The 218,665-nt window shown below is 43.3% G+C and overlaps 2 protein-coding genes and 1 long non-coding RNA gene across 7 annotated transcripts; 2 read left to right on the plus strand and 1 right to left on the minus strand.

Annotated features, from left to right (window-relative positions):
* The first annotated feature begins 67,916 nt into the window (after window positions 1-67,916).
* On the plus strand, window positions 67,917-148,053 carry PTGFRN (prostaglandin F2 receptor inhibitor). Of its 2 annotated transcripts, none has more exons than XM_063624671.1 (9): window positions 67,917-68,256; window positions 99,249-99,617; window positions 102,191-102,604; window positions 106,743-107,123; window positions 118,788-119,213; window positions 124,478-124,897; window positions 131,827-131,934; window positions 142,402-142,707; window positions 144,512-148,053. In XM_063624671.1, the coding sequence occupies exons 1-9, from the start codon at window positions 68,208-68,210 to the stop codon at window positions 144,676-144,678; spliced, it is 2,640 nt and encodes an 879-aa protein (XP_063480741.1). In that variant the 5' UTR covers window positions 67,917-68,207; the 3' UTR covers window positions 144,679-148,053. The 2 variants fall into 2 exon arrangements, with proteins under 2 accessions (XP_063480741.1, XP_063480740.1); XM_063624670.1 differs by lacking the exon at window positions 67,917-68,256 and adding an exon at window positions 78,017-78,148.
* Window positions 148,054-159,794: 11,741 nt separating this feature from the next.
* Window positions 159,795-194,483, plus strand: CD101 (CD101 molecule). 4 transcript variants are annotated; one of them, XM_063624667.1, is made up of 11 exons: window positions 159,824-159,934; window positions 167,839-168,219; window positions 169,541-169,957; window positions 171,397-171,783; window positions 175,031-175,414; window positions 176,098-176,502; window positions 179,506-179,916; window positions 183,441-183,587; window positions 183,684-183,836; window positions 191,796-192,070; window positions 194,096-194,483. In XM_063624667.1, exons 1-10 carry the CDS (start codon window positions 159,850-159,852, stop codon window positions 192,035-192,037), a joined length of 3,012 nt encoding a protein of 1,003 aa, XP_063480737.1. In that variant the 5' UTR covers window positions 159,824-159,849; the 3' UTR covers window positions 192,038-192,070; window positions 194,096-194,483. The 4 variants fall into 4 exon arrangements, with proteins under 4 accessions (XP_063480736.1, XP_063480738.1, XP_063480737.1 ...); XM_063624669.1 differs by having other exon boundaries at window positions 176,365-176,502; XM_063624666.1 differs by having other exon boundaries at window positions 159,795-159,934; window positions 183,441-183,836.
* Window positions 183,414-188,947, minus strand: LOC134733853 (uncharacterized). Its single transcript, XR_010117396.1, has 2 exons — window positions 186,372-188,947; window positions 183,414-184,706 (listed from the first exon to the last, which is right to left on the minus strand). It is a non-coding gene; the product is annotated as an uncharacterized lncRNA (long non-coding RNA).
* Window positions 194,484-218,665: the final 24,182 nt, after the last annotated feature.

Consider the following 218,665-nt stretch of genomic DNA (forward strand, 5'->3'; position numbering starts at 1 on the left):
TGGCATACATTCTTCATACATTGGATCAGTTAAAAATACATGCTACCAATGAAAAAGAATAATAACTGTAGCAGATTGAACACTCTAAACATGTTTAAATTCATGAATTCATAATGCTTTTAAAACAATTACAACAGAAATTATTATAGCAATCTTTGGAGGTTTCCAGGACCCTAACTCATTTAGAAAACTGGAGAATAAAGGGAGAGAGCAAGCATTTGTCCTGCCTTTCCTGTATGAACTATGCTTCATAGTATGCCAGGTATCAATGTGCTATCTCTCAGCTCAAAGCCCACTCTTCTTTGCTCTGCTTTGCAATTCTGGTGCTGTACCCTGTAAACATTTCTCCTATCAACAGCTGACATAATGTTAAACTTTTTTGCCAGTGGAGGGTGCTGGAGGGAAATTGCAGGAGGAAGGAGTTTTTCTGGCTCAGTGTGCTTTCCTCCTTGCTCCTGCAGTGCACAATGACCAACAGTGTGGAGGATGCCCCAGTTAGTTTTAGCAGTACACTTGTGGACAACTTTCTTTTTTTTTTTTTTTTGAGATGGAGTCTCACTCTGTTGCCCAGGCTAGAGTGCAGTGGCACGATCTCGGCTCACTGCAACCTCCACCTCCAGGGTTGAAGCAATTCTCCCTGTCTTGGCCTCCCAAGTAGCTGGAACTACAGGCACCTGCTACCATGCCCAGCTAATTTTTGTGTTTTTTAGTAGAGACCAGATTTCACCATATTGGCCAGGCTGGTCTTGAACTCCTGACCTCAGGTGATCCACACATATTGGCCTCCCAAAGTGCTGGGATTACAGGAACGAGCCACCATTCCTGGCCTTGTGGAGAACTTTCTGTCAAGCCTTTGTCAGCCCCACAGTGGGCATGTGATGGTTAACACTTGGTGTCAACTTGATTGGATTAAAGGATGCAAAGTATTGTTCCTGGGTGTGTCTGTGAGGGTGTTGCCAAAGGAGATTAACATTTGAGTCAGTGGGCTGGGGAAGGCAGACCCACCCTTAATCTGGCCGGCACAATCTAATCAGCTGCCAGTGCAGCTAGAAGAGAGCAGGACTCTTGGACTTACACCAGTGATTTGCCAGGGGCTCTCAGGCCTTTGGCCACAGACTGAAGACTACACCGTCAGTTTCCTCACTTTTGAGGTTTTGGGACTTGGACTGATCCACCAATGGCTTCCTTGCTCCTCAACTTACAGATGGCCTATTGTGGGACTTTACTTTGTGATCGCGTGACTCAATTCTCCTTAATAAACTCCCTTTCATATATACTTCTATCCTATTAGTCCCTCTGGAGAACCCTGACTAATACAGGGCATTTCCCTGCTTGCCAGCTCTAGCCTAAAGTACTTCAGTGAACATCTCCACTATTCAGTCTCCACTATCCATGGAACAGCCACATTCTCTCCATCGTTGGGAATGGGGTACTGTCTTCCAGTTTGTTATTTCCTTGAGTGATCTGACTCCACTCTAGAAGTAGTGGCTGTTCTCTATTTCTGCTATTTCTGTATTCTTTAGAGTTCCTTAATCTCTATTTAATAATTTCTTATGTTAAAATTTACCTATTTTAAGGCCGGGCACAGTGGCTCACACCTGTAATCCCAATACTTTGGGAGGCTGAGGCGGGTGGATCACTGAGGTCGGGAATTCGAGACCAGCCTGACCAACATGGTGAAACTCTGTCTCTACTAAAAATACAAAAATTAGCTGGGTGTGGTTGCAGCCACCTGTAATCTCAGCTACTAGGAAGGCTGAGGCAGGAGAATATCTTGAACCCGGGAAGAAGAGGTTGCAGCAAACCAAGATCACACCGTTGCATTCCAGCCTGGGCGACAGAGTGAGACTCCATCTCAAAAAAATAAATAAAATAAAATTTACCTATTCTAAACATCATGTGGTTTCTGTCTCCTATCTGGACTCCGATTCATACAGTAAGTAAATCGTTGATGAGGAAAAGTTATTCTGTATACAAGAATACCAGCTAATAAATGTGCAGTGAATGAAAGAATTAGAATATTTTATAGTTAAAAAAAATAGATCTAGGCACTGACCATCAATCGATGCTAAAGTCAGTAGACAAGAGGCTGATGGGGAACATAATAATGGATGGATCAGACTGATGGATGGACTCCCTGAACCAGAGGCAAGTTTACCACAAGCTAATATGGTGTAAGCTTCAGCTCTCCTCACTTGCATGGACCTAGAACCTAATTTTATATTTGTAATTTTGATTTATTTCTCTTAAAGAAAGCCCCTCAAATTGCACAAACTTCAGTCTCCACAAAACCTTGATTTACCCACTTTGTAAACCCACTGATCGATCTTAAGATCCCAAAACAAAGCAAGAGACCACCAGACATGATGAGCCTCCTCCTGTGATACAATAGGCAATAGCAACAGCCACGAGATACTCCTGCCAAAAGTGTAATGCCAAACTGATCAAGCCTCTAGATATAATGACTGCTTTATACAAACACTTGGGATAGAAGAACACGTTAAAGACACTATGAGAATGCAATACCCAAATCCAAAATATGGGAGTTTTTTTTTAGGACAAATTACTCAGTATTTTCAACCAAAACAATAGCAAGTAAAAAAAATAATAACTGTGGCAGTGTGGGGGGCTTTCATAGAGATTTTTAAAGACTTGAGAAATATCAGCAAAAGCAATATGTGTCCCTCATTTGGATTTTGATTCAGATAAAATAACCATTTATGAGATAATGTGAATTTTTATGCTGACTGGATATTGCATGGTATTAGGAAATTATTGTTAGTTTCTTTTAGGTGTCATAATGTATTATGGATTTTTTTAAAGAAATTCTTACCTCTTAGAGGTATATATTTAAGCATTTTTGAATAAGTTATACGAAGCCTAGGATTGCTTTAAAAATAATGTAACAGAGGGTAGGGTAATACAGGTTATAAAGCAAAACTGGCCTTATGTTGATAAATGGTGATGCTGAGTGGTGAGTACATGGGGGTTCATTGTAAATCTGTTCCTTATATTCAAACATACTTTAGTGATGCTTGGAAATGTCATCATAAAAAGTTTAATGGAACAAAATATATGCTATGATAGGTGGCATATTATCTATACATTAATAATAACCAAATTCATATAGTATATTGTGGTTTACAGAGCACTTTTCATACATAATTTAATGTAATCCTAACCTCAGGCCTACAAGGTAGATTTTACTATTGTTATCTCACAGGGAACAATTTCAGAGTGGTTAAGTCAATGGCTCAGCAGTTCTGAGCTAGTAGGAGGCAAAAAATGGGATTCAGATCTAAGTCTTTGATTTCTAAATCCTATGCTCCACCTGGAGAGGGAGAAGAAAAGCTGGGTGATCCTGGTTAAGTCTCTTAACTTCTGAGCCTAAGGAAAAATGAGAACAATAGTACTTAGCCCCCTTCCTTCCTAGTTGTTGGGAAACTCAGGTGTGAAAATTTCTTTTTTTTTTTTTTTTTTTTTTTTGAGACGGAGTCTCGCTCTGTCACCCAGGCTGGAGTGCGGTGGGGCAATCTCGGCTCACTGCAAGCTCCGCCTCCCGGGTTCACGCCATTCTCCTGCCTCAGCCTCTCTGAGTAGCTGGGACTACAGGCGCCCGCCACCACGCCCGGCTAATTTTTTGTATTTTTAGTAGAGACGGGGTTTCACCGTGGTCTCGATCTCTTGACCTCGTGATCCGCCCGCCTCGGCCTCCCAAAGTGCTGGGATTACAAGCGTGAGCCACCGCGCCCGGCTCAGGTCTGAAAATTTCTAGAAAAGGGCTTTGTGTATTGGGAAGTGCCTTATAAATTTAGATTGGCACATAGAGATTAGCTTTCTAGCAAAGAATGCTACAAAAAGGGAAGAAGGTGGAGCGCTCTGGGGGCTGGTTTTGGGCAACGCAGAGTTTGCTCTTGGTAACCTTTGTAATCCCCCCACATCTCAAAAATCCCTCCCTTGTATTCATATTAACTGATAACGCCTAAGATGTTTTTCCTGTGGCATACTTGAATGCTTCCCATCATCCCTGATGCGCTGTGTTGTTACTATTTTGTAGGAGCAGAGGCTGCACAACAGCTGTTTATAATGGAAAGTTTTATGACTTGTTTTTAGACTGGTGAAATCAGCATGAAACTGCATGGTATTTTCTGCTGTTGTCCAGAACTCCTCTACTAGATTATTTACACTAAGTCATTGATAGCCTTGAATTTTCACCAAGCAACACTGGAAAACAAATGAGACACTTTTGATTCTCTAGGGGGAAAAAATGGAGTGGTACAGTTAAAATGACCCACATTAAACAATTACAGCTACAAAAACAAAAACCTCTTTGGGGACTGGGTACAGACATCTAAAAAGCCACATCAAAATGGCAGCATCTGCTGGGTGTGGTAGCTCACGCCTGTAATTTCAGCATTTTGGGAGGCTGAGGCGGGCGGATCACTTGAGGTCGAGAGTTCGAGACTAGCCTGACCAACATGGCAAAACCCTGTCTCTACTAAAAATACAAAAATGAGCTGGGCATCGTGGTGCGCACCTGTAATCCCAGCTACTTGGGAGGTTGAGACAGGAGAATTGCTTGAACCTGGGAGGCAGAGGTTGCAGTGAGCCGAGATCGCACCACTGCACTCTAGCCTGGGTGACAGAACAAGACTCTGTCACAAAAAAAAAAAAAAATGGCAGCATCCAAACAACCACTTCAAAACATCTTGGTCTGAAACACACATTCAATGATGACAACGTAATTCTGCCAGTACACATTGAAACACTAATGGGAGCACCTAAATATACCTATACATTTTGTTTTAAATATATAAATTAAAATATCTCATTTGTGATTACTACTTTCATAGTAATAATTTCAGCCATAAGTAACTTCGGAAGGCTCTTTATCTCTCTGTGTCTCCGTTTTCTTCACCATAAGTTAGGAATAATAATGATATCTATCTCGTGGGCTAAAAATTAAATAAGATCGTATATGTAAAAGTAGGTTGTGCCTTGCTCAGGGCCTGGCACTGATCTAAATGCAGGTGCTAAATGTTGAGCATTGAAGTCCATAATAGCTGTAGGCACTGGGAGCATGGAGATCAGTGTGGCTAAGAAAGGAGGGAGAGTTCTGTGGATAGCTCAGGACAAAGGTGTGGCTGCTAAGCCCCAGCAGTACTGGAAAGAGGAGGCCCAAATACTAGTGCTTGCACATGTGATAAAACGTTAGAATCTTGATGCTGAGTATATGGGTGTTAATTGCAATTTTTTTCAATTTTTCTGAATATTCCAAAATTGTGATAACAAAATGTTGGGAAATAAAGTTATAAAATAAAATCTGGTATCTTCTCCAAACCTCCATGGCCATGGGTAGCCTCGGCAGAATAGATTGACAACAACTGACCAGGCCTATAAACCGATTAAATTGGCACTAGGGAGAGAGAAATGAGGGTGGGGGTGAGCCAGGAAGAGCCAGAGGAAGCAGCACTTTCCCGATGTGGTGGACACGGTGTTGGAACCCCAGCTCACAGAGACTCGCTGGTGGGGCCAGGAAAGTTTGCATCATTTGGAACATGTGTGCAGGACTTCTCCCCGCCAGACAAGCCATGCTCATTTCCAGTTCTGCTTCCAGCCTGCCTGGGGGAGCCTAGCATTACAAACAATTACTCTGCTCTCAAAATGGAAAATTTCAGTCCTAGGATTTCAACAGGAACTTCTGGAGCTTGTGGAAAAAAAAAAAGCACCTCGCTCCTCGAGAGCAAAATTAAATGGTAAAATTTCTAAATTACTGTAAACATGGGTCTCACGTGTCTTGAAAATAGCATGTATGTGACTGCTAAGTGTTGTGTGGGTGATTCATCAGACTCTCATTTCTTGTTTTGGTTCTGGATAGCACAGGATGTGGATTAGAAAAGTGTGGTGCAGTGCTTTTGTCAAACACAGAGTAAGGGGTTGCCTTGCACAGTGGCAATTAACAATTACCAGAGTATGATTCTCTTAAAATTTAGTCGAATGAGAGTATACATGTATATTTGAACTTTGAGCAAAGGTTTAAATATTTTAAATATTATTGAAGCCAATACACATCTGTTGAGCACCTACTATTTACAATGTGAATATGCATGAATTGCAACAAATAGTACTTTTTCTGTAATGTGTGAATTACGTAATTTCAGAAATGTGTCATTTTCAAACCTTTTGCAAGGACAATCATTTCACCTGTATCTCTTTTCAAGAATCATTCTAGGCTGGGCGCAGTGGCTCACGCCCTGTAATGCCAGCACTTTGGGACGCCAAGGTGGGCAGATCACCTAAGGTCAGGAGTTTGAGACCAGCCTGACGAACATGGAGAAACCCCGTCTCTACTAAAAATACAAAATTAGCCGGGCGTGGTGGCACTTGCCTGTAATCCCAGCTACTCAGGAGGCTGAGGCAGGAGAATCACTTGAACCTGGGAGGCAGAGGTTGTGGTGAGCCAAGATCGTGCCATTGCACTCCAGCCTGGGCAACTCCATCTCGAAAAAGAGTGAAACTCTATCTCAAAAAAAAAAAAAACAAAAAAGACTTATTCTAGTCTTCATAGTCATGCAAGAATCAAATCTGGGGCAAAGTTGAGACACTACACTCAATTGGTTAGGAGTCACTGTCATTCTCCAGTTATATTGTCTGAGTGCTATACTTTTTTTTAAAAGATTGTTTTTAAAGTAAAAATGCTAGTGATTTGGAAGGGGATAAACTGAAAAGTCCACCTCCATAAAGCACTCCCAGTCTTGCCCCCTAGAGGTAACTCTGGCAACAGATCTTTGCATACGCTTCAATAAAATTTTTACACATACACAAGCATATGTGACCCAGATGTTGGCCGTCCGTCTCATCTGCTTGACTGACTCTCTTTTGGCCTCAGGCCATGCTTGACACAAATCTCAGTTCCTTGACCAGTATTTACAAGAAATCCAATCACATTAAATATATCCTGATTTAAAAAGTATTATTAAAGATTGATGGGGTTAGAGAGAATGATCACAGTGTGCAGCATCGACATCTCTGTCTCAAACAAAACAAAACTGTGTTCAACACGTCTCTCCACATTCTTACCAGCCCACACCACAAATTGGTCATGCTCCTCTCTGGCCTCTGTACACCATCTATTCTGACACACACAGCCTGTCATTCCTATCATTCGTGTTCCAAGGTCTCTGTATCTCCAACCCAATCCCAATTATCTCCAACCCAATCCCAATTATCTCCCAACCACTCAAGCTGTAAGGATGCACTACAATTTTATTTCATCAGTTCTTTTCAGATGGACATTAGGTTGCTCCCCATTTTTTTTTTCTGTGTTAAACAATGTTATAATTAATATCTTAGAAGATACATCTTTGTACACTTGTGAGTTTGTTGCTGGGTAAATTCTTAGAAGTGCAATGCCTGGATCAAGAACATGTACATTCACAATTGGGATATATTTTGACAAAATGTCCTTTAAAAATGATATGAATGTATATTCCCATAGGGTATGCAAGCATGCACAGGGTTTCTCCACACTTGGGTCAACAGTGGATATTACTCCACTTTACCATCATCTTGGTTATCTTTACCAAATGAGTGGTGTAAAGTGGTACCTTATTGTTATTTTAATCTGCACTTCTTTAGTGATGAGTGGGATCAAAAGCATCTTTTCATCTATGTATTGCCATTTGTATTTCCTTCTCTGTGAAATGCCGGTTCATCTACCAGCAAAAACCCTCTTGTTCTTGAAAGAAACATTTCCCTTTGCTTCCAGGACACTTCCATCTTCCGGTTCTCTGGAGCCTCTTTCTCATCCCTTTGCTGGCTCTGTTTTGTTTACCTTCCTCAGGGATGTTGCTATTCTGCAGGGCTCCACCCTCATCCTCATCCTGCCTCCTTTCCACTGTACATGCTCTTCCCATGTCATGCCACCTTCTTGCCCAAAATTAGTTACCATTTATTGACCACTTGTTGTGTTCTAGACATTCTACTAGGCATTCTAAATGCTCATTATAACTCTCCAAGGTCAGCATTATGTTTCCCAATTTTTCAAATGAGGAAAGTGAGATCACAGAGTAACTTGTCTAAGGTTGTACCACCAGTAAATGATAGAGCTGGGATTTGATGCCGGGGTCATTTCTCTCCAATGTCTAAGCTCTTTCTATTACATTGCCATGTCCTCATTTACTACCCACAGAGAGACAATTCCAAGTCTGTATTGCCACTCTAGGTCTCTCCATGGTCTCAAAATCACATGTGCTCAATTCCTCAATAGAAATATCTGCCTAGACATCAGCAGGACCCTAAAATGCAACATGCTGTCCCTGAATCTGCCCTTCCAGCGATCCCTTCATGGATAATAGAGTCTCCCAGGCTCAGCCAATCAATTGCCAAGTCTCATAGAAACCACTCAGATATATGAGCCCTCTGTCCTTCCCTCTGTTCCCCACTTTGCTCAGAGCCTTGTAATTTCTTGGCCAAATACCAACACTTCCTAAACTGTACATTCCAGTATCCCCCACTCAACATCCTGAGGTTGTTTCTCCAATAAGCATAATAATCTGTAAATGAAGAGATGCTCTTTGTAAGGCTCTTATAAGAACTAAGTGGAATAATCTATGTAAAATATGCAGCTTATGCTCATTCCTCAATAAGTGTTAGGGCTCTTACCTTCCTCCTAAAAGGTCAGTCTGATAATATAAGTCCCTATGGCCTGCACAATAAAGTCTAGAGCCCAGTGGCTTCCGAGGCCCTGACCCACCTCTCTGATTCCTGCCTCACACTAGGCTCTAGTCAACCAAATGCCTCACTTTTCGTGTCTCTGTGCCTTAGTTCCCTCTGCTTGGAATTCCTTTCCTCCACTTACTGCACTAATGAGCACCTTTAATTATTTTTTTTATTATTACTATACTTTAAGTTCTAGAGTACATGTGCACAATGTGCAGGTTTGTTACATATGTATGCACGTGCCATGTTGGAGTGCTGCACCCATTAACTCGTCATTTACATTAGGTATATCTCCTAATGCTATCCCTTCCCCCTCCTCCCACCCCACTACAGGCTCCGGTGTGTGGTGTTCCCCACCCTGTGTTCAAGTGTTCTCATTGTTCAGTTCCCACCTGTGAGTGAGAACATGCGGTGTTTGGTTTTTTGTCTTTGTGATAGTTTGCTCAGAATGATGGTTTCTAGCTTCATCCATGTCCCTACAAAGGACATGAACTCGTTCTTTTTTATGGCTGCATAGTATTCCATGGTGTATGTGTGCCACATTTTCTTAATCCAGTCTATCATTGGTGGACATTTGGGTTGGTTCCAAGTCTTTGCTATTGTAAATAGGAGCACCTTTAATTCTTTAAGATCTGGTTAAGATGGCACTTTCCCCAGAATGCTGGCTCTGAATTCTTACCATCAGGTCCCCGGGCCCCTTCTCTGAGCCTCTTTACTTTTTCTCACATTATTGCATTGCAATTATTTGTTTACCTGCCTGTCTCTAGGACAAGGCTGAGAACAGGGGCTGTTCCTTACCTGTCATCATATCCTCAGTGTGTGGCACCCAGGAGGTGCTTTAAAATGTGTGTGGAATTGGCCGGGCGCGGTGGCTCACGCTTGTAATCCCAGCACTTTGGGAGGCCGAGGCGGGCGGATCACAAGGTCAGGAGATCGAGACCACGGTGAAACCCCGTCTCTACTAAAAAATACAAAAAACTAGCCAGGCGTGGTGGTGGGCGCCTGTAGTCCCAGCTACTCGGAGAGGCCGAGGCAGGAGAATGGCGTGAACCCGGGAGGCGGAGCTTGCAGTGAGCCGAGATTGTGCCACTGCACTCCAGCCTGGGCGACAGAGCGAGACTCCGTCTCAAAAAAAAAAAAAAAATGTGTGCAGAATTAATGTGTTCCATGTATTAATAAGTGCTTGCCATGCCCCACCTCCTCCAGAATTGTGGTTATAGACAAAAGGGATTAAAGTGCTGCAGCCTTGCAGGTGGTGCACTGCAGGCTCAGAGGGTGCAGTTAGCCTTCTGAACCTCACTTTTCAACCTGCAAAGTGGGCCTCAGACACCTCCTGGGCAATTAAGGGCAAAGGAAATAACATGTAAGTAGCCAAAATGCAGTCAAGATGCAAATGGATGTTAAGTTGCTAGCCAAAACCAGGGGAAGAATGATCATTTTTAGGGAATGGACGAATACTTGGGAAGAATGCAGGCTTTGGAGTCAGGCGCATTTAAATGCACTGTGTTATTCTGTTATAACAGACTAACTCTGAAGTGTCGTTGATTTGACACAACAAAGGGTGAATGTGGGAATGTCCACCACAGGAATGTGGCTCCTGCTCTAATCAGGCCTCAGGGGTCCATATTGATGGAGTCAGGGTCCCTGAAAAGCAGACTCTGAAAGGAGATTAACATGCAGGATGTTTGTTAAGGGGTACGATTGACACCTGCGAAAAAAAGAGCAGAAAGAAACAAGACTGTGCAGAGGGAGGAGTTGAGCTGCAGTGCAGGCCCAGCACCAGCCTTCACCTAACCCACGGGGTCTCTGGAGCTTCAATAACCCTTTAGAGATGTCCTGAATTGGGCCAAGATGGCTGGACCCTGATACCTCTGTGTTAATCGGGGGCGAACCTTGGGTGGGGTGACTCTCCACAGCTGAGGCAGCCCTGCAGACATTGACAACGGAAGGCTGCCGTAGACAGCATTCCCAGCCCCTGGGGCCATGCATCTTTTTCTGAAGGGGAGACAGCTCACATGTGGAGGATCCTCATCATATAGTTGCTGCACCCTGGGGACACATGCCAAAGTATCTCAACTTTGGTTCTTCCAGAGGCCGACTCTGAGCCTGGGATATGAGCACAAGCCATTTATCTGGGAGTATGGAAGTGAGATGGGAAAGGAAAGGAAATCAATGAAGAGTACTTTAATGAACAGGTAACTGCTGGGGGCCCCTGCAAATCAGAATAGAACATGTCCCAGAGTTGTTCCACTCAATGGGCAAAGATGGGGTGGTATTTATCCACCAAATCCTGTGTGTCATTACTCACAGCCACTCCTAGACAGACTAACCCACTGGCAGTTCCCACCTAACTTTCTATCTTGAACGAAGAGTGGCAGGTGACTGCAGTAAGAAGCCATTGACATGAACACAAACTGTGAGCACCAAGGGGATGTGAGCAGAGCACTAATGAAGTCTGCCCCAGCAGGAGGAGGGAGCCTGAAGAGTCTCTCAGGAATGTTATGCTGCCTCAGCCCAGGGGTGACACATTCACACAAGCAGGGGCAGAGCTAGCTAGCCACATCACTGTAATGTAGAAAAGTCTACCTTGCCCTCAGGGAAGGAAGGGGAAACAAATATTGCTGAGTTCTGATAAGGTCGGCCACAGTACTTCTCCTGCCTACTGGCTGGCTGAGATTGAGAAGTTGCTTTATCTTTCTGAGCCTCAATTTACTAATTTTTAAAATAGGAAGAATAACATCTATCTCATAAGAGTATGAAAAATGGAACAAATGCATGCAAAGAATCTACCACAATGCAACAGAACTGGTGATGAAACAAAGCTACCACAGTTCGTTTTACTCATTTTATTATTACCCTTTATAACACAAATATGTGACCTATATTCTTTCTATGTATCAAATGTAACATTAAAATAATAAAAAGGACACTTATTTAACACTAGATGTTGAAATTCCAAGAGAGATTTCAAACACGTAAATAAATCAGTGCTAAGAAAAAATTTTGAAATAGTCTATCATAGTTTCTAGTATGTCACGGGCACTTACTAAATGGTAACTATTATCATTATCTGGGAACTACTGAAAACCAATTTCATTCATCACAGCCAAAAATAAAATTGATTTGGAATGTGATTTACCCAGATAAATCATCAGCTCAAGGGTCTACTTGGAGACAAGGAGAGCTGACCTATGCCTGTTGACTCACCATGTAAACACAGTCATGGTAATTTACTAGCAGCAAGACCTGTTTCCTGCTGAGCACTTCCAGTCTGAGCTCCAGAGCTAGACGCAGAGGAAGGGGTCAAATATGTCCACATGAAGCCTGTTTTTTTGTTTTTTTTTTTTTTCTCCCACCAACTTCTGAGTGATCAGAGGCTCCCTTGTTGCAATGTCATCAAAATGAGACATGGAAATTCCTCACCTGCCATAAGCTAGACAGAGCTTTTGAGATGCAAACCGTATACACTCTCAGAGGAGAGGATTGAAACCAAAGAGAGAAGTCACTTTCAAAGCACCATCCCCCTGCCTTCCCCCTTCCATACACATGCTAAGCACACAGAGCTTTTGCAATCTGCTACGAAAACAGAATTTTAAAATAAACCCCAGTCTACTCTCTCAAATCAGAATCTAGAAGAAAATGGATTTCTGTAAGGTGAATTTGCTCTCCCAAAGTAGTTCCATTCACACACATGTACACACACACACACACACACACACCCATAAAATGCAGCACTCATTAATAGGCCAAATACGGAACAAGCAAGTTTATCCTCAGCAAAAGAGAGACATTCAATAATTATGAGGACAGGCTTGAGGCTGCGTAAAAATAAAACTTACAGAAGCCAGCAGATGGCACTTAATCATAATTTTTCCTATGATTTCTACTAATTGTCAAATATTTTTCATTCTGTCTTCCCAATAAAGCAAATGATATGCTAATATGGCACAGTAAGTAACATTTTCCCTTTGAGATATTGAATAGGCTTGTTACATAATATTTCCTCACCTACATAACTAGCCCAAGACCCACATTTCTCATGCATAGATTTATCATTATCACACTATGCATATGCATGTCTGTATATCTGTGCGCTTCCAAGCATGCAGCACATTTGATAAATGCAAAAAGTAAAAGCTAACACCTTCTTTTATCTCCAAAAGCAAGTCCAAATCAAGGATCTGTTGTTCCTGAAACAGTCACATAAAATCATTTAAACCACATTGTCCACCAGAAATAGAAATGCAGAAATACCTCAGGGAGGCCACTTTGGCAGTTTTCTTCAGGGCTCCTATTACAAGCATTAACAAGGTGAATGACCCCTTCCAAGCTGCTCCGTCTCACCTGCCAATTCCTCTACTTTCTTCCCCCACACTCCTTCCTTCTCCCTACGCTTCCACAATGCGGCACCCTTTTTCTGCTTTTTTATTTCCTTTCTATATTCTACTTCTGTTTTCTTTAATCTCTTCTCCCTCTTGAGCACTGGACTTGATTTCCTGAATCTTGTAGGGACAGATGCTGTACCAGTCAGAGTTCTTGGTTTCTGACACCAGAAATTGACTCTGTTAAGCAGAAAATATTTATTGCAGAGCAATCAAGTAGTTCACAGAATCCACAGGAAGCCTAGAGAATCTGGCTCAGTAAACAGGCAAGAACCAAAGGTGTTGGCACCAGAAAAGACAGCCAAGGTCACCCCACTGAAAACCACATGTCTGGGACAGTGCCACCAGCACCACGGCCACCAGCCACTAACAGCTACCACTGCGCCCAGGCTCTCCTGAATAATGGTTCACTGGCTCTGAGGGCCTGCTTCATTTCCTCCAGATTCCCTATCCAGTCTGGGAAGCCCACAGCCAAGGCTGGGAAGGCTGGCCTCATGAGTTGCCCTCCAAGAGCAGAGCTGTTGTTCTGGCTCAGACCAAAGCAGGGCGGGGGAACAAGCTTCAGTGCTGAGAAGACCTAGCATGAATGCAGGAGAAAGTGGATCTCGAGAATTACTGGCAATGAGAGAGCACCAGGTGTCACAGACACTACTCATTTTAAACCTGTCCTTTCCTGGTGCACAGATAGGGAAATCTGTGCTTCCAAACTAAGTGGGATAATTTTGGGGAAAGGAAAGATATTGAGTGGGATACAGGTCAGTTATGCCAGTTTTGGAAAGACAAAAAATAAAGCAAAATCCAGCTGATGCTGTAGCCCTGTGCAGTCCACTCAGTTATTCCATACATACTTTGTTCTAGACAAAGCGAGGAGCTGCAGTTGCTAATGTGAACACTCTTCATTTTCAGGTTCTATTTAGCCAATTTAAATTCCAGCTCCTAAGCCCTATTCCTTTGACCTCCCACATCTTAACCCTTAATGGATGAAGGCTAGCCTCTTTCTAGGGATGAAATTTGTAACATGATTCCTAGCTCAGCACAGGGGCCGCCTTCTCTCCTCCTGCCAGCTGGTCCCAATTATGAGCTGGTTTGGGTAATTTGAGAGTGTGGAGGGTGCCTGTGCAGTAGGAGGAGTATTTTCTAAGCACTCAGCTTCCCAAGCCCAACTAGAACTAATAGATGCTTTAATATTCTGAATTCTGAGGGGATTTGTAATGGTTTTCCAAAAAAAGGAAATAAAATGTATAAATAAAGTCACTTGGTGGCATGCCTGGTAACCACTGCAAGTGCAGAGGGAGAAATCATGTCTGTAGCATTCCAGCAAAGCTCCAACTTTGCCTACATTTCTTGGGCAGCTACCTCAATTTTCCTGTGTTTTAACAGAGGGGGCCTGTGTGGCTGCAAGTTTTCTTGTGAGAGATGACACCAGACTTTGTGAGAGATGACAAAGACTTTTGGGGATCTCCAGCCCAGATTTTAAAGGGCTGAGGATATATCTGAGCTCAATTTTGTTATTTTCAACTTAACGTTTCTTGAGCATCTATTATATCCAACACATAGCACATTCTGGGAATTCAAAGCTGAATAAAGCTCAGAATCTACTAAGATGGTTCTCTTTCAATCAGCAGCATTCCAAGGGTAGAAGAGTTAGCCCTTGGCTGGGAAGAGCATTTTGTCACTTACATTGTTTGGAATTGCCATGGTTCATGTGATTATACAAACCAGATGGCATTTAGTTGGTTTTTTTATTATTATTATTTTATTTATTTATTTTGAGACAGAGTCTCGCTCTGTTGCCCAGGCTGGAGTACAATGGTGTGATCTCGGCTCACTGCAACCTCCACCTCCCAGGTTCAGGCAATTCTCCCGCCTCAGCCTTCTCAGTAGCTGGGATTACAGGCACCCGCCATCATGCCCAGCTAATTTTTTTTTTTTTTTTTTTTTTTTTTTTTGTAGAGACAGGGTTTCACCATGTTGGACAGGCTGGTCTTAAACTCCTGACCTCAGGGTATTTGCCCACCTCGGCCTCCCAAAGTGCTGGGATTACAGGCATGAGCCACCACACCTGGCCAGTTTTATTATGTTAAAACCCTGCACAGACTAATGCACTCCTTATTATCTGAACCTGGTCTGACTTCTCCCACTGTCTCCACTGCTTCCAATCACTCCTCCCAGTTTACATCATCATAGGCAATCTGAGTATGTGCAGGAAAAAAGAAAACTACATTTGAAGACGTAAATGTCACCAGAAGACAAGTGCCCATAGCTGCCTGGGCATGTGTTCCATTAGCTGATTAATGCCAATTATAGTTACTTAGACATTGTCCTTTTGGGTCTTATCTGAGACATTCTCCTGATGCACACAGGCTAGTCCTGTTAGGAGCAGATTTATATTCCAGGGACAGCACAGTCTCCTGGTGACACTAGCAGGTCCTTAAGTCACATTATCAGCATTATAAGCCAGCTCCTTTTCTTACTAAGTTATTATTTAATGTCTTTGGGCCTAAGTGTTCTCATAGGTAGAGTGTGGATAAGAGTATCTTTCCTGGAAGAAATATTGTAAGGATTAAATTAGAGAATACATGTAAAACCATGTGGCATGTGGAAAGCACTCAAATATTTGCTTTTGTTTTATTTTATTTTGTAGCAACATAGTCTCACTATGCTGTCAGGCTGGTCTTGAACTCCTGGCCTCAAGCAATCTTTCTGCGTCAGCCTCCCAATATATGCGAACCACCAAACTCAGACGGCTGTTATTTTTTACTTTATTTTATTTCGTTATTTTTAATAGAGACGAGGTCTCCTTAATGCTGCCCAGGCTGGTCTTGAACCCCTGGGCTCAAACAATCCTCCCACTTCGGCCTCCCAAGTAGCTGGGGACTACAGGCATGTGCCACCATGCCTGGCTAATTTTTTATTTTATTGTAGAGATGGGATCTCACTATGTTGTCCAGGCTGGTCTGTAGCTGCCGGCCTCAAGTAATTCTCCCTCTTCAGCCTCCCAGAGTGCTGGGATTATGGGTATGATCCACTGTGCCTAGCAAGTGTTAGCTCTTATTATATCATTATTCTGTTAGAAGATATTATAGTATCATGCTTAATTCCAGGAACAGCTTGAAAACCTTTTATAAAATTGTGTTCAAGCTCATGAATTAGATCACAAGCGGTAAAGAAGGAGACAGAGTGTGAGAGATGGACAGAGTTGTGCACCCAGGCCAGCCATATCGATGCAGGTACAATTCCGAGGGACATCTGCCTGAGCATTCCCGCCACACTGATCTGGAAATGCCAAGAGATGGAGTGGGTGCACCTGGGCCCTGCCCTCACCCACACTGACCCACATTCACCATCATCCATTGATGTTTCCTGCCTGAATTAATTCTTACACTGATGACTGTCAAATAGTGATTTTCTCACCATTTATTTATTTATTTATTTATTTATTTATTCTGTTTATTATTATTTGACACAGGATCTTGTTCTGTCACCCAGACTGGAGTGCAGTGGCACAATCACAGCTCACTGCAGCCTCAACCTCCTAGGCTCAACAGATTATTCTGTATTTAATAGTTGGCTTTTTACTGTAAGAAATAATTTTCTTCCTTTTCATTTGTTCATTTATATATCTGTATCTGTGTGAACACAGAAACTTCTATTTTATTCGATGGATTATAATTATTTATTTTGATATTGTCTCAGGTTTGGTCAGTAGAGGCCCTTTCAAGCTGGTTTTGGTATCTTTTTGGCACACCCTCATCATTCTTGGAGAAGTGCCTTAGAATAAGATATCCCAGGCTTATGTTGTTCTTTCCCTGCCACAGCCCTGGAATCAGCTATTTGTCCAAGGAAACCATAGTTACTTGTAGTGGAAAATGCTTCTGGGAACTAAGATCTGAGCACTATGTTTACTCAGTACTCAGGACTATTGTTACTGGGATGTCAGTCCTACACACACACGCGCACACACACACACAGAGAAACTTACATCTCTTTTCATTATTTCTTTATCTATTTATAGTTATCTCTATCTATCTATCTATCAGAGGCATTTGAAACAGCAACTCCATCTTGAATAGGGCCTGAGTGAAATGAGGCTGAGACCTGTTGGGCTGCATTCCCAGGACGTTAAGGCATTCTAAGTCACAGGATGAGATAGAAGGTTGGCACAAGATACAGGTCATAGAGACCTTGCTGGTAAAATTTCAGTAAAGAAAACAGCCAAAACCCACCAAAACCAAGGTGGCGATGAGAGTGACCTCTGGTCGTCCTCACTGCTGCAGTCCCACCAACGCCATGTCAGTTTACAAATGCCATGGCAATGTCAGGAAGTTACCCTATATGGTCTAAAAAGGGGAGATATGAATAATCCACCCCTTGTTTAGCATATCATCAAGAAATAACCATAAAAATAGGCAACCAGCAGCCCTTGGGGGGCTGCTCTGCCTATGGAGTGGCTATTCTTTATTCCTTTACTTCTTTTTTTTTTTTTTTTTTTTTGAGAAGGAGTTTCACTCTGTCACCCAGGCTGGAATGCAATCATGCGATCTCGGCTCACTGCAAGCGCCGCCTCCCGGGTTTACGCCATTCTCCTGCCTCAGCCTCCGGAGTAGCTGGGACTACAGGCACCCGCCACTGCGCCCGGCTAGTTTTGTTTTTGTATTTTTAGTAGAGACAGGGTTTCACCATGTTAGCCAGGATGGTCTCCATCTCCTGACCTCATGATCAGCCCACCTCAGCCTCCCAAAGTGCTGAGATTACAGGCGTGAGCCACCGCGCCTGGCCTCCTTCACTTCTTTAATAAACTTGCTTTCACTTTATGGACTCGCCCTCCTGAATTCTTTCTTGGGTGAGATCCAAGAACTTCTCTTGGGGTCTGGATCGGGACCCCTTTCTGGTAACGTATCTATCTACCTACCAGCCTACCTGCCTGCCTATCTAAAGCACAATTTACACAGTGGTAATACCATGAAGATCATTTTGGTTTCCCCCTTTCCACATCAGTGTTTCCCTTCTCCAACAGTGGAAGCCTGGCTCCCATTATCTCAATTTACCTTTATGTAGCCAATCTCTCAATTCATGCCCCACCCAGCTCACCCCTCCTGAGCCTGCATCCTCTGAACTGGCTACCTACCTCATTCAGATTATTGCTTTTTTTTTTTTTTCTTTGGATGAAGGAAAAAAAGCAAGAATCTTTCACTCGTGTCCGTGTGAAGAGACCACCAAATAGGCTTTGTGTGAGCAGTGAGCAACAAGGCTGTTTATTTCACCTGGGTGCAGGCGGGATGAGTCCGAAAAGAGAGTCAGCGAAGGGAGATAGGGGTGGGGCCGTTTTATAAGATTTGGGTAGGTAAAGGAAAATTAGTCAAAAGGGGGTTGTTCTCTGGCGGGCAGGAGTGGGGGGGTCACAAGGTCCTCAGTGGGGAAGCTTTTTGAGCCAGGATGAGGAGAAGGAATTTCACAAGGTAATGTCACCAGTTAAGACAAGGACCGGCCATTTTCACTTCTTTTGTGGTGGAATGTCATCAGTTAAGGCAGGAACAGGCCATTTAAATATCACTTCTTTTGTGATTCTTGAGTTACTTCAGGCCATCTGGGTGTATAGGTGCAGGTCACAGGGGATATGATGGCTTAGCTTAGGCTCAGAGGCCTGACCGTATTTAAGACAGAAAGAGAACAAAAGGGAATAAAAAGGAAGGGAAGGGAGAAGCGAAAGAGTTGGGTTATATATTGATTTGCATTTTTAAAAGAACACTGTGGCAGATTTGTAAAGAAAGAATTGAAGGGAAGCAAGAGTGTATTCTCCTCTTACTCATCTCGGCATTCCTAGCACTTTGGTAGCATATTTTAAGGAAGGTGCTATATAAATGTTTAGGGAAGGAAGAACGACAGTTAGGGTGGGGAGGAAAGACTAGAAGACTGAGGGAGGGGGACCAGAGGCTTCTCCAGAGGCACACACCATAGAATAAACTTATATTTTTCTTTTCCATAGTGGGAGTTGTTGCTCTCTACAGTCAAGGACAGAAAATCACTTTGAAGTGTGTCTTCCTTTCTTTGTGAAGAACCTCTTAAGTGGCTTCCTATAGTTGCTTACATTATGTAGTAGTGTTGGACCCATTGTCCTGTAGAAGGGTAAATCGTCCTGAAGCAGATATTCTTTTTTCAGTGACAAATCACTCACAGTCTCTTTTAGTTACATAAATGTAGGACAAATAGGCCCTTTATCCTGGGAGAAGTTGTAAAAGAATTTTTTTCCCTTTCTCTCTCACTTGTTCAGGGTGGAAACCTTCCCTTCTTTCACAGGCAGATCTGCATGTAAGTGGAGGACCTGTTTGCCTGGAAGCCCGGTGCCCCCTAGGAGGGAAGGGATTAAAGTTCAAGTCCCTGCTCCCTGAGGTTCTGAAGTAGCAGTATATGGCATTGTGGCATGGCCCAAGGTCTAGGCAATACAGTTCCCTTGAGGCTGGAAGCAACTGAACCAGACTGAATTCTCTTTAGGTCAGATGGGTCCAATGGGTGGCAAAGGTTGGCGTCTGTCCTGAACCCACCATGTTGGGCCAGCCTGAGACCAGGGAAGTGGCTGTGTGTGTAAACAAAAGAGTTGGCTACTAAGAGCAGGAAACTAGTGGTATTCTGGAGCTGGCTTAAACTGACTTGCAAGAACTGATTGTTAAATTTTCAGGAATGTTGCAAGCTGGTTGTTAGATACAGCCATTAATAAATATATGTTTTTAAACTTTTTGTTATATCATAGTTGTACATATTTGGGAGGTATAATTTTTTTTTTTTTTTTTTTGAGACGGAGTCTTTCTCTGTCCCCCAGGCTGGAGTGCAGTGGCGCGATCTCGGCTCACTGCAAGCTCCGCCTCCCAGGTTCACGCCATTCTCCTGCCTCAGCCTCCCGGGTAGCTGGGATTACAGGCGCCTGCCACCACGCCCAGCTAATTTTTTGTATTTTTAGTAGAGACGGGGTTTCACCGTGTTAGCCAGGATGGTCTCGATCTCCTGACCTCGAGATCTGCCCGCCTCAGCCTCCCAAAGTGCTGGGATTACAGGCGTGAGCCACTGCACCCGGCCTAAAATTTTTTAATTTTTAATTTTTTGTGGGTCCACATTAGGGATATATTTATGGGGATACATGAGATGTTTTGATACAGACATGCAATATGAAATAAGCACATCATACATGGAATATTCTGATACATGTAAATAATATAATAAATATTAAATTATGTCAACTTTCAATAAAATCATTATATTTAAAACAAATGTAATAATTACTCAAAACAGCATTATTTTACCATATATTTTCCTATTATCTACGCTTTTGAGGTTATTTATATCTGTTAGGCCTCTGAGCCCAAGCTAAGCCATCATATGCCCTGTGACCTGCACGTATACATCTAGATGGCCTGAAGCAACTGAAGATTCACAAAAGAAGTGAAAATAGCCTTAACTGATGACATTCCACCATTGTGATTTGTTTCTGCCCCACCCTAACTGATCAATGTACTTTGTAATCTCCCCCACCCTTAAGAAGTTTCTTTGTAATTCTCCCCACCCTTGAGAATGTACTTTGTGAGATCCACCTCCTGCCCACAAAACATTGCTCCTAACTTCACCGCCTATCCCAAAACCTGTAAGAACTAATGATAATCCCACCACCCTTTGTTGACTCTCTTTTCGGACTCAGCCCGCCTGAACCCAAGTGAAATAAACAGCCTTGTTGCTCACACAACGCCTGTTTGGTGGTCTCTTCACACAAACGTGCGTGATATTTGGTGCCGAAAACCCGGGTCAGAGGGACTCCTTCTGGAGACCAGTCCCCTGTCCTCACCCTCACTCCATGAAGAGATCCACCTATGACCTCAGGTCCTCAGACCAACCAGCCCAAGGAACATCTCACCAATTTCAGATCGGGTAGGCAGTCTTTTCACTCTTTTCCAGCCTCTCCTGCTACCCTTCGATCTCCCTCTTTCGCTACCCTTCAATCTCCCTGTCCTTCCAATTCCAGTTCTCTTTCCTCTCTAGTAGAGACAAAGGAAACACATTTTATCCGTGGACCCAAAACTCTGGCCCTGGTCATGGACTCGGGAAGACAGTCTTCCCTTGGTGTTTAATCACCGTGGGGACGCCTACCTGATTATTCACCGACACTCCATTGGTGTCTGATCACCACGGGATCACCTGCCTTGGTCATTCACCCACATTCCCTTGGTGGCAAGTCAATTGTGGGGATGCCTGCTTTGGCTGCTCACCCACCCCCTTCTCTGTGTCTCTACCTTTCTCTTTAAACTTACCTCCTTCACTGTGGGCAAACTTCTGCCCTCCATTCCCACTTCTTCTCCCTTAGCCTGTGTTCTCAAGAACTTAAAACCTCTTCAACTCACACCTGACCTAAAACTTAAATGCCTTATTTTCTCCTGCAATACCGCTTGGCCCCAGTACAAACTCGACAGTAGTTCCAAGTGGCCAGAGAATGGCACTTTTGATTTGTCTATCCTACAAGATCTAGATAATTTTTGTTGAAAAATGGGCAAATGGTCTGAGATGCCTGACGTCCAGGCATTCTTTTACACATTGTTCCCTCCCTAGTCTCTGCTCCCGATGTGAGTCGTCCCAAATCTTTCTCTCCTGTCTGTTCCTTCAGTCTCCACCACAAGCTCTGAGTCCTTCGAATCCTTCTTTTCTACGGACTCATCTGACCTCTCCCCTTCTCCCCAGGGTGCTCCTTGCCAGGCCGAGCCAAGTCCCAATTCTTCCTCAGCCTCTGCTCCCCCACCGTATAATCTTTCCGTCACCTCCGCTCCTCACACCCGGTCTGGCTTACAGTTTCATTCCGCTACTAGCCCTCCCCCACCTGCCCAACAATTTCCTCTTAAAGAGGTGGCTGGAGCTAAAGGCATAGTCAAGGTTAATGCTCCTTTTTTCTTTATCCGACCTCTCCCAAATCAGTTAGCATTTAGGCTCTTTTTCATCGAATATAAAAACCCAGCCCAGTTCATGTCCCGTTTGGCAACAACTCTTAGACGCTTTACTGTCCTAGACCCCAGAGGAAGGCCGTCTTATTCTCAACATGCATTTTATTACCCAACCCACTCCCAACATTAAAAAAAGCTCCAAAAATGAGATTCCAGCTCTCAAACCCCACAACAGGACTTAATTAAGCTCGCCTTCAAGGTGTACAATAATAAAGTAGAGGCAGCCAAGTAGCAACGTATTTCTAAGTTGCAATTCCTTGCCTCCACTGTGAGACAAACCCCAGCCACATCTCCAGCACACAAGAACTTCCAAACACCCGAACTGCAGTGGCCAGGCATTCCTCCAGGACCATCTACCCGAGGATCTTGCTTCAAGTGCCAGAAGCCAAGGGTTCCTCCTAAGCCATGTCCCATTTGTGTAGGACCCCACAGGAAATCGGACTGTCCAACCCGGCAGCCACTCCCAGAGCCCTTGGAACTCTGGCCCAAGGCTCTCTGACTGACTCCTTCCCGGATCTTCTCGGCTTAGCGGTGAAGACTGACACTGCTCAATCACCTCAAAAGCCTAAAGGACCATCACAGACGCTTTGAGTAACTCTTACGTGGAGAGTAAGTCCATCCCCTTCTTAATCAATACGGAGGCTACCAACTCCACATTACCTTCTTTTCAAGGGCCTGTTTCCCTTGCCTCCGTAACTGTTGTGGATATTGACGGCCAGGCTTCTAAATCTCTTAAAACTTCCCAACTCTAATGCCAATTTGGACAATGTTCTTTTATGCACTCCTTTTTAGTTATCTCCACTTGCCCAGTTCCCTTATTAGGTAGAGGCATTTTAACTAAATTATCTGCTTCCCTAACTATTCCTAGGCTACAGCCATATCTCATTGCCACCCTTTTCCCCAACCTCCTTCCCATCTTCCTCTCATATCCCCCCACTTTAACCTACAGGTATAGGACACCTCTACTCCCTTCCTGGCAACCAATCACACTCCCATTACTATCCTATTAAAACCTAATCACCCTTACCCTGCTCAACACCAATATCCCATCCCACAGCACGCTTTAAAAGGATTAAAGCCCATTATCACTCACCTGTTACAGCATGGCCTTTTAAAGCCTACAAACTCTCCTTACAATTCCCCCCCATTTTACCTGTCCAAAAACCAGACAAGCCTTACAGGTTAGTTCTGTGCCTTATCAACCAAATTGTCTTGCCTATCCACCCTGTGGTGCCAAGCCCATATACTCTCCTATCCTTAATACCTCCCTCCACGACCCCTCCATAACCCATTATTCCTTTCTTGATCTCAAACATGCTTTCTTTACTATTCCTTTGCACCCTTCATCCCAGCCTCTCTTCACTTTCACTTGGACTGACCCTGACATCCATCAGTCCCAGCAGCTTACCTGGGCTGTAGCGCCACAAGGCTTCAAGGACAGCCCCCATTACTTCAGCCAAGCTCTTTCTCATGATTTACTTTCTTTCCACCCCTCTGCTTCTCACCTTATTCAATATATTGATAACCTTCTACTTTGTAGGCCCTCCTTTGAATCTTCTCAATAAGACACCCTCCTGCTCCTTCAACATTTATTCTCCAAGGAATATTGGATATCCCCCTCCAAAGCTCAAATTTCTTCTCCATCCGTTACCTACCTTGGCATAATTCTTCATAAAAACACATGTGCTCTCCCGGTCAATCGTGTCTGACTGATCTCTCTAACCCCGACCCCTTCTACAAAACAACAACTCCTTTCCTTCCTGGGCATGGTTGGATACTTTCACCTTTGGATACCTGGTTTTGCCATCCTAACAAAACCATTATATAAATTCACAAAAGGAAACCTAGCTGACCTCACAGATCCTAAATCCTTTCCCCACTCCTCTTTCCATTCCTTGAAGACTGCTTTAGAGACTGCTCCCACACTAGTTCTCCCTGACTCATCCCAACCCTTTTCATTATACACAGCCGAAATGCAGGGCTGTGAAGTTGGAATTCTTACACAAGGACAAGGACTGCACCCTGTAGCCTTTTTGTCCAAACAACTTGACCTTACTGTTTTAGGCTGGCCATCATATCTCTGTGCAGCAGCCACTGCCTCCCTAATACTTTTAGAGGCCTTCAAAAATCACAAACTATGGTCAACTCACTCTCTACGGTTCTCATAACTTCCAAAATCTATTTTTTTCCTCACACCTGACACATATACTTTCTGCTCCCTGGCTCCTTCAACTGTATTCACTCTTTGTTGAGTCTCCCACAGTTACCATTGTTCCTGGCCCGGACTTCAATCCAGCCTCCCACATTATTCCTGATACCACACCTGACCCCCATGACTGTATCTCTCTGACACACCTGGCATTCACTCCATTTCCCCATATTTCTTTCTTTCCTGTTCCTCACCCTGATCACACCTGGTTTATTGATGGCAGTTCCACCAGGCCTAATCGCCACACACCAGCAAAGGCAGGCTATGCTATAGTATCTTCCACATCTATCATTGAGGCTACCACTCTGCCACCCTCCACTACCTCTCAGCAAGCCGAACTCATTGCCTTAACTCGAGCCCTCACTCTTGCAAAGGAACTATGCATCAGTATTTATACTGACTCTAAATATGCCTTCCATATCCTGCATCACCATGCTGTTACATGGGCAAAAAGAGGTTTCCTCACTACACAAGGGTCCTCCATCATTAATGCCTCTTTAATAAAAACTCTTCTCAAGGTCGCTTTACTTCCAAAAAAAACTAGAGTCATTCATTGCAAGAGCCATCAAAAGGCATCAGATCCCATCTGTCAGGGCAGTGCTTATGCTGATAAAGTAGCTAAAAAAGCAGCTAGCATTCCAACTTATATCCCTCATGGCAATTTTTCTCCTTCTCATCGGTCATTCCCACCTACTCCCCCACTGAAACTTCCACCTATCAATCTCTTCCCACACAAGGCAAATGGTTCTTGGACCAAGGAAAATATCTCCTTCCAGCCTCACAGGCCCATTCTATTCTGTCATCATTTCATAACCTCTTCCTTGTAGGTTACAAGCCGCTAGCCCACCTCTTAGAACCTCTCGTTTCCTTTCCATCATGGAAATCTATCCTCAAGGAAATCATTTCTCAGTGTTTCATCTGCTATTCTACTACTCCTCAGGGATTCTTCAGGCCCCCTCACTTCCCTACACATCAAGCTCGGGGATTTGCCCCTGCCCAGGACTGGCAAATTGACTTTACTCACATGCCCCTAGCCAGGAAACTAAAATACCTCTTGGTCTGGATAGACACTTTCACTGGATGGGTAGAGGCCTTTCCCACAGGGTCTGAGGAGGCCACCACAGTCATTTCTTCCCTCCTGTCAGACATAATTCCTGGGTTTGGCCTTCCTACCTCTATACAGTCCAATAACAGACCTGCCTTTGTTAGTCAAATCACCCAAGCAGTTTCTCAGGCTCTTGGTATTCAGTGGAAACTTCATAACCCTTACCATCCTCAATCTTCAGGAAATGTAGAACGGACTAATGGTCTTTTAAAAACACACCTCACCAAGCTCAGCCTTCAACTTAAAAAGGAGGACTCTGCCAAGGATAGAGCCCCAAAACTCACAAACCAAGCAAATAATTACACTGAACCCTCTTGGGCACTCTCTAATTGGATGTCCTAGGTCCTCCCAATTCTTAATCCTTTAATACCTGTTTTTCTCCTTTTCTTGTTTGGACTTTGCATCTTTCATTTAGTTTCTTAATTCATACAAAACTGCATCCAGGCCATCACCAATAATTCTATACAACAAATGCTCCTTCTAACAACCCCACAACATCACCCCTTACCACAAAATCTTCCTTCAGTTTAATCTCTCCCACCGTGGGTTCCCATGCTGCCCCTAATCCTGCTCAAAGCAGCCCTAAGAAACATCGCCCATTATCTATCCATACCACCCCCAAAAATTTTCACCACCCCGACACTTCACCACTATTTTGTTTTGTTTTTCTTATTAATATAAGAAGACAGGAATGTCAGGCCTCTGAGCCCAAGCTAAGCTATCATATCCCCTGTGACCTGCATGTATACACCCAGATGGCCTGTTCCTGCCTTAACTGATGACATCACCTTGTGAAATTCCTTCTCCTGGCTCAGAAGCTCCTCCACTGAGCATCTTGTGACCCCCGTCCCTGCCCACCAGAGAACAACCCCCTTTGACTGTAATTTTCCATTACCTACTCAAATCCTATAAAATGGCCCCACCCCATCTCCCTTCGCAGACTCTCTTTTCAGACTCAGCCCGCCTGCACCCAGGTGAAATAAACAGCCTTGCTGCTCACACAAAACCTGTTTGGCAGTCTCTTCACACGGACGTGTGTGACAATATCTATTGCAACTGAAAAAATTTTATACATAATGGTGAGCTACTATGCATTTCCAACTTCACATTGAGTGATGTCACATTAGTAGCTTGAAATCAGTCATGATGGGTGTATTTACACCAAGAAAATTGGCCAGCTCTATCAGTAAGGGTTTCCTCCCCGCATCCTCCAGGGAAGCCAGTGGTTAAACATTTAGCAGCACACTCCTGATTGCAATCCTTAAGACTTACTCACTATTCGGTATTTACTGGCTAAGATCAGCTACGGTATAAGGTCCTCATGACTGAGCATATAAAGAGCACCTTTCCTCAAAGATCCACCATAAGGCAGGTGGAGCAAGGGGCTCAGGTATTCCTTCTATTTCCAGACTTGATGATTCTGAATTGTTTCAACTTCCTGAAATTCTTACCTTCCACCAGAAAGGCTCAACCACTATGAATTTTCTAACCTACCTTTTCTTCTACCAAGATTCTAAATCATTTGTGGCTATATTGCTCCTCAGCCCAGATTTCTGCTGTTGTGTGTCCATGAGATGCCTAACTCTGCTTGAGAAAGCAACAGAATGAGGGAACCGAAGTATCCTTCTCCTGAGCAGTCCTAGAGATTGGGTTGTGAGTAGGTCACTAGCGTAACTCTGGAGAATGGATCAGTTCTTAGAAAGATGCTGCTGCCAAGGTGAGGCACGTTATCCTAAATCTCAGTGGCTGTTACAAGAGGAGGAGAATACCCAACTGCCTTGTTTGGAACACGACCCATGTTGGCCAAGTATCTCTTTGCCCGGTGAGCACACTAAGGTAAGACCAAACAGGACTGGACACTTTGCACTCAAGTTTCCCTGGACCTAAAATAGTGGCTATGGATTTGGAGGGGGAAAGGCTAGCTTCCCCTTTTGGACTTCCTGCAATTACTAACATGGGGAGGTCTTGAATAATGTGCTCTGGGAAATGACTGGGTACATTATTTGCATCTCAAACTGGGTAGAGAGACATCCCAGTTCAACGAAACAGAACAAGATGAAAAGGCTGGGCGTGGTGGCTCATGCCTGTAATTTTGCACTTTCGGAGGCCAAGGCAGGTGGATCGCAAGGTCAGGAGTTCAAGAGCAGCCTGGCCAACATGGTGAAACCCCGTCTCTTCTAAAAATACAAAAATACTTGGGAGGCTGAGGCAAGAGAATCGCTTGAACACGGGGGGCAGAGGTTGCAGTGAGCCGAAATCACGCCACTGCACTTCAGCCTGGGTGACAGAGTGAGACTCCATCTTAAAAAAAAAAAAGAAAAAGAAGGAGATGAAAAGGAAGGAGAAGAGGAAGAGGAGGAAGGAGGAAGAGGAGGAGGAGAAGGAAGAGGAGGGGGAGGAGGAGAAGAAAGGAAAGGAAGAAGGAAAGAGAAGGAATGGCACAGATTAGACAATGAAGAACAAACCCCAGCTATTCTGCCTCAGACTGCCCCTTCTGCTGCGTTCTCCGACTGAGTTAACGTGATCTTCATTTTCTAGTTTCTCAGATCTTCATTTTTGACTTCTTTCTCTCACAACCGAAATTTAATCTATTATCAAGTATACTTTCTCTCTCTTTTTTTTTTTTTTTTTTTTTTTTTTTTACAGAGTCTCTCTCTGTTGCCCAGTCTGGAGTGTAGTGGGTCAACCTCAGCTCAATGCAACCTCTGCCTCCTGGGTTCAAGCAATTCTCTTATCTCAGCCTCCTGTGTAGCTGGGACTACTGGCATGCACCACCATGCCTGTCTAATTTTTGTATTTTTAATAGAGACAGAGTTTTGCCATGTTGGCCAGGCTGATCTCAAACTCCTGAGCTCAAGCGATCTGCCTGCCTTGGCTTCCCAAAGTGCTGGGATTACAGGTGTGAGCCACTGCGCCCAGACGTTTATCAACCATACTTTCAAAATAAACCTAGAATGTACCCTTTCCCTCACCATTTACCCCTGCCACCCCCACATCTCAGTCACCATCGTCTCTCTCCTGCATGATCACAAACGTGCTAATGGGCCCGTTTCTGCCCTGGCTTTCTCTTGTTTCAACAGAACAACCAGAGTGATCTTGTTAAATCATGAGCCGAATGACATCACTCCTCAGCTCAAAGTCTTCCAGAGGCTCTCTTCTCATCCAGAATGAAGGCCAAAGCCCTTCCTCTGTCCTGCGGGGCCCCACTGATCTGCACCCCCAGCCTCCTCAACCTCATTGCCAACTACCTCCCCCTTGTTCACTCTGCCCCATCTACACTGGCCTCTGTGCTGTTCCTTGACTATATACCAGACAGATGCCCACCCCAGGAACTTTGCAGTTACTATTTGCTCCCCCAAGACACTCTTCCCCCAGATAACCACATGCCTGATTCCCCACTTAGTTCTGTACTCAGAAGTCATCTTCTGAGTGAGTCCTTTCCTGGCTACCTAACCAAAACATCTCCACCATCTCCATGCTTCATATTCCCTTTCTTTGTTTTTTTTCTCCTTGGCTTTTATTGCCCTTTGTATATTTATCTTTTTTATTGACTATCTCTCATTAGCATATGGGTATATGAGGGCACAGATTTTTTGTTTTGTTTACTCTCCAGATTCTAGAACAGTGCCTGGCTCATAGTAAATGCTCATTTCAATGATCTATTGCTGCATCATAAGCCATTCTAAAATACAGGGACTTGAAACAACAGTTTATTAGAATCTCACAATCTCATAGGCTGACTGGGCTCAAATGGGTGGTTCTTCCTTGGGAATCTCTCATGTGGTTGGAGTCAAATGGCAGCTAGAACAGGAGTCATCTGATAGACTTGGCTGACACAGGATGCTGGCTACTGGCTAGGAGTTCAGCTCCGCCCACTGTCTGGAGTGCCTACATGTGACCCCTCCAAGTTCACTGGGGGCACCAACTTTTTTCTTTTTCTCCTTTTTTTTTTGAGACAGAGTCTCTTTCCGTCACCAGGCTGGAGTGCAGTGGCGTGATCTCAGTTCACTGCAACCTCCACCTCCCGGGTTCAAGCAAGTCTCCTGCCTCAGCCTCCCGAGTAGCTGGGATTATAGGCACTCGCCACGACACCCGGCTAATTTTTTGTATTTTTAATAGAGATGGGGTTTCACTACGTTGGCCAGGCTGGTCTCAATCCCCTGACCTCATGATCCACCCACCTCGGCCTCCCAAAGTGCTGGGATTACAGGCGTGAGCCATGGCGCCTGGCGAGGCACCATCTTTAAAGATTAACTACCACGGTATTCAGTGAATATTTGTGGGATGAAGGAAGGCAGAAAGGGAGGGGAGATGGTGGGAGGGAAGTAACTGGAAAATTTACAAAGAAGAAAATGAGGAAGGAAAGGAGACAGAAGAAAAGGAAGGAGAAAAGGAGATGTGGATTTCTGAATATGATGACAGCATTATAGCCTGGGAATAAAATCCATCCTTTCCTGCCTGGCCCTTCTCTCCCATCTTCCCCAAGTTGCATAATAACCTGCTTGGAAGCAGAAATTCAACTAACGCCACATTTCAGAACTGAAGCGCTCTTGGCAGAATCTTCTACAATTTATACCCCAAGTTCAAATTTGAGCCAAGCCATATTTCCAAGGAAAGAACAACACAGTACTTTATCTTGATGTTGCTCCTTACCCTTGGTGATTTCAAAGCAGTTTTATAAACAAGCACTGTCATTGTGCAAGAGAGGAAACAGAAGGGAACTAGTAATATTTAGGTAACCAATAACAAAATTTTGAGTCAATATTATAGTGAAATGATTAAGTAATTATGTGGAATCAGAGGCAGGCTACAACTGCATCAAATTAATGAAGTAGAATTTGGAAGAAATAAGATATAAAAATTTCCACATAAAAACTGAAGTCAATTGAGGCTGTAAGGAGCTAGAAATTAAAAATAGAATTATACCAAACTAGGTAGAACAAAATTGAAGCAGTTGTTGAGATATTAAAAATGGATTTGCTTTTAAAACCGTTTGGAATAGTTTAGTCATTTTCCAGAGCCATAGATATTCTGTGCCAGTTGAGCACTTTTTCCCAAACCAACCTGGCAGACGGTTGTCTAATCAGGAAGCTTTGCAGGCAAGTTCCTTGGCTAAAACCCAGAGGAATAAACGAATTTGGGTTTCTAAAGTTCCAGTGTCTCAGTACAAAGAGAGATAGGTAACCCTTTTTCCTAGAGATACTGATGATGATATAAATTGTGGTATAACAGAATGCAAATTCCCTGAGCTTGGAATTCTCCTCTAACTGATGTGTCATAGAATAAGATGGCATCATGTTTACTTCAATTTGTGGTCTCTCTAAACCACTTTTGGTCTTTGGCCCCCAGATCTGCCCATTTTCGGGAAATTGGCGTAACTCAAAAAAGTAACTTTTCATGAATTAGTTAGGACTAGGTTTGGCAGCAGGATATTGAACTTTCCCTACTTCCCAACACCTTCACCTCCCTTAAACAACAACAACAGCAACAACAAAAACAAAAACAGTGGCTTAAATAACATGAAAGTTTATTTCTCTTTCATATAAGCCTGAATAGGTAGTTCACAGATTGTAAAGGGCTCCACAGTGCAGGGAATCAGGTTTCCTTTATGTTTATTTTTCTGTCTTAACTGCATAATCTCCACTTCCTAAATCATCCTATGGTCCAAAATGAATGCTTGAGCTCCATCCCGCATATCCCATTCCATCCAGGAGAAAGAAGAAAAAGGTAGAGAGCAGGAAAAGCTCCCTGCCTTTAAGAACACTTTCCAGAAGTTGCTCACACTACTTCTACTTACATCTAACTAACCAAACGTTAATCCCATGACCGGGAGAGAATCAAGAAGACTGGGAAGCAGTCTTTCTAGCAGCAGGTACCTAGCTAAACATTTAAGGTCCTAATACTTTAAAATAGAAGAAAACAAATGTTGTGAGACAATTAGTCTCTCTGCTACAGTTTATCCCTTTGACCTCCCCAAATATATTGGCATCCCTCTTTCCCCACGCAGGACACAATCCCTCCTTAAGGGGAAGAAACCCAGGGACTGACTCCAGCTCAAAGTCATGATCTCTGAGTGAAGTGTAGTTTCCATCTTCAAATCCAGATATGATGTTACACAATCTTGCAAGCTGTGTAATCTGTTCAGGTTGCGATAACAAAATACCTTAGACTGTGTACTTTATAAATAATATAAATTTATTTCTCACAGTTCTGGAGGTTAGGAAGTCGAAGATTAAGGCACCAGCAAATTTAGTGTCTGGTGAGGGCTCTCTGCCTCGAAGATGGCACCTCTTGCTGAATTGTCACATGGTGGGAGGGCAAAAAAGGGCCAGACTCCCTTCAAGCCCTCATATAAGGGTACTAATTTCATTCGTGATGTCATCACCTGCTAAAGACCACCCCCCCGACCCCTTACAACGATGACATTGGGGATTAAGTTTCAACGTGAATTTTGGAGGAGCCATATTCAAACCATAGCACAAACCATAAACTAAAAGATTAGTTATCTTCCCCATAACCCACTGCATATGCAGTGATGTAGTAAGAACAAGAAAACCACAATTAAAACTACCAGTCAGAAAATGTGAAAGTCCCAGAAGTCGATCTATAGTAATTATCAAATTCTGCTGAGCAAGAACAGAGGGGACTCTCTTCTTAAACATCAGGAGTCAGCCGTCTGTCCTGTGGGAGGTGCTTCTGTGTCCATTATCCCCCGTGGTTGTGTCTGAGGCAGGAAGTGATGAGTTTGCCCTTTGGGGTGGGAGGACTGCTGCACAGCTTTCATGGCCTGTTTCTTGTTAATACATAGTTGGAGACACAAAGGTTGCTTTAGGCATTGAATAGTCACAGGCTTTGGCAGATTAGGCTTGGATGTTTGGCAGTACAATTCCCTCAAAAACTAAGTAGGCATCTTTTCCATTTGCCTTCTATCAGTTCCATGTGTGAGTAACAATAGCCAAATATCTTGTCTAAAAATGGTTTTTAAACTGAAAGACTCAGATCTTTCAGACCTTTGTCCTCTGCCCACCCTTGGCCCCAGTTTAATGGCAGCTAGTTGAGTTTTGGAAGGAAAGCAACAGCTTTAATTGGATAGTAACAGCTAAGTTGTCACCCATTGTCTAGCAGACAGTTTTTAATAGCATTTTATTTTTATTATTAATTTTTTTTTGAGGTGGAGTCTGTCTCTGTTGCCCAGGCTGGAGTGCAATGGCATGATCTCAGCTCACTGCAACCTCCACCTCCCAGGATCAAGCCATTCTGCCTCAGCCTCTCGAGTAGCTGGGACTACAGGCATGCACCACCACGCCTGGCTAATTGTTGTATTTTTAGTAGAGATGGGGTTTCACTATGTTGGCCAGGCTGGTCTTGAACTCCTGACCTCATATTTTTTGAGACAGTTTCTCACTCTATCAGCCAGGCTGGAATACAGTGGTACAGTCATAGTTTACTATAACCTTGAACTCTTGGGCTCAAGCAATCCTCCCACTTCAGCTTCCTGGGTAGCTGGGACTACAGGCACACACCACTACATCTGGCTAATAAAAAAAAAAAATTTTGTAACAGTCTTGCTGTGTTGCCCAGGCTAGGTTAGTCAATTTAGATGGCAGGCCAAAGGCAGAGAGCATAGCCTGTACCACTTCCCTAATATCTTAACAATTGGACAGATTTAGCTGTAGTTTTCTACACTTCTGCTGCTCACGGAATTGAGGATTTTGCAACAATAACCACCAGTCCCCAGCCCCACTCTTGGTACTGAAATGAGAAAAGTTCCCTTGCCCCCTTGCAGGGCGTGCGATGGGGATGTAGCTCGCTTCTTCAGGGCGCTGCTGTTCACACCTCTAGGGGAGCATACAGAGGGGCAAGCTATGGGGCTCCGACCCCACGGCAGCGTCTAGGGGTGGATGTTTACAGCTCCTGAAGCCCCAGTGGGTGTGTGTTACAGGGTGCTCTTTTAGTTTTGCCGTCTATAGGCAGCTTGTGTTAACCAGCTCAATTAGACCCTCTACCTTGTTGCAAGGACAGAAGGCTTTCTGTATCCCGAGGTTCTTGCCTTGGTGTACTGGAAGAATCGGATCGCACGCGGGCTTGGGGAATGGGTGCAAGGTTTTTTATTGAGTGGAAGTAGCTTTCAGCAGATGGGTGAGCCAGAAGGGAAATGGTCCGCCGGAGTCGAGCTGCTTGACGACGGACCAGGCTCTCCTCTAACTGCCCCAGCCCAACTCCGTGTCGTTCTGCCTGTTGGTGGCCTGCTGGCGTGCCGGTGCCTGTCGGTGTGTTCCTCTCCACCTCCAGCCACCTGTGTATTCCTCTGCTGATGGGCTCCTCTCGCCGTCCAGCTGCCTGTGTGTCTGCCTGCTAGGGTCTCTGGGGTTTTTATAGGCACAGGATGAGGGTGTGGCAGGCCAGGGTGGTCTTAGGAAATGCAACGCTTGGGAAGAAAAACAAAAATGCCTGTCTCACCTAGGTCTGTGTGGGTGGAGCCCTAGCCAGGGATCACACCGTCCTCTACCCAGCACTTCCCTTCCCCCATTCTATATCATTTAAAGGGACCATGCTTTTCCTTTCCCAGCACTCCTGTTTCAGTACAAATTTATGGTTTAGTTAGGGTAGGCTAAATGGCTACCAGTAGTAGACCTAAGAATTTAATCACTCTAATACAAAAAATACATTTCCCCTTCTTTTTTTTTTTTTTTTTTGAGGCAGAGTCTTGCTCTGTCGCTCAGGCTGGAGTGCAGTGGCACAATCTTGGCTCACTGCAACCTCCGCCTACCAGGCTCAAGCGATTCTCCTGCCTCAGCCTCCCCAGTAGCTGGGATTACAGGCACCCACCACCACGCCTGGCTAATTTTTTTTATTTTTAGTAGAGATGGGGTTTCGCCATGTTGGCCAGGCTAGTCTTGAACTCCTGACCTCAGGTGATCTACCTGCCTCAGCCTCCCAAAGTGCTGGGATTATAGGCATGAGCCACCATGCATGCAACTGTCCAGGATAGGTGCTCCAGAGATTCAAGGACCCAGACTACATGAGTCTATGTCTTCGTAAGCAAAGGACTCATGTTAGTGAATAATCTGACTAAATGTCCTATCTTAGACATTTTCCTATTAAGAGCTATAGATCTACAATAAGAAAGTAAATTCTGCGGTTAGTCAAAACTCAGAATTTTCAGCCAATAGAATTTAATGTATGTGACAATAGGGCATCTGTATTAGAGAATGCCCATTTAAGGCTCTCTTAATTGCCCAATCTGAACCCATAATGCTGTGGGGCTATTATAAGCTTTGCACAAACCTGGATTCAAATATCCCAATTCCTATTACTTACTACCTATGTGACTTTGGGCAAATTACTTAATCTTTCTGAAACTTCGAATGCAGATATTAAAACAAACCTACCCAATGTGTAGATTTGATTTGATATAATATATATCAAATAGATATATAAGTTTGGCATTTACTAAGTGTTGAATAAATGGTAGCTATACTTATTTGAGGAGCACATGGTTATGATATCACAACGTGTGTTTGAATTTGGACAGATCTGTGTTTGGATCCTCATTCTTGCTAGTTGTATGTATGACCTGGGCAACTCTTTCCTTATTAGGTTCCTCATCTGTTAAATAGGGATCATAATACCTATCTCTGAGTGTGGTTATAAAGATTATACACAAAAGACTCCTAGTATAGTAATTAACACAAACAGTCATTCAATATAAGGCTTCAGTTCTTGTTTTTATTTTTATTACTTTCTTTTCAGATTAAGAAGGCATTGTATGCTCAACTAATTTTGAAAAATATAAAAGGTTATGAAGGAGAAAATAAAAACCTACTGAACATCCACTACCTGGAAGACATTGTCAATTTTATATCTTGAGGGCTTCACTCCAGCCTTTCTTTTTTTATTAGGCTATTGTTTTTAAAGCTATGGACTGTGGAGTTCCCTTTGGTTCTATACACAGGGAGTTCCCCACTTTGTGTTATGAAAGGGAAGCCAGAAGTCCCTACCAGTGTAAAAATAACCTCCCCATTAAAACCAAAAGGCTCCAGTTAATAATAGAGAGCTTCAAGTGAAGAAATAATAGCCTTTCCTAAATTAGGCTAGATTTGCTGCCATCTTGGAAAGAGGAATGAAACCCTGTAGGAATAGGAAGGGCTGGGAAGATCTGGGGATGTGTGTGAGTCTGGGGCTGCTGAAGACACTTGACCAATTTACAGTCTCACCGTGGGCTAGTTCTGCTAGGAGAACATCTAGTACTGATTCCAGTCAATAGGATATTCTAGTCACAGAAGTACTGTGAGATTTGGCAAAGATCACAAAGCAAGAAATGCAGACAGAAACACTCAAAAATTGCAGCTTGGGATAGAGCAGAAGTAAAACCCCAAATTCTGGATTCACATGTTCTGACATACCCAGTTTATCTGGAACAAGAATCAAATATTTAAACTGAACAGCTACCAGTCAGGACTTATGTCTTCCCTAAAAGGCTCTGCAGTATGGGCACTCAAGAAATATTTAAAAAAAAAAAAAAAATCAGTGATAATCTGATAATGAAATAACAGATGAGTTTGTCATTTTAATTTCTGTACCTCCCCTTCCTATTATCACTGCCAAGACATTTTGCCTTAGTCTTTAAAATGTAAATTTACCTACAGCTATTCATTCTGCCTATTCTAATGCCTGTCAAACCAAAATGAAAGAAAGCTGTACCAAGGCAAGTCTGAGATCTTCATCTCAATCAGTAAAATCTTCCGCGGAAGCTTGCACTACTCAGGCAAGACAGATCTGAGCTCTTGATACAGTTAGGAAATGTGACCTACTTTAAAACCCAGCAGAGTGTGTGTGTGTGTGTGTGTGTGTGTGTGTGTGTGATGAAATGAAAGTGAATTGTTTTGCTGAAATCTGACACTAAAAATAGGGCACCGGATCCTTCCCCTGCTGGAAAAAGAAAAAAAAGAAACGCATTAAAATGAGTGTGTGTCTGTATGTCTGGGAATATGTCTCCATGGCAACCATTGTCCCACCTCTCCTATCAACAGCATTACCCCTCTCCACGGAAAGAGGGCACATGAACGCCTTTCCCAGCACCCCTCCCAATCCCTTACTCCATGAAATCTAATTAAAGAGTGAAATGAATTTTAGCGCTGGTTCCAGAAGCTGGGAGAAGTCCACGACTAGGGGGCAGGGTAAAGAGAGGAGCGCTGGGGGAGGGATAGGGAGACCTGCCCTTCCACACTGGAGCAGCAGCACGCGACTCTGTTCTCATTTTTAAAAAGAGCCACAGCTCCCACGCTGAGGAGCTGCAAGGGAGTGATAAACCTGCCATGCAACGATGTTATTACTTTAATGGATACAGGACCGGTTGAGCACTTTATTTCCACCAGGGCTTTTTACTTTGCATCTTCCCTTTCCACAACATCCAGTTTTCCTCAGACACTCCCCCCTTTACTAATGAACGTTGTCCCCATTTCTAATCTCGCTCAGGTGAGGGAGAAAGAAAGCATTATTTGAGATAATAGGTCTGCCTCTGGGGTGAGGCATATGAGTCAATCACACTGGTGAACAACCCCACCTCACAACCTCAAAAATCCTTTTTTGTATAGATTAGAAGCCAGAGAAGAATACGGGGGCATGGAGTGGTGAGGAAGACACTCTGGGGAGGTTGAAGCTGATTTGGGCAAATGAGCTTCAGGGTTTTTTTAGCATCTGCCAGGGACCTCCCTTCCCCCTTTCCAGCAGCTGCCTGCCCTCCCTCCTCCTTCCCCCACCTTTAGTGTCCAGTCAGCAGCAGCTCGGGCGCCTCCCTCTCCCTCCTCTTTGGCCATCCCTGCCCTCGGCTATCTGGGCGTCTGTTCCTCATTCCTGCATCCAAACATTTTCTCCAGGTTGGCTGTCAGTCTGGCATTGTGCTGCAGGGGTCTCAGCTGGAGCAGAATTGCCCTCACATGAGCATGAGCATTCGGACAGGTCTGGACTTGTCCCTCTGACAAGGAGGAAGCGGTGGCAGGAAGCCTGTGGGCCCTCCTGGGAGAGAGGGGAGAGTTAGTTTTACACGAGCTCCAACTGTGTGATGTTTCAGCAACAAGAAGAAGGAAGAGCATGAAGAGCAAATCGGAGCCTGTCACCCAGACTCGTGTCTTCTGTCCTGGTGGACTGAGTGTGGTGGGCTGCAAGCACAAGGAAAGTCAAAGATGTGCTTTTACCCACAACAGGGTGGCAGGGTCGAGAGTCGATTGGCACAGGGCAGCTGGCGTGTGACTGTGGGCACCAGCAGGAGACAGCGCCAGCTGTGGCATCTGCAGTAGCCACCACCTCGACTGCCAGCCCTGTCGCTTCAGCAGCAGGCACCTCCGTGTCCTTGGAAGGGATAACCGGCCTCTCCACCTGGACAGTGGACCTTGAGCGAGCCTTTCCTTCTTGCAGCCAACTGAGGCAGCCAGCACCCTTGCTTGCCGGATACCCTGAAGCGTTCTGGAAAAAGTCAGGGAAGACCCACAAGCATGGGTCACTGTCAAGCCAGAGAAATTCCTCTGACTTTAGTGTTTTTTTGCCCAAGTTGATGTGGCTTAGGGCACATGGCTTATCCACAGTATAATCATGAGAACCAATATTTACCAAGTCCTCACTCTGGGCCAGGAATTCTTCTAAGCATTTACCAACTCACTTAGACTTACAAGAGCCTGTGAAACAGATGTCATTCTTATCTCCATTTGACAGAGGAGGTAAGAATATTCTCAAGGTTATATGGCTAGAAAGTGGCAGTGGCCAGGGTGCGGTGGCTGACGCCTGTAATCTCAGCACTTTGGGAGGCCGAGACAAGTGGATTTCTTGAGCCCAGGAGTGTGGGACCAGCCTGGGCAACATAGTAAGACCTCATCTCTACAAAAATTTAAAAATAAATAAATAAAAAGTAAAAATATAGCTAGAAAGTGGCAAAGCTATGGTCTCAAATCAGGCAGTTTGAACCCAGAGCCCATGTGCTGGCCTCTCAGACTGGCATCTACTCAGTCACTGGACAACAACAAATCTCCAGTCTTCATCAGATTATCTGATTTTTTCCAAATTGCTTAGGAATTCTTTAAACATCAAAAATTCATTATATAACCATTATGTAAATAACATCATTAAAAGCATGTTCAAATGAGAAAAAGAAGTCACTACTAAACTTACCACCCCAAAGCAACTGGTTTTATATATGCATGCTTTTTTGATCCTTGCACTCACATGTTCTATATAGTGAAATATAATTCTGTGTTATGATTATTTCCTGATGTTATAACATTGTATTATAAGTGTATTTTCATAAGGTTATTTTCTGACATTTTAATTGCTGGGTAGCATTCCTTCAAGTTGATGTACCATAATTGACTTAGCTAGTTCCCTATTTTGAACATTTAGATTGTTTCCACTTAAAAATTTGAAAAATAAACAAACTCTTTGCTCTCATTTTTTTCCTTTTATCAAATGCCTTGACTCTGTCCAGACGCAGGAGAGATGTTTAACCTGTGCAATTGAAGCTATTTTGATAACCTTTAGCTTATCCTTAAGGTTTATGCAAAGGTTAAAAGTGTATGAGCTGGAAGAATTTCATTCTGTACTATTCATTGCTGAAGGACTTGGAAGGAATGAAATGGTGAATGGAATTGCGCTCCAAGTATTGCTGCCAAGGTGCTAGAATGGTGTATGTAACAGACACAGGCCAAGGAGGCTGAGCAGCAGACTTGCAGAGTCAACATTTTTAACTTGGTAACAGATGGCCCACTGGTCAGAGCTCAAAAGGCTGGGGCTCCTTAAACCAACAGGACCCAGGTATATGATTCAAATGTTCTCAGTAACCAGAGGTACTGCTACTATCCACTCGCCAAGGGCTGTGGTGACATGTGTGAATATGCAAGAGGCGGGAATTATTTATCTTCCCCTAACCTCGATATTTCATTTTCCTAGCCTCAGATAGAGACTTTTTTTTTTTTTTTTTGAAACAGAGTTCCGTTCTTGTTGCCCAGGCTGGAGTGCAATGGTGAGATCTTGGCTCACTGCAACCTCGGCCTCCTGGGTTCAAGCGATTCTCCTGCCTCAGCCTCCCAAGTAGCTGGGATTACAGGCGCCTGTCACCACACCCAGCTAATTTTGTATTTTTAGTAGAGATGGGGTTTCATTACGTTTGTCAGGCTTATCTCGAACTCCTGACCTCAGGTGATCCATCCACCTCGGCATTCCAGAGTCCTGGTGTTACAGGCGTGAGCCACCGCACCTGGCCGAGACTTCTAAAACTCTGAATCACCACTGACTGCATTCCCAACTCCATCTGGACTCAGCCCTTCCAAACTAATGAGAAAACCTCAGTATCTAGGGTATGCTTAGACTAGATGAGATTTAGCTTAAACCCTGGTAATAATTATCATTCTCCCAGTATCCTGAAAGCTCAATCCTGGGTGCTAAGTCAGTCCAGACAGGCAAAGGGGTTTAAGCAAAGCCAGGACTAGGGAGAGAAAAGTGAGGTGCCTAGTGGGCAAAACTGAAGTAGGCATCACTTGCAGGTGCCGGCCCTGCACTTGTGTGACCCTGAGAATGAGGGCCTCCTTACGTTTTGGGCCCTGAGCATCTCACTTGCTCACCCTGCTGGCCTTGCCCTAATGTCGCAGCAAAGCTCTGGCTTAGTCATTGCTGTCCTTATCAACCCCCTGCCCCTGTTAGGCTTAGAATAACTAGTTGAACCTAGGTCCTTGACCTTGGCAGGTGAAGAAATGGGCCACATCCACTAAGGTAGCAGTAGTAGAAGGGCATAGGCTGATAACCTTCACAGGACCAGGTGGAAAGTGGAAGCCCATGTTCTCTAACCAACTGTGGACAAACAAAAGGACCAGACAGCCAGAACCATAACTTCAATACGCGCTGGCACTTGTGTTTTTAAGCCTGCCGAGAGAATTAACGTTCAACAGCTGTGCGTATTCCCACTGCTGAATGCGTATTACACAATATTCTCAGATGTTCTCCTACGCAGAGCAGCAGTATTGGCCCATCGGGTGATTCATGAGGTTCCAACACAAGCCGCCAGAGAAAGGGAGCTATCAAGATTTTGGTGATGAGAGAGAAACTGTAGCACATGGTAAAAGAAGAAGACAAACTGGATATCTTTTCAGGCTGGATCAAGAAAGAGCTTTGACAGAATGAGACATGATTTTCCTTTATTTGAAGTGTTGCAGGTCTACGGATCTCCGTGCAATTTGTTCAGTATATGGAACAACGCAATGAGTATTCCAGCCCTGAACAGCTGGGAAAGGAGAAAGATGTGAAAAATGAGGAGGGAGCCAGGTGAGTTCACACTTGAATAATAGATTCTCTTGGTAATAAAACCACAGAGAGAGCCAGTGCTCGCCCAGATCTAGAGCTATCAAGAACTGCATTGAAACTCTACCAGCTTAGAGTTCCTTCTATGCCACCTTAAGCACACCTATTCTGAGACCACGGCTCTCCTTTTCTGTTGTCTGAGTCAGTGGCTGCCAACACAGGTGTGTGCACACAAACCTATTGGGGTACCAAAAAGAAGAATTATATTTAATAATTATTTGTCTTCATCTGGCTAAATTTCTATTCTTGAATAGGTTTTAGGATGTACATCATATATTAGTACAGCAGTGATAAGTATTCATTTTGACAGAAAATGCTAAAAAAATTCATACTAATGGGTCACATGATCAAAGATGCTTGGAAGAAGGCCAGGCATGGTTCCTCCTTCCTGTAATCCTAGAACTCTGGGAGGCGGAGGCAGGTGGATACCTGAAGTCAGGACTTTAAGACCAGCCAGCCAACATGGCGAAACCTCATCTCTACTAAAAATACAAAAATTAGTCGGCTCTGGTGGCATGAGCCTGTAATCCCAGCTACTCGGGAGGCTGAGGCATGAGGATCACTTCAACCCAGGAGGCGGAGGTTGCAGTGAGCCAAGATCACACCACTGCACTCCAGCTTGGGCAACAGAGGGAATCCATCTCAAAAAAAAAAAAAAAAAAAAAAAAAAAAAAAAGAAAAAAAGCTTGGAAGTCACTAAGCAAGAAACTCCTAACTGGGCGCAGTGGCTCACATCTATAATTCCAGCACTTTGTGGGGCTGAAGTGGGAGGATTGCTTGAGGCCAGGAGTTCAAGACTAGCCTGGGCAACACAGTGGAACCCAGTCTCTATACACAGTGCGACCCAGTCTCTATAAAAAATTTAAAAATTAGCCGGATATTGTGGCACACACCTGTGGTCTCAGCTACTCAGGAGGCTAAAGCAGTAGGATCACTCAAGCCTGGGAAGTCAAGGCTGCAGTGAACCATAATTGCACCACTGCACTCCAGCGTGGGTGACAGAGTGAGACCCTGTCTCAAAAAACAAAGCAAAAAGAAACTCCTTAGCCTGATGTTCTGGGCCCTCTGCAACTTGCTTATTCAACCTCCCCTCCTGCTATTTCATCCCTATACTACCCACTGTAATAAAATGGATCTGGTCATCCAGTAATTCCTGGTTTTTTTTTAAACTTCCTCTCTCTGTATCTTGTCTGGTGGAATACTAGCAAATAAGGAGAGCTAATGAAGTCTCTTGGATACATTGAGCCTACAATCATTTTACTAGCAGAAATTTCAGCCCTGTCCAGGATACCTCTTCCTAGATAAGCTCTCCAGGGATAAATATCTTGTTCATAATTCTCAGTGAAACAACCTACTGCTGTTTGCCAGAGAGAAGTGGTGGCTCAGATGTATTCAACTTTCTTTCTTTATTTATTTTTTGAGGTGGAGTTTCGCTCTTGTCACCAAGGCTGGAGTACAATGGTGCAATCTCAGCTCACTGCAACCTCTGCCTCCCAGGTTCAAGTGATTCTCCTGCCTCAGCCTCCCCAGTAGCTGGGATTACAGGTGCCCACCACCACGCCTGGCTAATTTTTGTATTTTTAGTAGAGATGGGATTCCACCATATTGGCCAGGCTGGTGTCGAACTCCTGACCTCAGGTGATCTGCCCACCTCGGCCTCCCAAAGTGCTAGGATTACAGGCATGAGCCACCATGCCTGGCCAGATGTTTTCAACTTTCATGAACAAACATTACAACTACTGCCACCCCCACTGGCAGCTATCCCCACTGCTTGGTAGACTAAAGAGCATCAACATCATTGGAATTAATACTAACTGTGTACCCTGCCACACCAGTGTTGGTGCTAAGACCTTAGCAATACAAAGGAAAAATAATTCCAGGAAGTACATTATGAGGATCCAGAAAACATCCTCTATCTCTGTAATTTACTCAGCCAGGGATTTCCCAAAGCCAAACTGCTGGTAGCAAGGGTGCTGCATGTTTCTGCAGTTTGTACACGGCACAGTGGTGCCAGGCAGGCAGTGGATCAAGCCCTCAATCCAGAGACTTTTCTTAAGGTGTCCTAAGGCAGATTGCATTTTCCAAAGATGGCAGCCACAATATCTCCCATCCCTCAAGCTCTTATGACAATGTGACATTGACACTTCTCCTGTGGAGTGGTGAGGTCAAATGACCTCTCCTTGTAAACTTGGGTGAGTCTTTGTGATTTGTTTGACCAATAGAGTATGGCAGAAATTATGGTTTGTGATTTCTGAGGCTAGGCCATAAAAATGCCATGTACCTCTACAAGGATCTCACTCACATACTCATCACCTGTGCCACATAGCATAATATGCCCCAGGTGAGCTGTGTGACTGTGGGCAAGCTGCCTAAGTTCTTGGAGCCTCAATTTCCTCTTTCATAGAATAGGGATAAGATTAATCCCTACTTCACAAGGATTACATAAATTAATCCATGCAAGTGCATAGTATAATGCCTAGCATATAGTAAGCCTTCAATGTTAGCAATTATTATCATGTGGCATTTGGTAGGTGGCCAATTAATATTTGTTCATTGATTAATTAAATTGCACTGTACACAGGTGGAAAAGAAGACGAAGATCCAATTTGTATCCAATGGCACAGAAGGCTCTTCATGTCCATGCTCTGTTAATGTCACCTTCCCCAAGCCGTGTCTGCACCAACTGCCCTGCACAAACCGCCACAGGACACCCCCAACCCTGTACCCTGCCCTAGTCTTCTCTGCATTTTCCCTCAAGCTCCACGTTGCCTGCGATGTCTGCTTTTACAATTCCCTCTTTCCAGAGTATTCCCTTCAACTTCCTCATTCCCCTTTCAACTAATTTTTACTGGTACTCCAGTCCTCATCCTGCAGGGCATCCCTTTGGAGCCATTTTCTGACCTGGAGGTTTTATAGAAAATGTTCCTCTCTGTTTACCCTATCATGGCAGTGGTTCGCCATAGGGCAATTGCCTGCTAATTTCTCTGTCTTCTTCATTACCTGGAAGCTCCTGGAGGGCAGGATTTATATAATCTTCACCACCGTATTCCTAGTAGTTAGGAGTGCCCAACCAATAACAGTCACTCAATAAATACTTTTTGAATAAATTGTTGCAAATAAATAGTAACCCTAGAACATTCAAGATAACAATGTTCTGTACCATCACTGGAAGAAAACAGCTGTTTCGTACATTTTGAAAATATTTCCATCAAAACAGTTTCAAATAAAATCTTGGCACTTCATGGAATAAACTTCAGTTAACTGGAAAAATAGTGTGCTTGCAATGTGTTAACAGAAGATGGTAAATAAATGAGAATATAGTTACCTAGGTTTTTCACTGACCTTTCAAATAGATAAGCTCTGGGGATGACAGGGGGATGGGAAGAAGGAATCATATCCATTCTACAGTACTAAGGATTGTGCCTTGATTACTTAGTTGCTCAATGAATATTTGATGACAGACTCAGAAATGTAGGGCTTAAAGGAACTTTGATGACTGAGGATTGTTTGATTAAAACTGAACCATTTAGGACCCTGGGGGATGAACCACAAAGCAGCTGTCACTGGCCAGCAGAAGAAGGGAATACCTCACTGCTACTCCTAGGATCTGGTCCCAGGTGTCTGCACTGAATGGCTTTCCAGGAACCCCAGCAGTGCCTGCCAAGACTGCATTTTCAGATTTAACTGCTAAGGCTTTCTGTATGGAACAAGGAAATATCTGCAATGCTTTTTGTCTAAATGTGATTAGCACAGCATTCTGTAGTATTCCTTTCCAAGGAAAGCACACCACATTTAGGCTGGGAAAACATCCCAAATTTCCACTGTGATAGGATCCACCAGGGTGAGGCTAACAGCAGTTTCTAACATAACCAAGGCCATTTTAATTTCCCACAGAGGACTTTCTGATACCCGAGGTTCCACCTTGGTTTGCGTGGCCAGAACCTGTTGGAGCACTGCATGCCATAACCTGTGTTTCTTGGTGAGTTGCTTGTCTATTAGTGAAAATCCCAAGACTATGACATCACGGCAATAAACTTCAGAATGCTGAGTGGGTTTCCTCCCTGCCTGGGAAAGCCCCCTTCTAGACAGGGTATGACATGATGGTCTGGGAGAGCTTAGGTTAAATTTTTTTCTGCCACCACTCAGGGTAATATGGAGGTGGATGTATCTACTCACAGATTATGCCCATCATTTCTAAGCCTTCCTTAGATTCTTTCTCCACAACAGATACCCCCACTGATAGTCCCACACAGTGTGGTCTAGTATAGGCGATTCAAACACACAATCAAGTTTTAGTACAATATGAAGAAACTTGGGGTCCAAAGAACCTGAGCTGCCATGTTTCACAGCTCCAGGGGGGCACCGTTCACTCATGCTGCTGTGCAAATCACCTGTTGTCGGCTGTCCCACATTGTTTATTAGCTCTCTTGGAACAAATGTAAAATCTCTAATAGGAGCTTCCTAGTTGTCACTCTCATCTTGGTCTACAGCCCCTTTCGCCTAGGCTCTGACCTTGGGAGTTGACATTTCTTCAGGCTAAAATAATAACACCTTACTTTCACTTATAGTTAACAAATCACTTTCAAATACTTTATATCACATGAAACTCAATACTCTCATGATGTAATTTGGATATTTGTCCCCACTCAAATCCCATGTTGAAATGTAATCCCCAATGTTGGAGGTGGGGCCTGGTGGAAAGTGGGTCATGGCGGTGGATTTCTCATGAATGGTTTCGGCCATCCCCTTGGTGACAAATGAGCTCTCACTCAGTTCACATGAAATCTGGCTGTTAGAGAGTGTGTGGCACCTCCCCCCAACTCTCTCTCTTGCTCCTGCTTTGGCCACAAGTCACACTAGCTTCCTTCTGCCATGAGTAAAAGCTACCTGAGGCCTCCCCAGAAGCAGATGCCCCAGGGCTTTCTGTACAGGCTGCAGAACCATGACATGAGCCATTAAACCTCTTTTCTTTATAAGTTACCCAATCTCAGGTATTTCTTTATAGCGATGCAAGAATGGCTGAATACAGGGAGGTTAGGCAGTTATTAATGCTCCGTTTTATAAATGAAGAAACAAATGCTCAGAGGTCACTGGCTTGCCAACAGTCACCCAACTAGGAAAGAGCAGAGGTCATGACTCCTAGTTTATTGCTTATTCTATCAGAACAAACAAGCTTTAGAGTATAAACAGAATCACCCTCAGACCACTGTTGCTGGCGCCCAAGTCAGCCTCAATCTCTCCTACTTATTTTTAAGACCTGAGGAAGATTTGTGCATGCTCATGAACAAGCCCTTTCAGCTGCCCTGTGGTCCTCCTTTCCCCACCGCTCCTTCTCTGGTTTCCATCAGTCCCATGATGACTTACTGCTGGTGTCTGCAACCAGGAAGATGGAACTAGTGCTCAGTGCCACAGCCACCATTTTGGGTCAACTCAAATGTTCTGCAGGGATAAGAGGAAGGGGAGGGGGTCAGGAAATGTTCCAGCAGCCCCTACTGTTGTCCTGGGGCAGGAAGAACTTTCATTAGAGTACAGGAGGTACTGAGACAAGTTTCTGTGTCTGACTCTTTCTTTAGGATGACTCCTTTTCCAATAGCCTCCTCTGCAACTCTTCTTGGCCCTCCATGTAAATAGTCTCTGGTGGCCTGCCCCTTTAATTCTCCAGATATACCTTGATGCATCTGAATTTCAGTCCAAGCTGGATTAAGAGGATCCAGACAAACAACTGCCCAGGGTGCCAGAACACCATGGATATAAATCTGAATGACTCCACTTAATTCCCCCCAGTCATGTGAACATTGGTTTCTCTCCCAGAACACAGCACCTGTAAGTGGTCAATTTAAAAACACTCTTCCAGAGTTGATCTATCCCTGTGGAATACATGCAGATGTACCATGTCCATGTGTAAGTGGCTTGATGCAACCATACCCTGAAACTGGAAATCACAATTGCATAAGTTTTGAAACCTAATAGGGTTTTGAACCCTAACAGTGCTACTTACTGAGATCAAGTAATCTAATTATTTTTACTTACATTTTAAGTCCTTTCCTACTCCTATCATGAAGTTGCCTTGTTTAGAAAATTGCAAAGGAAAGCTGAAGCAAGAATAAGAACATCAGAAAAGGGAAAAATATTTTGCCAAGTTTCATCAGTACCCGGACTCTGTTTTGGCTGCTGGGAATAAATTAATAATCTGTTTCAACATAGAACTTTTATTAATAGAAAATCAGTTTATTTCTGAAGTCACTAAATACATGTTGAACAAATATTTCAAAAATATCCATTTGAGGCTGAGCGCAGTGGCTCACGCCTCTAATCTCAGCACTTTGGGAGGCCAAGGCGGGTGGATCACTTGATCTCAGGAGTTCAAGATCATCCTGGCCAACATAGAGAGACCCCATTTCTACTAAAAATATGAAAATTAGCTGAGAATCATGGCATATGCCTGTAGTCCCAGCTACTCGGGAGGCTGAGGCAGGAGGATTGCTTGAACAAAGAAGGCAGAGGTTGCTGTGAGCTGAGATCACCCCACTGCACTCCAGCCTGGGCGACAGAGGGAGACTATGTCTCACAAAAAAAAAAAAAAAAAAAAATCCGTTTTAAGGGGCACCAACTTGTTAGCCTTCCAGGATGCTCACAATTTTGGTCTAGCCCTGATCCTAGAGGGCAAATCGCAGCAGGCATCTCCAACCTCACTCGGCCTTTGGCTTGCTTTTCTGTGAAAGGAATTAAAGTAGAAGCTTAACAAATGTTTGTTAACTGCGTGCCTTCAAAATCATATGAATCTTTGACGTTATTTTTTGAAAGAAGAAGTAAGCTGGAATTTAGAAATCTACCCTGCAAGGGATTTTGCCATGAAAATATTGCTGTGGTAATAAGATTCGATCTGAGGAATTAGCAACGGTTCCATTGCCTCACCCAGGCAGGCTGGGATCCTCTCTTTACTGTGGCTCATTTTCCTCTACTTCTTACATAAGCCCAGTTTAGCCACCGTTTTGGAAGAAAGCTGTGGGCGAGCCTAGAGCCAGAGTGAGTGATAAGAGAGGATGTTTTCAGAGGATACCATTTAGGGCCTCCTCTTGGGGAGGTCAGATTCCATAAAAAGCATGTGTGAACTCACACGCCCAAACACAAGCTCACCATCTACCTGTATTAGCCTCTAACCCAAGGCTTTGAAATCAGAATGTGCATACAGGTCAGCTGGGGATCCATTTAGCGTGCAGACCTTGATTAAATAAGTCTGGAGTGGGTCAAAGTCAGCATTGCTAATAAGCTCCTGAGGGACGCTGCTGCTGCTGGTCCTCAAACCACACTTCGAGTGGCAAGCTCCATCCCGCATTCTCTGCCTGACTCAGGAGCACAGCATTTACCGTGTTAGAGTCTAGGGACGGGTGAATTAGGAAGAACAGAGTCAAGAAGAGGAGATGAATATACAGGCCAGTGACTATATCACAGTGTTGCAAGTGTTCATATGGGTACATATAGATGTGTGTAAGCATGGGAAAAGGGACTGAGTAGAGGGGACCAAGGCTAAAAATAAATCTTGCAGAAATCAATGGATTTTTTATCCATGGATTCTCTTGACAGGGTCTAGGAAGAAATGAGGGCAGTTTGGCAAGACTGTATATTTAGCACCTTGGATGGCAACCTCCCTGGGGCAGTCAGATTGTTTACTCTCTTTTGTGTTCTGTCTAGTTCAGTGCTGGCGAATAAATTCTCCATAAATACTTGAAGACAGAATGAGTTAGTTACTTATTACATTTCATTTTTTATTATGGTAAAATATGCATAACATAAAGTTACCATTTTAACAATTTTTAAGTGGACAACTTAGTGACATTCAGTACATTCATGCAGCTGTGCAACCAACACCATACCTATTGCTAGAACTTTTTTTTTTTTTTGAGATGGAGTCTTGCTCTGTCGCCCAGGCTGGAGTGCAGTGGTGCGATCTCGGCTCACTGCAAGCTCCGCCTCCTGGGTTCACGCCGTTCTCCTGCCTCAGCCTCCCAAGTAGCTGGAACTACAGGCACCTGCCACCACACCTGGCTAATTTTTTGTATTTTTAGTAGAGACGGGCTTTCACCGTGTTAGCCAGGATGGTCTCAATCTCCTGACCTCATGATCTGCCCGCCTCGGCCTCCCAAAGTGCTGGGATTACAGGCTTGAGCCACTGTACCCGGCTGAACTTTTTCATCATCCTAAACTGACACTCTAACTCCCTGATCCTCCTGCTCTCCCCAGCCCCTGGTAGCCACGATTTACTTTCTGTCCCTATACATTTAACTGTTCTAGGTACCTCATAGAAGTAAAATCATACAGTATTTGTCCTTTTGTATTTGGTTTATTTCATGTAGCATGTCTTTAAGGTTCATCCATGTTGTAGCATGTGTCAGAATTTCATTCCCTTTTAAGGCTGAATAATATTCCATTGTGTGTGTGTGTATATATATCACATTTTGTTTATTCATCCATTGATGGATACTTGAGTTGTTCTCATCTTTTAACTATTGTAATGCTGTGACATGGGAATACAAATATCTGTATAAGTACCTGCTTTCAATTTCAAATCTTTCAGGTATAGATCCAGAAGTGGAATTATGCAATGTAAATATGATGTAAATAAAACAGAATGGAATTACCAGATAATAGGGTAATTTTATTTTCATTTTTTGAAGAACCACCATACCATTTCATTTAATTTTTTAAATTTAAAAACTTAATCATTTGTAATACAGGAAATAATTTAAGAATCTAGATTCTCCTTGCTGGGAGAACATGAGAGTGACCTTTGAATCTGGTGATTTATGAAATGGGTTTTGCTGGCTGTACCTTCCCTGTGAGATGTTGTGAAAGTGAAGCTGGAGGGAGCTATATGTTGCATCATTTCATCTGTGCTGGATGGGCCAGTGGATGGGACTGTCAGGCCTTCAGATTTCTGGACCAACCAGCCCAGGTCATAACTTAGCAGAGTCTCTCTCAGCAAAGTCTCTCTGCTGACCCTGCAGCTGCTGAGAAGAGAGATGTCCCTGAATCAAAGCTGCGTAGGTTTGTCATCATAGGAGAACCTGGGAAGAGCAAAGCCAGCAAGACTCCTCATACCAGAGGCTGGATGGTTTCTGCAAATGGTGACACAGGCCGTAACATTTTCCAGGGGATTGATCTCAGAGGCAGCCAAACCTCGGGGAGCACCAAAGCAGAACACTCAGAGGGTGCGGCTAAGGCCAAGGCTGGGGAGGGGCTGGTCTGCAGCTGGAGGCCATTAAAATGTGGCAAAGTCTCCCTTCTTTGTTCTTAGGATTAATTTAAAGTGCTGCCATCCTGTAGGGCAGGGAGTTACATTCCTGGAATGGGAGACTCAGGAATATCCAGACAGAATCCTGACTTTCAAACACAGGATGTCTTTTTTTTAAAAGCTATTTATTGAAATAACAGACTTTTAAAAAATCATCTATAATCCTCTCCCCTTCCCCCCACACATTCACTGTTTCCATTTTTCCATGTTGTCATTTATGGCTAATGCACTTTTTGTTGCTCTTTTTATGCATCAGTCATGCCTAGATTTCTCTTGTCTACTCCTACTTCTGAAGGCAGTTCTACCCAAATTATTGTCATTTTCAGGTTTCTGGGATTGAAGGAGAGAAGGGTGAGTCTCCCACCTTCTCACCACCCCTTCAACACACACACACACACACACACACACACCCTCCAGGTGCCCTCTTCTTGGTTGGTAATATTTTCACTTATCACTCACTCCAGTTATTGTCTAACTTCTATGGGAAAGGTGCCAGTTAGGAACAGAAACGTGCCCTTTTAGCCTTATGCCTTCTCTAGAGTTGAACATTGCAAAAGGATGCAGTGGTGATGTTTGCCTCATAGAGCTCCAGCGCCAGGCATTTTGCTCACCTCAGCAGTCCCCGTCTTCTTTCCCTGCTCCCGAGTTCCCTCTCTCCTTTCCTCCCCACTGATAATAGCCCTCAGAAACTTCACTTACACTGAGTGGCTAGAGTAAGAATTTACTAGGAGATTTATTGTATTTGTATGCCACCACAATGTGTTCCATTTTTTATATCTTCCCAAGTCTTAAAACTATAACTTTGGGCCAGGCGTGGTGGCTCACACCTGTAATCCCAGCACTTTGGGAGGCCGAGGTGGGTGGATGAGGTCAGGAGTTGAGACCAGCCTGGCCTACACGGTGAAACCCCGTCTCTACTAAAAATATAAAAATTAGAAGGGTGTGGTGGCGGGCACCTGTAATCCCAGCTACTAAGGAGGCTGAGGTGGGAGAATCACTTGAACCCAGGAGGCAGAAGTTGCAGTGAGCTGAGATTGTGCCACTGCATTCCAGCCTGGGTGACACAGCCAGACTCCGTCTCAAAAAAAACTGACTTTGGCGTTCCTTTTTTTTTTTTTTTTTTGAGACAGAGTTTCGCTCTTGTCTTGGCATTCCTAGTAGAGACAGGGTAGGATTTAGAGACCATGGGCTCTTTCTAGCATCTCTAAACTAACAACCTTCAGGTTCTTGACCATAATAGGGTCATGACATGGGCCTTGGGGGCTTCTCCCCAGCCACTGTTGTTTCTCATCTCCTGTGTCACTGACGCTGACTTGAAAACTTCCTTCAGCTCAGGTGGCCCTGGTGACACTCCCAGGCTGTATATTTTGACCTTGCTGCACTTCTGATGTTTCTGGAGACCTAACCCTAACTCTCAGTTGCTTGCTTAGCTTTCCCGTTCAGGTATTCTTTATTATGATTAAGCTAGCTACCCTAGCAGGCAGCACACACATCTTTCTTCTTGGAAATAGGAAGGCAGAAAGTTAGGATGCAGGATTCAGATTGTAACTTTTTTTTCCCTAAGTCTGGGCAAACATTCAGGTGTCCTATAAGGTACTTTTTTCATTGATCAATGGGTTCTTTTAAGTAAAAAAAAACCTATAATCTAGATTAAATCCACAGACCATCTACATTAGGAAGACTAAATAACAGTGTAATTTTGAAGTCAGGGGGAGCCTGGGATTGAACTATCCCAGCTACTTGGGAGGCTGAGGCAGGAGAATCGCTTGAACCCGGGAGGCGGAGGTTGCGGTGAGCCGAGATCACACCACTGCACTCCAGCTTGGGCACCAAGAGCAAAACTCCATTTCAAAAAAAAAAGACTCATCCATTTCTAACCATGAAAGAGTAGCTGGTATCAAACTTGCCCTCCTGCCAAAGCAACTAGAAAACTGGAAAAAATATATGAAACAACTGTTTTCCAACATCGTACACAGGCATTACAGGGTAATCCCTGAGAGAAGGGAAACAGATTAGATGAGCTCTATATTTGCCCAACTCCCTTCCTGGAGGTACTTTCTGGACCACAGAGCACTAGGGCATCCCAAGCAGAGAATGGCAGGCTCTCTGCGTTTGGGAAATTGAGATCTGAGTTCAGGGAGGTAGAGGTTGGAATGTTGTGAGGAGGATACTGGAAAGGAGAAAGCTACACAGGGAAAGAACCCCAGAAATATGCATAAAGATGAATACTAAGTTGCGTAGACTCGGATTAAAACTGCACAAGGACTGGCAATAAAATAATCATTGAAGATCTGTAAACTGAACAATTCCCAGTGTTCACACAGGAATGATAACTTAGTATTCCAGTCAGCTAAGGTAGAGAGTTATCACTGAACACCTGGGCATTCGGTAGAGTCCCCAGAAAGATCATGCCTTAGTAGTAAGATTATACCAGCCCTAGAGTAAAGGCTATCTCCCTTAACAAAGCTTAAAAACAACCCTCAAAATAATTAAGCTGATATGAAGGTAACTATCCATGCAAAGCTCATCACGCTTTAAAGGAAGACAGCAAAATCTAGATACTCAATAGTATAACAGTCATAATGCCTAGCATACAATAGATACCAAAATATGTATAGAAGCAGAAAAAATGTGACCCATATGAGAAGAAAAATCAATGGAAACAGACTTAAAAGTGACAGTCATGATGGAATTTCCTAAAAAATAATTTAAACAGCTATTATAAATATGTTTAAGAGTTCAAGGTAAAATATAAGGATGAGAGAGACATAAATGGAAACTGTAAAAATAATGAAATGGAACATCTAGTTCTGACAATACAATATCGGAAATGAAAAATTCACTGATGGACTTAATAGCATAATCAACACTGCAGAATAAAAGATCAATGAACTCAAAGACATAGCAATAACACCTATCCAAAGTGAAGCACAAACAGAAAACAGTCTGAAAAACAATGAACAGAACCACAGTAACCTATGGGATAATATCAAGTGACTTACATACATATAATTGACGTCTCAGGAAGAAAAAGGGATAGTGGAGGCAAAAAAATTTTTTTTTGAAGAAGTAATTGCCAATTTTTTCAAAATTTGATGAAAATTTTATACCACAGTTCTTGAGTTTTTAATAAACCCCAGACAGGATACACACAAATAAAATCACAGCCAAATGCATCATAATAAAATTGCTGAAAACCAGCAATAAGGAGGAAATCTTTAAAGTACCTAGAGAAAGGGACACCTTGTATAGAGGAGAACAAAGATAGTAGTGATGGCTGACTTCCTGTCAAAAACACTGTAAGCCAGAAGAAAATGGAAATGACATCTATAAAGTGCTGGAAGAAAAGTAAACCTTATAAACTAGAATTCTATATCCAGGGGAAACGTATCCTTCAAAAATAAAGACAAAATAAAGACATGTTCAGGTAAATAATAGCTGAGAGAATTTATCACCAGCAAATGCACTACAAGAAATGTTAAGGAAGTCCTTCAGGTGGAAGGAAAACAGCACCAAGTGAAATTTGGGAACTATACAAAGAAATAAAGGGCTCTCGAAATGTAAGCATGTGGATTTATATAACAGATATTATTTTCTTATTTTGAAATTTTTAAAAAAGAGAAATGACTATTTAAAACAAAAATAACACTAATGTAGTCTGATATTTACAACATCTGTAGAAGAAAAATGAATGAAAACAACAGCAACAAAGGAGGGGAAGAGGAAATGAAAGTAGAATGTTTGCGAGGCATGGTGGCTTACGCCTGTAATCCCAGCACTTTGGGAGGCCAAGTCAGGCTGATCACGAGGTCAGGAGTTCGAGATTAGCCTGGCCAGTATAGTGAAACCCTGTCTCTAATTTAAAAATACAAATATTAGCCGGGTGTGGTGGTGCATACCTGTAGTCCCAGATACTCAGGAGGCTAAGGCAGGAGAATTGCTTGAACCTGGGAGGCAGAGGTTGCATTGAGCCGAGATTGCACCACTGCACTCCAGCCTGAGCAACAGAGTGAGACTCCATCTCAAAAAAAAAAAAAAAAAAAAGAAAGGCTCTCACATTATACATGACCTGGTATAATATGATGTACAGGTAGACCACAAGTTAAAGAGTTAAAGATGCAGATTGTAAGCATAGAGCCCACTTTTTTTTTTTTTTTTTTTGAGACAGAGTTTTGCTCTGTTACCCAGATTGGAGTTCAGTGGCATGATCTCGGCTCGCTGCAACCTCTGCCTCCTGGGTTCAAGTGATTCTCCTGCCTCAGCCACCCAAGTGTCTTGGATAACAGGCATGTGCCAACAAGCCTTGTTAATTTTTTGTATTTTTAGTTGAGATGAGGTTTTGCCATGTTGGCCAGGGTGGTCTCGAACTCCTGGCCTCAAGTGATCTGCCTGCCTCAGCATCTCAGAGTACTGGGATTACAGATGTGAGCCACCGTGCCTGGCCTAGAACCCATTTTTAGAAAGAATAGCAAAGAAATATAGCTAAAAGCTAAAATAAGAGATAAAATGAAACACTAAAAAACAAAACAACACAATCCAAAAAAAGGCAGAAAAAGAAATAAGACAAATAGTAGGATCAGCTGGACATAGTGGCTCATTCCACAACTTTAGGAGGCTGAGGCAGGAGCATTGCTTGAGCCCAGGAGTTTGAGATCAGCTTGGGAAACATGGCAAAACCTTGCCTCTACAAAAAATTTAAAAATTAGCTGGGTACAGTGGTGTGTGCCTGTAGTCCCAGCTATTCAGGAGGCTGAGGTGGGAAGATCATTTGAGACCAGGAATTCCAGGCTGCAGTGATCTATGATTGCACCACTGCACTCCAGCCTTGGTGACAGAGCAAGACCTTGTCTGTAAAAACAAATAAAAATAAAGTAAATAAAATTAAAATAAACTTTAAAAATATCAGTATCGGCTGGGTGCAGTGGCTCATGCCTGTAATCCTAGCACTTTGGGAGGTCGAGGTGGGTGGATCCCTTGAGGTCAGGAGTTCGAGACCAGCCTGGCCACCATGGTGAAAACCCATTACTGGTAAAAATACGAAAAAAAATTAGCTGGGCATTGTGGCGCATACGTGTATTCCCAGCTACTTGGGAGACTGAGGCAGGAGAATCACTTGAACCTGGGAGGTGGAGGTTGCAGTGAGTCAAGATCGCGCCACTGCACTCCAGCCTGGGCTACAGAGGGAGACTCCATCTCAAAAAAAAAAAAAAAAATTAGTATCATAGACTTAAACACTCAACCATATTGAAATTACATTAGGCTGAATGCGATGGCTCATGCCCGTAATCCCAGAACTTTGAGAGGCTGAGGCAGGCAGATCACTTGAGGCCAGGAGTTTGAGACCAACCTGGTCATCATGGCAAAAACTCGTCTCTACAAAAAAACAAACAAACAAAAAAGAAAGAAAAGAAATTACATTAAATGTAACTGTTTCAAATGCCTCAACTGTAAGTCAGAGATTGTCAGGAAGGGTAAGAAAACAAAACCCAGCCAGGCGTGGTGTCTCATGCCTGTAATCCCAGCACTTTGGGAGGCCGAGGTGGGCGGATCACGAGATCAGGAGATCCAGACCATCCTGGCTAACATGGTGAAACCCCGTCTCTACTAAAAATACAAAAAATTAGCCGAGCATGGTGGTAGGCGCCTGTAGTCCCAGCTACTTGGGAGGTTGAGGCAGGAGAATGGTGTGAACCCAGGAGGCAGAGCTTGCAGTGAGTCGAGATGGGGCCACTGCACTCCAGCTTGGGCAACAGAACGAGACTACGTCTCAAAAAAAAAAAAAAAAGAAAGCAAAACCCAACTATATATTGTCTATTGTCTACTAAAACTGCATTTTAAAGATAAAGTCACAGATAGGTAAAGGTAAAAGAATAAAAAAAAAATACTATACAGACACGAATCTGAAAAAAATCTGCAAAACATGTATGTGATGAGATTTATATTTAAAATATATAATGAATTCATATAACTCATTAATAAGAGCAATCCAATTTAAAAATAGGCAATATATATTAATAGATATTTCACCAAAGAAGATATATAGATGGCAAAAAGACACATGAAAAGATGTTCCACATAATTAGTCACTAGGGAAATGCAAATAAAAACCGTAATTGTACACTCATTAGGATAGCTTAAATTTAAAATGTCTGACAATACCAAGTATTGACAAAGTTGCAGAAGAACTGAAACTCTCATATGTTTGTAGTGGAAATGCCAAACAATATATTCCAAACTATTAGAAAATAGTTGGGTGGTTTCTTGGAAACTTATACATAAACCTGCCCTATGATTCAACAATTCCACTCCCAGGTTTACTCCTAAGAGAAATGAAAATATATGTCTGCACAAAAACTTGCTCATAAGTGTTCATAATACATTTATTTATAATAGGCTAAACTGGAAATAACCCAAACATGCCTCAACTGGTGAGTGGATAAACAAATGTGTTATAACTACACAATGGAATACTATTCAGCACCAGAAAGGAACAATTCACTGACACAGGCAACCATGCAGGTGAATCTCAAGAGCATTATGCTGTGTGAAAAAAGCCATATATCTGGAGGATCCATTTCATATGAAATTTTAGAAGAGGCAAAATTATCATAATAGAAAGCAGATCAGATGTTGCCAGGGACTGGGTGTGGAGGGAGGAAATTGACTACAAAACGGCACAGAGAACTTTTGGGGGAAATAGAAATATTCCTTATCGTAATTGTGGTGGTGGTTATATGACGGTCTACATTTGTCAAAACTCATCAAACTGTATGCTTAAATTGGTAAATTTTATCATATGTAAATTATACCTAAAAAAAGCTAAAAATAAAAAACAAAAACAATTTTTAAAAAAGTGATAATCATAAGAAAGCTAGAGTGGCAATATTAATATAAGAAAAAGAAGACCTGGCCGGGTGCGGTGGCTCATGCTTGCAGTCCAGCACTTTGGGAGGCTAAGGCGGGCAGATCACAAGGTCAGGAATTCAAGACCAGCCTGGCCAACACAGTGAAATCCCGTCTCTACTAAAAATACAAAAATTAGCTGGATGTGGTGGTGGGCACCTGTAATCCCAGCTACCCACGAGGCTGAGGCAGGAGAATCTCTTGAACCTGGGAGGTGGAGGTTGCAGTGAACTGAGATCACGCCACTGCACTCCAGCCTGGGCGACAGAGCTAGACTCTGTCTCAAAAGAAAAGAAAGGAAAAGAAAAGAAAAGAAAAGGAAAGAGAAAAAGAAGACCTTTCTACAAATCCTTCCCAGAAAACTTTTCCTCACATCTCATTAGCCAGAATTTCCCCATATATTCATGCGTAAGCTGATCACTGACAAGGAATAAAATTTGGAAGAATTGAAGTTTAGAACCCTATAGTGCTCAGGCATAGGGCACTCAGGAATCACCCACTCAGACTAGGGATTCAGCCAGTCACCCCTGAGGCAGATAGCTCAACAGATGTTGGGTGGACCCCTCAATAACATCGAGGTTCTGTCAGAAAACAGGAGAGGTGGTCAGGTACAGTGGTTCAGGCATATAATCCCGGCACATTGGGACGCTAAGGTGGGAGGATCACTTGAGTTTAGGAGTTGAAGACCAGCCTGTGCAACATAGCAAGATCCTGTCTCTCTAAAAAAAAAAGAAAAAAAAAAGAAAAAAATTCAAAGAAAAGAGGAAGGGAAGTGTATTACTTAGGGTAGCTGTAGCAGATGTAACAAGTAAGCCCCCACATTTCAGTGTCTTAACAGCATCAAAACTCACTTCTCCCTGCCATAGCAGAACAATGCAGATGTTCCTGTTTGGGGGCAGCTTTCTTCCATGTGGAGATTCAGGGACTCTTATTTCTCTTCCATCTTGTGGCTTGGTTGTCTTAGGCCTCTGCTTCTAACTAGCAGGCTAAGGAAGAAAGTATGGAGAAGCCACACAACTACTTCTCAACCTGCCTGCTATCCAAGTTACACATATAATTTCTCCTCACACTCACTGTCAAGAACCAACCATGCAGCCACATCTAGATGGAAAGGGAGCTGGAAATATAGCCCCTAGCAGGAGAGCCGATTCCTTTGATATCACCACACTGTGGAATGGAACACATTGGTATTCTGGTAGACAGTTGGTTGTCTGCCAAGATGGAGGTAGAGGTGGAAGCAATTTTGAGAGACAACCCAACAGCTTCTATTACATAAATACTTATTTTATTTTATTTTGAGACAGGATTTCACTCTGTCGCCCAGGCGACAGTGAGGTGGCATGATCAGAGCTCACTGCAGTCTCCTCCCGGGCTCAAGCAATTCTCCTGCCTCAGCCCCCATGTAGCTGGGACTACAGGCACATGCCACCATACCTGGCTAATTTTTTGTATTTTTAGTAGAGACTGGGTTTTGCCATGTTGCCCAGGCTGGTCTTGAACTCCTGGGCTTAAATAATCTGCGTGCCTCAGCCTGCCAAAGTGCTGGGATTACAAGTATGTGCCACCGTGCCTGGCCTACATAAATACTTTTTAAAATCCTTTATCAGTTATCCCCAGAACAATCCTTTGCCATAAACATTATTATTGTCTCCATTTTATAGATGGGGAAACTGCACATGGAAAGGTTAAATAACTTGCCCAAGGTCAGCAGCTTTTGTAACTGGCAGAGCCGGGATGTTCCCCCAGGGTCTGTGACGCCACCCACATCTGCTTCTCTCAACCTTTATTCTGCATTGCTTGATGAAAAATTTCACCGCGTCGCTCTTCATCATTTGGCTCAGGTGAATGTCAGAAGGAACACTTTGAGAATGGGCCACACAGATGAGGAACAGATGTCTGCCTCACACTCACCAAGTGCTTTTTCATCATGGCATCAAGGATCATGGAAACATTACACCAGCCCCTCTTTTCTGGAGCAATGTTGACCCATGTCTGGGCAAATAAGAAAGGCTTCGTATGAGTATGTCTGTTCAAATAAATCCTAACTTTCTCATTGGGAAGGAATGACTAGTTCCCACGACTCACAGGATACCACTCCCCACCCCAATATCAAAAATTTCACCTTATTTTTAATACTAGCACACAGTGAGAAGTGGTATGCTTCTGTTTTTCTCGGTTTTCCTCATAAGCTTTGGCTGTCCCTGGCATTCTGCATGCCACACATGAGCCAAACGCTGCAGCATGAGAACGGGCTAGGGGCAGGAAGGCAGCACAGGAAAGGGGCAGGTCTGGGAGAGGACTTTTGTTAGGTCAGAGCAAAAGTAAGTGTGGTTTTTGCCATTAAAAATAATGGCAACCAACCTAACACAATTTATTGAGATGGTAGTACATGCCAGACTTCATTTTTAAATTACAAATGAAAATGCTACTATCCCTATAGCCGCCATCTTAGATGAACAGGTTGGAGGAAGAGAATGCAAAATGAGTCCATTCTGATTCAAAGTTCTTGGTACATTACCTGAAAATGTGTTTACAGTGGGTGAATATCTTCCCCTAGAAGAGAAAGCCTCACTCAAGCCATTCACTTCTTTAATCAGAGCTCAGGAGCTTTCCAAGCTATTTTATTTTAAGCAATTTCCTGGTGAAAATCTAGCACAGAGGTGGTCATACCCTCCATTTGAAGTGCTAATAATTCACATTGTAACTCCAGTAGGCTCCCTTGTCTGCATTTGATGTACTTTGTGAAATCATTTTAATATTCCATAATCACTTTAATATACTGTGTAATATTAGAGAAGTTACTTAGGTTCTCTGAGCCTCAGATGCCTCATCCGTAAAATGAGGGGGTTGGGCTAGATCGGTGGTTTTGGATGACTTTTTCCTCAAACAAAATTTTATGTGGCACTCCAATATATAAAAGAGATCAAAGCAGAAGTATTCTAAGTATAGCTGAAGCATTTATTAAGCAGACCTACTATGTTTCGAACGTTGTGCTAGGTGCCTGGGAAACAAAGCTGAGGGGAACACAGCCTCTACTTTCATTCTAGTAGAGGAGACAGACACATAAACTAGGACAGATACACAACCCGGAAACAAGCATCAGATGCAGAACTGGTGACATGGACACGGTGGAGACAGCAGCTAGGGAAACAGGGAGAGCCCTTGGGGAGTAATGAGTAGCTGTATCCCTTGGCCCCTCCTGGGGTTTCCATGCAGCCATGTGGACAGTTCAGAGTATGCTGGGGTGGCCCACCTCACACACATCTGTCTGTCCACTTGTCTGCTTCAGGGCTCTAGACTCAGACAGGTACAGACGGGAGACAAGGAGGAGTGAATGCCGTAAGGGCCAAGCTCAGCTGTTGAGGCAAGAGAATCAGGGAGTAAATACCTGAGCCTCTTGTCCCCTGAGGGACAGTTCAAAGGCACATTCTACACAGTTTGTTCACAGCTGTGCTTACCCCAATAACACATATTTATTGACTTTCTCTTGTTCCTTGACTTGCTCTCCCATTCTCTCAATACTGCTTTTAGAGATCACTTCCCAGATAAAGAACTCACAGCCAAATCAGTGTCTCACGCTTTGCTTTCAAGGGAATCTAACCTACAGGAGTAGCCATGTGACATGTGAAAGGCATTTCTGAGGGAGGGGACAGCAGGAGATGGCAGAGTACACAGGAGCCATAAGCGGCTTGGTGCTGGCTGGACCATACCACCTGAGCTGTTGACTGCTTAGAATCGGGCACACTCCCATTCATCTGCCCTGGACACGCAGGCCACTCCAGCCCTCAACCACTGTGTGCTTAGAGAAAGCAAACGAACCCTAATATTTGCTAACCCAGTGTAGACAGATGAGCAGTGCAGTTTTCTAGGGTTAGGAGAGTCAACTGTCTGCTGCTCTTGGAAACAACATCCTTTCAGGAGCTCCTGTGACTCTAGTGGATGGCAGTGCCCTTTCTCATCACACTCTGCCTTAAGTTCTAGGGCAGCTGACACAGCCTCATCACATTCCAGTCTTTCCCTGGAAGCAGAGCTCATTGTGATTATTACCTCATTGCATTTAATCGGCAAATGAGGAGTTAGAATTTAAAATGTCTGTTGAAGGGCAGGAGGTGTGGACTAGAATTTTACAGTAGGAAGGAGTTGCTGCATTGTGCAACTGCATGAACATAATAAAAGAAATGAAAATGAAAAAATAGTAAATGAGGGAAAGGGAAAATAATGATGGCAAGGTAAGGAGGAGCTAGAAGGTTATGCAAAACTAGAGTTATGCAAAACTAGGAGCTAGAAGGTTATGCTACAGGTTATGCAAAACTCATGCTATAAGTCCTCTTCAAGGCTTGGCACTGTGGCTCATGCCTGTAATCACAACACTTTGGGAGGCTGAGGCAGAAGAATTGCTTGAAGCCCGAGTTCAAGACCAGCCTGGGCGATACAGGGAGACCCTGTCTCTACAAAAAAAAATTTTTTTTAATTAACTGAGCGTGGTGGTGCATGTCTGTAGTCTTAGCTACTTCGGAGGCTAAGGTGGGAAGATTGCTTGAGCCCAGGAGGTCGAGGCTGCAGTGAGCTGTGATCATACTACTGTACTCCAGTCCAGGTTGGGTGACAGTATAAGACTCTGTCTCAAAAAAAAAAAAAAAGTTTTATTCATTTGCTAGAGGGAGGTCACAGAACTGAACATAACCTTCCCAATCACTACCATGAAAAGGAAAATACTATCAGTTACAGTATTTACAGACTCCATAGGAAAAAAGAAACTAGTCACTAAGGAAAAGCACAACTATTTGTGGTACTGAGATGAGAGTAAAATTCCTCGTTGCATCCTAAGCAGAGAGGCTGCTGCCTGATTTAATGAAGAGCATCTGTAAACCTGTCCTTCTGGGAAACAAAATGACAAAATGCACAAAGCTGTTTCTTAGGACATCCCTCAATATAGGCTGATGGTATCATGACAAAATGCAATTCAGTAAAAGCAACTTTATGAGGGTGCCAATATGGTATATCCAGGTACTAAGCTTACTGATGTTCTACTTAATTCATAATTTAGGGGTAGATCTTTGGATGTCTAGAAAAATGTACAGACTGCATTTACTTCAATAATCTTCCATAAATACTATTTTTTTCCCAGCTGAGCATTTAAAAAATATTGAGGGGCAGTATGTTTGTAATCCTCATCTAGATGATGACTGTTCTAGGTGGGGCCACATCAGGACAGCCAGCTGTGACTCAGAAGTGGACCTTCAGTGTTTTCATGGGGAGGGCGCCCAAGATTCTCCTTAGAAAGTAACTTTGCCTTCCAACCCAGAGGTCAATGGGTGATCGAAACCTCATAAAGTTTATATCATAAAGCATGGATACAATAATTTTAAGCTGGAAAAAATATTAAAGCAGGTGCAACAAACCTGCTTCTGCTACAGGTGGATGAATAACCATTCATTAAAGTACCCATGACATGGCTGACTGTGCAAAATGCCATTCCATGTACACCCTCCAAGATAGACAAAGTTGCAAAATGTTGCAAAGTGTATCTGGGCAACAAGTGACTGGCTGAGGGGATTATGAGTTATAAAGTAGATAAAAAAATGGAGCCATGTCTACCAAAATGATGGCTCCGTTTTAGAATAATCGATCTGTGAGTCCTCTCCAGTGGAAAGTACATAGGGAGCAGGAGTTGTAATCCCAGTTTTTCATAATAAAACCATGTCATCTGTCTATGAGTTTGTCTGTTCTCTAGTGCTGCAGAGCACACCTACGGCTCAGCCCTAAGTTAGAGAAAGAGAAGTGCAGCAAGGACAAAGACTGAAATTTGGAAGATGGACTAGAAAAGAGAATTGGCTGGATTTAGGTAAATCTCGAAATCTTGAGATTGGAAAGGATTTCCTCCAAGGTCAGTTTGTCCGTGGCTCCACCTAATGTCCCCTTAGAGGGGCCTTAATGCCTTGGAGGTAAACATTTAACCTTGGGCTGGATGCTTTTTAGAGAGGAGAGGATACCACTGTATAATGTAACTCCCCTCATCATTGAGCTAAGTGGTTATCACAAACTAGGCCAATTTTGTCTCTTAGCAATTTTTACACAGTGACTCAGAGTAAGACTTTGAATAAAAGTCTACTCCCCCCTTAAAGTGCAACACTTCAAAAACAACTGAAGACAACTCCTCAGAGCTCCCTGTTATCTTCTCCAAGTCTTCCAGAAGAACCTCTTTCCATATAAGGTAACTCTTCTCCTGATGAGGGTTGTCTGATTTCACAGACAAAAATATAGAATGCCCGGTTGAATTTGAGTTTCAGATAAACAATGAATACATTTTTAGTGTTAAGTATGCTCTGTGTAATATTTGGGACATACTTATACTAAAAATATATTTCTTATTTATCTGAAATTCCAATTTTACTGGGCATTCTGTATTTTGGCTAGCAACCCTCTCTACTCTGGATGCATTTTAGTTTGTAAATGTTGTTTTTAAAATATAATGCCTAGAACTTAAGATAATATTCTAGTTGAACACAGAAGTGCAGCTCACGTGGGGTGAGAAAGGCAAGTGGGGAAATGGTGAAAGGAAGAGGACATCTTCCTCCTCCTCTCCCTCCCTCCCCCTCCCAATTTATGTGTGAAGACTGGGATCAACTCCCTTCCTGTGAGGGGATAAGGGCCTCTCCTGGGCATAGCAGGTCAGAGACAGGGCACAATGTTGGCTCATGGGGCACCCTTGGGCACCATCCTACTTGGCAGCCCTGGCCTTAGGTAAAGAACTTACTCCAACATCCATAGCGCCTGCAGCTATTTCTAATGTGTTAGCCCCTCTTTTGCACAAGGGACTGCTGTCTCCATTCATTTGAAGAGACACTTTCAGTCCAGATGATAGCATATTTGCAGAACACAACACATAATGGCTTGTGGTTTCCATCTCCTCCCCGTCCTTCACTGTATTCCAGGTTTTTCATGCATTAAATTAGATGATAAGCCCCTCCAGGGCAAGGGCCCTGTCTGCTCGTAACACAGGAAATAGCCTCAGTCTTGGGGAGAGCTTTTATTGCCAAAGCCTCAACTCCATCCAATTCCTTGTTTTCTCCTCACACTTCTCCACCCCAGTGTTCCTGCAGGCGTGATGCTATGTGGGGTAGGTTCCCAGGGAGACACTTTTGGCCTGGTGGAGGTGGAATCTGGAACAGTTCTAAGTCATTTAAGGACACTTTCTCCACCATGTCCCACTTCAGTCTTTTAGGGCTGAAGAAAAGATGGGGAGGATTGATAGTTGGGTGGTGACGAGCAGGACCAGCCCTCAGGGAGGACCCTGCTTAGCCCACACCAAACAGATGAGGTCCTTTGCTGTTTTCAAACTTGTCACATGAGCATTCTACAGCTTCCCCACTAATCTCACCAGTATTGCAGGACTCTCACTTGTGGGGAAATAAAGGACTCTTCTCCCCACCCCTCCCTTTTTAACTTTTAATTTCATTTTCTAATTCTATAATATAATCCTAAATTTCTTTTTGCTTAGTAATCTCTGTTTAACTTTAACTGGGGAAAATATACATCTGGACACAGAACAAGGAAGACTGTGAGTGAAAATGATTAGTGGAATGAAACGTTGCCATGGAACATACTCCTTCCCTTGAGCCCCTGCTGAAGTAGGTAGGGGTCAGGGTCATTTGGAGACTGTGTGCGTATACAGGCTGCCAGAGGTGGCAGGGCCAACAACCCCAAGTCTAGGTGAATCTTAGAACAATCAGCAATTTCATTCACTGGGAACCTTTTAACATTTTCATTCACAAAGTTAAATAATATGATGTTTTTGCCTAATCTCAGCAGGGAAAACTTGTTTGGCGTAATAGTATGACGACTCTTGTGAGGTTTTAGGGGTACCACCTGCAGAAAGACATGTGTAACCAAAAGACCATAATGTCTGACTGCTGTGACCAGTGCCCCTTGAGGGCACTATGATTGGAGAAAAGAAACCCATGTCGGCACTCTCCTTGGGGGTGGGCGTGAATCAATTAGAATTGCTGGAGAGTGAGTCTTCCTGCCCCAGGCAAGCCTATAGACTAAGATAGGAGAACAACTGGTTGGGGCAAAAGCCTTACCTGTATAGAAGGTTACTCACTCTGGTAAGTAAATATCTTTCATAGTAAAAGCATCATCAGATTCCAGAGTCATGAATTAATAAATTGTGCCAGTCTGCTGTGAGTGTTTCTTCCTTTATCCATTGGTAGTCAGGAAGGTGCAAAGGGTGTGGTGGTTATAACCAACAGTCTAGAGTTACTAATTTATGCTTATTTTTTGCTACAAAAGTGGCTCTTTGGTTAACTCCCATGACAGTTAACTGCCAGCCACCAGCAGGTTACCCACTTCTGTCATCATTCTACCTGCCTTACCTAGACAATTTTATTTATTCTCATCATTTCAACGGTTAACCACTGTTATTTCCATGATTGTAAGATACACCATTAATTTAATAACACCTGGGGGTGGGTGAGGTGAGAAGAATCTCTATCATATTAAATACACAACATCTACTGTAAGCTTATCCTTACGCTCCACAGCTCAAGACCTACCAATTTTTCAAGACTCATTGCATAGTCATCCCCTCTGTGAAGCTTTCTCTGACAGCCTCCTCCTGGACTGGCCGCTCCCTTGTGGTGTCACAACTCTACCTTGCATATGCAATCACAATGCACAAAATGTCGACTCCTTAAGGGCAGGAACTGTCTGCTTCATCCCTGTACCCCCAGGATCTAGCCCAATGTCTGCCATTAATTCACTCTATAAATATACATTGGGACCTACCATGTGCTAGGCACAGTCTCTGACACACATTGTTTATTAAACAAAAGAATTTTTAAAACATCTACTGTACCATAAGGTGGGATACAAGGTGAAAATGTGACAGCCTCTTAGGCCCATGCATTATTAGACAGAGATGGGGGTAGTATATACGTTTTGCTAAACTGAATGTGACCAAGTGCCACAATGTGTGGTTCAAACATTAAGCGTTCTGGGTGGTTAAGTAAAGGAAAGATGGAGGATGAGCTGAAATCTGAGCTTCTGAAGGTGCCAGGCCTCACATTTCTCTGAAGCTCCACTATCTTCCAAGGCCTAACATTAGGCTTGCATTCAAGGTTGATTGAATGAAATTGGAAAACTTCCCTGTGAAATTCTAGGGAAGAATTGGGATGGGGAAGAGAAAGGAATTACAGTGTGTATGAACAGAACCAGGAAAGGCTTGGTGGCAGAAATAAATTTAAAAAAAATTATTGTGTAAAATGTACATAACACAAAATTTACCATTTTAACCTTAAATTTTTTTTTTTTTTTTAGAGACGGTGTCTCACAATGTTGCCCAAGTGGTCTCAAACTTCTAGCCTCAAATAAAAAAAAAAAGAAAAAAGAAAAAGAAGACAAAGTGCCGGCCCAGTGGCTCAGACCTGTAATCCCAGTCTTTTGGGAGGCCGAGGCGGGAGAATCGCTTGAGCCCAGGAGTTCAAGACCCGCCTGGCCAACATAGGGAGACTCCAGTGTCTACAAAAAATAAAAACAATTAGCTAGAGTGTGGTGGCACACATCTGTGGTCCCAGCTACTTGAGAGGTGGAGGTGGGAGGATTGCTTGAGCCTGGGAGGTCAAGGCAGCAGTGATCCCTGATCGCACCACTGCACTCCAGCCTAGGTGACAGAACCTCATTTTGAGACCCTGTCTCAAAAATGAAAGAAAGAAAGAAGACAAAACAAATAAAAACTCCTGGCCTCAAGCAACACCATCCCCGCCCCCGCCTCCCCCTGCCTCCCCAACCTCAGCCTTCTGAGTAGCTAGCATTACAGGTACCAGTTACCAGGCCTGGCAATTTTAAACATTTCTAAGTGTACCATTCAGTGGCATTAAGTACAATAACGTTGCACCACCAGGAATGAATTTTTAAGTCTCTTTCCAAAGATACCTGGCTAATCACACATTTGATAGTGGGGAAATAAGAAACATTTGTTGGTTGAAAGACGGATGCATGAGAGTAAAAGCAGTGTTCTTCCCCAGTGTGGGCAGTTTCCGCATAAGCATCTGCGATCCGTTTTGCATGTGAATGAAAGCCCAGTGACGGGCAGTGGGCACCAGTACTGCTCCTTGCGTGTTTGAATCATGCTTGCTAAGTTTCAAGCAAGGAATGCTCCATTTCTCCCGATACCCGTCGGGCCTTTTGTATTCAAATCAAAAGCACAAAACTCTATTGTAGGGGGAAAAATGAGTCTTTATTGGCAACCAGTGGTGTCCACTTACAGCAATAAATATGAAGTCTTAAGAGTACATTCTATATGAAGTACTATAGCTATTAATACACTTGGGTTTTGTTTGTTTTTTAAATGGATGTCTTTGTGGGGTGCTGTTCTAATCAGTGCCACAGGCGCCGAAGAGAGGGAGGGAGCTAGGTAAGGAGGAGGCAGGCCCACCCTAGCCACCGGGGAGTGGGCAGAGTCAGGAGAGCGGGGTTCTGATTTTGCCCCTTCCATGTGAATCCTTGGGCACCTCACCGAAACACTTAAGGCCTCTGTATGGTAGAGGTTGGAATCCGTGGCCTTTAAAAGTCCTTTCAGCTCCTTCGCTCCTATCTGCATAATTTTTGGCATAGGCCAGGCGGCTGGTTGGTGGGGTGTTTAGCTCAGGACGAGAGGCCGAACGAGCGGGGAGTTGGCTAAGGATAGACTAGACACGCGTGGGTGACTCCAGCGTGATAGAACGCGGGGTGTCCCGGGATAGGGCTAAAGCGATGGGATTTCCAGACGAGTCTTTCCCAGGCCAACTTTTAAAGGTCGGAGGAAAGTTTCTCGTGGGGTGGGGGCACAGAGGGGAAGGCAGGGTGGGCTCCGACGCCTCCTCGCCTTTAAGCGGGTGGCCCCGGCTCTCCTCCGTTACCTGGAGCGGGGAGGGGCTTGGGAAAGTTTGTGTTTGTTGCTGGCAAAGCGCCGGATGGGAGGCGCGGGCGGGCGGGCGCTGCGGTTCTTCCCTTCTGCTTTCGGGAAGCGGTCGGGGCTGCACACTCGGATCGGCGGGGCCGGCTCCCGGGCCCGGCCGGCTGGAGGAGGGAGGCAAGGAGGCGGGAGGGAGCGAGCGGAGCCAGGGGCGCACGTACGCCCCAGCGCTGGGATTTATCGGCTCGCGAGGAGAGCGGAGCAGGCGCGCGGCCCAGGCGGAGGAGCGCCGACTCTGGAGCAGCCGGAGCTGGAGGAGGAGGAGGAGGAGAGGCGGCGGGGAAGGAGGAGGAGGAGGGGGAGAGTCGCTCCCGCCGGGCGAGCATGGGGCGCCTGGCCTCGAGGCCGCTGCTGCTGGCGCTCCTGTCGTTGGGTGAGTGTGCGCGGGGCTCAGCGGGGCACAGGGGGACTGGCGGGGCCCTGGAGGGCTCGGCGGGGCGCGGCTGCAGCGCGCGGCCTGAGGCGCCGAGGGTGCCCGGGCTGCTCCCGGGAAACCCAGCCGGGGTGCGCGGGCTGCTCGGCCCGGCGGGGAGCGGCCGCGGGCCGCCCGGAGCCTGGCGCGAATCCGCCCGGGCCCCGCGCGCGGGGTGCAAGTGGCCGCTCCGCCAGGCCGAGCCTCGCCCCGCACATGTGCCGGGGGGAGTGGCCCGGGGCCGGCTTTCCCCAGGTCTCCCTACCTGTTGGCTGCCGGGAGGCCGGCTCACCTTGAACTCCCGGCCCGGAAGGTGCTGCGGTCCCGGCCCGGGTCCTCGGCTCGAGAGCGGAAATGTGAGCCTTTGATATGCCCCGCCATAGCCGCCGCCAGCCGGGTCGCTCTTCACCCAACCCGCGCGGAGTTGCCTTTCCAGGGAAGCGAGAGAATCCTCCAACTTCCTTCCACGAAGGTCACAGGGTGGCCCGGAGCGTTACAATGGAAATCGGCGGGCGAGTCCTGCCGTCATTTTCGTCGTGGCTAGATCTTCTGCCTCAGTCTTTTCTTTTGGCTTTTCTTGAAGCTGCCTAGCTGCGTATTTATACACAAAGACCTAAGAGCCTGGCTTCTCCAACTTTTTCTACCTGTTACTTTTCCTCCCTTACTATGCCCTCGTCTTCCACCCTCCGGAAACCCTGGGTGCCCCGTGAGGTTTTGGCCCAGCGCCCTCCCCCCACCCAAGGAATCTTTTGTGGGTTTTTTCCCTCTCCATTTTCCATTCACTCCATACACAGACACCATCTTCACGTAGATCCACATGGTGATCCTAGCCAGCCACGGAAATATGTTTATTAAGTGCCCACCATGGTACCCCAGGGCCTACTCTTAAATGCTTTGATATTCTTGGATCCTTGTGATCAGTGTCAATCAGGACAAGATGATTCCTGTGACCTGGCTTGGGGTTCTCTTCCAAGCCCCTAGAGAAGGCAGCTCTGAGTCTTTCACAGAGCGCATGGTGTGCGGTGTCCGTGCCATCCAGGTCCCAGCTGCACACAGGGCAAATGACTACTCTGCACTTATGGTCAGAGGGTTCCAGAGGAGGCCTTCTACAGCCACTCCCCTGCTGGGGACACCGAGGCCCACACTGCTCTAACCCCCGTGATTCCTGCTGCTGGTGAACCAGCCTTGCTGGCTGTTGTGTTTTCTTCCTTCACCTTGAAGGGATTTTCTGAACTGACTCCCTCAGAGAGCTCGTCCAGCCACATTGCTTCAACTTCAGCCCATGTGCAGAAAGCTTCCAGATCTTCCACTTAGTTTTATGGCATCTTTTCTGTAGTCCCTGATCCTAGTGCTTTATTTTTATTTTTGAAACAAAGCCTCAGTCTTTCACCCAGTCTGGAGTGCAGTGGCACAGCCATAGCTCACTGAAGCCTCAAACTCCTGGGCTCAAGTGATTCTTCCACCTCAGCCTCCTGAAGTGCTGGGATTACAGGCATGCTCCACCACACCCGGTGGTAGTGCTTTTAATCTTTACTTTTCACTCTGGGACCCTTGGAAGTTGTATGTTAGTGGTGCACTGCTGTTATAGTCCACACACATTAATTGACTTTATGTGTCTGGGTCAAGCAGGGCCATGGCCTAGGTTTGCACAGACTGTGCACTGTGCAACTTCGGGAGCTGCTGTTCACTTTGTAGTCTGTGTGAATGACTCCCCCTAGAATTGTGCAGTTCTCTGAAAAACCTGGGTACCAGTTATGAGGGTGGGATGAGGTAGAACTTTGAAAACAATGCCCTTGAGTAATCATAATGAAGGGGGAAGAGGGGAGGGGGCAAAGAGAGACTGACAAAAGCAAAATAGAAGTGGGGAAAGCACAGCTTGGGGAAATCTTGATTGTACCCCAGCATATCCTGTCCTGGTTGGTTGCCTCCTATGAATTACACAGGGAATTTCTGTGGTGTCACCAGCCAGTGCCTTTTCACCTAACAGTTCTCTGAACCATTGATGACCCTCCTGATAACTCTGCTGCCACAGAATCTCGCTCTGTGTGGCTTCAGCCTGACCTCCGGGAAGGTCTCGCTGTGTTACACTGCTCTGGCACTGTACTGATCCCTGAAATGTAATATGTTGATAAGCAAGATCATCTTTCCTCCTGGGGTGTAACCTGGGTATAATCTTGGTATCGCTGCTCTTTTTGACCTCCACATTCACATAGTCTCTCAATTCGTGGCTCTCCCCGTACCACAGACTCCAGCTTCTTTCTTTGCTTCCTGTTTCTACGGCTGCTATCTTAGCCCAGGTCCCGATTGTTTCCCACACAGTTGGTGTCTTCCTGGTTGATTATTTCCTCCAGCCTCCCTTTTAAGCTCATCCTTTTCCTAAACGATCATTTTTGGGGCTCCCACCTCTTCTCACTGGGTCCTTATGACTTTCCTCCAAGGAGATGTTGCCCCTTGTGTCCCTCCCCTCTGGTCTTCTCTGGCTCAGACACTTCATTCCAGCTAACCTGTTTGCTCTCCTTTATGTAGACTATATTAAACCTTCTGGCCCCTTCCACTTCTCACCTCTTGCCTGTGTATTAATATTTCCTTTTTCCCTTAAAACGCACTTTCTCCATGAAGCCTTCCTAAGCCTACCTACCATGATCACACCAGAACCCACCCAGCCGCATAGAGCAGGTTTCACATCCATTGCCTGTGTCTGACCTGTCTTGCCCGTCCACTCGATGTGGCATTTCTTGAGTGGCCACTCTGTGTGCAACCGTGTGTTCAATACTGGGAGTCCCAGACAAATGACCAAGACACAGCATCTCCCTGAGCCGCTGGTGGGTGTGAGTAGACAGAGAATAAAATAGTTAACCACAGGACTGAATGAAATACCTGACGTGGAAACCAATTGTGGGAAACAAGGAAGGGGATGATTAATTTTGACTTGGGGGTTGGGGCTGGTTTTGCTGAAGAGGTGACATTTGAGTTGAGCCTTGAGGATAATTAGAATTTTGAAAGAAAGGATGGAAGAGCATTCTGGGCTCTGGGGAAAAGCCTGAAGTGTGGATGAGTGAAAGTACATGGCTCGTTCAGAAATGGCACGTAAGTTCCATGTAGCTGGAGCTGGGAGGAGGAGGAAATAATGGGGGTGCAATTATTTGGGGGAGGAGGAAATAATGGGGGAGGAAAGGTGGGTTTGGGATAGATCCTGTAGGTTTTGCATGCTGTGCTGAGGAGTCTGGACTGGGAGGGGTAGATTTGTTGGTGCTCTGGGTGCTGCCAGGCAGTCTGTGACCTGTCATCAGAGCATATATTTCCTTCATTGTATGTAATTGTCTGTCCTCTACTCTGATTGTTTCCCCTGGGGGCAGGGGCCACGTTGGTTTTGTTCACTAGAATGTCCCTATTACTAATAGGATATATAACTCATACTGGTTGTTTGATACATATTGGCTGACTGAATACTTATAAATATACATGTCATTTTATCTGTGGGAATGGGTAGCCATTAAAAGTTTGTAGGGCGAGATTAGCAGGACAGGGTAATGTGTTGAGGAGGATAAACCCTCAACTAGTGCAACATAAATTGGAGAGTAGAAGACATGGAGATTGTAGGGTGGGATTAACACATTCTCTTTATTTATGTCTTTATTTTTGCAAATCTATTGAGATACTTTTTTAAGTGTCAGAAGCATTACATCTGTATTTTAAAATTCAAATAATATAAAAGGACTTTGTATTAATCAGGTAGGCTAAACTGCTCTAACAAACTCAAAGCATAGTGGTTCAGACAATAGATGTGTCTTATATAACAATGTGAGGGAGATGCTTCAGAGGAAAGGGTTCGTTCTGGCTCCCCGGCTGGTGGCAGTTCTGCTGTCTTCAACTCACAGTTTCTAAGATCACTTTGGTAGTTGTCATCACCATTCCAGCCCCTACAAAGGAGGAAAGAACGTGGAGTAGAATATTTGGAGTCTTTGTGGGTCAGACTTGAAAGTAGCACACATCATTTCTGCACACGTTCTATTGGAGAGACTTTGGGCCCATGCCACACTAGCTGTAAGGAAAGCTGGGAAGCCATGTGCCAGTTACTATGGAAGAAGGGAAAGACAGATTTTGAGGGAACAGCTAACAGTCTCTGTGTTACTTATAAAGGATATAAGGTCAAAAGAAAAATCTGGGCTAAACACGTCAGCTCATGCCTGCAATCCCAGCACTTCGGGAGGCCAAGGCGGGAGGATTGCTTGAGATCCGGAGGTCGAGACCAGCCTGTGCAACATAGTGAGACCCCCATCTCTACTAAAAAATAAAAAAAGTTAGCCGGGTATGGTGGCATGTGCCTGTGGTTCCAGCTACTTGGGAGGCTGAGTGGGGAGGATCACTTGAGTCTGGGAGGTCAAGGCTGTAGGGGACCGTGATCGCACCACTGCGCTCCAGCTTGGGCAACAAAGCAAGACCCTGTCTCAAAAAAAAAAAAAAAAAGGAAAAAAATGTGTCCACCCTCCTGCCCAGGCACAGCCACTCCTGTCTAACGTGTGTGTGTCTCTGCATACTGAGTATTTTGTTTGTTTTTTTTCCTCATAGCTTCTGTACAAGGCTCTGCACCTAATAGGCATAGACTAATAATAGCTACTATTTCTAGATTGCATATCAAGTGTCAAGCTCTGACATACATTCTGGTATTTATTCCTCACAGCAATACTTTGAGAAAGTCACTATTATTTTGTCTTTATTACAGATAAGGAAACTGATTCCCAGAAAAGTTAGTTAACTTGTCTAGAGTCATACAGATACTTCTTAGCAGACCTAGGATCTGATCTCAGGACCCCATTCTGTCTCTGCTAAGGAAAAGTTGACTAATGTTCACAAAACCTTATGCTGCGTATTGCTTGAGATTAGCTTAGGCGAAGAAGGATGATAGTGGTTTGAAAGTGAAGGTGCATTTAAAAATAGGAGGATCCAGGATTAGTGCAGCCCAGGCACACTTCCTGAAGGGAAGGGCAGTGCCAGCATGCACCTCAGAGGTGTGGCATCTCTGCAACCCTAGCAGGTGGCCATGCCGGCTCTGAGGACGGGCCGAAATGCAACTGCCTCTGGAAAGCACTGAAGGAGGAGGAAGGCCAGTGAGAGGAACCCTAGTGAATCCATCCAGCTTTAACAGTCTTTGAAGTGCTGTGGCCTTCAGAGATTCCTTGGCACTCATTTTAGCCTTGTTAACAGAATTCCTGTATCTGCCAAGCTGATTAATGCCTGCCCTGGCTATAATTATTCTTATTAGCCTGCTGAATAGGAACTCTAGTTGTCAGTGATCATTCCTTACAAGGCAGCAGGCTAGTCGGCATTTATGTGGCTATTTTGTTTTAGTGATGAGCTGCTGAGCTGATCTTCCCCCCATAGATTGAATGTACATTTTCATATTGGCACTGCGTTTGGCAGTTAAATAAGGTGTGTGCTTGTCTGTCGATGTGTGTCTGCATCTCACTTTATCAAATGAAGTTGGAAGGATGCTGTCCAGGCAGTTCATAGCTGTTTTGTTTAATTGCATTGCTTTCTTAAAGGCGGGGTCGCAAGGGTCATTTGACTCTGCTTTGGGAAAATAACTTGAACTGGCAAAAATTCTTCATAATTTATCTTCTGGAAAAGGCGAAGTGCTGCAGTTGGCACAGTCAGTGGTTTTTTCGATCTTGGACTATTTCTCCCCACACCAACTGTAGTCTTTGGGAAGCAACAGAATTAGACCCAGTAGTTAACACTGTCGTGTCCCAGCAATATGTGTTTCCAGTAGGCTGGAGATCATGGCTCTGTGCATTCGCTTGTGTTCTTTGAAGGCTGATTTCTCCACAATACTCCATAAGTGTTTGTGGTAGATTGTGGAGTCACTAAGCAGCATGATTCAAGTTTAAGTAAAATGTTCTGGGACCTTAATTGCATCCTGTTTCACACCTTTACAAGCAGTTAGAATGTGAAAATATTTACATCACTTGGGGTATTTCATAGCAGTGGAGAAGAACCCGTGGCTACTGTTGATCTGTCTAGGATGAATTTGGCTTAGAATAGTGAAGAGTGGAATTGTGCCCAAGGGTTCTGGGCACATTTCAGAGTGGGTGCTACCTTGGAATTCTAATGAAATAGAGATAGTGGGCAGACAGATGAGTTAACTTCTTGGAGCTTAAAAGTGACTCCAAGCCAAGAATATTCTGATAATGGCTCTTCCTTGCTCTTCTTTAGAGCTGGACTAGACAGAAATCCCCAGCTTATGGGCCGCAGTAAGGGACCCACATGGATTTCAGGTGGGTTATCATGATACTGATACCCACAGGGCAGGGGCTGCCTCTAAATCCAAAGGCCTGCTTACCCAGAGACCTATACAGATATTATCATTTCCTCTGTGTGCAATGATGTGACGAAGGACGACAGTTCTCTCCTTCACTTGGTGAACTACAGCCCTTTAGCCCTAGCTTTGGAATGAGCTGTTTGAAGATGCAAGGTGAGAAGCTCAGTAACAAGGCTAGCAGCTCATTTATTCAGCAAATATTGAGCAAGCGCCTACTATTACACGCCGGGCATTGTTCTGAGGATTGCTGTATGAGCAGAGCAGACTCAGATCTGCCCTCAAAGGGTTGGACAAAATGCACTAGATGTCAGAAAGTGGATGATTGAGATGAGGGTCAAGGGCAGATTCTTGGAAATGCCTGCAGTGAGGAGACAGGAAATGAAAGGGAGAGTTCTAGGAGTAGTCAGGGAACGGGAGAAGTACTGGGAGAGCATGCTTGAGGAAGCCAAGCAGAGATGGGTGTGAGTGGACTTGTTAAAGAGGGATTGGTCACATGCTGCTACAGAACTGGAAGGATAAAGACAGAAAAGCCCTTGGATATGGGCACTGTGAAGTCTGCCCAAACAGTGAAGGAGGAAGGGAAATCACAGAACTTGAGAAGTGGGTGGGGCGGGGAAGGAACTCTGAGTCAGAAACGATCGCCCACCTTTTCAAGTGGTGTGGAGCAGAAGACCACTGTGAGGGTAGTGGCCCAGGGCACAGCAGAACCAGATCAACTTAAACAGGATCCAAGCATCTCTAAGCGGGCCCACAGGCCAGCTGGGAGACTCTGGTGGCAAAGGACAGGCTGAAGAGCAGTGAGCAGGCATGACTATTGGGTGTGGACTCCAGAGAAGGTGGCACAGGGGGGTTAGGGTGCAAATAGAAGCCCTAGCCTCGCAGAGCCAGAGAGGAGGGAAGGGAGAGGGAGAGGAGAGCATGGAGAGAGCAGTGTGGTATGGCATGCAGTCTCTGCAGTGATCTCAGACTTTTCAGCCCTAAGAGTAGCCCCAAAGCTTCCCCAGACATGCTAGTTAGAGGTTTTCTATATGATCCCTTGTTCCCTGTCTCTTTCTTTTTAGGACAGGGTCTCACGCTATCACCCTGGCTGGATTACAGTGGTGCGATCACGGCTCATTGCAGCATGGAACTCTTGGGCTCAAGCAATCCTCCCGCCTCAGCCTCCTGAGTAGCTAGGACTGCACAACCAGGCCTGGCTAATTTTTTATCTTTTTTCTAGAGGTAGGGTCTTGCTATGTTTCTCGGACTGGTCTCAAACTCCTGGCCTCAAGTGATGCTCCTGCCTCAGCCTCCCAAAATATCGTGAGCCACTGCGCCCGGCCTGTATGTTCCGTTTCTTTATCTGCACACATACAAAGTTTAATCTGTGTCCCTCTGGATGTCTTCTTCTGTGTTGATTGGTGGAATTAACTTACTCTCTGATAGCTTTTAGGTCTTTGGCTGTTAGGCAGCATCTCTAGCACAGGGAATAGTTTGAGAAGCATGTCTGGAGGAGGTTTGGCACACAAATTACTTTGGTAGTCTGGGCTTTCTCAGTGGGACTGAGGCAAAGCCATGGTCAGAGTCTGAGCTGGAGGAGAGTGGGCTGGGGCTGGACCCCATGGGAATGTGACAGTCATTCAGTTAGCAATGAAGGACGGAGGACAGCATAGGTCTGTAGTAGAGGCAGTGGGCCCAGTTTCGTGGCTTTATCCCACCAAGTTTGGCAGCCTAGGAGGGACAGCATCATGTGGTCTCTCCATGGAATGAGGGTGGAAGGATGAAGGATAAAGGAACCGAGGGAACTGATGAGAACATCACAGGAAAGATTAACCAAGGAGTACACGTATGATAGGCAGGTAAGTGGGGCTTCCAGGCCTGACGCATCTGCAGAAGGTTTGAGGGCCTGGAGGGCATGATGACGGCATAAAAGCAGATTCTGAGGTGCAAGGGAGTGGGTAGTCTAGGAAAGTAGGAGATGAGGATCAAGAGAGGTAACTTCTGAGTTCAGGGTTTTGGCAGCAGAGATCTAAAGGGAGATAGACTGGATGGCTAGTAGTGACATAAGCGTTTATTCAGAGTTTTTGCCTCTTCCACCATTTTGGCTGGTTGAGCTAATATCTGACTGGGTTGGGCCTGAATGGATTAGGAGAGAGGGGTGTGACTTAGAAGCATTAGCCCCAGGCGTTGTGGGGAAAAGGCAGTAACCTATGACTAAGATGAATTGGGGGTTGGGGACCAGGTGTGATGCAAGAGAAACCAATATGAAGGTTCTTTCCTTTACAATAAATTCCTGTCTACCTTTTTTGTAGCATTTATTTTGTGCCAGGCACTACGCTTCTTTTCTTTTCTTTTTTTTAAAGAGATGGGGTCTCTGTCACCCAGACTGGAGTGTAATGTTGCAGTCATAGCCCACTGCAGCCTCAACCTCCCAGGCTCAAGTAATCCTCCCACCTCAGCCTCCCCAGCAGCTGGAACCAGCTAGTGCACTTTCCATAGATGAACTTATTTAGGAGGCTTCATAGTCCCATGAGAGTAGGCACGGTTGTTACCCTTATTTAATAGATGAGCAAACTGAGTCAAAGAGGTGAAGTCACTTGCTCAGGGTCACAGTGTAAGTGGCAGACCTGGGATTCAAACCCAGGTAGTCTGGCTCCAGAGTGTGGGTTCATAACCACAGTACACTAGTCTGTCTTTCCATGTTAGTCAAAATATATCTTTGAAAACACTGAAAGGAATTGATATAATTAGCTAAATTGTGATAACATTTGTTTCCTTGTCTTTCAAGACAGGAGGCTTGGATTTTGGCCCTCGTCCTTCTACTCACTAGTTTTGTGACCTTGGACAAGTTGCTGAATAGCTCTCAGCCCCTGTAAAATAAGGGTTGGGCTAGCTGATCCCAAAGGTCTCCCCTTCCATCTCCAGAATTCTTTGAGTTCACGCTGACCCCTGCTGTTGGCCATGTGGCCTCTTGGCCCAGCCCTGGCTTCCTGCCCATCTTCCCAGCACTCTTTATGATTCTGCAGCCTGTGCCTGTTGTCTCTCACCTGCCTGGTGCCTCTTCACAACAGTGGGTTGGTGCCTCTGAGGGCTCTGGAAATTGTTCAGTCCTTGTGTAGGTGACTGCTGCCTAATTCTGGCCCATTTTCTGCACGCTAAGGATCTTTCCCTGTGGTTCTCTAGGGTACAGAGGTGTCCCCACCACCAGGCTAACTGGGCTTTCAGGCAGACCTCTGGGGGAAGTCACAGAAACAGTAAAACCAATAAGCCATTTCTAGATGACAAACTGTTTCTTATCATTACCGATTTTTTTTTAATGTGTGCAAGTTTTGATTGAGGATATCAGCCATGAGTAAGCTGGGGCTGACTAATCAAGCCTCAGCCCTCACAAATGTGACTTGTGTCTTCTCCCTTCAGCCTAGGAAAGAGCCTGGAAGATGTTCCACAGGTTGCCCTTTTCCCAGTATGCCCCAGACCACAGTGAGAAGAGACACAGACATCTTGAGATGTGTATAAATATTGCTACTACTTTGGATTTTACACCCTTCCTGAAAGGTAGGAGAGTTGAAATACTTTTGTTTTTTTGAAGCAGGGTCTTGCTCTGTTGCCCAGGCTGGAGTGCAGTGGTACAATCTTGGCTCATTGTAACCACTGCCTCCCGGGTTCAAGCAATTCTCATGCCTCGGCCACCCAAGTAGCTGAAATTACAGAGATGTGCCACTACACTGGGCTAATTTTTGTATTTTTAGTAGAGACGGGGCTTCGCCACGTTGGCCAGGCTGGTCTCGAACTCCTGGCCTCAAGTGATCCGCCTGCCTCAGCCTCCCAAAGTGCTGGGATTACAGGTGTGAGCTACCACGCCCAGCCGAAGAGTTGAAATTCTGACATCTCCAACCAATAGACTCAGCTGGCTAAAAAATGTGCCCCTAGTATTCGGGGAATTTCTTCCTTTTCATTGCTTTGGTCTGAACAAGAAAGGTTCAAAATGATGCTGGATAAATACCACCTACTAAAAGGATACATTCTAGAAAGTCTACATGTTATAGAAGAAACTTATGTGTATGAGCTCAGTCCTTACTGCATCTTGGCTGCTGCCTGGCCCTCCCTGGCTACTTTGAGGTGCTACTGTTGATGCTACTGCTAAGCCCAGTGATTTCATCTCAGTGGTTTTGGATGCAGATATTTTTGAGGCTTATCCCTTTAGAATGTACTGAGAAGAGAATATTTGCCGATTTGGTGTCTGTCCAGTGTACACTACTTTGCTTCTGTTGCAGTGAGGAGTTAAAAAAAACACACACATTTTTGGCACAACTATTCGGTTTCCCGTTTTCTGAAAGCTGGCACATTGAAATGTTTTCTTATTTATTAGAAGACATTACAGTCCATCATCTTTGATTGAGAAATCCTTACAGTAAGTTCCAAGTTAAGACCATAGGGTGTAACTCACGGCATGGCACAGCACAGGGTACTGAGTCACATTAGTCAAAGTAAAAACAGTTATGACCCTTGAAGGAGTAAATTATTTGTGTCCAACTTTACTCTTCAATACAGGACATTGTTACTTTTCTTTGTAATCTTTTTTTTTTTTTAGTACTTCAGCAGCATTAAGGGAATATTGACTGTGTTTCTGATATTGTGCAAGATTACAAAGTCCAAAATGGAATGGAACCAGTTATAAGTGAATGGCAGAATGGATCATAGGTGTTTTTTAAAGGCCTGGGTGAATGAGTTATTAGATCACTGTGCCTATGGGGCTGTCAGAATTATAGAGATGAAACTGAGGCCAGGGGCTGTTGTTATTGAAAAGTTCCATGGAGCAGGTGGGGCTGGAGAGTCGGGAGCCAGGAGCAGGAAATGCATTTCAGGTATGAAAGTGGGCAGTACAGTTTCTCAGAGGTGGGAGTAGATAAATGTGTACAGGTTGGTGTCCCATTTGGGGATTAGCTAACTTCAGCTGGAAAAGTAATAGAGACCTTAGGGGATGTGGATATTAAACTCTGGGGAAGGGAGGTTGGTGGAGAAGAAGAATGTGAACAAAGTCACCCTGAAAGATGTTGGCAGCATCACCAGCGCCCACAGAACAGCTAAGAGCCGGCATGTGTGAGGCTGGAGAGGTCTGCTGGAGCTTACAGGAAGCTAGCCTGCTAAATTAAGGTGATAAGTCAGGCCATAATCCTATTTTTGGTTGTTTCTTATGAGGAAAACAACTCACAAAACAATTACTGATGTTCCCTCCAGACAGTTTATCAGAGCATTTCTTCAAAGGACTATGACCTGATAAGAGACACATAAGTTTTAGAGCAATGATGGGGAATTTTAGTTGGTTTTCTATGGAAACAAGGTTTATGCAATCATGTGATCTATTCATTGGAGTCCCACTTTCATTACCATTTATCCCACAAACAAGTTTCAGTGGAAACAGTAATATGAATCCCAGGAATCCTAGTGTCGTACGTGGCTCATAAATAATTGGAGAAGGTACCTTTGTTAGCCCATCTAGGGAGGGCCACAGAGGTAGCAAGGTGGCATATGCTGCCCAGTGGTACCCTCAGGGACCCCACATTCCAGCACCGAGTTAGCTTGCACCACAGGCCGAAAGGTAGTTATCATGCAGTAGGATGTGAGTTTGGGTCATTAGAAAACAGCAGTGATGAGGCAAGCTCTGCTTTCTGTCCAGTATGTTCATTTAAGGCATTTGGGCCTCAGGACAAAGAAGCTTGGAAACTGAGCACATAATCAAGTGTTGGTGACCCCTCTTGAGGTTTTCCAAAGTACCCCTCCCTCCAGTCCTTAGAAACGACTGGAAGATAGATGCACACAACACCTTGTTTGGTTTATATATTTGTCTTGGAATTATTTCCAGTTATTTGATTCTTTGGATTTCAAGTAAAGCTTCATTTCCTCAGAGAAATGAGGACATGTTTGGACCCAGGAGTGGTGCCGCCTACAGCATGGGCCAGCCTGCGCCAGCTCTTGGTGATGGGCTGTCACTCAGCCACCTTACTTCAGAGCGCAGCCATCGGTTTGTGATGATCTATTTATTAGGATGAGCGTTTGTGTGTCTCACCCAACCGTAAGCAGCTCGAAAGCGGGATCGTGTCTGTTTTTGCTTACCCCAGCATGTAGGAACTTGAATCTTTGAATAATTGAATTAATGTATGCACTTAGAAAAATGCCTATAAGATGTATATATTATATATATTTAAAATTGTGGACGTTAAGTTACAATGGGGGCAGAAGTTATCTGTGTCCTTTTTATTATCTTTCTTATGTGTGCTTATTTATCTTCTTTTGTTTGGAAAGAATTGCGTGTGACTTCATTTCTAAGACAGGTTTTTGTGGTAGAGTAGGAGAAAATGAAATCTATACATGAAAAAGAAGGGGTGAGAAAAGTCTCCATTCTTCCTCCTGTGGATTTTCTTGTTTTTTTCCTTGGCAGCTTGGGTGGAAGACAGATGACTCATGAGTTCTCATTATTGTCTCTCCACTGCTTCCACCCCTTCCCTTTGCAGGGTTGATACAACCTTTTCCACCCCAGAATGGCATAGGCTCCCTTCTTGGGCTTCATCCTGGTTGGTCATAGTCTAGAGAAGCAGACTTCTTCAGTCCCAGTGTATGCGTCAAGTGCTTTGTGGCTGGGTTCATTCAAACCATGGACCGTCTGCTTGTCATCACTGTTCTAGGGAGCAGCCCACACTGAGCCACATCTGAGCAAAGGGGCAGTAGTACTGCCGCCTGTAGCGCGGGCCTGGTCTCACTGCCTAATTAATAACCACTATTTATTATCTGCCCCATGTCAAGCATTATTCTGGATCTGGGGGCACCTAAAAACATAGATCGACACAGTCCTTTGACTCCTCCAGCAACCAGTCTAAATGTGGAGGCATGACACACACACAGGAAGAGAGGCAGCATAGACGAAGTGTCATCCAAGGATTGTTAAACAAAGGGGAAACTGAACATTAAAGAAAAGGGAGAGCATTCTGGGAGTACTTTAGGCAGAGGTGCTTTTGCAGAAAAGGTAAGTATGATCCTCTGTACCTGTTTATATCACTACCTATGTCTCATCTCTACCTGTGCATGTATTTTTTTTTTGAGACAGAGTCTCACTCTGTTGCCTAGACTGGAGTGCAATGGCACGAGCTCGGCTCACTGCAACCTCTGCCTCCCAGGTTCAAGCAGTTCTCTGCCTCAGCCTCCTGAGTAGCTGGGATTACAGGCGCCTGCCAGCACGCCTGGCTAATTTTTGTATTTCTAGTAGAGATGGGGTTTCACCATCTTGGCCAGGCTGGTCTTGAACTCCTGACCTCGTGATCTACCTGCCTCAGCCTCCCAAAGGGCTGGGATTACAGGCATGAGCCACCACACCCGACCTGCATGTAGTTTTAAAGGCATTAGTGCCATGTCTGGATTGAGGACTTTTGTAAGGATCCAAAGCACCCAGATAGTTGGTTTTTACTATCCCCAAAGGAGAGTGTAAATAAAATTGATGTGGTGAGTTTTGGGGTTTAGAATCCTGAGATTGTGTCACTTCCCAAGATGCTGAGAACTGGTCCCTTGATTGACGCTGTGTGTCACAGTTGCCCCAGCCACATGCTCTGTGCTTTCTGTAATGAGCCTGGTGAAGGGCTGTTTTTGAAAATTCATCGATGAAGGGCTGTTTGTGAAATTAATGAGATTATGTACTTTTTGTTAAGCCCCTGGATGATGATCCAAAGATCAATTCTGGCCGTAACATTCCAGAAGCTCATTGAGATAGGAGTGATCACGGTCACTGCATCAGCAGGCATGCTGCTGGGCTGGGGGTGTGGTGATGAGCAGTCCCTCCAGAGCCTCACAGGGAGGCTGACAGGCAGTCGGCTCCAGGTGATTGTGGTGGCAAGCAGACCCTCAGCGGGCACCTTCTAAACTCTGCCTGAGCTGGGGGCTGAGGTGGGGAAGGATCAGGGAAGGATCAGGAAAGCCTTCAGCAAGCTGGACTCATTTGAACTCGTTAAGTCTTGATGATCAGTAGGTTTTTGTCTGGCAGAGAAGGGGTGGGTAGTTTACTTTAGGCAGAGGGAAGAGCACAGAGAAAGTGATAAACCGGCTGGTGCAGTGGCTCACACCTGTGATTCCAGCACTTTGGGAGGCTGAGGCGGGCGGATCGCTTGAGGCCGGGAGCTTGAGACCACCCTGGCCAACATGGTGAAACCCTGTCTTCATTAAAAATACAAAAATTAGCCGGGCATGGTGGCACATACCTTTACTCCTAGCTACATGGAGGTTGAGGCATGAGAATTGCTTGAACCCAGGAGGCAGAGGTTGCAGTGAGCTGAGATTGTGCCACTGCACTCCAGCCTGGGTGACAGAGAGAGACTCCCTCTCAAAAAAAAAAAGAAAAAACAAGATAAAACCATTCGTAAGAGGATATTGGTTTTTAATAAATGAGGAAAACTTTTTGCAGCTAGTGTGGAGGGTTGAGTTGTAGGGTCATTTAGAGGGAAAGGATTGAGACTGGAGAGAAAGTCCTGAGTGTAAAGAGCCTGTGTGTCACCTGGAGGAGCTTAAGCCTAACATCATAGATGAATTTGTCTGTTTTTTCCTGATTCTGCCTTCCCTAAAAAGCTGGAGGTCCCTCCTTTCCTTCATTTACTTGATATTTTAAAAGGTCCTCATCTTATTGGGGACTCATCTCCTTCCAACTTTTCTGTAAGTCAACATACTGTTCCATCTTTATCGACTCTGACTCTTGGCCAGGTGTTAGCTCATCAACTTTCCGTGATGATGTGGTTCTGCACACAGTAGGCGTGCAGCAAAAAAATACTGAATGAAGGAATGAAGTATCAGATTGTAGTTAAAGTGTTCCTTCAAGGGCATGTGAACCCAGAGTCTTTTTTAATTTAATTCCCTGCAAGCCAAACTGTTAAATAACACTGTACTCCTTACTAAGCCTCATCAGGGAAGCTCGGCATAGACCCCTCATCACCCATGGCTTCTGGCGCTGTGTCTACAAATGAGAAGGGCAGGCTTAAAATGTCGTTGGGGAGGAGGGATGGATGAGGCAAAGGAGGAGCAGACAGTGGATCTAGGGAACAGTCAAATAAGGGGAGAGAGGACAGAGCTGCCCAAGGAAGGGAGTCGGGTTGGTGGGGAGTTTCCCCAGTTATCTCAGGTGCCTTTTATGCGCATATGCAAGTTTAAACACAATGTGAATCTCCCATTCTCTTAAACTAGAGGCTAAAAAGAGGACCAGGTGTTCACACAGAACTTGGCAGATGATGTTGGCCAGTTTGAACATGGAGAGGATTGAAAATGGCTGAGCAGGGAGGGATGCTGAGCGGTGCTTGGGCCTCTAGCAGCTGTTAATTTTATAGAATGCGCTAAAATAAACCTTGTGGATAGATCTTGCCTCAGCCTTTTCTATCTCTGGTCCTTGGACAGAGAATTGTTTAAATCATTTCATGTTTATTGAGTTATTTTGGTTAATCATCAGTACAGATTGCCTCTAAGTGGTTTTTGCATCTTTTTTTTTATTATCGCTTGGTCACATATCTTCTCGGAACCTCAGTTTCCTTATTTAATACTCTCAAGGTTGAATATTAAATCATATGAACAGGATTTGCAAACTATAAAGCAATGCTGTGCATGTAAGGTGTCTTTTTTTTTTTTTTTTTTGCCAATTACTGAGTCTTTAAGGGCAAATTTTCTACTCAATATTTGGTTTACTGTGTTAGGATTCCATTAGGGAAGCAGAACCCTTATAAATATTGTGGAATAACACATTTATCAGAGGAATTAGACCTTACACAATTATGGAAGGAGTTGGAGAAGTGAAGGCCTAAAAAGGAGAGTTAAAGTATCAGGGAAAAGTTACTAGTCAGCTGTCTTGAAGCACTGGCAGGTGGACAAGTTGAAGCATGAAGAGGAATCTGGAAGCCAGGCAGAGTGGGCTGGTTTAGGGTTCTGAAGAAGGGTAATCACTTGGCTCTGAGATTGCAGCCAAGCATCTAGTGGTCTTGGGGTCATGTTGGTCCATAAGAATAGCATTTGGGAAGAAAACAGGAGCAGAAAGAGTAAGGACAAATGGGTGCCCACTAGCACCTTCACATCTGTCCCACACCGCCTTTAACCACGAGCCATATACCAAAGTGTAATGGCTGCCGCTTGACTTCCATCTCCCAAATCTCACATGAAGTTCTATTTTGTCCAACCCTAACCCAGAACTACACAGATAAGAGGATTCTGGGATATGTAGTTCAAGCTTAGCCAGGTGACAAAACCTCACAATTTCATAATGTAGAATTAAAGGTTTGACATGGTTCTGGCCTCCCAGGATCTCTCAAAGGCCACAAAACTGGAAGCAATGTCATAGTTATATGATCTAGTGCTTCAATAGTAAGAAGGAACTCAGTTAGTTAATGATCCAGTCTTGAAGAAGTACCGTGCATTTTTGTTCCTCACTTGTTGGTAGCACTGTATGTCTTTCTGCCTTGTTTACCATTCTTTTTTTTTGAGACAGGGTCTCGCCCTGTTCCCTGTTGCCCAGGCTGGAGTGCAGTGGTGCAGTCATGACTCACTGCAACCTTTGCTTCCCAGGCTCAAGCCATCTTCCTGCCTCAGCCTCCCAAATAGCTAGGACCATAGGCACATGCCACCATGCCCAGCTAATTAAATTTTTTTTTTTTTTTTTATAGAGACGAGATCTGACTATGTTGCCCAGGCTGGTCTCTCACTATTGGCTTCAAGCCATCTTCCCACCTCAGCCTTCCAAAGTGCTGGGATTACAGGTGTGATGCAGGAGGTAATGGTTGTCTTGGCAGCAAAAACTAAGAAAAGTTGCATTGACTGTGAAGAGCCTGTCAGTACTGATGAAATGCAAAGTCTTTGTTGCCTCCTTTCTAATCTTGTTTGATTTGGAGAACATGTGTATGAAGGCTGAAAGAAGGTTTCCAGATATAAATGGCAGGATAGATAACATTAGAGCCAGAACTGTCATGTAAATTTCAATTAGAAACAAGATTTAAGTCTCTGGACCACCCTTCTTACCCCCTGTGGCCTGTTGGTCACACTGCCCCTTCCTCATGTTTCTGTAGCCAGGCACAGGCTAACAAGGACTCAGAGAGTGCCTGCTATGATAATTTTAGCCCCTGGAAAAAATAACAGACTTTGTGAGATTTAATGGCCACACCTGGGCCTTGTCATCACTTAGTATTCTTTCACCTTTTTGATTGTCAACTCTGATATTTCCCTCTGTGACCACAACCTCCTTGCTTTACTCCTTTCAGATTCCCTCCTATCTGTTGCACCTATTCTTCATCTAATTGTGATTCCCTGATCTTGAACATTCTTCCTTTTCAGTCCATCGGGCCATTCTCACTTTACTTGGCTCCGAATCCAGGGTAGACTCTGGTGGTCAGCATTTCAGCAGTGAGCTTGTTAACAACCTGGGACCCTCTGTCATATTTCTTTGCCAGACCTCACATTGTATTATATTTCAGTAATTCACACCAATCGTAGTTTGTAAGCCTGAACATTATGATCTTGCTGGGGAAAATCTCAAAGCCTGCCCATCTGAGATTCCAACAAAGTCCTGGCATCTTTACCGCAGCTCAGCTCTCCTTTGTGTTCCTTTTGTGATGGTTTCCTATTATATTTCTTCTGATGCTTATTCTAAACCTTTGTCAGGATCTTTAGCATCTGAACTCCTTTCTACTATTTTACTGAGACAATAGAGACCAAGCAAAGAAACCTCAAGCTTTTGCCCCAAAACTTTTTAATAATTTTACTCATCCTTTTCTCTGTCTAACCTGAAAAAAAGTAAGGGCTCTATCTTTGGCTCTTTTTCCTCTCTATGTGTATTCTTTCCCTAAGTGACCCCAGGCAACCTGTGGCTTTAAATACTCTGTATGTGCTGATGACTCTCTAGTGAGTATCTCCAGCTTGGACCTCCCCACTGAGCTCCAGACTTAAACATCCAGCTGCCTACTCCACTGCACTTCCACTTGGTGTCTGATAGGGACCTCACATTTAAAATGACCAGAAGACAACTCTTGCTTTCTTTGGTACAGATTTGATTCTCTCTAATTACTTTGCTGTCTCAGTAAGTGGCATCACCCTGTATGCCAGGTGCTCAAGCCAGAAGCCTAGATCATTCTTGATTGCTCTGTTCTTCATTCCCCACATTCAAAAAGTCAGTTTGTCTTTTCATTTATATACAAGTTAAGTCCTGAATCTGACTACTCCTGAGAGTCGCCACCACTGTCTATCAAGGCCGGTGTTCATCAGCTTTTGCTTGGTCTACAGAAACTTCCCCCATGCTGGTGTCCTTGCTTCCAAATTGGCCCCATATAATCTATCTTTCCCACAGCAGCCAGACTGAAATTTCTACAAAGAAAGTAGGCTCTATCATTTTCTCGTTTATGTGCTTCCCATTTCAACCAGAATCCAGGGCCCCTGCCCCCTCATTCATTGAATCGGTCACAGTGATCTTTTTTTTCTGTACTTTGAACACCCAAGCTTGCTCCGTCACAGTGCTTTTATATTTGCTGTTCTGTGTCTGGAGAGTTTTGCCCCAGAGCTTCAATCACTGTCTCTTTGTCATTCTGGTCTAAACTCAGACATGACCCTCTCAGAGAGGCCTTTCCTGACCACACCTCATATTGTCATATTTTAACTGAATAGCATTTGTCAGTGGGTCTACTTCATCACTGTCTCTTTCCTAGAACACAGTTTTCTTGCAGGCAGGGACTGGTGGCCATGTGTCCCCAGTGCCTAGAAGGTGCTTTGGGGGACTGACTGGCTACTTTGCAGGATGAACCCCCTGCTTGCTGCTTCAGTGCCTTTTTCATGGTTGTGCCTTCTCTTCCGTACATCTTTGTTACTTCTCTCCTGGCTGTTACTTTCCAGATCCCATACCTGTCATTGAAAATGCACTTTCCTGGAGGTTGCCAGTGATTACTTAGCCATCAGTTCATTTCTCTTTTCTCAACACCCACCTTCCTTGACTTTTCTGCATGTTTGACATTGTTGTTCATTTTTTTCGAACAAAGGCATATAGTAGGAGTCTGCTGTAGATATTGTGCAGGATGCAGATATGGGTAGGAAACAGCTCCTGCTTTAAAGGAGCTTGCAGTCTGCCAGGAGCAAGTAGATGAGTATGTTCATAAAGAAACAGTAAGTGTTACTTCAAACCCTTTCTTGAAATTCTTGCATCCCTTGGCTGCTAGGGCAAAGCCTTTCCTGGTTTTCTTCCTAACTGGCTACTATTTCTTTTTTCTGTGCTGACTCTTTTTCTTCTGCTCGTGCCTGAAACATAGGACTTTGGTGTGGTTTTGTCCCATTCCCTCTTTTCTGTAATCTGTCTCCTGGTGGTGTCATCGACTCCCACATCTTCACTGCTGGGCAAATTTCCTTTTTACCCCCCCTCCCTCCATGCTTGTGACTCCACATTGATGTTAGGCTCAAATATCTTCTAGGGGTTTCCATTCCAACTGCCCAGTGGACATTTCTACTGGTCAAAATCTTACTATAAGAAAACAGATTTCACCAGTGATTAGCTTCCCTTTGGCTTCTGTCTCCCCTTACAGGTCTGCCAGTTGACCCTTCCTCTGTTGTGGCTCTCAGAGCTGCTGCCTTTTGATTCCCGTCATTGCCCTTGTTTTCATTCTTATTACCTCTCCCCACCATTGGTAGAGGGCCCCTGAATGATCTCTGGGCCTCCATGTCTCCTCTCTAGTCTGCTCTTGATACACTGTTTTAGTCATCCTATCTTCACCACTACCTGCCTGTGTGCCCCGTGGCCCCTTTAGGTCTTTGCTTATGCTACACCCCTTATCTCTGGTCACTTTCCTCCTTCATGTCTTCTGTTAAACCTCCCCATCATCCAACCATTTTTCAAAGGCCCAATTCGAATATTGACACCGCATGAAGCTTTTTATGAATCCCTTTGGATGGAAATGTCCTCATTCTCTTTTGACCTGTGAGGCACCTGTTAGTGCCTCTCTTTGATTATTTATATCCTTCCTTATACAGGTTGAGCATCCTTAATTCAAAAATCCAAAATTGGAAATGCTCCAGAATCTGAAACTTTTTGAGCACTGATAACGTTGCTCAGAGGTCATGCTCAAAGGAAATGCTCGTTGGAGCACTTTGGATTTTGGATTTTCAGATTGGGAATCCTTAACTGGTAAGAATGCAAATATTTGAAAATCTGAAATCCCAAACACTTCTGGTCCCAAACATTTTGAATAAAGGATATACAGCCTGTATGACAGTTTGCACTGTTACACACCTCCTGACTCTTAGCATACGATATGTGCCTTAAAAGAAGATCCACAAGCTGACTAACCTTTCACTCTCACTTATCACCTAGCACAGAGACTTCTTGCTCAATAGCTGTATGTTGAATGAGTTATCTTATCTTACGTTTGTCTAGTGTATCTCAGTGAGGTCTTAGCTGAACTTTTTCTTTTTTTTTTTTTTAAATGATTATAAGCACTGTTCTAGTGGAACCTTATTTGCTTCTGGATGGGGTTTTGAAGTTCTGCCATATGTGACTTTATTACACATTCTCTGCTGGCTATAGCTTATTTAATGTGCCTTGCTGCATTTTCATGACTGAGGGACTGTCTATATGAAAGTTGGCATGATCCTTTCCTGTCAGACCTCTCAGTGGCAGACTTGAGGAGACAAAGGTTTTTCATTTGTTGAGTCAGGTACTCCAATAAAGGCACTATAAGGTTTTATAAGTTTGACTTTCTGTGCATTCATTTCTAGCTCACATGTGGACTGGGAACTCCATGTGGCAATCCATAGGCCCCAAGTCTCTCCTAAAAGCCTTGTAAGGACTCGGGAAGTGGGAATTAGGCACCCATTTACAAGGCATGCTGAAAACCATAACCTCTTTAGTTTCAGCGTTTCAACTCACCTGTACCACTGGATTCAATAACTGCTGATGCTTATATTACAAATGGTTCAGATTGGAAAGTCAGATTGTTTGCTTCTAGGCAGCTCAGTGAAATAATAAAATTTGAGCAGAAATAGAAACAATTGCAAGAATTTTTAGCAAATATGCTGCACTCTGCAGGTCTTGATTTAGAATAATGTTGATAATAACCTGAGAAATAAAATCCATTTCCCATGGATATCAGGAGGAGGTGGAAAAGCATAGATAAATGAAGTGTATAGTCTTCATTGCCTTGTCTTTCTTAATGATTCCTCATGGTTTGCCAATAGCACTTATTTAAATAAACATTGCAGGAGTAGTTGTTTACCTTGAATAACTTGCCTTTTTCTGCCTGTCCCCATTGATTCCACCTGATAGAAGAAAGTCAAAGGCATTTAATTACTCTCTTGAGTATTCCAGAGGTAGAGAAATGGTAATCTGGAAACAATTAACTCTTGGTTGTTAATTTTCTACTGCTGAGAAGTCAGAGCAGAGGGCTTCAAAAAGTCCCTCTTGTATGATTTTGGAATAAAGTTCTCTGCACCATTTTTGAGTATAAATATGTGTGATGTTAAAGTTGGTATCACTTAAAATAACAAAGGTAGTACATCAGAAAAATTTTTGAAGAAATTTTTAACAATCCAATTTCTCTTATTTCTCTCATCTGTCTACTTCATATTGAAAATACGTAATATTTCTTCTTTCAATGACTCTTTTCTGTGTTACTTTGCTGCCTATCTTGGTTCCATTGCCCATGGAGAATATGAAATATAGGGAATTTTAAGCTGTTTCTTCTTCCTACTCAGATTAAAGACAAAAAATCCACAGAGGGTGATAATATATAATGCATTTGAAGGCAAACCAAATCCAACCTATCTTTGGCTTATGCTGCACTATCAAGTTTGGGTTTGAGTCCCTCACGTTATAGCTGTTATGACCTTCAGGGGGTTATTCAACTTCTTTGATTCTCAATTTCCTCATATCTATGATAGGGGCGGTAATAGCTACCTTATGGTTGTCTTCTGTGGATTAAGACAATTTGTGGATAGTGCCTGGCTCAGTCAGTCAGTGCGTGTCATGTAAGAAACACTGTACATTGTTATTCTTCCTCTTACTCGATTCTAATACTGTTGTGGAGAGAGACTGGGAGACTTGATAGTAAATCAAACTGAATACATCATGAAATAAATACTGTGAGAAATGCTTATATGATTTTAGCTGAAATTATGGGGTCTTTGATTAATCAAGTATTTTTTATTCTACCCTCTCCCCTCCCCCACCAATTAGCTTGTTATTCAGTCTTTCATTTATGTGGTTACTCTAGAGATTAGAACATGCATCAGTGATCTGTTAGTGTTTACTAGTGATCCTTTTACCACTTCCAGGATAATGAAAGACCTTACAATATTTAAGCTCCAATGTATTCCACCCCTCCCCTCACTTTTTCTGCTGTTGATGTCATATGTTTTAATTATGTATATATTTTGAATTCCAGAAGACATTACTAATATTGTATTTATAGTCACTATTCAGTAGGTTTACCCACATAGTTATTCTTGCTGTTGCTCATTTTGCCTTCTCACATTTCCATGATTTCAAGTGGGATTATGTTCCCTCTATTTGAAGAACCCCCTTTAGTATTTATTTTTGGTGCAATTAATTATTTTTCCCTTGTTGAGAATTGGTTGAAAGCATGTTTATGTTGCCTTCCTATTTGAGGATTTTTTTTATCTGTATAGAATCCTAGGTTGGCAGTTACTTCCTTTCATCACTTGAAAGATGTCATTCTGTGGTCTTCTCATGAGCATCATTTCTGTTGAAAGTTAGTCATCAGTTGTATTCCTGTTCCTTTCTCTGCCTTTCAGTAGTTTTGCTATGATTTACCTAGGTGTGGTTTTCTTTGTATTTATTCTGTTTATGATACATATCTTATCTTGAATCTGTGGCATGATGTCTTTTGTTGGTTTAAGAAAAATCTTAGCCATTATCTCTTCAAAAATTACACCTAATTCTACTACAGTCTCTCCCTGTCCTTCTGGGCCTCTATGACACGTATGTTTGGCGTTTTTACCATGTCTCATAGATTCTTGTCTGGCTTTTTTAGTTCTTTTTTATACCCTGGGCTTCAGTTTGGATAATCTTTACTGACTTTTGTTTTGTTTTTGTGATTGTTTTGTGTTTTTGAGACAGGGTCTTACTCTGTTGCCCAGGCAGGAGTGCAGTGGCACAGTCATGGCTCACTGCAGCCTCCATCTCCTGGACTCAAGCAGTCCTCCCACCTCAGCCTCCTGAGTAGCTGGAACTACAGATGTGTGCCACCACACCTGGCTAATTTTTTTTGTTGTTGTTAGAGACAGGGTCTCACTATGTTGCCCAGGCTGATCTTGAACCCCTGGGCTCAAGCAGTCCTCCTGTCTCAGCCTCCCAGTGTGCTGGGATAATAGGCGAGAACCACTGTGCCTGGCTGTTGACTTCTTTTGTGCTGCATCTAATCTGCTGCCCAACCTATTTATTGACCTCTTCATTTTGGATATTGTATATTTTTTTTTAGTTCTAAAATTTCAATTTGATTGTTTCAATATATTTCAGTTTGGGTGAAATCCTGTTTTCTATTTCTTTAGTAAGTTAATTATAGTTAGTTTACAATCTATGTTTGATAAAACCAATATCTGGGTCCCTGCAGGTCTGTTTCTATTGTCTGTTGTTTCTCTTTTGTTTTTGTTTATTTGGTTCTGTCTTCTGGAATACCTGGTAAGTTTTGATTGAACACTGAAAAATTGTAGTGGCTCTGTATGATGTCATCTTCTATCTGAGAAGATTTACTTTTTTCCTAACAGGCCAGTAGAGTAAGAGAAGCTCATCTTTATCCAATGAGGAATTGAGATGCTTTGAGACCGTCTTTCAGTCTTGATGAGAGCTAGTTGCTTTTTCTGCTTTGCTCTTATTCCAAGAGCATAGCCCTTCCAGGGTTGTAACTGAAAATCTGAGTGTTTACCACCTTCCTTTGTAGACTCAGAATTCTAGTTTTTGTTTCCCCATATTGTGAAATGGCAAAAAATTTTGCTTAACCTTTTAGCCCCCTAGTATTTATTTTCTGCTTAGCTTCTCAGCCATTTACCACCTCCCCATACCCTTCAATGTATCTTTCATAATGTCAGTTACCTTGAGGGGAAAGCAATGTGGTATGTCAAGCTCACTTCTCTGTTGTTGCCTTTTTTTTCCTAGGATCTTGCTCCTCAAACTCTGACCTTCTTAGTATCCCTGAACTTCAGTTGTCTTCTTGGCCCCACAAGGTGCTGGAAGCTCTGAGTTACTTACTTCTACTTGCTTTCTAGCCTGCACCACTTAAAAATAGCAAATATCTGAAGAGAAAAGGCAGTGGGTATTGTTGAGTCCACCTCAGTATCTTTCTGTGATCTTGGACCCTTGAGCCTGGCTGCCTTGATTGCTCACCACTGCATTCAGTTAGCTTTTATCTGTCTTTTACAGTTTCTGTAGTGGGAGTGAGAGTGGGGGCAGGGGATGGGGAGTGATCTGATATTAGCTACTCTATCATAGCAAAAAGCAAAAATCTAAAAGTAGAAATCTCAATTATTGGTCTTTTGAAATTTAAACTCTGCTTACCACCCCCAAATATTTGAGTCAACTTCCAATGAGATACACATACATATACGTAAACACTGCATGAAGGTGATAGTTAAAGTGCTCTTATTTTGTCTTGGGTATCAAAGGTACTCTGAGGCTGTGGTAACTGCCCCAAGAGGTAAGAGAAACCTGTGTAGTTCTTGTTTTTTGGGAAAGAATGTACAATGGTCCATCAACAGGTATTTTTTTTTTCTGGTATTAAATTTTAATGGAATTTTATTATGTGGATTTTTGTGTCATTGAACAACCCAGTAGTGTCCTCAATAGGACTTTTAAGGCTGATAAATGTTTTTTGTGTGAAGGTTTCTTATATTGACTACTGAAAACAAACGAAGCCATAATTCAAGATTGTTACTTAGTAATGACATTTTTATGGGGAACTAAACTAATACAGTTCAGGTGTTTGGGACCTTCAGTTGGAAACACTGGTAGAACTTGGAAAAATAGAGGAAAACTTTCTTTTCCTCTTTTTCCCTCAGTTATCAACTGTTACAAAAGGTTTTGACAAAAATTGGCAACATGTGGCTATGTAGATATTCTTTTTGATTTGAAAAGAGCCATATGCTCTATTTTTTCCAAGTTATATTTATTTTTAAATATCATTAGCTGTTATTTAACAATATTACAAGAAATCTGTGCTACATGCCAGATTGCTTGGTGGCAATTTGAAATTCTGTTACCAAAATTTAAAATCTTGATTTGCATGGATGAGGGGACATCCTAGTTCTACATACAAGACAGTGCTCAGGTTTATATCTTTTCAGATTAGAATTTGATCTTTCAAGCATCTGTTCATATCTGCTTTACTTTTCCCAGTGGCGCTATCATATAGCCGATGTTGAAGGTACTTTTGCAGGTTGAGTTGGATCATGAACGAAGGAGTACCTAAGTGATCCTAGGGGAATTGGGGAAGGCTTCACAGAGGAGGTGGTGCTGCAGCTGCCTCTTACAAGAGGGTGAAGAGATGGATGAGAGGGTATTCCAGGTGATGAAGGCATGAAAGCAGAGGCCATGAAGCACTAGAGAGCATGGCATTTCCAGAAAGTGAAGAGATGTTTGTTTTGTGGGATAGAAGCATCAGAGAGTGGGAGAACAATTGGAGATGAAGCTAAAGTGGTAGCCATGAGCCAGATCATGAATGGTCTTGTATGTCTTTTATTCATTCATTCATTCATTTAACAAATATTTATTGAACAACTACTATTTTACCAGGTCCTGTTCTAGGCACTGTCATTCAGCAATGGACAAAACAAAAATCACTATTCATATGGAACTTACATTCTACTGGAGAAAAAAGAAAAAGAAAACAAATAATAGTAAAAACATAAGTGTTCATAAAGTATTTTAGTAATAATTGATAAGGAGAAAATTTGGCAGGAGCAAGAATGGGGATGTGCCACTTTAGGGTGGTCAGGAAAGGCCTCATTGAGAAGGTGACATTAGAATACGGATCTGAAGCTAGTGAAGGAACCAGTGGGATGAATGTCTGAGAGTGTCCTGGGCTGAGGAAATGTGCAAGGGCCCTGAGGTTGCAGTAGGTGAAACCTTGGGAGCACAGCATGGCTGGAGTATAGTGGAGGAAGAGGAACAGACAGGAAGTCCAAGAAACAAAAACGGCCAGGTCCTGTAAGGATTGCGTCTATAAGGATTTCAGCTTTCATCTGAATGAGATGGGAAGTGATTGGAGACCTTTGAACAGAGTAAGATATAACCCAACTTAAATTTTTCAAAGATCACTTTGCTCTGTTGAGAATAGAGAACAAGAATGGAAGCCAGGAGACCAGTAAGGGACATTGCAGTAATGCAGATGAGAGGGGTGCTGGCCTGGGCCGGGGTGACAGCACTGGGGGTGGCTGATGGGTTGATTTTGCCTTATAGGTGATAAGGAGCCATTAAAGACTTGATCAGTGAAGTGACATCTGATTTGTATGTGGAAAATATGATTTTGGCAGCCCTGTGGAAGGATTGGAGAGTTCAGACAAGGAGACGAATCAGTTTCTAAAGCTCTCATCACTAAGGATAAAGATAGAGACCTTACAAGGATGTAGTCTCATGCTTGTGGGTAGGTTGTCCACCCTGGCCAGCTTCTTGACAAGGGATAGGAATGGAAAAGATTAACACATTAGGAAATTCCTCTGTAAACCTAGCCAAGGAAGCAAGGTGAATGATTATGATCAGGTTTATCCTAGAGGTGGCCTGCCCAGCACATAACCGCAGTCCCTTGCCATAGGCCAGGGATCGTGAGTGCTCTAAGTACGTTTCCTCATTTAATCCTTACCACAGCCCTCAGGGAGTGTGGTAACCATGGTCTCTATTTCACACATGAGGAAACTGAGGCAGAAGAGGGTTAAGCACAAGGCTGTTTTGCCTCTAAAGAGTCTCCACCATAGTGCTTTCTTCTAGAAGATCTCTTTGCGAGATTCAGAATTGTCTGGTTGTCTCAAAAATTAAATGTAAAAAAGTGATCACCTCATTTCTTTGTGAACTGTGGTAATGATGGCTTCAGAGAATTAGTCACTGCTGGGTAATGATATATTATTTTAATGTTCTTTGAGTTGCCAGTGACAGAAATTACCTTTACCTTAAGAAACATAAGTAGGCTGGGCATGGTGGCTATAATGCTATAATCCCAGCACTCTGGGAGGCCAAGGAATATTAGTCCGTTTTCACGCTGCTGATACATACCCGAGACTGGGCAGTTTACAAAAGAAAGAGGTTTAATTGGACTTACTGTTCCCCATGGCTGAGGAAACCTCACAATCATGGTGGAAGGCGAGGAGGGGCAAGTGACATCTTATGTGGATGGCGGCAGGCAAAGAGAAGAGCGCTTGTGCAGGGAACCTCCCCTTTTTATAACCATCAGATCTCACGAGACTTACTCATTATCATGAGAACAGCATGGGAAAGACCTGCCCCCATAATTCAGTTACCTCCCACCAGGTCCCTCCCACAACATGTGGGAATTAAAGATGAGATTTCAGTGGGGACAGCCAGACCATATCATTCTGCCCCTGGCTCCTCCCAAATCTCATGTCCTCACTTTCAAAACCAATCATGCCTTCCCAACAGTCCCCCAAAGTCTTAACTCATTTCAGCATTAACTTACAAGTCCACAGTTCAAAGTCTCATTTGAGACAAGGCAAGTTCTTTCTGCCTATGGGCCTGTAAAATAAAAAGTAGGTTAGTTACTTCCTAGATACAATGTGGGTACAGGCATTCGGTGAATACAGCTATTCCAAATGGGAGAATTTGGCCAAAACAAAGGGGCTGCAGGCCCCATGCAACTCTGAAATCCAGCAGGGCAGTCAAATCTTAAAGCTCCAGAATGATCTCCGTTGACTCCATGTCTCACATCCAGGTCACGCTAATGCAAGAGGTGGGTTCCCATGGTCTTGGGCAGCTCTGCCCCTGAGGCTTTGCAGAGTACTGCCTCCCTCCAGGCTGCTTTCACAGGCTGGCATCGAGTGTCAGTGGCTTTTCCAGGTGAACGGTGCAAGCTGTTGGTGGATCTACCGTTCTGGGGTCTGGAGGATGGTGGCCCTCTTCTCACAGCTCCTCTAGGCCATGCCCCAGTAGGGGCTCTTCGTGGGGGCCCTGACCCCACATTTCCTTTTCCTCACTGTCCTAGCAGCGGTTCTCCATGAGAGCCCCGCCCCTGCAGCAAACTTCTGCCTTTCATCCAGGTGTTTCCATACATCTGAAATTGAGGAGGAGGTTCCCAAACCCTAATTCTTGACTTCTGTGCACTCACAGGGTTGACACTATGTGGCAGCTGCCAAGGCTTGGGGCTTGCACCCTCTGAAGCCATGGCCCAAGCTCTGCATTGGCCCCTTTCAGCCATGGCTGGAGCAGCACCAAGTCCCTAGGCTGCACACAGCACAGGGTCCCTGGACCTGGCCCATGAAACCACTTTTCCACTCCCGGGCTTGTAATGGGAGGGGCTGCCGTGAAAACCTCTGACATGCCCTGGAGACATTTTCCCCATTGTCTTGGGGATTAACATTAGGTTCCTCGTTACTTATTGCAGATTTCTGCAGCGGGCTTGAATTTCTTCTCAGAAAATGGGTTTTTCTTTTCTATTACATTGTCAGGCAAATTTTCCAAACTTTTATGCTCTGCTTCCCTTATAAAACTGAATGCCTTTAAAAGCACCCAAGTCACGTCTTGAATGTTTTGCTGCTTAGAAATTTCTTCCACCAGATACCCTGAGTCATCTCTCTCAAGTTCAAAGTTCCACAGGTCTCTAGGGCAGGAGCAAAATGCCACCATTCTCTTTGCTAAAAGATAACAAGAGTCACCTTTGCTCCAGTTCCCAACAAGTTCCTCATCTCCATCTGCAACCACCTCAGCTGGGACCTTATGGTTATCAGGCTTTTGGTCAAAGCCATTCCACAAGTCTCTAGGAAGTTCCAAACTTTCCCACATTTTCCTGGGAACCCAGAATTTGAAAACATGAATTAAACCAGTGAAATAACAGTGGTGGTAGTATATTAGTTTGCTAGAGCTGCTGCAACAAAGTACCATGAACCAGGTTGCTTAAACAGACATTTATTGCCTCACAATGCCAGAGGCCAGAAGTCTAAGATCAAGGTGTCGGAGAGTGTTTCCTGCAGAGGGCTGAGAGGGAGAATCTGTTCCGTGCTTTTCCCTTAGCTTCTGGTGGCTTGCTGGCAATTTGTGGAGGTCCTTGGCTTGTAGACATATCCACTTAATCTCTGCCTTATCTTCATGTGGCTTTCTCCCTGTGGGTATGTGTGTGTCCAAATTACCCACTTTTTAAGGATACAGTCGTATTGGATTAGGGGCTCACCCTGTTCCAGTATGACCTCATCACAACTGATTATATCTGTGACAACCCTGTTGCCAAATATGGTCACATTCTGGGGTACTGGGGGCTAGAACTTCCACATAGGAATTTTGGATGGGGACATAATTCAACCTATAACAAATGATAAAAATACAAAATTAATAAAAGTTTCCCATTTCCTGGAGCCCTTATTACATGGTAGACTCTCACCTAGACATTTTATTTCATTAACTCAGTGAAGCTGCCTTGTCCCAATTCACAGTGGCAGAAGTCAAAGGTAAGAGAGGTCTCTCAGATTGAAACTTAGGTCTCCTTGATTTCAGACATGCTTTCTCTTTTATATGTTATTGCAAGAACATCAAGAAGGAGCCATATGTGTTTATTTGGTGCAACTGAAATGCTAAACAGGTAGTAAATACACTGCAAAATCATGCTGAAGTTTATTGCAATGAAGACATCTTAAAGGACTCACAGGTGCCAGTTGTAGGGTCCCTGCCAGAGAGGGCTGGGAATTGCACACTCTTAGGGAAGGGAAAGCCAGTGAAGTCTTGCCTGTGTCCACTGGGCTTATCCCCGGCAACCAGCTGCTGCATTCCTAAGAACACCCAGCAACCAACCTGCCTCTCTCCCTTTGTGCTTCCCCATCCTCATTCTGAATTTAGATCAGAACAAAGAGTAGAGAAGGAAATGAGCCAGAAAATAGAAAATTAATACTTGGTAAAATCATCATATTTTAAAATTAATTTATAGGCAATGTCAGATAACAGGAGTTAAATCATTTTATCAGCAGGCTGCTCTAGGATTTAAAAATTGGCATCCGTCATTGTAAATCAGTTCTCAGGAGCCCCAGGGAATGGTCTCTAGGGATGAGGGCTGATATAGGCTGGGCAGAAATGTAAACACTTGACTTGCTGTGCCCTTTTATTTCACACAAAACCTAAAATATTTTTACATCACATTGATTGGTTAGGGTGTGTTAAATAGTAACTGGAGGGAAGAAGCTATTGAGGTTTACAGTTAGCCTGCTTTTAATGCTTATCTTCCTCCCTGTTAGTCCTGGGAAACTGGTTGTGTGAGAGGTGCTCATTTTGAGGTTGCATTCCTGGCTCATTATTTAAGGGTTAGGCTTAACCTTCTGCATAGACACATTTTCCCTAGTAGTTTGGCTGTCACGTTTCTGCCATGCCTGTGAGCAGGAGCATCCACAGGTTTGCCACATTTGTCCTGGGAAGACTTTCTGTGATTAAAGACCTGCCTTTCATCTTTTATCATTGCAGCTCTTTGTCGAGGGCGTGTGGTGAGAGTCCCCACAGGGACCCTGGTTCGAGTGGTGGGCACTGAGCTGGTCATCCCCTGCAACGTCAGTGACTATGATGGCCCCAGCGAGCAAAACTTTGACTGGAGCTTCTCATCTTTGGGGAGCAGCTTTGTGGAGCTTGCAAGCACCTGGGAGGTGGGGTTCCCAGCCCAGCTGTACCAGGAGCGGCTGCAGAGGGGCGAGATCCTGTTAAGGCGGACTGCCAACGACGCCGTGGAGCTCCACATAAAGAACGTCCAGCCTTCAGACCAAGGCCACTACAAATGTTCAACCCCCAGCACAGATGCCACTGTCCAGGGAAACTATGAGGACACAGTGCAGGTTAAAGGTACAGTCCTCACATGGGCTTGTTATGCCAGGGGCCAGATCTTTCTCTGCCCCTGGGCTGTGGTTGACTTTGTCAAGAGACTTAATTTCTCTGAGGCTGTGCTCCCTCCTCTGTCCAGGGGAATAATCATGTCTTACCTGATTAAAGGCAGAGGATGGGCCAGATGACCTCAGAGGGCCCTTTCTCTTCACTCCAGTATGGTTCTGAGCCACGCTATGCCCAGTGAGGTGGAGGCAGCATGATGCGGTGGTGGAGAGCTGGCTCTGGAGCCAGGTTGCCTGTGATTGTTTAGTCCAGTTGCTGGCTCTACTACTTGTCAGCTGCATGGCTGTGGGCATGTTACATGCCTCAGCTTCCTCCTCTGTAACCCTAAAGGTTGTGAGGACAGGTGAGTTACCAGGTGTAAAGCCTTACAGCAGTGCCATGTAAGCATTCAGTGGTTAGTGACAAGAAGGGGATGGTCATGTTAATGATGCTCAGGTTTATGGGAATCACAGGCATTTCAAAGTTCATGTCTTTCTCTGTGGCTTTCATGATTTAAGTACTTGTTTGTACCAGACGTTTTATGTGTTATACGTAATGTGGTCTCTGCTAGCTTATTGACCTAGCTTTGCAAATATTACACCTTATGTACCTGGGATGTTTTGGAATTTGTTTTGGGGGTTTTGTTTGTTTGTTTGTTTCATTTTCCAAGTCCTTTTAGATTTACTCACACATTCAATTCTCTGAACCCAATCAAAATAGGGCAGAATATTTCCCTAATTCATACATGAGGAAATGGAAGAGCATAGGTTAATTACTTGCCTAAAATCACACAGCTAATTAGTAAACGAGCAAGAACAAACCATTTTAATTTAGGGCTAAGAAAATAGAAACATTATAATTGTTATTATTGTTACTTAATTATGCATTTATTTGTACCCTGTCTTGTTCCCAAAAGGATTTATGTCTGGGTCAGAATGTATGTAATTATCAGAAAGTAGAAAACGCACATGATGATATAAAAAGCGAGGGTTGATTGAGGCATTCATTCCCTCATGACTTGTAGAACCCTACCATAGCTCAGAGACTATTCCCTCACTAGACTCATCAGGGGATAAAACTGCCGTGTCCATTAAGGACGTAATGAAACACTCCATCTACCTCTTTATTCCTATAGAAAATCCTGAACATGTTTTTTAGAAAAAGACACTCTTGTATTGGAGCTAAATAATGCCACATGCCCCCTTTTCATTAAGCCAGACACACCCTTGTATCCCCTTGGAGTCTCCTCTTGAGTGGGAGGGAGGGTAAGGGGAGAATTCCCCCACCCCCACCTCACTTCCTCCAGTGTCTTTCAGCCTCTTCTGCTGTCTTTGGAAGGCAGGAGACACAAGAGGAGGCCTTTCTTGGGTGAGGAAAGCAATGGATGACCATGAGAGAGACTGACTGCTGCCCAGGTGGAGCCTCTGATGGTTGCCATGTGTGGGGTCCAGGATCTGCCCGGCCTTCAGCTTCATGGGTCTTGAAACTATTCATCTGTGCTCTGAGAGATGAGCTGGCCTTGAGAACTGAGTCATATTAGCCAGACTCACAGACTGATATATATACTAGAAGGTCATTATATTTATTTTGCAGTAGAGATGGGTCTTCGGGATGTGTCCTCCTAAAAATGTAGCAGCTTTTAAATGTTATCTAGAATAGCCCCTTCTCAAGGACACTGAATTAGTTTCTGAATATGGAATTGGGGGAAAAACAAAGAGATGATGAATAGTGGTGTTGGAGGGTCCTCTTAGCCAGCTCATCGACAAGCCTGATAGATTTTTCCCTGCTGCTTGGTAGTGGCCCCCTTTCTGGTTACCAGAATAGCAGTAACCATCACTTACTGCTTTTTGCCTGAATACACCACCCATACTTCCTTGATCGCCGCCCCCTTTTTCTAGACTCTGTAGAAGTGCCTGGACCGGTTCCTATCATGTGGATATGCTGTGTTCACCCTAGACATTCTTGGGCATTCCCCAGGCTGCAGGCCACAGGCAGCTCATGCCATCCTTTCTCCCCTGTGGATCTTGCTACTTTAAGTCTAGAAGGTCACCTTATCTGCAGATTCTGTGGGCTCCCTAGCCTAGCCCTGGTCCTAACCAAAGAAATGTTTGACAGTCATACCCAGTGATTTATCATGACTGCTGAGTGCCAGGCACGGTCCTGGGAACTTGCCCTGTTTAACTTAACTCTCATGTCAACTCTATGACGAAGGTCCAGTTGTCATCCCCCTTTTAGGAAACTGAGGCACAGGGGGGTAGAGTCACTTGCCTTAAGGGTAGCAGAAGCACATCACATCTCCAAGGCACGACTCCCACAGGGAGTTTTTACCACCCACTTCTAGCATGGGGTTTTTTTGGTACCTTTATTTTTCTTTTTCAAGTCAGAAAGTCAATTGAGATTACAGATGAATCCAAATGGGAAAACGTGCCCATCCGGGTTTTGGAATGGGGAAGGGAGGAGGAAATTGTCTGTGGTTGCAGCGGTGGACTGGCCCTTGCCGGCTGGGGTCTGTGTGGAAGGGCTGCTGACCTAGCTTTCTCTCTCCGCAGTGCTGGCCGACTCCCTGCACGTGGGCCCCAGCGCGCGGCCCCCGCCGAGCTTGAGCCTGCGGGAGGGGGAGCCCTTCGAGCTGCGCTGCACCGCCGCCTCCGCCTCGCCGCTGCACACGCACCTGGCACTGCTGTGGGAGGTGCACCGCGGCCCGGCCAGGCGGAGCGTCCTCGCCCTGACCCACGAGGGCAGGTTCCACCCGGGCCTGGGGTACGAGCAGCGCTACCACAGTGGGGACGTGCGCCTAGACACCGTGGGCAGCGACGCCTACCGCCTCTCAGTGTCCCGGGCTCTGTCCGCCGACCAGGGCTCCTACAGGTGTATCGTCAGCGAGTGGATCGCCGAGCAGGGCAACTGGCAGGAAATCCAAGAAAAGGCCGTGGAAGTTGCCACCGTGGTGATCCAGCCGACAGGTGAGCTGGAAACGATGCATTATAGGTGGGTTATTTTGTGACTAATGATAGTGGTATAAAGAACTGGGCCAGGGAGCCCCATGGCCTTCTGACAAGAACTGTTTCTGCTTCCCATGTGAGGCCTTATTTTTAGGGGTGAAGGGAGTAGGGTGTTGAGAGGTTGGAGGTGGGCGGGGTTACATTTGTTTTGGGCTGAGGATGCCCGTCGTTTTGCTTCACAGCTGCTTTTATCTAAATTCATGTCCATGGAAAGCTACAACAGCCTGCACATAACACAAAGGCAGATCTTTCATTCAGAGTTTAGGTGCCGTAGTCCTTCAGCCAGATTAGGTAGGGCTTGGTGTTCAGTGGGTCTTTGGGGTGAAAGTGCCACACCCTGCCCCCTAAACCTTATCGGGTTTGATGTTTCCTGAGTCCTTGGAACTGCCTTTCTCTGCAGCTGTTGGAGTGTGTGCCTGGCTCATCCCAAAACCTTTCATCTAACTTGTATCCTCTAGGTCTGCCTTCCGGTCCCCTCAGATGTGCTTTTCCTGGTAGGGGGAGGAGCTCTCTAGGGCAGGGCCGCTTCTTGCTTTCCTGTATCATACAGACCACAGGGGCATCCAGTCCTGGGGTCTATACAAGAAGCCCTTTGTCCTGTCGTCTGTGAATCAGCTTTTTTTTTTTTTTTTTCAAACCCTCTACTGCAATTATAGAAGTAATTAAGAAAATACAAAATGCATTTTAGAAAACACATAAAAATAAAACGAAAACCTGCTCTTGTTGACTCATTGTCCAGCCAGCATCAATGGAGAACCTACTGTGTGCTCAGCTCTGTTCTGGGCCCTGGGGTCAGAAGTATTTGAGGCTTGTTCCCAGGCCCTGTGGAGCTTTAGGCTTCACAGAGACAGTGTAAAGAGACCAAGGCAGGGCAGTGTCATTGCTCAGGATGAGTGGATGTCCTTGGTTTTCTGCGAGTCTGACATCTTCAGATCTCAGGGTACTTTGCTGCTGTTGCTGCTGCCTTCTGTTTTTTAAACTGGGAAGACCTTGGTTGTTGGACTCATTTCCTGAGCATGAATGTGAATATGTGGTGGCTCTGTTGCTCAGATGGGAAGGAAAGCAGGAAACAACACGCAGGGGGAATATTTTGTCTCTGAAGCTGCATTGTACTGAGCTCTTTACTCTGCGCTTACACCACAGCACAGATCCTGGATTTGGAAAAGTGGGTGGTGGAAAAGCAGGTCTGAGGTGCTTGAGTGATTGTGGCCATCGAGGAGAGGAGCTGCTCATTACCAGTCAGTGTGGGCTCCACTGGCTGCAGAAATTGCTTTCCAGATGGACTTAGGTTACCTTCCTGATCAGAAGTGATCGCTCTGCAATCTGCCCTAAGAAACCTCTAGATATTAAACTTGCATCAAACAATTCTTAAGAGTTTCAGCTTTGTAGAAAGTTACACTTTTTTGGAAGAATTTGAATTGTAAAGATATTTTTTGTTTCAAACACACCATGAGACCTATAATATCTAGCTAAGAGACTTGAACACTGAACTTACTAGGCAGGTAATATCTGGCTCTCAGATGAGCAGGGTTCATAATCTTTTTGTGCCACAAGACTTTTCGACAGCCTTTTGAAACCTACAGACCTTTTCTCAGAATTAACATGTTTTAATTCATAAAATACAGTATGCAAGATGACAAAGGAAAATAATTATATAGAAATCGTTATCAAAATACTTGTAAAGCAAATTGGTTTTGTAGTAATATTATGCTGCTTTATTAATGCATTGATAATAAGATAGTGGCAGGCTTAACAACTATGTTTTCTGAATAGTAATGAGTATACATGATATTTCAGGATATCTGCAGCACCTGTAATGTGATGGGAAAGTATCTGTGATTTCTATTTGGGGTAGTCCCAGACACAGGTAATACTACACTGGTTTGTTGCTTACTTTCACAGTGGGAGGAGATGCTATATTTCAGGTACAGATTAATAAAAATAAAGATGGAGTTTTTTTCCCATCCAAGTTCACAGACTCTCTAAATTCTCTTCGTGGACCCCAGGCTAAGAACCGCCACACTAGGCTGATGGTCCTTCTTTTCTTGTCCACACCTGCACTATCCATAGCTGGCTGCTTATATATTCTTACCACATTGTTATGATAAATGGCACAGAGTGAAGCTGTGCTACCCATGTGGCAGGGAGCCTCCTTCCCAGCCCCTCCTCCCTGTCACGGGAGTGGTCTGGTTGCTGCAAACTTTGTGTCTGATTTATGGATTTAGTTATATTCAGGGGCAGAGAACCTGCCCCACCACAGGCTTTGTCTGAGGTCCCTTCTTTCATTACAAATACTTAGAACTGGTCCTTTTTTTCCCTTTAGCCTACTCCATCCTGTCTCAGCAGTAAACTCCCAAATCCAGAATGTGTGGGACCTCTGGTTAGTGATGTGACAAGATATTGAGCCACTTGCACAGAGAAAATTACAAAGTGAACTACACAGCTGAAGAGACATCCCTGCCAATATTTTCTGAACCTGAGACTCTGTTTTCTCCATCCATACAGTCCACAGCTGCTTGTTAAGTACTTCTTCACTGACCCGACTCCCTCCTGAGTCGTCTTTTACTTCCAGTAGCTGAAGTCCTGGCAGAGGTGACTCCAGCAGGATTCCAGGGTTTCTGGCCACAAGCTTTGACTGTAGAATGGTTCAAACTGCAGAGCCTGGCTCAGGGCAGCAGTTTCCATACTTAGTCCTCTCAGATGATACCCTCAGGCTACTTTTGGCCCTTTTAAAGAGGCGAGGGAGAGAAAGAATTAGGAGACTAGGTGGAAGGAGAAATCGAACTTTTAAATTCCCTTTTCTAATACTGTGCCCACCTTATTTTCTGTCTTCTGTATAGCTGGATCTTGAACTTGACTTGAAATATTTGCTTGAAATATTGTCAGGCTTTGGACATATTCATATGAAAGTAATTTACACGAAGGAGCACGGGCTTTGGAGTTGATCTTTTCTGAACTGGGTCCCTGAGCTTACTGGAGCCAGCGCCATGCTGTTGATGCCAGCGACTTGCTAGAAGGCTAGGGCTGTGCCTCTGCTTGAATCCCCTGGGAAGTGCTTGGTACTTGTCATCTAAGTAATTGTTCCCGGACATTTCACAAGTTGATGTTCTTCTACTCAGATTACAGATGCTGTTTTAAAATCTTCTGAATAGAATAAAATGTTTCCACGTGAAAGCTTTGACAGGGGAATGCTGGAACTAGATCTGCCTTGAGTCTGTGACACCAAATACTTCAGTGCTTCATCTAAATATAGTCTACTTTTAATTATCCACACTAGTGAGAAAGGACAGTAGTGCAGATAATCCAAAAATCATCGTGTTTTAGTTTTAGAATATGTTTTATGATTGGCTTTTATGTGGGAATGTCTAAGAAAGAAATTATACTCTCAGTACATTACCTTTTGAAGCCTTGACTCAAGGAAAATTGTCTGGTTTCACTTTCCTGGCCCTTCTGTTTAGGATTTTTCCCTTTCATCCCTCAGACAGTTTCACCCTCACTTCTGCTGCCCTATTCCCTAGCCCCCAGCTAACAATATGTACCAGTCAGAACCAAGCCTTCCTTTTCTGTAAAATCACCCAAGTTTCATCATGCACATGGAAAATGTGTAATTTTAGTTTTACAGTCTTCAGTAGACTGCTTATCAAAAGATAGCATAACAGTGAAGAGCAGAGTTTCTAAAGGCAGATAGCCTGGATTTGGATTCCATCTCTACCACCTATCAGCTGTGTGACCTTGGGCAAGTTACTTAACTTCTCTGTGCTTCAATGTCCTCATCAGTAAAATTAGGCTAATAGTAGTACCTACCTCTTAGGGTTGTTTTGAGGATTATTATATGTAAAGCACTCAGAACACTGCCTGGCATATATAGCAGGTATATGTAAATGTTTGCGGCTATTGTTGTTTTTATAAAATAAAAAGAAATGTGGTATGTTCTGTTAATTTATTCATTAAATATTTCTCAAGCACTTATAACTGTACAAAGCCTTCTAACTTTAATGCTGTAAATAAGAACTTGAAAGGAGATGCTTAAAAGAGGGTGGAGAATAGAAGGGGCAAACATAATCAGATTACCTAGATGTATTTGTTTTTAATTTTCAAGTTCTGCGAGCAGCTGTGCCCAAGAATGTGTCTGTGGCTGAAGGAAAGGAACTGGACCTGACCTGTAACATCACAACAGACCGAGCGGATGATGTCCGGCCCGAGGTGACATGGTCCTTCAGCAGGATGCCTGACAGCACCCTACCTGGCTCCCGCATGTTGGCGCGGCTTGACCGTGATTCCCTGGTGCACAGCTCGCCTCATGTTGCTTTGAGTCATGTGGATGCACGCTCCTACCATTTACTGGTTCGGGATGTTAACAAAGAAAACTCTGGCTACTATTTCTGCCACGTGTCCCTGTGGGCACCCGGACACAACAGGAGCTGGCACAAAGTGGCAGAGGCCGTGTCTTCCCCAGCTGGTGTGGGTGTGACCTGGCTAGGTGAGTGGTTTGGAGAATGACTCGTAACCTCTCCAGCTTAACCCCTCCTCGGAGTTATCTGAAGGAGTTATCTCAGGAGGCTCTGCGCTTTGCATTACTTTGACATTATTTCTGTTGGTTCATGCATACTTTGGCCCAGATAGATCCCAAGCTGGGGATGAAATAGAATCTGGCAGGCAAGGGAAATGTTTAGATAATGTGGCCTCAGTTGTCTCAATACCCTCGTTTGAGAGTATATAGTTTCCTTTTGTTGTCGACATTTGCAGGGTCAGGGCACTGCTGAATGGCTCTTTGAAATGAATCTTTGTTGGAGGGAGAACACTGCCATTCTTCGTTTGTTTCTCTTAGACTCCTAGGTGCTCCCTGGCAGGAGCTGGTGCTTTTCCAAAGCCCAATGCAGAAAGATAATTCCTCCAGTTATTGGAAAGCGTTTTTTTTTTTTTTTTTTCATGTCACACCCTGGAATCCCACAATATATCTGTATATACCAGTTACAACTAAAGGGCCCGCCTGCTTCTATAGGCTTGTTTTGTGGATGCTCTTTCCACAGTGGAAGAGCAGAGTAGCTCTCAAATGTTGACCACCTTGCCACCCGTTTTATAACAACCTGCCGTATATGTGAAGATCTTTGGCATGTCCTCTTATACTAAGCTCCTCTTCCCCTACCTCTTTTTTCCCTAAATGTTTGCCCTCTGGGCAAAATGTACACTAACTTTTCCTAATTTTTGTTATGTCTTGTAATTGCAAGTAATCAAAGGAGGGATGGGGTCAAGCTGGGTGTGGAAAGCTTCGCTCCCTACCTCCATTATTACAGAGATGGGACAGGCCTTCCATCACATTCTCCCCTGTTTTCATCTCTCTACTGTCCATGAGTGCCTGAGCCCTGATGAAGGCATTTGGCATTGCTCTGATTATTAGCAGGCAAAACAGATCTTTAAAGGCTAGGAAACCATTTCCTCCTTTGTCTGATTCTTCTGCGATGACCTCTAACTCATACTTATCTATTCCTTATCTCTGCATGGAAATCTTCTCTTGGGTTAGTGGCATATTCACTCTCTTTTTTTTTTCCCCCCAATAAGCCTTTATTTGGCAAAGACAGGCAGTTGGCCGGTGGAGACAGAGGGGGCAGGGAGAAGAAGAGCAATGAGAGTAAACAGAAGGGACAATCCGATTCCGATGGAGACGAGTCAGGGTGTTCGTCAGCCCTGTTAGCAAAGTAATCCTTTGATACCTGAAAAGTAAAAGAAGCGGGGTTTATCTGGCAAGCTTTTTATTCCTGCCGTCTGAACCCCGTGCAAGAGAGTCACTATGAAGTACTGAACTGGAACAATGTTGGCCCAGCTAGAACTCTCCTTAGCAACCTCCAAAATAAAACAGATGTTGTCAGCACCAAAAGAAGATTTTTCATCTCTGGAGCTGAATTTGTCTCACAGCTCTGATCCTTGGTGTATTGTATAGTGCTGTCAAATCCCAACACTGGCTCTCCGTACCCGCTCCCCCTTCAACTTCTGAATTCCAGCTCGAGGACTTTTTTTTTTTTATTGAAAGTGCTGCTTGCACTCCAATTTGAGGCTTCTTTGAAGTACTTGTGCATTGATCCCGGCATACCCGGGGGGAGATGCAGGGACTGTCAGACAACAGGAGCGGAGCTCTAGGAGGAATGGGCTCCTTTAACTGGAAGGGATTTGTTGGTAGCTGTGTTCTCCAGAGAGTGAAAAGAAATAAAGAGACTAAATTGTGGAAAAGGCTCAGTTATTATCCAAAGGATCCCGCCATTTGTTTTCCTTTGGAGTGCTACTACCATTGTGAAAGTCATCAGCGTGCTTTTCCTGACTGATGCTAACAGATATAGAACCTGCACCTTCCCTGGTGCTTTGCACGTAATAAGCACTCAATAAATATTAGCTGAATGGGTAAATAAACCAGTATCCACACATGGATTTTGTTAAAATGTGAGCATAGGAAAACTAGAATTGCTAAGAAAGCAGTAATGTTCAACTCCTAGGATATTCAGAGATATTTGCCCCTGAGTAAACCTAACGAAAGAGTGAGTAGTATGAAAAACAATTGCATTCTTTTCTTTTCTTCCTCTTAAATCTTCTCCCCCTTCTCTGTGCCTATGACTCAGACCATTACAGCTGCTTGGACACTTGTCAGGAGCGGGTAGGGCATAAGCATAGCAGCAGACCCTTCTCAAAGACTTCCCCGCTGGACTCTGTCCAGAAGCCAGTGAGCCTGGCCTGACACTCCATGGTTGTCTCTAGATATGTAACATGCATGTATATGCTCATGGATACCGTACCACATACAACTTGGGACCAATATAAGGTAACCGAGAAGTGACCAAAAAAGATAGACAGACAACCTGCCAAGCACTCTGTTTATATAGGTGGTCTTAGGTCATGTAACTCTGGAATGTTGCCACAGAAAAGTTTTCGAGAGAGTTGGTTTGCTACACAGGTAAAATGCAAAACTCAAGTTTTGCCACTTGACAGATTAAAATGAACAATTACCATTTATTGAGCATCTACTGTGTGCCAGGCACTGGACTAAGGACCTTATATGCATTAAATGTTCAATGTGAAAATATTTTTGGCCTGGGGACTCAGCTTCACTCCTGAAACTCCAGAGCATAGTCCTAAGAGCTGGGTAGTTCTTGTCTTCATTTGCTTGGGGCTTGTGTACTGAGCTAGGTGAGGGGATTGAAGCTGATGGGGGTCTTCTAGAGTTCCACTGTGCTAAGCAGGAAGACAGGGCGATGACGTGAATGGGAAGTCCAGAGCACTTGCAGCCGTTGAGAGGATCATGATAATTTTTTAGATGTTGAGAAAAAACCTCTTTTACTTAGAATGTATGTCCTACTTTGAAGGGAAAGAAAAAACAGATTTAAGTTGGCTTGCAAAATAAGGTACAATTTAAAGCAGGAGACATAAAAATAAAATCAAGATCAAAAGGGTAAAAGAAGAATAGATATTGCAAGGTGATTGGTATGAATTAGTTATTATATTTGAGCACTGAATTTGCCTCTGAAGTTCTGAAGAGTTGAGACAAAAAAAAAAGATGTGATTATACAGTTCTCCTCTGAGGAAGGAAAACATAAACTCTTTCAGCGAGACAAACTTTCTCTTGGCACTGAATTTATCATGTGCTTTTTCATTTTGGGGCATTGGAAAACATAATGGACAGGGCTTTCAACTGTTCTTTTACAAAAGGCCCTAAATGATTGTTTAAATGGATGTTTCTTATATCCACCCTCTATAAAAGCTGAGGACATAAATCTTAAGTGTGTGAAGGGTTTCTGTAAGAAGCTGAATTACTATGGGGGACAAATGATGCTTTGTGTTGATCCAATTTAGTATATGTCTAAAACAGAGAACCTAGCAGAATGGCTAGTTAATCTGCACATTAAGCCATCTCCTTCTGCTATCAGATGTCTTAAATGAGCCTTTGGCAAGAGTTGGATACTAATCAGTTCATGGTTGAGCTCTCTGCCCGAAGTACCAGACTTCTGTGGTGTTAATTGGAAGGGGTTCCACAGGCTTTGGATATAAGAGCTGGAGGAGGCAGAGTTGAGTTCTGCTGTTCAGTCTTGAGAACCTGATTTGCATTCTTCCCCACTAAAGGACTGGCCCCTCTTCAGCAGTGTGCCAGCAAGGAAGGTAATTATTTTCTTTAAAAGGAGCTGTTAATCTGCTAAGTACTTGGTAGAAACTTTAGAGTTCTGGGCCATTTATAGGCGATAAGATTTAGACCTGTAGGTTTTTTAAGGATAACTTTTATCAGCTGTCTGTCCAAGATTATTCTGCAAGGCAGAAGTGCACGTGGCCAAGTGTTGGAGTCAGGAGACATGTGTTAGTCCTCCTTCTAGGTATGTTGCCTCGGGTGTGTCGATGAACATTTCCAAGTAAGTTTTGGTTTCCTGGTTTAATATGATAATACATATAAAGTGCTTAGTACAGTGCCTGGCTCTTAAATGCTCACTGCATTTTCTTGGTGGTGGCAATGATGATTTGTTAGTGTTTGAGGGTCTTCCCCCCCAAGTTCTTAACCAGTTAAGACCTAAGAGTTTGTCTTAGGGCATGGAGGAGCCCAGCGTAGAGGAATTAGGAACATGCATGTCCTAAAAGCAGCTGCTCCTAAGAGGAGCTAGAGAAAGGGGTTGAGCTGACCACACCCAGCCCTTTTCCTCCCCCTCAAGGCTAGTAATTCACTTTTCCTTCTCTGGGAGGAGCAAATGAGAATGAAGACAGAAAAACTTCATGAGTATTTCTTTTTTTTTTTTTTTTTTTGAGATGGAGTCTTGCTCTGTCGCCCAGGCTGGAGTGCAGTGGTGCGATCTTGGCTCACTGCAACCTCCGCCTCCCAGGTTCAAGCGATTCTCCTGCCCTAGCCTCCCAAGTAGCTGGGACTACAGGGCGCCCGCCACCATGCCCGGCTGATTTTTTTTGTATTTTTAGTAGAGATGGGGTTTCGCCATGTTGGCCAGGCTGGTCTCAAATTCCTGACTTCAGGTGATCTGCCCGTCTTGGCCTCCCAAAGTGCTGGGATTACAGGTGTGAGCCACCATGCCTGACCCTTCATGAGTATTCTTTGGGTGCAGGGCATAGATGTTGCATTCAAATGATGTTATTTTTATTGCTCTGAAATGGCTAGTGCTCCATCCATCCTCATAATGGTTTTGCCAAGTAAGGTAACGAGTCTCCCCTGCCACCCGCTCCCAACAACAATAGCTCCTTATTTGTAGTCTTCACTCATTAAATGTTGGCGAATATTTAATTGTTATACAAATGATGATCATGGTGTCATTTTGACAATTGGTCAATATGCTCAGCTGCCTCTAAAGTACCTACCCAATTCAAAATAATAAAACCCTGTCATCAGCAGAGGCTGAGTACTCCTTCTGTTTCTTCTAAGTGGTGCATGCAGCCATTCATGTAATTAGCTGTGCCAAGTTAACTAAGTTTCAGAGGAGGTATTAGAACATGGTCCTGTTGTACGCAGTTCAGGATTAGTGCTTCAGCTGTTGTCATCACTCTTGTCTTCCGGGACGTGGCAGGCTTTGAGAAAGATTAATAACTTGGGTGTGTAAGGAGGTTGCACAATTTGATCATAGTAGGAGCCAGGCCACGGAGCCAAAGCCTGTCCTATAATTCTACTCTCACACACTCTGCAATGCCTTAGTCTTCTAACTTAGCTCCTCTAACTTTTGCTTTTTGTTTGTTTTTCATTTGGAAATGTACATGAAAATAGTACCAATCTTATAAGGTTGTTATGGAGATTAACTGAAAATGCAAGGAAAGTACATAGCGTGGTGCCTGGCATATAGAAAGCTCTTGATAAATGCTCATTGTTTAGCATTATTACTGTAAAATGGGGATAATAATACCTTCCTTACAAAATTGTCATGAGAGTAAAAGGAGGTATTTTGTATGAAAATCTCTAGATCAGGCTCCTGCACGTAGTAGGCCCACAATACTTGTTTTTACAAATTAGCCAGTGATGCTGAAAGCTTTTCATTGTTTTGAAAGTTGTGACAAAGGAGTCTAACGAGCCATTATTTTTAAAGCCTTTCTTTGGGGGAGGGCCACTCTTTTGGAGTGTGTGTGTAGCTTGGGAGATGGTGTGGACATGAGCAGACACCTTCCTGGCATCCAGATTAGGGAGCAGATCCCTGCTTCTCAGAACGTTAGTGATGCCACACTTGGACTGGCCTCAGTATTCTGTGAGAGGGCTTACAGTGTGTGTTGTTGTTTGTTTTTAACTTTTAAAAATAGAAATTTACAAATATTCACAGTTGAAGAAATAACCACCAACTTCAACAATAATCAATATTTTGCTGATCTTATTTTATCTCTCTTCCCTATTCCAGACACCAGACACATACACAGACACACACACACACAAACACACACTTTTTTCTTCTAGAAGAGTATGAAGTATATCCCAGACATCATGTCATTTCACTGTTAAACACTTTAGTATGCATCTTTAATGATAAGCAGTTTTTAAACATAACCACCATTGCATTCTTAGCTGATTTCTTGATGAGATCAAGCAGAATGTAGCAGTAATCAGTGGTGAAATGCCTGTGCCCAAAATGAGCATTTTAATGCAAAATATTAAATTTAGTTCAATTCAGCCAGTATGTTAGTATTTTTTATGTACAAGGCACTGCATGCACAGCACGTACAGAGAATCAAGGTGGCAGTCCCTGACCCTGGGAAGAGTCCTGTGGAAAGCCCATAAGACATACATACAAATAACCAAAGTTCAAGGCAGGATTCACATAAAACCCTTAGAGAGCAGGGAGCTTGGCAGGTGGTGGGATTTGTTGAATACAAAGTAGGAGTGTGACATGCGAGTTCAAAGGAGGCATTCTCCGTTGAGTAGGAGAGGATACACAGAAGAGGTGTGTGCAAGACAGGCCTTGAAGAAGGGCACAATCTCTGCAAACCATTTTTAAAATTGTAAAACAATGTTAAAGGACAATCCCTGTCCATGCACCAAAACAAAAAAGAAATCAGAACCCACTCCTACTCCTACCATTCTGACATGGTGGAATCGTATCTTCTCCAGGAGTGTAAGTCTAAAGTTGAGCTACAAGGCTGGTGGATAGTTCAAATGAACCTGCCCCTCATAAGTTCACAAGCCAAGAATCCACTTGTTTTTGTTTGCCTTTGCATTAAAACTGAGGCCTCCTTTTCTGAGGCCTAAGGTTAGTTTTAAGAGAGAATGAAGAGAACAACTGTTGACGTCAATGAAGAGATTTTTCTTTTCTTCGAAGCCGGGATTCCTATAGCTAGATGCACACATTGTGCAAGTCCCCTGTACTCTCATTCTACTGTGTTTGGGTACGTAGGATTCAAACATTTTCATTTCAGGGTGGAGAATGGAGTAGAATGAAAGAATCTCTTCAGTCATTATTTAAACTACTTACCGAGCAGGTGGCCCAGGTGCTGAGGCAGACAGAACAGCAGGAAGGAGGGCAGAGAAACTGGAAGCATAGGAGTAGCTAGGGAATGGTGAGAGGTGCCGTCTGAGTGGAGTTGAGAAGGCAGTGGGTGCTGCGGCTGGGTGCACTCAGTGGAGGTCCTTGAATGCCAGGCTGGGGAGCATTTTTTTAACTCAGTAGGTGAAGGAAGAAGCCATGGGAGTTTTATGGAGCAGATGCCCAAGCAGTCATGTCAGTTATGTCAGGTGGCATTGGGAGGTCGTTATTATAGTCTTGGCTAGAGGGAGTGAGGGCCAGGGTGAAGGTGTTCTTCATGAGGTTTTCACTTCTACTTGCAAATATTCATAAAGTGTCTACTCTGCATCAGGCCTGGGAACAAAGAAATGGAAGAGACACTGAGGAGGTAGAATGTGCGAGACTTAGGAACCCTCAGAGTGGAGAGGTGGAAGGGAAGGAAGGGAGAGCGTTGAAGATGGCACACCTTTGACACTGAGTGACCTTGAGAATGAATGTAGCAGGAATGGTTGTTGAAAAGTTTGGAGGTGGGGCTGGCTGTGTTTGGAGCAAGATTTTAGCTCTCTCTCTCTCTCTCTTTCTCTCTCTCTCTCTCACTTGCTGGCTGTTTGTGTGTGTGTGTGTGTGTGTGTGTCTGTATGTGTGTGCTTGTGTGTTTGCAGAGGCAGATGTGGAGTGAGGTGAATTCGGTTGTGAGTGTGCTGCAGTAGAGATGCCATGGATGCCCATTCAGAATGCCCAGACCTCAGCTCAGGCCAGTGTTTGGGTCTGGAGGCTAAGGAAGAGCTGGGTTTTCATGTCTGGGGGAGTGAGCTTTGGGGTGTGAGCAGGCCAGGGAGTGGGAGGAGAGAGAGAGCTGCCCAGGTGATAGTTTTGACCACCTTTTCTGTGTGTTCTGTGATCTGACCACTAATAGGTGAGTCAAGTCACTCGAACATGTTTTTTTTAATTGACAGATTAAAATTATATATGTTTATGGTGTACCACATGGTGTTTTGAAATATGTATACATTGTTGAATGGCTAAATCAAGCTAATTAACATATCCATTACCTCACATACTTATAATTTTTTGTGCTGAGAATGTTGAAGATCTGTTCTCTTAGCAGTTTCCAAGTATACAATACATGGTTATTAACTATAGTCACTATGTTGTACAATAGATTTCTGGAACTTACTCCTCCAGTCTAACTGAAATTTTGCATCCTTTGCCTAGCATTCTCCCCTCTCCATCCCCCAGCCTCTGGTAATCACCACTTTACTCTCTGTTTCTATGAGCTCAGCTTTTTCAGCTCCCACATACGAGTGACATTATGTGGTATTTGTCTTTCTGTGCCTGGCTTGTTTCACTTAACACTGTCCTCCAGGTTCATCCGTGTTGTTGCAAATGGCAGGATTTTGTTCTTTTTTTTTTTTATGGCTGAATAGGAGTCTATTGTGTATATATAGCACATTGTTTTAATACATTCATCTGTTGATGGACACGGGTTGATTCCATATCTTGGCCCTTGTGAATAATGCTGCAATGAACATCTACCGTCTTTCATCATAATTTTGACAGCCTTTGAAAAGGTGCCACTCTGAAAGAATCTGCACGGGGGTGGAAGTAAACTATTAAGGATCAAAGGGTCTGTCACCTGTGAGGAGACAGAAGAGGAGTCCCCACAGGCAACTTCATGGTGTTTTGGATCACACTGGTCAGTCAGGCTGAGGCGAGGGCCTGCAGGGAGCTGTCTTCTGGGTCAGATTCCCTGTGGCAGTAACTTAGTGTCATGGCAGCACTGCACTCAGCGTTCCTAAAAATCATATGTCAGTCAGTGGAACTTAGAAAATACGAAGTTTAGAAGACAGTAGGTTTGGTTCATCTGTGAGCTAAGGATGCACTTGAAAGGTGGCAGAAGACAGGGCTCCATTCCTATCTGCCACTTTTGAACTGTGTGGCCAAGTCACTAACTTATTTAAAGCTCTCCCCTCAGAAATGGGAACTGTGAATAGTAATCACAAATATATACACGTGTATGTATATGAATATGTGTGTACCTGCATACACACACACACCAGACTCCAGTCTAGGCATTTTAAGTACAGTATATTTTAACCCCTAACCCTCACAATAACATTATTCGCTAGTTACTGTCATCCCCATATGTATGGGTGAGGCATCAGAGATCTGAGTCATCTACCCAAGGTCAATAGCAAGTAAATGGCAGAACCAGGATTTGAACACAGTCTGGCTCCAGACCTCAGCTCCTCACCACTGTTCTCTGCTGCCTCACAGTTCGCTGTTCAGGGTTCTGGTTCTTCAGTCCCCACACAGTCTCATGCCACACAGGAAGGGTCTTATGTGTTGTGCTTGAAATGGACTTGAGGCTCCATGTAAATGTAACAGCCACTGCTGGCTGCTGCCTACAGATAGTTGATGCTCAGTGTTCTGGGGCAGTCTTGCTCTATGCACAGCTGGTGCAAATCTGCCCTTTCCACATGAGATGGACTTAGTTGTCCTGCTCTGCACCCACATTGCTGCATCCTGAATTCGACATGAAAGTTTAGATGTGGAGTAATTTGAGCATTCCTTATCTTTTGCATATGATGGTGTAAACACAGTTGGGTGCTGTGTGTCCTTCAGTCACTTTTTGCTAGGGTGATGTGTGGTGTGGTGTATTAGCACCATGCCCAGGTTCAGGACATCCCCTAGCAGTGTGACAGCACATGAGCCTGTAAAATGAGCAGTCAGGATGGCCAGTGGATTCCTCTCTAGCCCTGGCAGTCCCACAGCCTGTGGATTTCTCTACGGTGTCCACATCACAGTACGATGTACTCCCATGGATGGGCACAAGTGATTAAATACTTGTGAAGATGACATTTGAGGAATTAGGATTTTGAGTTCTTCCATTTCCTGGCCCACTGAATGATTCTTGGAGAAATCATAATGTTATAAATTCCCTTAGAAGTGTAAATCACAAGAAAAGTTCCTTGACCTCAGCAGTTTGTAATCTGTATGTCATAAATGAAAACAATGTTAAATAAAACTAAACTTTGATCAAGGTGATGCAGATAAAGATAGTGTTGATAAATGGAAAGTTCTGTTTAGGTAGTAGTATTTTTCTCCCAGACGGCAAAGTGCTATGGAAGAAAAACGTAGCCCTTTATAGGCTGGGCACGGTGGCTCGTTCCTGTAATCCCAGCACTTTGGGAGGCTGAGGTGGGCAGATCACTTGAGGTCAGGAGTTTGAGACCAGCCTGTCCAACATGGCAAAACCCTGTCTCTACCAAAAAAATGTAAAAATGAGCTGGGTGTGGTGGTGTGTTCCTGAATTCCCAGCTATTTGGTTGACTGAGGCATGAGAAACGCTTGAACCTGGGAGGCAGTTTCAGTGAACTGAGATCTCACCACTGCACTCCACTTGGGAAACACAGTAAGACTGTCCAAAAAAAAAGAAGAAGAAGAAGAAAAAAAATGTAGCCTTTTCTAAAAGCCTGAACATTAAGGCAGTAAACATTTACTGAGTGCCTACTGCATAAAAGACAGTGTGTTTGGAGCTTGAGGATGAGACTGTAAGCAAAGAGTCATTGTGGAGTGGGCTAACTGGCATACAAAAGTGCATAGATGGCTTATGGGAGCACGGAGTGTATCCCTTCTGGGGACCCAGGACCAGGTGACATTGAAGAATAAGTGGAAGTTTGTAGTGCATCTCACATCATCACAGTGGCGTGACACTGTGGAGACTGGAGAACCTCGAGTAATCAGGTGTAGAGGAGCTGGGGGAAAGGAGAGGAAGCCACAAGAGGATTCCAACATCAACTCCTTGGCAGGTATGGAGGAAGCCTTGGGGCTGAGGAGGACAGAACCATGGAGGTGCAGAAATGGATTAAATTGATGCAGTGAACCCCAGAGGAAGGAGGGGTTTTTCTCCCAGTGAAAACAGGACTGTGGCAGAGGCAAGGGGATGCTAGGAGAATGCTAGCTTCCCTCCCACCCTTCTCTGCAGGGACATGGGGTGCTCACTAGGGCCAGATTCACAGTGACACAGGTGAGTTACATGTGGCAGTAGCGAGAATGTCTGTGGGAGAGTTTGAGGATGGGAGTGCTTATTGACCACTGAACACAGATTCCGCAGAAAAAGAGGAACGGTAAAGTGAGGACAGAAATATGTAGGGGGAATAATCACCTGAGGGCCTTGCATTTAGGGCATGGCCAAGGATGACAGGAAACTGAGCCACTGTGCCACTGATGGGCCTCGAGTTCTGGAATTCACTGTTGGGTGGGGTTTTCCAATACTGTTCCAGTGGGGGTGTTGGAGGTCTGTGGGCTTGCTTGGCATTCCAGAGCAATCTTGGTAGGGGGTGGACACTGAGCTTCTTAAGAGATTCTTCTCAGAAGACCTTAACCTCTTGGGGAAACTGACAGCAGACCCCAGTGCCATGGAAAGATCAAGACTCTGGCTGAGGACATTGGGCTTCTGTCCTTGGGAGGTTTTCTTGGGGTGGGAGATGTGAGAGGCAGTGTTTTACAAGTTTTGCAAAAACACTCTTCTAGGATCCTATCCAATGCAATGACTGATTTCTGTCTCTCTGTTCCAGCAGGAGAAGCATTTAATTGTTAAAACAAGAGCAGTCCGTGTCTCATTCCTTTTGCTAATTCTTGCCATGTTACTCTAATTATTTTCTTATCCTGGCCTTTCTGTCTCTCTTGTTCAGAACCAGAGTACCAGGTGTACCTGAATGCTTCCAAGGTCCCCGGGTTTGCGGATGACCCCACAGAGCTGGCATGCCGGGTGGTGGACATGAAGAGTGGGGAGGTGAATGTCCGATTCACGGTTTCATGGTACTACAGGATGAACCGGCGCAGCGACAATGTGGTGACCAGCGAGCTGCTTGCAGTTATGGATGGGGACTGGACGCTAAAATATGGAGAGAGGAGCAAGCAGCGGGCCCAGGATGGAGACTTTATTTTTTCTAAGGAACATACAGACACGTTCAATTTCCGGATCCAAAGGACTACGGAGGAAGACAGAGGCAATTATTACTGTGTTGTGTCTGCCTGGACCAAACAGCGGAACAACAGCTGGGTGAAAAGCAAGGATGTCTTTTCCAAGCCTGTTAACATATTTTGGGCATTAGAAGGTAGGAACTTTTTTCTTATTATTCGTTTTTGTTTTGTCTTTGCTTGAGTCGTGCCGCTGTGTGTTGATGCATAGTCACCCTCTGCAGGTTATCCCTTACACTAGGAATGTGTGTCCTGGACATTGATCGCCATGCAACCCATTGCACGTGCTGTTTGGACTCACTGTCACCCCTCCTGTGTCCCCAAGCCCCAGAGAGGTCCCTCTCCAACTCACTGTCAATCAGCCAAGTCTCTTGTTTCCTGAACTTTACCTCTGAATGTTCCTTTTCTCTTTCTTGCGTTAAACGTGATGACTCTGAGGACACTCTTTCCCCTGGAGAAACAGTTACCTCTCTGAGGACAGTTTCCCCCAGAGCCCACCTAAGTGGTGCCCATTTTCTTCCCACACTTCTCATAACTGGGCCTAGAAGTGGGGCAGGTGCCCTCCTTGATCCTTCCTGCAGCTTCCAGGCCGTTTTCGCTCACTCCTAAAAATATCTAGCTTCGAATCTCGTGTCATCATCACACCATACCACCTCTTCTCATTACTATTGCCTGTTGCCTCCTAGGTCCTCCGTTCATTCTTTGAAGATGTTAGCGTTTGTTTCATGGCCATTCTGTCTGACACTGCTCCCATCTTGCTAACTTCAGTATCTGTGTAGAGCACTGGGTCACAATTGGAAGCACCCTAGGAACTTAAAAAAAATGCTGGTGCTTTGTCCCACCAGAAATTCTCCCATCCAGATACTAACCAGGCCTGACCCTGCTTAGCTTCCAAGATCAGATGAGATCAGGCAGGTCCCACCAGAAATTCTATTTTAGTTGGTCTGAAATATATGCATTCTGGGCACTGGAATTTTTAAATGCTCCCACAGTGATTTTCATGTGCAGCCAAGGTGGCGAACTCTAATACAGTTAATCTTGTCATTCTCAGTTGCTTGTCCTCCTCTCTGTAGTTGTCATGTCCTCTATCCTATTTTGGTCCTACACTCACATGCTTATATGTTACATTAGACCGTCTCCCTTCTGATAACTGAAACCCCTCCACAGTCTCAATTTCAAGCATCCTGTTCTCTAAACATATCTCCTGTCTTTCTATACCGCTCCGTCTAGTACTCCAGCAACAATCCCCCAACCCTACTGGGGCCAACAGTCTGTTAATCCTACCACCAGACATCGTCCTTCACTCCCATTTTGTCTTCACGTCTCTCTCACTAGGGTGCCCATTTGTAGTCCAGCTTACACCTGGACTGGTGTACATTATGATAGCACCTTCTTTCATTCTCAGAGCTAAGGCTGGGAGGTAGGGGTAAGTTATGTGGTCACCTACTGTTACCTAGCCTAAATTCCCAGTCAGTTTTAATCACTCCCTTGCATACACTCCTAGCTCCCTTCCCCTCTTGGTTTGCATTAGACTGTGGCCAAACTACAACCCAGTTCAAAGGCAGCTTTCTGCAGCTTCCCTACCTGTGCACACAGAGCTAATGTGGTTGGAGAGAAACATTCAAACATGTTGACTGGTCTCCCTTTAAAGTAGTGGTCACTTGTGACAAGTGGGCTCTCGGCACTGCCTGGGAATTATTCTGCATTTCCTTAGTCTGTTTATTTCCCCACTCTCCTAAGTGATTACTGCATACCACCTTCTGTCTCTGCAAACCTCCTCCCACAGCTTCTCTCTCAGCTGTTGGCCCTGCTTCCTATTCTCCTAAAAGTAGAAATAATCAGGAGAATTCTTATTCACGCTGCCCCAGGGCTGAGACCAGGTCACGCGGCGTATGTCCTGGCAGAGGCCAGCCCCTCTCACTACTTAGACCATGGCTGCTCTCTGTTATGTCTTTGGTAATTCTCTCCCTTCTGGACCTTTCCCATTGGTCTGTCAATGTGCTGTTAGATCCAGGTTTCCTTGGGTTTTTTTAGAGGGGGTGGGGAGTGAGGGTTGTGGTATTTTTTGTTGTTGTTTTAGTTTTGTTTTGTTTTTAGAGACAGGGTCTCACTCTGTTGCCCAGGCTGGAGTGCAGTGGTGTGATGGTAGCTCACTGCAGCCTTGACCTCCTGGGCTCCAGTGATCCTCCCACCTTAGCCTCCCAAGCAGTTGGGACTATGGGTGCTCACCACCACATACAGCTAATTTTTTTTTTTTTTTTTTTTTTTGAGACGGGGTCTTGCTCTGTTAACCAGGCTGACATGCAGTGGCATGTTCATGGCTTAATGTAGCTTCAGCCTCCTAGGTAGGTTAAAGTTATCCTCCCACCTCAGCCTCCCGAGTAGTTGGAACTAGAGGCACTATAGGCCTCTATCATCATGCCTGGCTATTTTTTTTTTTGGTGGAGACAGGGTCTCACTGTGTTGTCCAGGCTGGTCTTGAACTCCTGACCTCAAACGATCCTCCTGCCTTGGCTGCCCAAACTGCTAGGATTACAGGCATGAGCCACCATGCCAGGCCCCCCCACCCTTTTTTTTTATGCTAATCTTGATCTTGCTTCTTCATCCATCTTTCTGTTTCCCACACCCATTTGTCTACTTATTACTTTTTCCTTTTATAATAACAATATTTTATGTATATATACTCAGTGTGTCTGGTTTTTCTCCTTCCATTCTCTCTGGTACCTACTCGAATCAGGCTTTCCCCTCAGCTGCTTGTGGTAAGATGGCCAGTAATCATCATATTGGAAAATCCTATCGTCAGTTATTTTATTTGACTTAGCAGAATTTAATACAGGTGATTCCCTCCTCCTGGGAATGCTTTGGTTTTTCCCTTGGCTTGTGGGACACTGCCTTCTCAGGGCTTTCTTCCAACTTTATTAGCTATTTCTCAGCCTCCTTTGCTGGCTTCTGTTCATTTTTTGGACCCTGGAACATTAGACTACCTCAGGACATAGTCTTTGGATATAGTCCTTGGACTTGGACTTCTTTTCTATTTAACCTCACCTTCTTGGTGATGTCTGTAATCTCATGAATTTAAATACCATCTAGACACCAGTGACTCCAGATTTATGTGTTTACCCCGGACCTCTTTCCAGAACTCCAGACTCAATATTATATTGCCTCCTTGACACTACTTGACTAACAGGCACCTCAAACTTCTGTTCAAAAGGACGCTTCCCATCACATCTGCCAGCTCTCTTCTCCCAGCCTTCTTCAGCACCATTGTTCTAGTGGCTGAGCCCAAAACCTTCATCCTTGACTCCTTGTTCTTAAAATTGACTTAGAATCTGGCTACTTTTCACACTCTGCCATTTATGGCATCACCCTTGCCTGGATTACTTCCCTGGCCTCCCAGATCGTCTCCTTGCTCTGCCCTAGCACACGGCAGCTGGAACAATCCTGTTAAACATAAGTCAGGTCCTGAAACTCCTCCACTCTAAACCTTCAAAGCCTCCCCATCTCACTCGGAGCAAAACCCAGAGCCCTCTAAGTGGTCTTAGATGTTCTGTACCAACTGGTCCCATTATCTTCTGGCCTCACCTAGCACCCTCCCCAGCACCCACTCCATACAGCCACTCTGCCCTTCCAGGCTCCTCAAATACACCAAGTGTGCTCCTGCCTTGTAGCTTTCTGCCTGCTGTTCCATCAGCCTAGAATGCTCTTCCCAAGATGGATAGGACTTGCTCCCTCACCTCCTTCAGGTCCTTTCTATTTATTTTATTTAATTTTTAATTTTAATTTTGTTTTTTTAGAATCACAGTCTTGTTCTCTCACCCAGGCTCTCTCACCCAGGCTGGAGTGCAGTGGCACCATCATAACTCATTGTCGCCTCAAACTCCTGGACTCAAGCCTCCCAAGTAGCTGGGACTATAGGCACATGCTCTGTGCCTGGCTAATTATTTAATTTTATTTTTAGAGGCATGGGGTCTTGCTGCATTGTCCAGGTTGATCCCAAACTCCTGGCCTCATGCAATCCTCTCGCCTCAGCCTCTCTAATCAGTGAGATTACAGGCGTGAGCCACTACTCCCAGCTCAGGTTCTTTTTAAAATGTTGCCTTCTCAGTGAGGATGTCCCTGATCACTCTATTTACAGTTGTGGCACACACACCTTCCTTCCAAATACAAATCCATGCTTTTTCTCTTCCTTGGCTGCTTATTATCTCTTAAACATTTATCACCATATAACCATACCATATATTTTACTTGTTGATTTCATTTGTCTTCCTTCACTAGCATATAAAGGGAGGGATTTTTGTATTTATTTGTTCACCGTTACGTTTCCAGTACCTGCAGTATGGAAGGCTGTCAACAAATACATGTTTAAATTGATGAATGAATGACCAAACTCACAGGAAAATCAAGAAAGAATGTGGTGGCTCAGTAGAAGCTCAGCAGTCAGTGGTTCTGGAGGTAGTTCATAATATATATGTTCTGCTAATCGGTTTGGTGGAACAAGTGTTCCAAAAAATCTAACGTAAAAATCTCATCTTGTAACTGGATGGATTATAGGATTAATCATCTTATTAAAGGATAAAAAGAATGTATCTAATTCACTTATTCATCCACTCAACAAATATTTAAGCACCTTCCAAGTGCCTGACGTTGTGCTACTATAATAGATGAATTCTAATGTGTACATGCGTAGGCATTGTTGTTTTGACAGAGACGCAAGGAGTAATCCACTTAAACCTAAAGTTAGCGTAGCCATAGACACCTCTCAAAATGTTTAAACAGCATTTCTGAAATTAAAGTATAAACCAAGTGGAAATTATTAGATCTGCAAATACATACGCTACAGTCATTTTAGCAATATATCTGTTCTGTAACGTCACTATCAGATGATTAAACAGGGAGAATTCATTTCTCCCTTGCTGTATTTCTCCCTGCAGGCTGGCTTAGCTAGGGGCACTTTCCCTGCATTTAGCAGACCCCTGGGGAGGAGAAGCAAATGGTATGGCCAGGAGCCTGGCTTGGAGGTCATGGTGTTGTGTTCAACCATGTCTTTCCCACCTTGCTAGGAGTGCCCTCTGCCTTGCATCTTTTGGAGCAACAATAGTGGGTTCCCAAATTCTTCCTGGTGAAACTTCTTAAGGACTTAAAAATCCTTAAAACCAGTTCTCACCATAATTTCCTCTCTCCTGACACCCATTGATTCATTTCAGACTATTATTTCCAGTGGGATGGTTTTAGCCCGCTTATAAATACACATGATTTTCCTTCTGAGTTTCCAGATTTTCATAGGTGCTTTTGTGTGGCAATTTGCAAATAAATTTCTATTTCTTGGTTATTTTGCTTTTAGTTGCATTTTTATTTTAACTGATCTTGTTGGAAATCACATCCTTCTGGTCCTTCATTCCAGATTCCGTGCTTGTGGTGAAGGCGAGGCAGCCAAAGCCTTTCTTTGCTGCAGGAAATACATTTGAGATGACTTGCAAAGTATCTTCCAAGAATATTAAGTCGCCACGCTACTCGGTTCTCATCACGGCTGAGAAGCCTGTCGGCGACCTCTCCAGTCCCAATGAAACGAAGTACATCATCTCTCTGGACCAGGATTCTGTGGTGAAGCTGGAGAATTGGACGGATGCGTCACGGGTGGATGGCGTTGTTTTAGAAAAAGTGCAGGAGGATGAGTTCCGCTATCGAATGTACCAGACTCAGGTCTCAGACGCAGGGCTGTACCGCTGCATGGTGACAGCCTGGTCTCCTGTCAGGGGCAGCCTTTGGCGAGAAGCAGCAACCAGTCTCTCCAATCCTATTGAGATAGACTTCCAAACCTCAGGTGAGCAGTCAGCCCTGCTGAATCATAGATGGAGCTAGAAGAGACCCTAGGATTTTGATTGGATACCCTCATTTTTTAAAACAGCTTTGTTAAGATGCAATTAGTATGCCATACAATGTACCTGTTTAAAGTGTGTAATTCAGTGGCTTTTCATATATTCACAAAGTTGTGTGATCATCACCACAACCAGTTTTAGAACATTTTCATGACCCCAAAAGAAACCTGGACCCCTTAGCCAATACCCTCCATTCACACTATTCCCCACCTCCCATTCTGCAGCAACCATGATCTACTTTCTGTCTCTATACATTTTGCCTATTATGGACATTTTACATAAATGGAATATAATATGTGGCCTTTGTATCTGGCTTCTTTTTTGGAGCAAAATGTTTTCAAGGGTCATCCATATCGTAGCATGTATCAGTGCTTTGTTCATTTTTATGACTGAATAAGATTCCATTGTATGGATATGCCACAATTGTGTTTATCCATTCATCAGTTGATGGACATTTGGGTGTTTCCAGTTCTTGACTGTTATAAATAATGCTGCTGTGGACATTCATGTACAAGTTTTTGATGAATGTATGTTTTCATTTCTGCTTTCATTTTAAGAAAATGAGCTGAAGCTCAGCTACTTCAGATACTTTAGGGAGCATGGTGGAGTATAAAGAAAGAGAGGAGGGAATTGAGCCTCCCAAGGTGTTAAATGACTTGCCAAAAGTGGAAGATTTTTAACATCCTCTGTCTGTGTATGTGTGTGTTTCAGTAGGAAGATGATTTAAAGGTATTTAAACCCCAATCTTATTTAGAATATCAATGCAAAGGATTATCATTTATGAGTTTAATACTAAATGTTTTCACTAACTCTGCCCTGGGTTCCTGGGTTTTAGTTAGAAATTTGTGAATGTATAAATTAATACTCATCTGTAAAAATTCAGGTATCAATTGAATCAGTATAATGAATGTAAGATATTTGTTGAATTAAATGATTAGCATTTATATTAAAGGTAAGCTAGACTCTAATAACGTTTGTTTTCTATTAATATTATTTTCTATTATTACAGCCTTTTATGGTATATAGTGAAATAATCTTCTAACATCTCTTGACCTTTAAATTAAAGGGTAAATATTGATTTAAGCCCTTAGATTTGGAGAAAGCATAGGCCTCCTTTATTGTGTATCTGTTTGTTTTTAATAGCAGCTTTATTGAGATATAACTCACATACTATAAAATTCACTATATAGAGTGTACAATTTAATGGTTTCTAGTATATTCACAGAGTTGTGCAACCATCACTACTATCTAATTCCAGAACATTTTAATCACCTCAAGAAGAAACTCCACTCTCATTAGTAATCATTCCCATGCCCCCATGCCCTTGCCCCTGGCAACCACTAATTTACTTTCTGTCTCTGTAGATTTGCCTCTTCTGGGGGTTTCATATGAATTGAATCATATTATATGTGGACTTTTGTGACTTGCTTTTTTTCACTTAGCGTAATGTTTTCAAGGTCCATTCATGTTGTAGCAGGTATCAGTACTTCATTCCTTTTTATGGCTGAATAATATTTCATTGTATGGATATGCCACATTTGTTTATCTGTTCATCTGTTGATGGACATTTAGACTATTTTTACTTTTTGGCTATTATGAATAGTGCTGCCATAAACATTATTATTTGAAATTATCTTCTCCCATTCTGTGTATTGTCTTTCACTTTCTTAATGATGTCTCTCAAAACGTCAAATTTTTAAATTTTTATGAAGTCCAGTTTGTCTGGTTTTTTTTTTTTTCCCTTTCGTTGCTTGTGTTTTTGCTATGGCTAAGAAATCACTGCCTAATCTAAGGCTGTGAGGATTTACACCTATGTTTTCTTCCAAGAGTTTTATAGTTTTAGCTCTTACATTTTAGGCTATGATTCATGTTAATTTTGTATGTGGTTAAGAAGAAGGGATCCAACTTTATTATTTTGCATGGAGATAGCCAGTTGTCCTAGCACCATTTATTGAAAAGTGTGTTATTTCTCCATTGACTTGTTTTGGCACCCCTGTCAAAAATAATTTAATCACAAATGTAAGGTTTATTTCTAGACTGTCAATTCTATTTCAGTGGCCTAGATTTCTGTTCTTATACCAGTATCACATGGTTTGATTACTGTAGTTTTATAGTTAGTTTTGAAATCAAGAAGTTGGAGACTTCCAATTTTGTTCTTTTTCAAGATTGTTTTGGCTATTTTGGATACCTTGCACTTCCATGTGACTTTTAGGATCCGCCTGTTAATTTCTACAGTCCAGGCATCTGGGACTTTGATGGGGATTGTGTTAACTCTGTAGATCAATTTGGAAAACATTGCCATTTAACAATATTGTTTTTCAGTTCATAAACATTGGCTATCTTTCCATTTGTTTAGGTATTTACATTTTTTCCATGGTGTTTCGTAGTTTTCAGTATACAGATCTTGTTTCTTTTGTTAAATTTATCCTAAGTATTTTATTATTTTTGATGCTATTGTAAATAGAATTGCTTTCTGAATTTACTTTTCGGCTTGTTTATTCATTGCAGTTTCATAGAAGTACAACTGGCTTTTGTATATTGATCTTGTATCTTGTGACCTTGCTGAACTTGTTTATTAATTCTAATTAATTCTAAATTTTGGGGACTCGTTACAATTTTTAAAATACAAGATTATGTCATCTGTGAATAGAACTAGTTTTACTTCTCCCTTCCAAGCTGAATATCTTCTATTTCTTTTTCTCGAGTAATTGCCCAGCCAGAACCTCCAATACAATGTTGAATAGAAGTAGCACAAGTGGACATTCTTGTCTTGTTTCGGATCATAGGGGGAAAGAAAGTGTTCAGTCTCATTCACCTTTAAGTATCATGTTCACTGTGGGATTTTCATAGATGCCCTTTATCAGATTGAGGAAGTTTCCTTCCACTCCTAGTGTGTTTCCTTCCATTCTTAGTTTTTTTTTTCATTCCTAGTTTGTTGAGTATTTTTGTCATGGAAAGGTGTTGAATGTGGTCAGATGCTTTTTCTCTGTCTGTTGAGATTATTATGTGGTTTTTGTCCTTTATTTGTGTATTTGTTTTGCTGTCTGTAGGAATCTGTTCCATCTTGTTTTACAATTGTTATTTGATCTTTCTTTTAAACTCCTATGTGGAAAAGGGGAGACACAGAGTATTTTGTATCTATTTCTGGGTGAGGAATGGATGTTGAATCTATTCCTCAATTCTTTAAATCTCAGCATAACAGATAAAACCACTGTAGCTTCCAGATTGAATAGATTGCCTAAGGTTTTATTTTATTAAATCCACAGAGTTGTCATGGCCAGTTCACATTTTAATTAGGGGAAGCTGCCATCAAATTCAGCACCCAGAACAATACTATAGCCCTGAATAGCCACCAGCAAACATTGATTTGAAACTGAATAGCCTTTGCTTCCTAAAAATCAGTGACATACCTTAAGACATGCAACAAAGGGGTTCTTCCAGTGTTCACCTTCCTGTCCCCTGATTTCAGGGCACCTGCTTTTTGATATTGAAAACCAAGGGACCCTACTGAGTACTGGGTTTTACTGATTCAAAGTGTCAACAGGAAAATGGTATTTAAATATGATAGTGTAGACTTTGGCCTTTTAAAAGAAGAATAATAAATTTTTTTCTTCGTAATATATAGAAAATTTGAAAATATAGTAACGTAGAAAGAAGGGAAAGAGACTTATCCATCATCCTACCAGAGACTGTTAATTTGTGTTGTTCATCTTCCTAGAATGTTTTTCTTGTATGTTTTCTTCGTGACTTTGAGATCAAGCTGTACATACAATTTTAAGACCTGCTTTTCTCCCTTTAGTGTTATAAGATCAGCACTTTCCATATTGTAACCAATTCTAGGTAAACATTAATACCACTTTTAATGACTTTACGTACTTGAATTTGCTTAGCCATTACCTTACTGATGGACATGCAGATGGTCTGTAACTTTTGCTTTCATTAAAAAAACTGCCACTAACAGCTTTTTTTAGAGGCCAAGGTTGGAACATGGTTTATGTCAATGTTTGTATTTAAAAGTTAAGTAGTTCCTATACTCTCTGCAGACTAGGAATTGGGGGACCCCTAGTGACTCTGGTTGTTCATTTAAACTCTCTGTACCATACCCTGTCATCTGTGAAGTTAACCAGACAAATCCCCTCACAAAAACAGAATTACCACAGAAATTGACCATAATGAAAATATTTCTAAGCCTGGGATAATGACCCATATTAACAGTGAGCTGCTGATTTCGTTAGGAGGAAATCCACTCCTGTGAATAGCTCACCACGATGCAGGCCTTTTCCCCAGTCCTTGTCTGCCTTGTGAGCTGCAGCACAAATGCCCCGTTGATTCCCACGTCCAGTAGGGGAAGTGAGAACTGTAACGTGACCTAGGAGGTATTTGGGTTTTCTTTGGAAACATAAAGAAAAAGTGAAATTTGTTCGAATTAAGTAAGTCTTCTTTGCTGCTTCAAATTAAATAGATAATCCATGAGATAAATCCATGAGAATTTCTTAATGTTTCGTCATTTTATGTTCTCTTAGAAGGGGCCTGAGCACTAGAAAAGCCCCTCAGTGTAGTTCTGTGTATTACCATGAAATTTCTAATCTGAGAAAAATGTGACCCCCGCTGCCCGCCCTTGATCACCATGGTTGCTGCTAACCTGTACTCACTGACAGATGGCCGCCTATGGCGTAAGTGTCCCCAGTCAACACACGCAGCCAACTCCAGGCAGTTTGGCCTAATCCTGCCCCACCTCACCGCTCCAGGCAGAGCAAGTCCAGGGTATAAGGCCTGAGGGAGCCAGGGCTGAGAGCTGAGTTAATTGAAGGGGATGATGTCCAGAAGTAGGTCAGGCTTCCTTGTCTTTGCTTTCATCCCTTTCCCCGCTTCCTGGAACAGCCATTCTGTCAGTTCTTTATCCCCCTAGAGTTATGTACGCCCCTGCTGTTCCCTGAATGATCAGAACTGTCAGTAGTTCCCACCCAGAGCTGCCTAACCCCCCTAGGGTTCAATATTCTATAACCATCCTTCACCTTTCTCCCAGGAAAACACAAAATATTTATATACTTGGTTAGGAAAGCAATCTGATGAATTCATCTTATTAGTCATCATGTCGAAATGAAAATATAGCCCTTTCATCATGTTACTCCCTCTGTCATGGCCATTTCTTCTGCAAGTTTAAATAAGGTACTTTAGGATACTTGTTTCTTTCTGGCAATCTGAACAAGAAGTAGTAATACCTATATTCTTAACTTCTAATGAGTTTTACAGTCAGCACCTAGGGCTTTCAATCGTTGCTTCCCAGGAAACCCAAGGGAAGTCCCATAGCATTGATGTTCTGTGAATTTCTTTTAGGTTTGCCTTTTCCTAGATTTTAGGAGTTGGGATAAAGTAAACATTGAACTCTTAGGATTAGCTAAGCTGAAAGCTATGGAATGTTCTCACCTAAGAGGAATTCATAAGTGAGTTAAAAATAATAATTCTGCCTGCAGCGTTCTCAGGGAGGCATGTAAGACAAACCCAGTTTGTGTAGAGTTTTTTTGTTTTGTTTTTTAACCAGACTTTATTTTAATTTTATTTATTTATTTATTTATTTATTTATTTATTTATCGAGACAGGATTTTGCTCTATCACCCAGGCTGAAGTGCAGTGGCACGATCTTGACTCACTGTAGCCCCAACTTCCCAGGCTCAAGCAATCCTCCTCCTACCTCAGTCACCTGAGTAGCTGGGACTGCAGGTGTGCACCACTGTGCTCAGCTAATTTTTGTATTTTTTATAGAGACGGGATTTTGCCATGTTCCCCAGGTTAGTCTTGAACACCTGGGCTCAAGTGACCTACCTGCCTCGGCCTCCCAAAGAGCCGGGATTACAGGCATGAGTTACTGCATCCAGCCCAGACTTTATTTTTTAGAGCAGTTTTAGGTTCCCAGCTTTTGAGCAAAAAGTACTGAAAGTTTCCATATACTCCCAGCTCTCCCACAACATACAGCCTCCCCAACCTGAGTAGTCTTTTAAAGGCATATCCACCTGTAATCTCAGCACTTTGGGAGGCGGGCAGATCACTTGAGGTCAGGGGTTCGAGACCAGGCTGGCCAACATGGTGAAACCCTATCTCTACTAAAAATACAAAAATTTGTGGGGCGTAGTGGCATGTGCCTGTAATCCCAGCTACCCAGGAGGCTGAAGCAGGAGAATCACTTGAACCCAGGAAGTGGAGGTTGCAGTGAGCTGAGATCACACTACTGCACTCCAGCCTGGGTGATAGAGCAAGACTCTATCTCAAAAAAAAAAAAAAAAAGGAAAAAGGCATATCTAGGCTGCCTCCATTTTCCCTGGCATGCTGCAGCTGTGCCTGGAGTGCTCCCACCACACCTCACAGAAACATCATTGTTGGCATGTCTGTCTCCTTACCAGATTTCAGCCTCTTGGTAACAGGGCCCCTTTCCCCAGCACCCAGCACAGTGCAGTGAGACCACTCACTCCACTGGGATCAAAAGCATTCTTGCTTCAGTCCCTGTTCCTCTGATCCCTAAGCCACTCTGGCCTAGAAGTGAACTATGTTGAACTAGAACCAGCCCAGGCTGTTCCAGGGTGGAGGGTAGCTTTCGAATGAGGTCACTGTGGCCATCAGAAAGAAAAGCCAGAGCAAAAGTAATTCTTTCAGAAGAGTTCTATTTTGGTTGTAATCTTAAGATGAAGCTCACTTGGATGTGCCTAATGCCCATGTCTCTCTGAATAGAAGAGAGGCAACCTTGGAACACCTATTTTGTGAGTTTCTAGACCAGTTCCCAGAGAAGAGAACCACATTTTGATGCCCCTTAAAGTGCAAAGAATGGAATTTGACAAAAGCATGAAAGAGAATAATGAGGCTGGCATTACTTTTTTTCCAGGTCCTATATTTAATGCTTCTGTGCATTCAGACACACCATCAGTCATTCGGGGAGATCTGATCAAATTGTTCTGTATCATCACTGTCGAGGGAGCAGCACTGGATCCAGGTACCTCACTCCATCCTCACCCCTTCACCATGTTGCTTTCTGTAAATGTTTCTCATATCATCCGCACTGTGTTACACAGATGTGGGTTAGGAATAGGATTATCTATTTACCCCCTAACTGCCTAGCCCAGTACTTTGTGCTCATTAAGTGTTTAATAAATACATGTTGAGTGGATGCATCTATCTGCTAGATGATTTGGAAATACATCCAGACATTTGAATCTGGGCTGTCAAGACAGTCAATTGGGTCACTTCCAGGCCTATTTCAGGCTGATATGAAACCCACTGGCAGAGTCTAGCTCCTTCTCTTGTGTCTTTCATTCATTTATTCATTCAGATATTTATTGAGTTCCTTTGGTATACAAGTGCTGCTCTAGATACTGGGAATAGAGGAATGAACAAAATGCCCAAAGTCAGGGAGCGGTTCCAAGATGGCCGAATAGGAACAGCTCCAGTCTACAGCTCCCAGCGTGAGCGATGCAGAAGACGGGTGATTTCTGCATTTCCAACTGAGGTACCAGGTTCATCTCACTGGGGCTTGTCGGGCAGTGGGTGCAGGACAGTGGGTGCAGCCCACCAAGCATGAGCTGAAGCAGGGCGAGGCATTGCCTCACCAGGGAAGCGCCAGGGGTTAGGGAATTTCCTTCCCTAGCCAAGGGAAGCTGTGACAGATGGCACCTGGAAAATTGGGTCACTCCCACCCTAATACTGCGCTTTCCCTATGGTCTTAGCAAACGGCACACCAGGAGATTATATCCCGCACCTGGCTCGGAGGGTCCCACACCCACAGAGCCTCGCTCATTGCTAGCACAGCAGTCTGATATCAAACTGCAAGGTGGCAGCGAGGCTGGGGGAGGGGCACCCGCCATTGCTGAGGCTTAAGTAGGTAAACAAAGCGGCAGGGAAGCTTGAACTGGGTGGAGCCCACTGCAGCTCAAGGAGGCCTGCCTGCCTCTGTAGGCTCCATCTCTGGGGGCAGGGCATAGCCGAACAAAAGGCAGCAGAAACCTCTGCAGACTTAAATGTCCCTGTCTGGCAGCTTTGAAGAGAGTAGTGGTTCTCCCAGCATGGAGTTTGAGATCTGAAAACGGACAGACTGCCTCCCCAAGTGGGTCCCTGACCCCCGAATAGCCTAACTGGGAGGCATCCCCCAGTAGGGGCAGACTGACACCTCACATGGCCAGGTACCCCTCTGAGATGAAGCTTCCAGAGGAACGATCGGCAGAAACATTTGCTGTTCAGCAATATTCGCTGTTCTGCAGCCTCCACTGCTGATACCCAGGCAAACAGGGTCTGGAGTGGACCCTCCAGCAAACTCCAACAGACCTGCAGCTGAGGGTCCTGACTGTTAGAAGGAAAACTAACGAACAGAAAGGACATCCACACTAAAACCCCATCTGTGCGTCACCACCATCAAAGACCAAAGGTAGATACAACCACAAAGATGGGGAGAAACCAGAGCAGAAAAGCTGAAAATTCTAAAAATCAGAGCGCCTCTCCCCCTACAGAGGAACACAGCTCTTCACCAGCAATGGAACAAAGCTGGACGGAGAATGACTTTGACGAGTTGAGAGAAGAAGGCTTCAGATGATCAAACTTCTCCAAGCTAAAGGAGGAAGTTCAAACCCATTGCAAAGAAGCTAAAAACCTTGAAAAAAGATTAGATGAATGGCTAACTAGAATAACCAGTGTAGAGAAGTCCTTAAATTACCTGATGGAGCTGAAAACCATGGCACAAGAACTACTTGACAAATGCACAAGCTTCAGTAGCTGATTTGGTCAACTGGAAGAAAGGGTATCAGTGATTGAAGATCAAATGAATGAAATGAAGCGAGAAGAGAAGTTTAGAGAAAAAAGAGTAAAAAGAAACGAACAAAGCCTCCAAGAAATATGGGACTATGTGAAAAGACCAAATCTGTGTCTGATTGGTGTACCTGAAAGTGATGGGGAGAATGGAACCAAGTTGGAAAACACTCTGCAGGATATTATCCAGGAGAACTTCCCCAACCTAGCAAGGCAGGCCAACATTCAAACTGAAGAAATACAGAGAATGCCACAAAGATACTCCTTGAGAAGAGCAACTCCAGGACACAAAATTGTCAGATTCACCAAAGTTGAAATGAAGGAAAAAATGTTAAGGGCAGCCAGAGAGAAAGGTTGGGTTACCCACAAAGGGAAGCCCATCAGACTAACAGCGGATCTCTCGGCAGAAACTCTACAAGCCAGAAGAGAGTTGGAGCCAATATTCAACATTCTTAAAGAAGAGAATTTTCAACCCAGAATTTCATATCCAGCCAAACTAAGCTTCATAAGTGAAGGAGAAATGAAATCCTTTACAGACAAGCAAATGCTGAGAGATTGTGTCACCACCAGGCCTGCCCTACAAGAGCTCCTGAAGGAAGCACTAAACATGGAAAGGAACAGCCGGTACCAGCCACTGCAAAAACATGCCAAATTGTAAAGACCATCGATGCTAGGAAGAAACTGCATCAACTAACAAACAAAATAACCAGCTAACATCATAATGACAGGATCAAATTCCCACATAACAATATTAACCTTAAATGTAAATGGGCCAAATGCTCCAATTAAAAGACACAGACTGGCAAATTGGATAAAGACTCAAGACCCATCAGTGTGCTACATTCAGGAGACCCATCTCGCATGCAGAGACACACATTGGCTCAAAATAAAGGCATGGAGGAAGTTCTACCAAGCAAATGGAAAACAAAAAAAGGCAGGGGTTGCAATCCTAGTCTGATAAAACAGACTTTAAACCAACAAAGATCAGAAGAGACAAAGAAGGCCATTACATAATGGTAAAGGGATCAATTCAACAAGAAGAACTAACTATCCTAAATATATATGCGCCCAATACAGGAGCACCCAGATTCATAAAACAAGTCCTTAGAGACCTACAAAGAGACTTAGATGCCACACAATAATAATGGGAGACTTTAACACCCCACTGTCAACATTAGACAAATCCATGAGACAGAAAGTTAACAAGGATATCCAGGAATTGAACTCAGCTCTGCACCAAGTGGACCTAATAGACATCTACAGAACTCTCCACCCCAAATCAACAGAATATACATTCTTCTCAGCACCACATCACACTTATTCCAAAATTTACTTCCAAAATAGTTGGAAGTAACTACATCCAACTATTTACTTGCAAAATAGTTGGAAGTAACCACATCACACTTATTCCAAAATTTACTTCCAAAATAGTTGGAAGTAAAGCACTCCTCAGCAAGTGTAAAAGAACAGAAATTATAACAAACTGTCTCAGACCACAGTGCAATCAAACTAGAACTTAGGTTAAGAAACTCACTCAAAATCGCTCAACTACATGGAAACTGAACAATCTGCTCCTGAATGACCACTGGGTACATAACGAAATGAAGGCAGAAATAAAGATGTTCTTTGAAACCATGAGAACAAAGACACAACATACCAGAATCTCTGGGACACATTTAAAGCAGTGTGTAGAGGGAAATTTATAGCACTAAATGCCCACAAGAGAAAGCAGGAAAGATCTAAAATTGACACCCTAACGTCACAATTAAAAGAACTAGGAAGCAAGAGCAAATAAATTCAAAAGCTAGCAGAAGGCAAGAAATAACTAAGATCAGAGCAGAACTGAAGGAGATAGAGACACAAAAAAACCTTCAAAAAAATCAGTGAATCCAGGAGCTGGTTTTTTGAAAAGATCAACAAAATAGATAGACCGCTAGCAAGACTAATAAAGAAGAAAAGAGAGAATAATCAAATAGACACAATAAAAAATGATAAAGGGGATATCACCACCAATCCCACAGAAATACAAACTACCATCAGAGAATACTATAAATACCTCTATGCAAATAAACTAGAAAATCTAGAAGAAATGGATAAATTCCTGGACACATACACCCTCCCAAGACTAAACCAGGAAGAAGTGGAATCCCTGAATAGACCAATAATGGCTCTGAAGTTGAGGCAATAATTAATAGCCTACCAACCAAAAAAAGTCCAGGACCAGACGGATTCACAGCCGAATTCTACCAAGTTACAAGGAGGAGCTGGTACCATTCCTTCTGAAACTATTCCAGTCAATAGAAAAAGAGGGACTCCTCCCTAACTCATTTTATGAGGCCAGCATCATCCTGATACCAAAGCCTGGCAGAGACACAACAAAAAAAGAGAATTTTAGACCAATATCCCTGCTGAACATCGATGCAAAAATCCTCAATAAAATACTGGCAAACCGAATTCAGCAGCACATCAAAAAGCTTATCCACCATGATCAAATGGGCTTCATCCCTGGGATGCAAGGCTGGTTCAACATACGCAAATCAATAAATGTAATCCAGCATATAAACAGAACCAAAGACAAAAACCACATGATTATCTCAATAGATGCAGAAAAGGCCTTGACAAAATTCAACAGTCCTTCATGCTAAAAACTCTCAATAAATTGGGTATTGATGCGATGTATCTCAAAATAATAAGAGCTTTTTATGACAAACCCACAGCCAATATCATACTGAATGGGCAAAAACTGGAAGCATTCCCTTTGAAAACTGGCACAAGACCGGTATACCCTCTCTCACCACTCCTATTCAACATAGTGTTGGAAGTTCTGGCCAGGGCAATCAGGTAGGAGAAAGAAATAAAGGGTGTTCAATTAGGAAAAGAGGAAGTCAAATTGTCCCTGTTTGCAGATGACATGATTGTATATTTAGAAAACCCCATCATCTCAGCCCAAAATCTTAAGCTGATAAGCAACTTCAGCAAAGTCTCAGGATACAAAATCAATGTGCAAAAATCACAAGCATTCTTATACACCAATAACAGACAAACAGAGAGCCAAATCATGAGTGAACTCCCATTCACAATTGCTTCAAAGAGAATAAAATACCTAGGAATCCAACTTACAAGGGATGTGAAGGACCTCTTCAAGGAGAACTGCAAACCACTGCTCAACAAAATAAAAGAGGACACAAACAAATGGAAGAACATTCCATGCTCATGGATAAGAAGAATCAATATCATGAAAATGGCCATACTGCCCAAGGTAATTTATAGATTCAATGCCATCCCCATCAAGCTACCAATGACTTTCTTCACAGAATTGGAAAAAATTACTTTAAAGTTCATATGGAACCAAAAAAGAGCCCGCATTGCCAAGTCAATCCTAAGCCAAAAGAACAAAGCTGGAGGCATCACGCTGCCTGACTTCAAGCTATACTACAAGGCTACAGTAACCAAAACAGCATGGTACTGGTACCAAAACAGATATATAGACCAATGGAACAGAACAGAGCCCTCAGAAATAACACCACACGTCTACAACTATCTGTTCTTTGACAAACCTGACAAAAACAAGAAATGGGGAAAGGATTCCCTATTTAATAAATGGTGCTGGGGAAACTGGCTAGCCATATGTAGAAAGCTGAAACTGGATCCCTTCCTTACACCTTATACAAAAATTAATTCAAGATGGATTAAAGACTTAAATGTTAGGCCTAAAACCATAAAATCCCTAGAAGAAAACCTAGGCAATACCATTCAGGACATAGGCAGGGGCTAGGACCTCATGTTTAAAACACCAAAAGCAATGGCAACAAAAGCCAAAATTGACAAATGGGATCTAATTAAACTCAAGAGCTTGTGCACAGCAAAAGAAACTACCATCAGAGTGAACAGGCAACCTACAGAATGGGAGAAAATTTTTGCAGTCTACTCATCTGACAAAGGGCTAATATCCAGACTCTACAAAGAACTCAAACAAATTTATAAGAAAAAAATAACCCCATCAAAAAGTGGGCAAAGGATATGAACAGACACTTCTCGAAAGAAGTTATGCAGCCAACAGACACATGAAAAAATGTTCATCATCACTGGTCATCAGAGAAATGCAAATCAAAACCACAATGCAGCACCATCTCACACCAGTTAGAATGCCGATCATTAAAAAGTCAGGAAACAACAGGTGCTGGAGAGGATGTGGAGAAACAGGAGCACTTTTACACTGCTGGTGGGACTATAAACTAGTTCAACCATTGTGGAAGACAGTGTGGCAATTCCTCAAGGATCTAGAACTAGAAATACCGTTTGACCCAGCCATCCCATTACTGGGTCAAAGGATTATAAATCATGCTGCTATAAAGACACATGCACATGTATATTTATTGCAGCACTATTCACAATAGCAAAGACTTGGAACCAACCCAAATGTCCATCAGTGATAGACTGGATTAAGAAAATGTGGCACATACATACCATGGAATACTATGCAGCCATAAAAAAGGATGACTTCATGTCCTTTGTAGGGACATGGATGAAGCTGGAAACCATCATTCTCAGCAAACTATTACAAGGACAAAAAACCAAACACCGCATGTTCTCACTCATAGGTGGGAATTGAACAATGAGAACACTTGGACACAGGAATGGGAGCATCACACACTGGGGCCTGTTGTGGGGTTGGGGGAGAGGGGAGGGATAGAATTAGGAGATATACCAAATGTAAATGACGAGTTAATGGGTGCAGCACATCAACATGGCACATGTATACATATGTAACAAACCTGCACGTTGTGCACATGTACCCTAGAACTTAAAGTATAATAATAATAATAAAAAAAAAAATGCCCAAAGTCTGTCCTCATGGAGCTTGGCAACCTAGATGAGGACATGGGCAAGAAATAAAGTGCTCTATAATATCACAGCAATTAATGCTATGAAGACATACAGAGCAAAGGAGTAGCTGGTGACCAGAGGGTGCTATTGTAGTTAGAATTCTTAGGAAATCATTATAAATTTTTTCTTTGCATTTACATTGCCAACAGGATGCCTGAGAGTTGTGGGACCCATCAGTCTTACTCCTTTTCTGCTTAGCCCCATTTAGTGACCAGTTGATGTCCCTCTCTCACTCTTTGACCCTTAAGACTTGAAAGAACATTAAATGCACTCAGGTGATCTCTGTTACTGAGCAGGACTGTACCCACCTCTGCCTTTTCCTAAAGAACTCATGAAGATCCTAATTCCCTATGGGCTTCCCTTTTCTCCTGCATGCTTTGACCTCGGCACTGTGTACTACCCCACCCCATCTGTGGGGTAGTGACCTCGACACTGTGTACTACCCAAAGCAGAGCCATGGCTGCTGGCAGAAATCTGCACCTTGAAAAGGCCAAATTGTACAGAGGTCACAAGTTTCTATGTGGAGACTGCTGGAAGTGTGTCCCTGGGAAAGAAACTAAAAGCAGCTTTCCATTCTGTATGAAGGGGCAAGCTCTAAGCAAAGGGCGGTGGCCTGCAGTGAATCCAGTGAGCCCCTGAGCAGGGGACTGGGTAACACTAGCATCTGGAAGCAGAGGCCTGGGTGCCGCCACCATCCAGGTGGATGTCTGTCTCCTGAAGGACTCCCAGTTGAATGTTCAGGTCAGCAAATATTTTCTGTAAAGGTCCTGGGTGGGAAATATTTTGGCCCTGTGGGCCAGGTGGCCTTTGTGGCAACTATTCAGCACTGCCATTGTAGTGTGAAAGAAGCTGTAGATAATAATGTAAGCAAATGGGCATAGCTATGTTCAGTGAAACTTTATTTACAAAAACAGGTGGTGGGCTGGACTTGGCCTACAGGCTGTAGTTTACTGACCCCTGGACTAGTTGATTGCACCAAAATTGGCTCCAGTAGGGAAGCTGAACATGGCTGATCTTTAGAGGTAGGAAACAGAAGGAGAGTTTGTGGGAGATGTTAGAAAAGGAAAAGAAACAATCCCACCCACATCCATGGAGTTGGTTAGCTCCATTCACAGGGGAAGAGGAATGAGAAGCCACTCCTGTACCTGAGATGGGCAAGATTGAGGACAGAAAGCAGGATTCCGAAGAGAAAGTGATGGTAAAAGTAGAAGAGACTACTGGGGAAAAGGGAGGAAAATCCTTTTCAAAAGTTGGAAAAATGTGATACCATGTTTGCCCTGAAAGTTCATTTATGATACACACAAAAATAAATCCTTTAAATGGTCTTTCTCAGTAAATTAATAGGTCACCAGTTGTGCCTTTAATATAAAAGTCTTTTCCTCCAGTGTAATTAATTGCAAAAGCTATAGGTAGCTGTTATCTTTCAGATCACAATTTTCCAGAACTTTGCACTCTTGGACTGTGTGGATGGAAGATACTGAATTATTAAACACAAGTTGTAATTTAGTTTTTCCTCACACATGCTGTGGGCAGTGAGGGAATGCTCTTTTGTGAAGGACACGTTGCGTAAGTGATTTGTGGGCCAAGATCCTATGTGCTGAGCAGGGGTGGGGACAGCAGACTTTGGCCCTTCTGAGGCAGTATCTTAGGTCAGGTTCTCCGCAAGCAAAGACAGACAAGCATGCGAGTGATGGATTGAGGGAGTGTTCTCAGGAGAACACTGAGGGAGGGAGGGACTTGAGATAGAGCTGGAGAAGAAGGCAAGTCGAGGTGCGAATTCGGAGCAAGTCCACCTCCCCACGGGGAGTTCTGGAGCATGAGTGTACTGCAGAGTAGGCCCACCGGAGGGAAGGGGACTGGGCTTTTCTGTCCCTTCACTAGTCAGTCATTGTCCACAGGCTGAGTGGCGAAGGAGCGAGAGCAGTTCATAACCTCCAGGTGGCGGCTTCCATCAGCCTAAGCCCAGCCTCTGGAGAGGGGGAGGGTACAGGTGTGTGAGTTTTAACAGCCAGCACCTGCAGTGGCCAGAGGCTCAGCCCACCAGGTGGGGCAGACCGGCCACCAGCTGCATTTGCTGCAGCTGGTAATGCCCTTCCCCTTAGCAGGTCTGTGTGTAGCAGCATGTGTGTTGCGCTGTGGAGATAATGTTCATGGTGACCAACTTTTATTGAGCACTTACTGTGTTCCAGGTGCTGTTCTAAGCATTTTAATAAATGTGGTAAATTTAACCCTGGGTGCTGTCATTTTCATTTTGCAGATGAGGAAACTAAGTCTCAGTGAACCTGGGGAACTCACCCAGGTCACATGGTTCATTAGTCCTGGTGCGGGGATGCTAGCCCAGGCAGCCTGGCCCTGGAGCCCGGCTTCCACATCATAAGGCACAGTGCGGATCAGGGCTTAGAGTCTGGGAACCCGGTCTGGCTTTTTGCCTTCAGCAACCACCCAACACCTGCAGGTGACAGCAGCACTGAGTTAAGAGTTTTCACTGAAGACAAGAGTGATGCGGGTGTCCACTCTGCCCTTGGCACTGTGAGAGCATGAGGCTGTTTATGGCACTCCCTCTGCCCCCAGGGAGCTGGTTTCCTTGGAGAGACACTGGGAACGAAAAAAAAAAAAATTATGCTTAAGTGCCACAGTGGGTCAATGGGAGAAAAAGAGAAGATATTACATGTTTAGAGTGAGCTAAGAAAGAATTATCATTTGGATAATTTCATAGAAATTCTTGCTTTTAGTTCTGCTTACTTTTTTAATATGTAAGCATCTGAAAATAATTTATTTGCCTTATGTGCTTTTTGAGGCTATTAGTGTATTTTTACTAAATGAATAAATGTTATCTCTTGTTCGGCAAAAAATTGTGTTATTTGACATTTATATAAAACGCTTTCTCAAGTGGATTTAAGACAAAACAGTGTTGTGGCTGTTGTCTTTTGTTGCTGTATGAATCTCAGAGCCGACACAGCTGATAATGGTTGGTACCAGTCAGGGGAAGAGGTCAAGGGCTTATGATGTGTGCTCTGTTTTCACATTACATGAGAATTACCACTTGTGCCAAAGTCTTCTTTCTCTTATGCCCATATTAATTTATTTGAGGCTGTTAGAACCTTAATTTTGCAGAGTACTTTACGATTCAGCATTACTCTCTGGGACTGTTAAACTGTGTTCCATTTTCTCAGCTTGACGGTTTTTTTCCTCTTGTTTTGAACTTAAGCACTTCTGCAAGGAAAGAAAAACCATAGTGTACAATAAAATCTAAACTGTTTACAACTCTAAATTTGGTGCAATTCATTTTATGTACATTTTGTTCCATACGACTTTAGTGTCCTTCCAGTCTTGGGTTCTTCTGCCTGAAATGTCAAAAGGAGCTGGCTTTCTTTGGGAGACAGAGCCTGCAGTGTCCTGGCATACCAGCTTTTGGATCAGTGTTCTCTGTGGGAGACAGTTTTTGGCCCTGACTCTTCTTCCTGTAGCCCCTTAGTCTGGGTGGCAGCAGTGCAGTGGTTAAGAGGCTGGGCTCTGGAGCTGTACTCCCTGGGTTAAGCTGCACACTCTGCTACCTGCTGGCTACATGACCTTGAGCAGGTATATAGTGTGGCAATAATGGCAGAATAAAAGTATGATAGTGCCTTCATCATAGGGCTGTTGTGAGGATCCAGTGAGACCGAAGGCATGTAGTGCTGTGCTTGCCGTATGTAGTAAGGGCCGCATACATGGATAGTGGCCATACATATGACTTCTGCCCATTGCACTGACCCCAGGGTTTTGGCTTGGTAATCCATAGATGACATGGCCTTTGATGTGTCCTGGTTTGCGGTGCACTCCTTTGGCCTGGACAAGGCTCCTGTGCTCCTGTCTTCCCTGGATCGGAAGGGCATCGTGACCACCTCCCGGAGGGACTGGAAGAGTGACCTCAGCCTGGAGCGCGTGAGTGTGCTGGAATTCTTGCTGCAAGTGCATGGCTCCGAGGACCAGGACTTTGGCAACTACTACTGTTCCGTGACTCCATGGGTGAAGTCACCAACAGGTTCCTGGCAGAAGGAGGCAGAGATCCACTCCAAGCCCGTTTTTATAACTGTGAAGATGGATGGTAAGAATGTCACCCAAATTTCTCAGTGTTTGGGAATGTCTTCTTTCTGTGCCAGGCTGTAGCTGACAGAACCCAGGTGGCCACACTTTGAGGAATGTGCCATAGCACGTCCTGCTTTCTTTCTAGACCTGGCCTGAGCCTGCACCCAGAAGGAGCACCAGCAGCCCTTGCAGTTTCCCCAGCTTTGCTATTATGTGCTGGTGTCACCATTGATAAATGATTTTCAAGACTTACTAGAAAAATTTTCAAGGCTTTGCCTCTTCCATAAATTTATAGAAACTCGCTTTACTGTGTCCGAGGGTTGGCATGGATTCTGCTAGGCACAGGCAGAGAGCAGCCTTGAGAGAGAGGGCTCAGGTCGATAGGGGAGGCTATAGCTTAGGGACCTGCTACTCTCACTACCACTGGTTTTGCTTCTTAAAGAAGAGAGACTCATGGCCGGGCACAGTGGCTCACGCCTGTAACCCCAGCACTTTGGGAGGCTGAGGCGGGCGGATCATGAGGTCAGGAGTTCGAGACCAGCCTGGCCAACATAGTGAAACCCCGTCTCTACTAAAAATACAAAAAAGAAAAAAAAAATTAGCCAGGCATGGTGGCGGGTGCCTGTAATCCCAGCTACTCGGAGGCTGAAGCAGAAGAATTGCTTGAACCCAGGAGGTGGAGGTTGCAGTGAGCCGAGATCGCACCATTGCACTCCAGTCCCGGCGACAGTGGGATACTCCATCTCAAAAAAAAAAAAAAAAAATACTCCTCCTGGAGTCACTGGCACAGAGTGGGTACTTCACAGAGTCCCAAGATGGGAGGATGAGCTCCCAGCCTCATTGGCCCACGATGAACACCAGGGTCAACCTAACTAGACAGTCAGAGCTTTGTTCCTTGAGCATCCCAGAGTGGGGACAGTTGTTCCTTGGTTTACAAAAAACATGTCACCTTTGTGGAAAATTTCAGAAAGTACATGTTAGTTGAAATAACTCCATAAAGAGAATTAAAGTCCAGTAGCCTCCGAGGATGAGTAGAAGCCTTTTGAGTGTTTCCCTAGTGATCGGTCAGATGGAAATTGGAGGCCTAGCTCTTCCACAGACTACTTAGCCTTTCTGATCCATTTTCTCTCGTAAAATGGGATAATAGTCTTCTATGGGGCTATTTTGAAAATTAAACCCTAGCCCAGTGGCAGCGTCCACCCGAGGAGCATGGGTACTTATGGGGAAGGGAAGGTGGGATTTCAAGGGTGGAGTCTAAATGGTGTTTGTGCATTTCTGACACTTAAATCATCTGTACCATATTTTGCATCTTAGGAATTCCTTGCTTGAAGTAACTCCGTATAAAAACCCAGATTTAACAAACAGGGGAGTGATGATTCACGTTGCTAGATAATTTACTATAGTGTTACTTAAAATAGCTCTCTTAGTACACTTCAGTTATTTGATGCATAGGATTGATTTATGCATGGTTTTTTTAAGGATGCATCTGCTGCTGAATGTGTGGTGCCCTTATACTGACTTTTAAAAATCAATCTTTTGCCAAAATCCTAAAAAGCAAGTTGACATTCAAAGGCATCGAGTGAAATCTTCTTTGTGGTTTTTATTCTCCCCGCAGAGCTGGGTGGGAAGACATTTGCTCATTTTTGTGACTGATAAGGCTGAGCTTCTCCTGTCTCCAGTGGTGTGCTAGGTGCTAGATGCAGGAGGAATGAGACCTTATCTCTCGGGAGATCCTGCTCCAGTGGGGAAGGGAGGCGAGGGTGCCCCCAAAGCGGCCTCCCTCGCAGCACTGACCGGCTTCCCCTTTGATCTCTCCCTCCCAGTGCTGAACGCCTTCAAGTATCCCTTGCTGATCGGCGTCGGTCTGTCCACGGTCATCGGGCTCCTGTCCTGTCTCATCGGGTACTGCAGCTCCCACTGGTGTTGTAAGAAGGAGGTTCAGGAGACACGGCGGGAGCGCCGCAGGCTCATGTCGATGGAGATGGACTAGGCTGGCCCGGGAGGGGAGTGACAGAGGGACGTTCTAGGAGCAATTGGGGCAAGAAGAGGACAGTGATATTTTAAAACAAAGTGCGTTACACTAAAAACCAGTCCTCTCTAATCTCAGGTGGGACTTGGCGCTCTCTCTTTTCTGCATGTCAAGTTCTGAGCGCGGACATGTTTACCAGCACACGGCTCTTCTTCCCACGGCACTTTCTGATGTAACAATCGAGTGTGTGTTTTCCCAACTGCAGCTTTTTAATGGTTAACCTTCATCTAATTTTTTTTCTCCCACTGGTTTATAGATCCTCTGACTTGTGTGTGTTTATAGCTTTTGTTTCGCGGGGTTGTGGTGAGGAAGGGGTGATGGCATGCGGAGTTCTTTATCTTCAGTGAGAATGTGCCTGCCCGCCTGAGAGCCAGCTTCCGCGTTGGAGGCATGTGTTCAGAGAGCTGCTGAGCGCCACCCTCTACCCGGCTGACAGACAACACAGACCTGTGCCGAAGGCTAATTTGTGGCTTTTACGACCCTACCCCACCCCCTATTTTCAGGGGTTTAGACTACATTTGAAATCCAAACTTGGAGTATATAACTTCTTATTGAGCCCAAATGCTTTTTTTTTTTTTGCTTCTCTGCCCTTTTTCCATTTCTTTTGTATTTGTTTTCTGTGAGAGCGCTGAAATGGCGGCCCTGGAATCTAGGATTTGGCTCTCCACTGAGCACCTTATCTTGCCACCTTAGCCTTAAGAATGAATATGAAGAAAAATACACAGCCACCTCTGTCCAGGGCAGTAAGAAGGGCTGCAAGGAAGGGGAGGTTGGGGACAAGGAAAGGACCAGATACCTGCTCCAGTAGTTGTGAGGCCACTGTGCCTCAGGGGACTCCAGGAAGAGCAGAAGAGGGATCCCGCGAAGTTATTTTTATGCAGCTGGAGCCGGGAGGGTCAGAGTGGTAGGTGCAAGTTAGGCTAAAGAAGCCACCACTATTCCTCTCTCTTGCCCATTGTGGGGGGCAAAGGCGTTGGTCACCAAGAGTCTTGCAGGGGGACCCACAGATAGGCCATGTCCTTCACATGCTGCTTGGGCTCCTTAACCTGAAGGCAAATTGCTACTTGCAAGACTGACTGACTTCAAGGAATCAGAAATTACCTAGAAGCACCATGTTTTTTCTATGACCTTTTCAGTCCTTCAGGTCTTTTTAAGGTCCACTGCAGGGGGTTAGTGAGAAAGGGTATACTTTGTGGTATATTTTGCTTTCCTAATAGGGACATGAAGGAAACCCAGCAATTTGTTGTCATGCGAATGGCTTGTAGAGCAGAGTGAAGAATGGTCTCCTTTGCCCGACTGCTCCCATCAGGAATAGGAGAGTAGACAGAAAGAGATCTTCCACATCCCAGGCTTCTGCTGCTGCTTTAAAAGCTCTCTCCTCGGAACCTCCCGCTCCCTGAAGGGTCTCGCCCCCTGCACAGCACTGGCCTTTCAGAAGCATCCCAGTAGGGTTTTCTGAGGCTCGCTGGTGACTCATGCCCTAATTGCAATCCTCTGCTTTTATCTTGGCTTTGAAGGATCTAATACTGCTCTCTCTTCCAAAGGGAAAAAAAGATTCATTTGTTTTCAGCAATAAACTAATACAAAATGATGGCCATTCATGTGCAGCTCATTGTCACCATGGGCCGGATGAGTTGTGCTCCTCCTGGCTCACCATTTCTCCCTGCTCCCCCACAGCCGGTTCGGCACTTATCACCGAGTCGCCCCTGGAGGCAGATTCCCATTGAGTTTTCCCCACCAAGGGGACCATGCACATGATAGAAACATTAGATTCTGCATTAACAGTAGCCTTTCCTTGGTCCGGGCCTGTGGTGGGAAGACGGGCAACAGGTATACCCCACCAGGGCCTGAGTGACTAGAGGAAGAGGACGAGGCCTTGTTGGCACTAGATTTGGGTATTTTCTGCATGTCATATCCTAACTGCTATTTCAGAAGAGGCAGCTTGTAGGTGATTGTACAAGTGAGAATTAAAGAGAGAACAAATATCTAAACAGGTGCTGTATTAGTAACAGCCAGTGCCCTTTCAGCCCTTGCATCTATTAAAAAGAGATTCAGGATTTTATTGGCACAGGCCTTTCTTAGTAGGAAGAAAGGGTGCTTAGCTTTGGATATGACCGGGTGTGTGTAAAACCATGGACTGAGTCACAGCAGACACTCGATGGTGGTAAATGTGATGGGTGCTTACACACTGTACCTTTTCCTTTCATACTGATGCTGCAGTTCAGGGCTGGAGTTGTTAAGGCATTGACCTCCACCCACCTGCCCCATGTCCATTGGGCTGTCCAAGCTGCATGTCACCTGGGGGCTGGGAGGAAGGGGCAAGAAATCCCAAGGCATTGTACCAAGGACCTAATTCCTTCTAGGGATATAAATTTCCAGGAATGTGTATTTTTAATGTGGTGAGATGCACTCTTTCGTTGTACCAAATAGGGCTCCCCCCCACCCCTGCGACAAGTGCTCTTCTAGAAGAGATTCCTACCAGCAGCACTGGTGTGAATGAAAGAGGGACCCAGCCACGTCTCACACAAGTGGAATTGCACTTCTTAACAGAAAGGAACTTTATAAAAGTTTGGTTTTTTTTTTTCCTAATCATAAAAATAGCCCCAGAAAGAGCCTAAGCTATGTTCAGATAGAAGCCTCGAAATTCCTGTAAATTGTTTACTTTATGATGTTTACATACACGTTTCACTTTGAAAAAAAATGCAAATCAACTTTTTAACAACTGTTTAGATTTTTCATGGGACAGTAGAACTCTGACTCACCAACTGGGCTAAATTTTAATTTAAAAATGTATTTATTTGAGTGTCTTTCCCCCCCTCACCCTCACCATCTGAGGGGCTCCCTGAGATCTCGGTAGAGGAGGCCCCTCCTGCCCAGACCCTCGTCTGTTTCCCCGGTGGCCCTTGCTTCTTGCTTTGCAGACTGCCTGCAGCCATGATTTTGTCACTGACATCTGTGAGCCAAAGACTGAGCCTTTTTGGCAGGAATAATAAGCAATACTACACAACTTGCTACTTTCAGAAAACTTTTTTTTAGCTTCACCGATGACAACAGAGGAAGAAGGGAACTGGGATTTGGGTAAGTTCTCCTCCACTGTTTGACCAAATTCTCAGTGATAAATATGTGTGCAGATCCCTAGAAGAAAAAAAGTTGACTTTCTTTTTAAGTGTGGCACATAAGGATCTGCAGAATTTTCCGTAGACAAAGAAAGGATCTTGTGTATTTTTGTCCATATCCAATGTTATATGAACTAATTGTATTGTTTTATACTGTGACCACAAATATTATGCAATGCACCATTTGTTTTTTATTTCATTAAAGGAAGTTTAATTTAAATTGGAGTTGCGTGAGGAGCTTGATATTGGCCTCTGTTATCCTTTCATATCTTCAGCGTGAGGGATTGTGACTGGATTCCAGCAGCAACTTTAGCACCTTCTGATCTCTTTGAATCCTGTAAAAGCATTGCAGATTTTCACTGATGATAAGAGAAGAAATGGATTTGATGGGATCAATGTTGAAGTTCCCACCAGGTGGAAAGGTGAGGGCTAGGATCCTATTGTTTACGGAAGGCCTCCTGCTCTTTCAGGGAATTCCCATGACCTTACAGGACTCCTCTCAGGAAAGAGAGAAGTTAGATATTGTTCCTCCCTGCAGTTGAGGAAACACCAAAGTTCTGTGACCGTATCGTGACTGGAACGGAGTGGTTTTTCTGACTCATGATGCAGTCGGGCCAAATCAGTCCAGAAGGTAGCAGCCCCTGTAATAGAAAAACAATCCTCTTCCCTAGGCCGCCGGCGTCAGCAGGCCTGGGCAGGAGTGAATACCGAGAACCCAGCTCCCTGCGGGCCCCTGGAACAGCTGTGTGCCCTTGGCTGGCCTCCGCCATTCACTCTCCTGTTGGCCTCATTTGTGTTCTCTGTGTCTTTTGTGTCCTTCCCAGGGACCAACTTCATGTTGTGGAGTTATTCAAGGGCTGGGTCTGTGTCCCAGTCACTAACATTACCCAATGACTGGCACTCTTCCAGGCATGTAGAAGGCACTTGCACTTTGTAAATGCACAGTTAATGCTCTGCTCTAGGAAATGAGCCATCATTGCATGCTTCTTAGCAAACCGGGAGGGTTCCACTCATGTCACAATGGTGACACAGTCAGAGCTGGTCATTAGCAATCCTCCACCTATTTCTGAACCCGTTCCTGCCTAAAATTTAATTTAAGTTTTAAATTTAAATTAATAACATTAAATTAAAAACAAAACAGGAACTTTACTTGCATACTTATTGTGTGCCCAGGCATTGTGCTAAGCACAACTGCTGCTGAGTTATCTGTAGGCCTTGGCACATAGTGTCTGCTTGCCTAGAAACTTATTTCTATCCAGCCTTCTTCCTCCTAACTTGTACTTCTCTTTCAGGACCCAGGGGTCATCTTCTCCTTCTCTAGGCAAAATGAAGGTCCCTTGACAGATGGTCTGATAGTCTGAAAATCATGGGAGGATAGGAACAATTCGTTGCTGTGGCTTCAGTACCAAATTGTGAATTGGACTCTTACAATGTGCCATGCACTAAGACAAGTACCTCATAGATGTGATTGCAATCTTAAGTGACCCGAAGGGATTTACAGCAGAAGCACTCTTGCCTGTTCTTCACAAAACTGGATCATTTAAAAAATACCACTCATTTCCTCTAACCCACAGACCAGTGTGCATGACACACTTCTAAAATAAAAGTGTTAGTATTATTTAGGTTTGGCAGGGCCAACAGATCAGGAGACAATTGCCATAGAAAAGATAGTTTGTTATATTCATAGAGCCCAAGAGGAGGGACATACCACACCATGGGAGGCCGTGCAGGGAAGCACCAGGGTCAAGGCACAGAGGAAACATAGGCACAGGGCTTTATTGTGGTTTTTGCAGGAAGGAATAGGTGAGGCAGAGTAGGCAGGCTTAGGATTGGCTGGGTTGAATAATTTCAGCAAGCTCTAGGGCATAGAGGTTGTCCCAAGTTATCTGGTACCTAATCCTGGGTGATTAGGGAAAGGGAGTAGTGGTCCTTAGTGCAAGAATTCAGCAGAGGAGGTTGTGCAGTGTAGGCTCTGGATTGGTTGGTTTGCATATGAAAGGCTTCTCTCAGGAGAGTCCTTAACTAGCTCTAGGAATTGGCTAGCCCTGGCAGGGGCAGTCTCTCCAGGATTAGCAAGACCCAGATGTTAAAAAATCAATAAACAGAAAATAAAAAGGGGTGATTAACGCACACACTCATTGCTTAGGGCTTGTAGACTACTGAGTCTTGTAGACACCTGGGTGGCTCAGCTCCACCCAGAGAGGTGATGCTCACCTGAGTCCACCCTGTTCTGTGCATTCTCCAACCTACTTGTGCCAACAGTACTGGTTACTATGATTATAATAAGTTTGTTGAATAGTATGTAAACCAATGAAATATGAATGCCAAAGGGGTGTTCAAAAGTGCTGTTGGTAAAACTGGATGTCCACATACAAAAGAATGAAGCTGGACCCTTACCTTACACCGTCTACAGAAATTAACTCAAAATGAATTAAAGACCTAAACATAAGACTTAAAACTAAACTCCTAGAAGAAAACATAGGAGGAAAACTGTAATACTTTGGATTTGGCAATGATATCTTGGGTGTGACACCAAAAGCTCAAGCAACAAAATAAAAAAAAATAGACAAATGGGACTACACAAACTTAATTTCTGCATGTCAAAGGAGAAAAGCTAACACAGTGAAAAGACAACCTTCAAAATGGAAGAAAATATTTAAAAATCATGTATCTCATAAGGGGCTAATATCCAGAATATATAAGTAACTTAGTTGTACAATAAAAAGTAACCTGATTTTAAAATGGGCAAACCATAAAAAGGAATGAAATAATGGCATTTGCAACAACCTGGATGGAATTGGAGACCATTATTCTGAGTGAAGTGACTCAGGAATGGAAAACCAAACATCGTATGTTCTCACTCATAAGTGGGAGCTAAGCCACGAGGACACAAAAGCATAAGAAGGATACAATGGACTTTGGGGACTCTGGGGAAAGGGTAGGAGTGGGGTGAGGGATAAAAGACTGCACAGTGGGTACAGCGTCCACTGCTAAGGTGATGGGTGCACCAAAATCTCAGAAATCACCACTAGAGAACGATTCATGTAACCAAACACTACCTGTTCCCCACAAACCTGTAAAAATTTAAAACAAAATGGGCAAAGGACTTGAATAAACAACTCTCCAAAGAAGATATACAAATGGAAAGCAAACATGAAAAGATGGTCAGCATCACTAATCATAGGAGAAGCACTGATCAAAACCACAATGAGATATCAATTGATGTGCATTAGGGTAACCACTATCAAAATAATAGGAAATAACAAGTGTTACTGAGAATGTGGAGAAATTAGAACTCTTGTGCTGTGTTGGTGGAGATGTAAGATGGTGCCGCTGCAAAGGAGAACAGCATGGAGGTTCCTCAAAAAACTAAATAGAATTACCAAATGATCCAGCAGTTCCACTTCTGGGTATATATCCAAAAGAATTCAAAGCAATATCTCAAAGAGGTATCTGCATACCCATATTCATCACAACAGTATTCTCAGTAGCCAAGAGGTAGAGGTAACCGACCTTTTGTTGATGGCAACAGATGAATAGATAAAGAAAATGTGGTATGTACTTACAATGGAATATCATGCAGCCTTTAACAAGGAAATCCTATCATACATTACAGTGTGGATGAACCTGGAGGACATAAGTGAAATAAGCCAGTCACAAGGACAAATATGTATGATTCCACTCATATAAAGTATCACAGAAGGCAGAAAAGTAAGGTTGCCAAGAGCTGGGGGGAGGGGAAATTAGTGTATACTGGGTATAGAGTTGCAAGATGAAAAAGTTTTGGAGATCTATTGCCCAACAATGTGAATATACTTTCTAAACTGTACATTTAAAATGGTTAAGATGGTAAGTTTAATGTTATGCTTTTTACCACAATTTTAAAAAGTAAGAGGTATCAATAAAAACATGAATTCTCTGGAAAAAATAAAAGCAAATTGCTTTTTAAAAAAAAATGCTATCAGTTTAGGTATGGGCAAAATAACTGTAAAAGATTGAGCGGGATGGGGAGGATAACAGAAACATGGGAGGACTCTACACTCCATTGGCTTCACAAATGCTTAAGTTCTTACTCCATTTTAAAAAAATCAAACCTGAAATTTGTAGAGAAGACATTATAGGTTTGGTTTATGCAAGAAAGTGGCAAGAGACTCCAGGCAGCAGACCCATATTCAACAGGAAGGCTTGGGCCTGTGTCAAGAGATTGGTGAATGAATGTGCATTTATATGTTGAGGTAGAAATAAAACGTCTAAGATCTATGGAAGTCTTTTTATGATTCCCATGTTTACCTGACATGTTCTCTTAATTGATCAACTAACAGCCCAAATTGTGTCAGATAAGAAAGTTTCTACTGTTATTGTTACCATTTTTATAAATGAGGAAATTGAGACATAAAGAAGTCAAGTGATTTGCTCAAGATTTGAACCCAGATCTTTCTGACCTCACAGTCTATGCATGTTCTAAATCATTACACCAGTCTCAGTGCCTGAATATGCCAGGCATTTAAGTATTTGTTGCATACATAGAAATATGAGTAAGAACTAGCTCCTTCCTTTATGAAATTCATGGTCTTACATGATAGGGAGGTGTATAAATAATTCATTTTATTACTATATAGTAAGTAAACTTATAGAAATTCACTGACATAGCACAAACCTTTCTTTGGATTTCTATCCAAAATGTTAAGAAAGTTTTCACATAGGAGATGCAAACCCAAATTTTAAAATTTTTAAATGAATAGGCGTTTATGAGGTAGTAATGGGACAAGATTCTAAGCAAAGGGGATAGCATTTGCAAAAGAAAGAAACAATGGTAAGGTACATTCAGAGAAATATAAGTGATTCTGTATTCCTGAAGGTTGCAAGTTAAAGGATAGGGTGGTGAGAGTGTTCCCCAGGGTCAGCTCACAGAGATCATGTCAAGAAGTTTGGACCTGATCCTCTAGAAATGTTTTGGAGCCACTGAAAGAAAAATTTGGAAAGTTAATGGCTGTGTTTGTATTTTAGATCACTCTGTCAGCCGAGTAGCAGGGAGAGACAAAGCTGGAAGACCAAAGGGGCTGCATTAGTCCAGATGAAAACTCAAGGCTCTCAGTTGTGATGGTAATGGGTAGAATTAATTCAAAAAGGATTTTAAGGAGAACCGATAGGATTTCATAACTGGATGTGAAGCATGGAGGCCAGCCATGGGCCTGGGTTGATACTGGTGCATTCAACCATGATGGACAATACCAGTGAAAACAGAAAACAATGATTTCAGCTTTAGACTCAAGTTTGAGTTTCCTGGGGAACCTTCAAGTGGAGATACTCAACACCAGCTAGATGGTCTGGAGCTTAAGGGAGAACTTGGGGTTGGAGTCTCTGTTTAAGATTGTCAGTATAGAGATGGGGAATGAGATGCAGCAGGGTGAGAAAAGAAGGGCTGAAGACAGAACCTTGGAGAAGACTATAATTTCAAGTGGCCTGGAGAAGAGAAACCAGTGAGAAGCAGACTGAGAAAGAACTTCCAAAGAGGTAAGGGAAAATCCTGGAGAGAGTGGTGTCAGAGGAGGAAGGAAAGAATTGCAAGCAAGTTTGCCAATGGCCAGCCACACCTGATGCCACAGAAAGACCAGGTCAAGTGAGCAGTGTTCACTGTTGTGACCCAGGAAGTCTGTGTGGATCCATGCCCAGATTTCAGTGGGCCAAAGTGGCAGTGAGAATTTGGAAATCAAACAGAACGCAGAACACCAGGAAACTGTCAGAAGTTTGAAGAGGGGAGAGAAAAGGAGGTGATTTGGAACTAGAGTAAAAATTGGCTATTTAATAGGATAGGAGACACTTGAGCTTCTTTATGTACTGAGTAAGCAATGGATGGGTATCTGGCCCCAAGGGGGTAAGAGGGATCTAGGGTCTGGGTAAAGGGAGCTTCCTGTCTCCTCTCCTCCTTTCTGCCTCTGTTTAAGGCCTATTCTGATCCCCTCCCCTAAACTTTTTTTTAATCATAGCTTGTTGTCAACTGACCCTCCATAGGAAATTTAAGGAATAGCCCTTCCCAAGGAAGTGTTCACTTAGAAAACAGGAGATGGCCTAGGATCCCATCTGTTTCTCTTTCTCCTCTTTTGCCAGGAAGCTAAACTCGCCCTATTTTGCACCCCATGCTTCTTTGCCTCCTCCATAGAAACCTAGTTCATGCTTTCCTCACAGGTAGGAAGAGTTGTCACCCACCTTGAAAACCTCTTCAGCATTGGTTAACTCATGAGCTCCTGGTGAAGCTGGGCCAGTGGGAAGAGCAGCAAGCAGGCCGGGGAGTTGGGACCTGGACTTCATCCTCCATCACTGGGGCCAAGTCACAGCTGGGCCTATGCAAGGCCTCAGTTTCCTCCTTTGTTATATGAGGGAGTTGACTGAGATCACTGTGGTCCCTTCTTGTAGTGTGACTGCTTGGTGTTGTACACATGCAGAGGTGAGGCTCAACTTCAGGGCCTCCCTCACATGGGCAAGTCCAGGCCTTGTGGAACGGTAATCAATTTGACCTGAGTTCAAAGAGCTCAAGTGGGGAAAGGGGTGAAATAATGATCAGCCTCCTGCTGACCCCTTAGGGTTTTTCCCCCCTCCTCCAGCCATTCACTGTCGTACACTCTGCCTCCTGTAAATCATGAGTAGCTAGCTAGAAGGTTTGTTAGAAAGAGCTCTGAACCAAAAGTGAGAAGGCAGCCTTAGAATCCTGCCATTTTCTAGCCATGATATTGATATACTCTGAGTCTGTTTGCTCATTTGTAAACTGGGATTAGTAATACCTACCACATAGTGATATGAGGTATTCTATAAGACTGTATATGTAAAGTGCCTTGCACAGAGCCTGATATGTAAAAGGTCCCTATTTAAATATTTCTTGGGCCTGAGTGCTTATGATCAGAGGCCATAATACCTGCAATTTCTATGGTTCTGTGGAACTAATATTGGAGCATATCAACCTGAAAAAAAGAACTTTTCATTAATCTTCCAGGAACTAGAACAGAATTTTTCCTTTAGTACATTCCTGGTTTCTTTGTCCAGTACTCTCTCCCCCCATCTGAATCGGGAACTACATTTTTACATTCCTTTCAAATGTTACAATTGCAATGCAACAATTCCCAAGGTAAAAGAATAACTGTCTGTCTTGCTGGCTCTATTTTTTCTTTTCTTCTTCTTTTTTTTTTTTTTTCTTGACAACAGAGAGCTTCTTTTTTCCCCCCAGAAAAGAGGCAACATCACCCTGTCAATGTTAAATTCTGGCAGAAATGAAGCCACTAAAATGGAAAGAGAAAAAATATTTTGGCAACAGCCAGGAATGAGAAATTGCATAGCATTTACTGGGTTATATATATTCTGTGGATACAGGATACTCTCTATTATTGGCAATGATTGTCTCTGTGGTCAATGCTTATTTCTAAAATAATTCTCTTTTCAGTGCACATGGCAGATTGATTGCACTGATGGCCTCAGTTTGTGTTAATCTCTCCCTTTGCTCTATCACTTTGCAGTTCCCCTCCATAAAGGGGCAGAGTATATATTAACCCATCTCTTGCCTTTGGACTTTCATGTGGCTTGCTTTGGCCCATGGGATGGTAGTGGTCATGATGTAAGTAGAAGCTTTAAAAAATGCTGTTGTGTTTCCACTAGTTCTTTTGGACCCCTGACATTACCATGAAAATGTGCCAGTCCAGCCTGCCAGAGAGACGTGAGAGACATATGGAAGAGAACTGAGTCATCCAAGCCAAGGCCATCCTAGACCATCCAGCTCCTGTCAGCAGGACACAGCCCCATTAACAGAGCCACCCAGCTGACCCATAGGCTTGTCAACAGAAATAAATGTTTGCTGTTGCAAGCCACCAAAGTTTTCTGATTGTTACACAGCAGTAACTACTCCATTCACCACATTTGCTTAAAGTGTTGGTGCCTGGAGGTGACCCCCAACTTCTGCAACTAAAATGGTGAATAAATTCCTGTAACTTGAGCCTCACTGATTTTATAGTTAGCAGCCTGGAGAGTTTGTTCGAAATCTCCATCCTAGGCAGACTGCCCTTTAATTGTTCCCTAAATACAATCTGCACATCCCTGCCTCTGCCTCTGCCTCTGCCTCTGTGCATTGTATTTGTCCACACTGAAATGTCCTTCCTTCTCCTTCCTGCCCATTTGCATCATACCAGATGTCCAAGGACCAACTTTAAAACCAGGCTTTTCTGAATGACCTACTGCGACTGTTCCCTGCCTTTTCAGCCTATTAATTCAGGTTATTTCTTGCCTGAGCTATAGATTGGATACCGGACCCATGTTTGCCATATATGGCTGCTGTTTTTTTTTTTTTTTTTTGTCTCAGCTGTTTATTAAACTAGATCCCAAGTTCCTGGAGGGCAGGGCCCTCTTACACCTCTTTTATCCCCCAAGCCTTGCATAGTATCTTGAAAAGGGAAGTACAGGGCCTTTCACTTAAGACTTTAATATTTGTAGTTTGACCATCACTGGGGGGCTAATTGTTAAGTATCATTGCTAATGAATAAAACCAGAAGAATGGATGAGTGAATGGAGGGATGGATGGATAGATAGATAGATAGATAGATAGATAGATAGATAGATAGATAGATAAAATTAGACGCTTCCAGATCTGAATTTGTAGAATGTACCCCATTCTACTATAATTCTCACTAGGAAAATAAATTTTACTTTAAAATGCCACCTTTCCCCTAAAGATTTTACTGACCTCCCATTCATTCTCTCCAGATTAGACATGCCCTCTTCCTTCCCTGATATCCCTATGTGACAGTCAAGTTCTTACCTGCTCACCTCCACCATGCCACATGGCACAAGCAGCAGCTCTTTCAGATCAAAGGCTGTAGCTTAATTATGTCCTTAATGGATGTCCAGCACATGGTAGGGTGCTTACTGCACAGGGAGTACTCAGTAACTATTTGATTATTTTATCCTGCCTCTGTCTTTCTGTCTTTCTTCCTTTCTCTTTCTCTTTCTTTCTCTTTCTTTCTTTCTTTCTTTCTTTCTTTCTTTCTTTCTTTCTTTCTTTCTTTCTTCTTTTCTTTCTTTCCTTTCTTTCTTTCTTTCTTTCTTTCTTTCTTTCTTTCTTTCTTTCTTTCTTTCTTTCCTTCCTTCCTTCCTTCCTTCCTTCCTTCCTTCCTTCCGTCCGTCTTCCTTCCTTCCTTCCTTCCTTCCTTCCTTCCTTCCTTCCTTCCTTCCTTTCTTTCTTTCTTTCTTTCTTTCTTTCTTTCTTCTTTCTTTCTTTCTTTCTTTCTTTCTTTCTTTCTTTCTTTCTTTCTTTCTTTCTTTCTTTCTTTCTTTCTTTCTTTCTTTCGAGATGGAGTCTCGCCCTGTTGCCCAGGCTGGAGTGCAGTGGCGCGATCTTGGCTCACTGCAAGCTCCACCTCCTGGGTTCATGCCATTCTCCTGCCTCCGCCTCCCGAGTAGCTGGGACTACAGGCGCCCGCCACCACACCTGGCTAACTTTTTGTATTTTTAGTAGAGACAGGGCTTCACCGTGTTAGCCAGGATGGTCTCGATCTCCTGACCTCGTGATCCGCCCGCTTCGACCACCCAAAGTGCTGAGATTACAGGCATGAGCCACCGCGCCTGGCCTCTGTCTTTATTTTAAACGCCCTACTTGAGGCCTTTATTATTGCTCATAGAGACAACTACAAAAACCTTGTAACTGACCTTCTTGCTTCTAGCCTTGTCTCCCTTCTTCACCTTTCAACCTGTTAGCAATGCACACATACGGAATTCAACTTAAAAGGAAAAAAAGGAAAACCCAACCAGGCTATACTACCACTAAAAATCTTCATAGCTTCCCTCTTCTTTGAGGTATTAATAAAAGCCAAGCTCTTACGCTTGGCACACGAAGCCCACTAAGATCTGCCCATCCTACCTGTATAGATCCTTCTTTCACAACAGCCTCAAACTTTATTCCAACAAGATAGGACAGCCTGTGTGTTACTATTCATGCCACACAGTTTCTCCCCAACTGTACCTTGGCCCCCTGCCTCTCTAGATGACTCATTGACTCACCTGGCCCAGCCCAATCCATCTTGACCTTCCCTCCTGCCTACCAATTTTCCCCACCCCCTATAGGTGCCCCACTGATTATTGACACATTGCATTGTGATTATCTGATTTAAGTGGAAGCTTCCTGAGAACTCTAGCACTAGCGTAGTATTAAATTAGTCTAGGTTCAGGGCCAACTGTTGCATTTAGACACTCCTCTGCCATCCTTGGTACCTGGGTTCACATTGGTGTAACTGCCCATTAGCGTAACTGCCCAACGGGTTTCTCCTTGCCTGCTGCCCAGATAGAATAGATTTATCAAGACAGGAGAATTGCAATAGAGAAAGAGTTTAATTCACACAGAACCAGCTAAATGGGAAACCAGAGTTTTATTACTCAAATCAGTCTCCCCGAAAATTCAGAGACTGGAGTTATTAAGGATAATTTGGCAGGCCAGGGAGTGGGGAGTGCTGATTGGTCAGGTAGGAGATGAAATCACAGGGGATCGAAGGGGGTTCTTGCAGTCTTCTGTTCCTGAGTGGGATCAAAGAACTGGTGGAGCCAGATCACCAGCCTGGATGGTGTCAGCTGGTGCATCAGAATGCAGGGTCTGAAAAATACCTTGAGCACCAATTTAGGTTTTACAATAGTGTTGTTATCCCTAGGAACAATTGGGGAGGTTGGAATTGTGTGGCCTCTGGCTGCATGACTCCTAAACCATAATTTCTAATCTTGTGGCTAATTTGTTAGTCTTACTAAGGAAGTCTGCTCCCCAGGCAAGAAGGGGGTTTGTTTCCAGAAAAGGCTGTTATCCTCTTTGTTTCAAAATTAAACTGTAAGCTAAATTCCTCCCAGAGTTAGTTTGGCCTACAACCAGGAATTAACAAAGGCAGCTTGGAAGTTAGAAGCAAGATGGAGATGGTTAGGTCAGATCCCTTTCAGTGTCATAACTTTCTCACTGTTACAATTTTTGCAAAGGCAGCTTCATAGGGCAGATGAAGATTTACTTAAATGTCTCATGATGGTGATGATGGTAGCTAATATTCACTTAGCACTTACTATGTACCAGATATTGTTCTAAGTGCTTTAAATAAATTAGCTCGAAACTAACATTCTCAGCAAACTATCTCAAGAACAAAAAACCAAACACCGCATGTTCTCACTCATAGGTGGTAATTGAACAATGAGAACACTTGGACACAGGAAGGGGAACATCACACACCGGGGACTGTCGTAGGGTGGGGGGACGTGGGAGGGAAAGCATTAGGAGATACACCTAATGTAAATGACGAGTTAATGGGTGCAGCACATCCACATGGCACATGTATACATACGTAACAAGCCTGCATGTTGTGCACATGTACCCTAGAACTTAAAGTATAATAATAATAAAAAAATGTAAAATACAAAAAAAAAGAAATAAAAAAATTTAAAAAAATTAGCTCATTTGGCATTCACAGTAATCTTATAGGGTACCTACTATTAGTATCCTCATTTTAGCAATGAGGGTTAGGAAATGTTAATTAAGTTTTCTAAGATTGCACAGTTACTAAAACTAGAATCTGCATGCAAACCCAGGCAGCCTGACTCTAGAGCCTGTAACCTTCAGCACCACCTCATGTCGCCCCATGTTCATGTTTTCCAGGGACCTTCTCCCATTTCTCAGTCATTTCCTCTCCCAAGAGAGGAGGAGAAGGAAGGGCCAAGAAGACAACATCGCTGGTGGCTTTTTTATTTATTCAGTTTACCTAAATTCTCTCATCATTACCAAATGACACATACTGTGAGCCAGGTTGAGGCCCATCTTTTCTTAGTTTTATCTATTATCTGTTTACTTAACCACAAAGATAACTTTTTTACTCCCAAATTTGAGTGATTAGTAAAGAGCTACATAATGTAACCAGTTTTGCTTTTCACAAGACATCTCTGTTTCTCAGTGGGCTGAAAACCACACTTTTGCTTCCTCTTTGCAGTGAGAGCACAGCATTTGTCACTCAACCTCTGAATGTTAGTGACACTATTGGGACGGGAAAGGACTGTGCTGGCCCAAATGGCAGGCATCTCATATGTGGCATCCTTTCTCTTTCTGAGTAAGTTTCATAATCCTTTATGTTTCTCTTGTCACAGGAGTTAGTCAACTCAGGGTGCTGGGTGATGGAACAGGACAATTTGGTCTCTACAGGAACAACTATGCCATATATTTCTGATGTTAGCAATAATTTTTGACTTCCTAATGACAGTTCTTGGCTTACCTAGACATCTTTGAGTTCTAGGGAGGCTCAATGCTTGGCTGAGTCCCATGCACATGATTCTATTGTTTTTTACATTTGTGTGTGTTGCCAGATCTGTCAGTTTTGCTTGGCCCTGGCTTTACTCATCTTCCTGGGCCAATCATCCCAAGAGACAGTAAAAAAGCTTTGTGTCCCAAACTGAGAGGAGACCTTAAGGTTTGCCTGATATTAAGGCTTGATGGGATAAATATGCCTTGCAGATATGACTGCATGGAAAGAAAGGTTATGAAAGTACTTAGTAGTTTTAGACTATGCTAAAAGAAGGTTCTAGATTTAACCTGTGAGTGGAAGTGGAAATTGACTACTGAGAGACTGAGAAATGAAGATTCACTTGGCTCTGCTGAGAACCATGCAGAGGAGCTTGCCTGATCTAGGGGCATTTATCTATGTTTGAATAGGATGGAAGAAGAGGAAAATTTGGAGGTAGAAGGAAGAATGAAATGAGTTGAGCAGGTAATGGAATAGTTTCAAACCAGATAGCAGGTACTTTTTATGCTACAGTTTTCATTAACGTCTGGTAAAGAGAATAGACCCCATCTCAGAATAATGTTTAAAATGCATAGAATTATAGAGGAAATCAGTCATATTGAAATACAGGTATCAAAATATTTTAAATAAATTATAATGCAGTAATTTATTTGCTTATTTATGCATTACATAACAAAATCTACAGGTGGGTCTATTAACCACCAAAATTCAAAGTAATGATGAGTATAAATAACATTTCGATATATCTTAAGTAGTTGTAATGTGATATGAAGATATCTGTGGTTGTCTACATACATAACTGAAGAAAATACTAAATTTCCATTAGAGGCAAAAATGAAAATAAAGATGTAAGATTATTTTTCACCCTAGTTTATGGACCCTTTAATTCTACATGTGAACCCAGTTAAGAACTCTTGCTTTATAGCTAGGCATGGTGGCGCATACCTGTGGCTCTAGCTGCTTGGGAGGCTGAGGTGGAAGAATCACTTGAACCTGGGAGGTGGAGGTTGCAGTGAGCCGAGATTGATCCACTGCACTCCAGCCTGGGTGACAGAGTGAGATTCCATCTAAAACAAACAAACAAACAAACAAACAAAACTCTTGCTTTAGAGATACTGGATGGAGCTAGTGCAGGGACCCGAATGGCTGGGATGATTGGGGAACTAAACCAAGCTGTATTTGGTGTGACCAGGACTATGGCTGAAGAATTAAAAGAAAAGAATACAGCATTCAGCACAAAGAGGTTGCTTAATAAACACTGATTGAGTTGAATTGTGCTCATGTCTCTAGGTGCATATGATAGTGTGAGGTAAGAGTCAGACCTAGGGCCTGCAGGAGAAGTTACTAGAACCACTCGCTGGGTGATGGATGCCTGCCAGACTGGCTTGGTGGGTGTTGATGGTTAGGTGCACTGGTGGGATCCTTTGGGGGCTGGTGTGTTTCTGTTGCTTGGTTAAGCTGTCTGAGTGTGATTCTCAAGTGTATGTGCTTTGTGTATTTGAACTCTATGTTTGCTACGTATATAGGAGGAAACTGGGTTTACATTGTGCAATAATTCATAGAATTGCAAATTCTCTTTTTTTGGTAAGCACGCTAGAAGGCCTGGGGGAAGGAAAGTAGTAATCAAGGCTCAAAAAGGGGAAGCTGGAAGCTTTTCCTTAACCCATTTAAACAATTACCTAAACTTGGTTATACATTTACTTCTTCTAAATTCTGACTCATCTGAAGCACTAATTTTGTGTAGAAGCACAGTTTTTATGTGAAGAATACATAAATCAGGAAGTTACTGGAAAAAGCTTTAGAAGTCTGCTGTTTGTCATTGCAAATATAGAGGGGAAATGAAATAAATTATTTAAATAATGATCAATTGATCAATTACATTGGTTAGCAAATGTATACTTTGTCCCAATTTTTTTTCAATAAATATAAGGACTGAACAATCCTGATAGAAAATGGTGCCATATGAGATTAATGTCATGGGTAAATGAGTTCTCGGACTTTGCAGTTAGGTTTGTCTGCTTCGTCTATTTCGCCCACCCAAACTGGCTGCCCTACAAATAATGGCCATTAATATGGCAAGGTTTGGGGGAAGGGCTATTGTCTGTCTTACTGAGATTGCATTCATGAAAAATAAAAAAGATTCCACTTAGTATGGATGGAAGCTATCTCAGCCTCCAAGCATATAGAGTTTTTGAATGTGAAAAGAGAAAGAAGCTGCTTGTTATTTTGGCTATTCCCGAGGTAGGTTTTGTATAAGGTAGCATTATTTGAAACTGCTGTTTTTTTGGTATAAAAAATGGTCAAGTATGGACCATTTTATACGGTTCGACCTAATTGTTTTCATTCATATAATACTGCAATGGTAAATTTGACAATTCCAGTGATATTTTTAAAGAAAGTCAATACCATCGAGGAATTTTTAGTGTTTTGAAAGCATGATTCCAATGTTAGTATGTCAGTGCCAAGCTTTGTACTCATCAGCCAACAAGAATATGAGCTACTATTCAAAAGTAGCTAACCCTCTGCCCATTAAAAGAGAAAGCAAGAGGGCAGTCCTCACAGGTGTTTTTCGAAGGGTGGATGATATGTACTTGAAAAAACCCAGAGAGAATATATTTATAGTAAGATGCTTAAGATTATGGCCCCAGTGCATAGCCATTTGAGTTGATCTCTGCCAGTCATGGCTTCCACCTGAAAAATACCTTTGAAATCTCCACACTATTTCTTTCACTTTACTGAGAAAGTAGTATGTCTTAGACTGTTTGGGGTGTTATAGCAAAAGTACCATAAACTGGGGGGCTTATAAACAACAGAAATTTAGTTCTGGAGGCTGGGAAGTCTAAGATCAAGGCACTGGCAGTTTGGTGTCAGTAAGGGCCTGTTCCTCATAGCGCCTTCTAACTGTGTCCTCACGTGGCAGAAGGGGCTAGCGAGCTTCCTGGACTCTTTTATAAGGGCACTAATCCCATTCATGAGAGCAGAGCCCTCATGACCTAATCGCTTCCTAAATGCCCCATCTCCTAATACCATCACCTTGGGAATTAGGTTTCTGCATATGAGTTTTAGGAAGACACAGACATTGAGACTATAACACAGCACCCTCCCAGTCATCCCTCTACTAGGACATTACTTCATTCATCCTCCTTGCTGGCTTCACTCCATCCCACCCCTTCCTACCGCTCCTCACCTAGCTACTCTTTCTAGCTGCCATCCTAATCTTCATTTTTCCTTCTCCATGAAACTTCTGGAAGTAGGTTACACTTCCTGCAGTCACTTCTTACCCTGAAAACTGCTGCTTCCACTCTATTGAAATCCCTTTTACAAAGATCTTTATGGACATCCTCCTCATTGAGCTAACAGGAGTCTCCTCTGCCTTCAGAGTCCCCAACCTCTTGGCAGCCTTTGGCAGTGCTGACAAGCCCTTTCCTCTTAGAATGTTCTTCTTCTCTTGGTTTCCAAGCCGCTGTGTCCTAGTTGCCCTCCATCTAACTCTTCCCTCTGTAAGTTTTGTTCCTCATCCCATCCCCTGAAGAGAGAGATTCCCTAGTAATCTCTCCTTAGCCCTCTTCCTTCTGTTCCCCAACACTTCCCAAAACTTGTATGTAACTGACCTAATCTACATCTAACAGCTCAGAACTCTCCCTAGTTACAAACAGACATTTACAGGAGTCAACAAGAAACAATAGAGACAGCCATGGATTTGGCATTTGCAGATCTATTAATATGTTCAAGTCTGGCTCAAATCCTAGGAGTTTTTACATAACTAAATATGGGAATATCACAGGGTTTTTGAAAGGGTTCGCTTATAAATATTTTCAAAGGGTTAAATAGACCTTAACTCTTTGAAAATATTTATATGTAAATATAAATATATATATTTAAATATTATTTCAAAATGTTTGCTGGATATCCCTTCTGTCTATTCCACGGTCTTCAAATTTAGTATTTCTAAAATTAAATGCATTATATTTTCACTCACCCTTATACACACACAACAGTAACTCTTCCTGATACCTGTATTTCTAGTCAGAATATCAGTATTCTCCCAGGCAGCCTTATCAAACCTATGATCTTTGATTTCTTCCTACCTCTCATCTCGCCATTTAACCCTGCTACTCCCAAGCATCCAAAACACTGCAAACTCTGCAGATTTTGTCTCCACAGTAGCTCAGTTATAGTACCTTTATTTTTATCCCTATTGCTTTTGTCACCTCTGTCCTGAGCTCCTACAATTACCTGATGTCTATTTCTAACTTCCATCATCCTACACACAAACTGTGAGGTTCATTTTCCTAAGACCTGTTAAACACTTTCAGTGGATTCCCCATTGCCTAATAAATCAAGTCCAAACTTTTAAATGTGATAGTCAAGTCCTTCCTGCTCTGGACCCAAAATCTGCTATCCAGTTTTACGTCTTTCTATTAATCTTCATGCAGCCCTCCCCCATCCAGTTGATTACTCCTTATTTTTGAGTAAGTCTTTTGATTCCTACTCACAGAGTCTTGCCATGAAATCTCCTTCACCTAAAATGCTCTGTCTCCCCACTTACCTTCTCATAATCTTCCCAATTCTCCAAAATCCATTTCTAATGCCATCTCTTATGCCATCTCCATAAATCTATTTCCCTCCCCTCAAAATGTAGTCCCTCTTCAAAATTTTTGAAGCACTTTTATTATATGTCTTCCGTAGAGAGATGACTACTATCCACTTGATTGGATTATGAAATCCAGAAGTCAGAATCTAGCCTAAATTCATCTTCATATCTTAGTCCCTCAAGCATGAGAAATACTATAAGTGGTTGAATAAATATGTATTGAATTGGCAAATAAAGCGGTAGAAAAAGAAGTGTGTGTTTTCACAATAAAAATTTTCAAATGTGGTACCCATCTTGCTGAAAAGTGATGGGAAATGTTGGAGAAGTGTTGCCTAGCCACCAAAAATAACATCGTTTGTAGAAACATGCCTTGATATATGTAGGTTAGTGGTATCTCAAAAGCCACATTAAGAAAATATTTTTATTGTGAAATACAACATAAGAAAATCTTAATAAAACATAAATTTCAGTTTAACAAATAAGTACAAAGTAAAAATCTATATAATAGCTACCCAGGTCAAGAAATAGAATATTGCCAAGACCCTAGAAGCACCCACCCAGCCCGCAGTGTGCCCCATCAGATCACAAACACCATGCAATCACTTTCCTGACTTTCATGATAACCACTTCCTAGTTTGCTTTTTTTTTTGAGATGGAGTTGCCTGGGCTGGAGTACAGTGACACAATCTCGGCTCACTGCAACCTCTGCCTCCCGAGTTCAAGCGATTCTCTTGCCTCAGCCTCTGGAATAGCTAGGATTACAGGCAGCCACCACCATGCCTGGTTAATTTTGTATTTTTAGTAGAGACAGGTTTCACCATGTTGGCCAGGCTGGTCTTAAACTCCTGGCCTGAAGTGATCTGCCCACCTTGGCCTCCCAAAGTGCTGGAATTACAGGCATGAGCCACCTTGCCTGGTCATTTCCTAGCTTTTTGCTAATGATTTTAGCCCTTATGTATGCGTCACTAAATAATACGGTGTGGTTTTACCTGTTTTTAAACTTTATAAACAGTAGGATCATCCTGTATATAGTCACAAGGATTCAGAAGTGTTTTTGTATCTTTCTTTGAACATAGTCATTCATGTTGTTGCAAATAGTTGTAATTGTTGATTTTTGTTTCTATATAACATTCTACTTTATGACTGTACTACAGTTTATCCAGTCTACTGTTGATGGACATATGGGTTGTCTCTTGTTTGAAGCTTTAATGAGCAGTGTAGCTGTGCATATTCTTTCACACATAACTTGTTGCACACAGTTCTCTAAGATGGCATTGCTGAAAAGTGTTTTAAACTGCCACTGTAGTATAACTTGTTGGTAAGTAATAATTTACATTTTTCTAAGGTGGTCTAACTTCTATTCCTAGATTCTTATCACAAAAAGAGCATGATATAAATATGTCACATTAATTTGGACTTATGAATAAATTAGTGTGTTCTAAATTATTATAGAGGCTGGGCGCAGTGGCTCACACCTGTAATCCCAGCACTTTGGGAGGCTGAGGCAAGCAGATCACTTGAGGTCAGGAGTTCGAGACCAGCCTGGCCAACATGGTGAAACCCCGTCTCTACTAAAAATACAAAACTTATCCGGGCATGGTGGCCCATGCCTGTAATCCTAGCTACCCAGGAGGCTGAGGCAGGAGAATCACTTGAACCTGGGAGGCAGAGGTTGCTGTGAGCCAAGATTGCACCACAACACTCCAGCCTGGGTGACAGAGCAAGACCGTGTCAAAAAAAAAAAAAAAAATTATTACTGGAAATGTGTGTGATTGGCTGACTAGTTGGTTGGGCGTTCGTTGGTTTCCCAGTTTTAGATTGAGCATACATATGTGAAATATATGCACCTGACTGCATCAGGTGACCACTTACCTTTTCTGAGCTTTTGCCCTTTTTTGTAGTTCCCTCCTGTCTCTTAGAATTATTTTCATTTCATCCCGGATTCCTATACTCAGCCTTATCGTGTTCTCTGTAATGTCCTGTTTCCTTTCCCTCACTTTTTTTTCCCCACTCTGGTCTCCTTACTCTTTGTCCCTGTGGAGTCACAAAATGCAGCAGAGGCTCTGCTTCTTACTCATCTTCATATGAACTCTGTTCGGTTGACTCCATAAGGCCAGCAATCTCTCCCTGTCTGGCCCTTCTGATGTCTTCCAACCCTGTCTTTTACCGTACCCTGGGCCCCTAGTGAAAGAACTGGCTACTCTTGTGGCATGTCTTTGTTCTTTCTGCAACACAAAACGAACTAGCCTTTAATATCAATCATAGTAAGTAAAGATATGCTTTTTGATTTCTGAAAAATGCTCGATTTAAAAAATGTGTCAAATGAAATATTACCATTTAATCATGTTTTTTCCTTTAGACCTAATACTTGAGATTTGTTCTAATAGAAAACATTCCCTAGTGGTCCCAATGGAAAACTTTTGGTAAGAAAAAAGCTAAAATAAATTCTAATCCCAGAACCTGCTGGATTTTCTAGCCATCTATTAGGAGGCTTTTCAGTAAAGCTATAGTGGCTCTTTAAGAAATGACAAAACAAAACCAAAAAAACCTCCACAGAATAGAAAGGAAGTGCTGCTGCCTCTTCAGATTCTAATTTTGGCTAGTCTTGCAACAGACCTGGCTAGGAGCTACAAATAGTTCCAACCAACCATCTAGAAAAATCGTGGCACTAACGGCAGAGTCCTAGACTTTGCGTCTCCAGCAACTACTTCTCTGGGAACTGCCCGATGGCAGGCACCCTGGAATTTGAGGCTTGAGGAAGTATATGCCAAATTTCCTCATAAAATAATGTAAAATTACCATACATTTATTTGCTTTAAAATAAGTACACTTTGATAAGCAGATGTTTTATAGAAGTGGTCATGTTACATTGATGAAGCTAAATTTTTTTTAAGAGACTGAAGATTACTATGGAAGTTAAAGTTATAAAAGAACAATTAACTCATCAAGCGATTCCACTGCTGCTCAGCCTGAAGAAGATGTTGAACATTTGAGTTGATTATAGCTAATAACCTGCGATCTCATTTACCAGAATTGTAATACAGGGAAATACATAATGTGGTACACTGGGAACTGGAACACTAATCTCTTTTTATTCCCCTTTCTTTCTCCTACTTACAAGCTAAGCTCAGCATTGGCCAGAGAGAAGTAACAGTTCAGAAAGGACCACTGTTTAGAGCTGAAGGTTACCCAGTCAGCATTGGCTGCAATGTAACTGGCCACCAGGGACCTTCTGAGCAGCATTTTCAATGGTCTGTTTACCTGCTGACAAACCCGACCCAGGAAGTCCAGATCATTAGCACCAAGGATGCTGCCTTCTCTTACGCAGTATATACGCAGCGGGTGCGAAGCGGAGACATCTACGTGGAGAGGGTCCAGGGCAACTCAGTCTTGTTGCACATCTCAAAGCTCCAGATGAAGGATGCTGGCGAGTACGAGTGTCACACACCGAACACTGATGAGAAATACTATGGGAGTTACAGCGCAAAGACTAATCTAGTTGGTAAGTCGCTTGTCCACTTCTGCTAGCCAGCCCCCGAGAAGCCCGAGTCTCCACCATGACAATATCTTGCAATGTGACATGGCTTTATATTGTTCCATTTTCTTTGGGAAAAGAGCCCATGTACCCCTGTGGATATTTTGGAGATATGTCACAAGTGAGTATCTCATATTCTCTAAAATTATCTGTTTCTTTTTCTCAATTATCTTTGCCATAAAGATTTAGATGGTGTGTGGTTTTCCCAAGGCCTTGTCCACAGCTATCCATAGGTTGCTAATAGCAACAGCATTCAACAAAGCTGAGAGTTCTCCCTTTTTTGTCTCTACTTGGAGGCAGAACAGTAATTTGACAAGAAAGCTGGTACCATAGGTGATAAGTCATTAACTTAGAAATGATTATTCTCAAACTACCATTCTCTAGCATATTTGCATATTGGGAAAGGGTCATAGTCCTTGCAATTGTCACTTTGTCCCTTTGTCTGGAATATCTATCACCCCCTTGTCAGCTTAACAAACTCCTACATATACTTCAGGACCCAGTTTAGATATTACCTCTTCTGTGGAACTCATCTTGACTGCTTGGGCAGAATTCCCACTTTTGTTTCCTTTAGATTTTCTGTTCATACCACTACTATCAGCATGCATCCAGTTATATGGTAATTAGCTGTTTGTATGCCTCTTTCCCACCTCATCCTCAGCTTCTACTCAGTGGCTAGCACTGAGTAGATGCTTGGTCACATTCATTGATTAAATCTAATTGTTGCTTTCATATAAGCTTAGGCTGTGTGATTTCATTTTAGGAAAACAAGAATGGTAGGGTAGTAAGATAGTTACCAAAACTTTAGTAAAGATTGCATTTGGGCTCTAAATGATACATTTTAACTGACATTATTACATTATTAGATTATTACACAGCCTTATAGAGGAGGAGGTTAAGGCCCAGGGAGGTGAAATGACATGCCCAAGTCCATGTAGCAGGGATGGATTTAGGATCAGAATCTAAGGTTTCTCTGTCTCAGTGCTTTCTCCCTTTAAATACATGCTTTGTGTCTGAGTAGCTAAATTGGTTACAGCCTATGCTAATAAAGGAAAGTGAGGGTCAACACATTGATGAGACATTTACTTTGCCCAGTTCCGTAGACTGTACATAGATGCCAATGTTCCCATTGGCAATAGAGAAAGCATATGGATAGAAAAGCATATGGCAAGTGGAAAACCAACTCAAAGTCTGTGTGCTTTACATAGAGTAGCTCGGGGCGCCACCTAAGGAGGCCCACTGGACAAGCACTGGGCCAGTCACATTATTATCATTCCTTTTTTTCCAGTTATTCCAGATACCCTCTCTGCCACCATGAGTTCTCAGACTCTCGGTAAGGAGGAAGGTGAGCCGTTAGCCCTCACTTGTGAGGCATCCAAAGCCACAGCCCAACATACTCACCTCTCTGTCACCTGGTACCTAACACAGGATGGAGGAGGAAGCCAAGCCACCGAAATTATTTCTCTCTCCAAAGATTTTATATTGGTCCCTGGACCCTTCTATACAGAGCGGTTTGCAGCCAGTGACGTACAGCTCAACAAACTGGGGCCCACTTCGTTCAGGCTGTCCATAGAGAGGCTCCAGTACTCAGATCAGGGTCAGCTATTCTGTGAGGCAACGGAATGGATTCAGGATCCAGATGAAAACTGGATGTTCATCACCAAAAAGCAGACCGATCAAACCACTCTGAGGATCCAGCCAGCAGGTAATTATCTTCCTACGAAATTCATTAATACACTAGTATTAGGTAGTGGGTATTTATGAGGTATGTTTTAATTTTTGTTCTAATCTTTTGTTGGCTCTAAAAAAATTGGCTAGAAAGTTTGATTTAATTTTGTATTTTTGTCATCTGAGAAGCATAACTAAGAGGGAGGACATTCAGTTTTGGCTCTGCCCACAGATTCTTTATGGGATAAGGTCTACTGAGTGGCTAGATCGATTCCACAAGCCAGTCATGGAAGTAGTTTTGTTACCATTTTTGCCAGCCTCTGTGTTCACACATTATCTACATTATCTAATTTAGTCGTAACAACCACCCTATGAGGCAAGTAGTTGAGTCTCCATTTTAAAAATGAGGACTCTGAACTTCAGACATGCTAGATGCGCTGCCTAAGCCCACCCAGCTGGTGAGAGTGGGGTTGGCATCCAAAGGGAGGCCTGTCTCTCTCCAAAGCCCACTCAGCACAGACAGCTGGGCCTCAAAGTAGCTCCAGTTTCCAACATGAAGCCTTGTCTTTGTCAGTGCTGGGATTTCCTTCCACCTGCCCCCTTTCCCAACTTGGAATGCAGTCACTTTGCTTTTTTATTTTTTTTTTAATTTTTAAATTTTTTTGAGGACAGGGTCTTGCTGTGTTCCCCAGGCTGGCCTGGAACTCCTGGGCTCAAGCAATCCTCCTGCCTTGGCCTCCCAAAGGGCTGGGATTTCACGCATGAGCCACCGCACCCGGCCTGCTGTTACTTTTCATAATCTTTTGGCATTTTTGTCAAAGCAAGTAGGCCTTGTCTGTGATTCCTGGTCTCTCTCTATAGGCTTTTGTCCAACAGGAAGGGGTTGCTAAACCATATACTGTATGCCCATTGCTAAAAGCAGTGATCCAATAATGGATCATTAAAGTTTTTTCTTTATTAAAAAGAGTGTTATTGTGTTCCACTAAAAATTGTCCTGTTGGCCTCAAGTATCCAAGTTACACTCATGAGTCCTATGGAGCAATATCACATGTGCTTTTTAACTTCAGAAAATTCTGCTGGATATTCTTAGCCAAAAAAGAGAGTAAGAAATCACAATTTACAGCAATTCAGTGTAAAATATTTAATATATATATTTAATTCAGTGTACAATATTTTATTTTTAATTTAAAAAGCATACATTACTATATGTGTCATACATTTGTGCATACATCTTGCTTACTAAGAGTGCATTCAGAAAACCATGCATACTGTCCTTTCTGGGTGATTTAAGGAAGAGTCTTGAGCATTTTTTACTCTAAGGATTTTTTTTTGGGGGTTTACCTACCACTATAGAATTGAACTCTCACATAAAATGTGATCCCTGTGGCATCCTTACAGAGGGTGTCATCTCTTTCTGGTACTGAAAGGACAGAGGCTGTGGGCTCTCTAAATATCTGCCTTGCTTTTGTTTCCCAGTGAAAGATTTTCAAGTCAACATTACAGCTGACAGCTTGTTTGCTGAAGGGAAACCCTTAGAACTGGTTTGCCTGGTTGTAGGCAGTGGCCGTGACCCACAGCTTCAAGGCATTTGGTTCTTCAATGGGACTGAAATTGCTCACATTGATGCTGGTGGAGTCCTGGGCCTGAAGAATGACTACAAAGAGAGAGCAAGTCAAGGAGAGCTCCAAGTTTCAAAGTTAGGCCCCAAGGCTTTCTCTCTCAAGATCTTCTCTCTGGGCCCAGAGGATGAAGGCGCCTACAGATGTGTGGTAGCAGAGGTCATGAAAACACGCACAGGTTCCTGGCAGGTGTTTCAGAGAAAGCAGTCACCAGACAGCCACGTGCACCTGAGGAAGCCAGCAGGTATGTAAAGTCAAGACCAGGCATGCATTGGGCTGCTTTCACATGCCCCCTTGTCAGTAGAAGACCCCTTCGTGGATACAATGGGGATCTTCATGAAGAGCAGGTTTCAATCAGATCACATTGGAGGTGGAGTGGAGTAAAGGAAGGCACCCAAACTAGCTGAAGACCCGAGTCCTATTCCTGAGTCATTAAGTAGGCTGTGACCCTGAACACACCACTTTACGTCTCTAAGTCTCAGCAACCTCATCTGTAAAATGATGGCACACAACTAGATGGTCTTTAAGTTCCTTCTTGCTGTCTTAGAGTCTATTTATTTTTTGTTCTAATTTTTATATATTAGATATTTCTTAAAGCAGAGAACATCTGTATTAATGAAGCCCTCTGCCTTTGTGTGTGTGTGTGTGTGATATGAACAGGTTAAGAGTAAAAAGCTATACTTTGTCCTCCTTCCTGGGGAATGAACACCCATGTTATCCTACCTCGAGACTCTGCTGGCATTTTTCAATTGCCTTCTGTTAGTCTCCTACTATGTTGACCTGGCGTGGGAACTAGTACTTAGTCATAATTCTGACTCACACTAAGAAATGAAGAGGTAATTGATAGTGGGCAGACTCCATCCTCTGCATTTTGCTGTGATGTGGTGAGACACCTGTCCAAATGGTTCTGAATGTCTGCATGCACGGAACTGAGGAAGCCACTCAGCTCACCTTTACTTTATGAAGGTTGGGTGACCTTAAACATGTTTGAATAATCAGTGCCTTTTGTGTGGAGAAAAACAGACAAATCTACAACTAATATAAGGATTCACTAGGCTGGGTTTAAATTCAAAGTCCAGAAAGATTAATTGCCCAAAAAAATTTTCTTTTAATGTTTTAAATTTTTAAAAACTGAGCTAAAAATAAAGATGTCCTTGTTGCATTGGCTTATTGGAGACATCTCCAAAGGTAGATAAATTTTCCTTTCATGTTCTCCAATATGCCATTTAGTAGGAATGAAGATGCCTTGAGTGGCAGGCCAGGAAGTGTGTTGGTGTTCGTTTTCACACTAAACATTTGGTCTGACTTTCTAGAATTAAGGAAAAAACAATATAGGTAGGTTTACATATTTATGCAGAGATAAGTTTCTGCCTTATGCATCTCAGCCTTCTCTGGAACATATCTGCAGGTTTTTGTAAACCTGGTATGTGGGAATTTCACCCGAAGGGGAACTTCAGGGTACACAGCTGATAATCCTATTAATAGGGTCATCTTCTAAAATTAAAAATAGTTCTTTTTATAGGCTGGAGTCTACACTGGGCTTACTATGTAGACACAGAAAAAGTTATTAGCAAATTTATTAAGGATCCTGTTCAGCATTCTGTTTTGAAAGTCAAACATTACTTGAAGTATTAGCAACATTTTATCATTTATGAATATTTTAATCACCCATTACTATTGTGAATGTGTAACTTACACACATTTCATAAGTTTATTACTTCTTACCAAAAGGCAGTAATGGCTACAATGAACTAAGGAAATATCATTTAAAAAAAAAAAATCATGTTAGTTTAAACTAATCTTCGTGGTTATGTTAAAGTGGTGACATTATGAGTAATAATTTCCCCTCCAATTTCTAAACTTCAGTTATTAGTCTGTTTTTAACTTGAAAAAAATTAAATTTGAAAGCAGATTTGCTCTTTTATAAAACATATTTATGGACATTAACCTTCATTCTATCTGTATTACTTATGTATATGTATGCATAAAACAGTCAAAGACTGAACTCCTTCCTCCGCAGGGAAGAACAATTTGCAAATTCATTTAGATCTTATTTAGATTTCTAATGCCAGTTCTATTTTATTTTCCTCTTTTGCTTTGAATTACCTCTGCTTTTGCCAGAGCCTATCATTAAACACTAATGCTAGCAGCTAACCTTTACTAAGTACTTTCCCTAGCCATCCAGGCTAAGCTCTTTGCATGTGCCATTTATTCAGTCTTCTCAACAATGCAGCAAGGTGAGCACTATTATTATCTTCATTTTTACAGAAAAGAAAACTGAGGTCAAATATGTTGCCCAGGGCAATTCTGACTCCAGGAGCCATGGCCTTAAATTAGTGTTGGGCTGCCTAGAATATACAATCTCCTGCTGTATCTCTACATTGCTCACAAAGCAACCAGGAAAGACCTTGCAGAATTCATGTTTGTTGAATAAATGTGTTTGTTGAATGATGACTTGAATTTCCCATCTGGGAGCCAGATTTACATTGATGGTTTTACACTGTAGTTTGGATATAAGAAGCCTCTCTGTTTACAACAATGTGTGTTGTTGTACACCTTGTTGTACACATTGTTGTACAACAACATGTGTTGTAAACAGACACACGTTTATATATATATATATAAAATGTATATGTATATATACACGTATTTTCCCCCCAAGTAATTGTTTTTTATGGTAATATTGTGAACAGAGATATAATTAACAATGTTTCTTCCTCATTCAAAACACTTACTAAACCAATTAGATTGATTAGGGAAAGATAAGAAAGAGGAAGATCGTCTTGAACTCTGAAGGTCCGAATTCTAAAAAACTAAAAATTTAAATAAACACAGCTTTATTAGTTTCAGGCTCTTATATCTACCCTAATTAATATACTAAAACATTACCAGATGTTTGGCCAACTAGATATTCTTAAGGAAGAGTTGATTTAACAAACTAATAAAAAATATGTGCAAGTGATAGTTTAAGTAAGCTGGGTGCAGTGGCTCATGCCTGTAATCCCGGCCCTTTGGGAGGCTGAGACAGGAGGATCGCTTGAGGCCAGAAGTTCAACACCAGCCTAGGTAACAAAGAGAGACCCTATCTCTACAAAAAATTTAAAAGTTAGCCAGCATGTTGGCACGTGCCTGTAGTCCCAGCTACTGAGGCACGAGGCAGGAGGATAGCTTGAGCCAAGGAGTTTGAGGTTGCAGTGAGTTAAGATCACAGTGCTGTGTTCCAGCCTGCACAACAGAGCAAGACCCAGTCTTTAGAAATAAATAAATTGTTTAAGGGTAAATACATCCTCCGATATTCTTTCTGCTATCTTGTTTCCACTATTTAAGTGTTTGGCAAATCTTTTGCCTGAGGGTGGTGCAAGAGGAAATTTGACTTGTCACAATTTGACTTGTCACAAACTAGTCAAGTCCTAATTAATGAAATTTCACTGTATTTTAGAACATTTATTTACCTAAAACAGTTTTGTTCTTCTATAATCTGTAACTCACAGCAAGAAGTGTGGTCGTGTGTACCAAGAACAAGCAGCAAGTTGTGTGGGAAGGAGAGACACTCACCCTTCTCTGTAAGGCTGGTGGAGCTGAAAGTCCCCTGTCTGTGAGCTGGTGGCACATCCCACGGGACCAGACACAGCCCGAGTTTGTGGCTGGCATGGGGCAGGATGGCATTGTGCAGCTGGGTGCCTCGTATGGGGGACCCAGTTACCATGGCAACACACGGCTGGAGAAAGTGGACTGGGCCACCTTCCAGCTGGAGATCACCTTCACTGCCATCACAGACAGTGGCACATATGAGTGCAGAGTATCTGAGAAGTCTTGGAACCAGGCCAGAGATCTGAGCTGGACTCAGAAGATTTCAGTTACTGTAAAGTCTCTGGGTAAGTGTCAAAGGAAGTCCTTTTCTGCACCTGTATATCACTCAATTCATTCTGCAGTGGAATTGGATTGTGTGTTATCCTGAATCCCCCAGTGATGGTATGTGTACCCTAGGATACAGAGCATAGTCTCTGGCTACCCTCTCTGTCAATTAATCTTTAAAATTTCTTCATCTTCGTAAAGATCATGTTTAGATTGCAACTTGTAAATTGTTGTTCAAGGTTAAAAACAAAATCCTATGAATCAGCTTATAGACGAGTATAGCTGAGCCTCATACCTTCTGGCTTTTGACAGCTGCGGCCCTGGGATTGCAGAGCCCGTTGGAGCATGTGCAAAAGGGTTCTGATACTGAACCCACGCATGGGGGTAAGGGAAGGAGGCCAGACAACTAGAGTGGGGAGTGCTCCACCCACTCAGCAGCAGCTGTCTAAGTAGCAGATTGGAGAAACACTGCCTATTTGTTGTGGCTGCTGGGAACAGTCTTAGAAGAGGATCAACTTTGCAAAATTGAGGTCAGAGTTCAGGACAGACTGTGCTGGGAATCAACTTCTACTCTATAAAAAATGAAACTCCAAATGTACAAATGCATGGTCCTACTCAAAGAGGTAGCAACTAGAAAAACTTGAAAGTGCTGTATTTTAATCTAGTAAATATGTTAGAAATTCTGTTTCATTTTTCTGTCTAGAATCAAGTTTACAAGTTAGTCTGATGAGCCGTCAGCCGCAAGTGATGTTAACCAGCACCTTTGACCTGTCATGTGTCGTGAGGGCCGGTTACTCTGACCTCAAGGTGCCACTCACTGTGACATGGCAGTTCCAGCCAGCTGGCTCTCACATCTTCCACCAGCTTATTCGAATCACCCACAATGGCACTATTGAATGGGGGAATTTCCTATCCCAGTTCCAAAAGAAGACGAAAGTGTCACAGTCTTTATTTCGTTCACAACTCCTAGTCCATGATGCCACTGAGGAAGAGACAGGAGTGTATCAGTGTGAAGCAGAAGTTTATGACAGAAATTCCCTATACAACAACCACCCCCCGAGGGCTTCTGCCATCTCTCACCCATTGAGGATAGCCGTCACTTTACCAGGTAAGTGTGACTTGAAATTAATCCCTGCTTTAAAAACAAACAAATAAATAGCAATCCTCCCATTTTGGGTAAGTTATAACAATAAAACATAAAATACTTTCTCCGTATTTGTTCTAAGTAAGCACCACATGATGAATGATACCCAGGTTAACATTGAATTAGTATGCACGGGTTGGCCATACTGGTTGTTAAAACATTGAAATATCTTCCATGCCAGCTAATTGCTGCTCTCTACCCATTCCCCATTTTCCCCTAAGTTCCCACCACCCAGCAACTAAAGGGTACCACGTGGCACAGCAGGGGGCCTCTAGGACCTGGCTCCAGGGGAGAAGAAATGTTTTGGATTAGTCACTGTCCAGGCCTTACCAGTTAGTAAACATTTGCAATGTCTCTGCTAGTGGTAGGGATAAGGTAAATTCCACTGGAATACATCCACCTACTTATTTGTAAGGTGTTAATGTATAAGAGTCAGAGAATTTATTATTACAATCAAATATCCATCTCATCAACTTATAACAGAGCACAGGAGTTAAAAGTGAGATACCACCTAGGCAAAGTTCTGCTGCGTCATGTATCTTCTCTCTCATAATTTGCATTCTCTTAAGACAGAGTGATGGAGAGACATTGAAGTCATGTAGATCTGACAATCACTGGATAGCAGAAGAGCTTTGGATGAGCCACTTAATCTGCTCAAGCCTTAGTTACCTGATCTGTAAATTGTTAGTGTGCAATTTAAATATGGTGACATATATAACATGCCGAGTACCTGACACACCAAGATGATGCTCAAACGTGGCCGCTGTCATTATTCTCTCTGCTGCTGTGCAACATTTTTGGTAATAGTAATGATCCCCTTGTTCATGAATTCATGCTTAATTAATTTGTCCTCTCTGTGGTATTTGCAATTGCTGCCCCAATCTGTCTTCTCGAAACTTCTTTTTTCCTTGGCACCATGACACAAGATTTTCTCCTCCACTGATTTATTCTTTAAAGAAAACAGTTTCTCTGGATTTTAGTCTTAGCTTTGTTCTCTTTTCATTCTATACGCTCTCCTGCAGTGGACTCGTCCCTACCCGTGGATACAAGCTGTATGTTCACAACTCCCAAATTCATTATCTTGACCAATTTCTCTTCTGATCCCCAGACTCATATATCCAGCTGTGTCCAAGACATGCCTGCACTCATTATGTCAAAACATAAACCCACCATTATCATCCAAAGCTCTTTCTTCTACATTGCCCCTTATGTCCCCGCTCCCCACCAGTGATCCAAGTTGAAAACCTGAGTCATCACAACTCTTATGTTCACCTTGTATCTAAACTCCCATAGTGTGACATGCAAGGTCCTTTATCATCTGGTACATTTGTGTCTTTCCAGCATCATCTCCTTCAACTTTCCACCGTGAATTTGAGCTTCAGCCACACTGAATTACTGGCAGCTCCTCAATAGTCCATGTTCCCTCTCACTTTCAAAGTCTTTGGTCAAGTTGCATCTTTTGTGTGGAAATCATGAACCTCTTCTCCATCAGAATAATTCCTATAAACCCTTAAGACTCAGCTCAGAATTATCTCCTCCAGGAAGTCTCCCCTCACTCCTGTATTTGGGCTAGGAGACCCTGCTGTGTGCTTAGATAGGCACTTCTACATACCTCTGTCTTACGTGAGGGACATGAGGAACAAAAATTTTACACTGAGGCCAGGCGTGGTGGCTCACGCCTGTAATCCCACACTTTGGGAGGCCAAGGCGGGCAGATCACCTGAGGTCAGGAGTTTGAGACCAGCTTGGCCAACGTAGTGAAACCCCATCTCTACTGAAAATGCACAAATTAGCCAGGTGTGGTGGTGTGCACCTGTAGTCCCAGCTACTCAGGAGGCTGAGGTACGAAATTCACTTGAGCATAGGAAGTGGAGGTTGCAGTGAGCCAAGATCATGCCACTGCACTCCAACCTGGGTGACAGAGCAAGACTCCATCTCAAACAAAACAAAACAACCAAAAATTTCACACTTGAGAAAGGTTTCTCAAGAGTTATTTCAGCTGCACATTCTAAATGTGAAAGACAGTGATCAGGGCAAATATCACTGTGCTGTGGTAGAATGGCTCTTTGTCTACAAATGGCACTTGGCACCATCTCTAAGCCTCTGTCCCTGCACTTGTCTCCCTCTAGAGTGTGAGCCACTGAGGGAAGATATCCACAGGGCCTGGAATAGTCTGGCACATAATATAGTGTGTGCTTCATAAACGTTTGTTGAAGGAAGAGTAAAGGGACCTACAGGCAGCACCAATAAGCAGTTACAAAAGTAGAGTGGGTGATGTGAGCAAGACGTTAGAAGAAGATTTGGGAACAAGGATTGTCACTCACCTTTCTGACAAAGCAGAAAAGCTTCTGGGGTCAAAGATTAGTTGGCTCCATATCTATACAATGTTCCCACAGTTAAGTGGCTGCAAAGACACACACAGTTTTAATCACTCATGTACAACTTCCTTTTGTTTACTCGCGTTTGAAGGCAGATACAACTAGAGTTTGGAAATTGTGAATCCAGAAGTACTCTGCATAGTAAACACACAAACACAGCATTAATAGGGCCACTTTCTTCCAATCTGATACGTGAAATATGACAGAAGAGATGCTTGTGCTTAAATACTGAAGCAGTGTCATGTGGAAGAGAGATACTGGGCTTGTCTGTGTGACACTCCCTCTGCCACACCACCCCTACCAAGCACAGGTAGCACTAGGACTAGTGGATGGAAGTTATGAAGAGATGAAGTTCAACTTGATATCAGAAAGCATTCTGGAGGGGCAGAGCTGTCCAAAGATGAAATGGGCTGCCTTGTCAGCTAGTGATGTTGTTCAAAAGCTGGATGTGCGGTAATTGGGGCTACTGTAGAAGGAGTTCACCCATATGATGGCGGGAGGATGCAGTGTCATACTTGACCTCTAATGTCTCTACTACCTTAACTTTCTATTTCGTAGCAAAGTAACTGTTTCCATTTTTTAAATTTAGAGAGCAAGCTAAAAGTGAATTCAAGGAGTCAAGTCCAAGAGCTCTCCATCAACTCCAACACTGATATAGAATGTAGCATCTTGTCCCGGTCCAATGGAAACCTTCAGTTAGCCATTATTTGGTATTTTTCTCCTATTTCCACTAATGCCTCCTGGTTAAAGATCCTGGAGATGGACCAAACCAATGTTATAAAAACTGGGGATGAGTTTCACACCCCACAGAGAAAACAAAAATTTCATACTGAGAAGGTTTCCCAAGACTTATTTCAGCTGCACATTCTGAATGTGGAAGACAGCGATCGGGGCAAATATCACTGTGCTGTGGAGGAATGGCTCCTGTCTACAAATGGCACTTGGTACAAGCTTGGAGAAAAGAAGTCAGGACTAACAGAATTGAAACTCAAGCCCACAGGTAAACCTTGCGAGTGTATCCTCACAATGTCTGTCTGTCTGACGGCTGTTTTCTCTTGGGCAGCTGTTCTATGGAGTGATTATGTGGAAGTAAAAATATGACCTAAAGTCATAGGAACAGCATCTACCTACACATGACTGCAGGACCGGGTAGTCCACCAAAGGAGGGGAGGTCACTTAAGGCGATTCAGTCTGAAGTTTTGGGGAGCTGAGGTAGGAGCAAGATCCCTTTGATTGGTTTGCTTCTCAGCCTGGCAGCCTGGTCTGTGCAGCTACCCAGGGTATCGTATCTCCAGATCTCTATAATAACAAGCTGTGTCATTCCAGTGGGGCTCTACTGTAATTTGGCAGAGAAAGAGTAATACGAAGCATATTTTTCCCACTGTGAACAGAAACTGTACAACTCTATGGGGATGTGTGGAGAAATTGCTTCTCAACATTTAGCTGCCTAAACATAAGGCAAATAAGAGTAGTTAACTGTTGGAATGGCTTACTGAGGGAGTCTCCTCTTCCTCAGGAGATCTTTAAAAATGTAATGGAAGTTCCGCAATGGTCTAAGACTGCCGCTGTCTAAATGTGGGCAGGGTTGATTAGGTCTCTCATCATAGGTTAGGTCACCTCCAGTGTTGATTAAAATTAAATGAATGTCACAGCCAAGTTTCGGGAACTGGCCAAGATCCAACAGCACAATGCAGAGAAGTTTATCTAATTTGGTGCTTAAAATACTATTTTCAAGGTAACATTAAAAAAAAATTAGGTGATAATTGAGCATTACTATGTATTAGGCAATGGAATACAAAGATAAAGAAGGCACAGCCCTGGCCCTTAAGGAGCTCCCAGTCTGGTGGGACAACAAGGGCAAAACAGCAGCTTGGTTTGGGGTCTCTTCCTGCCCTCTGGCTTCCCTTCTGTATGTTCTTCAAGCCCCTTCTTCTCCTACTAAATGTGTGTGTTCCTCAGGGATAGATCCTGGGCCTGTTTTGCTTCTTATTCTCTGCTTTCCTCAGAATTTCTTAAACACTGCCCTGATTTCAACTACCACGTTCTAGAGGATGACTCTGAGATTTTGTGCTTAGCCCTGATCTCCTGAGCTCCAAGCTTCATACCCAACTGCCTGCTGTACATTTCTACTTGGATGCCCCCATACTCAGCATGCCCTAAATTGCACTTAGCATCTCTGCCATCTCACCATGCTCATTTGTACTTCTGCATTTCCCATCTGTGTGATTGGCATTCTGTCTCCCAGTCATCCATGCCAAACTCTTGACCGCATGTACATGGCCCTCTTCAGGAGGCAGCCACTGCTTAGCTCAGGTGCTTCCCATGTAGAAATGTGGGCTCCGGGTTGTGTTGTCAGATCTTTTTGCATATCTAGAAATGCCTAAAATCTTTTTTGGTGACATCTCCCAGTTTGAGAATGTCCACAACTAATTCACTTCTTTTTTTTTTTTTTTTTTAGACAGAGTCTCGCTCTGTCGCTCAGGCTAGAGTCAGTGGTATGATCTTGGCTCACTGCAACCTCCACCTCCCAGGTTCAAGCAATTCTCCTGCCTCAGCCTCCATAGTAGCTGGGACTACAGGCATGCGCCACCATGCCTGGCTAATTTTTGTAATTTTAGTAGAGACGGGGTTTCACCATGTTGGCCAGGCTGGTCTCAAACTCCTGACCTCAGGTGATCCACCTGCCTTGGCCTCCCAAAATGCTGGGATTACAGGCATGAGCCACTGCGCCCAGCCCAGTTCTTTTAAAATACTGCAAGTGTCAAGCAGAACATACCTGTGGGCTTGGCGTGGCTGTGGACTTCCAGTTGTGCACGTCAGGGAACAAGTTAACCAAGAGGCCCCAGAAAGATGCTGAAACTGACTGGTCAGAGTTGTAAGCGGGATATTTTCTCTGAGGTTGGAAGAAAAGAAGTCAATTTCAAGGAGAAAATGGAGTCCAGTAACAAAAACCACATAGAGGACAGAAAAGGACTAGAGGGTCCCTTGAACTGAGAAATTGGTCCCTGGCCAAGTAGAGTGATGTGATTGGAAGCCAGATCACAATAAAGTAGGAAGTAATTTGAGGCAAGGAAACAGCAACAGTATTCCACGTGCTAATATTCCACGTGCTGCTCCATGAAGGAAAGGAGAGAGTAAAAATGGTAACTAAGAAAGAGTCCGAGATCAGACAGAATTATTCTCTTAAAGACAGATTAATAAATGTGTTTGAGTCAGGCACAGAGGCTCATGCCTATAATCCCAGCACTTTGGGAGGCCAAGGCAGGTGGATCACCTGAGGTCAGGAGTTCGAGACCAGCCTGGCCAACACGGTGAAACCCCGTCTCTACTCAAAATACAAAAATTAGTCAGGCATGGTGGCCCATGCCTGTAATCCCAACTGCTCAGGAGGCTGAGGCAGGATAATCGCTTGAACCCGGGAGGCAGAGGTTGCGGTGAGCCAAGATCGTGCCACTGCACTCCAGCCTGGGCGGCAGAGCAAGACTCTGTCTCAAAAAAAAAATAAATAAATAGAATAAAAGTAAATAAATAAATAAATAAATGTGTTTGTAGTGGAATTGAAAATGTAAGGCACACTATAATTTCTTTATTTTGTTTGTAACTACTTTGGCTGTCATTCTAAGTCCTCACCTGCTGGTTAGCAAGGGGAAAAAAAGTAAATGTCAAAATCTCTTTAAAACTTAGTCTAATCCAATCATCTAAATAGCTCCCATGGATGGCTTTCTAACACTTGCATTAAAATGTTCAGTCTCTTGGATGGCCTCCTCTCTCTCCGCGTTTACACCCAAGATAATATCTGGGCGTATGGAAGGAGAGTAATTTGCTAAGAATGAGGGGTACTGGTGGAATACATGGCTTGAGGGAGCTGCTAAAAGTTGTGAATGACTACTTTGGGAAGTAGAGGAGGAGTGAATCAAGGATAAGTAAAAGCAGCAGGCAGAGGGCCCTGCAGAAGCTGTGTAGTTTTCAGTGGCAGGGTCCAGCAAGCAAGCAGTTGGGCTAAAGAAGGAAAGAGGCTGGTTTGATTCCTAGCAGAGAATGTCCTGGCAAATGTGAGAGAAAAACAGCGACCAAGGACAAGAATTAAAATGAATGTGGCTGGACGTGGTGGCTCATGCCTGTAATCCCAACACTTTGGGAGGCTGAGGTGGGCAGATCACTTGAAGCCAGGAGCTCAAGAGCAGCCTGGCCAAGATGGTGAAACCCTGCCTCTACTAAAAATACAAAAATCAGCTGGGCATGGTGGCACACGCCTGTAATCCCAGCCACTTGGGAGGCTGAGGCAGGAGAATTGCTTGAACCCAGGAGGCAGTGGTTGCAGTGAGCTGAGAGCATGCCACTGCACTCCAGCCTGGGTGACAGAGCAAGACTCTGTCTCAAAAAATAAAAATAATAAAAAAAAATAAAATGAATGCACTGATGTCTAAAGAATATAAGATCTTCCCAGTGAGAACTAGATTTTTCAGAGGTGGTATACAATCTGAAAGTCTGCATTCTCTAATTTACTGCCATTTTATTTTCTAGGAAGTAAGGTACGTGTCTCCAAAGTGTACTGGACCGAAAATGTGACCGAGCACAGAGAAGTGGCCATCCGCTGCAGCCTGGAGAGTGTAGGCAGCCCGGCCGCTCTGTACTCTGTGATGTGGTACTCGAACAGAGAAAACTCTGGAGGTAAAATGCTGGTGCACTTGCAACATGATGGCTTGCTGGAGTATGGGGAAGAGGGGCTCAGGAGGCACCTGCACTGTTACCGTTCATCCCCTACAGACTTTGTCTTGAAGCTTCATCAGGTGGAGATGGAGGATGCAGGAATGTACTGGTGTAGGGTGGCAGAGTGGCAGCTCCATGGACACCCAAGCAAGTGGATTAATCAAGCATCTGATGAGTCACAGCGGATGATGCTCACAGTGCTGCCTTCAGGTAACTAGGGGTTTATCTACCGTGAGCTCATGGTCAGGAGAATACATGGCTCTCCTCTTATGCTGTCCTTCTCACCTATCTTTTGCTCTTTCTTCAGACTGAAGACAATTTTCAGGTTCCCTAAAGAAGATGACTTTGCCATCTCTCTCAGTAGTAACTCATTTGAACAAACAAGGTCCACATGAGATTTTGGCATAGACACTTAAATATCAGGAGCATCTGACAGGTCCATGTCTTTCTGCTGGGGTTCAGGGAGAAGGTGGGAGGTGAGCAATAAGCTAAGCTTACTGAGGGAAAGGGCCATTGGAGAAGTAGGGGTGTGGTCTTGGTGCCAGACACCAGGAAGCATAATGGGAAAATCATCAATAAAGGTAACAATCCTAAGAGACCAGCTAGCTTTAGTGACACTCCTTAGGAGGGACAGAATGCTGTTGAGAACATATGGGAACATCTAAGAAGTAGGGATAGGTGCATCCCAGCCCAGCAGGGCTTCCAGAGGGGAAGTCGAAGCTATCCGATTTGTTCCTTGAGGTGGTCCATCATTGTTTTTCCTGTTCATTCCTCAGCAGAAGTTTTCTCCTGAGTGCCAGGCCAAAATGTTTTTTCCATCAGCCTTTTTCTTCTTTCCAACAATTACAGGAAGTCCCATACTCATGAGCACATTCCGTACATGTCTTCCCAGTGGAATTAATAGGCTCTGTAGAATCGGCAGTTTTTGCAGTAGAATAAATAGATAAGAACTGTAAAAAGTATACAGTCTGTGACGAAAAGCGTATCTTCTCTGAGGCAGATGGGATCCTTCATAGTGTACATATTGTTAATCTTTGTGAGATCCTTGTAAAACAGGTATATGGTTTTTAAAAGATAAACCTGGAAAGAAAACATTAAAAATTGAGTGGCCTTTGTATTCTTCAGAAAACCTTTGCCATGACAAACTGAGGGTTTTGAGGGTAATTAATGTTGAGGATTTCCAAGGAAATCCCTGTAATGTACCATCTGGGCTCCTCCACCTGGCTGTTCCTTCCTGGTAGTCAGGGAGGCAGTGTGGGGTGATAAAAAATCCCAGGGCCTGGAATCAGACCAGCCTAGGCTCAAATCACAGCTCTACCACCAATACCAGCTATAAAATCATACTCTGATTACTTGCTGTGAGCCTCAGCTTTCTATAAAATGAAGATCACAATATAAATATGTATCAAGTATCCAGTACAGTGCCTGGCACATTGTCAGTGCTCAGCAAATGTAATCTCCTTTTCCCCTTATGCCTCCAAACACGCTGCACATACATATACACACAGGTATACACATACCTACATGTGTACATCTATGTGACAAAATAATGACACTTGTTTAATAAATAACTATATGAGGTTCTGAGGGCACAAAAGTGTACATGACAGAGTCTGTTCCCACCGAGCTTGGAAGCCAGTGGGAGAAATCAAGTCCAACATAATAGGTGTCATCAAAGAAGTATTTCCAGTAGACTGTGGGAACAACAGAGGCAGGGCTGGGGTGAAGGGCTAGGTAGGGAGATGATCTGGGAAGGTTCCCCAGAGTCTGGGGCTCATGAAAAGGAAGAAACATATTTTAGGAACATGAAAGAGTATGCAAGATGATAATAAGATGTAAAATTTCATGTTATATTCGGGGAACTCCTGGTCATTGAGAATAGCAGGAACTGCAGTCTCTGTGGTACAGTGGCAAGAAATGAGACCAGTGAGGTGGGAAAGGGACAGATAGATCCCAAATGTGTCTACAGTATGAAGCTAAGAAGGAAGAACTTTATCATGACAGTGATGGAGTGTCATTGAAAAAGTTTAAGCAGGGGAGTGACATGATCAGATTTTCCTTTTAGAAAGTTCCCACATTAAAATGAATTGGAGGCCGGGCCCAGTGGCTCACACCTGTAATCCCAGCACTTTGGGAGGCCGAGGCGGGCGGATCACCTGACGTTGGGAGTTTGAGACCAGCCTGACCAACATGGAGAAACCCTGTCTGTACTAAAAATACAAAAAATTAGCCAGGCATGGTGGCGCATGCCTGTAATCCCAGCTACTCGGGAGGCTGAGGCAGGAGAATCGCTTGAACCCAGGAGGGGAAGGTTGCGGTGAGCTGAGATCATGCCATTGCACTCCAGCCTGGGCAACAAGAGCAAAACTCTGTCTCAAAATAGATAAATAAAATAAAATAAAATAAATGAATTGGAGGGGAGGCCCACAGTACAGTGCAGGTAGTATATGAAATTGTGGAAGCCCAGCTGGGGAAAGATGAAGGCCTGAGCTAAGGCAGTACCCATGACGACTAAGAAAAGAACAGGCATTAGGTATTAGGAGGTGTAATCTTCAGGATTTAGAGGCTGATTCATTGTATATAGAGGGCAAAGGAGCAGAAAGAGAGAATTAAGGATTAACATTTGGATTCTAGCTTAGATGGATAGTGGGGTCATTTACCAAGCAAGGTAATATATGAGAGGGGTTTGGAGGGGAAGATTAGTTCAGTTTTGAATAAGTTGGGCTGGAACTGAGTTCAGAGTACCTGTGAGTTATTGATAAAGATCTGTCCAATAGACATCAAGACTGCCAAATGGGATCTGCACCAGAGTTGTAGATTAGAAGTCATCCATTGGTAGCCAATAATGATGTCCAAGGGTGGAGCTCTGGGATAAACTGCCATTTCTCAGGGAGTGGAGAGCCTGTGAAGGAGACTGAGAGGAGTGATGGAGAGCTAGGAAGGGAATCGGGATTTGGTGGTACCACAGACACTAAAGGCAGAGAGGGCATCAAGAGGGTGAGGAGAGTCGACAGACTCAGCTCTTGCAAAGAGGTTGATTAAGATAACAGTGGGAAAGTATCCATTGGATTTGACATTATGGGACAATTACAGAAAAGTTATCAGGGAAGTCAGACTGCAGCAAGTTGAGGGGAGAGTGGGCACATCAGTGCAGATTGCTCTTTCAAGAGCTTTGACGTCAAGGGGAAGAGAGAAGACAATAAAATGGCAAAAGTTGTCCAAAAAAAGTGAAAGTGTTTTAGTTTTGCTTTTTTGCTGTTTTGGTTTGAAGATGATACAGATTCGAGCACATTTATGTTTTGGAGGGGAGAAAGCCAGCAGAAAGAAAAGAAAGAGAGAGAGAAAGGAAGGAAGGTAGGTTAATAGAAGAGTGGATACAACTGACAGTCCAACATCAGAAAGAAAGAAAGAAAGAAAGAAAGAAAGAAAGAAAGAAAGAAAGAAAGAAAGAAGGAAAGAAAGAAAGAAAGGAAAGAAAAGAAAGAAAGAGTGAGTAGATACGACTGACAGTCCAACATCTGAAAGAAAGAAAAAGAAAGAAAGAAAAGAAAGAAAGAAAGAAAGAGAGAAAGAAAAAGAAAGAAAGAAAGAAAGAAAGAAAGAAAGAAAGAAAGAAAGAAAGAAAGAAAGAAAAAAAGGAAGGAAGGAAGATTAATAGAAGAGTAGATACGACTGTCAGTCCAACATCTCACCATGCATGCACCATCTCCTTCCTGGAATGCTCCTCCATGCCATCTTTCCCTGGTCAACACTCTCATCCTTCACCCAGCAACTTAATGCCACTGCCTCAGAGACTTCCCTTAATCTTTTAGCCCCCACACCTGCAGTTACCTGTTTAACATCTGTCACACTGCTAGACTATACTATAGGCAAACATGATGAGTGTCTCATTAGTAGCACTAGCACAGTGCCTGGCACATAGGGGATGCTTAAATGTTTACTGAATCACTGTGTAATTGCACTCCTGTTGAGTACCAGGTCTATGTGTTATCAAGATCCAGTTCAAATATAATATGCTACCTATGGTCACTTATCAGATGGTTTTCCATGCTCTCTATCTGGCTATCCCAGCTTGGGCTGGTTTTAGGGCCACACAATAGGACTGTAGAGCATGTGACTCAAGTGAAGGCAGGAAAGTTAAGAGGCATTTTCTCGGAGAACGGACCTTGCCTTTTCTTCTCTATCTTATTTCCTTACCAGTGACTAAGCCATGGCAGGGACAAGAGCTTCCTCAGTCTTTTTACCTTACCCTTAGACCCTAGACATAAATGTCTTATTCTAGAGAATTGTCTGTGATTAATTGATAGGCCAGGCTATAATAAGCCTTCCTGGGAACTGGATTATTTGTAGTAGTGTGGTACTCATTACTATTTCCCAGCTTTTATTTGGGTAAAGGTCTATTTAGAGAGTAGATCCTTGGGCCAGATGTGATGGCTCCCATCTGTAATCCCAGCACTTTGGGAGGCTGAGGCGGGAGGATTACTTGAGCCCAGGAGTTTGAGACCCCTGTCTCTACAAAAAATTTAAAAATTAGACACATGGTTGATGCACACCTGTAGTACCTGCTACTCAAAAGGCTGAGATGGGAGGATTGCTTGAGTTTGGAGGTCAAGGCTGCAGTAAGCCATGATCATGCCACTTTGCTCCAGTCTGGATGACAGAGCAAGACACTGTCAAAAAAACAAAAACAAAAACAAAACAAAAGAGAGAGAGAGATAGAAAGAGAGAGAAAGAGACAGAAAAAGAAAAAGAAGACAGAAAGAAAGAAGAAAGAAGACAGAAAGAAGGAAGAAGACAGAAAGAAGAAAGAGAAAGAAAGAAAGAAAGAAAGAAAGAAAGAAAGAAAGAAAGAAAAAGAAAGAAAGAAAAAGAAAGAAAGAAAAGAAAGAAAAAGAAAGAGAAAGAAAAAGAAAGAAAGAAAGAGGAAGAGAGAAAGGGAAAGGGGAGAAGGGAAGGTAAGGAAGTGGATTCTTGAAGGAGCTGTGTGTCTCTACCACACTGAAGTTTTTGGAGATGCCAAGCTACTTACCTGTGCTTCCCAGTGCCTCCAGCAAGGCCTGGCACATGGCATTCAACAAATGCTTAATGAAAGAATGGGCAGGCAAGTCTTCAGTTGGGTTGAAACAGGATGCTGTCAGTGATTCACTTATTCTGGGATGCACTTGTTATCAGGTTATCTTACCCTACTTTTATTTCTTGGCAAGAGCCGACTCCCACATGGCTGCATGTTTGGGGTTGGGTAGTGGGGAAGAGTTGGCAGCCCCCTCTTTATCTCACACCTCTTTTTTTCTGAAGTCAGTGTCTCTGAGGAAATATCAAAAAGGAGTGCTCCTTTTGCTGTGCTTGGCTGTGGGTGGAAGCGCATTCTAAACTAAGCCTCATGATGAAGTGCTCTCATTACATTTTTGGCTTTGTTTTGAAGGCCTTGTACTTTGAGTGTTGGGCACTTACTCAGATTGATTCAAAATGCCAAACTTTAATGGTTTGAATGTCACTAATTCTAATCCAGATGTGGGTGAGAGGCAGATGGTGGGAAATGGTGACTGTGGGATCCAGAGCAAACACTGCCCTCCCAGGAGAGGTGATTTAGCAGCACAGACACTAACAGTTGCTAGCTGTTGGCCACTTCAGCATGGTAAGGGGCACACCTTGCCATCCTTTGATGGCAGATTGCATTAAGCTGAGCAGCCTCTTCCCCACCAAGATAGCCAAGCCCTCTGGCTGTTCCTTCATGCTGAAAAGCAGAGTAGCAGATTTATTTCCACCTCCTGTGTAGTGGCCCCATCTCGCCATCATTACCCCACCATTCTAGCAACTGTAATACCTGGTACTGTGGACTCTCATCTCACAATTCTCTGCCTCCCATGAGTAGAAAAGGAAGCCAGAGCCTCCTGTGTAATCATAGGCTCCAGCCCTGTTCTCTGTCTCTTCTCTTGGGAGAAGGTTTCCTGTGATTTTCTTAGCTTTCTCAGCAGCATTCTAGCTAATACTTATTGCTTGCTGACTCCACAAATGCTTTAGGCACTTCATTAGATGCTTTATTATACATTATCTCATCACAACTCTAGAAATTGTTATCCCTATTTGGTTGATGAGGAAACTAATGATTAAGAGAGGATAAGTAACTTATCCAATGTCAATAACAGCACATTGAAGATTGAGGATTTGAACTCAGCTCTCTTTGAAACACAGTAGGTGCTCATTCACTACTCTGCACAAATGCCCACAACCAGTGTTTATAATACCTGGACTCCATGGCTCCATTCACTTGCATCATTGCAGTCTATGCTTCCTTCTAGCCACGGGACTTCAAATGTACTCAGATAAGACCGGGGGAGAATAACTGTAGTCAAGCAGGGTCATTGGAAGAAGGGTCAGATAGGAGCAGAGGGATGGTAAAGAATTCAAAACCTAACTTTATCATTGCTCACTATTTCAAAAAACAAAACTAAATTTAGGGTGAAGGATACAAATGAGATCAGAGAAAATCCAGGCCATGAACCTCTGCTGCTCTTTGCCAGCCCCATTCAGAGCTGCCAGCCTAATGTTCAGTGATGATCTGTACTTTGTGTAGCATGATGGCAGCCATCCCTGGGTTCCCATGTGTGGAATGTACTCATGCAATTGATTCATTCATCAGGCTCCATTGAGACCCTGTGAACAAAGAGTTGAGGAAGATAAAAAGACACACAAGACACAGGCCCTACCCTCAAGGAGCTCACAGTGCAGGAGGTGAGCGAATGTCTAGATTCTTTCTTGACTTCCATCAAAGAGATGTTCTTTAACATGTAAGATTCATCAGCAATGCCAAAAATGGAATTCTTGCAGCAGGAGGTTGGTCAAAATGACCTCTAAACCTCTTTTCATCTCTAAGCATCCATAATCCCATGAATCCTGTAGCTTAACCTTTGAAGAAGAAATTGCTTATGTCATTACAATTTTCCAGTAAAAGCACAGCTACTATTAGCATTGAATATTTCAGAACAGCCCTGATTTCAGATATCATGTCATAAATAAATGTAATTGGAAGACTACATTTAGTAATTGGTCTCTTTAAGGATGTGTCTTTCTGCTTCAATAGACTATTTCCTGAAACCTGTGGTGTTTGCAGTCCTCTGGGCCTTTGCTTTCCTGGCTGTGTGGCCAGGAGCCACTTCGGGGCTGCTTGTGCGTGCTCCGCGTGTGTATCTGCTGATAGTGCTTCCCGGCGGACTGCAGCTGCGGGATGATCATATGCTTCAGCATGCCTTTATATAGTATCTTTTGCCCATGTGGTTGCAGTCAATCCAATTTAATTCAGATCAGCAAAAGTTACGAAGCACACGTGCTAGGCACTGTAGGGGATATAGAAACAAATGGCACTATCAGACATACTCAAGTAACTATAATGAACAAAGGAGACGAGTAAAACGGAATTAAAGAGGCCTAAACAAAGGGCTGAGCGAGAATGGGATGGAAGAGAAGAACTGTGCCTGCAGCAAGGTAGGAAGAGCTGAGAGAGTAGGAAGTGTGATGGAGCTAGGCCGGAAGGACCTAGAGGCTCAGATGTATGGAGCACGTCAGGTGGTGGCCACAGCCAGAGCAACACAGGAAAGGAGTGGGAGGGAGGGGGCTGGGGAAGGAGGAGACCCACGGGGAGGGCCAGGCTTGGGTCAGCGGGGGAAGGGGCTCCTCATTGTGGGTGCGATTGTTTTATAAGGACAGTGCAGAGTGCAGGGCAGAGTGTGTATGTGTGTGTGAGAAAGAGTGTGTGCCTGTGTGTTGGAGGAGCAGCAGTGGGAATAACTCAGTTAAAAATTCAGGACTGGCAACACTGTTGAGAACGAGGGTTGAATTATAGATATCTTTTCTGAGGAAAGAAGATTAAAGGAGAGGTTTTCTTTTTTGTTTTGTTTTTCATTTTGGCTGTTAGTTTTAAGTAGGTCATTGGAACCTCCAGTGGTCAGAAATTGCAGGGCAAGGGGGTGTTGTGTTAGAAGAGCCTGTTCCAGGAGCTCTCTTCCCCCAGTGCTCTGTCCTGTGCTCCTCATGATTTCAGGGGCCCACTGCTATTTGGCCCCATTATTTTTACATATACTTGCCTATAACAATAAATCCCAGGAGTGTTTGTAATTGACTAGTACAAATAAGTTGGAGATGAATTACTCTCTGTTTCTCCCTTCATTGCAGAGCCCACACTTCCTTCCAGGATCTGCTCCTCGGCCCCTTTACTCTATTTCCTGTTCATCTGCCCCTTCGTCCTGCTCCTGCTTCTGCTCATCTCCCTCCTCTGCTTATACTGGAAGGCCAGGAAATTGTCAACACTGCATTCCAGCACACAGAAAGAAAAGGCTCTCTGGGTGGACTTGAAAGAGGCTGGAGGTGTGACCGCAAATAGGAGGGAAGACGAGGAGGAAGATGAAGGCGACTGAATCCCAAGAGGCACCTGCAGCCAGGAAGGAAAGGTGGGGGCTTTTTAATTGGGCTAACCAGGGTGTGAATGAATCCTGGTTCTGTCCTCAACTATGTCTGCGGCCTTGGGTAAGTTACCTAGGAATCAGAGGGAGCATTCACTGAGTGCTTATTGGTTCTACGCACTGTTAGGTGTTCCTTTGTGTCTTACCTCATCCACCTCTTGCATCCCCCCTTGGAACCAGATAGCATCATTATCCTACATCTCTTGAAGGTTCAGGTCCCTGGGCTGCAAGGAGATAAGAGGCTCCCTCACACAGCCTCTGGAGGGCTAAATGAGATCCTACAGCAATGCCCTGGTGGGGCTTCTCTCTCCCTCTTATGTCACTTGTCACACCTGCTCTAGGTAATCATTTTCCTCCAGATGAGAGGTGTAGGAAAGGGCCTGATGCCAGCAAGGAAAAAGGAATTGGGAACATGCTCTTTGTTTACCTAAAATCTGTCCCCCCAACAAGAATGTAACTTCCTTCAAGGCAGAAATTCAATTTTCTTCTCCCAGCCCACCTACAAAGGCCCACTTAAGAGCAAGCTCTACGTAATAGGTGCTTAACTAATATAGGTTCTTTGACAAAATGATAAAACATTTGTAACCTGAATTTGGGGCTTTTTGTTTATTGTTTGATAAGACTTTTTATTAAGTAATTGCTGAGCAAAAACTTTTTAAAAACTCATGTAACAGTACTCCAGTCAGCCCAAGGCCTCGTACCCCTGTTCTCCCTACACCTCCATACCCCCACTAAAAGGTCTACCTGGCTCCTGATGCTCAGCCAGTGCCTTATTTTCTTTGACCTGACAGCACTGGGTGGTAGGGAAGGTATTGTCTGGAGGAGCGGGGTTGACAGTGCCACCGTTCCCTCATACGCCTGCAGGGCTGGGGTTTAGGGGCAGCAGTAGGTCAAATGTGGTTCCTCAAGGTCTCCTATTCTCAGTCGCAAAAAGCTGGTGGGGGTGGGGTGTAATGGCTTAAAGCTTTCAACAGCTGTCCCCACTGGGTCTACAGTCCCCTCATCTTTGTTTCAAAAGCCACTTAGGCCCTATTGTAGCCAGAATTGGAAATCAATCAGTGCCACCTAACAGACTTGAGAAAACACATCTATTTATTATCTATGTGACCAACCGAGTTGCTTTAACACTCGTTAATTTGCATTTCCAAGGAGAGCAATTTAGTTTTAATTATTTGATCAGGTACACACGTCCTCTCCAAACATAATTAGTTCCTTCCTAAGGGGATTATTGGTGGCTATGAGCACTCCTACTATGGACCTACCAGTTCCTTAAACTCATATCCCTTCATAGCCTGATTTAAAATACTCCAAATCTTTCCTTAAACATGTCAGCACATTTGCTTCTTGTCACCCAGGTAAGGGAGCATATTTTTACAAACAACAAAGCTGAAATGAAGATTTTTTTTTTTTTTTTGAGATGAAGTCTCGCTCTGTTGCCCAGGCTGGAGTGCAGTGGCGCCATCTCGGCTCACTGCAACCCCTGCCTCCCGGGTTCATGCCATTCTCCTGCCTCAGCCTCCCGAGTTGCTGAGACTACAGGTGCCCGCCACCATGCCCGGCTAATTTTTTTTTTGTATTTTTAGTAGAGACGGGGTTTCACCATGTTAGCCAGGATGGTCTTGATCTCCTGACCTCATGATCCGCCCGCCTCAGCCTCCCAAAGTGCTGGGATTACAGGCGTGAGCCACCACGCCTGGCAGAAGACTCTTAGAAAGTGTGATGACCCCCTGCCCCTAGTTTTTAGAAACCTGTATTTTAATTCAAAGGGAAAGAGAGCAGAAGCAAGCCTGGGCAGAGAATCTTGGATGGACTCTGCCGCAGCCCTCTGCAGGAGCGCTCTTCACCCCATCCCTCCTCTCTCCTCACATGGACACCTCCTTCAGCTTCTAGCTCAAACACCTCTTCCCCTTTGAATCCAGCACAGAGATAGCACAGAGGAGATGTAAGCAGACAGGGAGGGTCTCCTGGGAAAGTAGACATTTAACCAACTTGAGCAATCGGCTTGTTTTACAGCTTCCTGCCTTGCTGCCTGTTTCTTCCTAAGCCCCGTGTGGAATGTGGTGACCTAGTCAGCTGGAACCAGCTCCTGACAGACCCCGGCAACTTCCAGATGAACCCGAGTGAACTTTCCTCATTACCATCCTGAAGTCACTACCCCAGGGGGAGCTATAGCTTCATGATCGTAACATGTGACCTATGTGCTGGCAGGATGACTCACTGCGGCTGCGCCACTGGGACCCCTCCCCTATATGCACCGATGCACTCTCTCCCCTCTCCATCACCCCATAAAACCCTCCTGTCACTTTCCTTCAGAGACACTGCTTTGGAGAATATTCCCAGCGCTCTCCTTGCTTGTGACAAGTAAAAAAAAAAAAAAAAAAAAAACTCCTTTTGATCAAAACTCATGTTCTTGCGGAGAGTTATTTGTTACTCGCCAGGCAAACAAACCCTGGTTTTTTTCAGGGAACAGAGACCCTCAAATATGAAACTGTTCTGGCCGGAGCACAGCATGGGAAGTATGTGGTGACTCAGACACAGCCCCATCCCCCTGGGATGCTCACCTTGTTTGTCCTGGATGCTCTGCTTTCATTAATGGAACTTAGAGCACCTTTGATAGTCTAAGCAGCTACATGGCACTCTTTGTCCCACAGGCAACTAAAACCCTCCAAAACTAAAACACCCCCACAGTATTTTCTTCCTTTTAAACTTACAGAATAAAATTTGTCCTGATCCAGTTCAGCAGACATTTTATGTGAAACCTCTTCTCTCTCCAATTACACACTTGTTTACTTTTGGTTTTTGAAACTTAGTGGAGAGCTTTACTTTTACTCATTGATTTCAGCTTTTCCATTTCATGCCACCACCTGGTTTTACTTTTGGCTTTTTGTGTTATAAATCCTCCTTGGCAAAAGGACAAGCCTCTGTCTTAGGAGTTGACCAACTAGGGTCTATGAGCCAAATGCAGCCCACCATCTGTTTGTTCTTTAAAATGTAATATATTGGAATATGGTCACTCCCATTCGCTTACATACTGTCTGTGGCTGCTTTCACGATAAAAATGGCAAAGTTGTGTAGTTGCCACAGAGACCATAGGACCTACATTGCCTAAAATGTTTATTATTCTGGCCCTTTACAGAAAGCATTTGCCAGCCCTGCTGTCCTTTAATGTTCTGTCTCTCTTAGCCATGTATTATGTCCCTGGGAAACTGATTTGACCTCTTATATCTGAATCTCTTTTTTTTTTATTTGTTTGTTTTTTTTTTTGAGACGGAGTCTTGCTCTGTCACCCAGGCTGGAGTGCAGTGGTGCGATCTCTGATATCTGAATCTCATATATATATATATATATCTGATTAATCTAATAAATAATCTTAGGTTTTCAGGATTGGCATCTAGTCCCAGCCATTCTGAAGTTTGACTCCGCTGTACCAGCCTCATGCATAGATGGGAAGCTTATCACCCTGCAACGTTTCACACCATCATACTGAGTACCTACTCTGTGCAAGATAAGCTGACACAGGGATGATTAAGGCATGGTTGCTCTGTTAATTATTTTTATTGCATTGAGATGTATAGAAAAAAATGATTTATGGCAGAAGATGAATGCAGTGGTATAAAGTCATGTGCCATAATGATTTCTTACAATCGTACAGGATTTTTTCATTATCTCAGAATTTTACAGCATCTCTATACAAAAGGAATTGTTATTCCTGTCCTACAGGTAAGGAATTAAAGCTCAGAGAGGTTGGGATTTATCCAGGATCACCCAGCCATATGCAGAAGAGTAAAAGCTCAAATTTAGGTCTGCTGACAAGTCCTGGACTCTTTCCACAATAAACACTTTTTCCACAATAAACACAAAAAATATGCTCAAATCCATTGCTATGGGGGAAAATCTGGATATAATAATAGCCACTTTGAGTGGTTGTTATGGTGATCAAATCAGATACATCAATGGAGATAAGTTTTAAAACCATATCAAGTCATAAATGAATGTCAGCATTAACCCAAGTTTTTCTAGGACTTAACCTGTCCACGTACATAAATAAAATGTAATCAGTAGTAATCCAAATTCTACAGGCTTTCCCCCCCAGAATATTTACACAGGGTCTTGGCCATCTACAGTGTCCTTTAGATATTTCTGGGGGATTTCCCAAAACTCTGGGAATTTTTTTTTTAAAGAGATGAGGTCTCACTAGATTGCTCGAGCTGGCATTGAGCTCCTGAGCTCAAGTAATCCTTCTGCAAGAGCCTCCCAAGTAGCTTGGACTACAGGTACACACCACCACATCTGGCCCAGATTCTGTGAATTCACATGAGCTCACAAGCAAGTCCATTCCCATGTGGTTCCCTGCAGCTCTGCTGGGCTCTGCGGGCTCCCACTGCAGCTGGCGTGCCGGAGCACATGAGATGCCAAGCTGAGTGGTGTTCAGTGATAAGCAATGAAAAGGGACTCATTCTCTTTCTGTCTTTACATTACACTCTTCTGTAAGGATACAAATTCAAGATTGTTTGCACCCCTGTGTCTCTAAAGATTCTCTTGTGAAAACTGTTCCATTAGCATTTGCCCAGTATGTCCTTTCTCCATAGAGTCCAGACACCAGCAAGTCTGCAGCCAGTCTGGGAGAGACTTCATGCTATTCTCTCCATTTCCCATTGCCCGTTCCTGGCAGCCTCTGCACTAACCTCCTCATCACAGGTCCTCTTTCCTCCAGCAGGAAGGCTATGCAACTGTGCTGTTGGGGAGCTCTACCACTTGGCAGACAGAGCCTGAGAAATCTGCCTTCCCTGTAGGCTCAGGTGGGACTTCTGCCACACTGGCTATTAATTTTTACTCCTAATAAAGTGCTACAGGCATTTAGAAATCAGAGACAACTTCGTAAAGAAGATGTAAGTTGAACTAGGCTTTAAAAATAAGAAAATATTTTGACAGGAGAAGGGTTAAGCAGAGGTCTGGACAGAGGAAGCCCCATGAAAAGTGCAGTGCATACAATAGCTTTGGGTTAAGTGTCAGATCTATGAAGGGAAGCAATGGGAGATGAATCTGGAAAAGTAGAGCAAAGTTCTGGGGTTGGGGAAGAACAGAAGAACAGATCTTGAACATGCATAATATCTTGGACTTCATGTGGTGGACAATAGTGAGCCAGTGAATGTAATGCAGTAGGGAAGGAGAATTGAAAAGCAACAGCATAGATGATAGGTGGGGTTGGAGTGAGGATGGCAGTGGTACGAAGGTGAGGCAGGGAAGCCAGCTAGAAAACCATCTTCACTCTCTTAATTTGTGTAATGGCTATAACACCAATTTTGTGAGCATTTTGAGTACAGAAAAAAATTACCAGAAAGTTTCAAGTATCTTATCAAGCTCTTAGAGGTAGCTTGTATATGTTTGTTAAACACAATGACACATTATGAGACTCTTCTTGTGTCTAATAAATGTTAGCCTGGTTTTCTACTGATAAGTGTAGAGATAAGAGACAGTTCCATCCATTTGTTATATTAACTGGCTTTCCATTTTTTTAAATTTATTCTCCTTTACATTTAATTTACTTATTAGAAATTTGGAGTTTCTACCATATTGCCTCTTAATCCAAGGCTCCTTCTGAACCAGCTCTGACTGCCAAATAGAGACGTTTTGAGTTGAAGCATAATTATCACATTAAACCATTTACCGAGACGAGAGACTATATTGGATGAGGACAGTGATTAAGAAGTTTCTATGTTATAAATAACCAGCACAGGAAAATCCAAATTTATTACTCCTATAAGGTCACATTGGCAAGGGCACCGCGAGGGTGTGTGCTTCCATTTTAAATTGGCTTTTCGATAATAGGATTCTTGGTGGACTTATCTCACCCTAGTCCCTTTCTGGGTACCTTGTGCTCCAGCCACACCAAATTACTTGCCAGGTAATGACTCCCCAGGTCTCTACCAAACATGCCCCTGATTTTGTGTCTTTCATTTGGAAAATTTCTCCTTTTTTGTGATCCTGTTCATCCCACTCAATTGACTTCAATATGTGTTTATTACTAAGGGTGTCCACATAAGATACCAGGGAAAATCAATACTGTTTGTTCTTTCGTTTGCATCTTCTGGGCTGGATCATGTTCATATAGAGAGTTGTGATGCAAACCAAAATCTCAGAAATCTCCCTAGCCCATCTCATGCCCTTTGGTAATTATAAGATTTTGAGCTCCCATAATCTTATCTTGGGTCCTGTCTCCCAAAACCACACTCTGCTGGGAGGTGTTTCTTGGTGGCCTGATGTGCACACTTGACACACAAATACATTGGAAAGACAAAGTAATATGGAAGCTACCCGATGCCACTGGTGCAAGTTTAAAGCCTGCTACCTTTTGCCTTTTATTATTTACATAGGTACTTCTTCAGTGTGAGGGGTTTTCAACATTTTCCTCATGATAACAGTCATTATTGAGAGGCTCAGGCCAATAAAACAAATATATACTATGACAATAGCAATAAATGTTCTTTGATGACACGCATATGTATATATATGCAGTGAGTTTCTAATCAAAACATATATCAGTAATAGTTATTTGGGTACAATAATACTATAGACCAGGGAGCATAAACTTAGATGTTTCAGCATCTAAGGTACGTAAATGAAGAGAAAGTATCAGTCTGACGAAAATCCTTAGGGAGGGATGAAGATTACAGCAATCGGAGCATGAATATCTATTGAAAGGCACTTAAGTTCAACGTAAGATATAAGACATCGTGCAAGGTAATCAAAACACTTTTGGGGTGGAATTATGTTCATTATAATCCCTGCATCACATCCTAAAGCCATCAATAAATGCTAAAACTCTGCCACCAAAATAGCATCTGAAGGTTATGCCTATATCTTAAAATTGTGAGTTATTGGCCTATGGTTTCTTCTAAAAGCTTCATTGTCTTACCATTTTAAATATAGGTCTAAAATACATGTCAAATTGATTTTTATATGAAGTAATTTTTGTATAAAATGTGAGGTAGAATTCTCGTGCACTGCTGATAGGAATGTAAAATGGTGCAGCTGCTGTGGAAAACAGAATGGCACTTCCTCAAAAATTAAAAATAGAATTACCATATGAGCCAGAAATTTTACTTCTGGGTATATACCCAGAATAATTGAAAGTAGGGGCATGAGGAGATATTTGTATACCCCTGTTCATAGCAGCATTATTCACAAAAGACAAAGGTGGGTGGAAGAAAGCCAGTGTGCATCATTGGATAAATGGATGGATAAAGAAAATATGGTATATGAAAAATAATACAACATTAGTCATCTTTAATAAGAAAATAAATTCTGACACGTTATTGACATGGATGAACCTTGAAGATATTATGCTAAGTGAATGAGCCAGTCACAAAACGACAAATGCTATATGATTCTACTTATATGAGGTACCTAAACCAGTCCAATTTATAGAGACAGAAACTAGAATAGTTGTTGCTGGGCCTGAGGGAGGGGTGATAGGGAATGATTGTTTAATGAGTTACAGAGTTTTAATTTGGGAAGATGAAAAAACTTCTGGAGCTGGATTGTGGTGATGGCTGCACAGCAATGTGATTGAACTTAATACCACTGAGATGAACACATAAAAATGGTTAAAATGGTAAATTTTATGTTATATATTTTACCACATTATAAAGGTAAGATAAGGATGACGGTTTTCCCTCCCTCCCTTCCTTCCTTTCTTCCGTGCTTCCTTCCTCTTTTCCTCCCTCCGTTGCCCAGGCTGGAGTGTAGTCGGCTGGCTGCAGACTCCCTGCCTCCGGCTCCCGTGATTCTCCTGCCTCTGCCTGCGGGCTGCCTGGGATTGCGGGCGCGTGCCACCACCGCTGCCTGGCTTTTTGTCCTTTGGCTGGAGGCGGGGTTTCGCCATGTTGGCCAGGCTGGTCTCCAGCTCCTGACCTCCACTGGTCTGCCCGCCTCGACCTCCCGAGGTGCTGGGACTGCAGACGGAGGCTCGCTCACTCGGTGCTCGGTGTTGCCCGGGCTGGAGTGCGGTGGCGTGGTCTTGGCTCGCTGCAGCCTCCGCCTCCCAGCCGCCTGCCTTGGCCTCCCAGGGTGCTGGGATTGCAGCCTCTGCCCGCCCGCCGCCCCGTCTGGGAGGTGGGGAACGTCTCTGCCTGGCCGCCCATCGTCTGGGATGTGAGGAGCGCCTCTGCCCGGCCGCCCCGTATGGGGGGTGAGGAGGGCCTCTGCCCAGATGCCCGATCTGGGAAGTGAGGAGCGCCTCTGCCTGGCCGCCCCGTTTGGGATGTGAGGAGCGCCTCTGCCCGGCCACCACCCCGTCTAGGAAGTGAGGAGCGCATCTGCCCAACTGCCCCGTCTGGGAAGTGAGGAGCGCCTCTGCCCGGCCACCACCCCCTCTAGGAAGTGAGGAGTGCCTCTGCCCAACTGCCCCGTCTGGGAAGTGAGGAGCGCCTCTGCCTGACCGCCGCCCCATCTGGGAAGTGAGGAGCGCCTCTGCCTGGCCGCCGCCCCGTCTGGGAAGTGAGGAGCGCCTCTGCCTGGCCGCCGCCCCGTCTGGGAAGTGAGGAGCACCTCTGCCCGGCCACCCCGTCTGGGATGAAGTGAGGAGCGGCTCTGCCCAGCTGCCCCGTCTGGAAAGTGAGGAGCGCCTCTGCCTGGCAGCCCCATCTGGGAAGTGAGGAGCACCTCTGCCCGGCCGCCCTGTCTGGGAAGTGAGGAGCGCCTCTGCCCGGCCGCCCATCGTCTGAGATGTGAGGAGCGCCTCTGCCTGGCCGCCCATCGTCTGAGATGTGAGGAGCGCCTCTGCCCGGCCGCCCTGTCTGGGAAGTAAGGAGCGCCTCTGCCTGGCCACCAATCATCTGGGATGTGAGGAGCACCTGTGCCCGGCCACCCCATCTGGGAAGTGAGGAGCGTCTCTGCCCGGCCGCCCCATCTGGGAAGTGAGGAGTGCCTCTGCCCGGCTGCCCTGTCTAGGAGGTCTATCATGGAGGCCAGACGCAATGTGGGGGCTGGACGTGGTGGTTCATGCCTGTAGTCCCAGAACTCTGGGAGGCCGAGGCAGGTTGATCACTTGAGGCCAGGAGTTCGAGACCAGCCTGGCCAACATGGCGAAACATATGAAAAATACAACAGACAAACCAACCAACCAACCCAGCAACAACAAAACAGGTCTACCCTGGAGTCATACTCTAATTTTTTCTATTTTCCTCCCTTTCTGATCCTTTATCCCACTTTTTCTTCCTCTTCCTTCTCCTTCTTCTTTGTCAAATAGAGGATTGAGTTATTATCATTGAAAAAAAAAAAAGATCACAGTTTAATTTGCTCCATATGATTATCCCATTGCTCCAGTACCATATTGTTAAAAAGAGCATTCTTTCCCCACTGTATTGGTATCCATAACATAAATTAGGTGAATGTTATGTTTTTATGTATTGTTCAAGAAATCTTTGCCCATCCACAATAGTCTGCAGTAATACATTAAATCACAACCAATCATGATTTAATAACAATTTACTACTGAGCATGATTTCTTACAGGGAATGCAAGGTTGGTTTAATATTTAAAATTTAATCTATGTAAATCACTATATTAACACTTGATCATCTCAACAGATCAAGAAAAAAAGAATTTAATAACATTCAACACTTCTGGTTTTTTTTTTTTTTTTTGAAACAGACTCTTGCTCTGTCACCCGTCACCCAGGCTGTAGTGCAGTAGCATGATCTTGGCTCACTGCAACCTTTGCCTCCTGGGTTCAAGGGAGGATTCTTGTGCCTTAGCCACTTGAGTAGCTGGGATTACAGGTGTGTGTCACCACGCCTGGCTAACATTCATATTTTTAGTAGAGATGGGATTTTGCCATGTTGGCCAGGCTGGTCTCAAACTCCTAGCCTCAACTGGTCCACCTGTCTTGGCCTCCCAAAGTGTTGGGATTATAGGCGTGAGCCACCATGCCCAGCCTTAACACTTATTCTTAATATTTCTCAGGAAACTAGTAATAGAGGGGAATTTTCTAAAATTGATAAAGTATATTATACTTAATGGTGGAATATTAAATTATTTCCCCCATAGTTAGGAATAAGATGATAACGTCAACTATCACTATGTCTGTTGAATATTATACTGGAGGTCCTAGCCAATGCAGAAAAACAAGACAAATAAATATAAGGTAAAAGGAATAGAACAGAAGTTAAACTCTTTATTTGCAGGTGACTTGATTATATTTGTAGAAAATCCAAAAGTGTCTCTAAACAAGGTTGCTGAATACATGGTGAACATGTTGATCAAAAATGAGCAAAAATGCACTAATTTTTGTATATTAAAAATCAAAAATTGAAAAATTAATTTGAAAATTACATTTAATAGAAAATATCAAATGCATTTGGAATAAATTTAACAAAACATGTGCAAAAACTCTACATTGAAAATTACAATACTTTGCTGAGATAAAGAAGACTTAAGTAAATAAAGAGAAATTCCATTTTCATGGATTGGAAGGTTCAATATCATTAAGTTGTCAGTTTTCTCCAAGTTGATCTATAGATTTGATGCAGTTGTTATCCATGGGGAGGGAGTGGCAATTTTGCTCCCAGAGGACATCTGGCAATTTATGGAGACATTTTGGCATGTCTTTACAACTTGGGAAGTGCTACTGGCATCCAGTGAGTGAAGACCAGGTCTAGTACTGAACATCCTACAATAAACAGCACAGCGGCTCTCCCCAGCAACAAAGAATTGTCTGGCCCCAAATTTCAATAGTGTCAGGTTGAGAAACTGTGGTTTAATGGAATCATAATGCAAATCTCAAGTGTTTTTTAGAAATTGACAAGCTCATTTAGTGTTAAATGGAAATGCAAATTATCTAGAATTGACAAAACAATATTTAAGAATCAAAACTTGGAGGAATTATATTCTCAGAGTCCAGAACATTCTACAAACTATAATAATTAAGATCATGTGGAATAGGTGCACAAGTAAACAAGGAAACTTAAGAAGCAGAATAGAGTTTAGAAATACATATACACAGACACATTTCCATTATAGGTGCTACTATAGTGGGGAAAGGATGGTCTTTCTAATATATGGTGCTAGAGTAATTGGATACTCATATGGGGGGAAACAAACCTTGACATCTACCTCATGTTATAGGATAAGAGAAAAAAATAGAAAAATTGGACATCATTAAAATTAACCTTTTTTGTTCATTAAAAGACAATATTAAGAAAGTGATGGCTGGACATGGTGGCTCCTGCTTGTAGTCCCAGCACTGTGGGAGGCTAAGGTGGGAGGATCACTTGAGCCCAGCGGTTCAAGACAAGCCTGGGTAACATAGTGAGACATCATTTCTACCAAAAAAAATTTAAAAAAATTTAAAAGCCAGGCTTGGTAGTGTGTTCCAGCAGTCCAGCTACTTGGGAGACTGACATGGGAGGATTGCTTGAGCCCAGAAGGTAAAGGCTGCAGTGAGCTGTCATCATGCTACTGCATTCCAGTATGGGTGACAGAGAGAGACTCTGTCTCCAAAAATAGTAATTACATCACAGACTGGGAGAATGATATTCATAAAACATATCTGACAAATGCTTATATCCAGAATATATACCAAACTTTTATAAATCAATTTTAAAAGATGAGAAGCACATAACTCAATTAAAAAAATGGCCAAAAGATTTAAATATGGTTTGAAAAAGAAAGAGAAAATACTTGAACATGGATCTCAGAATCGCCAATAAGCATATCGTTAGTTCAGGTGCTTTGAGAAGCACATGTCAAGATTAGACATGAAAGGGATCTACTGGAGGCAATGCCAGTGAAGAAAAAAGGGGATGGAGTAGAAGAGGGGAAGAGCCCTTGACTGTCCTGCAGGTCTGATTTCTGTGAAAGGAAACAGGGAAGGAAGGAGGATTATATAAGAAGAGCTTCAGATTGCACAGCAGTTCTGAGATAATCTGGGTCAAGCTGATAAGGAGTCTCTGAGCAAAGGTTGCTTATTGAAGAAGTACTCCATGGGGCAAACATTGCCCAGCTCTAGTAGCTCTGCCATGCTTAGTCCTTGGCAGGGTGCAGCCCAGGGGAAATGTGGCCTTAGCATAAATATTTGAAGATCTGGATGCTGGAGGTTGTCAATTAGCTATGCTCTTTGCAGCAGGCTCCCTTGAAAGGAGATATGAGTGGTACAGGCTCCATGGCCACAGCATATGAAAGATGTTCAATGTCATTACTCATGAGAAAAATGCAAATTAAAACAGTGAGATAACTTTATTCATATACCAGGATAGAAAATATAAAAGACTGACAATAGCAACACTGGTAAGAATATGGAGCAACTAGAAATCTAATGCATTGCAGGTGGGAGGGCAAATGTATTCAACCATTTTGTAAAATTGTTTGGTAGTTTCTAATAAAGCTAAACATATACCTTCTTTATGACCTACAATTCCACTACTAGCATTTTCCCAAGAGAAATAAATGCTTATGTCCACCAAATGACATATACAAGAACATTCATAGCTTTATTCATCATTGCTAAAAACTAGGAACAATCCCCTTGTTTATCAATAGGTGAATGAATAAATTATAGTTTCTACATATCACAGAATACTACACAGTAATAAAAATGAACAAACTACTGACATACATGACAGCATGAATGAATCTCACAGCATTTGTTGAGTAAAAGAAGACAGACATAAAAAGGTACAAAATTCAAGAACCAGCAAAACTAATCTATGGTGACAGAAGTCAGAATAAGGATTTCACTGGCAGAGCAAGTATTAACTGAGAAGTAGCATGAAGGAAGCTTCTGCGGTAATTGAAATGTTCTGTTTTTTTGACCTACGTTGTGGTTTCATAGGTGTATATGTATGTAAAAATTCATTGAGCTGTCTTTTTAATATTTGAGCATTTTTTGTATGCAAATAACTAAATAACATATAACTTGTTAATAATAATACATAACTTTATGTAAATAATGTAAACCTGAGGGTTTTTTTAAAAGCATTTTTCTTTCAAAAAGTAGTTGAGAACCAAACAGATGACCAATATAGACTGAGGAATTTTAATATAGATGGGAAATTGTAAGATTTATGTATTCAACAAGCATTTTTCTGGTACTTAGTATGTGGCAAAACATATGTTAGGAGGTAGGCAGGCAGAAATGACTGATATTGTTTCTTCCTTCAACAAAGAAAGGAGAAAGGAGTTAAGGTTTACTCTATTGAGCAGCCATCAAGTGTTATAAGGATTGAATCCTTACAATAATATTGTCAAGAAGCCAAGATTAAACCATTGTATTCATCAGAGTTCTCCAGAGAAACAGAAACAATAGAATATTGTTAGGCTATGTATAGATATATAAGAGGAGATTTATTCTGGGAATTGTCTCACACAATTATGGAGGCCAAGAAGCCCCACGATATGCCATCTGCATGCTGGAGAACCAAGACAGCTGGTGGTGTAATTCAGTCTGTCTGAAGGCCTGAGAACCAGGCGAGCTGATGATGTAACTCCCAGTCTGAGGCAAAAAGTCTGAGAACTGAGTGGGGAGGGGATGTAAGTCCTGGAGCCTGAAGGTCCAAGAGCAAGGAGCTCCAAAGGCAGCAGAAAGAAGATGGATGTCCCAGATCAAGAGCAAAGAGAGAATTTGCCCTTTATCTATCTTTTTGTTCTATTTAGGCCCTCAACAAACTGGAGGATGTCCTCTCCACATCAGTGAGGTATCCTCACTGATATATCCAAAAATAATATTTTACCAGCTATCTGGGCATTCCCTAGCCCAGTCAAATTGACACATAAAGTCAGCCATCATAACCATAAATCAGGAAAAAGCAGTTAAATATCATGATCATTAAGTGGCATTACAGATCATAATCATTAAGCCCAGATGCTTTGATTCCAAAAGCAATGGTCTTTCTATCACAGTAGCCTCCTCAAGTCATAAAGACTCTACCGTTTCACTATGGGCAAAGATCTGTACACACAAGGTCATGAGAGGACCACTGGGACAGAAAACAATAATACGTGCTTGTGGTGTCACAGAGTCTCTAAGTGCTAGCATGTTCTGAAAGGGGGAGATAAATTTGGACTTCAGGAGCAGGGACCCCTTTGCACTCTTTGCCCTGGTTCTGACAGATTTCCATTCAGCCCAACACATGTTGATCGAATGGCCACTCTGTGCTGCCTTCTGATGCTGTTCAAATAGACATATAAGAGCATGTTTTGTTATGGTCTCCCCTGACTGAAGGCAGATGCTACAAGTTCTTAAGTCTGTCTTTAGGGAATCTTTGTATTGTTTAATCGTCTGTCTGACAGCAGCTATTTGTACCACTCTGCTGGCAGCAGGAAATTGAGGGTTCTTCTGTTCTTAATGCCCAAGATGTGACCAACCCAATAAACGGGTGCTGATGTCAGAAGGGCCCGTATTCTCTAAGCATGGGCCAAATACCTTCTAGCCCTAAAATTGACAGATGGGGCTGCTGTGTGGAAAACAAAACAAAACAAACAAACAAAAAACACTGAAGCAAAACATTGAGTGGTGTTACAGAAGTCTAAAGTGGCTGGGCTTAGCTTCAATATCAAATAAAGGTTACTGGCTCAGCCCAACATCAGCTCCTAACACACATAGGTGTCCAAATATTTCCCTTGAAATTCTTTTATTGACTGAGGAAAGGCATTCAGTTAGGATTAAATGTGGATCATTCAAATGCAGTAAACTAGTAGATTTTCCACCTGGCAACAGAAGGCTCAATGGCAACTCCATACTTAATAGTAGTCTTTCCATACAAAAGAAACAGTAAATATATGAGCCCTCATCTATCGATGAGATGAAATTGAAGCCACTAACTACTATCTCTTACATTCCTCTACTTAGATTTTTTTGCTTCTTTTAGATGGTGTGCCAAATGAATACATCCAAAAAATTAATACTCAGGAATGTGTGCTCTGGATTCAGACTGCCTGGGTTCAAGCTCTGACGATGTCACCCACTAGCTGTGTGATCTTTGCTGGTTAATATTGCTTTGCCTCAATTTCCTCATCCATAAAATGGGGATAATACTCATTACTTCACAGAGTTGATTGTGAGGATTAAATGAGATATACATGTGAGGGAGTCAGAACTCATAAATGTTAGGTGTCATCATCATTCTTAACAAGCTAGCCATTCCTGAAGAGAAAACAAGATACTTGCATTTTACTTCTTAATTCTTAGCACACTAGTAGAACAGGATGTGGAAATAGAATGCAAGCATGGGTTTTGCCATGAAATAGGATCATTGCTTGGGTTCTCAGCTCAAAAGGATAATTTAAGGGATAGGCAAGTATAAAGTTTCAGAAGTCAGGATATCAAGGCAGTGTGAACAGAGGAGCATGTGGATAGAATTATCTGAGTGCTTTACAGTTAAATGCAAAGCCAGGGTAGTTTAACCCAAGAGTTCCAAGTAAAGATATATAATATATGGGAATTAATGAGAAATGGCATCACCAGAGACTCCTATTCTGAGGTACATTGTACCTATATTAATTACCTGTTTCAATTTACAGGTAGATTTGAGTGCAAATGGCACATTTGGAAAACAACTATTATGGCAGATAGCAAATAATTAGTTGGGGAATCTGTATTAGTCTGTTGGGTTGCCATAATAAAATACCACCAATGGGGTGGCTGAAATAACAGATACTCATTTTCTCACAGTTCTGTAGGCTGGAAGTCCCAGTCAAAGTGCCAGATGATGTGGATTTTGGTGAGGACTCTCTTTCTGGCTTGTAGACAAGTCACCTTCTCACTGTGTAGTCACATGGCATGGCAAAGAGGGCAAGCTCTCTGGTCTCTTCTTAGAAGGGCACTAATACCATCATGAAGGGCCCATCCTCATGACCTCATCTGAACCTAATTATCTCCCAAAGGCTCCATCTCCAAATACCATCACACTGGGGGCTGGGACTTCAATATGTGAATTGTGGGAAACATCATTCAGACTATAGCCAAATTGACAGCATAATTAATGAACTGGACTGTTGTTTGTCCTGTACCTATCCAAGGTGTGCACTCTTCATGTCTGTTAACATAGTTCAGATGGAGTAAGTTATCTGAGTGCTACAGGTTTGGTATTTTTTATTGTGCATGTGTACACTTGGGTAGGATTACAACTTAAGAGCAAAACCAGTCAAGTGAACTGAGTAGAATTTCCCCACCTGCCACTTAGCAATGCTCCAGCTCTTCCATCAGAAATAGGCGATCACTGAAGTGTCAGAAATAGTGTCATCATGAAAGAGTGTGAGGATGGAAAGGGATTGCTTAAACATGCATGCGGAGCTCTGGGTGGGAATACAGAAACCCTAGACACCTCCTCCTCCGCAGCTGATCATTAATGCTGTTTCTGTCTGCCCTGAACTGAAGGAGAAATGTGGAGGGTTGAGCAGGGAGGATAGTGGGGAAAGCAGGAGAAAAAGAGAAACAAGAGAGAAGAAACAGTGACAATTAGCACATAAGAGTGAGAAGGCAGAAATAAAAGTCAACAAACCACAGAGAAAAAAGAACTGACCAGCCTCTGCCCCACCCAGCTCTGCTCTGAGGCTCAAGTGGGTCTCTCTGATCCACTGTGCCAGCAGTGCTCGCAGCTCCCGAAGAAACTGCGGACCCAGAGAAGGAAGAAGGCTGAGTGCTTGCAGGAAGAAACCCTTCAGACACCAGGGGAGGCAGCAAGCCCCATCACACTGAGGCAAGGCCTGTCTCTGTGGTACAGCAGACAGGATAAGTCCTGTCTTACTGTGTGTGGCAACAGGTGTGTGGGCTTCCGCTTAGAGTTAGGTGGAAGTTCAGTCTGAAAGGGGGGGTGAGAAAGCACTAAAGAGGAACAGAAGAGCTGGGAAGAGCTAGATCTTTTGAAGGGGATGTCTGCTTCTGCACCACGTGACAGTGGAGGATGCCTTGGATCTTCATCAAAAGAGGCAACTTCCTCTTCTCCTTGAGAGACACAGCAAATCCCTCACTTACAACTTAGAACCTTCCTAGCCTTCATCCAAATGCATGTAAACCTTGCGACCGCACCAAGAGGGAAAGGAGGCGACAGATTCTATAAGAAGTGAGATGTGACAGTGTTGTGAGGCAAATTGACGCAGGAGATGCTGGTGTGACTGAATGAATCACTAGCCTAGTGTGAGGCAAGGGCCTCTGTTCTGAAGAGCCGCCCCCCTGAGGCCTCTGGGCTGCTTCCTGTGCTGCTCACCAAGAAAATGCCATGCCATGCTAGGTGCGGTGGCTCACACCTGTAATCCCAGCACTTTGGGAGGCCGAGGCAGGCGAATCACCTGAGGTCAGGAGTTCAAGACCAGCCTGGCCAACATAGTGAAACCCCATCTCTACTAAAAATACAAAAATTGACCGGGCGTGGTGGCACACGCTTGTAATCCCAGCTACTCAGGAGGCTGAGGCGGGAGAATCACTTGAACCCGGGAGGCAGAAGTTGCCGTGAGCCGAGATTGTGCCATTGCACTCCAGCCTGGGTGACAGAGCGAGATTCTGTCCCCCCAAAAAAAAAAAAAGAAAAAGAAAATGCCATGCCAAGTTAAACTCACTTCCTTTTCTGATGTGCTGCTTTCTGCTAGGCTGGTAAGTCATGGGACAGCTATAGATTCTGCATGCATGAACTGCAGCAAGGCCTTTGAACAAGAGGAACAACATGGACACTATGTGACTCCATGCTTGAGTGAATGATCATACCCAAGGTGTAAAGACCATGGCAACATGTTTACCTGTAGGAGATCTCTCCAGGTCTTGCTAAAGCACTCTGCCTTGTTGAGCATTTTTATTGGCAACTTGGATGAAGGGAAAGAGAGCAGGCCTGTCAAGTGTTCAGTTGACACGGAATTAGGAGATGGCACTAACTTGTTCCAGTTGACAGGCACAACTTGTTCCAGTTGACAGGAACAAGATTCAAAGAGATCTGGATAACCTAGAATAATGAATCAAAATTAACATGAAATATAGAATCCATAGTTAAGTTTAGGCAATTAGATGCACCAGGTAGGGGAGATGAGCTCATGCATGAAAAATGAAAACAGTGGTTTAGGTTGATTGCACACTTGATATACATTATTAGCATAACATACTTATTTAAAAAACAGAGAAAAAAATTTGGAGTTTTACATTGCATATATAAAATGGTCATATCCAAAATAAAGGAGATAATTATCCCATGGTATTTTTCATATTGAATTCTCTTTGGGATGCATCAAATTAAGCATACATTCATCAAAAAATACTGGCGAAACCCCATCTGTACTAAAAATACAAAAATTAGCCAGGTGTGGTGGCATGTGCCTGTAATTCCAGCTACTCGGGAGGCTGAGGCAGGAGAATTGCTTGAACCCAGGAGGCAGAGGTTGCAGTGAGCTGAGATCGTGCCACTGCACTCCAGCCTGGGTAAAAGAGTGAGACTCCGTCTCAAAAAAGAAAAAACAAAATACTGGTGAGGGGGTGTCAGAGGGAGAAAAGTAATTGATGCAGTTGGACAAGTTTCTCTGGGCAAAGAGAAAGCATGTGAAGTGCAGAGAGGATGAAATAGTCATATTCATATATTTTAAAGCGATGTAAAAATGGATCAGGTGTATTTTGTTTAATTCCACATGACAAGAAAGTGGAAGTTTCAGACAGAAAGATTTCTGCTCAATATGCGTTAGAATTAACTGACATTTCGACACACCCAAATAGAACTTGCTATAACCAGAAGTTTCTATGCTGAATCCATTAGGGATGCTGTGGAAGGGATTTGGGAGGACGCATTAGGTGGCTTTAGGGTTCCTTCTACCCTATTATTTCATCCATTCCATTTAACAGATACTTATGGAATGTTTACGTGCTGTGTATGCAGAGATTAGTGAGCCAAACAGAAATAAGTCCCTGCTTTCTTGGCAATTACACGTACAGTCTATGGGGAAGACAGACAATAAACAAGTCAACAGACAACTCTGAAATAAATGTTATGTGGAAAGCAAACCAGATACTGAGAGAGAACAAGGAAGAACCTTTGTAGATAAAGTAGTCAGGGCAAGTCTCACTGAGATGGTGCTTGCTGAGACCTACAGGATGATGGGCTAAGTTTTTAAAGAACTGAGGAAAGCATTCCAGGCGGAAAGCACAATATAAATGCAGGCCTTAGGGTAATACAAAGCTTGGCACGCTGGGGAACAGAAAACAGGTTAGGGCAGCTGCAATATAATGGGTGAGGAGTGGGATGGCTGTCTGTGAGAGTGAAAGCAGGTAGGGCCAGACCGTGCAGTGCCCATAGGAACCCAAAGGATGACTTAACCTTTTTCTCTAAGTTTAGCAGAAAGTCACTCAAGAGTTATAGGCAAAGTAACAGAACCTGATTCATGTTTTAAAAGGTTGATGAGTTATTTAAGGCCATTTTAGTACTAAAAAATAGCAGCAAAAACCAGAGGCTGCTCTGCCCTGGCTCCCAGGTTAACTCAGAAAGGAAAAGGAGGGAGAACCAGGAAGAACTCTGCCAGAGTTTTCTCAGCTACTAAGATCCCAGCATCCAAGGAGGCTCAAAAACTTCATGGCAAAAGTCTTCAGAGCATTGCATAGTATTGTTTACGCTCAACTTGAGAACCTGGAATCCACCTTAGTGCCATTTGTTGCTTTCCAGAAAAAATGCAACTCAGAAACAAAAAGAAAACAGAAAACAAAACAAACAAGAGGCCCGGTGCAGTGGCTCACGCCTGTAGTCCCAACACACTGGGAGGCCAAGGTGGGCAATCACTTGAGGCCAGGAGTTCGAGACCAACCTAGCTAACATGTTGAAGCCCCATCTCTACTAAAAATACAAAAATTAGCCGGGCATAGTGGCATGCGCCTGTAATCTCAGCTACTCAGGAGGCGGAGGCAGGAGAATTGCTCAAGCCTGGGAGGCGAAGATTGTAGTGAACTGAGATCACATCAATGCACTCCAGCCTGGGCGACAGAGTGAGACTCTGTCTCAAAAAACAAGGAAAAAGAAAAAAAGAAAGAAATACAACTCAGGATGGCCACCAGAAAACAAGTACATAGCCACTGGAGGTCTTGAGGTTCTAGGTTATCTTGAATGTGTAAAGCGGCAAAGGTTTTAGGGAACAAATGAGCAGTAAAGGTTGAGGAGAAGGTTAGAATTAAGCAGAATAACTAGTATAGGGTTAGGGGGAAGACGGAAAAAACAGCTTGGTATAAAACTTGAATTAGATACCAAAAAAAATGGGTACGAGGACATGAATAAAATAAAAGAAAGGATTAATTAGAGGAAGGTTAGGATTGAATAGCTAGGATGAGAACTAGGCAGGTTTAAGAGGTGTTCTGATGAAGGTACAGAGACGTGGGGCCTATGACCACTCTACTGCTGATAGTGTAATAACATTATATGCCATAAAAAAAAAATGGGAGAAAGAGAAAAAAACACCAATAATCCTACCATCTTAAATAAGCATTGTTATTATTGTTTTGGTACATCCTCTTTGTTATTGTTTTCTATGTGTCTGCTTTCAATATCTTTATTGGATTTTAAAAATCGTAACAGAGCAATACATGCTAGTTGTAGAAAATAAAAACTGCACCAATCTCCCAACCCAACCTCCCAGAGGTATATAATGGAGTCATACAGTATATAGTCTTGAAAGTTAATATTTTTGATGCCAGGTGTGATGGTGTACACATGATCCCAGCCCTTTGGGAGGCCAACGCGGCAGACTGCTTGAGCTCAGGAGTTTGAGACCAGCCTGGGCAACATGGTGAAACCCTGTGTCTACAAAAAATACAAAAATTAGCCAGCTGTGGTGGTGTGCTCTGGTAGTCCCAGTTACTCGGGAGGCTGGAGTGGGAAGATCATTGGAGCCTGGGAAATCAAGGCTGCGGTGAGCTGAGATCGCACCACTTCCAGCCTGAGGGACTGAGTGAGACCCTGTCTCAAAAAAAAAAAAAAAAAAAAAAAAAAATGACATGACTATAGTCATAGTACATAATACATTGTATAATGTTTGTTACTTAACATTATACAAACAATTACTATGTCTTTTATCTCTGTATTAATAACAATTAATGTCATTTTAACTTAGGTTTAAGTTCCATACAAACATTAAAGGAAAAAGATTTTCAAGACCACTTAAAAAGAGGAAGATAATGGCTACAAAGCACATGAAAAAGAGTGCCACATCAATAGAAAAATCCAAATTAAAACAAAAATCAGATACCACTTCACACCCACTAAAAAAGGCACACAATAACAAGCATCGTTGAGAACGTGAAGAACTGGGAGCCCACATACATTGCTGGTGGAAATATAAAATGGTATAGCCACTTTGGAAAGTGGTTTGGCAATTTCTTAAAAAGTTAAACAAACTAACCATATGACCTAGCAATTCCACTCATAGGTTATCTGCCCAAGAGAAATGAGAACAAATGTTCATATAAAGACTTTAACATTAGGCTGGGTGCGGTAGCTCGTGCCTGTAATCCCAGCATTTAGGGAGGCTGAGGCAGATAGATTACCTGAGGTCAGCAGTTTGAGACCAGCTTGGCCAACATGGTGAAACCCCGTCTCTACTAAAAATATAAAAATTAGCTGGACGTGATGGTTCAAGCCTATAATCCCAGCTACTCAGGAGGCTGAGGCAGGAGAATCACTTGAACCCAGGAGGCAGAGGTTGCAGTGAGCCAAGATCAAGCCACTGCACTCTAGCCTGGCAACAGATCGACACTCCGTCTCAAAAAAAAAGAATTGTGGCTGGGTGTGGTGGCTCAAGCCTGTAATCCCAGAACTTAGGGAGGCCGAGGCAGATAGATTACCTGAGGTCAGGAGTTTGAGACCAGCTTGGCCAACATGGTGAAACCCCGTCTCTACTAAAAATATAAAAATTAGCTGGACGTGGTGGTTCAAGCCTATAATCCCAGCTACTCAGGAGGCTGAGGCAGGAGAATCATTTGAACCCAGGAGGCAGAGGTTGCAGTGAGCCGAGATCGCGCCGCTGCACTCCAGCCTGGGCGACAGAACACGACTCCATCTCAAAAAACAAAAACAAAAACAACAAAAACAAAAAACAGACTTTAACATTAATGTTCATAGCAATATTATTCCTAATAACTCCAAAGGGAAAATGATCCAAATGTCCACCAACTGGTGAATGAACACAGTGGAATACTACTCGGCAATAAAAAGGAGTGAAATACTGATACATGTGCAACATGAATAAACCTCACAAGCATTATGTAAGTGAAAGAAGACAGAGGCAAGAGACTATATATTACATTACTCCATTATATGAAATGTCCAGAAAAGGCAAACTTATAAAGACAGAAAGCATATCAGATGTTGCCTTGGGACTACCTGGGGGTGGCAGTTGGGATTGACTACACACAGCTTTATAGGAAAGTTTTTGAGTGATAGAAATGTTTTAAAACTGGATTCTGGTGGTGATGGCACAACTTTATAAATTTACTTAAAAAATGAATTGTGGGCCGGGTGTGGTGGCTCATGTCTGTAATCCCAGCACTTTGGGAGGCCGAGGCGGGTGGATCACCTGAGTTCAGGAGTTCAAGACCAGCCTGGCCAACATGGTGAAACCCCATCTCTACTAAAAATACAAAAATTAGCCAGGCATGGTGGCGGGCACCTGTAATCCCAGCTACTTGGGAGGCTGAGGCAGGAGAATCACTTGAACCCAGGAGGCAGAGGTTGTAGTGAGCCAAGATCATGCCACTGCACTCCAGCCTGGCAACAGAGTGAGACTCCGTATCAAAAAAAAAAAAAAAAAAAAAAAAAAGAATTGTGGCAGGGCGCGGTGGCTCAAGCCTGTAATCCCAGCACTTTGGGGGGCCAAGGCGAGTGGATCACCTGAGGTCAGGAGTTCAAGACCAGCCTGTCCAACATGGTGAAACCCCACCTCTACTAAAAATACAAAAATTAGCTGAGCGTGGTGGCACAAGCCTATAATCCCAGCTACTCAGGAGGCTGAGGCAGGAGAATCACTTGAACCCAGGAGGCAGGTGTTGCAGTGAGCCAAGATCCCACCATTGCACTCCACTCCAGCCTCGGTAACAGACCAAGACTCCATCCAAAAAAAAAAAAGAAGAAGAAGAAGATAAAGAGCCTGCTTTGAACCACTTTTGGAATAATATTTTAAGAACAGTGAAATTTGGAATCTAGTACTGAAAAAATATTGGTACAACAAAATAATTTGTAAAGTCTCTTGGCTTTGCAAATTATAACCATATTTGTTCTCACTACAGTATCATCCTGATTGAGCCTATGTCAAAGGACAAGTTGAAAACAGTCATATGTTTGAAAGGCACAAAATGAAATGAAATGAAATTGAATTTCCATTACATATCTTCCAACAAAAACAATGAAACAGAAGAGGGTGGGCCTGTTTGGTTTTTATGTTACTATGCTGCTACCTAGTGGTCATTTATAAAAAGGCAGGACTTGGGTTTTTGGTTTTTGTCTTGGATTTGTTGAGCCATGTCTGTACACCACAGCAAATACCTAAACACCAATGTGTGGGTTAAATATCTGAATGCATCGCTGAATAATTTATGCTTTATAAAAATACTATAGGCCGGGCGCAGTAGCTCACGCCTGTAATCCCAGCACTTTAGGAGGCCGAGGCAGGTGGATCACCTGACGTCAGGAGTTCGAGACCAGCCTGGCCAACATGGTGAAACCCCTTCTCTACTAAAAATACACAAAATTAGCTGGGCGTGGTGGTGGGCGCCTGTAATCCCAGCTACTTGGGAGGCTGAGGCAGGAGAATTGCTTGAACCTGGGAGGTGGAGGTTGCAGTGAGCCAAGATCATGCCACTGCACTCCAGCCCGGGCAACAGAGTGAGACTCCGTCTCAAAAAAAAAAAAAAAAAAAAAGAAGAAATACTATCATGGCAAGAACTGGATTGAAAGTTTTGAAAAATGGCTTTCAGTCCCCGATCGGCTGGTGTCAGCTTTGTGACTTTGAGCCAGGTCAAAATTAATCCATGGGTACTATCCGGTTCCCAAGTTTTAGGAGCAGCTCTGTAAGGTAAGTTGGCCTTGGGGCCAGCTCCTTTAGTATCTTCATCTTAAAAATGGGGATTAAAAAATCCCATCCCTAGGCTAATTGTGACAATTAAATGTGACAATGCATATAAAAGTACTATCTCAGAACACACCTCAGGAAAAGTTAGAATATGACTTTCCCTCTCAGCATGTGCCTAATAGGAAACAATCTTTTATCTGCCAATTAAAATTAGTTACTCCTTCCCATCCTATCCCAAAACAACAAGCAAAAATACCAGAAGTTCAGAAAAGTAAATATGATTCTTAGAATGATCCACTCATTTGAAAAATAAATTTGAACAATTTAATTTAAAAAATAATCAATAAAGCATAGCAGCTGGAATTTTACAAATCACTTGAAACTTGGAATTGTTGATTATTTTAAAACAATAAGGTAGTGACCGAGATGCCAAAAGGTGAATGTTCTAGCTCATCCTCTCACCACTGGCATCTTATGGAGGTCTGACATGTTTAATGTATGCCAGCCAGCACAATGCTGACCAAAGAAAGTATAATTCTTTCATTTTCCCAGGAATTAAGCCCCATTTTTGTGGGGTCGGACTTTTTCCTGGGTGTGGTGGCTCACACTTGTAATCTCAGCACTTTGGGAGGCTGAGGCAGGAAGACTGCTTGGGCCTAATAGTTCGAGACCAGCCTGGGAAACATAGCAAGACCTCCTCTCTACAAAAAAAAAAAAAAAAAAAAAAAAAAAAAAAAAAAAAAAAAAAAAAAATCAAAAAATTAGTTAGGTGTGATGGCACATACCTGTGATCCCAGCTACTCCAGAGGCTGAGGTGGGAGGATTGCTTGAGCTCAAGAGGTTGAGGCTACAGTGAGCTATGATTACACCACTGTGCTCCAGTCTGGGTGACAGAGCAAGACACTATCTCAAAAAAGAAAAGAAAAATAAATAAAAATAAAATGAGTGTCTGTACTACCCTGGAATTATATTTTATTTTTGAGACGGGCTCACTCTGTCGTCCACGTGGGAGCACAGTGGTTCAATCATGGCTCACAGAAGCCTTGACCTCCCTGGGCTCAGGTGATCCTCCCAACTCAGCCTCCTAAGTAGCTGGGACCACAGGCATGCTCTACCAAGCCCGGATAATTTTTGTATTTTTTGTATAGATGGAGTTTCACCATGTTGCCCAGGCTGGTCCCAAACTCCTGGATTCAAGTGATCCACCCGCCTCAGCCTCCCAAACTGCTGGGATTACAGGCGTGAGCCACCTTGCCTGGCCTACCCTGGATTTTATTCAATATTTCACAGGTCAGAGAACCAGTCTGCTTCTGTAACTGAAGGGTTTCTACTACCACTTTATTTCTTCACCCATTAGGATATTTCCTTAGGATGTCAACATATCTAGATGACTAATTTTAGTTATTACTTTCCATGCAGCAGATAGATGTTTTGGCATTGCTTAGTTTTTAAAACAGCCTTATTAAGGTATAATTTAGATGTCATAGAATTCACCTATTTAAAGTGTAAAATTCAATGAGTCTAGTAAATTTAATCAATTGTGCACCCATTACCACAATCCAGTTTTAGAACAATTCCAACATATACTTTGCATTTGACCAGCTCCATACTGAAAAAATTTATTGGATAATTAACCTGTGCATTTTAAACCATCTAAATGTAGGACCCAGCCTAGACATTATTTTGAATAAATCAAGCTTTAAGGAAAACCAAACTCTAAACTTTACTCAAAACAGAGATCCATAAAGCATATTCTCCCAAGGTCTCTCCAGGGGTCTGTAGGCTAATTAAGAATATAAATTTAAAATATAAATTAAGAATAAAAAATAATACACATACACCAATACATGTATATATTTTGAAAAGTGTATGGTGTATAATTCATTATCATTTATTTCAATAGGCATAACTTTTTTTTTTTAAGAGACAAAGTCTCACTCTGTCACCAAGGCTGGAGTGCAGTGGCACAATCACAGCTCACTGCAGCCTCGAACTTGTGGGCTCAAGCCATCCTCCCACCTCAGCCTCCTGAGTAGCTAGGACCCCAGGTGCCCACCACCATACTCAACGGGCATAAAAATTAATTTTAAAAATGTTTCCAGTTATGACCATCTTTCATCCAATCTCAAATTTATTTTTTTCAATCTTGTAAATATGATGAGGTGGAATAAGTTGTCCGGGGACTTAACATTTTGATCTAGTATATTTTAAATTTATGGGAGAAATATTCCTCCTGTCTGTGATTTGGCTGTGCACACTTCTGTGAGGTTGGACTGGAGATACTGACTTGGGCACTCGCAGAGGAGGAGCTTCTTCCTTAACGGGATATTTAAGAGGCCCGGATTTTGCCTTGTTTTAAAAATTATTCAAGAAATAATTAACTACCATGCCCCTCTTTCTGCAAATCCTGTATTCATGGTGTACTACCTCCAATACAGCATCTATTAAATACGTACAAATACATCAATTGCAAGAATAACAATCTTGGAATAATGAAAATGCCTCTACCTATTTGCTGTTCCTGTCTTATCTCTAAGTTCATCTAAGTTTCAGAAGGGTAGTTATGTA

The sequence above is a fragment of the Symphalangus syndactylus genome, chromosome 12, assembly GCF_028878055.3.
Source record: "Symphalangus syndactylus isolate Jambi chromosome 12, NHGRI_mSymSyn1-v2.1_pri, whole genome shotgun sequence".
Classification (NCBI taxonomy): Eukaryota; Metazoa; Chordata; class Mammalia; order Primates; family Hylobatidae; genus Symphalangus; species Symphalangus syndactylus.

Coding starts and splice junctions, on each gene's coding strand:
- PTGFRN (XM_063624670.1), top strand. CDS start 78,031: ATGTTCCACAGGTTGCCCTTTTCCCAGTATGCCCCAGACCACAGTGAG. Junction 107,124..118,787: donor TGTGGGTGTGACCTGGCTAG/GTGAGTGGTTTG, acceptor TCTCTTGTTCAG/AACCAGAGTACCAGGTGTAC. Junction 142,708..144,511: donor TATAACTGTGAAGATGGATG/GTAAGAATGTCA, acceptor TCTCCCTCCCAG/TGCTGAACGCCTTCAAGTAT.
- CD101 (XM_063624666.1), top strand. CDS start 159,850: ATGTTAGTGACACTATTGGGACGGGAAAGGACTGTGCTGGCCCAAATG. Junction 168,220..169,540: donor CGCAAAGACTAATCTAGTTG/GTAAGTCGCTTG, acceptor CTTTTTTTCCAG/TTATTCCAGATACCCTCTCT. Junction 175,415..176,097: donor AGTTACTGTAAAGTCTCTGG/GTAAGTGTCAAA, acceptor TTTTCTGTCTAG/AATCAAGTTTACAAGTTAGT.